Source organism: Phasianus colchicus, chromosome 1 (assembly GCF_987193195.1).
Source record: "Phasianus colchicus chromosome 1, bPhaCol1.hap1.1, whole genome shotgun sequence".
NCBI classification, from domain to species: Eukaryota; Metazoa; Chordata; class Aves; order Galliformes; family Phasianidae; genus Phasianus; species Phasianus colchicus.
This window is the reverse complement of record NC_143436.1, coordinates 126450292-126699718: the sequence shown is the minus strand read 5'-3', so window position 1 is coordinate 126699718 and position 249427 is coordinate 126450292. Positions and strand designations below refer to the sequence as shown.

The following is a 249427-nucleotide window of genomic DNA, read 5'->3' as shown; positions in this document are numbered from 1 at the left end:
AATGGATGAATGCCCACCCATTTCTCTATTTGTTCAGAAGTCTAGATAAGAATGCTTTAAAAGATAAACTATTAATTGGTGCATTCCTCAATAATTTATAATGATGATGAAATGTGTGATAAAATGTGTCAGAGGAAAGGATTTTCTTCTTGTTTTCTTACCTTTAAGCTACCAGGAAGGCTAATGCTCTCGTAACCTTGCTTGAAGAGTCATTGGAGACCTCACAGGTTCACTTTGAACTTTTTCTGCCCTGAAGAAAGAGAGATAAATTTTCTCCTGAGTGTTTTTCAGTATTTGAGTTAAAATCAAAACCAAACAGTGTGAAAGAAACTCACCTTCCTCTCATTACTTGGCATTTATTTGCATAGGTTTCTCTGATGCCGTTATCCTTGCCTGATCTCCTTTGTCTAGAAGCCAGAGACTCAGAGGAATCACCCAGAAAAGGGTGATGCAAGATGAATTTCTATCATGACACAAATGGGAAACCTCCCCCTTTTACTTTATAGAGATATATGCATTATTTGATCTTTATAATTAAAGAGAAGGAAAAAGAACATGAACCTGACCTTCCTCTCGTTCTTGCATAATCCATTATTAATAACAATGCCTTTTTCTACATGGTTTTCATATGTCCTTCAGTATTCTAAAAGAACGGGATAAGTTTAGCTTGATTTATCACTGACATTGTTCCCTGACCTTACAAAATATGCTGTCTTTTAATCCACTCTGTAGAAAAAAAAAATTGCTGAATGAGTTTCTAAAGGTGGGTGAAATAGTTGCCATAGCCTCCAGGCAGCAATGATGTAAATGCTAACAAGTTATTCTGGTTTTACATGTCTATTCACCTTTATATAAATTCTACCACCTCTGCGTCTCATACAACATGTGTTAATGCTCGGGAAGTTCTTTTGGGCCCTATAAACAGTCCCATAATGTAGTTGAATGTAAACTGAAATAGTTTCCTCTAATTCACCATTGCCTGTTTAATAAGCATATTCTTGCTCTGCACAATGTTTACGTAGCACCCGGTTTTGCCACCCATATGCAGTCCCCCATTTTATAACCTTCTTATTTAAATTTAGCACAATGGATTGGATTGTGACAATTGCTTATTCAGGTTCAGGGAAAGTATAAAATGTGATCTCTTTCTGCGAGCCCAGCTCACATCTTGAGCCCATATGTTTGTGCATGTAGGAAAACCGGAGCTGATGACTCCATAGTGAGCAAATTAAGGCAGGAAAGGGTTACAGTAGTGATAGGAAGGGAAAGGAGCGATTGAATATGTAATGGTATTCTTTGAAATGGATGAAAGGATGCAAGGCACAGAGAAAAGAAGCCAACATTCAGCCACCTCACCCAAAAACAAGAGCAGCAGCAGCCCCTCAGCACAGCCTCACCAGCCCAGTACTGATACATGGAGCACCAGGCAGGCTCTAGGCATCCCTATTGACTCTAACAGCTACAGAGTAACCCAAGAAAACCTACGTGATTTCAGCATCGGGAACAATATGATAAGGCACTTTATTTTTAATGGGGACACGCTGCTACAGTTTAGGGAATAAATGTGCAAATGTCAAGGAGCCTTAGGAAGAGCACAGAAGCAGAAAATAGTATATTATCGGTAGCAAAGAGAGACAAGATGAGCTGGAAAATGGCTAGAAAGTGATAAGGAGACAACAGAGCTCACACCATGTCTGATGCATTTTCTTGAATGGTATTATATAAAAAACAGACAAAAGTCCTAGAAGAAAAATATTTTTTTTTCCATACTTGTTCCTTCAGAGGATGAATAAGTTTGAATAATGACAAGGCTATGAAATCACTTTTCCTTTCTTTCTTTCATTTTTTTTTTGTGGGGGGAGAGGAGGTTGGCAGAGCATACATCCTTACTTAGTTTGAAAGGTATATAAAAATCTCCATATGTTCCTGGCTGCATGTTTAGACTATTTTTGTTGTTGTTGTTTTGTTTTGTTTAATTGTAAATCAGCTCTTTAAAAAACCCACAGAACTTAACATGAAAAGGTAAGGACATAAAGGGCTCCACAAAGCAGTAACTGCAGAGCAAATTAGGGTCCGACAGCCATTGCATGTGTCTCTAAAACAGCGGTGGCTCTGAGCTGTAGCAGTTTGCACACCCACAAGCATAGGCTAGAAACCCACAAAACGTTGCCCAAATGATATATTCTGACAGGTGGCTGCAGCCATGCTACACGCAAATATCTCAGCAGGAACCCACCTGTTAATGATCCCACACCGGGTTTTAGCAGAGGAAGGGGCAGACTGCAGTAAGAGCCTCTGGACTCGGTCCTGGTCTCTCCTGCACAGAGCAGAAGAACATTTGTGGGGTGGGCAGCGAGGAGTCGGCACTGTGAGAGGTGGCTGTTCCAAGTCCAACAGTCACAGACATAGGAATGAAAAATAACAACCAAGAGAGCAGGTTTCATGTTAACACAGAGGCTGGAATTCAAGCCTGAAACATTTCAGAGCTGGTTTTGTTTTTTGTTTTTGTTTTTTTTTTTTCAACTTATATAAAATGTATACTACAAATACAAGCATATTTTTTCTTGGTGCCTTGCAGCTCTATTTATAATTTGACTATCATTTTCAGACCTGCCTGATTAATACTAGGCCACTAAATTCAGACTCACATTTCTAAACAAACATTCTCCTTTTTTATTGTTGTTGGTAGTGTTGAACTCCTGCCTTTCCCTACGGCATGTGTAGGATGGTTTTGCCTTTTAGCAGACTCTTAGCGCGAGGTAAAACAAATAGTTTGCCATCATGTAAGAATGTCAGAAATGTGGCCTCTGAGGATATCCTGGTTTGGTCAGAGGTACTGCTCTTGCCCTACCTGAGTTGCTCTGGTGGAGTTTTTTGTGAGTTTAGAGTAACAGGATCACACAGTCAGGTAGAAAGGGGCCACGTGTCTCATCCCCTGCCCAAAAAAAAAGGCCTGAGTGAAAGTGGGTGGCTCAGCCACGCACCTGCAAAGAAGGAGGGCCCTGTCCACTCTGGACACTGTGCCAAGCTGTCATCTCTCTCATAGAAGGACACTTCCTTGCAAAGAGCATGTACAAGGAGCCACCATGAGTGAGCTGTACGTCCTTCTCCAAAAGGGTTTCTTACACTGCCTGCAGCCACAGGAACTGCTCATGATCGAAATGTCCTTACTGGCTGGACATTGTGTACCTGCAGTCAAAATTTTTGAAACCAGTGCTTCATGCCTTTGCCATTTTCTCTGCAAGACGTTGTCCTCATCTCATTTCACCGGAGAGAGGGAGGGTGAATGCATTATTAATATGAAAAGCATTCAGATTTGGGGGGTGAGAAGCATCAGCACTTATGATTCATCCTATGAATACAATATAAATTATTCAGCAACTGTACATCTCTCTTAAAGAGGAAATGAGAGGCTTTGGCCTGACCGAGATGACAGGCTCCTAATGAAACAGGAAAAACAATTAAATCCTAAAACATAACTGTAAACAAAAACATAAATACAAATGAAAATAATTTAAAATACCTCACTGGAAAGTTTGCCCATGGTGCATATTACTTTAATGGTTACTTTGTGTGCAGACATTTTAGGAAGAAAAAGGTGTTCAGTTCTTATGATGTATGCTCATGCCTCCCTGGTTTTCCCTCTATAAGTTTATCTATTAACCTATTTTCTTTGTTAAATTGCTGTGCATTTTTGATAGAATGAAATCTCGTATGTTTCCCAATGTGCTACTTTTTAGTACTAAAAAATAAACTTTGAGGTTAGACGTGTACTGTTACCAAGTCTATGGTCATTTTAAGACAGTTTTTAATAAAGCCAGCACTACATCCCAAAGCTTTCACAATCTGGAGGAAACTCTGTACTGAAAACTTGAGATTCCTATTTTATGCTCCCACTCTTTCACTGTTGTAGAGGCTTTGGGTTTGAAAGAGAATGGCAGGCAGTGTAGAATAAATAAGGCCTCTTCAAACTTGGGATGGAAATTTGTTTTTCTTTTCAAACTTCACACAAAGTGTAGAGAAAAAAAATCCAAACTCCCCAAACATTTTCTTTCTAATTCACTTTGTTGAATGCAGTCTCTCCCACTCACTGATGTACTTCAGCAAGGAAATTGTTCTGCTAGGTACAAATAAAAGGTAGAGAAAGTACTTAACTGATCTGCTGGCGGGTCATGTAAACACACCAATTTTTGCAATAATTAGAAGCACTTCATGTGACTCCACCTTTTTTGGACAGCATTTCTGAAGTATTAGCAATCCATATTAGGAAAAAATACAATAGGTTTGCAGTGGCTGAGAGCAGGCACCTGCAGGGAACCTTGTGCCAACTGGCAGAGAGTTACATGCATGCATGCACAGCTTTTTCCACACTGATGACACAGACCTTCAGGAAACTTGTTCCTTCTGTTTCAGTCCAGCACTTCCATCAAATTGGAAGGCTCATTCCACCACTTAATCCTCCATGAGAGCATCCTGTCGGAAACTTAATTCTCTGAGGCAAATGTGTATGCACACATGGACGTGCACCTCCACGCGTGTGCTCTGGGTTCAGCTGCAAAATGATACAACCGATGTCATCTGCCTGGGCTGCAGCAAGGCCTTTGACATGATCCCAGATTACATACCTATCTCTAAGATGAAAGGATATGTATTTGAAGGGTGGACTATTCAGTAGATAAAGAATTGGTTGGACGGTCACAGCCAGAGGGTTGTGGTCAAATATCCTATGTCCAAGTGGAGTCCGGTGACTAATGGTTTCAGGCAGGACCAGTATTCTTCAGCATCTTCATCAGTGGCATAAACAGTGGGATTGAGTGTACCCTCAGCAAGTTTGCTGGTGACACCAAGCTGAGTGGTGCAGTTGATATGAGAGAGGGAAGGTATGTCATCCAAAGGGACCTTCAGAAGCTTGAGAAGAGGGCACATGTGAACCAAATGATTCCAAATGAAAAGCGGAGCACCTGGGTTGGGGCAATCCCAGACTTGTACAGACTGAAAGAAGAACCCATTGAGAACAGCCCTGCAGAGAAGGACTTTGGGGTTCTGACAGGGTTTGGAACTGGATTATCTTTAAGGTCCCTTCCAACCTAAACCATTCTATGAAGTATGTATGCGTGTATCTGTATGTTTGTTGATGATACATATACACAAATATCCATTTGTGGTTGTGAACCTCCAAATAATATGGAAAAATAAGTAATTTCTTTGTTTTGGTTTATGAATCTGATAGTTGCACTTGCTTTTTTACAGTAATTTATAGACATAGCAAAAGAAGATAACAAGCAAAGTTAACATATATCATACCAGAAAGATTCAGACAATCTGTGTCTTTGTGAGCAATCAGGAAACTTCCCTCGCAGCTCATCCTTATGGGAGGCAAGCTGTTTAGATTCTTGTGGCATTGGGTGAAGGAAAGAGATAAAAAGTAATTAAATTCTATTTAGTGACCATACTCCAGTTGCACATGGTCAGATGGCTCTAGACTGCAGATAAATCTTTCTAGCTGAGCTGCTCATTACTGAAACCACAGAAAACATCAACACTGCAGAGCGCAATTGTAGACTGTTATTGAAACTGCACGATATCTGAAAACCTTGTAGCTCTTCTCACTTCCAGCTAAGTCCAAGTTCAGTTTAAGGATGGGGATTTGTAAAACTGAGACCTAAAAACACCCAATCTTTTCTCTGTCTTGAAAGTTACAGAGTAATACTCCTACTTTCATCTTGAAGCTGATTCTACGAATGCTTTGTGCTGAAATTAAATGCTATGTTATTTTATGAGTTTTTTATCATAGTATTTCTTTCTTACAAGCAGTCTTTGTATTGCATATTTTTTTTAGGTACTTTTACCTAACATAATATCAGCATCTGGCCCCCTTCAAGTTCTAATTGGGAAACAAGTGACTGAACATACAGAAACATCACAAGTATGTAAAAACACCGCCTCTGTTCTTATCACAGAGAGCTTAACCTAAACTTGTTAACATATAGAAATGGAAAACACGGTAGATAGTGGTACAGTAGAAAAAGCAGAAAAATATTTCAATAGATGTTGACTTTCCATCTAACTTTTCTTTCAAAGGCATTCAATTTCTGATGATATATACAATGGCTGTTTTCAATTCAAAGTTTTTCTTTAAAACAAATAAACAAACGTAAAAACAGAGTGAGCTTAATCACTGTGTACCCAAGAGTACTTTCAGTTCCACTTTTGGTATATTTATGAAAATTCTGGGCTCACCTCACATATCTCAGTTGTGTTCTTTCCATTCTTTCATGCCTGACAGAGCTCAAGCCATCATTTATATAAGTTAGAATTGGATGGTTACTGTCCTCTAAAGGAAGCAGAAAAAACTCAGGGCTGAAGAGCTAATTCTATTCTACGGACAAGTAAGAAACAATTTTATCATGAAGAACTCTAAATAATTTCCTCAGAATATTTGGACCTCACAGATTTGTATTACTTGCTAGAAAGCATTGATTTAACTTAAATGAAAAGTTTAAAAATCTTGAAAATAAAGTAACAGGAGAGTTTGCTGTAAAAAGTACAGAACACTATATTCTGTTACATTTCCCCTTTTTATCAATAAAGGAAATTTAAAAGCCAGTAGCCTACACTGAGCCTATTACATAAAGGAATCATAAGCAACTGCAGCTCATGAAAATATTGCCAGTCACAAATTTACCATGACATAATGCAGAGGAAGCTGTAGTTTGAAGTCAAAGCTGTCAAGACTGATTTTGGAAGTCTCAGAATTCATAGTTAAACTTAGCCACGTTAGCAGATGTTCAAGGAAGATGTCTGAGGGGCATACAGGAACTACTTCATTTCTACTGTCTTTCCTAAGTGGTGCTTCTAATTCCAACATTAAAGGAGATGCTGAAATAAGTGAGAAAAAAAAAAAATCAGCACCGTAGAATTTGATAAAACTATAGAATCTGTGTGATGAGGGGAGTGCAGCAAATGTATGCGACCTTAGGCTAATACAGTGAGTTTTTGTATTGGAACAAGAGAGGAGAGGAGAGGAGAGGAGAGGAGAGGAGAGGAGAGGAGAGGAGAGGAGAGGAGAGGAGAGGAGAGGAGAGGAGAGGAGAGGAGAGGAGAGGAGAGGAGAGGAGAGGAGAGGAGAGGAGAGGAGAGGAGAGGAGAGGAGAGGAGAGGAGAGGAGAGGAGAGGAGAGGAGAGGAGAGGAGAGGAGAGGAGAGGAGAGGAGAGGAGGAGGAGGAGGAGGGAAATTCTAGGTTACTAGCACTGACAGATGAAGTAGGAATATGAGATTTAGAAAATAAGAACAGTAAAGAATTAAGGAATCCCTTTTTGTTGCAATAGAGATTTGAACTGATTTATTGAACCTGTTTCTCCCTCGCTGCTCAATCTTTCAAATAACTCAGCCTTTTAGGAACTATGATAGTATAAAACAAAGATTACTTAATAGAGGGGCATTCACTCCTGTCCTATCCACTGTTTTTCCAGTATTAGTAAGACATTGACAGGGAAGGGCCTTATTATGCTCCTGTTGAAGTAGTAGCATAACCACTGTTGATTTCAATGGGAACAAAACAGACTAAAATAGATTTGATGCCTGAACATCTTCATACAAATCTCAGTTGTTAAATGGAGGATGGAATTTGGAAGTACGCTTTGAATTTTTAAGTATCCACTAATACTGCGTTTCAAATACTGAAACACTGTCTTTTAAGCATTTCCTGGTACTGTATCTTAAATTTAATCATAAAAAATGAGCTGAGTTTCTTCTCCCTTTTATGCATTTTTATTCATATCAATATAGAGCACTGGGTCCTGTTGACAGAGATTGTAAACTGCATGAAGTCAGCTACAGTCATATGAAAATTAAGACTGAAAAGCAGGTCTGACTCATCAGCCTTGTACTAGCTAAAGAAGCTTATGATATTACATGTTTCTCTGAATATTCTTTCTTGGATAAAGTCCTTGAGAAAACTTTTGGCATGTGAAAAGAAACCCCAACCCTACCTTCAGATAAATACATTTGCTTTATACAAATCTACTTCTATTTGAAGTGGAAAGATAGTGACTTTGCAAGCACCTGTAGAAATAATGTGTGTGTGCAAATTCAGAAGGCAAAGTAAACTTTCTCTGCTGTCAGAATATTGTGTGTTACTGGAAATGTGTGTTAAATACTCTGACAGTTAATTAGTTAGCCAACCAGACATTTGGCTCTTCAAAAATACCACTTCTCAGAAGCCTGTTTTTGAAGATCTTAAGAGTAGAAATTGGCATTGCCACAGTTTATTCTTAGCATCTAAAATCATAATATGGGCCACAGCACTTCCTAGTGTTCTTTGAAACTCAGTAGCTGTGCTTGAACTAACAATCCAGTTAAAGATCCACATTGTTTTCTTCATTCATAACACCATTTGGTTGGTTTTCTCTAATCTTAAAAAACTTTGTTTGCACTTTGTCTTTAACATCCAGCTGTAGATTCTCCCCACAGCTGCGTGATAGATTGAAAAGTCCTCTGTTAGCTCTTTTCCCACGCGTTGGTTCTTCTAAATGGTTAAGTTACTTCATTGATAAGTTAAACAGATCACTATCTTTGAAAATAAGCCATTTTCCAATCCTTTAGTCATCATCAGTACTCTTCTGTGCAGTCTCTCCAATTTATCATCATCCCTCTCGAAGTGCAGATAATTGAATGAGACTGCTTTAGGAGTAGTCACACCAGTGCCAAACACAGAGACAGTATAACCTCTGTTCTCCCTCCTTACATTTCCCTTTTTGGGTATCCAGAAATCACAGCCGTTCTTTTGACCATGGCATCACACAAGGCATTCCCATTCAGTTAGTTTTGTGCCAGCACTAGCATCACTTATATGAGCTTTTCAGAGTCCTTCCTATTCACGGCTCCTAAAAATGGTAGTTTGCATCTAGAAATGATGTAGCATACCTTGCATGCTTAAGTAGCTACAGGGACTATAAAGAAAAAAAAAACATTTTAGAATTCTTGAACCCAAAATTTTGCAGTTGGCAAGGGAAGCAACCCATATGCACTGCATTTCAGAACAGTGAGTCACGCTTTGAATCCTGAGTGATCCCACTGAATTAAGAGGAACCTTTAAAAGCGTAAAATATTATACCATGTAATGTCAGTAGAAACAGGGAATTATCAGTGACTTCATCTAGAGCAGTTTTAGTTTGAATCGGGTCTGCACTTCTGAGATGAATCTCCTGATTCTCCCTGTTTGCCTTATTTTGGTACACACAACAGAGTGGTTTCTAAGCATGAGAACTGGGTTTCCTCTAGGATGAAGCAAAGCCAGCAGATGTGCCTTGGGAGCATGCCCCAGGCACTCCAGCTGACAGCCAGGCAGTCCGCTCAACCAGCCCCAGGCCTGAGGTGCATCTGGAAGCTGATGTTAGTGCAATGCAGATGTTTGGCCCCTGCAAGCACTGTTTCATCTTCGCACCTGCACCAACCTACATGCTCATTTAAGCATAGCCACTCTGCTTGCTCCTCTGTGTGCACTGGACCTGTCCTGAGGGTTTCCTGATAAGTTCTTCACTGGGTTGCTCCTGTACTCTGTGTTAACAAGAGCTCTTCAGGAAGATATGAAGTTCTCCACTGGCAGACATAAGGCTCCTACACGTCTTGAGCTACTTGGAGAAGCTCTTGGTGTGACTGACAAACCTTGGGGGTGGGATACCATTCAGAGAGACCCAGAGAGGTTCGAGCAGTGGGCCCAGGTGAACTTCATGAGGTCTGACAAATCCAAGTGCCAGGTCTTGCACCCGGGTTGAGGCAACCCCCACTACCAATACAAGCTGGAGGATGAAAGGGTTGAGTGCAGCCCTGCCAAAAAGGACTTGGAGGTACTGGTGGATAGCAAGATGGATATGAGCCAGCAATGTGTCCTCATAGCCCAGAAAGCCAACCATATCCTGGGCAGCATCAAAAGAAGTGTGGCCAGCAAGTTGATGGAGGTGATCCTGTCCCTCTACTTTGCACTGGTGAGGCCTTTCCTGGAGATATGGAGTCCTCAGTACAGGAGAGACATGGACGTGTTTGGAACACGTCCAGAGGAGGGCCACAAAAATGATCCAAAGGATGGAACACCTCTCCTACAAGGACAGGCTGAGAGAGCTGGGGCTGTTCAGCCTGAAGAAGAAAATGCTCTGAGGTAATCTGATAGCAGCCTTGGAAATGGTTTTAAGTTGAAGAAAGGAATATTTAGGTTGGATGTCAGGGGGAAATTCTTTTACCAAGGGAGTGGTGAGGTGCTGGAACAGGCTGCCCAGAGAGGCTGTAGATGCCCTGTCCCTAGGGGTGTTCAAGGCCAGATTGGATGGGGCCCTGGGCAGCCTGGCCTAGTATTAAATGGTGAGGTTGGTGGCCTTGCCTATGGCAGGGGGTTGGAGCTTCATGATCTTTGAGGCCCCTTCCAACCCGGGCCATTCTGTGATTCTGTAGTTCTGTAAAGGGGGCTGTAAGAAGGAAGGACAAAGACTCTTTAGCAAGGGTTTGCTGTGATAGGACAAGGGGAAATAGTTTCAAACTAAAAAAGGGGAGATTTGTACTGGATATAAGGAAGAAGTTTTTTACAGTGAGGGTGGTGAGGCACTGGCACAGATTGCTCAGAGAGGTGGTGGAAGCCCCATCCTTGGAGACACTCAAAGTCAGGCTGAATGGGGCTCTGAGCTCCTGATCAAGTTGTAGGTGTTCCTGTTCATTGCAGGGGTGTTGGACTAGATAGCCTTTAAGGGTCCATTCCAACTCAAACAATTCTATGATTCTATGATAAGTGAGCCAGAGCCACTCCTAATTTCAGAACTAATGTACCTTCAGAGTACCTGAACAGCCCAGGGAGATTATACAAGACTAACATCCCTCAAATTCACAAGACAGCTTCTGTGCAAGTTTGGCATCCCTGCAGGAGATCTGATCCTCATAATTCTTGAGGCTTTTCACTCTCTGCAGCCAGCTCCTGCTTAGAAGTTCTTTCTCTTCTAAAACCTCTCATAGGAAGGAGAAAGGCTTGAAACCACGAGCTGTCCCACACACCGTTCAAGTACAGCTGGGGCCATGCAACACTGTGCAGATGAGGGAGGGCAAGGGAAGAGATGATCACCCCTCTGTTCTCTATATCCTAGACTGGCAGGAGGCCAAAATGTCTCTAAAAGTAAATTAGAGCAACATAAAAAATATCTGTTCCATCTGGATATCCTAAGGGACCCATATAGCTAGCTCAGCCCATCATGTCAGCCCACTAAAATAGATCAGAGAAGCAGAGATTACATACATCAGAGTTTCTGATTTATTTTATCTTAAGTAATAACAATTACGCAGGTCCTACGTAGTAAACAATACATTCCATATAGTAAAGAAGAATGTTTCCCTAACTTATTTAGCAAATTTCACCTTGGAAGAATCACTGAATACATTCTTATCTTATATACAGAAGCAAAAATATCCTTGGCTTAACACTTACCTAATATACAATGTGCCTGAGCAGTGGAAGATGTGCATTGATCATATAACAGCACAGGCGAGAAACTATGAACAGTGTGTCCCAGTCTGAGACTTCAGCAGAATAATAGCATCAGAATTGCTGTCAGAATTGATTAGATTTCTATCAGATTAGATCTAATTCCTGTCCAAAGAATCTAAATCTTCACATCGCAAAAAGGTGGATGAAAAATATCACTGGAGAGTACAGGTGTCACGAGCCACATGAAACGAAGTATAGATAGAAAAGGGACAGGAAAAAAAGATTTTGCTCTCTCCACGAAAATAAGAAACAGGGTGGTTGTTTTGACTTCCAAAAGCTTTGTGACTAGGTCTCCCACTTTGCTTTTTCGTTTATTTTTTGCTTCAGATTGAAGAAACATGATGATTGTAGAATATCTTTTCTCATGTCCATGAGTCTCACAAATAAAGTTGTTCTTCTCAAAGTCTGATTGCACACGTGCTCATCAATTAAGCAAAAACTTTCAGTCTAGCCCAAAGAAAACTATGAAGTAATATGTGAAGAAAAAATATTAATGACAATGTCAATTCCTGACAATATCTGAGTCAATCAGAATTTCCATTTAAAATTGAAACTCTTGGTATTAACAAATGGTTGAACGAGAAACCTTTTGATGCTGTGGAGCACACAAGAGAGACTCTGTGAGAACATTTATCTGAAAAAACTACTGTAAAGATGCTCACAAAATAGGAATCAAGTCTTGTCTATGTGCTAAGTAATAATAACAGTAATAACAACGTGCTAAAAGTCTTTCCTTTCGCACCACAAATTATCTTGTGGGACAAACCATAACAGGAAAATTAAGCGTGCTACAATAGCAGTGTCTGATGCTGCATTTCAGTGCATAGAATACCTCCATATTTCAACATAAAAAATTACATGTTGCTGCTGTATACGCAGGCTGAAGCTCCAGTTCAGTTTTCACTATCACATAAAATGTTTTTACTACTAATTCTCTTTAAAACATCATTAGATCACATATTTTACAGTTCATAACAAGAGCAAATTATCTCTATTTCAGACATTTTTACAAAAAGAATGTTTTACCTACAGCCATATTAGCACAGAACCACTTACTTGTAAATGACTCATTCAGGGGAACTTTCATTTGTACAGTCAGAGGACAGAAAACCACAGTGTGGGGGAAAACATAGTAAGAAACAGTTAAAAAACATAATGCGTCCTGAGGAAGCAGAAGAAAAATAACAATGACTTTAATCTTTTAAAACGCAAAATATTTTGTCTTACAATCCCATTATCCCTGCAGTAGGCCAGCCACTAGCCCTTGACTGTGATTGCTTCGGGGTCAGGTTTCCATGTCGATGATGAGGTAAGGCACCACACCTCCAGCTCCCTGCATTAGGCACTGGGGGAGCGCAGCACTGCTGCCAGCTGCCCTCCCTGCACCGCCAGTTATGAAACAGAAGAAAAAAGACTCTTAAAGTCTGGGGGGGGTTCTTTTATAGCGGGTGGATTCAGGATCTTCTGTCGCACAAAGGCTGACATTTTCTGAACAGCCACAGCAGTGATTCACTCTTCTTTTACTGTAGCATCCCTTTATAGGGTTGTTTTTTTCATTGTAGTTGGAAAAAAAAACAAGTCTTTCTTCTCAGCTCTGCGCTGCTGCCCTTTGCCAAGCTTGAAAAACACAACTTCCTTGACAGATCTCACTTTACGATCTGGCTGTGCATTACATTTAGCCCCTTCCCTCCAGAGGCTGTCCTCAGGCTTCTAGGCCGCATAGGCAGCCAGGCTGCGGGTAGCTGTGCCCAGCCCTGCAATGCCCCACGCTCAGAGGCCACGCAGCCCTCGGCTCCCCAGGGTGACACCCCAGACTCACAGCTCAAGAGGCCGCGCAAGGTCAAGCCTGCAGGACTCTGGCCTGCAGCTGCAGCCACCCAATAGGCCTCAGTGAGAGCCTGGGTTGGCTTCCCCACAGCCGCTCTCCTGCTGCAAGTGGGGGAGCGGCATCAGGCTGCTGGTGCCGCTGCTCGTGGCCGCTGTGGGTGCTTTTGGCCTGAGGGAGTTAGAACAAAGCAAGCAGATGGGTCGCAGGAGCTGAAAGTTGGACACTGCATAGGCCTGGGGTGGTTTGTTTGTTTACTCTGTTGGGTAATAAAACCCTAGAAACCCAATACAGTTTTTGCTATTGAAAATCAAACAGTGGCTCATTGGGAATGAGAAAGAACATGCCTGCGTGAGCTCTGAGAGCGGCACGGAGCCACCCCGGCCCGCAGCAGCACCCAGCCGTGCCCAGGTGCGGCTCAGCACACAGCCCGGTGCCCGCAGCAACATCCCTGCTTCGCTGCCTCTGCCGACGCCAAATTTTTCCACAGAGGCGGCAACACAGCGGCCTCGGGGCCAATACCCCGGGAGCACATGCGGGGCCGGAGCCAGACTGAACCCACCGGCGAGGGAAGGTCAGCCGGGAACGGAACCCGCTCGTGCGGCCCTGGGTGCGGCCCTCGAGCTGCCTGCGGCCCCGCCAAGCCGATGGCGGGGGATGGGATGGGATGGGATGGGATGGGATGGGATGGGATGGGATGGGATGGGATGGGATGGGATGGGATGGGATGGGATGGGATGGGAAGGGATGGGATGGGAAGGGATGGGAAGGGATGGGATGGGATGGGAAGGGATGGGATGGGAAGGGATGGGATGGGATGGGATGGGATGGGATGGGATGGGATGGGATGGGATGGGATGGGATGGGAAGGGATGGGGGAGCGCAGCGCGAATTGAAGTGCGCAGCTACTCGGCGCCGGGCGGTAAAGCGGCGGCGGCGCGGCGATGATGTCAGCGTGTTATTTACTTTGCAGCGCAGGTGACCGAGCAGGACGAAGGGAGGCTCGCTTCGCCGAGCGCTGACCCGCCAGGCGGAAACAACGCCCGGCGGCGGCGGCGGCGGCGGCGGCTGCGGGGGGAGGGGCGGCCGCACGGCGCGGCGCGGCGGCCGCGTTGCATCATTCCGCGGGCACAGCGGGTGTGCGCCCGCAGCCGAGCGGCCCCGCGCCCGTTCCCGTGCACGCACGCACCCCGCACCCCGGCGCGCGTGTACACCTTCCCCTGGCTCGGGGCCGCGGCCCTCCGTCGGTGGCGGCGGCGGCTGGAGCGCCCGGGGCCGGGGCTCGCCCGGTCACGGCGGCGGGGAGCCGAAGGGGTGGGGGGAGGGGAGGCTTCCTCCGCGTGTGCGCGGCGTGGGAGCGGCGCTCCGCGTGGGAGCGCGGCGCGGGGGGTTCCCCCAGGGCGGCCGGCGGGCAGGGCGGCCCCGCACGCTGCCGGGGGCGGGGGCGCGGCCGCTCGCCCCCCCACCGGCCCTCCTCGCCCCGCCGCCCGCCCCCGTCCTTCCCGCCCGGCAGTGGCGGCGGCGGCGGGCTCCGGGCGCGGCCCGCTCCCCTCAGCGCCGCTCCCGCCGCCGCCGCGCGCCCGCGGCCGCCATTCCGCCCCAAAACTTTCCGCTCTCCCCTTCCCACTCTCCGGGACTTCCTTGTGTGCGCCGAGGGGGAGGAGGAGGCGTGCGCGGCGGCGGCGGCGCGGGGGGGTTCGCAGGCTGCTGGCGGGCTGGCCGGGACCCCGGCACCAGGAGTTGCACCATGCGCGGCAAGTGAGGGAAAGTCCGCCCCAGGCTTCTCCCGCCGCCCCCGGAGCGGAGCCGCGCCCGCAGCGCCCGCGCGCAGGTGAGTGTCCGGGCGGGGAGCGCCGCTGCGTTTCTGCCGGCTGCGTGCGGCCACGAGCGCCCTTCCAGCCCCGGGGCTCCGCCGCCAAGTTGTGGAAACCCGGCGCGTTCCTCTCCCTCTCTCTTTTTATTTGGTTAATGCTTTCGTTTTTACATACGCGTATAAATGTGTGCACGTTGGGATGTTTCGCGGCACGACGTACGAACCCCGGGCAGGGCGCGCGTGTGTGTGTGCGTGTGTGTGTGTGTGCCAGCTGCCCGCGCCCACCGCCGCCGTCCGCGGGCTCAGGGAGAGGGCAGAGAGCGGGGAGCCGCGGGGCAGCGCGGTGCGGGGCAGGGGGGAGGGGAGCCCATTCATCCCGCTCTGCGGCGCGGCCGACTTGGCTCCTCAGCGTGGGTAAACAAGCGGCCTCCCCCCGGGCGGGCAGCGCTCGGGGCAGGGCGCGGCGCTCCGGACCTGTTGCGCGCCCCGAGGCCGGCGGCGGGAGCGGGGCGGCACGGCGGGCGCCTCCCTCCTCGCCTCCTTCTTTCCCTGCGCCCGCGGGCGTCGTCCGGCCGCGCCTCGGGGTAACGCGGCGCCGGGCGGCGGGGTGTTGTAAAGGCTGGTGACCCCTGACCCGTTTTAACGCCGTGTCGGTGGATTGCCAGATGGACGCCCGCTATAGAAAGAGAGGGGGGAAAGCAACGAAGCCACACCCTAAAAGTTAGGTTGGTAGGTCGGTTTCTGGGAGCCGGTGCTCGGGAGCGAGCGCTGCCCCAACGCGTGTCCCGCTGCTCCCCGGAGGAGCCGAGCGGTGCTCTGCCCTCGACGTGCGGTGAGCGCCGGGGGGGAGGGGAGGAACCGGCCTCGCTGCGTTGCACTGTAAGGCGAACGGCCGGAGTGGTGCCGCCGGAGCTGAAGCACCCCAGTGAAAGGAGCGGCCCCGAGTGTGGAATCCGAGTTGTGAGAGCGGTGTTCGAGGCTGGTGGTGTGAAAATAAATAGCTTGTGCCGGGTGGAAATCTGACTGTAGGTTGCAGAAACGTGTGGATGAGGCACCTGGGGACACGGTTTAGTGGACGTGGTGTTGATGGGCGGGCGACTGGGCTGTGTGGGCTTTTAGAGGTCTTTTCCCAACCCGAATGTTTCTATATAGCTTGTCAGTGATAAACACGAGGTCTTCACTGGTGACAAATAGAGCCCTGCATCTCCCGTCCTTTGCCTGCTTCAGCGGTCTTCTAAGCGAGGCATGCACGCTGTGCACCATCACACACCTCGCTTGCCATGTGCTCGCATGTGCTGCACGAGGCCTCTTCCTCTCCTGCACTTACTGCACTGCTGGGTACAGAGACACCGGGCAGGTTTTGGAATAACCCCATGATTTCTGTGATTGCTGGAGGACGGGGCAATGTGTTTTATGTGTTTTGGTGGTGTTTGTCCTGATCTGATACTGTCTTTAACAATTAGTAGTCGCAGCATCTCAATGACAATAATGGTTTAAAAAAAAAAAAAAAAGAAAAGCACAGGGTGGGAAGGAAAAAAAGCACTGTGGGGGGATGATGCTGCTATGTGAACAATGCATTGAACCTTTATTGGGCTACGTGCAATAATGGTAAAACCAGTAGAGGTTTGAGCGGAATTGTTGTTTATCTCAGTTTAATACCTCTGGTGATCTAAGGAACAGCCAGGGTTGTTTTTTCTCTCCTTAAGATATGTTTTGGAACCAGAGGGATGTAAGGATTTTGCATGCTTGTGAACACTGGCAGCTACACAACTGTTGGAGTCTCATAGGACAAAAAAAGAAAAACCCTCTGCAAATAGTTTGTCATCTGAATGTATCCTCTGCCTTGTCTCTCTTGGTAACACCAGTGCCTGTTGTCTGTCATGCTGATATACAATAGTTATGTTCGCTGTTACATTCAGTGAATAAAGCTCCTTGTTCATCTTTTCAGTGGGTGGCAAGTATCCTCCACACTCTACAAGAGGAGTACCAGGAGAGTGAAAGTCAGTTAAAGTATTGATAGGGAAGGGATACGTGCCAGCACTTCTACTCTGCCACATTTCCCTATTGCGGTCCTCACCTTTATTCACAGATGGGCTTTTCCCATCCCCACGGCAGCAGGCCCAGAAGTAGACCTGTTGTCCGCTTCATGGAAGAACTTCCTCAGCTGAGGACCCACTGGTGGCAGCAGTTACTGAAGGCTTCCATCCCTAGCCTAGAGGGTATCGATGGGAACATGCTTGAGTGCAAGCGACATATTGTTTCACTGTTGTTTCTTGGTAGAAATATAAGTCAGCCGTAAGATGCACTTAAGATTTGGTGGTGCTCTGAACTGGTTTCAGCTCAGAGATTGGCTGGAGAACCTATCCCAGGGCTTTGTTGGCATGCTTTGGCACGTTCTTGCTATTTTCTGTTGACAGCTTTTAAAGTTCAGTGCTAGAATTCACGCTGTAGTTTGTTTTGAACTGACGTTGTTTATATTTTAGTAGTGCCAAGGGGCCCTCGTACAAATCAGGGCCGTTTGGGGAATATCCTAGATGACAGTTCTCATCCTGAAAAGGTTGTAATCGGAGTGAGGGAGACAGGAAACCAGGAAGGTGGACGGTGGAAAAAAGTGACTCAGGGGAACAGCAGCTGGTGGGAGTGCTGTGTGTACTGGACAGCAGCGTGACCTCGCCTGGTTGGGAGAGCAGAGTTGTTGTTAGCACCCGGAGGTGCCACCACTGGTGGATCAGGTTGCTCCGTGCAGCCAAGGTGCCGGCGTCCCTTGGCCTCTGCTGATGCAGGCCTTTTGATTCACAGTGTTATTGTAAGTTACGTACGCCAGCCTGCCTGTAAAACAAATAAGGTTTTGTAGCTCTTGAGGGCAGATTCTTTTTCATAATCTTCATTAGGAGGCAAGATGGAAGTAATTTTGTAAACTCTTTTTCAGCTGCTAAATTAAACCCCGTTCCCTCTTTCCCTCCTTGCTTTTGCCTATTTTTAGTTAGGAGGAAATAGCTGACCTCTTTACAACAAGAACCCAGACCCCCTGGGTGCCATTTATAGGTTCCTACCTAATGGCCTACTTGGACAAGTTGGTTGAATATTAAACAAAAACATTGGAACTACAGCTCTGTGTAGGAATAGCAGCCTTCCCGTAAATACAAAATCTATCATTTTAATGATGGCGTTACGAATGTCTAAAGGTGAAAAATTGATTTTAGGTTGGTTTTCTTTGGTAGACGTGAGAATATTTTATTCCTTCGTTTATTTGTTTATTTTTTGTGGCAGTCTGGTCATTTAATATCATGGAATTTCATTTGAGAACAACTGACGGTGAGTTGTTTTAAAAACACAAGAAGCCTCTGGAGTGCCTGAGAAGCTAACTGGTGTCAGATAAGAATATTCAGTTTCATAGGGAAAGGTCATCCTTTCTTACCAATTTTCGTCTTGTGTAGACATCCTAGACGGAGAATCATAAATTATAGCTACTAATATTTGGTAATTACATAGAAATATAATAAAATTGCTTCTACAAGCTTGACTGAAAGCAGACTGAACTGTGAGTATACGATTGTTTTTGAATGTTAAGGAGCACAGTCATCTTGCATTACTTTTCTTGGGCATATTTGTGTTTCATTGAAGTGGTATTGATGCCTTAAAATTATTGCACTGTAGCGAGGGGTGATGGATTTCTTTCTTTGTTGCTTTAGCAGAGAAGAGTGTGTGGCTGTACACGTAGTCTCTGCGTGGCCTCCATAATCCCCTGTTCAGGTCCCATCCACCAACCCTCTGATGGTATCTGGTTCTTAGTGTGCCTGCAGTAGAAGAGGCTTGGGGTTAGGCACATCTGGTGGCTCGACTCCTGTTTTTATCACTGTGTTGACTTTGTGCAATAATAGGGGCATCATAGTGTTTAACCCCATTTCTTGACCTTCTCTGTTTGTAGTACAGGCAATCAATACGTGTCTGCTTGTCCTCTATAAATTGGAGAGCATGTAGAAATTCATTAATTTATATGATGCTACAGTGGGATTTTTTGCTGGTAGTATTCATGCAGTATAAAGTCACGTCAGTGTTACCGTAGCATGAAGAAGCGATTATTTCAATAGTTTAGCTAAGCATGGTGCATAAATCCAGTTTGGCTCTTTGTTGCATCTTGCTCATTTGCTCCAAGAAGTCACACAGTGCACAGAGTACCTGAACAAATCCCTGCCTCTTGATGCTGAGGCGATAAGCCTGGTGGGTGCCTTTGAGCAGGAGAGGAGCTTCATAGTGCAGAGTGATTACATATACTTACTTATCATGACATTGCTTGGCCTAATTTGGTGCCAAGTTTTATTGACTGCCTTTGGAAGGTGAAACAGGGCTTTTAAGAAAGCAGCGTTCTCCACTAACGTGTAGTGGTTCCTCTGTGCATCTCTATGCTGCCATTGAAAACAGGGTTGCATTTACTGACCTAAATTTCATCCGGGCCCCTAATTCTCAGTTACATTTTTAACCTTCTACTGTTACGTAGTGAGTTTAGAATGTTTTATCATGTTGAAACCTTATTTTTTGTTAGGTGGAAAGATACGGTAACATCAGTTATTATTTTATTTTTTCCCTACTGAAACACAACCTTTTTATATCTACAGTAAATTATTGATATGGCAGAGAAGCACCTTTTTTTTTCCCCCCTCAGGCATTAAAAAGACTTGGAAAATACTCTTTGACGTTGTCTTTAAGAAAACAAAGAGGATTTTCTTCTGATGGATGGATTCCCTCTGTCATTCTGCAAGATAATACATTTGTTGTGCTCTTGTTTGAAGGCAGCAAACTGGTCATACGTACATCTCTGGCTTCTGGGGCACTGTGCTGTGTAGCTCTGTCTGCTCCTGGTGAGTCCTGTCCCACCAAACAGGGACTGCAGAACAATCTCTACAGATCAAGAGTAAAGCCAACTTCTTACAACTTGTATTTCTGAGCAGGAGGATCTTGTGTTAGAACAGCACTGGTGGGAGGATTCTGTTGCCTTGTTACGATTAAGATATATATGGTTGTTATTAGGCATTTTGTGTTTAAAGTGTCCGTGGATGTGTCTGTGCTGGTTTGCCTACAGCAAGATCAGTGGAAGGAAGTTCTTCCAAAAGAGCTGACCTTCGTAGTGCGTGGTTCATAAGTACACGAGACCTTTCTAAAATTGAGCCTAAATATGGAGCGTTTGCCAATCCATCCATGCTGGTTACTTACAATTAAGAATAACTATAACCATTCAGTTGTTTCGGTATTGTTCAGCAACTGCAAGTTTCTGGTTGTCTCTTCAGTCTAGTCACTGCTGGCAGGGCACGCGTGCGTCCAGAGATCCATTAGATTTAGGACTTTTGTTAGCATGCAGTCTCAGTTGGGAGTTAACCAGTAATCAGTTTCACACACACACATACACACAGTTAGACTTAAGATAGTTTAAAAAAAGAAAAAGAGCAGCTTTGGGGGGGGGGGGGGAGGAAATAGGAATCATTGTAAGGCTGAAGAAAGGTGCGATGTGCTCCCAAATCCTGAGTTAGGACATACTGTGGTTTCAGTGCCTGAGGTGGATGGATCCACTGAGATGAATGTGGGGCTGAGCTAGGCTGGCTGTTAGGCTGGGGGAGATGCAGAGTTGCAGCACCTTTGCCCGCATGCGTGCTGAGATGTCACTGAGTCAGGGATGGTCGCTGTGCCTGTGTGTCCCACTGAGCATGGGGAGGCTGCTTGGCTTAGAAGTAAAATACAAGCATCTCAAAAGAGATTGAGGCAAAATTACCCTTTTTCCTAGCACTTTTCCCAGATGGACTTGAGCTTTGCTGACAGGGTAGGACAGAGGATCCGAGCACAGACAGTGCTGTTGGTGTTGTGGGGATTAGTTTCCAAGGATATCTATCTGGGCTTTTTACGCTTACAAAACAAACTTAACTCTTCTTGTACCCGTTACGTGCATGTAGGAGTTAGACCTCTAGGAAAGCAATTTGGTTATAAAATTGATTGGAAACGCAGCAAATCTGATTTTTCAGGAGGTATTGGTAATGCTGCCAATTACGTGCGTGCAACTCCCTTCCATTTCGGATTGACTTTGTTGTTTTGTTGTTTTTTTACTTTTTGAATCGAGTGTTGTGTCTTTTTTTAAGCTTCTGTGGCTTTATGTAGTAAATACAGGCCTGGTTTCATTTTGCTTTTTAAAACTTAAAATGATGTGATGTGGAAGGCATGGATAAAAGACAGGCACGAAAATTATTCTAAGGAGGAGCATCGTCTTTCCTCTCCCAGTTCTCAGAAATGAAGGAGAAGAACAGGAGCAGGTGAATTTTTAATAACGCTGCGCGGTGTTTGCAGGACACAGACGTTGTCATTCTTTGTGAAGGATGGTGAAGGTTTCTTTAATTCCGTTTTGACTACCTTCTTTTTTTTTTTTTTTTTTTTTGCAGGTATTATAGCTCATCACGAATTTGTGAGACTCTGTTTTTGTATTGCAGAATAACCCCAAACTGTAGGCTCTGCTGCTTCTGCTTCTATCAATAAGTATCTTAAATAACCAGTTAATTTAAATGAGCCAATTAATTTGAAAGCGGTGCATGACAGTGTATCATAAAAATTCATCCAGCTTCATTCTCCCAGGATTTTATGTGCTCGGAAAAAAAAAAAAAGCATAAGGCAAGCTGAAAAGATGGCCCACGTACACTACTGGGGGGGGGGGGAGAGAAGAGTCTATCGTATACAGCTCAAATTTGCAGAAACATCCATGTAGCAGTTAATTTTTCTGAGAGACCACCATCGTGTCTTTACTCTGTGCTCTGGTGGTGCTGCATAGAGGTTAGGTAAAAAATAGAATGTAGTTTAGGCCGTGACAGGCAGTTTACAGGGAGGAGGAGGAAGAGTGGGAGGAGGTTACCATAAAAGCCAGGATTCACTGGTTTTCACTTTGCTGACTGTCAAGCAGCCAACAAAAATCTTTTAGGATTTTTTTTTTAACAGAATTTTTTCTTGCCTGAGATGGTAATGCCTTCAAAACACTTATTCCTGTGTGCTTCATCAGTGTTGTGATGGTAGTAGATACAGTATGTGGGCATCTTCTCATACGTCAGTGTTATTTTGTGATTACAGAGGGACTGTATGTGTGTCAGTGTGTGGTTGGGTAGGTATCTCTTCTAATGTTTTGTGTCTGTATGCATATGTGATCACTGCTGTATTCATTTTTTTTTTTTTTTCATTCAAATTTTGCTTAGTGTAAGCAATATATTCTTCGTGGTATCTGGTACGTTCCCAGCAGTGTGTATTTTGGGTTTAAAAAGAAAAACAACTTAGAAAGTGGGAAGTTTTCTGTTCTCTAATGTCAGCATGTTTAATGCCATTTTACGTTGCCAGCTTGGTGAATGATGGCTTTGTCCATCAGGTGTGTCATGCACAGAGTGTGTGTATGTACGTCTAATCTACAGGGAAATAAATTAATTTCTCATAATAAAAGATGTAGCGTGTCCTGTATTTTGTACATATTTAGAAAGCATGTGGGTAATTGCAGGGATTTAGCTACACACGCAGTTGTTCACTCTCATATCTTCATATTGCCGTGCGGTTATTTTTTTGTTCTTTAAGGTAAATTTGAATATATATCTATTAAAAGAAAAAATACGTTCCTCAGCATCTTTTTGAGACAATTGATAGGGCCCTCCTTTTTCCCAGCTGGATATATCTAGTCTAGAATGGAGTAACTTATTGGTCTGCCTCCCACCCTGCAGAACTGCAAAACTGACGGTTTTACGAATGACTTTTTGGAAGAATTTTAAAGATGAAAGCAACGTGTTAATTTACTTACGGTTAGGTTATTAAAAAGTGTGAATGTAAAGTTCTGTTTTCTGTAGCACAGTCCTACTTTCCATCAAAGTACAAATTAGGATAGCGAAGTACCAAAAAGAAATCATGGGAAAAAAGTTATTTTCTTCTTTTTGGTGTAGGGTTAGAATTAATGTTTGCTTTAGTTTGTTAATCTTCTGTTAATTTGAGAGTTATTTTCTTGGAAAGCGGAGTTGCATTTAGGGTATTAATTGCTTGGTTGGGTTTTTCCAACCTTTCTATACTAGCTTTAAATTTTTTTTTTTAATCTTTCTTTTTTCTACTGAAGAATATTGGAGTCTGTAGTGAAATTTGAGGGATCCCATTTTAGTGGATGTTTTTGATGTTCCATAGCTGTTTTGTTTTTTTTCTTCTTGTGAGTTCCACACCGTGTGGGTAATGCCAGCAGAGGCAAAGTTGGTTATACATTTGTGTTGTGAACAATCAACAGATCCAGTTAAAGATATGGCCTGAAACTGCACAAACTTACTTGGCACGTGCAGAAGACTTCTAGGATCATGCCTCCTATGATGACAGTGCAGATTCTTGGTGGGTTAGGTCAGTATTTTCCAGCCCTTTCTGAAGTCTAATGATGTGCGTGACTTTAGCTTTAGGACTGAAAGTCAGCAGTCCTGTAATTACGTATGTAAGAGAATGTGGTGTCCATTTCCTGTAGCCTATGTTAGCAGTTGTTTTTTTTTTTTTCTTTCTGTGTGTGTGTGGTAGAATTTCCATTATCTATTTTGAATGCCATTCTTATCTGAATTCTCACAGTGTTCTTTGAAGTGGCTGACAAACATGATGTCCAGATTTAGAGTCCAGTTTCTTTAAAATGTGCAGAAGCTGTGTTGGTTTCGTTTATATTTTTTATAGAACTAATATGTTGCAGTATGAAATGTAAGACTTAGTGATTAGAGATTGCAAATACATGTTTTAAAATGGGGCCGACTTAGGTTGGTGATTAGAGCCTGTGACTTTTTTCAGGGGAGTGCCTTTAGTTTTTCTGGCCAGCCCATGTTGGAAGGAGTAAGAAGCCCTGTAGCCACAGCCACCCATACAGCACCTGGCAAGCAATGGCAGGATGCTCTTGTTGTCATTGTCCATCTGTGTGCTGTGTAATCTCAAGACTCTTCTGCCAGCTGTGGCCTGCATCCAAAAAGCTCAACGTGCTGAGTCCAGCACCTGGTGCTTGTCTTTTGCAGAAAGGTTACCAGCATCCTGTCCTCTGAGAAGACCACATGCAGCCTTCCCACCTGGCAAGGGAGAACCTCATGCCCTTTTACATCTGCTCGGAGTCTGAAGCTGTGCTTCCTCCGTTCCCTTTTGAGTCTCAGCAGTCTAGCTCTCCTTCCTTTGCATGGAGTACCATCTCCTAGCCAACAAGTTGATGCAACCGAAGCAAAGCCTTCTTGAGTCTTGCCTCTGGTTTGCTGGGCACCCACCAAGCTCAGTTTGAAGGCAGAGGCCTGAAAGCACACGGCGCAGTGCTTCGTGTTAGATGCTCATCATAGAAATAAACATCAAGGTTTCGCTGCTCCTAAAAGTTAGCAAAGAAAGAACAAGAAAGAAACAAAAATCCATCTAGAATGTGTGTGCCTTTGTGTTGGTGGTGTGGTGTATGTGTTTTTTTTTTAACTTGCTGGTTTTCACTGGGGTAGTTCTGCGCGTGTCAACAATGAGTAAGAAAAATAAGGCAGAAAGAGCGTTAAGTTTGCTCTCATTTTAAAAACAAGTTTTCCGCTTTAACTCTTTTTCATCTGATGGCGTGGGCATTTTATAAATAGTTCCCATTCCGTAAGTAGCTATTTTATATACGTGTACGATTGCACTGTCGGTGTTGTCTTAATCGTTCCTTTTGTCTTTGGAAATACATACAGTTACTTCTCTGGTGTCTCAATCAGATCCAACATCTTGCCAGCCTATTTAACGCTCTAACGTATGAGAAAAAGTGTGCCCTGTGGCCTGAAACATCATTTATGTATTTGCCAATTGCCTCAGCCGTTTGATTTCTGTTTGTGCGTGCTGCATTTGGTTTGGTTGAATTTATTATTGATTTCAGCAGTTTGCAAATATTATACTGACAGACCGTTTGCTTCTGTCTCCTCTGAGCCAGCGTTTTACCCTCATTAGTCTATGGATGTTTTCTTTTGAACGTTGGCCAAATGCATTCATAAAAACAGCACAATTAAAAGGAAGGAAAAGCATGAAGGCTGTTTGACCTATTAATTGTAAACAGCATTGTGAAACTGCATTTTAGTGTTAGACTCTGCGTCGTTCCCTCTCCCAAAGTCTGGCGTGGAGTCTAACGCTGAAGAAAATAAAAACATATATTTTGTAAGTCTTCCCTTTTGATTCTGTCAGGTTTTCTGAGCTTCCCATGGTACACAGCCATTTTCTCAGATGATACAGTTGCCATTTTCTTGTTTTGTACCTTCTTGTTTGGTTTGTTTTTGAAGGCTGAAGCTGCTAGGTGAGTAACAGCAGTCACAGTTATCAGTTCTCTAATTCTGTAGTTTCAAACCACAGCCTGTGAGCTGCTGAGGGACTCACCGCCTCTTTTTTTAGAGACGTGGGAAAAAAAGGAAGTCTTTGTCATTCTGTGCAAATTTACTATCCGAGGTAACTTTATAGGTCCACAAATTAAAGAGATTTAAAAACCACTGATCTAATTATACTGTAAACTTCTTAAGGATGTGATGATATCTTATTTTTATGGCTTACTACTTTGTGGGTGTATATATCATTATGCAAGTAATGATCTCTGTTTTTGCAGAAGTAATTTATACCAACATTAAATTTTGGCATCAGTTTCGTTACATTGTGTAGATTTCTATGAAAATAACCTTTCTGTTTGGTAGGACTGCAGTCTGTATTCTCTGACAGAACACAGGTCTGGCTGATCATTAGTTGCACGAGGGATAACCTGAAGAGGAGCGTTTGGTTTCTCTTAGTTTGTGTTTACTGGGTCTGTCATCCAGCAAGCCTGCTCAGTTGATTGCTCATTTTTTTGTTCTTTTTTAAAATTTCTGGTCCTGTGCAGCCTTGTTTTTGTTTTTAGCCATTCGTGTGGTACCGTCACATTTCAATAAATCCTAATTCTTGCATCTTAAAATGTCAAGAATTTTGTTTTCTTGATGTTGCCACATTTCTGCTCTCCCATGCTTGACAGCAGCACTCCATGTTGATGTTAGGAGGGGTTACGTAGAGGAGGTGAGAGTGGGGATGGGAAGTAAAACAGGCTCTGGCTGTTTACACATTCCAGGCAACCATAGATCTCCTCTCTTTGAGGCCAGAAATATTTTCCTTTTTACTATCAGTTTTGCAGATCTGGGGTATTTGGGCATGCCGCCAATAGAAATAAATAGTAATGTGTTAATCTCCCTGATTGAAATGTACTTGTAATAAACCATATTTTACCTTTTTGAACATGTGCATGAGAATAAAGGTTAACCTCACTCTGTAATTAAAATACGGCGTTTTTAGAAATACTAAAAGTTACGATAATCACTACACTTTCTTCAGAAATTACCTACAAAAGGAGAAACTCCATTTTGAGTCCTTTCTTCTTGCTAGTTTTGTTCCAAAGGGAAAGCCACACAAGCAGAATATTTTTGCTAATTAGGTTTCCTATTTTCTGCATGATATCCTTTGGCTCAAGGAGCTGACAATGAGGCTCTTTTTCTTATTTCTGTGTAATATATATATATATAAAACATTTTTTTTTCATTTATTTTGGAATGTGTCTAGTCTGCTTTGTGGTCTTCATTTGATGGTTCTGGTTTCCAGCACTTCCATTTGAGATTTCTGATGAAATCAGATACTCAGTCATCCACCTTTATGCCTGTAGTTTTTTGACTGTTAGAAAGTATTTCTTGCAGTCTACACTAAAATACAGACTGAGCAGGCAGGCAGATGAATAATGATTTCTTCCAGGTTCTGCATAATGTAATAAACAGACCTTCTGTTTATTATTATTTATTATTAGTGTTTGTATACATGTGATTTCCTTCCCCGAAGCTTGCTTTCTTGGATTCTTAAAGCTGTATGCTGTGTATGCCATTATTGGCTTCCCCAAGTGGTGCAGTAATGCCACTTCATCACTCCAGCAGCTTGCTTTGTCACTGGCAGTTGATGTGGTGCAACTTGTTATTATTTCTGCTTTCCAAACCAAATTTGCTGCCCTCCAGAAATACGAGCATATAATTATGTCACAAACAAACCGAGACAGTCCCACTGAGATAACAGCTGTTTCCTTCATTCTGAAGTCCATCCTAGGAGATGCAGTGCAAAAGGTAATTCAGGCTGCATTTTTTTTTTTTTCCCCCGAAGACAATTAATAACTTACAACTTTCTGCATAGCTGTGGCTGTCATCTTATCTGTGTTTAGAGATACATTTTCTGAGAAGCAATAGACTGCTTCAGCTAGAGCACCAGCAACTCGAGTAAGCACATGGTGGTGTGTCCCTTTCTTGACTAATTTTTAGGAACAGAGCACTATTCTGCCATGTAGCGACTGGGATCTAAAGCCAGAGGTGGTTGGGGGTTGCTGTTGGCCAGGTTGCCTGCATCTTTTTATTTCTGTTCTGTGCCATGCACTCAGGATGGTTTGTATTCTGGTTGTGATAATATTTGTCTCTAGCATGTGTGCTGGTTGGGTGCTTTCAGAGGCCAGGCATTTTAAAACTATAGATACCTTGTTAAATTATCATGGTTTGGAGGCTTTGCATATGTATGACTCCAATTGAAATCGGGGCTGCTTAGCGCCAGAACAAGTCATTACTCTTACTCAGGTGTTCCAATGTAGGGGTGCATCATAAAATTCTGACAACGTGGGATCGTTCCCCTCTTTTTCACCAAAATTAAATCGAGTAGCATTTTATAAGTATTTTGAAAAAACATCCTACTGTGTGATCATTGCCAGTCTGTACATGGGGGTTGGTTTTCTGTTTTCATGCGTTTCTTGAAAGAGCAAAATTTTGTGTTGTGTGTTTGAGGGCCTTTACTGTAAATGGGTACCAATGTACGCTTGCAGTGTATGTTCAGTTTCATTTCATGTAACGTTTGATTTAGCAGGAGGGTGTCCTACTGTTGTAGGAGGGGTTTGCTTTAGTAGTTGTTACAAATATTTGCTTAAAAGCCATGAAAACCTATTTTGTAATTGAAACAGTAGCAGTTGGGAACTTTGTTCTTTATTAAGCAAGCAAAAACGCTAAAGAAACAAGAATGCCAGATATAGTGACTTAATGCAAAACAAACCACCCCAAATGCTTCTCAAAATGAAACAGAGTTACAGATTACTTATGTGTATGAATATCTAAGTATGAGTAAGGTCAAATAATGAGCTCCATCATATAAGAAGTCTAATTTGCATAGAACAGACAAAAACGGGCTTGGAGGTGACCTTCCATCCAAGTAGCTTAGAAATATCAGAATGCTGCTTTAAGGACAGATAACATTAAAGTAAATTTGATGTGAAGAACAAAATGTGATGAACTGCTTCAGACCACAGAGAGCTTTAGAACTTGTGAAATTGTAATTTCCCTCTCATTTTTCTCTTTTTTTGTTAAGAATATGGACACGTATGAGGCGTATTCCTGGCTGCTTAAACATCAACAATTAATTGAAAGCCACAACCACTGTAAAATGAAATTGCACACGTGCATCTAAAGCTTATCACCCTTTTTGCTAGTAAAACCAGTCTTCTTACAGCAGACCACAATGTAACAAGCTTGCATTGCAGACCAAACAAAACAGTCTGGGATGAGTTGTGCGACAGTACAGATATCGCTTACTGTATTTAAAATTGTTTATCAGTAATTTTAATTGTTTCGAAAAGTATTTTCCTAGAGTTCTTAGTTATGAATCTATCTGATGCAGTAAGAAGAACAGTAGGGCCCTGTCAAAGAGCGTGTGATGGAAGGAGGCCATTTTAGTACTTCATTTATTTCTTCAGCCCAAGCCAGTGAATGAAGTGTGTGCATTTATGTAGTTATATCTGAATCCAACTTTGTGTCTTCATGGTTTTGTGCTCATATCTGGGAAAGAACATGGGTGAAGAAGGCTGGTAGTACACCAGCAAGCTTCTGTTTTGAGAGACATTCATAGGTAAAACTAAGCTTAAAAAAAATATGTATTTGGCTCTTACATGAGGAGCACCTCATTCAACTGACAGATTTTTATTACTTTTTTGCAACTGCTGTTTAAAAGAGGTTTCTGTCACGATTGGTTTCACAGTTTTTGAACTCGTTAGTTTCAGAACCTATTCTAGGCTAGTCTGCTTCCTGTGAAGGGTAATGTTTAGTGAGATGTGGGTATCTGCCACACCGCACTCCTAAGAAACTGAATTGTTTTGGTCCTGCAGATCACCCTTCACTTATTAGGTTGTATGTTCCTTTTGGGAGAGTGGGAGGTGGGAGGAAAGCAAGAGAAGCAACTAGCAGCAATGACATGGGGCCGTTGTACTGGGGGAGGAGGCATGCCTGCCACATTTCCCCCAGGTTTCGTCTTTCAGAGTGTTCCTATCAGTAGTAGATCTGATGGAGGCTGGTAGTGTGCCTTCCTTCTGGAAAGTGAATGTTTACAAAGTGCCAGTTGTCAACTCTTAGCTGGGAGGTGGCCTTCCCAAAGGAGGAAATTGGTTCTGAAGTGTTAATAAATTGCTACAAGTTGTCACCGGGATGGATGATTAAAAAATAAATAAACAAATGAAAGGAAACCAAAACAAGCCGAATAAAAGCACCGTCAACATCCCTCACCAAACTGAAATGAAGCAGATGACAGACTTGTTACTGAGCACTGAAGGCTGTCTTAGGGCGTTACAATGGGAATTGATTCTCAGCTGTCCGCTTTATGTGTGAGGGAAGCAGAGTGAACTTGTCATCAAAAACATTCTTATAGGAAGAGTTGCTATTTGTGATGATTCTGGTATGTTTACATGTATATTTTGGAAGAAAGGAAATGACCTATTGGTGTCTTCAGGTCTTTCAGATCAAAGAATAGTGCTTTTTTCTTTTTTTTTTAAGTAACACATCACATCCTATTGTTTGATGCTGGAAAGATACACTTAATTTTTCATTAAATACAGTGGTTTTTTTTTTTATTTTACAAAGCTAATTTTGCCATTATAATTGCAAGCACTTCAGTTAAAATAGGGATGATAAAAATAGCTTTTATGTGAAATAGTTGGCTTTGTCTCCTAGTGTAAGATGATTAGGCCAAAATGTTGGTGTTCTCCACTGAGCTTCTTTACATAAACATGTATGCCTTTGTTCCAGTTGTTTCTGCAGTAGGTTGCAGTCTGTTTCAGGTGCAATACGATTGTCAGTACTGGATGGGTTGAGGTTGATCTGAAAAGGGGCAACGGTGAGTACCAAGAGCTGATCTTTTTGCAAGTTGCAAAAATGGCTCTCTCCTTCTTGAACTTGCCTCATCTTTGAATTAATCTTATGGAAGCCCTTTTCTCCTAATATTTAGTTTTCCTTATCTTAAGCATTAAAAGCAAAGTGCTGTTAGCCCTCTTTGATGTATACATTTAAGTTGAACATTCAAGTGCCTTACTGGAGAGAGAGAGAGAGAGAGAGACTTCTTTTCCAAATACATTTATATACTTGAATATTTTTGTGAGATGTCTGTCTTTATTATAGGCCAGACATTTCCTTCATATAGCATATGGCCATAGGTATTAAATATTTATACCTGTGCTTAATTGCACATTGCACACAGTCATTTCACTGAAGGAAACAGTTGTACTCAAAGGCAGGAAGTTTACAGTATGTGTGTATGTGTTTAGGGCTTTGGCATTAATTACTAGTTTATAAGAATTGATTGTCTGGAGTAGAAATGTTTTAAAATCTGTCTTATTTCGACTTTAGAGAATTAAAAAAAAAAAGTTATTAAAAGCTTTTAATGAGTAATGAAAAGCTAGTTGCTAGGCCTTCTGGTTCATCTTTGTGATTTGTGTTTTTTTTTCTTTTGAACATGTACCTTAAATCCTTTCAGTGAAGCCTGGGCAGAGATTGCTGACTGCTGTCTGTTGTGGTCATGTGTCAAACGAACGAGTCGAGATACTGTGTAAATAAAATGGCATCTTGTAATGAGAAAGTTAGCGACTGTTAATTGCTCAGAAAAAATGGCTGCTTACGCTTTGAAGGGTTGCTTCCAAATCATCTCTGTATCTAGTAGTCTGAATTCTACATCCATTGGCAGTAAAGACTTAATCTACAAGTAAAAGCAAAACATGCATGTTCTAAACGTTGTCTGATTGTGGCTAGTTTATCCCGCTCTAGTCCTTAGTGAAGTTTATGCTCTTTGGAGATGAAGGAGGCCTGTCACCAAGGGAATGAAATAAGTATTGTGATATTTGAGGAGTAAGATGAAAAGACAGGGGTGTGCATAACAGAGGAAGCTTCAGTTGAAGGAAACAATTGTAAATATTCAGTCTAGCTCATCATGTAGGAAAAGAATTCATGTCTTTCTGCAGACGGAATATAGATAGAGCTGATGAGTGACTTACATAGGTCGTTCTGAAAATAGCTACCTTTTTATTTCCATGGAGATTACAACAGATACAAAGAGCACAATAACACTGAGCGGATTCTTAGCTACAAAGCATTGATTTTCAACGTAGTCACCACCATGAGCTCTGCATTTTCACCAGCAATGATCAAGAGCCTGCATGCCACACGTGTTACAATCTACCCCAGCACAGGTGACCCACTGTTGCTGTCTCTCCCCTGCTGAAATGCACTACCCATCCCCTCACTGCGCTCACATCCGCTCTTCGATCTCCATAAGCATTCCGCAAGCATCAGTGAACGTCAGCAGGTACAAAAACAGGAATTCAGTTCCACACGTTTCCTTTATATGCACTTCCATGTCAGCTGCCATTTTGTCTGACTGCCCCTCTGCTGCCGTCTGTCCCACAGCTCCGGTGTCCTGACTTCAAGTGCCTTTGAAAGCAGCATCGCTTGGCTGATGGATGGAACCACTGCACCTCTTCCTGGTTGAAGAGCACGAGGGAAAAATTTTACACGGGGTGTTTTACTGTGGCAAAATGACTGTCAGGAGGTGTTCTGGGAAGCCAGCGAGGTGGCTGATGGCAGCAACAGGAGGCAGCAAGGCCACCCTTGCATGGCGCAGCTGCTGAAATGCTGAAATGCTACTGCTGTGTTGCTTCCTGTCTCTATGGGAAGATGGCTGCTGTACCTTCTGCACAGGAGGGGCTGGGACGTGCTGGGGTGCCCCCCTGTAGGAGCTTACCCACCCACTGTGGCTGGTGTTTGATGCAATTAGTTTTTATTTACTAGGTCAGCCTTAATAGGTTTCACTTATGTACCTGGGTTTTATTGCAGTTTAGCCTTCTAAATACCCAGGAGGCTTCTAAAATAGCAATGATACTATTAATTAGGAGTTAAAAGGAATGTAAACTTTCAAACAATAATTTCTTTTTTCTTTTTTTTTTCTTTCTCATTGTTTAATGCATTACTTAATGCACGTACCTTTTTAAAGCTGCATCTCCACTGTTGAAGCCATACAGCAGCTAAAGTATTTTGACAAGCAGTATTTGAGGTTGCTGAAAAAAAACCCAAAGAACTATATAATTCTGTTTTTTTCTCTTCCCCTTTATTTTTTGTTTTGCATACTTGAGACACTGTTGTCACAGTCAGTTTCATTGCAGTCTCCTCTTAGGCCACTGGATTTCCCATTCTGTCTGTTGATTGTTTTACCCAAAAGTGAGTGATAGTTTTTAAATAGAATAAGTAACATGCAATGCATTTTGAAGCCATAAAACCAAATGTAAGAGCTGGGACTGATTCAGCTTCTAAAACTAATTTACTTCACTCGTTTGAGCAGATTTCACACTGCCACTATCACTTAAAATGGAGGAAGAAGGGAGACAGGAGAAACCAGCAACAGCTAAATAAAAGATGTTAGAGCTAAAAGCCCAGATAGAATGTGTTTCTGTCATCTGTGCTATCAGAAACAAAAGAATAAAGACATTGTAGTCCAGTGCTGGACTACAGACTAGACTCTTCTGTTGTGAGATGAAAATTTATCTGGGTTATTGTACTTCAAAAATATATTTGTCTTTCTGCCAGTGGGTGCATACCAGATCAGTTACAATTCCAGTCCAAATCCAAATTGAAGCTGGCAAAACATAAAGGAAATTTCAAGACAGCAGACTGTGGTAGTCCAGAGCTTCCTTTACTGTATATTTTTGTTAGTTCAAAATTACAACAGGTCTGGAAATGGCCATGTTAGGGTCACCAGCACAATGTGGTGTTCTGTTCTAATAACTCATATTTTTATTAATTCGTCCTACTTAAGCATTAAATAAATCAGTGTTATTGCTTTTAGAGATAAAAACCAATTGTCTGTTTAAACTGGAACTCTGCAGAATGGAATGACAGCACAGACTTGTTTCTTGCCTGTTGGTTTAGATTTAGTATTTCCACACAAGCTGCACGCAGTTAGTGGTGGAAACTGAATAACCTACAAAGAAGTCTAGAGGACAGTGATCACTGCTTACCATCAGTGGGAAATTACATGAAAAGTGTTGTGCATTCTTCTTGTGAGATAGCCTAACTGTGGTGGTGTAAAGTTTTGTTAGGCGTTTTGCTCAGCTGGTAAGTATAGGCATTGATTTGTATTGCCTGACTGTAAGAGTATGAAAAGGCTGAGAGGAAAAAGAAACTGAAACCATTGCTCTGTGTGTGCTGGACGCATAGAAGGCAGTAGCTAGAGTGACTTCTGCCTGATTTCAGCACTTAGTAGTTGAAACTGGGGTTTGCATGGTGAAAGCTAAATGGTAAGTCTGTCCAGATACTTTCATTAGTCAGTGCTTCTGAGCTTGTGGACTGTGAGTTGGTATGCACTGTATATCTGAGTGTTCCTGAGGATTTCCTAAGAAAAGTTTATGTGCTTCTCATTGTCTCTGTTCATCCTTCCATCCATTAAACACTGTCAGCCGTGTCAGACAGAATGTTAATGCTCTCAAAGGTACAGAGCACCTACAGGTTTTGTGAAAATCAATGTTTTAGGAGATGGGGACCAAAGCAATACCACTCCCTCTCAAGACAGGAAGAGCACAGCTCATAGAATAACCTATTGATTTGTTTTGTGGGCTGCAGTCTCAATGAACTTAATGCAAATACTGTGGCAAATGCCTTTGTTACAGAAGGGATATGAACTTATTTTTAAAGTGTGCTTTTAAACTGCAGTCATGAAACATGGAAGAAAAAGTTATAAATCTGTCAGTAAACTATTTTAAGCCCATCTACTCATGTTTTCAGAGATTAAATTTTTACAAATAAGATATTTTCAGATGGATGAAAAGAGCATATACCACATGCTAGAGGTACAATACAATTTCTTAAGTTGTAAGTTTAAAGCTTTTTGTTTACAATACAACGTTTTGAAATCTAATGGTGTACTCTATTTGCTGTGTACTGTATCGTTACAGAAATAGTATCATAGAATCCCTAGAGTTGGAATGGACCTTTAAAGATCATCTAGTCCAACTCCCCTGCAATGAACAGTGACATGCACAGCTAGACCAGGTCACCCAGGGCTTTATCCAGCCTCACCTGGAAAGTCTCCAGGAACAGGGCATCAACCACATCTCTGGGCAGCCTCTGCCAGTGCCTCACCAACCTTGCCGTAAAAGACTTTATATCTAACCTAAATCTTCCCTCTTTAAGCTTGAAACCATTTCCCCTTGTTCTGTTACAGCAGACACTGCTAAAAAGTCTGTCCCCTTCTTTCCTGTAGCTCCCCTTTAGATGTTAAAAGGCCACTATCAGGTCACCTTGCAGCCTTCTCTTCTCCATGCTGAACAGTACTCCCAGGTCTTTTTTGGCAGGGCTGCACTCGACCCTTTCATCCTTCAGCTTGTATTGGTAGTGGGGGTTGCCTTGACCTAAGTGCAAAATCTTGCATTTGGGTTTGTTGAACCTCATGAAGTTCGCCTGAGCTCACTGCTCAAGCCTGTCTAGGACCCTCAGGATGGCATCCCCTCTGTCTGGTGTCTCAACTGTACCTAACAGCTTGGTGTCATCTGCAAACTTGGTAAGGGTGCACTTGACTCCACTGTCAATGTCACTGATGAAGATATTAAAGAGTATCAGTTCAGCACCGACTCCTGGGCGATACCACCTGTCACCAATCTCCATCCAGACATGGAGCCATTGATCACCACTCTCTCGACTCGATCCTGCAGCCAGTTCTTTGTCCATTGAGCAGTCCACCCATCAAGTCCAAATCTTTCCAATTTGGAGAGAAGGATGTTGTGGGGTACCATGTCAAAGGCCTTACAGAAGTGCAGATGGATGACATTGGTGGCTCTTCCCTTGTCCATCGATGTGGTGACAGCATCGTAAAAGGCCACCAGATTGATGAAGCAGGACATGCTATTGGTGAAGCCACGCTGGTTCTCCTGTGTCACCTCCCTTTCTTCCATGGGCCTTAGCATAGCTTCCAGGAGGATGTGCTCCATGATCTTTCCTAGCACAGAGGTCAGACTGATAGGTCAGTAGTTCCTGGAGTCATTTGTTTTACCCTTCTTAGAAATGGGTGTGATGTTGCCTTTTGTCTGGTTACCGGGGACTTCACCTGATTGCCATGACTTTTCAAACGTCGTTAAGATTGGCTTGATAACTACATCAGCTAATTCCCTCAGGACTCAGGGATGCATCTCGTCGGAACCCATACACTTCTGGATGTTCAGAAGTGGTTACAAACCTGATCTCTGCTTACAGTGTGAGGGATGTTGCTTCTCCAATCTCTTCTTACCAAACCAAACATTTGAGGGCTGTGTGGCAAGCAGTTATCATAGAAGACTGAGGCAGAAAGTACTTCAGCCTTCTCCTTGTCTGTTGTTACCAGCCTGCCTTTGTCAGTCACTCGGGGGGGGGGAAAGGTTACATCCTCCTGGGCTTTCCCTTTCTGGTTGAGGTACATGTAGCGGCCTTTCTTGTTCTTGGCATCCCTTGCCAACTGGGCCTTGACCTTCCTGACCTCATCCCTACACAGCCTAGAAGCTTCCTTGTACTCATTCTGCAGTACCTTTCCCTGTTTCTACTGCCTGTGCATTTTATTCTCACTCTTCAGTTTGGCAACAGATCCTGGTTCAGCCATGCTGGTCTCTTGCCTTCCTTTCCTGACTTGCTACACCTGGGAACGAAGAGTTCTTGTGCACTGAGGAAAGCCTCCTTTAAGATCTGCCAGCTTTGCTCTGCAGCCTTGCCCATGAGGACAGTTTCCCAGGGCGTTTCATTGACTAACTCCCTGGAGAGCTGAAAGTTAGCATTTCTAAACAGGTACAGAATACTCCATTGCTGTGCTGATTTGAAGAATCTGCAGATAAATGTATTGTCAGGCAACCATAAAATGTGTAACTATAATTCATGCTTCTTATACAGTTAATTTCTGTAATAGTTGTGTGACTTTGTTACTAAGCTACATACAGAAACATGTCTAAATTCCTTTGAGATACAAGCGTGCAGCACGCAATACACAAAGTCTTATAGGTTTGTAGACTGTGTTTTCATCTTAACTCACAATAGCACTGTGGATTTGCTTTGTTTTTATATCATTCCAGTCCAGCTGGTATTTCCAAGTACGTCTTATACAAAACAAAATGCCTACCTCCATCAGTACATACATTTTTTAAAACTAATTGCTCTATGATTCTCATCCAGATTGGCCCTTTAGGTGCGGACTACTGTTAGTTTTGTTGAAAGCTTAGCATCTCATAGATCAGGCTGAAAGTATGCCCTTTAACCATGAAAATCATAGAAGAAAATGAAAAAAATGCCTAGGCATTCCTGTAGACCAGGGCTTGATAGAAAATCTGATTGTAGTGTGGCGACGTGACAGCTCAGGCATTTTGGAACATCCAGCCTTGGCAATAAAGTCAAGGAATTTGTCAGAGCCTGTTCTTGATACTGTTTTCCAGGCGTAAGAAGCATTATGCATCAGTAATACAAACTGTGTGAAAAAAAACACTCTCTGTGTGTGATATCTTACTATCAGTTGTGTAGATGGTGTATTTTTTGCTAGTTATGCTGGGATATTTGGCTTTTTTTGCTCCTAATTTTATTCGGTTGTAATCTGATAAAGCTTGGCCCATTTACCTGTCCTCTTGCTTCAAGCCAGCCAGTATGAAGTGGTTTGAACAGCATTACATTTGGGTTGTAAAAACTTCTCTACTAATTAAGTGCTTATTACTAGCAGTGAGTACAGAGAATTTAATGGACATAAATATATGAGTCTCTATGTACTCTAGAACAGGGATAAAGGGTTTGTGAAATGACAATGATGTGCCCAGGTAGCTAAGAACGCCATTGGCATCCTGGTTTGTATCAGAAATAGTGCTGCCAGCAGGAGCAGGGAAGTGATCATCCTTCTGTACTTGGCTCTGGTGAGGGCGCACCTCAAGTACTGTGTTCAGTTTGGGGCCCCTCACTACAAGAAAGACATTGAGGCCCTGGAGCGTATCCAGAGAAGGGGGCAATGAAGCTGTGAGGGGTCTGGAGCTCAAGTCTTATGAGGAACAGCTGAGGGAGCTGGGATTGTTTAGTCTGGAGAAGAGGAGGCTCATGGGAGACCTTATTGCTCTCTGCAGTGACCTAAAGGGAGGTTGTTGTGAGGTGGGATTGGCTTCTTTTCTCAGATAAACAGCAATAGGATTAGAGGGAATGGCCTCAGGTTGTGCGAGGGGAGGTTCAAGTTGGATACTAGGAAAAATCCCATCTTCAGGAGTGTTCAGGTGTTGGAATGGGCTACGTAGGGAGGTGGTTGAGTCACTGTCTTTGTATGTGTTCAAGAAATGCTTATATATTGTACTGAGGGACATGGTTTAGTGGGAAATATTGGTGGTAGGTTGATGATCGGACTGGATGATCTTGGAGGTCTTTTCCAACCTTGGTAATTCTGTGGTTCTGTGACAGTAGTTACAATATAAGGGCCAACTGAGCAGTTGTTTTTATTCTGTTGCAAGCATAACAAACTGTGTGTACTGAAAACCTTCAAGTCTTCCTGCAAAGAAAGCAAAATTCCAAACTTTTATTAGCATGAGATTATAATGATTTTGATAACAAGAAGCAAACTCAAGAGGAAAAAATGTTGTCCAGTATTAATCTCATCATCTATGATAATGATCTTTTTTGGGCTGCCACCTCCAGAATGTGACCAGGGCTTGATTTTGTCCTCTCACCGTGCTCAGATTTAATTATCTATATTTACAATTAAATCCCCTAAATTGGAAAAATCATTTACATTACTTTGTACCCTTTTTGAAATGCTACAACCTTAGCGAGTCATTTCCATCTTGCTAGAAACATAAGTGAAGAAGTAGTGCTTTCAGTGACCACACTCAGTGATTGGATGAGATGTGATCTTTGAATGGAATTTTTAAAACTTGAAAGCCTCCCTTCACCTGCTTTTCTCTCTATCCATTCCTCTGAGGAATTATTAACAGGTGCTGAAGGCATGAGTGCTGCATGGCCCTGAATTCTCAATGTACAAAGGAAAGATCAAACATACTTTAAAAAAAAAAAAAAAAAAGGAAACCAGTAGAGTTGAAATTGTTTGTGACTGTGGAATAGTCTGACAGTACTTGTGGGGTTTGAAGTGAGAGTGAAATATTACTGTTAACAATTGCATAACAATCACATAAACTGTTTTTTTTCAATCTGTTTTTCACATTCAACCACAGGGAAGACACTAGGAGAAAGAGGAGGGACAGGAAATCACATTGTGTTAATCATTTAATCAAGCATTAAGCATTTTTGAGAGAGCTATGGCTGGGGGTGCTGCACTCAGAGACACAGACACTCAAATAAGTTACATTATTTTCCCCTCCTCATTTTTTTCATTTTTTACATCAGTGTTCATCCCAGCGTCCACATCATGTTTCTCAGGCGTACGATTCTGAAAAGATAACATTTCCTTTCTCCCCGTATCAAGATCTCAATCCCATCCTTGTTGACGTTTTAGCTTTCTGAGGAAGAATGCATTATGTAAGTTTTCCATTAGCCTGTGAAATATTAAATTAAGTGTTGAAAACATGGGTTGTTTTTGTTGAGTTAAGCCACTGAGATGATTTGTTCTCATCAGATTGAGCTTTTTTTTTTTAGGCTAAGCGGAGAACTGAGCCTCCCGTACACTCACTCTTTCCCCTCTCCTTACCTTTGTTCATGGAGTGAAAGACAGGGAACAAAGGCTAAGTTCTTAGTAACAAGTGAAAGCATAACTGTAATTTGTAGCTGGGAATACTGTGAGTAGCTGATGTGGCTGTACATTCCTTTGGCAAGATGTTATACACGTTCTCCTTGAACTTATAATTATGTATCATTGCTTAATAAGGAGAGAACTTCTTTGTCAAACAGCTCTCTGTAGTATTAAGCTTTTGAACTGTATGCTATAATGGTGTGTTTTGGAAGGTATCAGAAAATTCAACCACTTCATTTATTTTTCTGATTAGAGATAACATTGCTACAGTGTTAATTGTAGTCTAAAATAGGTAAAAGTGTAATATGCAGTAGTGTATTTGTGCATAATAAGCACGAGGGTATAAATGAAATCTGTCTTGACATGCTCTCATGATAACATTTTTTCTACATGTTTAAAGAATGAAAGAGTATCTGTCTCTGGTAGAAAATTCTGTGTTTAAAGCAGTCTCCCACTATCCTTTGAAGTGTTAAATCCGCCTAGGTTTCATTTTTTTTGGCACGAGAGCAGTGGATGTTTAAGAAGCCAACAACTTTAGCTTGCACAGGAGCATTCCTGTCTTATTTTTGTTTCTAGGTCTGTTTCCTGTGATGGGGGAAGGGAAATGAGAGCACAGCTGCTCACAAAGTTCAAGATGAAGCTGCTTCTTCAGTGTGTGTTTTAAGCCTTGGTCACAGTTTCTTACTGGAAGTCTTTAAATAAGCTTTAGTCTGATCCTCAATTGCTCCTTTATAGGCGTGAAGTCTCCCTCCTTCTCCTCTCTCCCCCCATTTCAGTCCGCAGCAACTAAACCTGCTCACCATGAAAACAAAACTCCTGATTATCTGCAAAGCAAATATTCAAGAGAACCCTTAGAGGCAGAACACGTCAACATGCATCTTTCTGAGATCCAGCGGGTAATTGATTCAGCATCAGCTTGACAGAGTGATTGATCAATATTTGGTCTGAGGTTTTTCTGTCCTCTTTTTAAAAGTTTTTATGCTTACCAGCACAAAAGATTGGCTGCTTGGATCCCAAAGCTGATTTGAACCTTTATTTCTCAGATAAGCTGAACATCACAGAAGGGGAGATTAATTTTCTGCCTGGTTATTTATAATGTTTCCCGTAATTCGGAGGGAAAAGTAGCAGCCTATTCCTCTTACACCTCCTTATATTAAGTAGTGCTGTCAGTCTAAATTTTGGCTCACATGTTCCCCAATCAGAAACATAGAGTTTTTCATAGTTTTACAAACAAAGCAGTTTGCCCAGTTAATTTTTATTGGCCCAAGTTGCAATTGCATGTCCGTAAAAGGAATACACCAAGCCTGCAGCAGGAAGGGCATGGGTGTTGGTTGCAGCATCTTTCATGCACTGTAGGACATTTTGTTGAGGTGCCTTTGCTTATGTAAAATAAAATGCTTGGGTGAGAAGGAGAAACACGTACATTGACTGCTTGTGATTTTCCTATCTGGGAGCAGATTGAATGTGGTATAGGAAGGATACGCTTTGTTTAAAATGTAATTAGTGGTAATGAAAGCTGTTGCCAACACTCCAGAGCTGTATAGCCCTGAACAACAGATACAGAGATGAGCACCAAGTGTTTTGTTCAGTTATCTTAGAACCTGCAGGTAGTTTCACCCCCAAAAAAGAGCTGACAGAGGAGTTAAGGTTAGACTCTCATTTTCAGTTTACAAAAATCTTGGAATACAAGGAAAGTAGGAGAAATCTGAGCGAGAATAAATGTTGCAGGATTGGTAACTGAGGTGATTATAAGCCCAGATAGTGATCCATTGGAATATTGAAATTACTGACTGTTATTTGACTCTGTGAGTCAAGTACAGAGGAGAATCACAGGTTGTAATTAATTTTTACAAACATTAGCTTGTTAAAAATAGGTCCTGTTAAACTACTGCTACCATTTCTGTGCTTTGGAGGGGCTTATACAATGGGTTGTAGATGAGGAAGTATTGAGATGATATGTATTTAGACTTCTATAATGCTGTTCTTCATTAGGATGAAGAAACAAGAACGACACAAGGTGAGAATGACGCACGGTGACTGAGTTTGACCTAACCTGAGTTGGACAATGCACAAAGATTATAGATGATTCATGGATTCAGAAAGTAATAATGAATGGAACAAATTGCAGAGTGACTGTGGTAGTCAAACTGGACAAAAGAAAATCATTGCTTTAATACAGCAAATGTAACACTGCACCAGGGAACAAAGGTATAAGACTTATTTGGAGTCACAGACTCCATCCTGTGGAAAACATCTTTGGCCAAAGGACTGACTTGATCTCTAGATACATAAGCTAGAAAGTTTGTTTTGGTAAGGAAGATGATACTCTGTCTGTTGTTGAGAACTAAGGCTGGATTGTTTTATTTAGTTCTTGAATATGTAAGTGACGAAGAAAATAAAGGAAGGTTCAAAGAAGAATCACAGGAATGATTAAAGGGCTGGAAACAAATCTTAAGTAAAAATGTTCTTTGTTTTAGCGTAAGGTATTAAGCTTAACAAAAAGCTGAAAGGTATTCTTGTTAAGCCTTTGTAACATATGAATCTCTGAACTTCTGGTGTTTAATTCTAACTGGGAGAGAAATGGTTCTGGTTCCAGTTGTATCATGTCTTGACAGTTTTAAAAGCATTACTGATTTTATATACAGTAAGCACTTAAGACTATTCTGTTAAGTAGTTGAATATAAATGTCCAGTTTTAAAGATGATACTGAGATAAAGTCACGTGTGTAATGGTCTTATTATAGACATATATATATGTGTCTGTTACTCAGAAAATCAGAGATGGGAGTGGTATGGGTTGCAGAAAATGAGAGAATGACTGTAAGTCAAAAAATGTGATAGTATATACTCACATAATATACTCAAGGATGAACAAGTAACTTGGCTCAACTTTTAAACTGTGTCCTCTTGTAACGAAATCAGTGTATCACCCTATATATAAGTATCTAATACGTGGATTGCTCCAAAAATAATGCCTCCTATATATTTCCATGAAAAATACAACAGGTACAAAGAGTTTGATGAGCAAATTCTCAGCTTTTTCAACAGTCACCACCATTAGCTATGCATTTTTGCCAGCTGTGATCAAGAGCCTGCTTGCTATGCTTGTAAAAATCTGCACCAGCAGAGGTGACCCAGTGTTTCACAGACTCTATAACAGTATCATTGCTTGGAAAATTTTGCCCATACAGTCCATCTTTCATCACCCCAAACAGATAGAAGACAGGAGGTGTCAAATCCAGCCTATACAGTGGGTGTGGCAGACCAGTCCAGCCAAGATTGGCAATGTGGTCCACAGTCTTCAAACTGTTATGGGGTCTGGCATTATCATGTTGCAAGAGAAAGGTTCTCTGGACTTATTCTGGAAGTTTGAGCCTTCAACTTAGTCGGTGTCGTGATCTAGTGGCCAGAGTTGGTGGTTTTTCTGGGTTCCAGGAAATCCAGAAGGATCACTCCTTTCCTATCTAAAAAGACAGTACATTCACTGAAGGCTGCATCTTGAACAACTTCTTTGCTGGAGAATTTAAGTTGCCATTCTGTGGACTGCCGTTTTGACTCCATCTCACTGTGGTAACACCACAGCTCATCACCAGTAATGATACTATCCAGGAAACAGTCACCTTCAGCTCGTATTCGTGCAATATGTCCTGACGAACTTGCATATGGTGTTCTTTCTGTTTGTGTGTGAGCATTCATAGGACCCATCTGGACCAAACTTTGCAACATTCCAATGTTGCCACCATCATTTCCAATGCATTGAAGCTGATACTCAGTCTTGTGCATAGTTCCCTGGTTGTAATTAAATGAGCTGATCAAGACTCTTCCATTTCATAGTGTGACAGCTGTGCATGGCTGTCCGGATGGTATCTTGTCTTTCACGTTGCTGTCACCACTACTGAAACACATCACCCACTGCCTCACTGTGCTCACATCTTTGTGAACCTTTGTTTGGTCTCCATCAGTGGTCAGTCAATGAATGTCAATGGGTGCCATTTTATCCACATGGAGGAATTCATTGACACGTCCTTCCATGTCAGATGCCATTTTGTCAAACTGTCCCTCTGCTGCCATCTGAAACATGGCAACGACAGGTAATGGAATATTGGTGGGAAGGTTCAGCCTCTACTGCCATACCAGCAACATCTGCCTCTGACGCTGTGGGCCAACGTAATAAAACAGCAGGCATTACTTTCAGGGCACCCTCGTATATTATTTCTGTAGAAGTTATATTTTTTTCTGTATTAAGTACCATATGCTGATGCTAATGACAAGTTTTATGCAGTTTCTTACCATTAAAATATATATTAAAGAAGTAGTAACACAACTCCTAAATTATCAACTATATTGTAGACTTGCTTAAGCATTTTTTAAGCACTGTCTTTTCCTATTTAAGTAACAGAAGGCAAATAGTGAACTTCATAATTAATGCAGCACACGATATACTTCTTCCAGCAAACTGCTTATGGTTACATAAAGCATGAAAAAATAAAACTGAAGCTCAAAAATGCAGAGTAGGGTTGAGGTCTGGAACCAAAGGGGTAAGACATGGAAATAAGATCTCAAAGTTTACATGTAAGTAGTTTTCATGCATAAATATATATTTTTACCTAAGCAGAGTTTGCCTAATCATTCCCTTTTTGAATTTTCTCAAGCATGTCTGAGTACTTGCTATCCTATGTCAAACCAATTATTTTTCAGGTATAAACTTGTCAGCAGATGTTTCAAGGATCCAGTCTGCTTCCACCCTCATGATATGACAGGGTGTGGTGCTTCAAAACTTGGCTATTCTGTACATGGGAAGAGTGAATCAACTGTAATTAGGTCAGTCTCTTAATGCCAGAACCTTCAAGCTTTCCACTGTCCCAGCAGATGCACAAGAAATTAAACTGTCAGCCTCTGTCCTGTGTGCATATACATGAACATGAAAATTCAGTGTTGGGAGTTGTAGACCTCAAAGTGTTTATGATACCAACGAACAACACCAGCTCTCACTTTCATTCTCTTCTGAACTCTCAACAAGCAACCAAATATTTTCTAAGCAACTTCTCAGTGGTAATAGTCCTTCAAATTATAAGAATATTGAAGTCGTGTTCAGTAAGTGTTAGGCACGTAACCAAGTTCAGCGTTTACATTTGTGTGTTCAGTCCTGCAGCATGACATAGAAGTTGTGGCTAATTAAACTGAACTAACTTATTTATCAGTTAATCAATTTATCAGTTTATCAATTAATCATTGCTCAGAGCCTTTCAAACTTGTTCCAGGTAAACACAGCTCCCTCTTGTAGCTGGTGTTGTTTTAAAAAGCAAACACAAAATACGAGGTCTGCAAAAGTCTGTTGGCTGATGTGATCAATGGGGAATAGTATTTCTCACTGATGTATAAATAGTAGGTGGTTATATATATGGGAGATCTTTAGGACTTACCTGAATTTTGTTCTAAATGACATGTATCTGTGTACCATCAGTGTTCATTACTGTTGCAGATAACAGAGGTGGAACATGTGAATGCATTTATAGCTGTGGTTGCACAAGTCTGTTCTAAAATGCCATATTCGGTTGCCTAATGCTTCTGAATTAATATGTGATTGTTTTTTTTTTTCACTCAGAAGTATATTTTCCCCCCTGAACAATATGAGCAAAAAACCCTAGGTTTTGACATCAGGTGATACCAGCATGGTTCCATCTAGTTTGTGTGGTTATCTGAAAGGAAGGAGAACCCACAAAAGGGTGTTGATTATACACCCAACCTCCACCCCTTCCCCCCTTCTTGTTCTCTTTTGAAAATCTTTTTAGACTACAGCAGAATATAGTGGATATAAATAATCCATTTGATGTTGTTTGTATTTTTAAAAAAACCTTTCAGCTGCAGATAGATGTCTGTGTTGACTGTTACGCTTCTCTCCTACTTTTGTTCAGCACTGGCCTGTGTGTTTGAATCTGCATCCTTTTTTGAGATGTGTGCCTGAGGGAAGGGAGGGTGACGTGCCTTCTGAGCTCATCTGTATATGAAGAAAATGTCAGAGCCCAATCATGCTGCATCATATGTTGTTTGTGTTGTCTTTCATAGAATCATAGAATGGATTGGGTTGGAAGGGACCTCCAAGGATCATTAAGCTCCAACCCCCCTGCTGTGTGCAGGGCTGCCAACCTCTATGTCTTACATTAGACCAGGCTGCCCAGGGCCCCATCTAACCTGGCCTTGAACACCTCCAGGGACAAGGCATCCATAACCACTCTGGGCAGCCTGTTCTAGCATCTCACTACTCTCCTGGTAAAGAACGTCCCCCTGATATCCAACCTTTCCTCTTGGTATACTTTCTCTTCCATTTTTCTTCATTGTGTTTTCTAGGTCAAAATGTATGTGTTACTCTGATTTTGCCCCTGGCAGCTGGCTGTCCTCATAGATGAAATAAATCTCATTTTGGCCACATTATTTTCTTGAAAACCTCTGTCCTAAGTTTCAGGGTGCTTGGAACTGAAATCGTGATTAATTACAGAGCGTTATCCAGCATATTGCTTCTCATCCTTACTTTTTTGGAAGACCAAAGATGAGGCCAGGGACCGTCATGCTTCCCACCCAGAATTTATTTTAAAATTCACGTTTCTGTTTATTTGTTTTGGAGTTGCTTTTTATTTGCCTGCTTGTTTTGTTTTTTAGTAACTCAAATTCATTCAGTCACTGACCACAGGGGATGCTAATATTTTCTTTTGGTTTCTTTTATTATCATGCATTGGAATGAAAAATGAGTATTTTCAAGTTCACCACTGAAAATGAGACAACCAAAACATTTTATTTTCATGCAAGTTATCAATCGTGATTATTACTTTGCGTGGAGAGTTTCTACAGTTTAAACGTGTTTGATATTCATTTAAAGTAAATTATTATAAATACAGTATGTTACAATATTTATATTTCATCCCACTTTGTATTGTGTCACGTTCTAATTTAATTTCCATTTCTTCCGTCAGATTTCTGCAGAATATGTTCTACCTTGAAGTATTACAGAAATATTTATTTTCCTTTGTATTGATGCGAAATGCATTTCTGTCAAAAATCCTAAGTAGATGTACAGACAGTTCTTTTACCAACAAAATGATTTCTCATCTTAGGGACTTTGACTAATTAATTTGTATATATTCCAAAGATATAAATAGAATATGCCTGGCAAGCAAAGGGTACCACAGTATCCTTTGTTACACCTTTTCTTAAAGCCTGTCCTCTTTTGTTCTGGAGTGAGATACTGTGGAACCTCTTGGTATGTTTTTAAGTGCCATAGATAAGTGTCCACCAGGATGTAAAGTTGTCTGGTGATTTCTCTCTCTCTTGTATGCTACAGAGAAAGATACGTTGTTCTTTACTGTATGCTTGGCTTTCACACAAATGTGGATATTTATGCTGTAGGCAGCACTTGAAAAATATATCTGAATTCTCATTTTGTTTGTCTAGTTTCATATATGCTATTACCTGTACCCATTGGATTGAATAGTGAACTACATTAATTGTGGAAGTTGCTTTAGGCCATTCATCCTTGCTGCTTGTATAGGTACAGTTATCTGGAATCACAAGGCAAATTATTCCTGCTCATTCACACATTCATCTCCTCTTTCTAGCAGGCAAGCCTGCTACAGTACAGAGAGCTAATGCAGCATTAGAACTTCTTAACAAACAACATAATGTGGCAACGATAAAGCATCGTTATCTTCTGCTTGCTACAGTCTTGTCTGTCCCCTTTGTCGAAAGTCAGGTCTCTCAAATGTATCCTTACTGCAGAATGTACCCATGATAAACCCATGATAAACATGTGGTTGCATCCTATAGTGTACCAACTGCTTCCTTAGGTAGGATGAAACATGAAATCAATTGACATATATATAAAGCTTGTTTTTAATACATTCAAGTTTTTGAGTATTACATAGCCACCAAAGCCTAGTTATTGTGGAAACCTAAAGCTTCCCAAACTGCAGATCCATTCATCTCAAAATGGAGAACAGCATTCTACACATACATCCTTGCATGCTATTAATAATAATAATAATAAAGACTCACGTGAATGATTGCACTTCCAATTCTGCAGCATCTTCTGAATGCTGGGAAGTGTCACTGAACAGGTTCAAGTGCTCATGAAGAACTTGGTCTTTTCAGTGTTATGCTTTAAGTGTAAAAAGGCTGCCATGTGTGGTAGAATGAGATTACCTGGGAGATCCTGTTGTGATTTTTTCATGAGTGGATTTTTGAATGAAGATGGACTACCGCTCCAGGAAAGCAATATACTTCTATCAAGCTGTTTTCAATTCCTAAGCTGAGTGAAATGCTAACTATGCTGAAGCATTATGCATGGAAATCAGTCTTGCCATTTTGGCGAATGCAGAGTTTTTCTTCTTTGCAGAAGCCAACAGCATTGCTGTGACAGAAGAAGCTCCAAGCTTCCAGTGAATTTTACCCATCCCTGCAGATGAAAGTGCCTCTTATGGAGCTGTTATGCCTCATTTGTCCACTGGCTGGAAGAACAGCCACTCTACCCTATTCGGGTTACTCTTCTTCTCTTCTGAAAAATAAGTTTCTTCTTCCTCCTTTCCCCGCCAGTTCTTATCTTCTCAGGCCTAATTGCAGTCACAGGAAGGGAAATAGGCTTGGACCTGTGTTGTGCCTTACCACCATCTTCCAAATCCAGAAGGAAGGAGAAGTTGACCTTACATCATCTGTCCTTGACCTGAAAAAAGGGGCTTGGGTAGACATTTCCATACCGATAGGAGCAGAAATAGTTTGAGAGAAAGAAATGTACATGAGTGCTGCTAGTTGCTGATCCAGGGTTCAGGCAGATATAAAGCTGGCAAAATGGATACCTAGTGAAAATTTGGGGAGTAACTGCTAGTGATGCTGCACTGTTACGTGGCCAAGAAGTGCAACTGCAGCAGGATGAAAGATTACCATTCCCTATGAACTGTTTCTGATTTTTGTATAGACTTAGGACTGCAGACTTGTACTTATACTTAATGGGAAGCACAACTTTTCAGTGTTGTAACGAATTTACCCCAAGTCTAATTTTTACATATAGTTTGTTTGTTCATTGCTGTTGAGAAATCTGTTTCACTTTGGTTAAGACAGAACAGTTATTATCTCATCTGCTTCAGCAGCATCATACTGTTAATGAAGTGTTGCTTCTACCTTTAAATAATCCATCAGTTACTTTCCTGATTAAGAAAGGCATGTTTTGTAGTTAGATGAGATTTTCAGCTGAAGACAAATCAAGATAGGTAAGACTTAAAAGGAAAAAAATACTAATAACATTTGTGCCTTGGAAATCCAGTTACATTTTTGGGGGAGAAAAAGGGAAAACAAAATCCATACAGTTTGAAATTTGTAGGCAGTTGGACCACTGTTGGCTATTTTAGCCAAATACATTCTAATTGAAACAAGTTCTTGAAATTTATAAAATCTGTCGGTCCAACAGAACCCCTTTCTTTATCTTATCCACTGAACCAAATTTGATCATTTGAGAGAGCAATTCTCTTGTTTCTAATCCAACTTGATCTTACAAAATTTTGAGCCCCCACTCTCAAGCTTCTTGCAGTTAATACTTGATCGTGAAAGGTCAACAAAATGTCACTTGAGTTGCCAAACTCAAGGAAGGAAGGAAATACCTGGGATCTATATGATGACAGTGAAAATCTGAATCATGAAGGAAAGGAGTATCACAGCAGTGATAATTAAGCTGGTAAAAAAAAATGGCTACATGACTATAAAGTTTTGCAACTGCTTTTGCTCTTCTTAAAAATTGTGCAAATATGTGTGAAAGACTAAATGAAAAAATTACTACAGATTACTTTTTTACCAATAAAATCAGCAAGACAACACTTAATCAGTCGTGCTGGTAAGCAATCTGACTCTTCTGCCTGTGGGACCAGTCCTGTGAATTCAGGATGTGTGCCTTTGTACTGAATTAAATTTGTCATGCGTGGAAATTGTGTTGTCAGAGGCTGCGTTGGTACATTTGGTGAAACTTTGGCAGTCTTTGAGTTGTCTGTTAGGAGATTCCCAGGCATGTGTCTGGAATGGCTGGATCCACAGTTGCGACCTTAGAATTTACAGACTTCATTGGAATATTATGCAACATCGTTTGTAAATCCTCATTAAACATTTGCAGAAGTAATTCTACATGTTGAATTGCACAGTACTTCTGCAATTAAATGCTGAACAGCACGTGTTCATTTTTAAAAGTAAATATAAAAGTCACTTTAAATGAAAATTCTTTACCATTTTGGACTCTGGAAACTCATGCAGGCTTCAGCTTCTTCCTATAGCTAAAATATTCAACAATCTGTTGAATGTGGAGCTATGTTTCACTAGAGGGGCAAGGTGGAGCTTTCTAGATCCAGTAAAATTAGGGGCAAAGCACGTTCCTTCTATCTAGAAAAGATAGACACCGTGTTTTATTGATTAAATATAGCAGGATGGTTCACATAAATTATTTCCCTGCCTGGGTAGACTAGTTATTGATGTTAAGCTCTAGTTATATGCCGGTTCAATCATTTTAACTCAGTCTTCCTTATTCGGATAATTTAGCAGTGAGCTATCTCAGTGAAACTAGGAGCAGAAAACTTTCTCAATGAAATAAAAAATGAAGGCACTTTACGATTACAGTGGTCTCAACTATTGGCAGGAATACAGATGACATTTTGTAATGCTTTGCTTCCATAGGAAGTGCTATGAAACCAGACATTATCTCCCTCACAGGTAATGTGGTTCTGCTTCAGAGCTCTGTTCATTCAGTAAGGTTTTCCCTATGCTTTTAGTAGAACAGATTTGCAGGCATGGAGGAATATGTGGACAGTTTTCCTCACTACTCTAAAATTTAATGTCTCCCACACCCATAGTTAAAAACTTTTCATCCAGAATAAAAAGCCCTATCCACCTTTCAGGAAATAAAATAGAAATAGGGCCAAGTTAAACTCTCTGCTTTGAAGTGAATTAAAGAAAGTTTCTGATTTGTCACTAAAAATAGGCAATTTAGAAGAGTTTCAGAATAGTGTTTTTGTTGAATAACAATAAATGACTGAAGAGGCCTCCCATAGATGAGATCTTCTGACCAAACTCAGCAAGTAATTAATTGGTATACATCTAAGTTAAAGGTGCAATTAATTTTTAATATAATTATGTTGTCAAGGGTTATCAAATCAGCAATCAAAGATCTACAAGTGACTTTTTACAATTAATTCAATAGCTCCTGCCCTTTTCGTCAGAGATAAAGTTCAGAGTATAATTTAGTCACTGCTGCCATTTTATACCAATTAGAAAGTTAATTAGAGCATTTCCTTTTGGCCAGATAGTATGGGCAGGTCCCTTCCCTTCTAGGTGTAGCATCACCTGAAAATTTAGTTGCTCATCCTTCACAGATTGGGTGACCTATCTCATGTAAATGGCGAGGCTGTTTTTGCTGTTGGGTAGAAGCGTTAATCCCCAGTGGGAGATCTATGAAAAGCTCATCTCTGGCAGAAGAAGCTACCCAGAACCAAAAAGCAGAAAGTGCTGAGCTGCAGAAGGTTGGATCTTTGTTCATTGGCTGACGATGCGTTGGCTTCTGCAGCCCTGTCTGTGTGTGCTCAGGTGTGCTCTGTCAATGCAGACAGCATTTGTAGGCTGGAGACCTGCCTGAGATTAAGTAATTGCAGTTTGGATAACCCTTATTGCTTCCTTAGGGATTAGGGTGGTAGCTGTAATCTGTCTGAATCCTTACGTGCCATTTTGGATCTTGTTCTGTGCCTTGACGGAGGGAAGGCAACCTAACTCAGCTAACCTGCGACTGGGGAGATGGATGGAGCAAACGTGACAGCAGTCATTGTGTCATCCTTCTGCAGCCCTGCCCTTTTCTGTGCAGCGCTAGCAGCTTATAGGCTAGGAGGTGCATACACAGTTTAGAAAAACATGACTGATTACCCTAAAATGTTGGCAAGTTGTGTGTGAGTTCCTCCTACCTTTGTCTGGGGCTGTGAGGGTTTCACCATGCTTTCAGATTAGAAGGAGAATCCCCGCATCCTATGTGCATATGCTGATTCTCATTCAGATCTGCAGCCCTCAGCAATTCAGCTGGGCTGTGGCAGAGAGGAGAGGTGGTGTGTGCCCAGTTTGCAATTTCACATTGCACCCAGCACCTTGCCTACAGCTGTCATCTTGGTGATTTTAACACGTGATTGTGGAGACTCTGGTTAGAAGAGTTACAATGGAAAGTGGTGCAGTATGTATGGGAAGGAACAGCTTTGTCCATCTGGCTGATGTGCCTTGCCCTGCCTTTCTTCCCTCTCCACTGCCATGCTGTGTGGCTGCAGGATCACAAGGTGTTGTATCGTGTGCAAGGGCCCAGAAACTGGGGAAGCAACCAGGAGAGCCTCGGCAGTGACAGTCTCTACTAATTCAGGCACAAAGCAAAAATCTGTTTTCCAGTTCTTAAACCCCACAGCTGCACCTTTTCTCTGTCTCCTTTTTGTGTTTGAGGTGGTCACTTAGCTGAAATAGCCTTGAGGTACACTGAAGAGTTTAGGTTATAGAGCATATTTTCAGCTTTCAGATTTTTATAATAATTGGTGCTTGAGCTGCCAGCTGGAAATGGACCGTCCATTCTGTTCCCAGTGTTCTCACCCCAGGGAGTCATTTGAGGTTAGGCAGCTCCCTGTTTTCTCACCTTGGTGTTTATGTCCATCCTGTGCTGTGGACTTTTCCTGGGAACTGCAGGGTGTGGGGCTCAGCCCACAGCCCCCAGGTGGTCCCGTCAGCTGCTGTGCACCCACAGCTGCAGAGAGCCTAGAGAACAAGAGGTGGGGCCCAGCTGCATCCCCTTCTGCTCCTGAGGTGTGGGACAGGGCTGCTCATCCTGGGCCTGTCACAGAAAACAACGCTGCAGATACTTATTTCCATGCTCTTGTAAGTAAAGTCTATGGTACGGGGTACAGGGTGTCAGCTTGAATTTTATCTAACAGGGAAGCTTTTTTTTTTTTTTTTTTTTTTCCCCCAAATGTTCTGTTTGAATATTCTCTTTAGACTTGGCTTGTTCCATCTGCCTTTTTTAGCGTGTTAGGAAAAATAGGAGAGCACAGGCTATGCTTTTGCATGGTGTTTTTGAGCAGCTCTTACTTCTTTTTCTTGTTCTTCAAAGCATGTATTTGAGAGAACAGAAGGTATTTTATTTTTGCTGTGAGCTCTTGTAACTGGTTAGCCAGTGGTGCCCTCTGTACAGATAGACTTAAGTTTAGACACAGGCATGTGCATAAACATGTGAACAAGTATATATTAACACCTGAGACTTAACTCATTAATAAATTGTTTCTGTTCTCTTCCTTTCTGAAAAGTAATTGCCTCAAAGGTTTTAACCCAGCTGCATCCATTTTCTCATCAAATATGTTTTTCTAAGTGCTGAGATATCAGTCAGGCTTAATCTTTCACAAAAGTCTTCCTCATGCTTACAATGATTTTCATACAAAAAAAAATTGCAGCAATTGCCAAGTTGCTGCTGACTTGTGTTTCTTTAACACTGTGTTTACAGCATGGTTCTCTCTTTTAATATAAACTGTCAACATTCATATTGGGCTGGTTATGTTATTTGGAGAAAGTGATGTCATAACTTACAGAAAGGCCAGGCTGTCAGCTGAGAAAGTGGTTTCATGTAATCCCTACTTGCCACAGCTATGCTGGAAGTGATTTGCAGCTTGTTGTACTAAAAACAGTATGTCGAACAGCAATTACAATTATCTCTGATAAAGGGAGGAATTTCACCATGAAAAAAACTTAGCATGTGTTGGTTTGTTTTTTTTTTCCTTCCACAACTGACTTAAGCATTGCAATCATCAGAATGCTGTTTCAATCAAAAAGTTGAAGTAAGTGGGGAGGAGTCTGTTTAAAGTAACACATACGGATTTTCTTATATGCAGTAACATCTTTGGCCTCTTAAATATTTGGTAAACAGCAGTTGCTTATATTCTGCATCAGTTTTTGTTACCTAATTTTATTGTAGATAGCTGTATGCAGTGAGATTCCTGAATGGGTCCATCTGAGGGACAGCTGAAGAAGCTGCCCCATAGGGATGCCTCTCAGTCTGGCTTATCTCCCAGGTTATTTAGCACTGGTACACAGTGTGGCTGAGTGCAGTACCTTGTTGGCTGTGACAAAACTGTGGTATAGTATACAACAATGTAGAAAATGCCAAATGCATAATCATTATTTGTAGTCACGCCAGGCTTATCGCCAGAGGATTCTAGTTTTTCCTTCTTAGCTTTAATTTGTTGATGGTTTTCCCCTTTTACCAACTAATTCTTTCTGGGTCTTTCTCAGTTTCCTTTCCCTAAATTTCTCCTGATCATCTCACGTACTTACCATTGAGAGGAACTGTGTTTCAGGTGCTTAATCTCTTACTTCTGTGTTATAGGGTATTATTGAATGACATAGTGAGTTAGTAAATATGGTAGCCCTTGTGTGCTACTCTTGTGATGGCTAAGTGTACTGAGAAAATCTGAATTTGTGTAATCTGTTGGTGACTTGTTCTCCTTGTCATAGAGGTTTAGTTACACTTGGTGTTTGAAAAGGAGTAAAAAGTGGTTGCTAAATGTGCTGCAGTCAGTGCAGCTGATGTGGGAAAAGGAGTGGCTGAAGGAGGATTCATGTCAGGAGTCCTCAGGCAGTGCACTGGTACCTTCAGCAGCCTTGGTGGTAGCAGCTTCTCCTAAGGCTGTCCGGCCTTGCTGCTCTCGTAGGAGGAGAGAAAGGTGCAATAGGCTCACTGGTAATGCCATTAATCATTAGTTTGTGTCATACTCCTGATTTGCTTTGCATTTCTGATACAGCAAAAACTGCCCTTATTTGATAGGAATGTGATGTTGAGCAATTGGAAAGCTATGTTGTCATTCTGTGCAAGAAGGTTGGGTTTGTGTTCACAAGAAATGCTGTATTTACTTATTGCGTAGGGCCTTCTTTGAAGTTGATATGTGTGATGCTTCACAGGAACATGGCAGTATTGGTATTTTTCAGAATGCACTGTCAGGCAATGCAAGTAAGTATCAGTTCACGAAATCCCGGGTTATAGCAGCACGGTATTTTCTGAAATACGCTATTCAAAAATGATGGTGAAGAGGTGAGACAAACGTATAAAGCTGGGGGATTTTCTAAGCAGGGCCAAGTCTCAAACACCTCTCCTTCAGTCTTCCTGTTATGCACTGCTACTAGCTTCTGCTCAGGCCATAGTTGCAGTGTCAGTTCTACTTCTGAATTTATCTGTCAGATTATCTCTGTCAACTGATGTGTGCCATCTCATGCTTTAGTTTCTGATGTCTGTACTTACTGATTTTTTTCCTATCTGCCTAGTCAATCTTTTCATTTTTGGTAGAATGGGTTTATCTTTTTTTGTTGTTGTTTTTTTTTGGGTTTTTGTTGTGATTAAATGCAAGGAGTTGCTAAGGAATCAGATCTGGATCCTTTATTACATTTTAGCATCGTTCTCGGAAAGCTGATTATATCTTGCAAAGTAGAGTAACATCTCAAAGGTAATAAATCCTACACAGCTTGTTAAATATCTTTTTTTTTTTTTCTTATGAGTTTTTACGGAAGCAGAATTAGATTATTCCAAACTGTGCTGTGGGTGAAGTGTTCTGCCATTGCTTATGCGTTTACTATTATCTAAACATTTGCTATGAAGGAACAGAATTATTTTGTCTCAAAGATTTGATGTTCAGAATATGATTTCATAACTGTCAGTTAAATGACTTTTTACTAATGATATTTAAATATTTATCACATCTCAAAACAAACAATTTTGAAAAAGCAGGGGAAAGTGTTCTGAAGACAAGTTCAAATCCATGTGTATCAATTACATGGCTGATGCTTGTTTTTTATTATTCGGTGGGCTATAAAGCCCACTTTTATGTCTGATGCATTGAAAATTTGTAGCTTATATGCCTGTTTTGGTAATTACTGATAATTGGATTAAGTTTTGTCAATAACAACTTACTTCTAAGAGTTTCTGATGTAGATCCATTTCCATTCATGAAATCATTTTAATTGATGTTTCTAACTGAGAGGTGTTCACAGTATATATGTGTGTTTTCCCCTTCTGCCCTGACTTCTGAATACCTCACAGCTTCCTTCATGCGAACAACCTTTATTAATAAAAGAGCTCTTTTGCCAGTTTCAGCTCTGAGATATTTCCTAACATTCTCTCTGTTTTTCTCTGGAGAAGCTCTTGGTGCTGCTGACAATGAGACTGAAATAGAGAGCGGAGAGCTCATAATATCAGATGCCTCTGGACACAGTGAATTCTTAGTTATCTGTGGATTAAAATTTTGAAAATAAGTGTAGTTTTTTTTTTTTTTTTTTTTTTTTTTTTAATTTAAAAATTCCACTGAGTTTCAGATTTTGATTTCTTACGATAATGATGCAAATGAATAATCAGTTCAGGAAAGTCAGTGTATGATGTACCTGATCCTGGCAACAGGACTTGAATTTGTTGACTGAAAAGAACCAGGGAGATCTAAAAGAAGGGTCTGTCAGCCTGATCTCAGTGCTAGGAAAGGTTATGGAGCAGATCATCTTGAGAGAGAGCACATGGCCTGTATAGGACAACTGGGTGATAATGGCCTAGCCAGCGTGGGTTTGTGAGAGGCAGGTCCTGCTTGACTAACTTGATCTCCTTCTGTGCTCGAGTGACACACCTGGTGGATGAGGGAAAGGCTGTTGATGTAGTCTACCTAGACTTCAGCAAAGCCTTTGACACTGTCTCTCACAGTATTCTCTTGGAAAAGCTGGCAGCCCACGTCTTGGACAGGTACGCTCTTGGCTGGAGGGCTGGGCCAAGAAAGTGGTGGTGAATGGAGTTAAATCCAGCTGGCAACGAGTGGTGTTCCCCAGGGGGGTCAGTACTGGGGCCTGTCCTCTTCAATATCTTTATTGATGACCTGGATGAGGGCACTGAGTTCACCCTCAGTAAGTTTGCAGATGACACCAAGTTGGCTGGAAGTGTCGATCTGCCTGGAGGTAGCGAGGCCCTACAGAGCGGTCTGGACAGGCTTGATAGCTGGGCTGAAGCCAATGGGATGAGGTTCAACAAGGCCAAATGCCAGGTCCTGCACTTTGGCCACGACAACCCCGGGCAATGCTACAGGCTTGAGGCGGAGTGGCTGGAAGACTGTGTAGAGGAAATGGACCTGGGGGTATTGGTTGATGAGAGAGCTAAATGCGCACTGTTTCTTCCTCTTTGGTTTCAACAGCAGAAAAACTGATGAGTGTGCTGGTGCTTTTGGGAACATGGCTGTCCCTCAGTATCAACGCCTATGGACAGTCGCCTGCCTTTTTTTGTTTGCTATGAGGGGTCTGGCAATGCTTGCCCCTACCTGGGGCAGCAGAGAGGCCTCTCAGCCAGGGAGCCTGCGACCCGCTTGGTGCTGCTCATGGCAGGCCTTGGGAAGTCAGTCACTGGGTATGAGAGCAGTCCGCCTGCCTGGCCTCAACAGCATGGCCCCAACATTTATGAAGGGAGAAGCAGAGAAATACAGAGAAGCAATTAAATGAGGTCTTATTTTGGTTCCACTGAGGGATCTAGGATGAGCTGCCCTCAGTATACAAGCAAGCTTCCAGCAGTTACTGAAAACAGATTTGACAGCAGCGTTTTTCACAACTCAATTAGAACTTCTGAGTGTGATGTAGTGGAACTGGAGTTTAAAAATGGGAGGCATGTTGTTTCTTCATGTGTTGAGCATCCTAAAAAGAAATGGAGATTATTTCATTTTTAAAGGCTTATTACCTTCAATTTTAATGTAAATAATCATGTTTTGAATACAGATCTTCAAATTAATAGTAGTTCATAATAAGCATCATTTTTTAAGTTTGTTTTGTTTTTAAATCTAGTCTTCCCCTAATGTAGGTGTGATTCTTGCCTACCATTAGTGTCTGCTTAAATGTACTGCATGGGGTGGCAGGGCTGCAGTCACCTGTTGGACCACTTCTTTAGGAACTGTGCCTCATAGCTGCCTGAGGTTCAGTCTACTTTATCCTGCTAAGATATGCTTCTTAGTGCAATGTAGGGAAGATTCTTGGAGGAGGAAATCTCTGCCCTGGCTTCCACGCACTCCTTCTGTTGCCAGAGAATGGCTAGGATGGGTAGGATGCTGCTGCTCTGCCAGCTTTGTGCAGTGTGCATGGTTCAGGCCATGTTGAGCTCTCTCACAAATCAGAGAGGTTTCAGCTGTTTCTTTGCCATGAAAATCTGTCCATTGCCTATTATCAGAACTAGATGTTGGGATCAGGTCCTATATTTTAGTTCTGTCCTGGAGAGCTAGCGCCTTCAGTATCCCAACTTCAGAATTTACTGTGCATGCACTGAAGGCTCTCACCATTGTGTAGTATACTGATAATGATGCATCAAGAGCTGTTAATTAGGAATCAGTGCAAAAGCTCATGTGTGTTTTAATTTCCAAGATTCCTCTTGGCTTATAATGCATTGCTAAAACAATTGAGAACCTCCACTTAAAATGGGACCATATTATACTATGTTATTGAGTCTTACACTAGAGGGGAAGTAAACAAAGGATTAAATGAGAGGATGACAAGTATTTGATAGTGCAAGAGGTGAGGGCCTCAAGTTGCACCAGGGGAGGTTCAGGTTGGATATTTGAAAAAATTTCCTCTCAGAAAGAGTGATGAGGTGCTGGCACAGGCTGCACAGGAGGTGGTGGGGTCACCATCCCTGGAGGTGCTCAAGAAATGAACAGATGTGGCACTGAGGGACATGGTTGGTGGGTATGGTGGGGATGGGCTGGTGGTTGGACTAAATTATCTTAGAGGTCTTTTCCAGCCTTAGTGATTCCATCTGTGATCTTAGTGATTTCCTCTGTAAGAGGAGAACTTCTCCCCTCCAGTATGGCTTTTTACATTTTTTTTTCATTTTATTTTAAGGTCAAGAAAACAACTCTTTCACAGACTTAACATATATCCACTTCTAGTGCATGCAGTGTCTAAATACAGGAAAGTACATGCAGTATTTATGCTTTTGTGAGACAGCATTATGCTTTTAGCTAGGTTTATCTGAAAAGAAAAGCTTTTGTGCCTAGAGAGCTCTTTTGATCAGAATTACTATTGTTTTTTTAAAGTCTATATTCATTATGCTGTAGACCCTACTATTAACAATATTTACAAGTAAATCACATTACTATTTGGGATTAAACTGGTCCCATATAAGCACCTGCTTTGTCTGATAAACAGTGGCTCTGAAATACATAAAGCAGTGCACATTTAGTATGCAGTGTTTGAAACATCACTCATTTTTCTGGGAGGCAGCCTTTATTGCTAAAGTGTTGATTCTTAATTCATGACTGCTGACTGATGCTGCATTTTCTTTTCAGTTGTACTTCTGTTGTGAAGAGTCAGTGAGTAATGACTGGCAAACAGTGTCCTGCAGGGCTCAGCTCTCTGCTGCCAGTGGGTCACTAGAGAAATGATGGCTGTTTGTCAGAGCATCCTCCATAAATCTGGGCCATTGTAGAAAATGGTGAGACCTGGAATCAGTTCTGCAGCAGCTCAAGAGAATGATTTAGCTGATGTAGACTGCAGTGTAATACTGATAAAAATGTGCAGAGTGGCAGAGATCACGGGGAATTCTCCATTTCCGCTTGCCCACTAATATCTTAACCACAGTACGTGTACAGTTGGAGATGAAGAAGATCCCCTTGTTATTTTCAAGCTGCGGTTCCAACTGTAATATCACGTGATAATACCATCACTTTGATCACAGGGTTTCATTCTTTGGTTTGCTCTTTTAACAGGCATGCTTCGTGTCTGTGCTTGTGTGTTACATGAGAAAAGCCACTCTTTTTTTTCTTAAAACTGGGTAGGGTCAACCGGGTTGTTAGCCTGCGGGATTTTTGGTAGGGGCTGTTTTGGCAACATGCAAAAATACTCCCTGCAAAAGATAGAACTAATGAAGTTAGGGGAAAAAAAAAAAAATCAAATTTCCTTGGGACTAAATGGGATAGAAATCTGAAACCCTTGCTTAAAATTTCTCTCTCGTCTATTTTTAAACATTTTGCTTTCTTCCACTTTTTTCTCCGCTTCCTTGAGAGGAAGAAGCTTAGGAGATGAAAACAAAAAACTGAGAAAGAACTGTGAAAAGCAATATTCAAATGTTTTAAAGGAAATAATTTTAATGGCAGACCCATCATTTCATTGGTAATTGCTTTTACTTTAATAAGTTTCTCTTGAAAAATGTCAGTGTTCTCCACATGTGGAAATGAGTGTGGATATCCTGCAAAGAAGTAATTTGGAGAGCAGCTTTTCTCTTCTTATTTTCATGGTTGCTTTTCCCAATCTCAACAGGATTTAATTGAAAGCAATACATTGATGTGGGTTTTTTTTTTACTATCTCTTGCTACTACATTAGCATTCTAACTTTGACTTGGATGTGAGAGACTTAAAGCAGCATCCAGCCGCTAGTCTGTAGTGCAGGTGATATTTCAGGGGAATTAAGAGGTTTTTTTTTTTTTGACTCTTCAGTATGTGAGCATTTTATATTCACTGATATTTTCTGGGTACTTAGTACCTGCAAAAGGTGCTTTAGTGTCACAGTTTTTATTGTGAATGTTTAGGATAATTGTGATGTACACAGCTTTTAGCATATTTGGTCATTTAGACATAGAGATACCAAGGTAAATAAGTAGTATCTGGCATCTTTTTTTCTGTTTCCTTAACTCAATAACATTTCCATTTCAGGCCTGAACTTTTTTTTAGTAGATGTTTGACCCATTTTTCATGTAATCACAGAAACTTAATCCTGCTCACACCAAAGCAAGCATGAAACTTGCTCAGATGAGCACTTTTACAGACATGGAGATTGCTGAGGTAAATAGTCACTTATTTGCATGGAGTAAGAAGTGCAGAAATGGAATCGTTGGCTCTCAGAAGTGTAAAGGAGTCCTACAGTTATACTTTAAAACCTCTCTTTTTTATATATATAAAGAATTACTGAAGGAGAAAGCACTCCCATGTGACTTAATCTGAAACAAAGCTTTTCAGGAGTCGTTCTTAATATGCAGAATATATCTCTTCATATGTCTGGGCTCATTTTCAGAGATCCTGACTAGGCTGTTTAGTCTGATGTGCACTACAGCAGTGTGTTAAGTAAAATATACAGAGATTAAAATTCCTGTGAAATTATGTTTGTCTTTATTTTGTTTCTTCATCAGTAGGTCCTGGAAGAATAATATGAAATTGTATTTTTAAACGTTCCTTCTTCCACACTGGTACTTTCTGCTTTTCATTAGGTTTCCCCAAGTTTAATATTTGGACTGTCTTGCACTAACAAAAAACTATTGCACCATTTGGCTGGAACTACATCAGCAGGTATTTAGATCCAACAAATTCATATGAGGAGTTATTAAGTTTCTAAGTAATGCAGACGTTTCTACTGATCTTTCAGCAAAGCTGCAACTCTTTTTCTGAGCATCCAAGGTGGTGTGTTAGACACCTGGTGCTTAATTTTGTGGAAATTTCTCTATACTTTCAATATATTTCCCCATTCTCTGCTGTATTGTGTCCCTAAGAGACTGCATCTGCCTGGTGCAGTGACTTGGTGTGTCTTGTATCATCTGTGATATTAATTGAATTGATTATGCGTTGATTAATGGCATTGTCATTGGGGTGTTGTGGAAGTCCTTAGAAAGGCGTGTGAGCACAAAGTGGCCGATAGGTTAGATTGCATCTAGAACTCCAGTGGGGATGTGTGACGTGAGTAGTTTTGGGAAATTGATAATTACCTGTGCTGTTGCTTTGATGCCAAATCAAGACAGTAAACCGAAGGAAGTAATTCTGTTTTGCTTTTGGTATTCTGAACAAATTTAAGTTTATTGTAAATTGATCAAAGTTCAGAAATGCAAACCAAAAGTATTGTTGAAGCTCCCACGCGGGCAAACCTGGTAAAACTCTACATATACAACTTTTTGAGTGGTCCTTCTGTAGTTTCATGTTTCCTTTTGTGGCTGTTTATTATACTGTATTAGTTCTGGTTTGCAGGTTATTATCTCACCTGAAATTTGCATGTGCTAAATTCTCATGCTGGGTAATACCTACACGTTCTCAAACATCATCACACAGCTGCATACGTGCCTCATGAAATAAATTAATTGGAAGACACTCTTGACTCTTGTAGAAATGAGTGTTCTCTAGATTAACATAAATTTAGCATGTATAGACTCCTTGAATTTGAAGGGAGTGAGGAGTTAGGCTTTGTGTTGGGCATGTGCTTCAGGCTTTTTTTCTTACTCTGATAATTTTGATACATACATGGTTCTGAAAATTAAAAGGTAAGGTAGTGAGGTCATTCATAGAGAGTGAGTGGGACTTAGTGACTAGAAATTGAAGTTTTGATGATAATAGCTTCTATTCAAGTCCGTTGTGATCTTAAAAGCCTGTTTCTTTCATGGTAACTTCAAAAGTAAACAGTGATCAGATAAAGGTAACTTGATATTCTTGAGAAATTGATTGAAAGATCAAGAACCGCAAGGCAGCAGTGCAGGCTTCCTTGTGTACCATCCCTGGCCAGTAGGGATAATTTACTCTAAATCACTTCAGTTCTTGACCTGAATAACACTGGAACCACCATATCAGCTTGAAACACTGCCTGCTCACTTTTGCTAGCAAACTGCAATGTTTCTTTTACCATTTACATTATGCATGCATTATATTTGTATACACACAAACTACATGTTTTTATTTGCAAATCTGCCTTGGCTTACATACTTTCCAACCAGGAATGTGGGTGGCTTCTGCTGGCAGGACTTTTCCAAGAGATACATGCAGTAAAAGTAATTTTTCAAATAATCTTGAAGTTATGCTGTTTTTCAACATGCAGATTCTGTATTAGAAATATGAAATACACTTCTTTTACAATAATACGGACTCTGATATAAAAACATTGACTACCTAGGTCCCAACTGCAAACACGAGGGGATAATTGTCCTGGTTTTCAAGTCGCTTGTTTTTGTTGGCATAAGTTAAACGTGCACTCAATCAAAAGCGTGTGTACTTTACATTCCATGTATCGTATACCAAAAGCCTAACCAGAATTGTGCCTGATACTTTTCTGCAATTTCAATGAAGCATAACCTTTACCATCATCCAGAAAAGAAAGGCCAAATTGATACGTTCAGGAGTGCGTGTGACACAGAAAGCTGACTGAAAACTATCTTTACAGCCTGGGGCAAATTGCGCTACTGCAGATTAATAAAATGCTGAGTGTTGCTGCAGCTTAGTAAGAGTTGGTGCTTCAGCAGAGTTCTCATAACTGGCTGTGTGATGGCTTTTTCATCACTTTGGTTGTAAAGTAAAAGACAGGCATTAAGCCACCTCGGAGTTATTTTTTCCCCACTCCTGGGCTGTTGGGTAACTGCTGTGAGGAATACATACGCCTCCTTACTCGTGACCCGCAGTTAAGTGCTTTGTTCTTAATTCAGTTGTTTCTCCTTCCTTCGGTGATGGATGGAGGTGCTCTGAAAACATAAATTTCTGGAAGGTGTTTATATTTCATCTGTAGAAGCAATGTAGTGAGTGTATTAAACTACAGCTGATCTAAGGCAGTGCTCAAGGTTTTGCACAGCTGTACTCCTTCATTTTTGTGCAGCATTGTTGTTAATATCGATTTTTACACCACCCGGTACCAATAGAAGTCATCCCATCTGCTGTATATGTTTGTGAGCATTTTTACTTGCTAGTGGTATGTTCATGTGTGGAGGACAGCTGTAATACACTCTTAACATAGAATGTTTAAGGTGCATGTGTGATTAAAGCCGAATAAAGAGAAACCAAGGTCAGCTATAACTGAGATTGTTATTTTCTTAGAAGAAGTGGTTGTGTGTTGTTTGACCAGAATGCCTGCTTTATTTAAAAAAAACAAAACAAACAAAAAAAAGACTCCCATGTATTACCTGAGGGGATGCTGCTGGCTTGGGAGAAAAAGTACTTTCTGGAATGTGACTACAAAGCATGCATGGCATTTCTGAGGCAATTAAGAGATTCCAAGCTTTAAGGGAAACCAAATTATGTTCTGCCGAGTTCTAGTAATGGTCTCATTCCTGGCAGACTTCTCACAAAGATAGGTTTTGTTAGTGGGAATAAGTTGGCATTGGGAGTAGTTGATGATAATTAAGAAATTAACACTGTGATGTGAGCATCTATAATATGCTAACTTGTGTAGGAACCATCAAGCTCTTTGCTTCATTACCAGTCAGCTCCTTTGCATCTGCACTGCTGCATTTTAGATATATATATATATTTTATAGTTTTATTTTGACCTGAACTTACAGGTCTAATATGATCTAAATTTCAGAATAAGAAGAGCATTAAAACTAAATATTCAGAATACATTTTTCAGGAGAATATATCAGTATAAGCATGAACTTTGGTAGAAGTGGTTATAATCAAACAGTTTTTGCTCCAACAACTGAGTGTGTGTATTTGTAGGAGGGGGACACCTGAAATGTAGAGGTTTTTTTTATGGGACTGCCACAGAAAGCCACTTGCATTACCAGCTGAGGATATGAAGATGAGAGTGAGCAGTGATGAGTGTGTGAGGTTTGACTTTTCTGGCTATGTTCTGTGCAGCTCCTCACAACCCTAATGCAATTACATGGTAGAGCAGAGAAGTGGCCATTTGTTACCGTCCATTTAGAAATGACTTTTGAGCGCAGACATGGGCATTTGGCATGAAATAACAGGAGAAGCCTTGTTACTGTGCTCTGTGTAGTTCATCTGTTTGCTGCAAGTGGTTGGAGGTGTATATTTAGGATTACGGATCAGAAGGTCTCGGTTGCTAATTCAGCTCTGCAGCCCCCAGTGCCTAGTCTCAGCCAGGTCGTTCTGGTCTTTATCTCAATATGCAAATGTTTAAAATGAGAAGAACATCTGTTAACATCGTAGGATGTTGTGTAGATTATTTAATGGTTGTAACAATCTGAGTTGGGTAAAGTGCTGTGATAATGCTACTACGATGGCTCTAAGCCACTAGTATGATGCAGCTGTGTGAAGGGCTAATGTGCTCGTACAATGCATTAGACGTGGTATTTTGTAGAGTGAGGGAGAAATGCTAATAGCATTTTACAAAAGCTTCCTGGGACCTCATTTGGAATACTATTTCTGATGCTGTTCACTTGCAGTAAGGAAAGATGGCCTTACATTAGAACAGATGCAAAGACAGACTAGGCTGCTCAGAGTAATGGAGTACTTAGCTTTCAAAGTGAAAATTAGAATGCTGCTGTTGTTCAGCTTGCTCAGATGTGAAGGCTGGTAGAGAGAGGATAAAGATATTCTTTGTAAATAAAATTGTGGATAAATAGGGCGAAAACACTGTTTCACGTAGCGTGTAACCATTGTGTCTGATATCGATATTATAAATAGCTCCTGAGCAAATTTAGGCAAGCAATTGTGAACATTCTTAACCATTTTGCCTGAACAGGACAGTGGGGTGAAGAACCTGAATTTTAAGAGTTTGAAGAGTGAATTTAGTAACTTGTTCAGGAGATCTTAATCTGCAATGACTATAGGAAGTTAAGTCTGGATTTAAAGTATTTGAAGTATTGAGGTCTCCAAGGGGTCTGAAGGAAAACTGAAACTGTTTATTTTCTTTAAACTTATTTGGCACTAACAGCATACTTCATGGTTTCCAGTGGTTGCATGTGGATAAGAAGTGTATTTTTCCTGCTCTTCTCCCAAACCCTTTAATAACAACTCACTTGTACTCACTTCTGCCCTCATTTTCTCACATTCGCCATTGAACTGATTACAAGATCTGTGATCAGGGATGAATGGCTCCCCATGGAGAAACAGGCACAGAATGACAGATATTTTTATCCTCTTTTGTTGTGTGATATCTGGTCCACTTCCTGTGATAATTTAGGAGCAGTTGTTACTTTGCAATTTAAAAAAAAAAAATCACTGCTATTATAAAGACATAGGATATGGCCAATGCCCTCAATCTCTGTTTCTCCCTCTGTGGTATTCTGTAATTATAGCCTTTTCTATAGCTATTATGTTTTTTGTACGTTATTGAAAAGGGTTTTGTGGTGTTTAGGGCGCAAGGAACAGATATGCTATGGAAACTTTGGGTCTGAGCGTTCATTGCGTAGTTGCCTACAGTTTCACATCCGTCCTGAAGCGACCATCCTGTGTCTCTGAGCTATGTTGAGGCATATGTTGAAGTGTCACACTGGTGATCTGTACAAGATGTTGCAGCCTTTCCACTACTAAAATTTTGCTGTTTTGTCTGAATAAGTTTTTCTGTAACGATGTCTGAAGGATACATGTATTGGCTTCTCTTATTCTCTTCAAGGAACGTTTCCACTAAGTGATGTCTTGCTATTTGGTTATCCCTCTGCTGTTGCATTTGCAGCATCTATGAGAAAGTGAACTTCCAGGGAAATCAGCACACCATCAGAGACCTCAGACTGAAAGGGGAAATAAGGCAGGAAAATGAGATACTGAAATTTCTTTCAGACAGTCTAAGTTTGGTATTGAATTAAGTCATCAGAATGTGGGCAGGAAGTAGAGAATGGTAAACAGCAGCACTTCTATTAAGTCGTCATGTTTTTCACAAAGCCATACAAGCCGGAGAGTCGCGTAGTGTTTATAACACATTCATGGCATAGCTGCTTCCTGCTAAGTGTGCAAGAGGAAGAAGTGTTGTTCCTAAATTAGTAAGTTAAGGTCACAGAGAAAGCAGCTGGTAAAGGCTGGAGTGCAGCTTTCTAGATTTTATTCTGGACAGGATTTAAAGAGAAAGTTTCTCTTCAGTGTTTCACTGAAGGACCAGATTATGAAGTAAAAGCCTTATTGTTGGTTTTTTTTTAGGCTCAGGCCATATCATGCCACCTGATGTTCAGCTGACTGTAGAAAGGACTCCATGCTGTATGTGGTTATTACCATAATAAAATATTATAGCATGCCTGCAAGAATCAATACAAACTTGATTATCTATAGAATATGTTAGGCAGTGGAGAACTCCTAGGGAAGTAGGTTAGGCAAGCAAGAAATTATACCTGCATTTACCAATAGCTTACCTTGTGGCATTGTACAAATTATTTGAGAATTAGGGAAATAATTTTGAATAGCTCATTAGTGTTATAATTTTGTTACAGGGATTAGCTGAACATCACTTTTTATATTTTCCCCTAAAAAGACTGAAGCTCTACTTTAGGCTGAATTCTGTTTCAATAAATGAGTTGAATTCAGAAAAGTATACTTTTGCTTTGCTGGTGAAACTTAATAGCCAGTCCCTTGAAAATTTTAGCCATAATATTTACAGTAGAGTAGACAGTTAATGTGATTTATAATTTACTTTGAGATAAGAAAAACACCCTAGGCAATACGTTTTGGTTGAAGGGCACTATGCTGTGACAAAGTTCTTTCCCTTCTGTTCAGCACTTAGAGATCAACAGTCTGAATGAAAGTGCACCAGGAACTTGCCTTTTGTTGGCAACTGTGACAGCAACTGTGCTGTTTAAATATAAACCATGGGATTGTCTCCACTACTTTCAGATGGTCTGAAGCGAGCTTCTAGCAATGCCCTTCATGATGAGTTCCTATAATTAATGGTTGCTGAAACTACAGGCCTCCAGCACTTCCTCTCTCCCACATTTCTGTGAGCTGTGGAGCCTGAGGATCAAAGAAATGTTAAATCTATTAGCTTTAGGCTGTACAATGTATAAACCCAGATCACTTGTGCTTAAATGTGTGCTGAAAAGTTCTAGCGCTTGCTTGTGCGAGCGAGGTAACCAGCAGAAGCCAGGCTGTAATTGCTATAGCTGTAACTCTGAAATCCTCTTATTTGAGTAAGAAAGCCTTCTCTAGGTTAGCTGCGCTGATTTTGGATGATGGTTGTTAAGCTGAAAAACTATTTATTACCCAAAAAGAAAATATCTCATGGAAGATTTAAACTGGTGCAGTTTACACTTCTGTCATGATGACAGAGGTGCATTTCTGTGCCAGGAATCCATCCATTGTTTGCCTCACGCAGCTGTGCAGCCATGGCACAGCCCAGGCTGCTGTGAGGGGGACTCAGCTTCCTCCTGAGGATGAATGGGAAGAGTGGAGAGAACCTGCCTTTCTACAGGTCTTTCCTGGCCTCCCTGGCATGGCAGGCTGTGGGTAAACCCAGTGTCTTTTTCAGGTCCCACCCAGCAGGAATTGAAATGTGAACACTGTACCACTGTGGATGTTGAGGGCTTGGAAACGTGAGCCGGGAAATGATGAAATAAACGGAGGAGAACGTTTCCATAAAGTGTGCAGAGACAAAATCTGAAACTCGTTTTATGTCTTTTTTGGTCATTTAACCTATTTCATTTATTTATTTATTTTAAATTAAGCATCCATCTACTGCTGATAGTTGCAGATGTTTATTTACCTGTTACCCTAATTAGCAAATATTCACCAGTAACTTTCCATATAAGAGAGACTGCTAACTTTTTGATAAATTGTAGGATCAAGAGCAATAATTGGCTTCTGTATGAGTTATAACCTTTTGATTATTTAGGTTATGAAGCCTGCTTCCAAGGTCATGGCTCACTGCAACAGTCCTGCTTCCTTGTCCGTGGTGGATTTGCAGGATCAGTTAAAACCGGTAGCTGAGCTGCAATAACATTAAATCAGTTGCTGTCACTATTTGAGACCTCTTCAGAAGAAGTGAGACTGAATACCATCTTATGTTATCTTGACATGTACCTTTATGCTGCTTATCAGCAAGATCCACGTGTTCTGAGCATTTTTGTTTCCCTGTTTCATGTGAGGTCAGGTGAGGATAATTGAATATCGCTTTCAGCATTGAAGTGTTCTTAACACAGAGTGGCTCAACAAAAAACAAGTGATTTGTTTATAAATATTGCCTTCATTGACCATACTGTTTTTATACTTAATTTTTATCTATCAGATACCCAGAATGTTTGTTGGAGCTCTGTCTTTTTGCAGTGTGCAAATTTGTTTTTTAAATATGAAGTGTAATTTTAGCCTACTAATTCTATTTCAGATAACTTCTTTTTCACTCTTGAAAGGATGAAGATGTAGGGGAATTCCTCTTTTAGCAGACACCTTCTAGAATCAGATCATTTAGCTGCATTTACTAAGTATGCTGTTACTGACTGATCACTTGGTACTATAACAGCAATATAGCAGGGATACATAGTTTTTTACCAAATTTGCGTAGTTAAGCTTAGGCTGAAATTTTTAGATGAAGAACAGGCTCGGTGGCTCATGTTTTATTACAGGCTGTGAGAGTTTTTTAAATTAATCTTCAGGCTGTGTTTGAAAATTTCACCCCCAAGAGAGCGAGGCTGCCCCTCCTCTTGTATAGAAATGTTCATTCTTACACAAACACACAAACACTGAATCACTTGCTTGACCTGCTCGATGTTTGAAGGCATGTTGGAAGATTTTGGAGCAGACCCCATCATTTCTTTGTGAGTGCAGCAGAGCACAAGGGAAGAGACTGGGGTGGTAGTCCAGCAAGGGGTGGGACTGCACTTGGATGAAGAGGAGCCTGGATCTGGTGCTGTGGCAGAGAAAGGCAGAAGAGAAATGTGACCAATTGTTGTACTATCTAGGGAAAGGAAAGCATGGCGACTTATGGGAAACAATGAAGGAAAGATGTGGTGGTGGTTGGTTTTTTTTTTTTTTTTTTTTTTTTTTTTTTTTTTTAATGAATCCTTGGGGAAAAAAACCCAAGACAACACAGAGCAATTTACTAGATGTGAAGCAAAATTGCATGTGCGATGTTCCATGAAGATGTTGCCCTGTGTGTTAGAATGAGTAGGGGAGAAAGAATAATAATAATAGGGGTAATAAGAAGAAGTGTAGAGATAAGAATAAGCTCTGGGTAGCAATTAGAAACAGAGCTGCTTTTAAATCCAGTGCCACCCTTCCAGATTTGTCTTTTTCCAGAACTTCTGTAATCTGGACAATTGACTTGCAGGTTACATACAGCAAACAGGATCATAAATCTTAGGAAGCTACTCGCAGAGGTAATGTGAAAGATGAATCTAAAGTTTTCGTTCATACTGATTTAGTGTTTTCTTTTCCAGTCACCTCTCTGATGCACTGGTCCTGAACTGTGTTAAAGCTAAGGAAAAGCTGCTGCAGCACTTGCAGTGTGTGTAGCTTGTGCCCGGTGAAGTACTGATTATTCTTTGTGGAAAGGCAACCGCGGTCTTTTGTGACTGAAATTTGGGTTGTATTTCAGTGAGGAAATTAAGAGGAAGAGGAGCAAAGAAACATAGGGAGATGAATGGAAGAGGAGTTGTGTAAGATACGGAATATTTAAGAGAAAAGCTTAAAATAGGTAGGGCACATTAGTAAGAGAACTGACAGATTTAGGGTATTTATGTAAACCATGTTAGAAAGAATCATACTAAGAAGCAGAGATGACCTATACGAATCTGTATTAAGGTCTGTGTTGCCTCTTTGTAAGAGGATCCTGTTACAAATAGTGGTGACGTCACGAAGTAATTCAGAGAGCTACTTTTGTGTATTCAAGGGTGGCAAAAACGTTCTTAATGAAACTGCAACTTACATTTGTGCTCACTTAGTCCTAATTCTTTGATACAAACCCAGTTGTTGCCAACCCAATTACTTAAACTATGCTAAAAATAAGACTCATGCATCAAAACAAATGCCTTTTAATTTTCTTTGTTGTTTTACATTTTGGAGAAAATAGCCTCTCCCTACTGTAGGAAATCATCTTAAGTTCAGACAATTCCTTTAAGCCCCTTCTGCAAGTAAGGGTGAGCTTTTGGGTACAAGATGGGAAGAGATCTTTGATTGTGTGTGTGCACGCTTTCTGGCAAAAATAGATGGATATTCTATCAGTTACTTTCTTGCAGTGGAGTAAGTGCAGTTATTCTTGGTAAATGGTCCTGAGAACATACCCCTCCGCCAGTACTTACTATGTTCAATTAAATCAAGGGGTTTGTGGTTGTTTTTTATTTTTTGTCTTCAAGAGAATTACTTACACGGTACTACTATATCTGGATTAACTGCAGTGTAGAGTGAGTTTAGATTAATATTTAGACTGCCTAACTTAGGGCTCTCTGTAAAAACAGAGGATAAGGTTAAATATATATATTTTTAATCTTATATTGTAGATGGTGTTAATCTCAACTCAAGACTGAAGCCTGCAATCCACAAAACCTTCATATAGCTGCTTTGACATCTAAGTTGATTTCATATACGCGTTTCTGTAGCAAGGGATTTAAGTGCCTAACATTCTGCTGCTGCACAGATAGCGCTACTGCATTGCTTATCTTCTGCCCATGTCCTTCTGGGATCCTCAAATGAAGTGTTCCTGCACATAAGCTCTTGTACAGATCTCTTTTAACACACATCATTGGAAGTGAGTTCAGCACACAGCACAGCAGCCATGTCTATGGCACGCTAATCAAAAAGACTGTGTAGGGAGCCGGGAAAGGAAATACAGGTAAGACAGGGAGTTAGTTGTTGAGAATAAATCTGAAAATTGATAGGGTAAGAGGCAAGTGCAGGAGGCTGAGATGGGGAGAGTAAAGCAGTAGGAAGACCATTGGAAAGTAAAAAGCAGTGTGAAAGAGCCATCAGATCTGTAAGTGAAGGGGACAGAAGCTGAGAGATGATGCTGAGATTAAAAGGAAAGGTAGTGCTTGAGAGCTAGAAACTAACGGGAAATGGGATTCTGGTTGGAGGGGAGTAGTGTAAAGTGGATGAGAACAAAGCAGCTACTCTAAAGGGACGGGGGAACAGGACTGAGATCAGAAATAAAAGAAGGCTGAGCCTGATGGTAAGGAGTGTGATGGGATGGTTACAAATGTTCCAGGTGGTGACACTGGTACAGCTTTGGATGAGAAGGAGAGGTGGCCAAGTTCTGTGGGACACTTGGGGTGTCTGTACTGAACAAGTAGGAACTTCTCCTTTTTGGTTGATTCTTTCTTTAGAAGAGCTGGAAATTAAACCAAGCTCAGAAAGCAGTGGTCTTGAAGAACATTGTTAGAGTTACAAAAAAGCATTCACTGCAGAGCTGGAAAGTGAAGAATTAAGGTTGTCTGGAGCTTGTTAACTGAGAATCCTTGGATGCTATGCTATGGTTTTAAGTTATACGATCTTAGAACTATATTGTCCCTTCTGTAGGAGCACACGTATAACAGCTGTTCAGCAAAGGAGATAGATATTGCAAACTTCAGAGATAGCACATTGTCCCATCCACTGCCTAGAAGAAATGAAAGATGCGTCACCTAGTTAAGGAGATGAGTACAACCTCCCCAGAGAATTAAAAGTATTGTGTAATGTTAAGTGCTCTGATGAATGAGTCTTAGGAATCTTTGATCGCAATCAAAATTTGTAATAGTCTTAATTCAAAAGTTTTGTTCTTTAAGCTCACTGTCTGTGGAGATGATACATATGATGCACCTCATGGAGGACTGCAAAGCAATCTGTTGTTGTAGCAGTACCAAAGAGAAGCTCTCTGGGAGAGAGTGGCCAAGTGCTGCCCAGGGTGGTGGTGGAGTCACCAACCCCGGAGGCATTCAAGAAATGTTCAGATGTTGTACTGAGGATGTGGCTCAGTGGGCAGTATTGGAGATAGGTGGATGGTTGGACTGGATGATCTTGGAGGTCTTTTCCAACCTTCCTGATTCTTTGATTCTGTGGCTATAGTTGGTTTTGAAATATCCATTGACTTCTAGTAAATTCTTCTTTGAAAAAAGAGTATCTTGCTTACTTTTAGGATATGTTTACTTGCATGATAGAGAGAGCTAAAAATGATTTTATTGTGAGTTGATGTAATTTTAATTACATTTTAGGGAAACTAATTCCATCTTTGTTTTCTTTCTAATTTGGTTGTGTTCTGACCACAGTCAAAAGTAAGGTACTGATTACTACTTAAAACGCATAGTTTTAGTTGCGTCATATCAAATGCATTGCTTTTCTGCTCTGTTATTGTTAGGTCGACTGGTCTAAATTAGGTGGTCTAATTCTGGAAAATTTGAATATGTGCAGGTGGACTTTTGTGTCAGTAAGCTACACTTATTTAATTGGAGTTCCATGTGTCTGCAAAAATTGACTCCGTATGGTTGAATAGCATGTTTTGAAATGTTTCTTTAATTCATGCTAGTGCCTGGAGAAAGTAGAATAACATTTTGTTTTGAGCTCCTCCTTAAGTGACAGTGCACCTGTACACAAACCTTTCAATTTTTCAAGTGGTAATTGAGTATGTAGGTTTTTCCTCTTTCACATGTTAACAGTTTCAAGGTAGCTTCAATCTGTGTCTAACAAAGCCTTTACTGTGCTTCTTTCTGTTTGTACTCCTAAAAACAGGTGATGAAGTGTACTTAAATCATGCAATCCCACCGTCTACTAGGTTGGATTTACGTGAGGTTTCTGGCAGAAAACTCTTTCATTTAAGGCTGTACCAAGTCTGGGAAAAAAAAATAGAACTGGTGAAATAAAAAACTGTCTTTTTGCAGAGAAAATAAAAGCCTTGAGTTTCCTCCTGCTAAGCAAATTGATGGGGAAAAAGTCCTGATAGAAAATGTATAAATTGCTGATAATTTTCAGTCATTAGACTTGATATAATCAAGAGATGAATTTAAAGGAAGTTACATAAATTCATTTTGTTTTTCCATTTTTCTCAGGTACCTAAGGATAAAACTGGCCTGAAGGGAAAATCTAGGGGGAAACTGGGGAGCTTGACTGCGCTTGCACCTGAGTAAGTGAATGCTTAACTGAAAACTGACTTTACAAAACGTGAAAACTGTTGACTGTTTTTAAGCATCTTCTCACTGCAAAATGTAAGTTGAGACAATGCTTTGGCTTTTGGATTGAGAAAAATACTAAAAGTAGTAGGGTTAGCTAAGCGGAATGTAGAATAATGCAACCTTCAGTGCTTTTTATTGCTACCCTTAAAGGCTCCATTAAACAAAATGTAGATTACATGCAACACTGGTATTCTGGTGTTTTGCCTTTTCAGTTCTTTATCCTGAGATTAAATGCTGAGTTTGAGTGACTAGACTTGTCAGATGGAATCGCAGTGAGGCACTGAGGTTCAGTGGGATTGAAGTCCTAAAAAGAGGCTTTGTTAGGTGTGATGTTACCAGAGAATGGAGGCTGAGAAGAAGACCTTATAATGGTGGCCTAGTATGGTTGTCTTGCTGAGGGTGCATTTCACATTTGAGACAAAAGCTATTGTCTCACTTGGATTAGCTTCCATTAAAATTTGGCTAGGGGTGTTTTTCTCTGGCAGTTTTGATGGGACATGTGGCAGACCTTCCTAGATTTGGAAGGTATCCAACAATCCCAACTACCCAACCTACACAAGTTCCTTAAAAGGCAAGAGAAGAAGAGTATTTTTCAGTTATAGCAGTTATCCAGCTTGTTTTCTTTCTGGCAATCGAAGCGTTATTTTGGTAACAGTAAATATTCCACAGGTCAATAAGGTACTCTGTTGTATTAATTAATTAATATATATCATAATATATGGAAGACATGTAATTATAATAAGCGGATAAGTACAGCATAGTATGAAACTTCTTTGTACTGGTAACGTATTTTTAATAGTGGGCAAGTTAATTGAATTTTCTGAAACAATTGCCAGAGCTGAAGGCTTTCTTCCTGCAGGCATTTGTCATGTGAAAAGAATTATTTTTAGTTTTGGAAGGCTTCAGTAAGTTGGAAATTCTAACTGGTATCTACATTAAATTTTACAGACTCTTCTTCTCAACTGAGATTCTCTCAACTTAATCTGATCTAAACTTGTTATCAGTGCATTCTATTTCAAATCTGTTCTGTGGTTTAATCTTGTTCTTGTACTGAATGCATGAACTCATCAACTGATATGTCATGTCACTGCATAGAAAAGTATGTTACATTTTGTTGTATTACTCACCGTTTCTCTCTTTGCAATAGAATAGGAGACAAAAAAAAAAGCTTCCATTGTTTTTGATGTTAAAGAGAAGTAAATACGTCCCTTTATAATAGGGTTTGTAGGCCATACACCTAGGACTTTAAATTCATTGTACAATTTGGAAATATATCAAGTCTCATTTAGCATTATCATTCTTTCGATTTCTATGTTAGGTATTGAATCACATAGTGCCTGAGGCAGTATTACAACTGGTTGCTTTCTGGTGCATTTGTTGTTCCTGCTGAAGTTCTGGTTCCTGCAAATAATGTGCCTTGTCAAACTTGCACTTAGTGTGCATAGTTGCAGGAATGAGGACCATGGACAGATGTAAGGTTTATTAAAGGAGAGAAATTCAGTATTCTTGAATGATAATGGCATGTTTTTAAGTTGAAATTGGCTAAACAGCTCTGTTTTAAATCCAGAAGGGACCTTTGAGAGAGCTTTTTTGCCTTGCTTCTTTTAACTTCTGTACTAACACATAGCAAATGTTTTCATTTATTTCCTGTGTTATCAGTCCTACTCTGCATATTTTAGTCTATTGCTTCTGACAGTGATGAAAGGCAGGTATTTCCTGACCTTTTGTATTTTGGGTGCTATATAAGTTCCGCTGTTCACTTCAAGAATATTTTCTTCTTCAGTCTTCTTCCTGTGTTCTCATTCTGAAGGTAGCACTAGAAATCCCAGGTGCAATTGCAATCTTTTTGATATCACAATGTAGATTTTGTAGCTGTGCATGTGAAAAAGTAGCCTTCCCATACAGCAGAAGGGTGGTCATTCTTCTGAGCTCAAGTATTTGTCAGAGTAGCGACTCCTATCCGAAGAAGAGATCAGTGAAGAAGTGTTAGTTTCATGCTACTTTTTAATTGAAAATTGTCCTCAATTGTTGTTTGAGGGAAGGCAGAAGTCGAGAACAACTGAACTAACAAATGGCCGTAATCCAATTACGTTGTGTAGTCTATTCCTTTATGAATATGGGATTGATCTCTGCTCTAATGTAGGTGTCGCCAGTTATTTGTAGGTCACTGCATCACCTACATTTTTCCTTATGGAGAACAGAAATTGGACTGCCCTGGGGCAAGTTCTGCTCAGTTCAGCATGGAAGTGAGCTGGACGTGTTTTCGTAAGCATTCTGCATGTAGCAGCCTTGTGAGCCTCATATTCTAAAAAGACCTACGGCTTTGTGGAACTCTGCGTATCGGTGTGAAACCAGGAAAAATGTGGCAGTGACGCAAATCTCTGTGCACGTATCGTGTTCTTTTTCAGGGGTTGTTTGCAGGCTGCAGTGAAGCCAGCTGATTGAACCCCTCGATGCTGTAGGATGAAGCTCTCCAGCTTTTTTTAGTAGCTGATTTCAGGGAGATTGTTATTAGTTTTGTAAATCAAATTGTATGTTTCTGGCAGTTTTTAAAGATACCGTGTGCTCCGCTATTCCGTTAGTGTGAAGTCAAGAAGACTCTGGAAGTCGAAAGCCCTTTCTCTACAATATTTTTCCCATGAAGATCAATTAATTTTCTGATTAGAGCTGTGTCAACTTAGAATCTGCTGAAATCTAAAAAGCTTGATGTAGGATGAGTCAATTCTAGAAGGTTGTTTAAACTTATATGCAATTTTTAATTTCTTTAATATAAATATTTTTGAGAGTGGTCTTTGGCACGTGGCACTTGAGTAATGGAAAACTTCAACAGCTGAAATCTTAGTAACAAGAAACCAGAGTTATTTAAACGGTTTTATTAATTAAATAATTTGTTCTCAGCCAGCTAACAGAACTGCAGTTGCAAACCTCCCCTGTGCTTTCTGTCTTTGAAAGACAACTTATTTTGACCTGACCTAAAACGTTAATGAAATGATATCTCCTTGTCTCAGTTGCCTGAAGCCTAAGGTCACAGCCTTTCAGTGGTGTTTGGAAAGTTGTATATCACTACATTTGAAAGGTACAAAAGTCCTGTGGTTGGCCTCAGCATTAAAATATATATACTGCTTTATGAGGCTGTAAACCAGATAATTCATCACTAGTGGGGATCTGGAGGGAGTCGTGGGCTTTTAAAGAATAATACATTGGAGTACAGACTCCTTTGGAGGAGGACTGTTATTAGGGATTCCTGGAAAGTGAAAGCCTGTATCACACGCACAGTGTCACCAAGTATTTTAGCTGTTTGGTTGTTTTGTTTTGTCCCTTTTCCTAAAGGTCTAAGAACATACAAACATTCTGTTTAAACTATAGTAACGAGTGCTGTCTTCTCCTCAAATACAGGAGGGAAGGGAAAAATGATTTTTTTTTAAAACACGTGCATCATGTGAACAGCACTGCAGCTGTATTGCTGTTTGCTCAAGTAACAAGAATTGAGGGGGAAAGAGGATGACAAGGGAGATACGTGGAGGACATTAGCATTGTGGTATGAATGAATTTACACTGTGCCTTTATTGAGGAGGACTCATTACAGGATGCTTGATCTGTTTGCTGCTTTTTGGAATTTAAAAAGCATCTTTTTGCAGAGCAGCTCATGCGGTAACTAGGAAAACAGAAGCAATTAGTGGTGTAATCTCAAAGGGAATCTCAGGCTTCACTTTAAGTGCAATGATTAAATCCACTAAAATGATAACCATTGCTGCCAAGAACTCCTGTAATTGGTCACTAATGTATTTTGTTGTAGCAGTCGATAACTACTAGATTTCAGGCATGTAATTAGTAACGCATACACGTTTGGTCAGTAAAATTGAAAATCCTAATAACCGAGGCTAGAGGGGGTAGAAAGGAACAGAGAGCTGGAGAACTGAAATAGTGCTCTGTTGATAGTACCTAACTAGAACTGTATGCTTCAATAAAACAAGTGTCCTACTGTGCTGGAATACAAATGGGCTGTCTGTGGCAGGATATAGCAAAGACGTTTGGCAGAGAGGGATTTGAAAGCTTCTGGCAGAATGTAATTGAATTGGCCGTTTCTTTAAAGATGCAGCAAATTGTTTGCTGCAGCATTCATCATCATAAGGAAGGTCAGACAGGTTGCCAAACATATGATATTCATAATAAAAAGTGAAATGGTGACGCTTATATTTGAACACAAATCATGTTACCATATTTGCAGAAAGCTGCGGAAATGAATGGGAATATTTTTGGTGTTGCTGAGCCATTAGTAATTTAAGTAAGATTGTAATTCAAGAGGGGGAAAGTGTATCGTCAGAGAGAAGACCCCCATGGGACTTCAGATAGTGAGCAACATAAGATCACCCCCCGGCGTGAGAGGATAGAGTGTTTTGGCAGGAGTATTGCTGACTCCAGCTTCTGATCACTTAGGAGAAGATAAGCTTATGCAATCCTGTTGTTTTTCCTTTTAAGAAAACAAAGGGAAAATGTAATAAGGAGGAAGGACCTGAGTGTTTTAAAACAGACAGAATCTAAACTGAAGCATTGTGGGTGTTTGTTAGAATCAGTTATGTTGTGACAGAACGAGATGATGCAACAAGCTGTAGCATATCTGAAATGCTATATGAAATGCTTGGTATTGATACACTGGGAAAACCCTCTCAAGTCACATCCAGAATGCTGAACATAAATTGCATGCTGACGGCAGCTTTGGGCCACACAGTGATGCCTCTGCAAATGAGCTGTTAGCTTTGAGGTTCTAACACATTCAGGAGACTGGCACTTTGATTTCTTGCACCACTGCACCACTGATAGGGTTGGAAATGGGAATCAAAATAATTAGATTGGATATATAGATCTCAGCAAACCAGCCAAGAAAGCAGCGAGGGGTGGGGAAAGCCTCTTTCAGTTCTGAAACGTGTCTGTTCTGTTTTTATGAGAGGGTGAGGATGGAAGATGTAAACTACAGTGCAGATGCTCTCCATTTATATTCAAAGAGCATAATAAAATAATTGAATGTATGCTTCCTCCCATTAAAGCCTGTTAAAATCAGTAATAAAGGGCATTAGTGTTATATTAAAAAGGAGTTCCAATTTTTGGGCAATATATCTCAGTTATAGTAGGTACAGAGCATAGATAGGCTAACTGGGGACTGGTCTTAGGCATCATCTGATGCCTTCCTTCTTGCTGATACAGGATTGTTCCTACCAGTACATTTTCTGTTATTTTCCTCTCCAGAAAAGCTGTCCTACTGAGTTACTCAACGTTTTCCATTTGAAAAAGACATTCATCCCTTTACTACTGAGTTTCCATCTGACAGTGTCTTCCTTTTTTTGGTTGTGCAGATTCTTCCTTCAGATGTTTGTAAATTATTACCATTACCACTCCCACGCCCCCTACTATTTCATTTTCTCCCTGTACAGATTTCTCCCTGCATCATCTAACCTATCTAGTCACTGCTGAGTACCAAACCCAAGTAGCCTGGTGACAAGGAGAGCAGTGGATTGAGATTTTTTTTCCTTTGAAACCAGATGTCCTGTATGATAATAACATTTTAAGGAGTTGCTCAGTTTTGCAGACACCTGTCCTGTCCCAAAAACACTGTCTGGATTTGCAAGTAAACTCAGCAGTTCCTAACTCTGCTTGTAGTCACTGGAAAAAGCTGCACTGAGCATTTCTGAACTTTCTTATTCTGAGATAAATGCCAGCGTTTTTTTCTGTCTGTTCCCATATTCCAGATCCCCAAGCAATTTCAGATACTAATTTTCTTACTGTGCTTTTCAGTTTGTTATTTCACGTTACACCACTCAGTTACAGAGATGACAATGAGGTGTATAGTGTATAGTATAGTGATCTGTGCAAACCCATAATATCTAAAGCTCCTTCAGAAGTTGTCACCTCGGGGTGCACTGCTGTCATTATACAGCTTATGTGTAAGTCTACCATTTGTTGATACTGCTAAAAGCAAATGTTTTTTTTTTTTTTTTTGTATATAATTGCAAGACAACAAATAAATGGTGTATTATTAATATCCATATGGTTTGAATGATATTTAACTAGGATGTAGGTAGGGTGGAGATGCTGCACTTGTAATTGGTAATTGCAGGCTGGACATACTGGGAAAGAGTTTGGGAGCTCTGGAGGAGCTCATCTTCCTGGTAAGAAATGGATATAATCCAATGTGTCACCTAGAGGCTGAAACTGAGAGTTGGTCGTCATCTGGTAATAGCCATGTGGAGATTTATAAAATGAGAAACTCTTGTTTGGAAAGTATGGAAATGAAAAGATGCACTGGAAATAAATGATAGAATTGAAACAGGAAACAGATTTTTGTTTTTATTCTGTCAATATTCGTATCTCTTTACAATTTGTAAGTTCTGGAAATTGAGAAAAACCACCGCAAATTCAGTTAGCTAAAAGTGGTAACAGTGGTGTCTTTTGGTCTTCATGCTTCTTAGAGTCTTTCAATTAATGATAAGGGCTATGTACATATATATATGCTGGCTGTGTAGCTGAGAATGTTGGTCATATTTTGCCAGAGGACAGTCAAAACGCAGTAGTTACTGTACAAAACCCTGAAGAAATAATTCAATAAATTGCCTTGCTCCTAAAGTACCTCTGTAATGCCTTTTGATAAGTGCTTCTGTTATGGCAAGTAGAACATACAGACTGCTTATGGCAGATGTGACATACAGACCACTTAGTCTATAGCTCAGTACGTACTGACTGATGTTTGAGGTTTACTTCACATTTGGCACTAATGTTGCACATAGGGAATTGGGAAAAATGGTTACTGTTTTGAGGAGGTTTTATATATTTTTATAATATAATATATAGTTTATAATAATATATAATATAAATAATATAATTTCTTTTTCCTCGACCTGGAATTGGCTGGCTATATTATTGGCACTCTAAATGCAACATTTTATTTCTGGCAATAATTCTGTGGGAGAATGAATCCCACAGAGTTTGGGAGAGAAGGGGGAATGAAAGAATCATAGCCTTTTCAGACGTATAACTTGCTGAACAGATGCAAATGCAACTAACTTGAACAAAGAGATCAAACTGAATACCTTGCACAGGATCCATAATGCCTAGGAGGGCTGCAACACTCGATCACCTTTGTTTTGAATAATGCCCTTTGGTTTATTTTGTGCTGTCAGTTCTAACAGGGCAGTGTGTTACAAATAGTAGTTTCTGTAACAGAGTGTTAAATGCTATCAAATATTTCCCATTCCCATATATCAGTAACCTTCTCTAACATGCATTCTAAGTAATGGCAGCGCATTACCTACTTCAGCATCACAGTATGGCATTTGTCAGGAGACCTACAGGCAGCTTTAGTTTCCTGTTCTAAGGTGTTAAAATCATATGATATAAACATCAGGCTACACCACATGCATCTTCTTGTCCAGAAGACTTTTCTATGCATATTGTTGTCTTACCCTGGGTTATTGGAACCATGTTTAGGTTATGGTAGAAAGAAGCTTCTACTGTGGCCTCCAGGATTATGTTCAGTGACTGTGTTCATCCCTTCCAATTTTTCACTGCCAGTGCACATTAGATAGGATTTTGTCTTTTGCTGTGCGGCTAATGAACCCAGCTCTTCACTATTCCACACTGACTTTGTTTCTGAAAGGAATCTGAAAATACACAAAAGTGTATGTAAATTATTTTGCTTTTTCTGATCTCTTATGAGAAGAAATTCCATTCATACACAAACTTCGCTGTGAAAACTTGCATATAATTGGTTATTAAAAGAATAGGGTGACTGTGTCAAACTTAATTTTACCAAAAGAAGTGGGAAAGTATTTATTTATTCTTAAGCATAAAGCGTGTTGTGTTAGAGGAATGTGTTTTTGAAACTTCCTTTGGTTCTGCAGCAAGATTTTCAGACTTCTAACAGCATTAGTTCTTAAGTTAATAAAGGTCATCTCCTGCCCAAAGGTTGTTTGAACAACCACAACAAAAAAATAGGCTTGTTTAGGAAGTGCAAAGTGACGGCACTAATATCTTACCTCCCTTACCTTGGGAAGTGCTTCCTTAATTTCCCTTTTCCGTGCCCCTCTCCAGGAACAAAAGCAGTGCAAAAATGCAGATGTTGAAAAGCAAGAAAATGCACTTAAGGTATTTTCCTTCTGTCCTGGAACAATGGTTGCTGACAGCAGAAGGCTTGCTTGCTTGTTAAAATTAGATTTGAATCATCAGTGTAATAACGGTAGGAAATTGTAGGTGGAAGGATGCCAGGAGGCCTATCTTATACCTACCCTTGCAGTAAGGTGGTCCCTGAATGACTTTGGCTCCTCAGTTTAGCAAGTTAGCCTTAAATGATGGATCGTAGGAACTGGGTTAAGTATCCTGAAAGCAAAATATTTTGTACCTGAGCAAAAGCTATTTTGGTGGACTACCAAGAACAGACATAAATGCAAGGCTTTATCAGCAATGTGAGATTGCTGTTACAACTGAGGCTTCATGACCTCACGTTCTTGGTTGCATATGTCATGTTTAAGTGGCCCCAGTCTCATTGCCTCTCACTATTTCCCTGACTAGGATAGGAAAAAAAAAATAATAATAATAATATGTGTTTAAGTGAGTGTTTTAGTGGGTTTTAATGATTTTAGGAGCACTGCAAAATTTTCATGGGCTAGATGTTTGTAAAGTATGGGGCTTTGCACCCTCTGAAGCTGTATCACGATCAGCATCATTCTGGCTTCTTCCATTTCTCCTCAGCTGTTTTAAGTCAGTCTGGAATCCAGTAGCTTCCTTGCTATGGTTATGAAACATTGGCTTTGCAGTAGTCCAACCTATAGAAGACAATGACCTCTCTGTGCACCTTAAAGCCACTGACAGTAATGGCTGTAATTCTGCTGATGCAGAATGCAGCTGCCCACTTAAACTTTCTTCCCCCGCCCCCCCCTTTCTTCCAGAGGAGCTGGTTACATCTCTGCTGTATATTGGCTTCTATTTCATTCCTGGTGTGGTTTTTGTGCTATTTCCATAAGCAGCTTGGTTCCTGATTTCTTCAGGGAGTGCTTTACATGATGTAATGGTAATTGATATCAACTGAAGTGCTAAAGCTACCAGTCTCTAATTTAAATTAGTGCCAGTCTGAGATGGGAGAGCTGAAAGTAGGACTGTGCCTGGGAGAGACCCCTGCTTTTGGAAATTATTTGATTTGTTCTTGTATCAGAGTAAGAATTTTCTGACCATCGGGTCACGTGGTTATTCTTGTCCTGGGTGGTAAAACAGAAACAAAGTGCCTGTGAGGGGATGATCAAGGGGGAATTTTAGACTAAGTGTTTAATGATGTTTAGTGCGTTACTGTTCTCTTCATCAGTGCTATGAATGCAATCAGACACATTTTAAAATAAATCTACATAAATAACTGGCTTATAATAATGTAGCATCAGTTTATATCTTTTTATATCACTTGTTTATATCTGCTCCATTTAACTCTCTCTCTGTATTCTATGTACATATGTATCCATCTGTATATATCTGGAGTTTATATATAACAGCTCTTTATTTTACTGAGATATAAGCAGTTCTACAGCTGGACTGTATTGTTTATAAGTACTATTTAATTGTTGGCAAATATTTGGAAGGCACAGGACCACCAAAGCTTCATGAGACTGGCATAGCAAAGTCTGACTGTATACCCAAGAGAAAACTGAAAGCACTGCCTGAGCATGAGTGACCACCTTGAGTTGACCTGCTTGTATGTTGAGCCTACGGTCATTAAGCTGTACTCTTGTGCTGTACCAACTGGAAGAAAAGTGGGTTATGTGAAAGATTCTGCTGGAAGTTACTGACATATTTGTGCTTGGAAACAGTGTACGTGGACTCATCTAGTTTTTTGTCCTTACAGGCCAGGTAGAACCATGTTCTTTGGATATCACCAGTGATGGTGGTTTGCACAGTTCCACTGGCAGCTTGTTCTGCTAGGTTGCTTTTAGAAATTAAAAAGATACTTGGTGTGTTTGTTTGCTTTTTTTTTTTGGGGGGGGGGGGGGGGGGGAGGGCATTGAGTCAAGTGTTTATTGCTGATTAATTTGATTGGTTGTCTTCTTTGTAGTGTCCTATGTTATACTTGTGGGCAGTTGCTTGCCATCTTTCTCAAGGACAATCATAGAATCACAGGATGGTTTGGGTTGGAAGGAGGGATCATCAGGTTTCAACCCTCCTGCCACAGGCAGGGTTGCCAACTGCTAGATCAAGTCCTTGGTTGGGTTGCCCAGGGCCCTGTACAGCTTGGCCTTAAACACTTCCAAGAATGGGGCATCCACAACCTCTCTAGGCAATCTGTTTCAGCACCTCACTGCCCTCACAGTAAAAAACTTCCCCCTCTTGGTTACTTCATTACCTTGTGCTTACACTTTTTATTGAGTATTTTTCCTATTTGACTAGTAGGTTTTTATAAAAAGTATGTGTAACCTAGAATACAGTAATTCTAACCTATGCTTTAAATGTAAGTCTAATCTAGAATATTAAGATTCTTATAGCCTTCCTACTTAATTGCATATCCTCTTAATCATACTGTTAGCCAATATCATCTTTGAAGATATTCCATGTCCACTGGGTGTCTACATACCATCTGTTACTTTATCCCATTAGATTTCTACCAGATTTCCAAATTTCCCTCCTCTGTACTGTGCTGAAGGAGCCCTCCTTATAGTTTCCCTTATTGATCTCCCAGTTTAGTCTTAATTACACAGCTAATCAGATTACGGTGTTTTTATTTTATTTTTTTTTTTCCCCCTGTTTCTTACCTCCTTGAACTTTCCAGTTTGACTAAAAACATACTAAAGGACTGTTTTTCCATGTATTTGGAGCTGATTCTCTTCATTTCTGCATTCAGGTATTCACAAGTGTAAGGGGTTCTTCTGAGCACTGTTTTCTGTTCTGTTTATTTCACATAGTGGGTATAGAGACTTAACTTGGGTCTAGTTTTTCACAACAGAAGCATCTGTTTATGGAGGAGGGCATAGCAGAGGCAGGCTGCTGACGTTACTTCCCTGGCTTGCCTTCCTTGCAGCCTCTGCTTCCTCTTGTGGGCAAAGGGAAACCAACCCTTTCCACAGTTGACCTCAGCCAATTTAAATGCAGGCTGCTGCAAAAGGGACCATCCTTGTCTCCCCTAGTTCTTGACCCTGTGCTCCCACTCCCTTGGCAATGCCAGCTCTATAATTGTGCAGCTGCACAATGCTGAAAAATTATTTTATTTGCAAGGTGAGCTTTCAGTCTGATCAACTCAGCCTGATCCAACTCGTATCCCAGCCACGTGGCACCGAGAGGGTCTTAAATAAGCTTAGGCTGGCTATTAATACACAGTGCTGAGTCACTGTTGAAATGCTTCAGTTTACTGTGCACCTTTTCAAGGCAAACTGTTGCTAATTCAGGTCTGGGTAGAATGTGCTATAAATTGCAGTCTTGGGCAATCGAATGGTGAGTGGCTCAGCCACTGATGCAGAGAGGCAAGGTAGGCAGATGGAAAAAATACTGTCTGGGTGGGTGTCTGCAGCTAAACTGTCACTGTTTGAGTATCACCGCCCAAACAACAACTGGTAGGAATTCACTTTGGCCAGAGAACTTAGCTTTCCATTTTCTGTAAAACCTGCGAGAAGTTCAAGATTCCTAGCAAATGTATGAGAAGTATTTACATGCATTTGTGTTATTGACCAATGAACAAATGCTCCCTTTTTGTTGTTATTGCAGATATCTTAACAGGCTCATGACAGTTCCAGGCAACTGAAAGAACGTAGTTATTATTAGCTGAAAATTCCATTTTTGTTAGGTACCATTATTTTCATAGGACAGGAAGGTATTTACTCGTTCATTGCTCGTGTCTTGTATTGCTGGATGAAAGTTCACCTGCTGAAATTCCATAGCTTGTGAGCTCAGCCAGTCCTTGGTTTCTGGCCATGTGGTACAGCAGTTAAACAGTATGGAATATTGCTGTGGAATATTTAGGTTAATTTATAAATACAAAGATTTGTGTGTACAACTTAGCTTCAGTCTTAATTGATTTAGAGTACTTGATTAGACTAGACAACACAGCTGAGCCAATGCAACCCTTGCTGCTACTTAGAGCAGTAACTCAACCCTTGCTTTTGTCTTCCTTTGCTTCTGCCCATATGGTGCTTGTCTGCCTCCTTGCTATGCCACTGAACTCCTTCTTGGAAGAGACTAAAACATTTTATGTAGTTTGATGGTGTGAAACAGGTGTAAGGAACTGTACGCTTTCTCTCTGGAAGCTCTCTTACATCACAGGGACTGCAGGTCTAACAAGAAAAATTCTAGCTCCAAAAGGTATGACTTAGATCCATATGGATTCATTTGCACTTACTGTTTTGAACAAAAAAAGAATAGTATAGTAGTTATACGTATATCTTCCATGATGTATTTTTAGACATCACCACTTGAACACAGTGTAATAGTTTTTAACAAAAAGAAGGGAGGAAAGAAAAGTCATTTCTAGCACAGATGGCGTTATGGAGGGAGCTCTGGTTTTACATACTTTGAATTTTGGTGGACTGAGGAGACTTCCTGCTCTTAAACTTACTGCTCCTGCATTCCAAAATAAAATAAATTAAAAATACTGTGATGCACTTACACTTGGCACAGAAACAAGGCTTATTAATTTTTCCAGTGAAAATCAATGGTCAGAGAAAACTAACGTGTTCTTCAGCTAATCGTGTTGAACTTGGCCGTGTTTCGGTAATTTTCTTGACTGATGATGGAAATAGAGATGTTGTACTTGTGTTTATTATGACTGACCGGGCTTCTGCAAAACTGGCAGATCACCTTTGGTACAGCAGCCTCACCGTAAAGCAGGGTGCAAAGTGATGGTAACTTGGGAAACAGTTCTGCAGTTTGCGGCATCAGGAATGACTGGTTGGATACCTTCTGGTCCGAAAATGGCCTCAGAATGGAAAGTGCAAACATGGAGATTGCATGAGCAAACGTGATTCTTATGTCCAAAAGCTGGAGCAAGCACTCAATCAATGACCATCCCCTTTAGAGGAGCCCATGTGCTGCTGCTGTTCTTTTCCTGTCCAAGGAGCTGCTGGCAAGGAGAGGTCAGAGAATACTGTGCCTCTGGCCAAGGAAGCACAGCAGTGGAGCTAAGCCCAGTAGGTTGCCAAGCCCTCTGTGGAAGAACTGTGTTGGTGGCGGGGGCCTTCCTCTGTCCTGGGGCCTTCTGTGTGGCATCACCTCTAGGTGGTGAGGGGCCTGGTGGCCCGGCAGAAGTCCTCCAAGGTGGCCCAGTAGGTAGGCCAGTTGGGTGGCCTGGTCTGACCACACGAGCTCCCCAAGACCATGGCAAGTGGCCATAAGGCCAGGCAGTGTCAGAAGCCCTGCTTTCCATTTTGTGTGGTGAAATGAGCCACAGCTCAGAGAGCAGAAGGAGTGAAAGCAGAGGGATTTTTAGCATCCTGTTTTTTAGCAGCCTGTGCTGATGAAGCCAGTGGGAGGTTTTTTCCCCATCGTCGCTGAGCATGGCTACGTCTGAACACAAGACAGGAAAGGGGGCATTGGGAGCATCTTCCCTCAGCATGGGGCTTCTTGCTGCCAGATTTCACAACAGAGCTGCAAAATAGGGAGGTTTCCAAAAGTGACAAAAAAAACGATTACATTGGAAAACAAGTGAAATTAAGTATAGGCTTCTTATAGGCATGTATAGGCATGGCTTCTTGCTCCATGTGTGGGGCCGGCCCTGTATGTGATTAGCCATTTTGAATATCCAGATTTGTATGCTCCAAAGAGCTTTTACCAGTTTTGATAGAGTACGCACTGCTGGAGGGAGGTTACTTGCCGCAGTGTCACAGAATTACATCAGGTACGTATGTGCATACAGGTGCACGTATGTGTGTGTTTCTGTTGATTGCACATTACAATTATTTTCTTCCTCTGCTCACCATGGTGCTTTGAGGCATTTTTAAAAGCATTTGAGGCAGTGCCTTAGCCCTGGTGGCTCTGTAAAAGCCAAATCTTTTTTAATAACGGTAGTTAATTTTGGGAACGTGCACATGCAACGAAACAACATTATTTCAAGGATCTCCACGGTTTTGCAGGGCCAGGGGGGTGAAGCCAGCAGAGAGGGTAAGGCGGAGAGCTCCAGCATATTGATTTGTTTGTATCCAGGTCTCCCTACCTCCCCCTCCCCCCCAGCCCCATCTGCTGCCACTGCGTGACTCATTTCAGGCTAGTGCAAAAATGGCTGTGGTCGCTACCTGTTTGTGGGTGATTGGTTGTTTTTCCCCTCTGAGTGCTGCAGGCACGGTAGAGTGCAGCAGCTTATCAAGCACTTCAATCTGGTTTGCTGAATGTAACAGCTTAAGAGAAAATGGCTGCCTTGTTTTCCAGAGCTGTCCTAGGGATGACCACGCAAGAGAAAATGAGGATCTGAGCATGAGAAATCTCTGAGTAGTTTCCCGGGCCATTTAGCATTTCTAAATACACGATGAAGGATCCTTTTTCTTTCCAGGTAGCTGCATGACTTCAGTCCTTTAAGATTTGTCATTGAGCACAGTGATTCTAGCTGGGCTGCCTGAAGGATGGCTTGTTCTGTGTGCAGGCAGAGAGGGAGCTGCTCCAAGCTGTCATAAATACTCCTTGGGAGCCTGCTTGATGTATGTGTTTCTGTGTGTGTGTGTGTGTGTACGTACATGCATGTATAAAGGCGGTGTGATTTTAAGCTTGAAATTTGTTATCTTAGGTGTTGGCTCGGTACTCAATCACTTTTTACTGGTTATATTAATGAGATGTTGTTTTCTGAAGTATGAAGTGCTACTTTCATTCTAAAAATGACTCTTCATTTTCTCACCTTGTGAGTAACACGGCATTATAAGCAGACATTACGTGATGTGCAACTGAAATGCATGTAACTGTTACATCGAAGCATCTCTAGGCCAAGAAGTTTTTAATATTAATGCAGAAATGATCTGCACTAAACGATTTTCTCTGAATAACTGCTATAAAATTCTTGGCTGTTTAAGTGCATTGTGACATTATTAGGTAGAATAATAAAACAATTTTTACCAAATTATGCTGTTTTTTTGCAGTAGCGTGTTGTTAATTTCCACTTTTTGAGAGATCCCCGAATGCTTTAATGAATTGGGTTTTTTTTGTATTTTTTTGAGGAAGGTGAAAATTCTGTCTGGGATTCTAAATTCTAGAAGAACATGTTAAGTCATTTGTTTGGACTATCATGGGAGATCTTTTGAGAAGAGTGAGTAGGTTATTTGATGTTCGGACCTCTAACGTAAGTGACTGTCTCAAGCTTTGGTAGATTTAGCTGCAGTGGCTTAAGGTGTGAAAAATAAAGAATCACAGAATGGCCAGGGTATCCATCTGCAGCACTTACTCCGTCGGATCTTCAGGCAGATGTGAGCCGGCCTGTGAACTCAGGTGGGAGATCCGGGTTCTATGTGCTTGTTACCCCTTCTGCCCAGCAGGCTGTGCACTGGGGCTCTCAGCCTGAAGCTACCCCAACTGCCAGCAGCCAGGCTCTTCATCACCCCCATCTCTTTAGAGAAAATGAGAGAGAAAATTGGAAATGGAAAATGAAACACAATCCCAGAGCCGGGTATGTTGCCTTCAAATGTAGGTTCCCCTTCCAGCTTCCAAGTGGTGGTCTCAGAGAATCATAGAATGGCCAGAGTTGGAAGAGACCTCAAGGATCATGAAGCTCCAACCCCCCTGCCACATGCAGGGCTACCAACCTCCTCATTTAATGCTAGACCAGGCTGCCCAGGGCCACATCCAATCTGGCCTTGAACACCTCCAGGGACGGGGCATCCACAGCCTTTCTGGGCAGCCTGTTCCAGTACCTCACCACTCTTTCTGTAAAGAACTTCCTCCTGACATCCAACCTAAATCTTCCCTCTCTCAACTTAAAACCATTTCCCCTTGTCCTTGTCCCATGTCCCTTCATGTTCTCAGAGGTGTTGATTTCAGGTTACTGCTAGCAATATCAATATTGTGGCACTGATGTACATGGCTTTCTGCAGGTTCATTTCTTCCTTTGAATAGGCTTTTTTCTCTACTTTCCTGTAATCTCTGTTACAAAATAGAGCAACAAGCCTTTTTCTGTAGAACCAGCATTGCTTTTGAGCATAATCACAATCTGCACAGTCCACATCAGTTAAAGACAAAAGGCAGTGTCCCCCTTCATCTTGTAATGAAGAGCTGTGGAGAGGAAGAGATGTTTGGGCCCATTTTTTTTTTTAGATTAATGTAGAAATCTGTGCAAGTTCTGTGAATGCTGCACATCAGTTGGAAACACAAGAGTGCAGATGTAGCTGATTGCCAAAGATCGTGCTGTGCTGTTCAGTGTCACTGCTTCAGTGTCATTGCACGCCCAGGGACCTGTTTTGAAAACTCTGTACAGAGAACACTGCAGCTGTAGCAGTGTCAAACAGTGGATGTGTTCTTGTGAATCAAGCACTCACTGTATTTCCTTTGTGTTTTCTAGAAATGTACAGATAACCTTCTATGTATTGGGAAGAAAAAGTTTTTTCAAAGAACTACACATTCAAATTGCGTGCCTCAAAGCAATAGGAGGGGTACTAATTTGGATGAGAAATTGTTTTTTATTTCTTCTGTCACTGCAATTTTTTTAATTTTTATTTTTTTAATTGTTACCTTTGGAAAAAGGAGAGGAACGACTGGAGCAGAGGAGCTGGAAATGGAACTGGAAAGAAAACTGCAGTATTTTTTTTTTTTGGAGAAACCCTTTGGGAAGAATACCCGTTTCCTCCTGCTGTGCCAGCATAGATGCTGGCAGTGCTGCTCCTTCCCTGAGCATGGCTGCGTTGCAGTGCTTTGTGCAGTGGGCTGCTTACGTGACTGCTTGCTTGCTTCACAACCCTTGCTTTGGGTAGGTCCCATAAAGTCTGATGTGGTGATGTCAACTCTTAGAAGTATCCTCTTCAAAACAAAGAAGGAATTGTATCAAAAATTCTGATCGGTGTTTGTTCGTTGGCCATAACACCACTACACAGGATGGGATTTTGTACAGAAGCACAGGTTAGCAAAACAGGGCAGCTTCCTTAGGGCAGTGCTTTACCTGGGCCAATTATACTTTACAGAAAAAAATGAAACAATGTGGAATGTTTTGTATCCTGCAGTACTCAGACTAATACAGCTATCTGCTTTCCAGTGTGGCATAGAAAGCTACCCCTTATTTTCTTACTTCCAGCTACCAGAATGCATCCATCCTGTATTGATTTTAATCTTAGATTATAACTTCAGGGACAAGGATTATTTTTTCTTTCTTTTTTTAGTCTGTGTTGTTCTAGATTTTAATAATTTAATATTTTTAGTATTATGCTGCTACCTGTATCTCAAATATATACAAGATAAAGGCAGGGTATAATGCAAATAAAACTAATTTAGTAGACATCAATTCCTTCTTGTCTTTCGATAAATGTTGCAAACAACTGGCTCGATTGCATACTTTTGAGCTTTTTACTGGTTGTTCTCATTAACAGTTTACCAGTTCATAATTGTAAGGAGAAGAATAAATAATTAAGGTCAGGCCAGGAGTCTTCATTTATTTTAAAAATAAATAAGTAAGTAAATAAAATTGTTTCCAAAAGTGGGAATAGGCCTGAATTCTCAAATTATGTCTAAATGAAATCCAAGTACTTGAAAAAGAAAGAAAGAAAATTTATGAAAGAATGATATACATGTTCTGTCTTACCAAATAAATACTTTTTGAGGTGGGTTAATAATGCAGAGCTGATTGGGAAAGATTTTTCCTGTTACTGCTGTGGATGTTAGGCCCTGAACCTTACTTCCTGTAAAATGTTTACATTTTCATGTTCTCTGTATTCTAAAAATGGAGCAGCATGCACAGTTTCTTGTTCTCATGTAAATTCTCCCTTTTCCTACAATGAAACCCAGAAATCAGCTGTTTGATTTGCTGGGCTGACGTCCATGATTTTTCAGTTTCACCAGTAATTGCCTTTTCCCAGGTTGTGATGGTGCTTCCTTGACATAATGATGTTATTCCTTATTCACATCAGAAAATCTGGTAAAGTCTCTGCAGATTCCAGCAGGATTACGTAAAGAGGTAAAATGATATTAATAGCTGTGGCTTTTCAGCACTTTCTTGTAGGTTTTCTTGGAATGGAATGTTCGTTTACAGTAGTTCTTCAGGATGTTTTGAGTTCCCCTATCTGATACGTACCTCTCTGGCTTCTTAACTGGGCTCTGTAGCAGCAGTATGCTGTGCCCATTGTGGCTTCCACAGAGTGGGGGGAAATGGAAAAACAAAATTCTCCTCATGGCTTTTTAATTTGCTTTAAGAGTACAGGATTACTACATCTTTGCAGTCAGGATTCATTTGCTCGCCTACCTGAATACTTATATTTATATTTAATTTACACTGTTGTGAAGAGCCTGTAAGCACGATGCTCAGGCTCTCATTGGGAAGGAAATGTTTCTGTCCTCTCCCTTCTGTAGCGTTTGGCCCCATTTCCAGGGTCAGCAGTGAGTGTTTAAAGGAGAGAGTCCAAAGTGCATGCAGAGGACCAAAAGTCGTGAGGATGCTGACAGCTCCAACACAGAACAGGACTTCCCTTAACAAATTCTCTTACACAAATAGATTTTCTTGCTAACATTACCAAGTAAATTCCATAGTAACGTTCATGGATTCACAGTGGCACATGAAGCCTAACCAGACAGCAAATGGATTTTCTTTTATTTCAGACAGCAGTTCAAAATTGAGAAGCCCGGAGACAGAGCTTGCTTTCAAGTTTGAACTTTCCCATCTTTAAACTGATGGGGGGAAAAAAAAAAAAGCACGTATGGTTTTGTTTGCTTGTTTGTTTTCTCTCTTTCAGTCGTAGGCTTCTGAGTTGCTCTTCATGTAGTGTGCCCACGTGTTGTATTGTACTGTCTAGGCTTTGAGACTGGCAGCCCAGCCCCTACGCTGTGTTGCTGCTTTGTTTTGATGAGGAGAGGAAAGGAATACAGGGGTGAATGGGCCTTCTCAGGGCCAGGAAAAGTGCTGGCAGAGGCAACTGTGGGGGTTCTGTCATGGTAGCCAATGCCTTTTGGGAAGCCAGTGGCATTGATACGCTTAAGTGCATGGTATCTCTGTTGGGCTGGAAACAGCTTTTTAATATAGAAAGATCCTCAGGTCTGAAGATCAGACTTACTTTAGAAAGTATGGCCGCCAGAACTTAAGCTGAGTAGATGTTATTCCTCCTGTCTGTCTTGCTGGCAAAGAACTGTCTGGCTTCCATCATTTGTTTTGGTGGAAGCTACTCTGCCCTGCTGATAGCAGTCTGAGGCTAAAGGTTATTTATTAAATCTTTTTGGTCTCTAGGGCATATCCACGTGAGTGATGTGCTATTAACTGCAGGTAGAGAAGGCTTTTTGGCTTGTACAGCTGTGGTTTGAGAGGATTAGGCAAAATTGTACTGTTGGTGACGTGCAAAAAAGTTGATTTTGAAAGATGGCACAGGTATCCTTCAAGTAAAAAGTGGCCACTGCTACTGTAACGTGCTACCCAGGGTACACTTTTTGTTTGTTACATCTGTTCGGCCCAAGTTGGCCGGGAAATAAAACTGTATTTTGTGGAGCATAGAGTTTGAGACCAAGGACGTGTGAGGAAGTTACTGTGGGCTAACAAGTTATTTCTTATCTAGGGACGGGCACTCAGTTTGTGCTGCTACTTGTGTGTTTAGCATGTCTATGTAGATACAGCCCTCTGCTCCTACAGCTGTGCTGTTGCAGGATGTCTGTAGAACCACAGTAAGCTCTACTGTGCTGTGCTGTCCTGGGATCAAACTTACGGAGGTGCACAGGAGTTGGTGATAACGACAAGTACTTTAAAGGTGAAGAACGTGCAATCTCTTAGTTGTGTCAGTGAGCAGAGTAAAATATTGTCTTGTGGATGTTCTGAGGAAAGGTATCTACCTGTTTTTCTGATTGTGGGATAAATTGAGAGTGTCAGCAGTTTGAAAGCTGTTCTTGCTGGTAAATTGAACAGATTTGATCTGGATGTAGCAGTACACAAAAAACATGGAACTCAATAATGTTGTCACTAGAATCAGTTTTCATACTAAGATTCACAAACCTGAGTTCAGACCTCAAATTCACCGGTGAAAATCTGGAGTAGCTTAACCTGTAATTTGTTTGATTCTCTCCAGACATACTTTGTAGTAACTGAGTTCAGATTCAGCCAGCACAGCCCAGACTAAATTGTTCACCTGTTCATTCACCTATGCACTTGTTCAGCTACTCACCCACTGACACAGATCTCCTAATAAAGCTGAAAGACAAGCACACGTTTTAGGAAAACATGGAATTCTTGAAATTCACTACTTTGAATAGCCATGACAAATAAGCCATTACCAGTCTCCTTTCTTCATGTCGTTTCCCATTTTTAATTTTTTTTTTTTTTCCTAATCAATCTTCACTTATTTATTATTCATAGTATGATGTTTATCTTGTCTTTTCTTTCCATTATTGTCCTGGATATTTTAATACAGACCTGTCCTTAGTTTGTTTCCTTGCTGAAGATGTTTTAGCGCTTTTCTCAATGTGTGTTTTCCCACTTTATCATCTGGAAATATTATTAAAAATATTATATACCTTTTCTTTATCCAAAGTCATGGTGCATCTGTTAACCTCGGGGCGTATTGCTGAGGCCATCTGGTTTGCAAGGGAAGTGGGGGTCGGGAGGGAACAGAGGAGGATTTAAGGCAGAAGGAGATATTAGGTTACATATTTATTATTTGATTAAGCTTTTATTTTGTCAAAGGATAAGACTGATTGGTACTTTGTTACAGTTTGACTTTCTGTAGTCTCTGTTTTTTTCTCCTTGTTTGTTTTGTTTTGAAGTTGTGCTGGGCCCTGTGTGGGTGTGTGTCTGGGTGTATCAGCATCTACAAAACAGTGTGGCCCCAGACTGCTTTGAAGTATTGACCAGTGCAGCTGTGTCTGCTAGCACCATGATTACGTTACATTGCTTAGAAGCTTGTTTCTAGACTGTGTTCACCTCTCAGCTGAAGAAAATGGTAGTTGCCAGTGAGGAATTAGCAGGTCAAGGTACCAACCTCATTTAAGCCTAGAAATATTAATATCTAGAACATGCACCTTTTCCTCAGTTTTCCAATAAAGAACCTGATAGTCCATGCCCACGTGCGGTTGCCCCCTCTAGATGATCCTTAGCAGCACACGCACAGGAAACAGCATTTCAGTTCTACTCCTGTCTCCAGATTAAAAGAATGAGATGCTTCTGAGGGCTGACAAAAGAGGGTAAAAAAGAGTTATCCATTCTTACTTGTCCCAGGTTTTCAAAATGGCCAACATGGTAGCTGTTCTGTGGTTTTTGATGCGTACTTTAATTAAAACCTTCAGTTGTACAGTTTGTATTCCTTCTTTCTCTAATGTCATTAAGAAACCATTTGTTGACAGTATATGATATAGTTGAAATTTCCTTTAATTTTGTCAATATATGTGTTATATCATGAAATACATGACAACACAAAAATAAATCTTGCTTTCATTTCTTAACAGCTCAGATAACCAAAATCTTAATGACAAACTGAAAATACAGCACAATTTTTTTTTTTTTTTTGGGGGGGGTGGGTGGGGGATGGAAAAGGGAAAGAAAGAAAAGGTCTCTTAAATTTACAGGACAAAGTATGTTGTTCCAATTGAAAACAATGAACAGTTGGTTGTAAGATAACAGTTTAAATTCACATGTTGGAAATGATCTTCTCTAAGCTAACAAAGAGCTAATTTAAGTTCAAGCAGAATTCATGTGTCTTCACACATATCAATTCTGAGTGATCTGTTTGAAACACACAGTGACACTCCTGGGGGTGTGTGGGGGTAATTCTGCTGAAAGCTTTGCTCCAAACTCTTCTCCTCCTTGTGTAATCCCACCCGTAACTGATACCCCATAACACAAAAATTTCCCCCCAGTCCAGCTTTTCCTGCCCATGTACGTATCGTCTGATAACCTGTAGCAGATGAATCATGAGAATATGATCATCTTGTTGTACAGTCACATAACTAATAATGTCCACAACAATTATTTAATACTCAACTCACTGACAGTCCACTCAGAGGATTTAGTTCTCCATATTAGTTGCTGCATTTTAGAAGGAAATATGCCATCTGAGCAGTATATTTTCTGTACGAATAAATTGGTGTGTATATGGAGAGAAAAGAGCAAAAGAAGTGATGCTCTTTTGGTGCTTAATTGGTTCTGCCTGAATCTGGAGTTCACCAACAGGGGAAAAAAGCCCTAACTAGGAAGGAAAAACTAAGGAATTGTGTTAGGAAGCTTTGCTTTACTTGTGATTTCCAGGGATATTCCATGTGTATCAAATTCTGTCAGTTTGTTGTGTCATTTCAGTCTTGCTCCTGGGCCTTTTCTCCATTTTCTGTTAGATAAGCTGTAAATTCAAGAGCGAAGCAGAAGAGTTTTTAGAAGTGTTTCTCTAATGTTTTCCTTGTAACCGAATAAAATCATGGCAAAGGTTTACCTAAATGAAGCTCTCAGACTGTCAGCTTTCTTACTTTTTGTTTTGCTTTGTAGGGGGAGGAGGGGCTGGCTAACCCTGACTTTCCTAGCTATTGTGGAACAGACAAGCAAAAGTTAGCAGACTGTTGTCTTTGCCCCGGGATTTCCGATGTCTGTGATCAAAAGCGTATCTCACAAAGCCAGGCATGGTTTCACAAAAATTCCACTGAGAGGTCATAGCTGCTTGAGTTAGAAAGCTTTCAAGACTACGTAGCTTTTCTTAGGAAAACATGTTAAAACATAAAACATCTGTCAGAAGAGCTCTTTGTTTGGAAGGCCTCTTGAAGTGCACCTTGGAATTTCCTTCCTTGGTGATGGTGGTTCTGTGCGGTAAACACAAAAAAAAACCAGTGGTTATGTCACCTGGGTTCAGCAGCTGAGGCGTATGCAGAGGTGTTAAAGAGACGAGGCTTTCAGAGCATTTCAATGTGCCGTGAAACCTCGTCTCAATATACCTCTGAGGTAATGACAGGTTTTGCTTTTTTTTCCACAGCATACATTAAAACCAGACACAATAAGAACGTGTACAAGCAAGGAAGCACGTTGTGCTCAGGGTAGCATGCAGTAAAAATAAAAAAATAAAAAAAAAACACTTTTAAATTTTGATTTTCACAACTGAAATGCTGTAGATTAAATTGTTTGTTTCCTTTTGTCCCGTAGATCAGATCCTCACGTTCTGTGTATTTAGATGTGCTGAACTCCTTCGTGCTATTATTTTTTTCGTGTAAAAATGCTTTCAGAATTGTAAATTAGGTTCTCTTCTGGCTCAGACATCAACTACATCATTAGCAAAATTCCAAGAGTTGAGCCAAACCTTATCTTGGCTGCATTTGTGATGTTAATGGAATCACAACAGGTGTGGTGGCAAAAGAATTTTGCAATGAAAATCTTGATTTCTTTGGTTAGCCGTAACAGAGAAAGCCTGTTTGACTTTTAAGACCAGAATGGATTTGCAGAATGTGAATCTGGAATAACCCTAGTTACACCAATCAGTCTTAGTGTTTTCCTTGGGTCTCTTAACCTTATCCATTCTTCCATTCATTTTTGAAGATATATGTGAAATAATAAAATAGCTTAAAGTTCTCTTAAATTTAAGAAGTGACTTTGTTTCCCAGTAGAGTAGTACTTTATGGTTTTCTTACCAAATCAACTTTTTTCATAGGAAATAAACAATCTTTTCTAAAGATCTAAAATAGAACGTGAAGGACTTTAGTGAAGTAGCTCAAGGAAACATGTGGGAAGCAGTTTCCAAATATAGTAGCCAGCATAAAAAGAATCATGACAATTACAGTTTGAAAATGTAATAAATAGGCAAGTAAACTAATACACAAGTAAGATAAAGGAGGTTGGAGAAAGACTACAAAAGGGCTTGAAATACCTCATCCCTGGAGACTCCCAGAGTCAAGCAGAACGGTGTTCCTGTTCATTGCAGGGGAGTTGGACTAGGTGACCTTTAAGCATCCCTCCCAACTCAAACCATTCTATCGTTCTACAAAATGGTAAAAACTGCTTGAATTTGAGGTGAGTGTGCTTTTGTGATAAGTTGGTTAGAAGTGTTGCACGCAAACTTTTTATCTGAGTTGCATGCATACAATATATACTAAAAAAAACACCAACAACAACAACAAAAAAGCAACATTGTTTATATAACCCTGAGATGGCCATCTAGAAAAATCTGTAGGCTAAAGAGAACACTGTCAAGTGTAGTGTGACAAATAAGGTGACTGTCATGTTGATAGTGTTGACAAAACTGGTTGTGTAGCAAGAATGGTTGCAGAGCAAAGGGGAAAAGGGTACTCAGTGTTCAGAGTTGTTTTGGAGTTCACAGCCAAAAATCCTGGTCGCATCAGAAAAGGACAGAGAAAAGGCAGATCTGGAGTACTGAGTATCCATGCACGAGTGATAATTAAAATCAATTTTGAAAGAGTTTCCCTCATGAGCGAAAGAGAAAGGAGTTGAGGACAGAGTGCTATGGAATCCCCAGAAGTATTTTAAAATACAATTAACAGTGAAATTGAATGTTTAAAGGAAAGACTCGTTCCGTAAACTTAAGATTTCATTTAAGAAGATATTTTAAAAATGAGCATTTTCTTTTTCAACTTAATACGTATTTATATGCAGCATTCATGTTTAAGTTGGTGGTATTTATTTTCATTTTATCTTTTGGCAGTAGGATCAAATTTCAAAAGTAGGAAAGAATCTAAGAATTTGAATTTCAGGAAACTCTAGAAGTTGGAGGAAGAAAACCCTTCTTCTGACACACATTGTAGTTCAGTAATTTATGTTGATTGCAAGGGAAAAAATGTTGTTTTACCTTCTATTGAGTTAAATAATGCACTGAATTGAATTAAAACTCCATTAAACAGGAAGGGATGTTGAATAAACCAGTATATTTACATGAGAAGTTCCATTAAACTCTAGAGAATAACAGTGAGTAAAATAAACTGTGTAATCTTGTATCCAAATGAATAAAAGGAGCATGAAAGCAAAATCATTTTGATTTTCAGGGTGATACAGTCTTAACTCTTGGCTCTTGTTTTGTTTTGAAGTGCACATAGACGGGAAAGAAAAGTAGAAGGTGATAATACCTAGTTTCTTAGCTGTATCCCTGTTACTTATTAGCATAGGGTCTTTTGAGTGGGATCGTTTCACCTAACTTCTCAGATTCCAGACACGTCAAGTAACAGAGGTGTCTTCCTTCATCATCGGGAATAAAAAACAGGTAGTCCCAGCACATGGTCTCTCCTTCTGGGCAGAATCTAACCCATGAGCTGTGTGGGGCTCCAGAAGTGACAGGCTCCTGATTTGGAGAGGAGCTTTGCTGGAACACAGATGTTCATGTCAAAAAGACATCAGTCCAGCTATTAGCATTGACTGCACCACTGACCTGAATGATGGGATCCTTAGTGTTCCTTAAATACTGGGAGAACTGAGCTTGTGCTCATTTTATCCGTATCTTTAATCAGCAGTGCCCTCTGGGCAAGGATTTTCTTTATCATAATTTGTATTTGGTGCTAAAATCTTTCTGGAATGAAAGTAACCTGTAATAAGGTACTTGCTAAGACAAGAAGACTAACTACAGTAGGTTTCAAGACAGAGAAAACACCAAAGTAAGAACGTGGGTTCACTGTCAAAAGATCCCTCAGCAAATAGCATTGAAGGGTTTTGAGTGAAGTCACAAAAGTCTTGGGAGGAGTTGCATAGCTATAGGCATGCTTATAACTAATTTTTGAAATGCTGCAAGTGTAGCTCACATTATAAATAACCATATGTTTGTTAAGTAACTGAAGAAGGGAAATCTGGGAAAAGTTTGTCCAGACATTTATAACTTTTTTTAAAGGGCAGTTGATTTTTTCCATATGATTTCCAGGCTAAAAAACTATTTTCATCTCTTGAGACTGCACACTGTTATTGAGAGTTGCACTAAAAGAAAGAGCAAAGTTATCATCCAACCCTAAATGAAAAACATGAGAACATTTGGGATTTAGGCAGACGATTGGTTGGTTACGTAGCTTTTATTTTACAGTGGAGTTCTATAACAAATCTTCCTTGAAAACTTAATTGAGGATTTTTTTTCCTCCCCTCAAAGTCCAAGGGGACTGTTGTATTTGTGAACAGAGAAGGAAGAGCCTGCACTGTGTGCCAAGCTGATGATGAGTATATGCAATACATTGCATAATATCCAAAACATATTATACAATTCATCCTCATCGTAAGGAACATAGTTTCTGTTTCGGATTTTGTACTCAGCTGCAATATAGATGTATCCCAGAAATGGTAATAAGTTTTATGTGAGGAGTGTATTTTTTAAGTCAGAGCAAAAGTAGTTTGCAGTGAAAAAACTGAAATAGATACAGATTACTCTGCAGATACCATTGTAAATGTCAAGTAGAGTTTGACAGCTGGTAAGTTAAGAGACATAATTATATATATATATATATCTCCATACATGTACAGACTGCCTTTTAGCACGCAAATTTGGCACGCATCAAAATAAGAAGGTGAGTGACATATGGGGATTAAGGCAGCTGAGATCTAGCAGAAATTGCAGGCAAGCAAGTCAGCCTTTGAGACAAAGACAGCAATAGTGGTGGTACAGCAATGGTGGTACTGCTGGCATATGTTTGTTGTTTCATGGCACAGCAATCTACACTAATTAAAGGAAGGTGTGTCCCATGTAGTACTCTACTGGAGTCAGAGCCTCTGTAATACGGAAGAGAGAAAAGCAGCAAAGGCAGGCTGCCTAGAGGAGAGGCAAATTGCTCCCTTAACGGACTAGTCTGGGTGACTGTCAGTTTTGAGAGAAAGGGGCAATACTACCTGCATACTGAGCTGGATTGTTAGAAACTATGGTGGATTGGGTTAATAAAGGTATCTAGGGGCAATCCCCTTTGAAGCAAAAATCAATTTTTCTGACAAACGTTTTTTAAAAATTACTTTGTATTTAGATACCTCCTCAAGTATTTATAGGAAATAAAGCTTTGAAGATGGAACGCTTGTGCCCTTTATATATTATTTCCATATATATTTATTTTTGGTCTCGCTTTAGGTTATAAATGCTTGGCTGTGACCCTACAGAAGAAGAGATTAGTTAGTAATGTAAATTATTATAGGAACTATGCTTTTCATTTATTTGCTCATCTTTTGCTTTTGCCTCTTGCTTGGATTTCTCTGGATGTTAGTATTCAGTTTTTTCAGATGTATTTGTTAAATCAGTGTTCTTTGAGTCAGCAGTATTGCCCAACATGCTCCAGTCTGTTGCATGAGGAGATTCTGCTGAATCACAAGACACTAGAAAGGAAACAGTTTTTCTTTACGCATGTGGCAGGGGGGTTGGAGATTCATGATCCTTGAGGTCCCTTCTAACCCTGGCCATTCTGTGATTCTGTGAAATGGAAAATCGTGAGTTGTCATTAAGTCCTGAGTTTATTATTTTGATTGATCTGATGAAAATTTTATCCAGACAGTATTTGCTGCTAGAGAAAGTCATCACTCACCTGTGGGAAAACTCTAGCTGTATACCTTCTCAAGGCAGTAAACCCTCAGCTGGGAACTGTAGCCTTTCCAGGAGGCGAAGGGCTTTTCCTCATTTCTGCCTACCTATCTAGTGAATGACTTTATGATGAGAAATTGCTTGGGGGATTGCTAGGTAGGAAAGATCCTTCTTTCTCCCAGTTAGAAGGTTAGTTAGAAAACAAAGAAAGAGAGGCCACAATGTGCTGGTTTTAAAAATCTTGGAGGACATGGGGACCAGAAATATTTAGTTTGTTCCACTAGTTGTACTGATTTCTCTTGAATGTATTGAATTGGTTCATACTGAAGAATTTTAATTGATTGTTATGCATGTTTCATGTAAATACTTAATTAGTGAAATGCTGTTTCTAGATTGTTTCCTTCTTACAAATTAAAGAAAAGTTGTTTTTTATTACATTTGTTTTGAAGTTTAATTTCTGTTCTAAAGTCATAGAATCATAGAATCACCAAGGCTGGAAAAAACCTGCAAGATCACCCAGTCCAATCCACTTAGAATAGCTCTCACTAAACCATGTCCCTTGATGTCTAAACGTTCCTTGAACACTTCCAGGCTTGGTGACTCCACCACCTCTCTGGGCAGTCCATTCCAGCGCCTGACCACTCTTTTGGAAAAGTCATATTTCCTAATGTCCAGCCTGAATCTTCCCTGGTGCAACTTGAAGCCATTCCCTCTAGTCTTATCACTAGTTAAATGGGAGAAGAGGCCGATGCCCAGCTCGCTACGACCTCCCTTTAGGTAGTTATAGGGGATGATAAGGTCTCCCCTGAGCCTCCTCCTGTCTAAACAATCCCAGCTCCCTCAGACACCCCTCATAAGATTTGTGCTCTAGTTCCCTCACTGGTTTCATTGCCCTTCTCTGAACACATTCCAGGGCCTCAATATCTTTCTTGTAGTGAGGGGCCCAAAACTGAACACAGTAATTGTTCAGTTTTGAGCATCTGAGGTGCAGCCTCACCAGTGCTGAGTACAGAAGGACGATTATCCTGCTCCTGTTCTAGCAATGCTATTTCTGATACAAATGACTGTATGTAAGAGAGTTTTTCTTTACTTCAGAGTCAAATAGTGTAGGAAAATGGTGAATGTGGAGTTTAACACACATTTAGATATGTACATAGCATAGTTTTATGGTAAGCAAACTAAAGTATCAAATTGGTTTAAAGATTGCCTTTCATTATACGTAACTGAATGTATACTGAAAAAATCTGGAGAAAAAAAAAAAGTAACTAAAATATGGTGTTTAAAGTGGCTTTACAACACCAGAATCTTTTTGGCTGTGTGGTGTAGATCAAAGTGAAGTGGGAGAGCTGTGGGAGATAATGGGAGTGCACCATTTGCACCTCTTCCAGAATGAGGTTAGGCTGGGTGTCTGCCTACAGGGCAAGGCAAAGAGATAAGGCCACAGCAGTTCTGGCCACGGCAACCTCATCCTCCTTGCTTGCTCTCACGTGCAGAGGTGCACCGTTCCTCATGCTGGTCCTGCAGCACGCCATCTGCTTAGGAGCTAGGAACTGGCCAGCTGTAGTTGAGAGGAACTGAAGAAGCTAGAAAAACCCAGGTTTATCTGAAGTCGTTTTATTGTTCCTCCTGCAATCTGTAAGTATGAATGTAGATTTTATGCTATATGACGTGTTTTCTGGATCCTTTTGAGGGAGGACTTGAAGTAAGTTTTTCGCATAACTTGCAGTAAATCTTGCTGAGACAAAAGTAATGAAGTCTGTTGTAAATTAGATAGTGAACATACGTGTTCTGTTCCCATTATTTAAAGAATGGGGGAGAAAATGTTCCATTGCAAAGCTGAATTTCAGTTAAATGCTTCAAAGTGTAATATCAAGAGTTATCAATTAATAGTTGTTTCCCATTCTGAAATTCTGTTGTGTTCAGTTGTCAGTGTTACAGAGTATGTAGGTTAAAGTTCAAATACTGTGTTTTATAAATTCCGTATCTTTAAATGTGAAATATAAGCAGCTGCCCAGAACAGAAGAGTTTAAAGAGTGCATAGTCTTCACCTCCGTGTTGATGCTTTCCTGGTGTTGTAGTGACATTGCTACTGTTTGACTTGCATGCTCCTTTCTTGGCCTGGTTTTAAGTGTTTCTATATTTGGTACAGAAGAGCTTCATCGGAAAGGAAGAGAAGTTGAAGAGGCTTGGCAACTAAGTCTCCTTTCCTCTTTGTAGATCTGAGTGTAAGCACAGTAGCGGGGCAGCATGAGGAAAATTTATACTCCTTCCTGAGAATCTTGGTTGGGATTCTCAGCCAGGGATTGCTCTTAATAAAATCCTATTGATTCACTGCAGGACAAGAAAATAGCAACAAAAACATAACTTCATGAGAGATTCTGGAATTTTTTTTCAGATTTTTGGGATTGCATATTTTCCTAAATCATCTGCATTGAGCGGTGTTGAGATTATATTTGTTAAATATAGTATTTTATCTTTCCTTGTAATCACAAAAATGGTTTAATGTGATCAAATTTCCCCTGTAAACTGAATACTTAAAATATTTTCTCCACTGTGAATTTTCTGTGATTCTGAAAACTATGAAGACTGGAATTTAGGAAGAATGGAATAAATTGTCTGTTGGTTGCCATTATAGTGTGCAAATATCTGAGGTTAATTTGAATTCCACCACGCATCATTGTGTATTGTGTGTTCTCAGGTGTGTGTGCACATTTGGTAGAACATGTGAAATAGAAAAAAAATCAGACTTCTGTTCTAAAGAGTCTTTTCCCTCTTGTCTTGTCTGTCCTGCTATCTGCAACAGTTGCCTAAGCCTAATTCTCTTTTATGTGATATTAACAGCCATACTGAATCTACTACTGTCAGAAATACTAAATAGTATTTAATTATTCAACTAGAATAAACAAGAAGGTGGTGCAACAGCAGCAGCTGTAACATAAGACATTGGTACTTAATCTCCAAAATATAAGATTGCTCAGTAATAATTCAGTATTTCTGTACCCCTGGTTAGAAGGAAAGTCATAAAATTCTGAACATTAAATGTTTGGAGAGTGTAAGTGAGCAATGAGCTTGTCTTCAGGATCTTCTTATACTTTGTGTATGCTCTTAGGCATGACGGCAATTGATTACTGTTGCATGAGAAGAATAGCAGGTTCCCAGATATACACTATTCCTACAGTGAGGTTTTCAGTCAGGGAGAATTGTGTAATAGTACTTCTGTGGTTTATTTCCAAATAGGTCTGTCATTTCTACAGGTTGTATTCTGCACATGTATGTGAAAATTTAATGCTCGTTGAATACATTATTGTAAAAATCTCCAATTCTCTTGCATATTTTTCATGTGCAGATTAATTGTACAAGTATTCTAATATTTATATGGCTTTGAATTTGGGCTGTATTACAGGTTGAAAAGAAGGAGTTGAATGCTAGAATACTTTTTAAAGCTTCAGACATTACATACAAAAATGAAGGACAGGATTATACTCAACAATACTGTTAAGATAGTTAAAACCAAACTTGGGTGTTTCGTCTCACGAGATTAAAATGTTACCTTCAGTAACTCTGCAGAAGTTCTTTCTGCGGTTGTAAATTGCAAACAGTATGCATTAATGTTCCACTAAAAGATGTCTTGGTGTTTCTAGATTTTTGGAACCATCAGCTGGTCCCAGAGCTGTAGGCTACTGGAGGCTGGGAGAGTACCACTCTGACTGCTTTGTTCTTACATTCTTAATTAGAAGTCTATTTTTGCCATTGTTAAAGAAGATACTGGCTGAAGTGAATCAGAGGTGTTTGACTTGATGTTGTTAGTCTGTTTTTTATGGTCTTCTCATTTTACATTTGAGTTTTTAAAAAAATGAAATCATACTATGGAGAACTGTGCTTTGTGGATAGTATTTACATAAAAGGTTTAAAATTCTGGAAAAGAATAGTGCTGTTGACACTTTGGCAAAAGGAAGGAACACCATCCAGAGGGATCTGGAGAGGCTCAAAAAGTGGGCACACGTCAACCTAATGAGGTTTAACAAGGCCAAGCATGAGGTGTTACACTTAGGTCAAGGCAGTTGCCAATAGGAGTCCCAGGTAAGACTAAGAGAAGAACTCACTGAGAGCAGCCCTGCAGAGATGATCTTGTGTGTTTTGATGGATGAAAAGCTGTCCGTGAGCCAGCAGTGTGCATTTGGAAGGCTGATAGTATCCTGGGCTGTTTCAAAAGAGGAGTGGCAGCAGGGAGAGGGAGGGAATTATCCCCTATAGTGATAGGACAATGGGGAATGTCTTGAAACTAAAAGAGGGGAGATTTAGGTTAGATGTTAAGAAGAAATTTTTCACAATGAGGGTAGTGAGGCACTGGAACAGGCTACCCAGAGAAGCTGTAGTGCCCCATCCCTGGAGGCACTCAAGGCCAGGTTGGATGGGGCTCTGGGCAGCCTGCCATTGCCTATAGCAAAGAGTTGGAACTGAAGGATCCTTAAGGTCTCTAAGTAAGTCTATGATTAATTTACACAAATTGGTACACAAATGCATTTTTTAAATGTGAGACTAAGTTATGTTTTGTGTGGACTGGACTGTAAAAAATATTTTTTTAGAATATGGTTTCTTAAGTCAGGAAATACCAAACAAAAAAATTGCTAATTTTTGGTTTTCTTGTTAGTGTTTTTCCATTCAACATTAGAAGCAGTAGCAAACCAGAGCAGAGCTGTGTGTTTCTGTCCTTAGAATCCAAGTGCTTGGATTTAATGCTGTTCTTTTACTTATGGAACAGAAAACTCCAGTCTGCTGATGTTTAAAGGATTGGTTTAATTAATACAAGTCCATATTCAGACTTCAACTGTAGATATTCTGGTTTGGAGGGAGTGGCGTAGAAAAGACAGGAAAAGAATATTCAGTAGCTAGTTTTGAAATTACTGTTTTTATCTTTACTTTTTTAAAACACCTCAAAAGAGGCAAATCCGCCTGTACAGATCTATTCTACAGGTTTATGCAGCCTGTATAGTATCTGTAAAATCCTAGTGTACGTATGTTTTGAGGGGGGAAAGAAAGAGGGGGGAAAAAAGAAGATGGGTTTCCTGTTCAGCTTTTAAAAGGTTGTGCTACCTATTAAACAAAAACTAGATCATGGCCATTTCTGTTCTTCAATCTCAGCTCTCTCCTGCAGTATTAGGTGGTGCAGCCTTCCCAAATAGCCATACAAGGCCTTCCTGTGCATCAAGGCTCATCAGAGCAGAATAAGGAAAAAATGAACAGCTGTCATGCTCTCTTGCAAAACAGTTCATTGCCTCATCTTTTGACCTAAGAGGAAATCTTCAGATATTTTATTTTTGGTCACATTCATTTTTTTCTGTTGAGTTTTTAGGTGTCTAGATGGAAGGCAGCTGTCTGTATCAGGGTTAAACAAATCGTAACACTCCTCTGGGTGTTTTGACCTACCAGTGATGGCTTGAGAAGTTCTGTGTAAAACTTGTGTTATATGGCTGCTTTTTTTCATCCTGTAAATGTGATCTCATACATCGTAGCTCCAGGCCTGCTGCACACATGCAAGAGGTGATGGGTTGGCTCCCACAGGGCTCCGTTCGTTGCCCTATGGTGTTAAGCCAGGGTGCAGCCAGGCCTATGCTGGGGTGGCAGCGGTTTGGTCTTAATAGGGCAGTTTGCAGGCACATGGAACATTGTGGTCACAATGTGTCAGAAAGAGGCTGCGTTTGTGGGAAGTAGCAAATGTTGGGGTTCTGGGTACAAATGAAAGCCGCCTTGTCGCGCTGTTTAAGAGGCGTGCTTTGCTGTGGCTAGAGAATAGATCATGGGCATAAATAATGGCCTCGTTTTACTCATTAAACCTGAAGCAATTAAGTAAACATAACGTGCCATTAGCACAGCTCAGTGTATGCACATCGTCTACAGAAGGAAATGAGTTAGTGCTGTTAGAAAAAGCAAATTATTTTAAATTAGTTTTGTTGTTTCCACAAGTAGGCCTTAATTAATTGTATGTGATCAGGGTAGTGCAGGCTAGTTCCTGAGTGACTGATGTCTGGGCTTTAATACTTACACATACATGAGCATATATTTTTAAACTCATCCTGAACCTCCTGTCTTTGGGGTAGTTACGTTATTTCATGAAAAATGTGTGGTCATAGCACAATGTTTATAAAACTTCATATTTAGTGTGCAGCATTTTCAGAGTAACGGCTAAAAGAAATTCCTCAACAATACAACTTAAGTATTAATATTCACAAAATGTGCAGAAAGTCTTTTTTCTATATATAAATTCCATGTCATGATAGTTACGAGCCTCTCAAGCTGTGCATTTCAGTTTGATTATTCTTGTATTTACTGAATGGTTGAAGTTGCTCAGCCTTTGGCCTTGAGCCATTGTAGCATGCCTCAAGTGGTAAGTAAATTGCCTGCAAATGCACAGCTTGTCGTGCCTTACTGCTTAAGTTATTCTTTGGAATAAATTTAGTCTCGTAATAGGCAGACACATCACGAGGTAAAAAAAAAAAAAAAAAGAGCATTAGACAGGGACGAAATATTAGCCTCGTAAAAACCAAAGTTGAGTCACTTGTCTTTCACGGAAAGTAATAAATAGTAAAATTAATGGCATACATCTGTGTTAAAGAGTTGTGCAGAATATTAGTATACTGTAGCAGACTGCTGAAGAAGTACCCCTTTGCTAGACCTGTGTTGGGGATGTGCTACCATCCAATGGTCATAATTGCTCCTCTTTTTCTTTGGAATGAAGAGGTGAGGTGCCTTAGAGATGTCTGCACCCCAAAAATCACCAGTGAATTAAGGCTTATTCATCCCCTTCAGTGGTAATGGCAGTCTAGAATGAGAGTGCATTTTATAGTCATAGAGTCAATGCAATACAATTCATGTGATGTCTTATTTTTAATGTGGTATTTCTGAAAAGTCACACCAGTGCCTCATTTGGAACCAGGGTATTTTTTCCATCTAAAACACCCTTCAGTTACATGATTTGAAGTAGCTCAGCAGCTACAATGAGAACATTTAACTTCTGCATAATAAATTTTGTTCTTCCAGAGCATACATAGATATGCACTCAACAAAGAAATCACTCAAGTATCAACCTTGGTTTATGTTGCAATCAGATTACCTAATGATAGATGCCTTTATACATTGTTCTTCTTACTTTGGTTTTTTTATTGTATTACAGAATATTTTGCTATCTTTGATATATGATTTCAGGTTTTAGTATGATCTATCATTTCTGATAACACAAAGTTTTTTATCGGTTGGCTCTTTAATGAGATTGTATACTATTATATCATGCTACATTCAATAAAATTGAAATGTATTTGTTAATCTGTATCTCTGGTTATTGCTATGGATGTCAGATTCAATCTCACTATAATAGTTGCTTTATTCACAGAACCATTGAATGGTTTGGGCTGGGACCTCAAAGCCCACCCAGCCCCAACCCCTGCCATGTGCAGGGCTGCCCCCCACCAGCTCAGGCTGCCCAGGGCCCCATCCAGCCTGGCCTGGAGCACCTCCAGGGATGAGGCACCACAGCTTCTCTGGGCAGCTGTGCCAGTGTTTCACCGCCCTCACAGTGAATAATTTATTCCTTATATCAAATCTAAATCTGTGCTTTTTCAGTTTAGAACCGTTCCCACTTTTCATATGTCTACATGCCCATGTAAAAAATTTCATTATAATTCTTGATACTTTACACCCAGAATGGAAAAGTGTAGTAATTAGTACCTTGTGATTTTGAAGCCTGGATTGTTAGAACGTGCAGTCTGAATAAGTAATGCAGTATGAAGACCCTTAGAACCTAGTAGAAAATCTTTAAAATCCGTAATGTACTGGAACACGTGAACTTTGCATACTTGTTGATAGTCCTCATTTCAGAACATCAGATCGTAGATAAAAACTCATCTTGTAAAATATGAATCAGTAGAGCTTAAGCCAAATGAGCACATGGAATAATTTGCAACCTTAAAAATCAGCAGACGTAATGCATTGCATTTGCTGTGTTTGTTCACAAATCCATCCTAGCTATCTCTTCCAAAACATCATTAGCCTGTTTAATAATAAGAGAAAAGAATTGATCACTTGTAGTCCTTTATGTTTAAGATTCAGAAGTGTTTTAAGGAGATCTATTTATACATGTGGAACAGTGATCTTCACAGGTGGCATTTTCCATAGTGTGGCCATTAGCAAACGCAGATGAATTTCATCATGCCACTCAAAAAATAGGGAGAGCTATGCAGAGTATTAGCCAAGTGAATTATGGACCTTTTAAGCCCTAAAGGGAGGCTCTAAAAAGAAACTGAGTAATCACAGTGTTATAACAACATAACACCTCAAATTAGACTTTTATTTTGATGAACAGTGTAGGATAATGATTTATTACAAATACTAGAAGGCAGTTGTCTCCTCAGATGAGTTCTGGCTCAGTAACAGGATTTTCTGTAAGCATGAAGAATCATTTAGGATTTCCCTTATATTCCTCTTGTGCTAAATTAGGCGCACATGCCCGCGTGTGTGCATTCAGCACGTGAAACCCTCTCTAACCGGAATTTGAAGGAGTTTTTATTTATTTGCTCACCCGTGCCAAGAAGATCAAACCTGCTTTAGCAATTTAGTAAGGAAAGATAACGTTGAGAAATTTCTCCAGACCTTCCCACAGTTTTATTTCTATATAGGGGTTAAAGAAATGTTCCTATAGTTTCAGATGTAAGGCTTGGGTGGAGTTTTAGTGCATTATAGTACCAAGAACATGAAATCCTGGTGCTGGAGCCACTGGGCCCATGACTTGCATATGGTTTAGCTGTACAGCATCTGATATGCAAGTTACTTCATGTTGACAGTTACACTTGATGATTTTAAGAGGTCTTTTCCAACTTTTATGATTCTAGGAACTCTTGAGCCACCTTGCTTTGGAAAAGTGGTTTTTTATTCACTTTTCTCTGTTTTCTTTCTTTTTCTTATTTCCCTGGGGAAAAAAAAATGTGATGTTGGGAAAATGACAGCAGAGCAATTGGTAATTCTTTATGTAAAGTTACATAGAAACAGCAGTGTGTACAAGCAGCATGCTTGCTAGCGCTGCAGAAGGAAAAAATACTGCCTATGAGCATAATACGTATGGCCAAAAAGAGGCTAACGTAATATATGGCTGTAAACATATTTAAAGAAGGAGTAAGTAAATGTAAAAGAAATGTTGTGGTTTCTTAGTTAAAATCATATTTTGCAGAGTGCAGGGAGGGTTATGAGAGCTACAAGATTTGTTCCATTTGCTGTTATGTTCAGCTCTCGTACGCTTAATTTGGTACACTGAAAGAAAAATACGAGTTCTCTAGCATAATGCAGCTTCTCATTTTAATTTGCTGTTTTATCTAAGCAGACAAATCTGGTAATTCCTTAAATGGGAAATGTGCCAGCTGAGAGAAACCTAGAGGGCAACAAATGGGCAGTGATGACAGAATGTTTTGAATGCTGGGAATGTTGTTTTGATTCCAGAACGTTTAAAAATATATTTGTCTAGTGGACGGTAATGCTAAACAGACAGATAACATGGGAGATTTCCTAGGCATTACACACGTGCACACACACACACACACAGACTTGGTGTGTTTTATTTTTCTGTAGGCTTCGCCCTGAGAAATTAAATTGCGTAATCTTTGAATAACATAAAAAAAAAAAATAAGGGTAGGACACAAAACAGTGAAATCAAAGCAACTCTGCCTTAGGGCTACAGAGCTTCCCTTATCTTACCCTGCTGTTCCGAGGTACTGCAAAACGTGTCTCACCTTTAGGAGGAGTTTCCAAAGAGTGGGAGCTGTATTGTGTTTGTGCCACAGTAATGAGGTGTGGGGATGAGGTGAAGTGAGGACACAGAAATGGCTGCCTTTGAGCTTAGTGCTGCTTTAGTGAGGTGGTGTCTGCATGGGAGGCAAGGTGTTTCTCTTGTTTGTCAGCTGCCATAGATGTGTGTCTTTTATAGAAGTTATAATGCTGGTGCTATTGGGCAGAGCCATTTTTTAAGGAAACTTGAAATCCTAAGCTAGGATTAAGAACGCTTCATTTTAGATATTGACCAAAAAAAAGAAAAGAAAAAAAAAAAAAGAAAAGAAAGAAAAGAAAGAAAAAGCATCAGAACAAGGGCAGCCTACTGTTTCCCGTATTTTGTTCTGGCAGCAAACGAATTGGCTGAGAAGGTTCTTGTTCACTGTGCACATGTGCTTACTGTTCTCCTAAGGCTTAATTGATGACATTGTCATTCCTAGACTAATTTATTCACTACAATCTAGGTTAGTTTAAACACTTTTTAACACCCTCTGAACTATTTTAATCAGAATCGTTTCAACATCAGCAGTTATTTCACAGATACTGAGGGGCAGAGGTGTTCAGCAGGAGTGTAAGGGAAGAGTGATTACAACGAGCAAGAAAATAAGTCTACACCAGTGAAGCTCCAGCCAGAACAAGAGACATGAGACATGACTGCAGCCTGAAATTACAAACTGCAGTGGATTGAATGGGGCATTTGGCTACACTTATTGTTACCCTGGTAAAAATTAACTTTTCGATACCCATCCTCCAGAATTTCTTAGCAGACCTACTCAGCCTCTGAGGCTTGGCCTCATCATTTTCCTAAATAATTTCAAAGTTACTGTAACACCTTGCATCTCACTAAAACACTTATGTGCAAGGCAGACAAAATCTGTAAAAAGAAATGCAAAAAAACTATTGATCCTTCTTTGTTACTGCTGTCTTTGGTGAAATTCATCCTTGGCTTCAATGAATCTTTTTTACTATTAGATGGTTCTTCCACTAGAGTAGTGCGAGAAAGATACTCCTTCTAATGAAGACTTGAATATTCACGTAATCCAGCTTTAGGCATCAGCATCCATACACAAATACTTAAAGTTGGAATCAAAGTGAAGTGGCATGAACATCTTTGACATGTTCCACCATGAAATAAAAAGATTCTGTTGTGTTAAATACAGCACAATAAAAGCAGACTTCTTTCTGTGCAAATAGCTGCTTGTACTTCTCATAGTTTTCTCAATTTTCAGAGATAGAGTTTAGTTTCCAAGATGAAAAGGCTGGCATGGCTTCCAAACCTGTAGGTTACTTCCTTTCGCTTTGAAGTCAATGATCCTTGCACTTCTCAGACCCTAAAAATAACTTCTTAGTGCTGATTGTCACCTACTGGCTGCGCAAAATTCAGTGCTTTAAAATTCATATGAAGATCCAGTGTTATGTTAGGAGTTATATAAGACTGTAAGTAGCCTTTGCTGTCATTCAAATTATTACCCTAATCTGTATGATTTTCACAGGTTCTTAATTTATCACTGTAGCATTTGAAGAAGCAGATCTAAAGTTTGTTGAACAGAGAATTTATTGAATGAAGTTGGTGTACAGATAAGCATTAGGCACTGTGAGACACTAAATGGTGCTGGAAGATATTTAATAAGTGTTTTCCCTTTGCCAGTCTAAAACTCTTGGTCCTTGGTTGTTGAAGAAGTGATGTTTAGAGCAACAGAATCAGGGCCTTTGGACTTTCATGCTGGAATAGCAAACCTTCAGGAGAAGCAACTTAACTTTGCAGTTTTCCAGTTTTCAAGTCTTTCTTCCTTCCCAACAAGTTTAACGAATTAGCTGAATTTTCAAGCTTCTGATTGTGTGATTTTTGTCTTTTTCGTTTGTTTGTTGTTGTTCTGTTTGTTTTTTTTTAAAGTTCTGATACTTGATAATGGTATTTTGTGATGTCTTTGGAACATACTTCACAAACCTCACAATGTCTGAACTTAGCGTAGGACAGAGAATATAAAATATGAACTGGCAAAAGAATTTAAATAACCAATTAATAATGCTAAGATCCTGACTGCGTGTGACCTTTCACAAAAGAACAGACTGGAGAGTTGTTACAAATCTGTGGGCTTCATTTGCTAAAATACTCTTAATGAGGTGGGAAAATAAAATGCACCAAAAGCCAAAAGTGGTTGGGTGACACTGTTCATGGTATGTACATGACGTACATGAGGAGACAGTACTTTACTCATATTCATTGCAAAGATGTATCCCAATCTCATTCTACAAACAAACAGTTTTCATATGTGCTAGTCAAAAGAGATGAACTTGATATCACTGTGGAGGTATGGATACCCATTTCTTCCTGTAAATTATATGACTATGGGGCAGCTAGTGTCAGCCACCAGGTTAGCAGGTTAATCCATCAGCTGGACCACAATTTAGAGCACTTATTTCCTGTAACACACAGATGATAATTTGGCATATTTTTTTTCCTGGAACTTCATTTCTACTGCAGCCTCTTACAATATTTTATTGAAAGGTTCCAATGTGGTGAAATATTTGGGCTCTTGGCCAGCTCAAAGGTTTGAGTTACTTAGACCAAGAAACTTCCAGACTGGTTTTCTTTACACCAAGTCCCTGTGACATTTGTGAGTAGAGTTTTTTTTGGTGGGAGTTTTATTGGTGATTTTTTTTGTGTGTGTGTGTGATGGTGATTGCTGTTGTTTTGTTTGTTGGCTGGTTTGTCTTTGTCTGCAATTTCAAATTGGCCAGATTTTCCTCAGCCCTGTTTTCCACAGTTTAATTCATGTTCCTGCTCTTTATTTAATTCAGTATATTTCTCTAGCCAGTATTCTGGGGTGTATTTTTAATACCCAGACAAGTATAACCTATCACCACATGCCATGCCTTTTAATCCAGGGAGAATTGTAATTCACATAGTTAAACTGTGAGTAATTTAATATAAACAGCTCTTACCACTATAGCTCTACAAATGATTTAAGTAAAGGAAAAATGTAAAGTCAAAAGGTAATTTGCAGTACAACAAAGTTGTTCTCTCTACAGTCATGTCTTATCCATAGCAATAGCTGCTTAATCAGCACAAACTTTGTATGAGCAGAAAGAACATCTCCTGTTTGATGTTTTTATGACCTTTGCTCTTAGTGAATTCAATATGTAAGTTTGTGTCCTTAGTTTTCTTATTAAATTCCTTCTTTTCTATGTAAATAGCACAGCAAGCATATGTTACTTTAACGTGAAGAGATTATTATCATAGGATAAAAGGTGATACAGATTTGGAAAGGGTGTTGAGAGATGTCTTGTCTGACATTTGACCCAGAGCAGGGCCAGCTCTGGGGTCAGGCAATGCTGCTCAGGGCTTGGCCTGCTCAGGGCTTGAAATGTCCAAAGATGGAGACAACACAGAAGTGTTCTTGCAAGAAAATCTCGATACTCAATATAAAAATCTAATTTTCAGATAGCTATCAGAAATAACTGCTTTTTGAAGATGGGATCACTTCTGCCGTGCTTTATAGAACAGCTCTTTTTTTGCACTCCAAATACTGTCTGCATTTTTGCAGTATCTACCTGCTTAGCCTGCCATGCACTTCCAAGTGTACATTAACTGAAGGATGACTCCAGCTTTAAGTCTTATTCTTAGATGATTCCTCTCTTCTCCTCACTCTTTTTTTTCCTATTTCTATTTAAAAAAATAAAAAATAAATAAAAAAAAATAATAATAATAATAATAACTTAGTGCAACTATGTAACTACAAAGCCACTGTATAGTTGCCACTGGCTTAAAATAAAGAGAAGAATCTGTTGATGTAGTAATTTTGAAAATGATTTAAAGAGATGTTATTCACCTCAAGAATTAAAGAACTATCTCAAATTAGAAATAGTACCGAGGAAATGCAGCTTCACTGGTAATACAGCTGGCTTCTTCTTAAGGCATCTAAATGAAGATGTTATATTCCCTGCCTTGCTTCACTTCATGACTGTGATCTGTTTTATTAGAAATGACTAAAAGCAGGAGAAACTTTTTCAACATTTTATGCTACAAAATGCTCTGTAGATCAGATCTGGTGTTCGTGCTGTTTAATTCCACTGCCTTTTAAAGGAGTGTTTCTAAATAGGAGTGCGAAATTGTGACTTTACGTGTTTATTGCGAAATGACAAGCAGAGGAGATGGATCTCAGAAGAGATGGGCTGTTGGGAAGCTGGCTCAGGCAGTGCTGGTGTCACTGGAACGAGTTTCCCAGTTTCAGGCCGGAGGGAAGGAGTGGGTGGAGGGTGCGTGGGAACTTGAGATTGCTGCTGCTGGGTTCACATGAAATCTCCAACAGCTTAGCATTTAATAACCTGCTAGGTACTTTACCAGACAGCCTAAACACCTGCAATTGTCTTTTCAAAAGTCTAGTCTGATAACGTCTGAGTAGCTGCCGTCCATTAGCCACATTCTGAGACCAGTGGTCACTCTGTGATCACAAGAAGAGCTGATTCAAGCTAAATCAGCTCATTTCTGATCTTCAAATGACTTTATTTCATCCATATCATTCCTTGTTACGCATTTAACTACAGCTTTTGTAGTTACTCATTGGGATTGAGTTTATATCAGCGTCTGTCTTCGCAGTCAAAAGGATGAAACTATGTGTAGTTGGATAAAAGATGAGAGGATGGCAGAATGTGTAAACTTGAACCTTCTGCCATGTTTCGGTATGTTATCTCAGAGTGAGGTCCTGGTTTTTGTGTGTTCTTGGTAGGCTAGGATTCCCTAAGGAGTGTAGTTGGTAGTTGACCTGCAGTAAGTAAAATTTAAATTTGAGCAAAAATTAGAGGGGTTGTGCTTATCTTATTACTTAGTTCTGATTTTAGAATCTGTCTCATCTCCTGGGAAATTGAACAAAATCCAAACCAAGGGCAGACTGATTTCTGTTCAGAAGACACATGCAGTAACCAGTATTTCAGTCCCTGTAGAGAGGTCTACTTATTGGAATCTGTCCAGAAAGAAGAACCACAGGGATGCAATGATAAAATCGTTTATGCTACAACAGTGGAAAATTCTGCCCAAGAATTATTATTTTTTTCCTATCTTCATGAGATTTCTTTAGCAGCTTGCAAAATGAATAGCTCTACAGCAGCATGCTCTTTAGCATTTCATGTCTATTTGCATATAATTCAAACTGTTTTAATTTTTTTTTTGTCACTTTTCATTCATGAGGATATACAAGAAGTAAATGTTGGCTTGGCTAGCCTACTTGGGCCATCTTCAGGAGGAATACCCTGAAAACTGTCCTCTGATCCAAACTTGCAAAAACTTTTGAATAGCTGGAAATCTGCCAATAGTTCTTCCAGTGTTTGTGTGTTTCCCTATTATTTTTGGCACTGTACAGTTCCATAACGCATATATTTCTTTTCTGTTTTCCTCCTGATAGCTCCAGCGTTGCACTCAGTGGGCTAATCAAACAAATAACATTCTTCAGCCCTGTGAACTTGCTGTATGAATGTTTTTCTCCCCACTCTGAATAATACAGATTTTCCATTGCAAAAACTTCCCAGATAAGGAATGAACCAAAACATTGGCTTGAGAAATATTATTAGTCAAATGGGTCCATAGTACTGATGATTCAGTCATCTGTCAGTCTGATAAATGGATTAGTGTAAGAGGTGTTCCAATGGGGAAATGCAGCCCATAGAGCTTCTAGCTAATTATATTTAAGTTGTTTAGTACTGCTGGGAAGCAGCATCTAGGCAATTACTGAAAGCTTTGATGCAGTGTGCACTATTAGAGTGTGTGTTCAGAAACTCATTACCCTTTCGTGCTTGTGCTGGATGGATTCTAGGAAGCTGATGTGAAACAGAGAGCAGAAATCAATAACTGAAAAGACATTTTAGTTAGCTTCTGATCCATTTCCTGATTCAGCAGCTTGCAGCCTCAAATGTTTCATACGTTTGCTGCAGTATAATGGGAAAATGTGACTTAAATATATTAATTACCATATACGTGCTTCTGCTTACAGTGACATGCAGCTGAAGGTCCTCCCCAGATAAAGCAATAGGAGTCCCTTTGGGGACAGGAGCCTGCACAGATGCCCATAGCATGCCTGTAGCAGCTGCTCTGCCTGCCCCTGGGACGCTGGCTGCAGCCATTTCTCCCTCCACCTGACCTTGCGATGGTTATTTACGCCTCTGCAACAGCAAGATTATATTACTGTGGTGTCCGTCATAGCCTACCTTCATGATTTCTTGGAAACTACAGCTCATTCAAAACAAAGCCAGTGATACTGGTTATGCATATTAAACACCACTTAAGAAAAATGCGCTAGCTCTGTCTTTGCTGCAGGCTGCAATTCCCATTACTGATGCACTTCTAGAAACCTGTACATACACTGCGTCATTCTGATGGGGAAAACAATTCATTTCACATGCTGTTCATCAGTTGGGTACATCCAAGATGTGCTTGCTAATAGTAAGGCACTATTGGCACAACTAGGGGCCAAAATAGTGTGTTTTTATTTTAAACGCTTACTTACTAATCACTTATTAATTAGTGATTGTAGGGACAATGCAGAGGAGACAACATTTCATCTTTCTTGCTTCTTCTTCTACTTCTCAACTTTTGCCTGAGGTAGAGCTAAATAGACAGCACTTCTGAAGGTGATAATTCTTTGGCACCTACCTGCCACATCACAGTTCTAATAATTAAGTGCATTTCTTTACTTCTCCATGCTGTGCTTTGTGTTTTACATTTCATAAAGTTAAGCAGAAATCCTATAACTTACTACTAAGTTTGTTCTCTTGTGTTTGGTTGTGTTGTTTTTTTTTTTTTCTTTTTTAATCTGGACTTGTTAATTAGGAAAAACACATTTGTTCTGCTTGAGGATTGCTAAGATAAATGTACTAATTGGTACGTATTTATCTTTCTGAAAAAAAAAACTTGTCAGAAGATCATGGTGTGTGCTGTTGTAGGTCACAGCACCCATGACTCCATGTACTATAAAGAATATTCTTACAGTACCAAGCATGTGCAGTATCAATACCTGCTGACTGACAGGTGAGCATTCCATAAATCCATTAATAGAGCAGGAAGTACTGGCCTTCCCAATAAAGCATGCATATCTCCTGCCTCTAACAGTATTTTGCATGACTGTGAGGTATCTACCACACTGAAATATGTCGAGGTAGCAGAGACTGGAGCTGGTGGAGCATCTGTGCATAAAGCCTTGACTGTGGTAGCTAATTCTGAGAGTTGGTGCTGTAACTCTGCCTTCCGGTCTGGCTCCAAGGTTGGTTGTACTGAGTTACTGTTTGGGATGTTAACAGTTAATTTATCTGCTGATAATGAGCCTGCATGAAAAGGATGGCAGCGTAGGGCCAAAGCAATGATACCAGACTTCTGCAGTTCATAATTTCATGATGTCCGCTGGCTTTGAGAGAGAGTTAGTTAAGATGATCTCCTCACAGTGAAGACTGCAAGTGGAAGTTAGATGTTCCCTAGAGACAATTGCTTCAAAGTGTCGGCCCAAACCCTGTGAAACTACACACAAATGAGTGAAATATTCTGGGGAGAGGCTCTCAAGGCTGAGTATTTTAAGATTTTCTGGAAATATACAGGTTATTTCTGAGGTTTCTATGTTGCTTTCTCTCAGATTTTACCATGGGAAAACTTTGTGCGCTAGTATTACAATGAATATTTATTTCAAAGTTGACTCTCTGATTGCTGACTGACTCATGACTTTGCTTCCTTTATCTAATCTCCCTTCACCAGTCATCTGTGATAGATTTAAAATACAAAAAAAACCCACCTCTTCTAACTTCCTATAGAGGAGGAGTCTGTAGAGAAAAGATTGATATGTAAGTATCGAGAGAAAATAATTTCTATCACAGCATGCCGTTAAGTAGTATTTATTTACGCTATATAACCTTAGGGCAAATAAATTAATATGCAGGCATTGTGTGGGTGTTTCTGAACAGACATTGAAGTTCCAGTGCATACATATTCTGTGGAAACACATCAAAGAGAGCCAGCATATTGTGTTGAAAGTAGTGGTCTTGGTTTGGGTTCCACATGTCTGCAGGTTTTTCTCCACGACCTTTGTGCAGGTGAATTGCTGGTTGTGTCCCAGAGGTGAGCACTTCTGAACAACCATCCTGGTGTGATTACGTTTAATGTTAGTTCTTAAAGAAACTGAAAACCCAGCACATCAGCAGAAGTATTGCAAACGCTGAAATGTTTTCTTCACCAATTTGTCCACGTTTTAGGAATTGCTTTCTTTTTTAAACATCCTTAGAAAGGACAGCTTGGATTATTTTTTGCTGAAGGTGGCATAATTATTGATGTCCTGCTGGAATCTACCATATATTCCAGTCTTCCTGTGAGCCTTATCCCCCAGGGATTGTTTGAAAATATTAAAGCTGTTTGTCAAGTTGAAAGAAAGCAAAATATTCATGTTGCACGCTAGGTATCCTGTACTTCTTTTGCAGAGATTGATAGTGAAATCTCTCAAAAATGCTTTTGTAGTTCAGTGGGTGTTGAAGGCAGGCTATTTATCATTTAAATTCTCCTATGCCTTTAAAATTCAGAAAGGAGGGGGATAATAAATTACTCACCCAATTAATGTTTTTTTTATTATGGAATATGTTAGAAAAAACTGCTGAGAGAGAAAAGTAATGTTGTCTGGTAAAAACAAATAAAATTATGTATGTGAAGCTGCACAGAATAACACTTAACCAGGAATCAGATTGGAAACATATTCAGGTATCTAAATCTATTTAGAGAGATTTAGTAGGCTTTACAAAAACATCTTCCTAAAGGATGTGACTGCTGTAAGTCAAGAGTGAATGTACTCTCCTAGTTAGGTGATTTTTCCTCTGGGCACCTGCACGGCAGGTAGGTCTGGCCCCCATTTTCAGTTTCCTAAACTCATGCATGTCCCTGCAAAAAGAATCATAGGAAGGAAGCCTACATACCAAGCAGCACATCAGCACAGCATTTCATCTGTTGTCTTCTAAGGACACTTCTAAGCTCAGACTGCTCTGCAGTGGGTACCATTTTGCTGACTGAGCTCTCGGTGTCACCCTGCTGCCTGGCAGGACCGGGCCTGAATCCTGCCATGTCTTCATGCTGCTCGTTCACCAGGAGCACCCCCAAGTTCTCCTGTAACCTGGTGGCTGCTCCCCCAATTACAGCGGCAGAGGTGGGAAGGACAAACATTTGTGATCTTGCCTTAGATTGGTACCCAAGTACAAGCATTTCTGTTGGTTGTATTGATAGGAGTTGATGTTCTCATTTGTCATGGTTTTGCTTCATTCAAGTACGGAGTGTTGGCAAGGAAAGAGTGTCAGTGGACATCTTGGCATTGCTCAGCTTAGTTTTGTGTTTCCAAAAGTAGTGCAACATCCAAGGTCAAACCATATATATGAGATTCAGTCAGACAAAAAGAATGACATTTTTAAGTCTTGTTTTTGGCTGATGTTTAAGCACGGTTAGTTTGTGTGGCAGTTTAAGACATAGCAACAGCAGAAAAGATGTCTAAAATAACACTTGCAGTATCTTCTGGTTCTTGCTTAAGCTCTGTTGTCGTCATAGAGCAGTTCAGTGTGCTCTTGCATCCATTTCTTATTATTTCCTTTCCTCTCCTTGTTCCCTTTCCTCAGAGCAGCTTCCATTTGCACACCAGGCAGAGGGACAAGGTTCAGCATGACTGCAGGACTTCTCTTTAAGCTCAGGCTGGAAGCTGGTGGCCCAACTCACAGCAACACGCATGAGTGAGGCATTTGTGCCAACAGAGTGCTGTTGTTCATTGCCCAGTACCTATAGAGCTGAGATACAGACCAAGCGAGCAGCAGTCACACTGCTCACTGTAGTCGTCTCACCAATGGCCCTGGGGGAGAGAGTAGCCACTACAGCTCAGCTTTGACCGTGTCCTTTCAGCTCAGCGAGGAGCATGCTGCCTTCCTAAATTAACAGCCAAGTATTACTCACAGCAGGATGTAGTCCACCTGTCTCTGAGAAGATGTTTGCAATTCTCTGACTCCACTTATAGCCTGAATGCAGACATGTTCCCTTGCTGTGTGTGCGTTTATGTGTCACAAGGCACATGCTGGAGCCAGCAGCATGGCATGCGTGCCACTTGTCTCCCTTCAGCACTGCTGCTGCAAAATTAATCAGTAGCTGCAGATGATAGGATGCTTAAAGTATAACCAGAGAAGTGTGATTACATCACCTGATTTCCTTCCTCTGAATTACCCAGCAGTTTTTGTGTGAAACCTAGTAGCTTGTGTTTGGCTGCAGAACAGCTTGTGTTTTTGCCTAGGTTCATCTTCTCAAAAAGTCTCACCAGGCAGACTTTTTACCAGCAAATGGAGGAACTCTGCACTCTCTCTCCTTTTGATAGCCACACTAATGCTTAATCACAAGTGATGATAAGTATGTGCTTTATTTCTCATTCGAACTTGGCCTCAGCTTCCATGTAGTGATTTGTTTTATACATACCCTTCTGTGCTAGATTAACAAGCCAGTTGGTTCTTACTGTTTTCTCCATGTGAAAATACTTACATGCTATAATCAGATAATCTATCTTTTTTTTTCTTTTTGATAAACTGCAGGTTGAACTCTCCAAATGTTTCATACTAAAGTATTTTCTTCAGCCCTCTAATCATTTTTGCAGCTGTTTTCCATGATCTTTGTTTTTTTGCAACTTTCTAAATTGTAGAGATCTGAATCCAGAGGGAGTTATCAGATATGATATTAGTATTACCAGTGGAAGTTTAAAAACAACTTTCCTTCCTTCTGTGCTCTTTATTTCAAGGCTTATATTAGCACTTCCTGCACTATGAAATTAGATTTTAAGGAACCCTTTTGTTGCTGAGTAAAGCCTTACGAATAATGACACGTGCTAGCATAACACACTACTGGAACCATCCACACATATGTGCTTGGCCAGTTGTAAAGAAAATCTTTAACTTCTAAGTGTCACTGACACTTGTGGGTAACAAAACTATGAAGAAGGTGAATCTATAATTTGTTCCCTTTTCCCTTTTCTTCTTGAAGATCAGTCATTTACTTGGCTCTATTTGTAGTAGAAAGAATGTTTTGAAATAGTGATCCATTATAAATGCTTTTCCCAAAAAACGTCTCAGGGTAACCAAAAGCAGTCATACCGTAGGATTTGAGTATTTCTCCCAGCGTGTGTAACCCTGTTCTAGTACCTTCTGTTTGCCCTGTAACAGCATGGGAGGATGGGTGGCCTTCATGAAACTCCTTGACTGCCAAAAGCTACCAGAGGTTGGGGCACCTCTCCTGTGAGGACAGGATGATAGAGCCAAGACTGTTCAGGTTGGAGGAGACCCCAGAGGGATCTCACTAATGTCTGTAAACACCTGAATGGAGGGTGCAGAGGACAGGACAAGGCTCTTTTCAGTGTTACCAGTGCCAAGACAACAGGCAATGGGCAGAAATTAGAACACAGGAGACTCCCTGCGAACACCAGAAAGCACTTGTATGCTGTGCAGGTGGTAGAGCAGTGCCCAGGGAGATCTCTTTTCCAGGAACCTTGGCAAGGTTCCGTTTCTTTGGCAGTCTCCAAAAGCTGCCTGGCCATGGGCAGTGAGTGACCCTGTCAGAGCAGATGGATACGGAGGTGTCCTCCAGCCTCAGTCATCCTGTGGTCCTGTGAATCCGTTGGTCAATAAAACAAATAAGAACACATCCCAAACAATTTAGGAGTCTAATCAGGACAGAAATAATTAAATGTGTAGCCAGCACAACACTTCACAGCGCAATATAAGCCTTTATCTTGTATTTTACTGTATCCACTAAACTTCGTGAATCTTGCAGAAGCCGTGAGATGAGCCAGTTCTCTTTGTAGTATTTCTCTCCAGAACAGTCCCTATGTGTTAGCTATTGTTGCATACCATAATGTCAGAATACTGAATAGAACTAATTTAAATACAGTAATGCTCTTAACTGTTTTCCCATTATGTGGAGAAGTTATAACAGCAAGGTTCTCTAATTATTATTGGGATTTTCAGATTGCATATTTACACAAAGTGTTACTTTTTGGAGTGTGTTTAATTTTACATATATATAACATGCTCCACAGAAAAATAAGAAGGGAAACATTTCCAAAATAAGATGGAGAGACAAAAATAGTCATCTCGGTATGTCATCTGAGAATTAAATAGGCAAGTGTATAAGTAGAGGTCAACAAACTCAGAAAAAATACTCTCCTTCAGCCAATAAATTATTTGTGATACTTAAATCATTGTTTGTTGTCCATTGTATAATCATTCAGCTCTGATTAGAATAGGTATACGTCTTTCTCATGTGAACAGTTGTATTTGCTTAGATGGTGTACTTGTCTCATGGTGATGTAAATGAGAACATGTTGTAGTACCACAGGCTGAGAATTAGATTTATAAAAGCTTCTCTTTATGATGTTTTAAAATACGTTATTTGTTAAATTGACCGTATTATAAAGTAACCCTTAAAGTATAGTTTCAAAAGCTGATAAACATTTGTGTGGACGAGTATAATTAATTTAAGAAGTCTCCAATGAATATCTTACTTCACTTTACAGCATTTAATTATTATATTACATAGACAAAAACTGAGCATAAGATATAAAGCTTGAAATACAGGAGTAGGAAGCTAGTCAAGATACGTTGCAGATGAATCACAGAGGAAATATTAAATAAGGATTTATTCTTTGCATTCAGTGGCAGACATGTAGAAATCTGCAGATAGGTTTACTACTGCAGAATGGTAGACTGTCTTTCATGTTTGATTTTCACAAATGCTTTGCCTTCCCCCAAAATGATATATTATTTGGCCTACTTATTTGTTTTTGCACAGAAATCAATTTCCACTGGATATTCTGTCCGAGACCACTTGTGTGCTGTTCTGAGGCAGTGAACTAGCTTTTCAGTACCTTGTTCAGCTTTCCTTCCCTAGCGCATGAGCTCGATGCATGTTTTGCTTATGTTATACTTGATCAAAGATGCTGAAATTATTGAGCCAGTTTCAGTGTGCTTTAGGTTCCTGGAAAAGTGCACTGCTTTGCAAAGCACTTGAATGTTTGGGGTCACTGGGTCTTGCTCTTTCCTCTCTCCTTCTGTCATAGATGTTGGCTTTTTTCCCCATATGGTTCTGCCAAAGCTTCTAATTTGGAAGACAGTACATTGATGAATGCCAAAAGAGAAGGGGGTCAAATACTCTTTTTTGATGGGGTGATGTAAAGTGGCTTGAATGGTGCCTCTCTCCCTCGTTGCAGCCCTCTCCGCTGTCAGATGTGGTGATCTCCATGCTAACTCCAACCCCCAGACTCCCGACAGCAGCCTGTGAGGAGCAGCATTCAGCAGCTCAGGGGTCTCACGGCCAGGTAAGCCAAAGGAATTGTCTCACATGGCCTTACCTTGGTGACGTTATCTCTTGGACAACCTCCTTTCTTTTTTTTTTCCTGGTAAACATGCAGCTCAAGCTGTCATAAGGTTTCATTGGCATTTGTATTGCATTGTTTCTGTGCCATGAAGATTGTATTGTTACTTTCTAAGTCCATGTTTTCTGTGCACCATTCATTCTCTGGGTGCAACCTACCATCTTTTTTTCTTGGTGCATAAGTCCTCTTTGCTGCAGTACACTTAACAAATATGTCTTAGGAAGTAATCCATATTACTCTAAATAACCACTTTGCCAATCTGCCAATTTTTGTGTTGTAATAGCAGTCAGCAGAGTTACATACATACATTTGTATTGGTAATGATACTCATAGGTAACATTGAGCTAGTACTGGATAATTTTATTGGGTAATGTAGAGCGTTCTCCTTCAACTACTATTTTCTGTAAAAACTCCTATTTCATATACGTCTCAATCCATTTAACTCATATTTTGATGCTACTGATAATTTAGAGAGCAGATTTCTTAATCTTGAATGTTACGTGTCTTTAAGCATTGTGCCTTTCAAAAGTCTGTGTGTTTCACCTATGAATTTTAGTCCAAAATAGTTACTTCATAACTTTATCGGATTATTAAATCCCACCTTTGTGTTTTATTGACTAAATTTCTACAAAATGGTGTTGACTGTTTATTCATGTTGTATTCCAGGGAATTTATCAGTTCGTGGCTGTTTTGACTGTGATTAATAGTGGCTTAGAACTCTATAATTAATGAAATCATACTGCTTTCCAGCATCAAGTATTGTCAGAAAATACTACAGTCTCACTGAATTTCTTTGGTGTTCCAGAATGTATTGAAAATTAGCACCATAAAAATGATACTCTCTCAAACACTTTTAAGATTCTAAGGCAGAAATTATCTGGGTGTGCTGATTTAAAGTTGTCTTTAACATTCATTTTGGCTACTAATGGCCCCCTCATCTGTTAAAATGCTTTTTTTCTGCTTACAGGGAAGACTTTTTTTTTTTTTTTTTTTTGTATAGTGCGTTTTTATCCTTCTCAAACATGAATCAGAAGTTGGAGACTATGTTTTCTTTAGCCAATAATTTCCTATTCAAATTAATCATATTTGATTTTTTTTTCTTTTTTAATATGCATTTCATTTATGGCCTTAACACAGAACCAAAGTATATTTTTTTTTCTACAGGTTGCCATTTTTTTTTAACTGTCTTAGTAGTGGCTTTGATCCCTGCCGGTAGTGAGCAAGAAAGAGTCCTTCCACATTTTCATCCCTGTACTTTCTCCAGAAGTCCTTTTGCAGTTACTTTCATGTGTTACAAATACATTTTTATGGAATAAATCACCCAGTTCTCTACTAAGGTTTGGTGATTTCCTTTGTCTCGTCTTACCAACAGTACATCCTCCTGGGATCCGCTAGCATAGTATTTATATATATTCAAGATTTTGGCCCTCAGCTTATCAAGAATTTTGAGAGATAATGGTGCCTTTAGTGTAGCATGTCATGCTCTGTTTTCTTTGTTCTGTTTAATAACAAGTATCCTGAAAATTTTAGAAATTATGATGTTAATATTTTAGTTGTGGAGATCTCCTCAGCAGTTTGAAGTGATAGCAAGTATACAAAGAATCTCTCAAATAAGAGTTTACAGCCTAACTTGCTTGTTTCTCGGTCCTCTTCAGCAGAGATCCTTCCTTCCGCAGAGGTTGCCATGTGTAAGACCGAGCTTTAATGCATCCATTTCTGTAACACCTTCCAGTTTTTTTAGAAGTCTTTTGCCTGCCCCAGCTTATCCTTATCCAATGATAACCCTATGTCAATGAGATTAAGCTTATTTTGTAAATACTGCTCCTTCTCTCCATGGATGTGAATTTCTTTTTCAAAGACCAGAGTCTTGTCAACTTTTCACCAGAAGCATAGCCAATAGCTGATCCTCAGCATTTGAGCTTTTTGTTTTCAGACACTTACAAGATAAGGCAGATTCCCAGGAAAAAATATTTGTAAAAGTTTTGTTACTTATATACATTAACTATATTTTATATGTGCCCCGGGCAAGACAGGTGTCTTGACCTGTAACTTGCCCTGATGATATCTGCTTTAGCATTTCTCATAGTAAAACTTAGACTTGCATAGCATCATAGAATCCTTAGACTACAACTTTCATCTCCTGAAGAGAATGGCTCTCACCAGCCTATAGTGAAGATGGAGCTGATCCAGACTGAAAATGTCATATTTCAGAAAAAGCAGTTATAGAAGAAATTCATGCCAAGCCCTTCAAGTCAAGTGTAGCAGAAACCTTCTATTTCGGAGAGGTACTAGGAGCAGCTAGTGCAACTTTGCTTAGACAGTTCTGTAGTAATTGCTTATTTGAACCAATTAGAAGAAAATCAAAATGCAAGAGATTCTGTCTGAGTAAAGCAAACAAATGAACAAATAAAAATTTAACAGCAACATTACCAAAATTTGCCAGTATTGTGAGAGCCTCTAAGCATAAAGTTAGGTAAATCAGGTTACATCCCTACTTTAATAAAAAAAGGACTGTGCATTTTGTCTTCTTATGTAGTGTTTCACATAAGCCAAGCATCAACAGAATCTGTGTTCGCTTTTCATCTGAATTATCTTTCTTATTCAGGGGTCAAAATTCAGGGTCAAAAGAGAATCGCTTCTGAAGTCTCTTCCTGTTCCTACCTTTAGTCTAGTTCTCTGTCCCTTTCTTGTACAGCTACTTTTCAGCTTCCACTAGGGTCTGTTTCTGCATCTAATTTTGACTTTGGCTCTTTTGTCTGTAAAGAAATTATTGCAGTCTTAGTTATTCCTCTGATTTGTTACAGAGGTGTAATGTTCTTTGGATAACAGAAAAACATTTTGCAAAGCTGATGGTCATTTTTTAGTAGATGTGTACTTGTTCCTGGGACTGGACTACAGAAGTTTCTTCAGTTCTGTGCTTTACTGCTGTCTTTGCACACAGTTTTTATGTTGGGTGTCAGATCACTTGGGTATCTTCTATTATATAGTCACTGTTATTTCCCCAATTTAGAGTTGGCTTGTGAAAATCATATATTTTAACAAAATAGAAGTGTGTAAATTTTGTCCCGTGCATTCTTATCTTATTGATATGATGGATTTGACAGTGGGGATGACTGTGCTGATATCATGTGTAATAAGAGGAATGAGTGCACAGGGAATTAGAATATCTTAACTAGAAAACCAAGATCGAACAGACAGATGAGATAAAATTACTCGCAGATGTGAGAACATAAAAAATAGTTGAAGCTCAGTTAGAAACAGTAGGAAGTATGCACATGTTACTCAGAAGAAACAGATCACTCTTTACTAGATTGATGCTAGTTTACTTTTAAAAAGTGAAAGATATTTCAGATAGGTGTATCAGTTGATAAAAGCTAAGAATGGACGTATTTTGAGAATGATGTGCCTGAAATGTAATAGTGCAAGTTGTGAGTAGTTCTGTATAGAAGCACAGAGTTATGTAAAGAAATATTCCATATTGGCCAGGGTGTAAAAATTCTTTTCAAAAAGTAATTCCAGGGCAGTATTTCTTCAGAAACTTTAGGAAGAATTATTTTTGTTTGAATGGAAAGACTGTTTCATTACAGGCCAGCATTAAGACAGTTGATATTGGTGAAATGTACATCGCCTTTGTACGTGAGAATGTCATATTTCATGCAAGTAAAAGAAACTGTCATCAAGCAGTTGGTTATTGCTTTTCTAGCTTGAAACTATATGCATTTTAAAATTGTTATACCCATACTTACATACTTGTTCCTTAACATCTATACTTTTTTTTTTTTTTTAAAGCTATGTATTTTCAACAGCTTGTTTCAGTTTGTTTAGAACTTTACCAATGGTAATGCACAAGTAGTGGAAGCTTTCTGAATTATAAAAAGAGGTACTTGTGGCACTAGATCCCAGCAGTTTATTTTCTTGGTCACTTAAACTTAGTAACTAGAACAACCATGCTAGTTTAAACAATATCTTTTGTAATATTGGGGTTTTTTTTGGTAAACAAACTTTATATTGGTTTTGATTTCTAAAACTGGTTATTAGATATTACCAGTGAATAATTTACAGCCTCTGGATCTGCAGAAGAACCACTCAGCCTTCATTATTCACTATTCTGAAGTTATCCTTAAAAGTCACTGCTCACTGAATAACAGTGAAATGTTGGCATAGAATTTTTTTAAAATAAGCGTATTTTAAATTAACATGAACATCCTTTAAATTTCTATTATTTGCAGATGTTTCAAGTCTGAAACAAAATTACATGTATATATTACTTGAGACTTCCCTTGCTACTTGGTGAATCATAGTTAACTGAACTCTCTTTTTATTCATGAAATATTACTTATCCATATCTTTGACCTTCCAAGTCAGTGAAAAACTATATCTTGCTAGAACATGAACTTGTCCATTAGGTAACAATTTCTATTACTTTACAATGTGCTGAAGAGATAAGGCAAATACACTTCCTGTCGTGGCCAACTTCTGAGATGGTTGTTTTGAGCCTTGCTTTTATAGTAGTCTTCTAAGCTACTGCTAAAATCATTTCCTTCCTTTTTTTTTTATTCAGTACAGCTCAGGTTCCGAGGAAATTTTTTTATGGCAGTGGAGAGAATTGAGGGTGCCAGCATTCCAAAATGCATTATCCTTGGATTTTTAAACTAAGCTTGTCATTATTTAAGCTTGACTCAGAACATTCAGGACTGAGGTGTGACAATCCTGCACTCTTTGTACTTGATATGCAGAGCATGTTGGGATTCCGTGTTCACTGTGTCAATCATGTGAAAGTGCTAGTAATAGATATGAAGCATGGAGAAAAATGATTTATGTGCTAATTGCTAATAAAATGTGTGTTTTGTTTACCTGGAGTGCCAGATTAAGTCAGAGGTGCATACCTCCATGAGGTATGAATGAAGTATTTGTGCCTTGGAGAGACCACGCAGGTGGTTTTTCTCCACCTGAAGTCTGCCTAACTTGTGTGGGCAGAACTGAAGAAATTTGCCCAAGTGAATTCAGCTTAGGTTGTGGCACTCACAAATCTCATTATGCCCAGCACGTACCAGAGGCATAGCATCTTCTGCAGACTGACTGAGTTTGCAGAGAGGCTGTGTGTGTGCAGTGAATCTGCTGCTTCCTGAACAGAACAGCTTCCCTCTGAAGAATAGGATTTTCTGCTTTTCAAATGTTTGTTTACTTGAAGCTTTTGTTTTAAACTAAACTCTTTTCTTTTACCACATTATTCTGCAGAAATTGCCTTATTATGGGCAGTCTAGTTAAACATACTCCTCAGTACCTGAACATCTCACAGTCAGCCCACAGAGAAGAAGCACATAATATAGATCTTCTTTCAGTGAAGCCTTGGAGATCCTCTGTATTATATATATAATATTATATATTCTATATTACTATGTATATTTGTATGGGCCGTTCCTACCTGAGCTGCTTTGATGTAATGATGCATTCATGTAAATTATTGATAATCATACTGTTATGTAGATCGCACATGCTCACCATTTGCACTCAATATACAGATGAGTGTCAGTTCTTGTTTTATCAACTGTATGGAAGAATTTCATTCTTCAGTCAGCCTATAAGGATTTTCATGTAATATTCTACTGTCTAGTTTTTATTCTGAATGCTGCAAGTGAAAAGCAATCAGATTTTTTTTTTTTTTTCTCTGAAGTTAAATTATCATAATTCAGTGCAGACTGGTGAGATTTAAGGTAGAATTAATCAAAATGGTGTCACAAGTGTGTCATTGCTAATTCTGCATTTTTAGTTATACACAGAGGTCACAGCTTCAGGCTTGACTTTTACTTTGGTTCAGGCTTTTCCTTCCTGAAAGTGATTTTGCACAGACTTAGTAGACTTGTCGTATTCTTACAGCTGACAAGATAATGATCTCCACCAAGGAAGCTGTGGTGGTTTAAGATACGGCAGAGCCTGCAGCTGAACCAAAAGAGCTGAATGTTTTTGGGTGTCCCAAACTCATGAGGCCATACCAGTGGTGGAAGTCTTCCTGTGATGCTGCCACTCTGGAGCATCAAAGCTCCGGCTGTGGGGCCAAAGCAGGAGTTCGCATTTGCTGAGCGGCTGCAGTGGGGCACCTGTTTCTGCAGTGCTTCCATCAGCACAGCCTTAGCGTGGGCTCAGGCAAAGCCCTTTGGATATCAGCATTGCATTCAGAACTTCACAAGTGAGATGGCTTCCCAGGACTGCTTTGGGTTGTACCTTTTCCTAATCAGTGGTTCTGGAGTCTTTTAGGTAGGTTTTTACCTACTCAGAAAATGCATACAGAACAAGAAAGGATCTTTTTCAAACAGTGTACCCATTGTAATAAAGCAGCTTTGTACTTCACCTTGTATGTGAGGTAGTTAACAGTTTTGTGTTGGTTATTTTGTGGGTTACAGTGTAGCTTAGCAGCTATCCCAAATTTGTGTAACATGAATCGTGTTTATGGTCGACCTAAATCAGCTTAAATAAACTCAGTTCAAGTGATGCATGCATAAAGTCGTTTCCTGTTTGTCTGACCTGCTAATAAGCACTCCGAATAAACAGAATAATCAATCACAGGAGACTTCTTCTGTAGCATGACTGTGCATCTCTGGTCAAGGAAATGCAAAGTAATTTCCTAGTCTCTACTCGGTTCTCGCCATAATCAAGTCTCTGTATTTACTGATTCACCTTAATCATTTTTACATTCCATTATGGAAAAAAGCAAGACCTGAGATTAGCTTCATGGAAGGTACTAGAAGAAAATAAGTGAAGCTTTTTTGCAGGTTTGGGAGAGCCTCCTTAATGGATTAGCCACATGACATGTATTGTTCCTGCACAGAACTGGAGCTGGCCTGCAAATGTAATAATGTTTTTACTTTTATGCTGAACTATTTTTATATTAACAAGCTGTGATATTTCAATCATACACTTATACAGATCATCACATTTAATAACTTTTGTTGAGGTATGCTATGATGTGTAATATCTGAAAGATCAACATGCAGTAATACTTTACAGCTTCTTAGTATACTTCTGCACTTGCAAATCAGTTCTTCCTTTTGCAGCCACCTTAACGTAAAGGCAAACACAGTCTACCTGTTCTAGCTAAAAACATTTTCAGAATATGTCCCATTAAGCATAGCTGACAAGACTAGAAAAACAGCCCATATTAACAAGTGTTCCTACCATACTAGCTAATGGCAATTTCTAGACTGCTGGTTCAGAAATACTAGAAATACTGTTCCAGATCACTCGAGTAGTTGCTTGAAAATGATATATTAGTACATCCTGAGCAATCTAATGCTGCTAGTGGTGTTTTAGCTTGGAAGTACTGCTGCTATTTCTGCCTCTTCTGCTAAATGCTGATGGCACAATAAGGGTAGTTTGTGGAAATGTGGGAGTAATTCAAGCGTAGCTGCTGGCTTTTGTACAGGAATTCAATTATACGTCCTATATAAACTCAAACAAGACTTGAAGCATTTTGTCATCTTGCCTTATTAATACTAGTTTCAATGTTCACTATTCACTACTTGCTTAACATTAGAATATCTTATGTCTGTAGAGAGGTGAAATGCAGAAAATATGATTATTTGTCCAGTGAGCTTTCAAGTTAGAAAATTTGGTTCCAAAAAGATTTGGCATGAGTACATTTCGATGTTGAAAAGGGGCTTTTCCTCTGTAATAAAATCAATCATCATCCTGCAAAAACAATAATCGTTTTATTGGCACAAAGGAAGGATGTGGTGCACCTTTTTGAATAAACATTGTAATTCAGCCGTGAATGAAACCACGTCTCCTTGTTACTTGTCTGGTCCTGTTTCGTGAGTACAGCTGTTAAGTACTGTTGGTCACTCAGGGCTTATTTATCTGCTTCAATATGTTTGTTGACCTCAAATGTAAATTAATTCCAAGTTTTAAAAATTATTGCTTGAGGTTTAAGCACAATTACATCCTATTACATTGTCAGGTGTTTTCTTTTTGCAAATTTTTTTTTCAAGCCAAAAGTTCAGATACTATAAACTACACCTAACACTAAACATTGCTGTCTGGTAGGCCAGAAGGTCACTTCCAGCCATGTTTTGCCAAAACATTGCTTTGAACCTTCCCATTTTATACAGTATCTCTCCTCTTCCTCTCCCTCTCCATCATTCTCCCTTTCCCTCTCCCTCTCCTCTCCTTCTCCTCCCCTCTCCTGCCCTCCCATCTTTTTTCTTTTTTTAATGGCTTTAACATAATGTCAAACTCTTAAACATAGTGGAATTATTCTGTTTTAAAGAATGTGATTAATATATATTCAATAGTAAACTGGAGAAACTATCCTTTTCATTTTTATGTACGTTTGATTTCTCTCTTGATATTGATAGATCATTACAAATTATCTACTGAAGAGTAGATTCAGCTATTTCAAATTCATCCTAATTAGACAACTATTCATAGTGTCATCAGAGGACTGTGATCTGAGAGAGGAATAAGATGATCAGTAGAAGCAATTAGAGCAGTGAAGTTCAGTGGAAGGAGAGAAAAAAAGTAGTCTGACCACAGCCCAGCTTGGAGGCTGCAGCCTGGAGATCATGTGAGTATTTCCAGTCCGTAGGTGCTTGATTAGCTACTAGGGCCGAAATCCAAATATGAGAGAAAAGTTGGTGTCTGAGATAGGTTAGGCTTGCTGGTTTTACCCAGGACCAGTTTTGTGGTAGACTTTAATATCAATTTACCAGCTGTTTCTTCCTTTTTTTTTTTTTTTTTTTTTCCCTATAAATTAACCATCTTTCTTTCCTTTTACTCTAACTTTTCCATCAACATCAATGTTTCGCAATTTTCCAGAATTGCCTTCCATAGAATCTCAATTTCTCTTGCATGTACTTGTTTCAGTCATGCCTCAAAGCTGTGCTTTGCCCTGTGCTGTGTCTCTCAGTGCTCTCTATTCTGACTGTGTCACCAATCCTCTAAGCACTGTCTGCTCTCGCCTTGCCTACAGCTCTATGATTGAAGAGGGTGCTAACTTTGCTGGAGGTTTTTAGAAGTCCAGCCTCTTTGCAAATGTTCTCCTCTTGACTCTTCAGTCAGTTTTGCATTAGGATTTCACAGTAGAGAGCATATTGTTAATTCATTGTTATGTAAGGGTCACCACCATTTTATGACAGTTTGTGTTACTAAGATTTTCACACAGATGTGTTAGAGACGCATGAGATTGAATTTGTAGTGATTCAGAGCATTATTTGCACTGACTGAGGGGAAGAACTGAATGTCCCCTTTGAAAGAGGGAGCAAAATAGGGGTAGCATTGTTTTTGCAGAGATGGAGGAAATAAAAATTCTGCTACTGTGGTATGTTCATTGCTACTGAAGTCGACGTGTTGATGAATTATTTTAGGTATATAGCTTTCTCTGTGGCTTTGTCCCAGTTGCTCTACTTGACCACTAAACTCAGCCTCAGGGCTTGTTTTCATAATTCTAATTGCACTTTTCAGTGCATTTAGGGAGAATTTAAACAGCAGATTTTATTCATCTAAATGATTGCTTGCTGTTCTAGAAACTTGCATGGTTCACTTTATTATAGTTACTTGTCCTGCGAGGATAGCAAAAATTGAAGTACATTTCATAAAGAAAAGGGGATTTAGCAATGAAATTGTGAGTGTATCAGATCACAGTCTCTCTCTCATACAAAGATGGTACCTTGGAAGGCAGATGCTAAGCTGTTTACCACAGTCAGGCGTGATCACTCAGCTCTAAATTAAATCTACCCATGATGGTTAGCATGGAGGTAATCAAATCACTTGCACCATTTGAGCTGATTCTGTCGCCTTTCATTATCAAAGCTCATTTAAACTGCTTTAAACCTAGAGCTGAACTGATAAAACAGATAAATTTGTGTATCTGTGATCGCATTTTCCTGCTGTTATGTTTTGTGTTATCTGAACCTAAAGACTGTGTGTTACGTAGAACCCTAAAACTGATGACAGTTAATCATATCCTGTGTCTTGTCATCGTAGTATTTATATTAATTAGCCACTGTAAGTTTAATTTTGTTCAATGCAGAATAGGTTTCAGGTAACGTGGAGGATCTCTAAGTGATACAACACACACAAATTACATTCTGTCCTTAGAAAATGCCCCTTTCCTACTGGATCACAGGAAATAAAAAGTTATTTCCTCATTGCCTTAAAACTGTAGTGACTTTTTCCGCCTAGTGATTCCAATTTAACAGCTGAGAACAACGATTTCCTTGTGCATGGTGTGTAATCTCACATCATTGTAAGGCTTTTCAGTCCTGCTGAGAACAAAAGTAGTCAGTGCCACACTCCCTCCACCCCACTTTGTATTATACCTGCTCCATATAGTAAACATGAAGAAAACAGACTTGTGAGCAAAAATGAAGTCTGCTATTGGTAGAATGCTTATGAAACTCTTGTTTCCTATGCATTTTGTAAAAGCTATAATGACTAGTTCTGTTTTGCTCATCAGCAGCATCAGATTGTTTCTAATCCACAGACTTGAATTCTCCTGCCCATATGTGTTTCATTGGCCAAGGAAATGGCCACTGAACGCATAATAGCCACTGGGACTTGATTCTGGATTGGTTTTGCTAGCATTTTTAATGCCTTTCTATCTAACTAGTAAACCACTTAAATTGTCTTACTAAATTGTACTTAAATTGGGCCTACCAATTTGAAACAGAGGTAAAAGGATGTGGTCAAGACTTAAAAACATGATGTGGTACTTACTATACAAAGTGCAGATGTTCTGCAAAATCCAGTCACCCCGGGGCTTGGGAAAGCAATGACAAGGTGCATCTCTTTTTCCAGGTGAGTTCAGAACACTTGAATTATTTCAGAATCTATAAAGATGTGTGAAGGGGGAAGCAACTGAAAAGTGAGATTTTGTGTGCTTTGCTTAAAGATAGCCCATATTTTGAGATGTTAGGATTGAATGCTGAGCCTGCTGAAATGAGCTGTTACTCCCTGCATCTTTAAAGGATATTTGACTATGTGAAAGGTTAAATTATGCCTTCTAATTTGCATGCAGATTCTGGAAAGTAACTCTTGTAGCTCAGATATCTTTGATTTATGACCATCTTCACCATGTACTCAGAGCGTGTGCTGTTGCTCATAGTAACGAGGGACTGTTGACAATATCTGTGACTATTAGCCAGAGAGTACTGACCACAGACGGGCAGGTAGAATGGATGAATGAGTTTCAGTCAGTGACAGCTCTTCATTTCTATCTGTGGCAACCACACTGCAAAAAGGGAGCCTTACACTTAAAGATCTGAGCAAAATTCACCTTCAGATGTCCTCTTATTACTAGTGACGAGTGAGAAAAAAATCATGCTGGCTGATTTTTAGTTTCAGCTTATCAGATAGACCAATAATAAAGCAAGTACATTTTGCACAGGAATAGTGTCATAGAAAACAGCATGAATTGTGCCTTTTTTCAAATTGCTTTGCAGGCTCTACAGCAAGAACTGCAAAATTCATCAGCTGGGTCCCATTAATTGTGCCTGACTGTATCTGAGCTCCCTATGGTGGAGTTCTCCCACTAAAAAAGTTGCATGCATCCTCCTAAGGTTATTTACCACTGTCAGCTGATCCACCTGGGTCTTTCTGCTTTTGGCTAACAGACATTCACTGGGTTTTCATTAGGGGAAAAAAAGTACATGGCAAATAAATAAAACTGTAGACTACTTTTTACTCCAGCCCTTCTAAAAGTCAGCATAACCCAATGCAGCTGACTTTGAATTGTTGGGTAATTTTTTTTGCTACAAATATTTCTACATTTAATCATTTACTCTTTTAATGGAAGCAGTAGAAAGTGACTGATATAGAAACAAGATGGATAACAGTGATCACCTGCTTTCTTTTCTTTTTTTTTTTTATCCTTTTTTCAATGTTGGTTATCTAACTAATGCTACTTGGCATAAAGGAAGTTGGCTCTTGTTGTCAGCAGATACTGTAAACGTTGCCAAGTTTAGTCATCTGTGGCTTTGAAATAGAAAATTGCAAAGTTTGAGCTGCCGCAGCATTAAGATAACCTCAGTTCTGAATACCCTAAACCCTGAGTGGAAATAGGGAAATTCTTAAAGCATAACAAAGAGATGATAAAAGACAAAAATAATCAGGGGAGGTAATGCAGAAAGATAGAGCTGAGAAAGTGGAGAAATCAACATCTAAAGCTTTTCCTACCCTAGACCTGCAAGAGGTGAGGTCCTGTAAGTACCCTGGAAGCACTGTCATGCCTGTGCTCTACTTGAGAGCCATAATGTGTCAGTCTTTACTTGAATGAATAACCCTTATGGAGTTAGTTTAGAGCTTCACATTCAACTTTGTTGTGAAAAAGGCTTTGCCTTTGCATCTTCTGTCTGAGGGACTTGCTGTTTTGTGCAATGCTTAAAATACAGCTAATACCAGTGATGAAAATGAGGGGGAAAAAAATCAGGGATATGTGTTTCAGCAGTTCTTGAAAAATCGTTACACTTTCAGCACTTGATTATTTTCTACTAAAAACCACTTCTGCTTTCATTCTCTTATTTCTTCTGGAAGATGAACAGAGGGAATAGGAAGACAAGCAATTGTAAAGGGAGTTTTTAGTTGTAAGTACATAACACAAATTAGGTTTCCCCTCCCCTGCTCCTTCTGGATATCTGCCAATTAATAATTTGAATTAACGGGAAGCCGGAAGGTTGAGAGTGTGACGAAATTCAATCAACCTTGAATTCAAAGTCAGGGTCATTTTTTCTATTATTGTGATGATGATATATCTCAAAGTAAAGACATGTGGTGGTTTATATCCTTTGATACGTTTCGCGCTGTCATCTTGTTTTTCATCTCATTTTTTCTATACGTGTTGTCCAATTAATTACCACAAAACACTGGTGAGGTGTATATATCCTAAGTGAAATATTATTAAGTTCTTTACAGTGCGCTGTAAGTAAAAAAGATGAAATAATATTTCCCAAGGCTGCAGAGTTGGAACTGGGAGTTGAATTTAATCCTCAGGAATCAGTCTTCAGCTGAAACAATTAGTTTATTTCATTATTTGGAATTACAAAGCATACTTCACCAGCACTACATGAAGCAAGTTCAAAATATTTTTTTTTTCTTAATTTTATTGTTCAAATGATGATTTCATTTAAAAGCATGTTACGGTTCTGAAGAAATGCAGTAATTTTTGGTACTAAAGGCTTGTTTGTTTCTCGGGCACATAGACGGCATAAGGATTATTCAAGATGAAACATAAGACTTCACAGCAGAGGATTTTGTCCCTGGATAATATGTTTTTCTCCAGGGGTGCAGGTGGTTGTTTCTAAATATTGGAATAGTTTTGAGGTTTTAAGGAGAGGGGGGGCTGTATAAGATATGAAAACAAATCTGTGTCTTTTAATACATGTTTTTAAGCTAACACAAACAGACTTGAACAATTTGTGATTAATCACTGGATTTACCACAGACTCCATTTATCGTCCAGCTCACTTTTAAGGGTGGTCAAATTATGTTACTTAAGCTTACAGCTAGGGAAAGATTATAAAACATTAGTAAAATTCTTCCAAAAAAAAAAAGATTTTTTTCTCCTTAGCAAAGCAGAGAAAGATAATTTGGCATGCATAGCCTCTTTTAACAAACCACACTGTTTTTCACTGATTGTAAGACAGGGGTTACTTCCACACTGTGTTCAGACATGTGCAGAGGCTGTTCTGCTGCAGCTATGCAGCCCTGGGTCATGCATGGGCATTAGCAGTGCATCTCTTTGTGGACGTAGCAGCACCACGTTCCCTCAGACTGGCTGGATGGGGCTGACTGAACACCTCAGTTCAGCTGTAAAATCATTCTCACAAAACAGAATCAAATTCAGTGCCAGGCATCCTGATTTTCAACTACTAGTTTTTAACACTGCTACTCCACACGATAAGGTACCACCAAATGCAGCTCTTGGCAGCTGAGGCATGACCCAGGGCCCCGGGCTGCTTGTCCACCAGGGATAGGGATGTGGGAATGGTCATGGCAGCATTTACTGTGACTGTGGGGTTGGTGGAGCTCTGATGCATCACAATTCAGTTATAAAAGGGTGGCATTTCTTGTTTTACTTTCTTCAGGGGTGTGCTTATTCTGCTTAGTTTTGAGGTTGGAGAGAGTAGTATGCAACTGTACTGTGTACCAGACTTGTTTTGTAGAACTTGAGAGTTCTGAAGGCAAGGAAGTAAGGTGTCAGTTCTCATCGAAAGCGGAGATCAAGGACTTTAATACTGGAGAGAGCAATCTGGTTTTTGCTGTAACTGCAGTGTATTAAAATCGTAAAATTGTTCCATGTGAGCGAGAAAAGGCATGTTGTATCATTTATGTTGTGTGTCATGTAGCTTTATGCAGACTGGGACAAAATGTTGTGCAGCTCCACAAAATGTTCCTCACATTCTATATATAAACCTGCTTAGTACCAACAAGACACTCATCATCATCATCATGAACTTCTCTTTAAGCTGTGATACGTTTATATAGAACCCCAAACTGGAGTGGAGTATGAAAATCAGTCCAGCAAGTGCATAGAATAGTTGTCATAGAGTAACTATTACGTGCTGTATCAGTTGCAAGTCCAAGTCTGGAAGCCTTTTCTGTCATATGTCAATATCATTCATTGATGCGTGGTTTGGTTTCAGTTATGGCCTGGAGCTACACAATAATGAGCCAAAAAGGGCAATGGATGCACCAGGGACACTTCTCAAATTCTTCCCCTGTAGCTAATATTCTTGTGCAGATAAAGTCATGTTTGCTTTTGTAACGTGGGTTCCACCTTCATTGTGGTCTCCTGAGCGACACTCATTCTTTGCTGTGATTATGGTCTCAGTAGTGCAAAAGGAGCCTTCAAAGGCTGTGTCATGACAGCCTCAGAAGTGTTGCTTTAGTGCATGATCTAAAAACATTTGTATCCATTGTACATGATTTACAGGCTGTAAATTACCCATTTATTTAAGCAGCAATGTATAAGAATAACTAATTATTCCCAGAAAGAATAATCCCCAGTAAATTGTGTCATTTTTTTTCTCTTTGCTTTTCTAGACGTAGCTGATTGTTAAGTTTCAATTGCAGTGTTAATAATGTGAGGCCAAAATACTTGAATCTAAAAAATCCAGATATTTTTTCCTGTTAGCTCCAGGACCGTGTGATGACAGCCTCAAGGGAATCTGCAGGAGGAGTTCAGGGCACGCTTCCTTGCTATGTAGCAAGGCTGAATATCAATAGTATCTCCAATATGATTTCAGAAACGGGTAATATTGCTGAGTGTTTGCTGTCAAAATACGGAACTGGGGTCAAAAGTAACAATCAACTCCTGAATGCAAATTGCTTGTCACATTTCCCTTTGGAAGCAGCAGATAACTGGAATGAACAGAAATTGAAGACAGTATATTTTTTATGACACAAATTGAACTCCTGCCAATGACAAATGCCAAGGTATATTGTGAAAATAAAATGATGTAGTGCTAGCTAAAGTGCATGACATAACTATGAATAGATGCACCCGTGTGCACAACACAGCTCCTACCTTTCTTGACTCGGACAGCACAGTTTCACATTTACCAAGGTCACCAAAGTGGAAGCTCATGTCATGCATGAAAGTGCATAAAGACCATCTGGGAAGTATAAAAATAGCTTGTCCTGACTAGATGATTTGTTTGGTGGCCAAAGACTGATATGCTCATTCAGGAAATGGCAAAACAATGTCAAACTTGTTGGGAAATTATCAGGTTCTGTTTCATCCTTGGGAATGGCCTGGTATCTTGTGGAACTAAATCCTCAACGAGACTTTGGACCTCTTGGCTTCTGTGTGTTCTGAAAGGGGTCTGTGTGAACTGAAGTGCTTTGGTACAGACTGTAGAAATCTTAAAATATTTACAAGAATCTTAACATTTCAGGTTTTCTCATTCTGGAATATGAACTGATGGTAGTGATGGTAGAACTTAGCTCAAATGTATACAATCAAGTTTTTAAAAGAGGTTCTATGAATACCACCTTCCGCCACATACCAGTCAGTTTTATTCAACCATTTTGCAAATAGTGTTATAATCTTGTTTGCACGTGGTTTACAAAGTAAGACTGGAATTTTCTGGTTGCCTTAGAGGAGTGCAGGACATACAACTTAAATGCAGATAAGTTGAACCTGATCCCTTATGTTTGTTGTTTTTTTTAAGCCCAGTCTAGAAAGAAGATTCCTAAACTAGCAGTAATACCCATCAGTAATGAAACTGATCTGTAAATTTTCCATGCAGGAGAAAAAAAGATACTAATGACTGCTTTTTTGACAAGTGTTTCCATATTATAGGTGATACACTGGCAGCTTTTGAGCACAACTTTAATGAGGTATCACACCTGAATGACTTCTGTTGAAGTCCTTAACCTGCACACTGTAAGTTGTAACAAATGAGTCTCAGAATGCTGTTAATGGATATGCTAGATAAATACGTTGAGGTTCTCCAGCTACATCAAACAGTCCAGGCACTATTTTAGGAGCTGTCAGTTTGTGAGTCCTCAAGTGGCTCATGCTATTTCAACTTGTGTTACCTGCCAGAACAGTGATGTGTCCAGGTAGCAAAGTCTTACGTGCCACATTAATTCAGTAAAATCTAATTATATGTATGTTATCTTTCAAGCTTATGGTTGAATTTGGACTGAGATCAGAGAGGCTTAGGCAACAGGCTCAGGCCACTGTCTGCAGTGTGAGTAGTAGCAAATCTTGTCTGTATATTGTTACCTGTCACCACCCCCCCCCCATTTGGTCAGCCAGTTAGCTTAGGATTTTCAGCCAAAATCCTAATATATGGGAAACAGGAGCAGTAAGGGAGTTTAGGAGGAGCTTGATTTCCAAATTAACACAAGGCGTGAGATGTAGTCACAACTATTTGGTCTCCTGCATGCTGTTTTTTAATTTATTTATTTTTTTTCATGTATAATCTTGGGGAAGGAGAAAATTAGGTTTTGTTTTCAGTGTGGTGAGTGTGGTGTGGATGTTTCCAGAAGGGGTGAACTTTTGGAACTTAGGCCAGAGAGAGAAGCAGTTGTTCAATTTTTCTGTTTTATAGCCTCACCCATAACCAAAGGTAGTGATGTTTCCTAAATACCGTTAGAGAGTCAAATTAAACAGCAAGAATTAAAGAGGAAACCATTTCTTTGCTGTCAGAGTCACACCTCCCTCAACTGGCTCACCCACCCATTGCTCCTCTCACAAGGCTTTTTCTCTTTGACCTCAGGTTCTGGTTGCTTTGTCAGCTTCCTGCTCCTTCACTGTGCCCCTGTGTCTGCCATTTTATTGATGCTTTTCTTCCACCCCACAAGTGCACACACACTTCTGCCAGTCAGCTCTCTCACTCTGCAATTTGCTACCAGTCCCTTGAGAAACCTCTGAAGCACTGCAGTTCAAACTCTGCTCAGATCTTGCTGTACTCTGAAGTTCATGATGCCTCTCCTCCAGTTCACCTGTCTGCTTCCATAAAGAAGTCAAGAACTGGCATTATGATTGCAGAACTTTTGTGTCAGAAGGATTGCTGGAAATCTCTTAACAGCCATTCATACACAGTGGCATCATTGGCAGGCTGTATTATGGTATAACTTATTCATGTGAGGTAGAACTATATATATATAAGACTGTAGTTAACACTGCTTTTTAAGAATCAGTAGAAATCATTTTGTGCTTATTATTAACAGCTGAAATGATCACAAAGGCTAGAGATTTTGATTTTTGAAACATTAGCTTTGCATTTATGTTCATCACAGACTCATTGTGTTCCTTCACTTGGAAGAAGAATGGATATGGTAACTTGTGACCAAAATTGCTTAACCATTACTGGCATCTAGTAAGAACCTGATAAGTTCTGTGTTACACCAAAACCTATACAGAAATATCTAAGATGTATTAGTTCATGTTTTAAGAGTGCTTTGAAAACACAGAGCAATAAATGTCATTAATGGGTGGTATTGTTAGCTTTCTAGGTAGGACATTTATCTCTTTATACAAGAATTGGAATCTGAATATGCACGGTGCTGTATTTTTTTACACTAATGTTATCACTATCGATTGGATAAAACAACCCCATATTGTATTTAAAAGCAGTTCTCTTCTCTTTGTACTGTAAGTCTTCCAAAATCATGCATATTTTATTATTAATAAGAACTTTCTCTTTGATATTGAGGTGTGCTTAAATTATTACCCAAAAGTTGTTTGGTTCTAGTTATAGGAGAATAAGTTCTGTATGGGTGTGCCCACGCCAGGTCTTAAAATAAGGAAGCTGAGACTCGAAGTTAGAAAAAAGGAAATTATGGAAGACTTGCACATATATCTAGATGTAAACTATTACCAGTCAAAAAGTAAAATTCTTTACAAAATATCTTATTTTCCTTTACTCAAAGAGAACAAAACCCTGTTATATAATGGCACTGGAAAGAACAATAAAATTTCCTTTCCCTCTCTTATAGCTTTATTTCACAAGATATTTGATGGAAATCAGGCTCATCTTCATCAATCTAATGGGGGAAAGGGGAATGTCATTTGTACCTGTGAGATTGTAAGCATTCCTAAACATTGGGTTAAATTTTATGGCATCTGTTGGCAAAGGAGAGAAAGAAAGCATTTTTTATGTCATCCCTGAAAGTCTTATGAATAAATCTTTGTTTCCTTTGTAGGCAGTACAGTTTAGAACATCCATGTTTTTAAGCTCCAGATAGCACTGTGCAAGTTTGTAATGACTTAAAAGTGAAGTGATGGCTCTTCACTGACACATCTTGATCACCTCTGTAGTACCAAAATATTGTTCAGCGACAGCTGAAAAGACTTTAAAAAGTACTTCTTCAAAACCCAGCATTTTAAATGCATTATTGACAAGAAAAAGTTTTGTTGCTTTTCCGTATTTGATTCCAATCCCAGGGATTGACCACACATTAAGCAGTGTGTGTTCATATGCATTTCTGCTGTTCAGAGTAGCTGACTAAATATTAGCCGTTCACTAAATTTCTGCAATGCTGTAATTAAATTTGACTAAGGTAAAATACGTATAAGCAAACAACTGTGCTGCTTAAGTCTGTTCTTAATTGACAGAAAACAATTGAGAGAGGAAGAAAAATCATCTATTTCTGTTGGGGAAAATCAGAAGACTTTGTTTTCTTTTCAAGAATTCCCCAAGCCAAATAAGTCTCTTAATTGAATGCTTCAAGGGAAAAGCCCTAACTCAAAAAAGTAATAAAAGCAAGGTTGTTAATAAATACACCTAAAAGGCATTAAAGGTCACATAATGTAAATGTCCAGGAATAAACTGCTGATAAAAAGCAATATGAAGGACTGCAGAGACGTTTCAAAATCAGTTATACCTTGGCTATATATTATATTGTTCATTGTTGGGAAGAAAGAGTATATTTTCTTCTCTCTGGAGATAGGCACTAGCAGAGCTGTGCACAGGAGTGAAGCCAGTTCAGTAGTGCATCAGCCTGTAACCCTGGTTCCTATCACCTTTCACAGCCTGCTGCCCCTTGCTTCAACATCAGGATGTGTCTGCATCCCCTTACATGAAAAGACGCTAAGCTCCCATCACCTTAGTATGAGGCAAAGTTAATGCTATAATAATATTTGATAATTTGATTACAGGCTTCTGACAAGCCTGTGCAGAGCCATATACAAGTAGTATTTCAGGAGAAATTTTTTTTTAGTCAAATTTATGTGGGTTTTCACTGTGGTAGAAAAGGCATTTTGCCATTAGAGCAACTTCTGCCAAACGTCAAGTCCCTGTTCCAAAGTGTGGAAGCACTAGAGATCCTCATTGAAACAGCTGTATAAATATTGGTAACGCCGTGCTTCCCCCAACTGCAATCTGAAATGATAGAACTGTTTTTCCTTATGACTTCCAGTAAAAAACTTAGCCTGAGGCAGACGCTCACCATGGATCTTTGCAGTCCAAACAGTTAAAACATACTCAAATTATAAGTGAAAATGTAAGCTTATAATGTGTCATACTTAAATATACGTGTTGATGTCTGCTCCTTGCATAATACTGCAAAGAATCATGAGTTTCAGTAGAAAAAAAAGAAACCAAAATTATCTTTCCTTAATAAGGAAATGTAAAACATATGTCGAGAAAAAATAGTTGGTAGGAGTGAAAAGATTAATAAAAATTCAGCTTTGAGTAAACAATACATGAACACTCACACTTATTATGTATATTTTTCCACTGATAGAGAGAAATTAATAATTTCATTGTTCATTATTCAGCTGTGGTATATCTATATTAAATAGGGAATCATTTAAAAGCAGCTGCTTATCCCTGTTTTCCCATCCTTCTGGCTCATGACTCTCACATCTTTGCTCCTCAGAGTTTTCATTTCAACAACTTGTAACCAGGTGTGAAGTGCACTCTCCTGGGAGCTGAAAAATGTAGGTTTGAACCTGCTAATTCTTAATGAACACTTTAATCTTTTATCTCTTAAATCTCTTATACCAGTTCCACTGCCACCTTTTTCCTTTCCTCCCTCTGTCCCTCCCTCCCTCCCTCTCTTTTCTTCCTTTCTTCCTTTCTTCCTTTCTTCCTTTCTTCCTTTCTTCCTTTCTTCCTTTCTTCCTTTCTTTCTTTCTTTTCCTGTTTTCAAATGAAGATAATTAGTCAGTTCTCTACAGTCAAAGATACAAATTGGAGCCTAGATTTGGAGGAGAAATACAAAGCAATGAATCCCAGTCTCAGACAACTGTCTAATCCATGGCTGCAGGAAAATACATAAATCTTTGAAACAGGCACATAACTTTCCCCATTCCTTGTAGAGGGAATTCAATATCTAAATAGCATGTGAGAATTACATTCCAGGAGCTGGATGGCTAAAATACTCACTTGGTTATTACATCCTTAGAAGATCTAGTAAGCATGACAGTACTGAGTATTACCCTGTCTACCTTCCTGCATGTCTTTTCCAGATATATTTTTTTCCATATAAATTAGTAAAGATGGTAGTAAGACTGTTCCAATTTGGAAAAAGACTTTACTTTCAATTATTTGACTGCTGATGTTCATTTTAAAGCCCCATATAGACTTTGTAACTTTATAACACAACTTCAGTACCTCTTTGTGTGAGCAATGAGAAACAATTCTGGTCTCTCTGAGGATGAGCACAGCCAATGAAGGGAAGGGATGATACACGACTCTCATCAGACCACATCTTGTTACATATCCACTTTGGGGCCCCAGCAAAGACAGATGTGAGCAAATCAGAAGTTTTATATATGTCTGATGGGTCCCCCGGGGTTGGGACTACAGCACTTGCCCCATGAGGTGAGTCTGGGCTGGGTCAGAATGGAGAAGGGACAGCTTCAGGATCAGCTCCAGGGACTGCCCCGCAGTACCTGTGAGGCGTCATCAAGGAGATGGAAGTGGTCTCTTCGTAGCGGTGCCGGATGCAAGGTGAATGGAAAAGAGGCAAAAGTTGATGCAGGAGAAGCTCAGGTTGAGTATAAAGAGAAACTGTTTTCCTGTGAAGACAGTGAGGCAGAGGAGCTGGTAATTTAGGGAGCCTGTGCCACTTCTGTCCTTTGAGGGTTTCAGTCTCTGAATGGACGAAGCCCTGAGCAGCCTTCTCTGACCCCAGACCTGGCCCTGCTTTGGCTCAGAGAGTGGACTGTATACCTCCTGAGGACCCTTTGAACCTCTTATCCTCCAGCATTTAGGCACCCAAAATCCTACTGATGTTCATGGGCTTTCAGAATATTTCTGTAGTAGTAAACACATGATTGACATATATGTCAACCTTTATGGTCACCTCTGGCTTCTTGAGTGTCTCTCTTGGAGGAGAGGCCAAAAATATAAGAATGTTTTTTTCTCTGATGAAATAATACTTGTCTAGGCATTAATAACTTAAAAAGCTTCTCAAACCTTGTATATATAATTTTAAGTCTTCAGTTCAATCTGTGTTGATTTTTTTAAGCCTGGGAGTGCTATTTTATTTGATCTGCTCTAACTAGCAATTGTGTCATAATAGATTGAAACCCTTCTTGAGTAGCATTCAACTGATCTTTTTTAGGAAAAAACTTAGGTTATATCATATGTGTCTCTGAGTCCCCAAGGATTTTGAATTTCTCTTAGTTTCTAGGTTGTTTGGCTTTTTTAAAAAAGCAGGTTAAAAGCTTTCCATGGCATCTTTTAATGTGTAGAATTTGCTGTTTATATTATGGCTGCATAGAACTTCACAGTACTGCCACCATAAATCTATCTTGCTACGTTCTATATTCATCATCTGTCTGGAAATAAAAAAAAAAAAAAAGCTGGTCAGGGCATGCAAATCAGTGTTAAAAAGAACCAGAGTATATAAAAAGCAACCTAGTGCTGCTGCTTGTGTCTCCTGCTATCCTTAGACTGGAGGAAACAGCCAAATACGACCCAGATGTACATTTTGTGTACACCTCCATACGGGGCCAGTAATGTCTTTATAAAAATGGGCAGACACCCTCTATCTAAAGAGGATAGTATTCCTCCCATGGTCTTACCAATAAGACAAAAAGCCAAAAAACATAAGGTGACAGAGTCTGTCTGACACCAGTGGGTAATAACAGCGTACGAAGGAAGAAGGATTGGTGAAAAGACAGTGTGTGAGATAGTGCTGTACAATCTGGATTATGCTACTGGATGTGCTGTGCCTGATTTTCTCTTCCCTTTTTGTGGTCTATATGTAGATCGTTCAGAGGAAACGTTGGGGGGGAAAAAAAAGCAGAAAAAAAAAAAACAAACACCAATATCTTAAGCTTGTGCTTGAGATGGTTTTTCCTAAGACTGAGATTACTCAGTCTGAATTTTTTGTATTGACTTTTTCATAGGAAGCTTCTATATTAAATATCTAGAAATATAAATGCAAAAAAATAACTTAGTAAGGTTTCAGTTTGGGGATTGCAGAGAAGTGTCTGCAGCATCCTTTTATAGCAATCTGTGTCTCTCTGCCCTTTTTTCTCCCTCCTCCACCTTTAGAGAAGAAAAGTAACATTGTACCTTCTTGAAAGAGCAGGCATGAGGAAAGCATTTAATGACTTGTCTCCAAAGCTCAAATCGTTGTAAACCAGAGTAAATTGAGTGAAGCTTGTGCTAAAAAAAAAAAAAAAAAAAAAAAAAAAAAAAAAAAATCCAAAAGAGCTAAATGTTGAGGTATAAGTACACTGCAGTGAAATATCCTGAATGTATATATATATATATATATCTGTTGTTCTCTTGCATGGTGCTATCTAATGTTTGTCCTTAAAGCGTTTAGCATTGACATTCTCTTAGGATTATTCAAGCAAAAACATTAACTATTCATAGCTATCATTAATATGTTTATAAATAGTTTATAAGAGAACCTACCATAATCAAAGTTCAAAATAGTGTCCATTAAAATTCTTTGTCTTCACGTATTCTATGATTTACAAAATATTTGTTTTGGGGGCTGAAATTTTCCATGCTGATAGCCTGAAAAATATTTTTTTGCCCTTTAGCTCAGAATATAATCCTTTCAGCTATTCTGGAATTATAGACGAATGGGAAAAATTCTTTTTCCCTTAGTGTAATAATAATAATAATTTTAAAAAATGAAGAAAATCCTCAGCCACACTTTTAACAATACTACAGGGAAAACAGGGTTGAAATATGTAGTAAGATATATGGCTTTTTCTTTCTCTGAGGAAAAAAAAAATAAAAATGAAATTATAAATTTTGGAAAAATAGCATCAAATTGTTCCCAATAGCATCTGTTAAGCCTATTAACCGAAAATAATAAAATCCCACCCCCTTAACGATGTCACTGCCCAGTCCTTCTGCCTGAGGCCATCAGGCCTCGAATGTGCTAGGCTGGGCACCCTCCCTCAGCTCTTCCCTAGACCTCTTCACATCCTTCCCTTAGCTCTTGTTCACTTGACCTCAGCTGATGGATCATAGAATCATAGAATTGCTCAGATTGGAAAATTCCTTAAAGATCATCCAACCGCAACCTAACCATCATGTATACTTGTGGCTGCCCTCTTTGCACTTGTTATGAGCACACCTGGTGACACGTGTCCAGCAGTCTCCTGCTCTGCTGCTCCACAGCCATGTTAGGATAGCCTGCAAAGCTTGAGGCTTTCTAGTCCAGCACAGACTCCTATTCGTTTATGTCATCCTGTACGTAGGGTTTGCTGAGTCCAAGGGTTGATTTTGTCATTCCAGTTGAAGGTGTTGTTGTGAGGCAGCACCAGAATCACTTCCATATTTAAATTGTTTTTAATGCTTAGGACTAATGAAGTCTTAAAAGATACTGAAACAACATGCAGTTCAAATGGACTTGGAATTGAAACACAGATATTGCTTGTGGGAAAGAAGTAAAACCAAAATGTGCAGGTATCTGGGCATCCTGTCATTAGTGTTAGCGCTGCAAGTCTGTCTGTCGTGGCTCTGAGCATGTTTCCTTCACGCTGGAGGCCTGGAACAAAGATATGAAATGAAAAGACTGAGCTTATGGGTTATGAAAAAAATTGCAACCTTCTTTATGTTGCCTTTGCTGTGTGTCACCTCCCTGGTCCTGCAGTGTTGAAGTGCCATGTCTGCCAGGCCTGTCGGCATATGCTGAGTAGCGAAGGTCCCGGTAGCTGTAGTTGGCACTAACACCATTCCAGCTGGTAAGTTGCTAGCAGTGTGGTTTTTAAAGCAAGGATTCATCTTTGGGCTGTTAAAGGAAGCAGTTTGTATAAGAGGTGGTGTAAAAGGCAGATGTGGATGTTTTATCCTTACTTTGCTCTTCAGAAATAAGGAGAACGTGCAAGATGCAACTTGATCCTATAGCCCAGTTAAAATGTTCAGATGTGCTAGGAAAAATCAGGATTTGGGGCCCTGCTCCCAGACTTGCACCATTTTAAATGGTAGAGTTGCTGGATAAAAATCAGATACCTTATTCAAGGCAGAGGAAGCCTTATTCAGCTACTCCATCTTTCGAGAAAGTCAAAGCTGTCCTTCTCAGTCACGTAGGTCTTGTGTTCTTTGCCTCATTTAAAAATAAAATAAACAAAACAGACATTGTGCCTGCTGATCCCAGTTGCCCTTACCGCAGGTGGCTCTGGAACTTTATGGAAGCCTTGTTATCAGTCCCAGCCCCGTGGTGTCACCTCAAAGGCACATGTTTTATCTGCTGCTGCGTGGCTTGCCTCATCACAGTTGGGTGCTTGTTTACATCCATACTTAAAGGCAAGCTTAGGACTCAGATACCTCAAATTGACATTTTAGTGTACTTTTTTAGGTATTAGAGAAAAAGAAACTGTCCTGTTTCTAAATATGAGAGGGGAAGTTCGTTCTAAAAATTCATTTGTGTCATTTTAATCACATCTGAGGATACAGAAAGAAAATGAAACAGGTACAACCAGTTCTAGCAAGGACTCTTCCCATCATATTCCTTTTCACTCAGTGCTCTGTGAATGTAAAGCACTGCTGAAAAATTTAAATCTCAATGTTTGCACTTTTTTTTCCTTTTTTTTTTTTTTTCTGAGATATTAATAAGAATTCAGGTAAATCTGGTGAAAAGTGAAATTTGATACTATTAATATACTGTCCCACTTGCCGAGAATCAAAAAAAGCAAATATCTGTAGAGTAATTGTGTAATTTTTTTCAGCTTTTATTCTTTGTTACCTGTTTTGAACATGTAGCACAATTAGTAAGATTTAAAACTAATTTCTAATTGCATTACATACATGGGACTGCACATACACACACACAAGTGTACAGCTAGTTGATCACATATTTTAGTCTAATTGACTTGACATAAATGGACACATCCTCCAGTTTGTCCAGATTACAGGTTTGTGCTTTTATAAGGAAGAAAATATTAGTTCTTTTTCCTGGCAGGATCCCCAGATGACTGAAGTTGTTCAAGAGTGATGAGATGTCTTGAATCTCAAACCAGTCACCTCTTAAACAAAATAAAACTTTCTTAAACAAAATGAAAAACATTATATTTCATGTCATTTCATTTGCAAGGTGGAGAACTAACAACCTTTTCTCTCCCCTCAATCTTCTTTTTGGCTTCCCCGAGCTTTCCATATAATATACTATTGTAAACATCAATTTTATTGAGAAAGAGGGAAAAAAAATATTGTAATTGCCTCTTCTTAGAACTAAGCTATAAAAGAGGTATAGCACAATTGTGCTAATTAAGAAGAGCAGTTGGTTTTGTTTGCTTCTTTCCCCCTTAACCAAGTGCCAAAAAGGAAAGATCAATACAGGAAAAACCATTTTGCTCTACAGCAAAAGGAGTTGGAAAAGATCCACTCTTAGAAGTGAAATGCTGGAGGCTGATGTAATTAAGTGAACCAGCTGAGAACTGAAAAATAATCTGATCAATCTAGACTATAAGCATGAAAGAGCTGATGCACAATTCTTAGTCTTTTGATAGAGGAATGGAGTTTGCTGGGAATTTGGTGATGAAAGGCTTGTCTTCAGTTGACAATTATTTTGTGCTGAAAATTGTTGGTTAATTGAAAAATGGTTGAACAGTGCTTAGAAATTGCTGGAATATATTTGTTGTTTTTTGGTTGTTTTTTTTTTTAATAAGTAGGTGTAATTTTAATTCCAAATGGCTTTTTAATTTGACATGTAATTTATAATCTGAAGAAAAGTTATTTCAGTGCTGAAAGAAACCGTTCCGCAGTCCACCAAAATGTTTAATTGGCCAACCTATTTTTATTAGTATATTTGTATTAGGTTTCATTTAAATTTTTAAAAAGTTTTTTAGTGAATTCAGGTGAAAATTCCATTTTTGTCAGATTAGCTCACACAGCATTTGATTCAACAAGACTGAGCTTTTCAAGACAGAACTGCATTTCGTTAATCATTGCCACATGCATGTAATCATCATTCCTCCACTTTCTTCTCCACATCTCTTGGCACCAGATTTTGCACTCTGATATGGCTGAATTCAGTGATTAATTGTAGGAGATATCCTAAAATGTCAGGATTCAAGCTAGACCTTGTTTTTATCAGTACTGTTTTTTCTGAAGGTCTGAGATAGATGCAGTTGTTGAGATAGATAGATGCTTCTTCTCGTAAGAATGTGATCTTCAGGCAACAGTGTGAATGAGGATGAACTGGAGCTTCCTGCATTTGTTTTGGTTTACTGTGGCCATTTTAAAATTAACACAATTCAATGTAAATAAATAGACTTTAAAAAAGAAGAGGAAGAGCCAGCCAGAACATTTGGCCGTTCGGGTTTTCTGGCAAGCTTGTTGTCTTTTTTCTCTGAGGTCCGTGCTTTTATTTAGCTGCTGTAAATGTCAAAAGCATTGCTTGGAGTGCAGCAGCACACATTGCACGGAGCACTGAGTGATTTCTGAGGAGGATCCTGTTCTGCTCTGTCTCCAGGCTTTATTCCCCTCGAAATAAAAAAAAAAAAAATTGATGTGGCATTTATGAAGAAGATCCAGCAATATTAAATGTAAGTGATGCAGAGGCGTCTGTGAGCACCTATAAAAGATCCTAAGAGAGTTTTGAATTGGCTCATTTTTGTTGAATAACAAGAGCGACTCATTTGGAATGAGGATAGTTAATTATTCGACTCCTCATTAAGAAAGGGCACGGAGATGGTGGAGCTTACTGTCAGTAGGACTCGATTTGGATTTTTAAGTGCCTGATTTCTAGAAGGAACAACTGTTCTTCCTTTAGGTTGTGTTTTTTAAGGGAAGGTGATGTCAAGTTCAATCCTCAGAGAGGAGGAGCCTGGAAGTCACGCACACACAAGCTGCACTGTGAACAGGGCTGCATATTGTTTTGATGAGTAGCACAGGTGGAGTTTAAAAAGAATTGTCCTGTGTGCTCTGCACCTGGTCATCAGCAGGAATGAAACTGTATTGCTCCCATGTCGGTACGGTGGCAAAGAAAAGATGTTTTTCTCTTTAGCTTCTTGAAATGGCTAGAAAGGCTGCAAGGAGAGAGAGGGCTGTGTGCACTCTGTTCCTCTCCCAAAGTTCTGTTTGGGCATTTTGGGAAGGAAACATACTGGAATTCCTCTGGAGGAGGAGGCGGCTGCAATAAAAGACTGAAGAATGCAGTGGTGCGGGCCAAAGAGAGCTTGTCAGCCTGTGGGGAAGAGCTGCTGCCTGCTGCCTGTGTTCTGGCTGCATGGTGAGGCATAGATACACAAAGTGCAAGGCTGACTGAAAGTTTCTGGAGAATGTGTTTTTCAGCAGGAGACACGGAGATTGACTGAGTAGGTCGCTTTGTGAGAAGTGATTTCTGGCTTTGAGAAATGATGTTTTTCATTAAACTACAGAGCATATGCAAAACAATAACCTCTTGATTTGGCTGTGCTGCCACAGTGCCTTCAGATGCGCCGCTGTGACATGGGCGGCTGCTCTGGCTCTCAAGAGGTGCAGCTTCATGCCCAGAGCCATCTTGGATGAGAAAACGGGAGCACAAGGGCAGGAACTCCAGTTCCCATGCAACAGTTTGGCAACACCCAATATTTGAACTTTCTGGAATGTTTTCATTTCAATGAAACCTCTTTTTTTTTTTGCCTGGTTTTGGTGTGGGTCATTTGTTGTTGTTGTTTTTATCACAAAGAAAATACACAGTTTCTCTTTTTTCCTCTCTTTTTTTATTGTGGTCATTCAAACTTTTGTTGGAAAAAGACATTTTAGCCTAGCCTTTTTGAGGAAGTATATAGTGCAACCTCTTCAGGAGATTAAAAAAACATTTTGGGGTGTGGAGTGAGTTTATTTAACAATAATGAAAAAAAGCCTCTAGGAAGCTAAAGGCTGCTCAGCATTCAGTTAAAGCTGACTGGAGCTCGCAGGTTCTCCGGGGGTAATGTGAGGACCTGGCTGGCAGCCTGATGAATTTCTGTCAGGAGGGCTGGATGCAGAAATAGGAAGCATGAAGTTTCCTATTTAGATTTGAGGTCAGGGTTTGAGTTTAGGTGTTTTCCCTAAATGTCTGCCCTGTTTCCGTCTTCCTGAGGGGAGGGCTGACCGGTAAGTCCCTGTGGATAGTAGTGCAGCCACAGGTGGCAAAGGTGAGCTGCTTTCCTGGGATGGCCTCTGCAACCCTGTGCAGAGGTATGCCTGGGGGCCAGGAAGCAGCTTTCAGGACCTGTGATCTGCAGAGGAGAGAGTGGAGCTGCATCTCCATATGGTATTTTAAAGATTAAAATGTATTTTCGCATGATTCTTCGGCCAAATCTCTCATATTTATGGCAACAGTGCTAAAAATGCGCCAGAGGAAAGAAACATAACTGCTTCATATGGGTAGGGGAACATGATGCAGATAGGCAGCCTGGTGGACCTGGATGATGCAGTGCTGGAGCAGAGCTGCTCCCCAGGCTGCCTTCTTCAATCAAAGCATGGCCCATTTAGTATTAATCCATTAGGATTTCTGGTGCTCCAGGAAGGTCTAATTTAGGAGGAGAGGCAGGCCAGCACTCAGAGCCAAATCAGGCCCAGTGTTGACTCCAGGAAATGAGCCTGCTTGCTCACCCTGAGCACAGGCAGTGTGCTGCAGGCTGACACCAAGCCAAGCAAGTGTAGGAGCTTAGTGGTAGTGTGCCTGAATCCAAAGCGTCTCCGCCAACCTACCCCTGCAGAACTGAGAGCTTAGCATTTATGTAAAGCAGTGGTGAACTTAGTTTTGCTTGTTCTTAACATCCATTGAGGAGTTCTGAGTGTTTGGGGACCATAAAGCATTGGGAATTCCATACACTTAGTAGGCTCTTTTCCTGTATTTGACATACCCAAATACCTGCAGGATCATAGCCCATGTTTCTAAGGCAAGGTTGGAGTAAGTAGAAATCAATGATAACTAAGGGTTTCTGCGATTTTCTGTAGACATTTGCATTTCTGCATTAAAAATCATATTGCTGGGTGACTAGTTGGTTTCTGCTTGGGAATCAGATAGAGTTACACAAAAGAGATGTGTGTTCCTCTCCTCCCCACGTTTTCTGTAGTTGGTTTTATTTGAGGTGTTTATCTGTAGGGATGAAGGGAAATCAGAAAGAGCATTAATGAAATTGAGTATAGTCTTTCAAAACTCAGCCAAATCTCTAATGAATAGAATTCTCTGGGTCAAAGCCAAGATCTTTGTATAATTCTGGACGGGTAAAAGCTTTGCAGTTGTGTATCTGATTGTGCACTGGCGTCTCAGAGAGAAAAGAAACCTTAAATATATGAGCAGGGATCATCTGGTTATTTATGGCATGGTAACAGTCTGTATAAAGATATGATCCAACACATATGTCAAAGTAATTCCTGTTGACTGACTTCAGGGAAAATGCATTATAAATCCAGCTTCTCGGTGTGTTTGGGATTCTGATACAAAGGTAGCTGCTCTGGAGGCTTTTCTGTAACTGTCAAACTGTTTAGTTTGCAGTCAGGCTAATATTCTCTGGTTTTAACTTATTTAAGAAGGGTCTTCTTTGAAAAAGCAAAACCCAACACCCCTCCTTGCCCTTTCTTTTCCCAAAACAATTCTATGTATGTGGGAAATACCATGTGAATGGCTTGAATTATCAGGATGCATCCAGAAACAGCATTTGTAGTTTCTTGAATTTTTTTCTTTTAATGAAGTTCATTTGACCACGAAGTACGTCATTGCAGAGACTGAATTTTTGTAAGAGGTTTCAACATTACCAACTTTCCTACCACCAAATACTGAAACCTCTATTTTTAAAGTACTTTTTAAAATGTTACATCGGGTATTTTTTTTTTAAATCCACAGCTATCAAAATTTCTTGCTTTACTGTTATCACAGTCATAGCAGTGATATGAATGTATTTTAAATACTCGGGGATGAAAATGGTCTCGCGTTTTGCAAGGTGTATCTTTTTTGTTCTTCATGTAATGGTGATGACTGTGCAGAAAGAGGCATGGTGATTTATTAATTATTCATTATCAAGTATGTCAAGTGATATTTAAAAGCTACCACCCACCCATCTTCCTGAAGTACTTTCTCTGCCTGCTTTTCATGCCTGTAAGCATATCTTTTGCTACCTGTGGTTGCCTTTCCACTTGCAGAAAGGGTGGGCCTGTCTGTAGCTAAAGGCAATGCCACCTTGATATACCACCCCCTGCAGCTATGAGTGCTTTCAGTCTCCTGATTGTGGCAGAGAAATGTCATAATACAGATGAGGGATTGAGGAGCAGGGACACCAAACAACTTTCCAGAGGGAAACATGACATCGGTGACAGAGCTGGTTGGGTGCAGCTGGCATTGCCTTCCCTCAGAGCCCTAACAGTAGATGAAATTTCCCTAGTTGAGACTCTGAGATTTTCAATATTTTCTTCTATTCTCCAAGCTATAATAATAAAGACTAGATGGCTTGAGGAAAGTGTCTCCCAGCTAACCAAGGTGTGATGTCTTATGAAAAAAAAAAAAGCAAAAAGAACAGCATCTGAGGAAATCTAGCAGTCCAGGAGAATTAAAGGCTTAAATAGGGTTCAGAAGACCTCCATTTCTGTAAATATGCAGAGGCATCTGTTACAGACAGAAGTGACCTCCTGGTTGAAATGAGCAGCAGGGAAGACTCGTAGCTGATGAGCACTGCACACAGTAGCAGGTGTTAATTCAGGCAATGGGAATCGCTGAAGAGGTTCCCAATGAACAAAGACCTTTCTGCTTGCCAAGAAGAGACATACGGGAAATTGAAACAAAAAGCACCCGCCTGTGGTGTTTCATTTATAATTTGCAGCCAAGTGTGTAGTGTGCATTTCTATGTCCAAGTCTTTACATCACTAATATAAGGCTGATGTGCCTGACAAAGCTGCAAAGGTTATGTTTGAGAAGCACTTACAGCTTTGGAAACCAAACTTCTTAAAGCAGCTTCCCAAGCAGAAATGAATCAAGATTTAATGGAAAATGTTCAAAACAAATATATTTATTATCACAGTGCATGCCCAAAGTAGTAGTGTAAAACTGTCATCCTAAAGGTTAGGATTGCTTAAGTGAATAACTGAAGTTTAATTCTTGCTCACTAGTAATCAGCAGAGACATTATAACATTATAACTTTTTATAATGCCAGGATATTTGTATTCCTTGTTGGCACAAGGTGTATTGCATTCTTCCTCCTTGCTTCTCTCTCACGTGCACACCCCTGTAATAAAATTTGTAATTTCATCTTAAATTTAGGTTGGTTCTGTTTTATGGGAACTTTATTTATGTCCTCTGCATAAGTTAGTTTTTTAAGGAAATAACTTTTCTATTAAGTGGGTGAACTATTGGACAGAAACCTAGATGACAAATATGGGGCTGCAAGGAGTTATGATTTGGTTTATGTGAGTAATTGCTAGCAATTCTGAAAAGGCAATACCCTTACAGTAACAAAGAGTGCCCAGAGAACCAGTAATAAAGGCACTGAGGTGACAGAGTTAACATTTGCAAAGGCTTTCAAGATTTAAAATGCCCCCTTGGATTCTTGTATATATTAAGGACTGCTCTTTAATTGTAATAAAAAGTATCGTACATCTTGAGTACTTGATTCACAGTATTTAATGTGTGCCTCCCATGGGGATATAACAGCACTAATGATGAGATCTTTAAATACCTTAACAAATCTCACATCTGTTTTGATAACAACTTTAATAATGAATCAAAATAAAACAAAACCTGTTATTTTCTTTCCTTTTGAACAGAGCGTGGATCACACTTCTCATAAACCTCATCATATTGAGGTTGGGCTAAGATGAGCATAACCAGTGACGAAGTGAATTTCTTGGTGTATCGCTATCTCCAGGAATCAGGTAAGTTTCCTGTATTTCATCACAACTCCAAGTCATAGATGAAATGGGAAAATTTTCTTTTTATGTGGTATTGCTTTAGGAATGCTTTGTTAAGTGTTTCAGTTGGACTAAATATTTCTTGCACAAACCTGTATTTCTTTGGAACCATGGTCCAAAGCATAATAAAAATGCAGACATACACATGTACAAATTAAATGTTTAAGTTAGGCAAAACAAGGAAATAAATAACATTGTGTTAACAAATGTTTCTGTAGAGTACTATCATCAGAGCCAACATCATTTTTGGCAGTAGCAGCACAAAGCACATTGATTTTGTATCGTTTTTCTTAGCTATTTGAAATTGTTCTGTCAGATGCTTATTAAATAAACAGGGATTGTATAAATCAGTTTTACATTGGTGGAATGTTGATCTCATAAATGGGTGCAAATATCTGATGACTTAGAATTTCATTACAGTAATTATATATGTAAAGTGAGCTTTGCAGGTGACATCTCTTTTCCTTGTGATCACAGCTCTGTCTTAGTGTCGTTTCCTTGCGGTACTGCAAAGTGCCCATGGTACTCTGTCTTCATCGTAGGGAAGGGAAAAAGAAATGACTTTTAAGAAAGACTTTTGGAAGGAAAGGTGCATCTTTCCTCAGACAGGAAAAAATGAAATGAAACTTTAATATTTAACGTCTATTTTGTTTTCATAGTCTTGTGTCTACTCTTTGCAAGGAGTCACAGTTCTATTCGGAAATAGGAATATTCTTTTAAAGTGGAGATGATAGGGGAGGTGAAAAACACTAACAAAGGATTTATAGACAGAAACCCAATTAACCTAGGATTGGCCATGTGCTCTGGATTGGTTATAGACTTGACTGAAATGTTACCTGAATATTGAACTGAAAGGTTGTTGTTTCAAGTGGTAGGAAAAACCAATTACAAAAACTGCATTTCCTCGTATCAGAAGACATAAAGCCAGCTTAGGAATAAGCCCTCAAGACTTTGGACATGTCTTTGATAAATGGCCAAGACCTCAGCAAGTAAAGGATACTTGCTCAGCCTGCTTCTTTTGGTCATTAAAACGAGAATTCATTAGACAAGGTGTTTTGACTTGTTTTTCTCTTTCCAAAGCTATTTCAATCCTGGTAGCCCAACTTCCCACGCAAGGGATTTCCCCTGAGATTGAAAAAATGATTAATAATACTTTTTCAGAATTTGGTCTTTAAAAGATTGCTTTGAGATAACAATGTTGGCCTGTGTTGGCAGATGTTTTCTTACATTGTATTCTTCTCTCAAACAGCACAGCTTATTAAAAAAAAGCTGTAGCATGCAATTAGATGAAGGAAAGATAGGGACTAGCAAAACTGAAATTTCACCCAGAAGTTGTTTATTTTTAAAAATAAGCTAGTGGTACTTCACTGGAAAATGCATTTAAGCATTAAAATGTCACACAGACATAGTCAGAGCCTGAAGAATCCTAAAATTGTTCTACATTGTTATGTTTTTATTATAGGAGATTCTACATAACAGCACATTAATACAGTAACTTTTCCTTTTGATGAGTCAGTAGATTGGTTAGTATTGTGTAATGATTGAGAAAAAGGCTTTAAAAAGTCATTCAAGAATGGTGATGTCAGCCAAATGTCAGGAAAATTTATTTCAGATGACACCTCTCCCACAAGTGAACAGTAACTTTTGCCATTTTAGGGAGAATTTTACATACAAATACTCAGTTTAATTGCAATTTTTACTGCGCTTAACTTCTTATGTATAGGGACAAATGCTTTTTCTTACTTAACTCACTCAAATTAAAGACATGCAGATAAGGGGCAAACCCAGACCCAGTTCCCCATTGCTTGGGGCTGGGGGTTCGTGAGGAGTCGGGAGCAGCTGCTGCCCCCCTTCCCGCCTCTTTATCTAGTGAGGATGTATCAAGCTGTAGCCCAACATTCGTAAATTTAGTCATTCATAAAAATGTCACAGAAACATTGTATTTGCACTGTTTTTATTGTGTTTTATCCATATAAAAGAATAGAAATTAAGGTTAAGTAGATGAAGAAATACTCAAATATGCTTCAAATTGAGCATATTGAAATCTAGATGCTAGATATAGCTTTAATAGATATGCCTTACATTTTGCAGGTAATTCTGTTTAGCGAATAAGAGCTGTAAGCAATGAACAATTCACTGATGTATTGGTAGAGCTTCTTGCACTCATTTTAAATCTTCTTTCATACTCTCGTGGTTTTTCAATGCAGACTTTTATGTTTTTATTTTCAGAAGAGTAACAAAAGGGAAATTATTTTGCAGCATCTTGCCTTTGCACCTGGTAAGATATGTAGGTCACTCTGAAAGTAATGCCTCCTGTGTACCTCCATGGAAACTAGACAGCTAAGAAGCACAATAACACTATTTGAGAGAGCAAATTCTCAGATACAAAACATTATTTTTCAGTATAGCTATTAGCTATACTGCAGTGAACAAGAACCTGCATACCATGCTTGTAAAAACCTACGCAAGTGGAGGTGACCAACTGTTTCACAGCTGCTATGGTATTGTGGTTCCTAGGAAAATGTTGCCCATGCTGTCCATCTTTCATTGGACCAAACAGATGAAAATCATAAGCACAAATCCAGACTATATGGAAGGTATGGTAGGGAAGTCCAGCCAACACTGGTTCTTTGCAATCTTCAAAATGGTATTGCAGGAGAAGGCTGTCTTCTTTCCTGGCCTGACTCTGGAAGTTCAAGCCTTCAGCTTGGTCAGTATCATGATGTAGTAGCTAGACTTGATAGTTTGTCTGGACTCCAGAAAATTCAGAAGAATCAACCCATTCCTATCTCAAAAGACAGTGCACATCACTCTACCTGAGTGATGAGGGCTGTGTCTTGAACTTTTTCTTTAATGGAGAATTCACATTTCACCACTTCACAGACTGCCCTTCTGACTCTGGTTTGTAGTGCTGATACCATGTCTAGTTACCAGTAATGATAGAACCCAGGAAACTGTCACTCTCAGCCTCGTGTTGGTTCAATAAGTCCTGAGAAACTTGTATACGGTGTTCTTTCTGTTCCTTTGTGAGCATTCATGGGTGCTACCTGACACAAACTTTGGAATACTCGAACGTTGCCACCATTGTCTCCAGTATATTGATGCCGATATTCAAGTCCTTACACAGTTCCCTGGTCATAATCCAGAATTTGCATGACTGTCTGTATTGTGGCTTGTCTTTAACATCACCGTTGCCACTGCCCACCACCTCACCGTGCTGACATCCACTGTTCAGTCTCCATAAATGTTCAGCAAGAGTGAATAATTGGCAACAGGTGCCATTCTTTCTGCATGGACACACCTTAGCTTCATGTGCATTTCTGTCAGACACCATTTTGTCAGGCTGCTCCTCTGCTGCCGTCTGTTGTGTGACAACAAAATGTAAGGGCATATTGGCAGGAAGGTTCAATCTCTACTGCCATACCACCAATGTAATAAAATAAAAGGCATTACTTTCGGAGCAGCTGTCATAAATGCTGTGAGCTGAGACGGCGGATGAAGGATATTCTGAATCAATAATTTTCGGAAGTAATAAGAATTTATAGGGCTAGTATTTAAATACAATTTAAGTTCAAATCCCTATAGTTAAAGCAGTTTGCCAAAAACAAGGTTATTAGATTAATTATGTTTACATTAGCTGAACCTCAAGGCTCAAAAAATTATATTAAGCATAGCCATGAAAGTAGCTTGCAGGACCATAAAAATGTTCCATTTTCCTTTTTTTGTTATCTGTTATTTAATCTCATCCTGTAAAATTTCTAGGCTTTCTCACAAGATATGGGCAGATAGTGGGAGGAAGAAGGAAATAACAAAAAAAATGTATATATGTGGCAGAAAAACACTGTAAAAAGCAAACTATACCTATAATATTTCAAGTATTTTGCAGCTAGAAGGCACAGAAGCACTTGAGATTATTTGAAACGTTATCATTTCAAGAATACGGATGGGTGCTTTCATTCTTCATTATGAAAATGCTTTCAGGTCATTCTGATAGAAATTAATCACATCTCAAATTGAAGTTAGAAGTGAAACTCAGTAATTATATTTTCCTTCTTAATTCTCTGTCCGACTACAAAACTTGCACAGGAGAGTATTAATAGAGTTGAACTGTCTGAGCCATTATTGTTGCTCTTTAACAAATCTTGGCGTACTAAGAGGAGTTCCAGTGAACTGGAAAGAACAAATGTTGTGCCAGAATTTTTAAAGGTTAAACAAGATGATCCAGGTAACTGTAGGTCAAGTAAAATCATTGGAAGGCTGAAACTAAATACCTCCAACAAAAAATTTAAGAGATGACAGCATACATAATACCAGCCAGCAAGTCTGTGTGATTAACAGATCTTAACAAAGTAGGTACTAGTTTTTTGCAAGATCACAAAATACAACGACAAAGATAATTGTACTGACAATAATATGCTTAGACTGCTTTATAGCTGTTTTGTATTCTTGTTGACACACTGTGTTTATAAATAAAATAACAATGTGCAAAACAAGTGTAATCCAAGGTTATCAAGTGGATTGAAAACTGACTAACAGAAACATCTTGTAAAGTGATTGGAAAAGGGGAATATTTATCTCAAAGGTTGCTTCTAGTGCAAATTCACAGGAATCTGTTCTTGGCATGACACTACTCAATAGCTTTATTAGTGACCTGGAAGGAAATATAAAATGATCCTTGAGTGCATTTGCAGCTGACACTGTAGGAGTTACAGTTGGCTGATCATGGGGTTTAAAAGAGAAAAACACAGCCAGGGAGACTCTGTATTTTGAGTTCCCTGCTGCTGGAGAAGCAATACAGGAGAAGATGGTTGCTCTACTGACAGTGGAGTCGCATCCCTCCACTATCCACACGATAGGACCTGGACCAGTTAAGGCTGCAATTGCACAGCTGTATTAAAATAAATAAATAAATGCCTTTTCACAGAAGTGTCTCTTTCAGGTCTTGTCCATGCCAAGAAAAAGAAGCAGTACCTCAGGCATATTTTTCATTTAAGGTCTCTCTATTGTTAGCGTAGGAATTCTACCACTGAGGTGGCAGAGTGTTTTCACTTTTTTCACTTGTGTGGCAGCACAAGAATGCACCTCTTCTTGAGCTATAAAGAAGTTGAATGGCTAGTTTCTGATTCAAATTGTTAATTCTTATCCAAAAACCAGATCCTGCAATGTTCAGCTTAGTTCTTTTTTAATGTGCACTTTTTGGAGCACAATTCGAAGCGGCCAAATTCTGCAAAGTGCCAAGTACTTTCAGAAGTCAAACTTCTGAAAATTGAATTCCATTTATTTGAAGGTGTCTTGATTCAGACCACCTCCAGGTGAAAATGTTGGCCTCAGTTACTGAAGTCAGGCTTAGGTGATGTCTGCACTGTGAGCATTCTATCAGCATGAAAGTAAAAGCACACAAAATGTTCCTATGGTGGATATATTTATACCAACATACAACAGATGCGTTGGCAAAAGCAAAACAAGCTATACCAAAGGCACTGTTCTGCCATCCAAATTATATAGGTTCAGTTTTGCACCTCTTCAAGCTCCTGAGAAGGATACTTTTGCCAACAGCCATCCTCACCCCTAATACAGTCCTGTGGATTGTTTTCAGAATGAAGGACTGCAATTCTACAAAACCATACCAAATTTAGTGTACAGAGATTTCCCATTCTGCCTTGTCTGCCCGAAACAGAAACAGATAGTTATCTGTCTTTCAGAATGAAGGGCAGTAACCAATATGCAGTAACAACCTCAGAGAGCATTGAAGAGAAGGAAATGGCTAAACCAAGACACATCGAATCATGATGTACCTTTTAATCCAAACTATACTGCCATCTGTTGTGAGTGACAAATCCTATCATAGATTCAAATGCTACAATTAATTACCTTCCCTACCCAGTCCAATCTGCCAATTCATTATTAAAGCTTTTCAAATTTAGTATTTTGATGGATTGATTGATTGTTTGAACTGTGTTCTTTCTGTACCACTTACATGTATCTTGCACCATCAAATCTTATCAGCTCTCCATCTGTCTGAGGCTTGTACTGCTCTTCTATAGGACATTTATTGTGGTGGATGTCTGGCAATGCCTTGTTAGAGCTAAGATTGCATAAGTTTCCATTTTTACTCATACTTTTGCTGTTGAGTTTGAATTTTTCCATGTTTTATGACATACACTTGATAAACTTTTCCTCGGTGTACAGTCAGTACCATGTGCAAGATAATAAAAATGCTTTCTGGATACTTGTACTAAAAACATGTCAGTAAATTTTTAGCAGCTGACTTGGGACAATTTACCATTATACTTCAGTATTGTCATTTGTTTTCTTCCCAGCCATATGAATTAAGCTAGTAATGTAGTTGTTTTCCCCTGTAGGTTCGGGATGACAGCATTGCATTGATATTGATTGATCGGTTGATGTTTGACAGATTTTTCTAGAAGATAAGATTTTCTCCTAGGTTTTAAGCATAGGCTCAAAGGGCACATAGAGCATGATGTGTTTCTGTGAATCACAGCACAAATTCCTTTTAGAGTTAAAAATGTGCAAGCGAGGGCCCTTCCTGTTAGCCATATCCAATGCATCTTACTCTCATTCTGTCTTCTGGAATTATAAGTGACATGGGTATTCTGAAGCTTCTGGGATTTCAGCATTGTGACCTTGTCCAGTCACGCACTAATAGTTGGAATAGTGCTACCTTATATTTTTTTCTAATGCCATTTACAATTCCTTGAAAAGGAGCCAACAAAATCTGAAAGAAAATATATCTTTATATACTCATTCTATCTTTAAACAAAGAAATTTCATACAAACTGTAAACAAAATATCACAGTTTGCAAAAAGTACATTCTCAGAACAGAAATGGAATATTTTGTTCTTTCAAATTTGTGCTTTATGCAGCAATTTTTACTGTACATGAGTATGATTTTTTTTCTCTGAAGTCCATATTTTTTCAGTGTGAGGTGTATTTTAAATAATTGTTATAGCACAGAGTTCCTGAGTCACAGATGTGAAAAGCGTATGAAAATAATTCAGCTAAAGCATAGCATAAAATATTGGCCTATATAGGTCAGCTAAATTTGCTTCAAAACTGACTGCTTCCTTTGCATAGGAAGGCTGCTGCTAGGTAGAAGAGAAATATATAGTGCGTAAGTTTTGCTTAAATTATTAAAATATACCCTTAGAAGAATAATTCAGGAGAATAATGAGGCACTTGGTCAATAAAGGCACTTGGCTAATGTGTTAATAAAAAAATACGGTGTGAATATAGTGTCTGTGAATAATGATTTTTCCTTATTTCTCTCCTCTCTTCTCCTCTCCACTGGTTAGTTCAGAGGAGAGTTCAGGCTGCACAGTGTCCAGCACTTCACAGTATGAGAATAGTTGAGGTTGGGGAGGACCTTTGGAGGTCATTTAGTCCAACTGCCCTGCTCCTACCATGGTCAGCATTAGTCCAGTTGGATTTTGAGTGACTGCAAAGATGGAATGGACTTTAGGAAATACTACTTTTCTGAAAGAGTGGTCAGGTGCTGAAATGGGCTGCCCAGGAAAGTGGAGGAGTCAGCGACCCTGGAGGTGTTTAAGGAACATTTAGACGTTGTGTTGAGGGATATGGGTTTGTGGAAACTATTGGTGATTGGTGGACGGTTGGACTGGATGATCTTGTAGGTCTTTTCCAACCTTGGTGATTCTGTGGAGAGTCCGAGACCTCCTCAAGCAGCCTGTTCCATTATTTGGTCACATTGACATTTGGAAAAAAAAAGAAAGCAGGGGGAGAGGTAGGGATTAATAGCATTTCATGTGTGCTTCGATTTGTGCCCTTTTCCTCTTGTCCTGTCACTGGGTACCACTGAAATCTCCATCCTCTTTGTACCCCTCAGGCAGTTATGCACATGGATAAGAAGCCCCTGAGCTTACCTGCTGTAGGCTGAGGAGTCCCAGCTGCCTCATCCTTTCCTCATACACGACATGCTCAACTCCACTGGTAATCTTTGTGGCGTTTTGCTGGACTTTTTCCAGTGTTTCTCCAGAAATGGAGCCAGCAGTCCATGTGTGTCACACCAGTGCTGAGGAGAGGACAGGGATCACCTCCGTCAACCTGCTGGCAACATTCTTCATTAGCACTGCTCAGGATGCTGTTGGCTTTCTTTATTGCAAGGGTAATTTCTGGCTCAGGTTCAACTAGCCCAGCCTCCTTCTCAAAGCTGAGAAACTTCAAAGGTCTCTTGAAGTACCTGTACATAAAGGTGCTGTTGAACACTATAGTCACTGGAATGCTTCTGAAGCCACGTACATATCTGTGCTCTAGTGGTGAGGATGGAGACCTTTTGTTTGTGGAGGGAAAAGTATAACATTGAAATGACACCCTGCCACCCAAAGATAAAATACACATTTTAGGGCTGTTCCAGTAACTACCTGTGGCGTATTGCCACTGACTCTGGGACCACATGTATCCTGCCTGTGATGTGTAGTAGCTGTAGTTTGTAGGCAAAACACGGCAGCATTCACGTGTATTTGCTTAGCTCCTATTTGCATGGGTACTTTTTTGCTAGTACAGTTGGATGCTGGTCAGGTATAAATGATTAAAGAAAATAATGCAATTTTTAAGGAAATACATGAAAATTGGTGTTTGAATCTGGCCTTGAAGTTTTTGTGCCTTTATTTTTTTGTTTGAAAATGAAGTTAATTCTATGTAGAGTAAAAAGGTTATAGTCCTAAAATATATTTAAATCCTCTGGAGAAAGAATTGTGGTAATGCAGTATTTAACAGTATTTTGCTATTATTTTAGGTACTACTTATGAATTTATAGGCAGTTATATATTGGTTGAATATATTCATATATCTAAATGCAGTATGAATGAGATTCTGATGGTATTTATTATTCAGGAACAAATGTGAAGGCTGACTGCAGGAATCTTTCACCTTTTCAGCGATACGATGGTAGGCTTTGAAGCAATACAAAATCCATTTTTAATTGTCTTGGTTTAGCACGGATCTGATTTGTGGGCATGCAGCTCTATTTAAGCTTATGATACAAATCCAATCAATTGGAAGTTGGTTATAGAGCCAGTGTTTGTGACCTTTCTTGAATTACTTGAGATACACAAAAGCCACGGTGTTGTTGCGGAAGTGAAATATGTGGTACAGTAGATTTTGGATAGAAGTGCTTGAGAAAACTGACAAAACCAGTTTGGGTTTAAATAAAAGAATTAACATTCCTATCTAATGAGAAACTGTCTGTTTCCGTACATTGCTTGTAATATAACATAATGTATATAACCTTCCCCTGCAAGATATAAATGTAGTAAAGAAAACTGTACTTTCAAAAAGGTACGAAGGTTTTCACTGAATTGACGCTCTTTTTTATTTTAATATCTCTCCTGCCTTCTGTATTTCTTCTAGATTAGGAAGGAAGTTACTGTATGATTTCACAAACAACGAGACTGCTTCTGAATATGAAATAATACTTCATAGTTGGAGGATGAATGACTGCTGAAGAGATGAGTCCATTTTTTGAATAAGAATTTTGTTATGCACAGTTTCTCACTAGTAATCATTTATTCTCTTTGCAAATACTAAGTAGATTTTAAGAAAATCAGGGTCAGCATTAAAAGACAACTAGCTTTATTGAGCTGCACTTCCAAAAACATTTTTTTTATAATTATCAAAGCTATAATCTTGCAAAAGATTAAGCTGCTAGGTTAAAGGTAAATACCTTTAAGCTTAAAGATAAACAAATGAGTTGCTAAGCTTACAACGCTTCTGTATTGTTCAGAACATTCTGTTAATCCACATCCCATTGTGCACTTCTTTTCATAGAACAGTGAATACAGGCTAGCAGTATTTGATGGTCAGCTTCCCAAAATCCAAATTCCACGATGGAGAGGAAAAAATACTTTCACAGCTACAGAAGTTATTTGTTCTGCCACGCTTGGTTCTGGTTATATTTACAGGAGAATGCAGTAAGCTGTATGATGGCCATTTCTATGTGTGTTTATGTGCACAAGCTTAAAGTTTTGTGACCAGATGTCTACATTACGTACACATATATAAATAATAATTTTGAATGTTTTATTTGATCAAGCAATCCCTTTGAAACTTCTTTCTCTGTCTCATTTACCCCTGTTGTGTAATAGTAGCCCTATAAATGTCACATAAGAAAAGCAATACTTTGTGCAGAATTTTCTAAGTTCTTATGAAGGAAAAAAATACACTGAGCATCCTGTTTCTTTGCTTTCTGCAAAACCCTGCTTACTTGGTATTTCCTTCTAGGTCTGTTGAGAGAACAGTTTAAAAACTTGGCTATTTTCATTTTTGTTTGGCCTGAAAGGTGCTGTGCAGTGCTGGATCTCAGACACTGAGCAAACACAGAAATTTGAAGTTATGCAAATAAACCTTTGCAAGTTTATTCCATAGCCCATGTTTTTGTTCTGATCATCTGATGTCCTGATCATTATAGCTTACATAATTACAGTATCACAGCAGTATAGGGATATTAAGAAAATTGGATACTGGGGGGAAGGAAAATATCTGTAGATCAAGATGTCTTTGCTTAGTAAAACCAGCGATGTGTTACATGTTTGTGTAGTGCTTTTCCTGATTGTTGGCCAGACCCAGTGAAAGAAGCTGTACCTACAGTGCTGCAGTTTTGCAGTTATACATCGCACCACTTCACATCTCTAGCCAGCACAGCTTCATTAGAACTCCATGTGTAGTGGCCATCAGCAGAAACTATTCCAGAGCTGAAGTTCCTGAGTGCCCACAATGTCCTTCCTGGTTGATGCTGCTTGCAGGTGAATATTGAAACTGGAGAAAAAAAAAAAAACATGCCTTACAGAAAAAAATGAGAAGCGTGTATGACTGTGAAGATCTCTTACATAAAAGGGATCCTTCCAACGTTGCACAACTCTTTGCATGTTTGATTGAACAGGGTTGTAAATAAGAGAGTGGCGAGGTGCTGGAACAGGCTGCCCAGAGAGGCTTTGGATGTCCCGTCCCTAGAGGTGTTCAAGACCAGGTTGGAGAGGCCCTGGGCAGATTGGTCTAGTATTAGATCTGGTGGTTGGTGGCCATGCTTGTGGCAGGGAGTTGAAACTTGGTGATCCTTGGGATCCCTTCCAACGCAAGCCATTCTATGATAACAGCATCCCACTAATTTAGAAGGATTATTTGTTTTTTTTCTTGCAGTTGCTTCAAATCTTGCCTATAGTTGCATTAAAGTGCTAGGTCTGCGTTGACATTTATTTGCAGTTGTCAGCCTATTTACACAGAGCAAGTGAAAAAGGGGGATTATTTCAGACCTTGTTTTCAAAAGATTTTTTTTCCTCTTTCCATTGCTCATGTTCTGTTTTCTGTCTGTATCGTATTTCTTTTTGTTAATTTGCAGCACTCAGAAAGACTTAAGCAGTGAGTGCCAAGTATTGCTCATGAAAAGATCATTTCCAAGTAGTATTAATCTTTTCCAGCATATTTTCCTGCATGAAAAGAAAAAAGAAAAAAAAAAAAGAAAAAAAAAATACTGCCAAAAACATTCTTTAATAAAATAATTTTGGGTAGCAGACATTTACTTGGAATTCTTGGCAGAAGGTGAGCAGGTCAGATATCCAAGAAAAAAAGGGTGTAACGTTTAATATTAATGAATAATGGCTTCTACAAAACTTAGGGTAACCAGGCACATTGTAATTTTAGCAGCTGACACAAGCTACGGTTAGGGATAATTTCTTTGTGAAGAACGTGTAATACAGGGCACATTTCCTAGGGCTCTGGAAATAATTTTAATCGCTCCGCAATCCTAATCTTGAAACAAATGTACAGGCCCCATTGTTCAGCTGATTTTTCTAAAAATATATTTCAACAGCAGTTCTTATTTTAAATTGCTAATGTGTGTCCTTGTTAAGCCCTTTATGTAATTGCAAAGGTAAGTCTTCAAAAATAAGCAGATACTGCCAAAACTAGAGAGGCACTCTAAGATGCATTACTGAGAAAGCTCAGCTAGGAGAAAAATCTCAGGCTGCTGTGAATAATAAACAAGATGTGGTTCAGGATTTTTACCCACCTGTTTTCTAGCTGCTTGTAGGATGTTATCAGTGGCTCTAGGCACCAAACAAAACATGTTTTGGAGAAACCCATGTCTTTTCTGCAAAAACTGTGCATACTACACAAGGGTTTTACGAGCATATTTTTTATGTCTGTAGTGGCTTCACGCAGATGGGCAGCTAAACTCCACTGCAAGCACTCTCTCCCTCCCCTTAAAGGAAGAGGGGGAGAAGATACGATGAAAGAGGGCTCATGGGTTGAGATAAGGACAGGAAGATCACTCACAAATTACTGTCACAGGCAAGCCAGACTCAGCATAGGAAGGTTAATTGTAACGTATTGCCTGTTACTGACAGACTAGAACAGTGGAAGCTAAGAGCAAACTAAACCACCTTCTTCCCATCCACCTTTCTCTCCCTCCTCCCCCCCAAACAGCACAGGGGAACGGGCAGTGGGGGTTGCGGTCAGTCCATTCCCCTTCATCTCTTCCACTTCTCCATGGCCAGCTCTTAGCCCTCTCTTTACATGAGTCCCTCCTACAGCACTATACTTCCCAAACTGATCCCACGTGGGCTTCCCACAGGCTGCCCCAACATGGCTCTGTACCACAGGGCCCACCCTTCAGGCACTGCCCCACACGGTCCCCATGGGCAGCAGCTCCCACAGCCCTCCTGCCCCAGTGCTGCCCCTCTCCACGGGCTGCACCTCCAGCACAGGCCGCTCCTGCAGGGTACCCACAGGCCATGCCTCCTGCAGGTCACAGCTACCACTGCCCCGTGGGCTCCTCTGTGACCGCACAGGGAGATCTGCTGTAGCACAGCAGTGTTCCCTTCTTTAAATCTGCTCTCGCAGAGCACACCTGGCACCTCTCATGGCACTGTTCTGGCAGCAGTGGGTCCCTTTGGAGCAGCTGCAGCTTCTCTGCTCTGATGTAGGGCACTGCCAGGCTCTGCTCACAGAGGTCACCCTGCAGTCTCCCTGCTTCCCAAACCTTGCCATGTAAGCCCAATAAAATGTCTGTATAATTACATTTAGACAGAAATGTAAGAAGCAAGGATGGGGATTCATGCTGTGTTCGTAATTCACACTCAGTGCATCCCAATTCCCACACTCAGAAAGGGAATTCCTACATTGCAAAATGGCAGCTGCAGTCAAGTGCAGTAAAGAACATCGTTGGGTTCTCTTGAACAATGGTCTAGAAATGGTTTAACTTGCTCCAGGAACTCAGCTAGCATGTGTTATGTCCAGGATCAAGAAAATAAAGTTATTCAAGTTAAATTGTTTGCTTCTGGTTTTCAGCCAGAAGTTGTGTTCTCACATGAATTTTCATGGGCTCAGAGATATGTTTTCTTTGCTTCTCTATACTAATTTAGACCTTCAAAAGCCTTAATTTAGCACTAATTGTTTTGTTCATACATTGCTATTTGGAGGAAATTATTTTGTTAGTAGTTCTATTTCACTGTTCTTTAATGGAATTTCTTTAAACTGCAGTGGTGTGGCTCTGATTTATTTCAGGTCACTGCATTGCACCATTCTTCCTTTCTTGCCTTCCAGCTCACATGGCATTCCCAAGACCCAGATGTCAAATTTTGGAAGATCTTTTTCCACTGTTTGCATCTGGTTTCTTTGGCAAGCTCAGCAAGCATTGGAGTTATTTGGGTTTGGTGTCATGGCAAGGCTGCCAATGGGACTGTGTGTGGACATCCTTTCCTTCTGTGTGCAATAAACTTTTAAGTCATTATGCTGTGGAATGCTTCTGCTTAATGTGTCTGAATCTCCCAGGAGTTTTGCACTTATGCCCATTTATGGCGGTAAAGCTGACTTTCTTTAACCCCATTCACAGCCATCTTTCTTTTCCTGCAGCCTGTACAGCTGCAGACAGCTCTTAGATGTGTTCCATCCTTGCATGTATTTTACATCAGTGGAAGTATCAGCAATAATGCCAGTCACGGGAATACCTTAAGAAAACAAGCACTTGTGCCATCAGAAGAATGAAATTGCCAGTGAATCACATTATAGCAGTTGCAAAACCAGAAGTTACCAAGCCAGAAGTTTTAATCATTGGTACAGCCTTCCTTATTTTTGTACCCTGTACCTGCCAAATACTTTATAAGAGAACAGTGTGTTAAGTCAAGATAAGAATTGGAAGACTAGTATTTGGAAATTCCATAAAGGAAGACAACACAGTATTAGAGAAGTCGATGAAATAAAATGTGTTGATTATTTAACAGTGCACTTGGGGGTAGTTAAATTATTACAGAAAAAAGAGTTGACATCTATCTCTTAAGGTAATAAGAGCACTAATTTTGTGACTTCAGGAGCATGAACCTGGAGTCACTACATTTTGAAAACCTGTCTGGACTGCCTGAATGAAAGAAATAGGAAAAGTCATTAAAGGAAACGGCACAGACCTCCAGATGATATCTCAATTTTCCTGGACCAAAGACCACACTGGGCATGAGTTATTCAAAGATTTGTAAGAATGGGTTATCGCTTCTACTCGGTTCCTCATAGAGATGTCTGAGATGTGCGTCAGAGACAGTTTAATGTTCATAATTATTTACTCTTTGTTTCATTTTGTGATAACAAATGTTTCACGTAGTATGAAGAATCACGTAGTATAAATAATTAAAATGAATAATTTGCAACCAACTTAGAGACAAAATGTGTTTAAAAAAAAAAAAAATTGAACAGTATGTTAAGTAAACTTACTACGTTTAAAAAAAAATTTAGTTCATAAGCAGGAGGCTTGTATGGTACTCAGAAAGCAGCTTAACTGTCGCTAATCATTCCTGAATAACTGGCTAAGACAGAAATATGTCAAAAGACGTTGCTTCCACAGACCTTTCTTTGTCAGTCTGCTCACCTGCACAAATGCAGCAGTAGGTGCCATAGCTATTGCACTTTAAGTTTAAACACGACTGCTCTTTACAGCGATAAAGGAATCCGAAAATGAAGGAAGCACTTAGGGAATGTCAGTCAGATGGATCTATGATTGCTAGATCAAGTAGCACAGGGAATACTCAGCAGCACCCCATTTGTGTGCTTAAAAGAAGGAATGTTTAACTCAGACCAGGTGAGGCACGTCTCCAGAGGACACAGGGCTTTCTTCAGGCTGCGTGGCAGCCCAGCTATCTCTGTTTCCTATGCTTGTGTTTTCTAGGCACTGCTGCTCTGAGCCAAGCATATTGCAAACAACTGAAGTTACATAGCCTGCAGATCAATCAGCATGCAAAGAACAGCATTATGTTCGTTAAACAAAAAATCAGTGGCAAATACTGTCTGTCAGGGAGGCCATTTTTAACTGAAAATGGAGCAGCCAAGGGAAAGAAAAAAACACTATTATTTCTATTTTTGCAGTTGCAGAAAAATCTATCAGTGAAATTTTGCAAAACAGCCCTACATATGCATTTTTTGGCACTGCCTAGGGGAAGAATTCCCAAATGACTGTGTTGTACCACTGATAGTTTATATAGGCACCTCGATGTGGGAAGAGATGCAGCACAGAACCAGGATTTGTTATCACTGTCAGTATAAACGTGAGAGAATCTCTAAATGATGAATTTCACTCACTTTTCAAGTCAAAAACACTTGCATAGCAATTTTTGTTAGGTGAGATTCATTTCATTATGTCATTTTTCTCCTGCATTCATTATGAATTTTCATATGTCATTCAATGCTTTTATGCGCTGCAAAATCTTTCCAGACTACTATCCCAGAGCAGATAGATACCGCCTTTTACGTGATCATACGAAGTCCTGCAGTTAATCCACTGTTCGTTTGGATTTTTTTCCTGTATGATTATGTTTTTACACATTGTATGTAGTTCCGATGGTTCGTGTTTTCCCATCTTTTCTCTGGGCTGAGATGGGAAAGACCTGGCAGCCATCCTCTCAAGGTGAAAGATGCCATTTGGGGCACCGGTCGTGTCACTGCATAAGTGACTGCCCAGCTAACAGATAGAAAACCAGTTCCAGCATGTGGCCTGGTCCCTCCCTTTGGCCTTTTGTGTTCATGCCCACATCCTTAAAACCTCTGAGTCTCACTGTATGTATCCTCAAAGGTTTTACTCCATGAAGACACCACTTACTGGTGTCATTTGGGTATAAATTCATGTTTTATAGAGTGATTATTACAATCGCTGGGCTGACAGAATTTTAAGAAGTGACGCATATGGACACACATTTGCAAAGCACTTCTTTCATTTCACTGCTACAGCAGCATTTTGAGTTTTGGTCTGCCAGAATGGCATACCATCCCGGTCACATCCTTCCCTAAGACTGCCATTTGCAGAGCACGTTCTCCTGCTGTTCTCCCTCCCTGACTGCCTTGACAGCCTGCACAGTCATTGAGGGGGTGGTGTGCTGGCTTCCTGGCTTAGCGCTGCCTCATGTGGTTTCATGAACTTCAGAAGGAGGGCCAAGTTAACGTTTGTAACACAAGCATTTAAATAGCTAGCATTTAAAAGAAACTAGCCTTTGTTTAGTAAAAATCACTTTTTTATATGACTGAACTATAAAGAGCTGCAACATAGCTATATAATTCCATGTACTCACGGTGCCCTGAAGAGAACTGATGACATCTGTTAACTATAGAAGCAAAGCTCTAATGATTTTTCAGTGTTACCAAAAACCTGACGTGGGTACAGCTTCATTCAGAATTTTCTTAACTTTTAAAATCACTGCACTTCCATATGTTATGTAAATTCTATGGTAATATTTAAGAAATCAGGAGATAACTAGCTATGGGTTGCTTGGGTGGTTGTTTCTTTGTTTTTCTTTTAAATACTGTTGTACATTAGGATTTTTTCAAGAGGGCTGAGGAACACAGTGTCCCGCAGCACCCACTTAAGTAGTTTCACTCTTGATTTTCATTGTTTGGATCTTACCAGATAAGATTTGGGAACATCTGACTCAGCTGCTGGAGATAAGTGAGTGAGATTTCTATTTAGTGACAGTGTATCCAGGAGTTTTTTGTTTGGTCATCTCAGGGGTGCTATGGTAATAGTTACTTGTCATGGAGAGAAACAGTCAAATGAAAGGATTCATTTCAGTAACACAGCTGTGTTTTGTGCTGAGAGGTTCCTTTTCCCACCCGCAGTCAGGTGAGAGGTCTTGCACTTCAAGGACTTGGCAGCTTGGTACTGGCCAGAGAGGTTAGCTGTATGCCATGTTAACCTGTCTGCTGGCAACAATGTGACTTGAAATGAGATGTGACAGCAGTCAGCAAAAAGGTCTGCAGGATACTGTATGCAGTAATGAAGTCGTATAAAATCAAGGCTGCTGTAGATCCGCAGTAAGTTTTCTGTTTTTTACCATCTTCTGTGGATGTTTACTGTTCGCCATTTTTATTCTGTCTGCCTTTTGATCAAATCAGAGACCACTTTACAAAATTATCAGCTGCCAGCTCACAAACTAGCTGCTGTCTTTTTTCGTAGGGAACTTCAGTGCTTCTGGACAACAGCTTAATTATCTGCATCTACTGCATTTTTAAGTAGATTGGCTGATTAATCTGTCGTGCTTTTTAAAGTCCACTGCTTTTCAAGAATGTGTTACTACTGTTGTTGTTGTTTAATTTAAATGCATATAAATATACATTTAGTGGGATCTGATTAATCGCATGCCCTACATTTATATATACATAGAGATTTCAGTGTTCAGCGATCAAACCATAGGTCTCTCTGACTCAAGCTGTGTGTGTTGAGTGACTTCCTTCTCATTGTGGTACCCAGCAATGTGCTTGGATGTTCTGCAAAACAAATAACAAGGCAAAAACACTGCCTTGCAGATCTATTTTGGATGCAGCAGGAGGTCCAGCAGCTCATAAACTAGACCAGGATATAAAGAGTGAGACAGGGTAAAGAGGGACCAGGGATTAGATAAATGATACTGCCCTTTTTCAGGTGTTCTTTCCCTATGCTTTGTTTTCATGCTTGTGGTCATACACAATAATTCTTCTGGATCAACTTTTTAGAAAGTGTCCTAAACATTCCTAAAAATGGAGGTGTGCTAAGAAAGGGAAGTATGGTAGGGAAAGGAAAGGATAGAAGCTGGAGGAGAGGAAAAGCAGTGGCAAAATGAAGTGCGTAGGGGGAGAGAATCACAGAGAAATACGTACCTTGGTTTTCACATGTGGGAGGCATTCTGTTTCTTAGCTTGCTTTTGCTATCTGTCTATGATGGTAATTGAGCTGGTTGCAAAAAGAGTCTTGAAAACAGTTTGAGAGAGGGAGAGAAAGTAGTGCTGTGGAGTGAGCCCAAAATCCTGTCCGCCAGCCCACACACAATCGGACATTGCAGTGACAGAGGGGAAATCCCTTAACGGACAGAACTATAAATGAAACTACTGTTGACAAGGGGAAGAGGCAAAGCTATATTTAACGGAAGTATTTTCATTTGAGAACTGCTTTCTTTTTTCTTTTTTCTTTTTTTTTTCCTCTTGTCTGGTCAGCGGAGACTGCTAAGATTCTTCCTGTTTGAGACAGCGCATGGGTGGTTTCCCCAAGGCTTTTAATGTTAGATTAATGCTCTGGAGACAGTGTGGTGATAAATGGGTTCCTACGGTTACATCTACATCCTGTGCTCCCTTCCCCCACCACTGCCTGGGCCGTGGGGCTGCGGCCTCCAGACCAGACAGCAGTGCCCAGTAGCCCTACCAGCCACTGGGCTGCAGAGCCTCAACATTCGTCCAAAATGCACTTCAATTTACAGCGTCACAACCAGTTCTTTCTAGGACAGTGACAAAAATGGAATGGCAAAGGGAAAGAAAATGAAATGGTGAAGAGAAAAGCATCGGGCTGAAGGGAGGGCTGTCGAATTGGCTCTTCATCTGCAATTTGACAGATCCCAATTAATTACTTTTGCTGTTGCTGTTCGCTTTCAGAAGATGGGTTTGCAGGAGCGGCCATTCTGTTGATTCATGCTTAATGGCAGTGCTTCACGTGTCGTATTACACTCAGCAATAAATGTGGATTTTAAACTTCTCCCTTGCATCAGCACACGGCTCCCCTGCGTGAGCTGCGCCCATGCCCTGGTGTTGTGTGGTTCTGGCAGGGGTGTAACTGCTCAACTTCAGGAAGCACTGACACGAAAACGTAGACAGGAAAATGAAGACCTGAGTTATTTTTATTGTTAGCTGAACGTGTCCTCGTGCTGACTCGTATTTTTCATGTTTGTGTTTTCGTTTTCAGCTGGCCGATTCCCATGATTACTCTCCTGTGTGTGCATACATGTTTCGGAGTGATGCTTGCTGCCCATAAGATGTGCAGGGCTGTGCACAGGTAGCTGCAGGGCCACTGACACAGCTGTCCTTAGCCTCTGCGGCAGCCTTCCCCCAGTTGTGCTGCAGTGTCTTTTGCATCTTGAAGCAGAATTATTTTTAGACCATGAAGGTGTATCTGGCTGGTGCGTTTAGATTTCATGTCATGGCTTCCTTTTCCTGCTCTCAGGTTTCTCCCACTCGGCCTTCACGTTCGGCATCGAGAGCCACATCAGTCAGTCCAACATCAACGGAACACTAGTGCCACCTGCTGCACTCATCTCCATCCTCCAAAAAGGGCTCCAGTATGTGGAGGCTGAGATCAGCATCAACGAAGTAAGTACCCCCAGCACCCCTCTCACACCCCTCCTGGGCACTGCCAGCCAGTGTGCTGGAGCTCACCGAGGGACACATCTCAAAAAAACACCCACCATTCATCCTCACATTGCATTGATGCAGTTTCCTTTTGTTGCTCACCCTGTTTTGCCCCACCCAGCAGAGAACCAGGCAGCTCTGCGGTACATTTTGCTTTTTGGCTGTGGCACCAAAGCCACCTCTGTGTTGCTTATTTGGGTTTTACAGTGTTTCCGCTACCCAAGGCAACAGAGCAAGTGCAGATTCCTGCAGCAAACAAGATGGTGTGTCTGTGTTTACAGTGTTTTCAAGGTGACAGCAGAGTTTGACAGGAAAAGTTTGCAGTGTAGATTAAAACTTCAGTTTGTGCTGCCTTTCAGAACCTAGTGCTGCTGTTTGCAAGCTGTGAGGAACCTGAATAACAGTCCATAGAGGTCACTGGAGAGATTCTTCTGATTTCAGTGGCTTTGGCTCAGATCATACAGAGACTGAGCACCATCCTAACATAGCACAGACATGCCAAAACAAGTGTGTATAAATTCTCATCCTGGCTGGATCACTGGTTGTCTGTGTGCATTGTGTGAGAAGCCACAAAGTGTCCCTGTTCTCATTGAGCTGCAAGGGGAAACAAACAGGGCATGTAGGAAAAAGCCAGTGTTTTTGCCCTGCCAACCTTAAAGGCGCAATACTTTGAGAGGGAGTGGAGCATGACAGATAAGCAAGTGCTGCATTACAAAATATTTACCACAGATAGCTGTATTTGTCAGAGATCTGTATTAATATTAATGCATAAAAAGCTATTGCTTTTTCCTCTATAGCTGAATGTCGTATGTGAGCAACATGGGTGAGAACAAAGGAATATAAAATAGAGAAAAGGCTGTGTTTGTACTGTATGGTTTGGAAATCCATTTGTTTTTATCTTTGTCTGTATGGTTTTATTTTTATGACTCAATACCACATTTAAGAGTTCTATATGTGTTTTTTAATTGGGGCAGTGACATTTGACATTCATGCCAAGCTGCACTTTGATGGTGTTGTAATAACAAACCAGTGTGAGGAATCTCTCTCAATTTGCTGCTACTTAACATTTGGCCTTGTGCCTGATATTAGATCTACACAGTTAGAATGTTTCTAACCATGAACAGCACATATAAATTCAGGTTGTATGGAAGGTGTAAGGTCCTATTCCTGTGAATCCAGCTTCAGGATTAACCTCTTTTGAGTGAATAATCTAAAAATAAATGTGTTGTCCCTGTTGTGATTTATTTTTTCTCTCCAAGTGGTTCAATTCTGCTTGATTATATAGTTAGAAACAAAACAAAAGCCACTCTTCCTCAAGACTGTGTGCCAGTAGTGGCTACAGATATACTGTGTGTATTACTTCAAAGTGGTGAGTAACCGTGAGTTTATAAATTAGTGTGCATAAAATTAAAGTATTGTTTGTGATTTGTGTGAAGACAGTCGTGGAAATATTCCAGTGAGCATTTTTATAGTTAAAAATGTAGGATGCCAAAATCCATTGGCAAACGTTTGTTTTTCATGTTGTAGCAAGGACTTGAGCCAGGATTCAAATAAATGTCTATAGAGACATTTACATTAAAAATGTTGAGGAGAAAGAGGTCTTATACGTGTCTTCTCTAATGACTCTTTTCTCTGTTTTCTTCCCCATAAGGAAACAAATATGTAATACTTTAATAATGCAATTGTAAGGTATAATTCAAAGGACAGTCCAAGAGAAGCAGACTTGTAAGCCAAACTGTTGTTTTTCCTTACCAGTTATTGGTATCATTTTCGAAAGATAATAGGTAATAGGAAAGTGAAAGTGAAGCAGAGCTAAGTAGATAAAGCAGTTGTTGACCTGAGTCTGTATTAAGTCTTAAAAAATAGCCTTTGAAGGTTAATTCAATTGCTTGTTAAACCTGAAGCCTAATTTACAGAAATCAAAATGAAATCTGTAACTATTGTTAATGAAACTAGGGGGGGGAAAAAGGAATAATAGTGGTAAAGCAGTCCTGTACAATCAGCTACAACTGGTGCTGCTGGGCTGATGAATGTGGTATAAAGAAACAGTGAATTTGCATATACATCTTATTTTGCCTGAGGTTTGTTATTCATCTACTGCTTCCATTCATATGCTACTGCTAGTGCAGGAACACAAACCATTCAACCCAAGTCCATTTGGCTCTGTCATGATTTTAGCCATTATTCTTTCCTTTTCAAAATACTAAATAAAGTAAACTTTCTGTTTTCTAATTCAGACCATGTGTTTTCACAACATCATATTTTTGAGTCTGTAAAGAGTTCAGCTGCCTGGTTTTTGTGTAAATTTTGTACAAATTATGCTTTCACAGAACAGTATCCTCACGCAACCTGGTTTTGTTTTGTTTCTTTATAACACTGCCTCTTTACCAGCCTCAGTGCTGAAGATCCTGAGCTTGCAATTTCACTTCGGCTCATTTTCTTTGCAGGATGGTACAGTATTTGATGGCAGGCCAATAGAGTCACTGTCTCTGATAGACGCAGTGATGCCTGATGTTGTACAGACCCGGCAGCAAGCATTCAGAGAGAAACTAGCTCAGCAGCAAGCCAGTGCAGCAGCAGCAGCAGCAGCAGCAACGGCAGCAACAGCGGGAACAACGACGACTGCTGTTTCCCAGCAGAACACACCAAAGAACGGAGAAGCCACTGTGAATGGAGAGGAGAATGGGGCACATGCAATAAGTAAGCCAACCTGTGCAGCTGCTTTCCACTGCTGGGGAAGATAAGATTTTGAATAATCCTCATGTACTTAGTTGGTGTCTCTAAGGTGGTAAAACTGAGGGGGATAATTTCAAGAGGATGGGGTAATTCTAGAAAGATTTCTGACTAGACAACACTTTTTCTCTCACAATACCGTCTCTTAGAATGCAAAAACTTCAAATATCTTCAGAATTTCAAGTTGAATTGCAGAGCAGTGTCATGAAATGGAGCTGTATGCAATTTCCTTGAAGGAGGATTTCATTAATAGGTGCTTTAGTACATAAGATGAAAGTTGGGAGAAGCTGCAGCTGCAGCTGATCATTTTGGCCAAGCTAGGGTAAAGAGGGTTGAGAGGCTGGGCCCTGCAAGCAATATTTGTATAATTAAAGCATGACCAGAGCACAGCACTGAGCACTGACTACCCTGTAATGATCCAGTGCCTTACTGCAAAGGTCCTTGGAGCAGTTTGTCCTATCCATTCCTGTACAGAATAGTCAAAAACTGGATAGAAGCTTGTATGAGCCACTCCTAGCAGTTTGGAAACAGTGAATTTCTTTTGAAGGCACAAAGAATTCCTTGCTTTTTTACTTAACACTACATGCTTAATCATACAAGCAAGTATCACTGTGAAGATCCTACCTCCTGTAGAATGTTCCTGTATGGGAACAGTCAGTCCCTAAGAGCTCCACGTTCACCGTTGTTTACTGATGGCAGAGGTCATGTCTTAGATATCTAAAGTTAGGTGTATATACCTGTAGGTGTAACTAAATCTTGATGGCTGTGCTAACATTGTTGAGCAGATGTGATTAATGGTTCTGTTTTGTGTGTGCAAACCACATTAGGGCATTGGCTAACATCTGTAATGAAACCTCAATACATTATATATTTCAAAAGAAATTCTAGAGGAACATGTGTGGCAGGTTTTGTAGGAAATCCCAAGAATTCTTTAGCTCAGACAAGAAACAGGTCAGGACTGTTGTCATGTAACAGATTTTCTTTGTTCTGCAGTATAGATGCCTTTATCAGTCTCTGTCTTCACTTTGACTTGAATAGACTCCTCTCTGGGTCAGTGAGAAAAATGCTTTCAAACCAGATTTTTCTTCAGGGAATTTCAGTCAGACAGAATGGTTTCCTCCAGTAACACTGATATGATTTAAAATATGTTTTTCTTTTGAGAAAGCAATGTTAAAAGTTCTAAAAAATTCCAAGATGTTACTTGTTTTAGATCTGTGAAAAATGTTTATATTTTATTTCCAACTGATCCTTTGTTTTGAAGTTGAACTTATTTCATATATGGTACAAGCAGAAATGAAAGCACTTTCAAATTTATCTACCGCTGACTTGTTGTTGTTAGCTCTTTCATTCTCATCATTGGTAAAGATTTTTGGAGAATTTCTTTCTGTCTCAGTAAACAAATTCTGAAGGTAGAAAACCGAATATCAGATCATCACAAATGCAGAACTTCTCAGACTTACTTTCTCTGATCTGAAGAAACATGTACACTTTGTGTTAAAAAAATGAGAGCCTTTCAGATCAGCTCAGATGTGTAACCACTCTAAACCTCAATCTCTCAGATTTTTCATCATGTTATTAAAAGTAATAGTTCTTATAGTGGTTTTTAATAGAAGTAGTTTCATGAGTATTCAGGTGGAGAAGTCATATATGACCTAATCTCATGCAATATCTGCATAGAGCAGGATGCAAGAAGATCACATCAGTGTTGTCCAGTGAAACTTCATAGGCTATTAGACTGCAAATTTCAAAGCATGAACATGGCTAAGAACCTGCTAGGCAGATAGGCTAACAGCCATGGCAGTGGGAAGACAGAAGGTCTTCAAGGAGTACCTGGCCAGCTGGCACATTTCATTGGCAGCTGCTCTTGTGCCAGTTCACCATCCTGAGCAAAGAGGTGAGGTCTGCAATTTAAGGAGAAGGAGACTTTAGGGAGAAGCTGCTGAGAAATACAGAGACAGATGGCTCTTTGTGTGCCTCCCTTGCTCTGGGAGGAATATAACCTTTCTGTTGGAGTCATTCAGAGGATATCAGCAAGATACCAACAACTGCAGGCTGAGGATTATACTTGGGAGATGCATACAGATCTGCAAAACTGGTGCTCTCACCTTTGATCAGACCTGTTTAAATAAACTGCAAGAGATCTCTCTCAGTAGTTATCAGAAACCACTAGAAATAACAGATCTAACTGGCAGTTTATTGCATAGGTCTGATTAATAGTCTTAGACTTATATTTCTTTCTTTTATGATAAATTTAGGAAAAGGTAATTATGTAAATGAATTAACAAAAAGGTCATGCTCTTCCTTTTTATTGCTTACACAGGACAAACTGTATCCAGCCTTACCTTCACTCTTATCACTGTGTTTAGAGAGTATTCAGTCTAGGATAGACTAAGACAAAAAATATGGCAAGAGCTTAGATTAAGACAAAACATTTAGGATAAGATTAAGATCAGAAGATGTTTAGGATGGCACATAAAATGAGCAAGGTGAAAGCTGGGAGACATACTTTGTAGGAAAGAGTGCTGGTAGAAAAGATGGGAGAGAATTCCTGAACCGTAATTTCCATTGTTGTTGGATTCAACAGAACTAGCACACACGGGGATGGTTTGGGGTAGTGTGCTCTTTCTTAGACATAATTTAAGATAGAGAGACACGGAAAAAATCTAACAACAGTTTGAGATGCAGATTTAAAATAAGTAAAGAAAATTGCTACCTTCTTTTGCTGCTTCCTGAGTAATGTTTTCTCTTTTGAGTTGCTTTAAAAATTAGCTTAAAAGAATTGGCATTGGATTGCTTTCCAACTCAAATGTTTTTACTGTTGTTTTTAGCATTATATTTGCAAGGATTGGGTTGGGTTTAAGAAAAATAAATCTCTGGGGAAAAAAAAACTCTCAACCTAGCTCCTTTATTGAAGGTACTGCTATGAAGAACAACTTCATTGAATGGCCTGTCAAATATTTAACTCAAAAATCATTTCCTGTGAAAAGTCAGGGTTAGCACTGGTAAGAGCTTAAAAGTACATTATTTTTGTTTTAACTCAGAGGGGAAAAAAGAGTTGAAATCACTCACTGGTATATGTTAAAATTACATTTAAAAGAAATCGACATAATTTTAGGGGAAGGGAATGTAACTTTCCAGTGACTTTGTATTTTTAATATCTTTGAGGAAAAATATTAAAATATAATGTAGTCTTAACCATAGAGAAATAGAAAATAGTTTGTATTAACATTTAAGCACAGTTCTCCAGTATGCAGACTAATTTTTTCACTTTTGAAGGTCTGCTGCACTCGGTACAACTTAATCATGTCTATCTGAAAAGAGCCTGAAGCAGTATGTTCATTCATTCAGTTTATTCAGAGGGGCATTTTATGTTTCAGAAAGTAATCCTTTAAATATGAACATTCTTTAACATCACTACTTAATTACGTGATGAAAAACAGGAGGAGAAGACGTACAGAATGAACATTTGGAAACAATTTCTGAAAGATTTCTCATCTTTCTCTCCCTTTTTTCCTGAACCATCAAAGCTGTAGTGTCAAAATTGCTGGTGGAAAACAATAGAAAACAATTGTGCAGATATTTCATTGTTTCCAAAGGCCACTCAATCTTATATGTACTAATGCAAGTATCTCTTGACTGAGGGTTTTTTTTGCATGTCACGGGTTTGTTCTTTTTGCAGAATAATTATTAACATTCAAAGTACATATCTAGATTTCTCCATCTGGCCATGTACAAACAAAAAATACTCTTAAATACAGATGGCCTTGTTCTGATAGTACCTCATGACTCTGAGACCCTGCAGTAAAGCTGCTTTCAAGCCATCATTTGGTTTTATTCAGGAGTGAATAGCAGCTCTTCCTTTAGAGCCAGGCAGGTAACAGTAGGATCATATATGGAAGGAGTAATATCTCGTTTAATTTTTTCAAATTAAAACACTTGAAAGATCTCACTGCATGATTTAACCCCAGCTTGCATCTCACAGTGTGAACAGGACACACACGAATGCCTAATAGGTACCATGTTGCTGTTTTTCTCATCAATATGTGCTTTAAACCTGGTGATTCTTTGCTTTGGTAAGACATACAGGAGCTTAAGGCCATATCTCCTGGTTGGTTTTAACAGTGCTTTACTCTGTATTGCCCTGATTACTAGGAATATCTTATCAAAGTTCCCAGGTGCTAATATCAGGTTGCATCTCAAGTACTTGTGTATCCTGATGGTATTCATTTTACATAGGGAATTGTCAAGAACAGTGCTTGGCATACGTGGATTTTACAAACAGGCATTTGTAATAGTTTAGTTTTATGCAGCCAGTCCATGGTTATTAAGTATGGTCAGAAGTACAGATATTTTGAATGAGGAGTGCAGGGAGAGGGAGAGGATTGTCCACCTGTACTCTGCCTTTATGAGGCCCCTTCCTGGAGTACAGGAAGGATGTGAAGCTGTTGCAGCAGGTCCAGAGGAGGGCCACAAAGATGATTAGAGGGCTGGAGCACCTCTCCTATGAGGACAGCTTAAAGAGAGTTGGGCTTGTTTAGCTTGGAGAAGAAAAGACTCTGAGGAGATCTCATTGCGGTCTTCCAGTACATGAAGGGAGCTTACAGGCAGGAGGGGGACCAAGTTTTGACACAGTTTGGTAGTGACAGGACAAAGGGGAATGGCTTTAATCTAAAAGAGGGGAGATTTCAGTTGGATGTTAGGATTAAATTCTTTACTCAGAGGTTGGTCCCTTCCAACCTAAACCATTCTATGAAATTCTATGGAAAGTGCTACTTGCATGAGTCAGCATAAATTAGCACAAAACAGGGGAGTTGGAAGCATGGGTTAGGGTAGAAATCTGGAGATCTTCCTTCTGATGGCAGTTGTGTAACATCACAGTCTGTTTTGCCAGTCAGTGGGCAGTAGCTCAACGGAGCATGAGTATCAGGACAGATGGCTGATTCTAAATGCCATAAACATGTGGCAATAAAGGAACATAATTATTCCACTTGTGAACCTATGGATCTCCATATGTGATTAAAGAATGACTAACTAAAAGACTTAACCCAGATTGAGAACTTGGATTTTGATCAATCAGAGCAGATCAGCTGGCCAAGGCATTGATGAGATAACACAAGGCTGCCTCTCTGCCAGCCTGCCAGCTCTCTGCTCTTGGATGTGCTTTCTGTGAAATGGGTTGCAGTTCTGTACATGACATCTGCCTGTTGTTCCAGTGTGTTACCTGCCCTTGATTGGTGTCTCATTCACAGGGGATAATAATCTTGCATTGCAGCCAGGAAGTGCAGTTTGAGATTCATACTGATGCAATGAAAATCTGGAGTGCAAATATTGTTCACCATGCAAACTGATATGAAATGCTGCCACTAAGAGAAATTCATTGTTTTAAACTCACTTTTTGTTTTTCTTAAGGAAATAAAAATGGTTTATAAAACCGAAGTAGCTTACATTACAGTCTGAACAACCCCTGAATCACAGTATGTGGGTTAAGTATATCTATGCATCAGTTGCTCCCTTTGCATATATCGTGGTACACATAAGAAGAGAACTGCTCACTGTTTCCCTGCTGTACTTGGGGAATTAGGCCCATTCTACATATATCTTACATCTGTACTTCTAATTGGACACTGTCTAAGAAAATGAATGTGCTGTCTGCTGCTTTTTTAGAAGAACAGCATACATTTTTTCTCATATGTGGCAATCTCCTACTTCAATAAATCTTTAGGTTGATTTAACTTAAGACATCTTCAAGAAAATCTGTACTGAAATGAACACTGATTATTTATATCTAAAGCTACATACTTTATACAGGATATTTTAGAAAGATCTATATCTTGAGGAAATATCATAACTTTGAGTCACCATAGAAAATAGAGTAGCATGACCAGTGACACAACACAGGACATTAAATATACATTGCTTTTAAGGTTTAGGCCACAGGTAACCAGCTGTTTTTAATGCAGACCTAACATCATCTTGCAAACTACTTATTCTGATATTTCTCTTTACAGATAATCATTCAAAGCCAATGGAAATTGACGGGGATGTTGAAATTCCTCCTAACAAAGCAACAGTCCTTCGGGGCCATGAATCAGAGGTGTTCATCTGTGCCTGGAACCCTGTCAGTGACCTGCTAGCATCTGGGTAAGGCCATGACTGGAAACAGCTGCTGCAATTAGTGTCTATTTATAGATGCAAGAACTTGAGAGCATATCATAGAGACTAATCAGTAATCTCCCTACTGATTTTTTCAGCCTGCAACTGTTTTTTTCAGCAGTACTGCACGTATGTAGGAGTTCAGTAATAGTAAGGTGACGCAGAATATGAAGCATTTAAACATTTAAAATGTGCACTCTGTGTCTCTGAATGCAAAGAAAATTTTTAAAGGTTTTTAAAATAACTGGATAATTCTCAGAGTATTAGAAGTTTATGCAATCTGTCCCTGCTCGTCTTAGTGGTGCACATTGGGACCTCAGAAAGCTTTGTCATCCAAGTTTTATTTTTAAAAGTATGGAGACTATAAAAGAGAGTTCTCTTTAGCCATGTCTTCATTAGCATGGTCCAGCATAAACAGTAGTAGTTCCAGAGGGCAAAACTATTGTTTGAGAGTCTTATGCCACCACTGTTTGTATTAGAGAAGGGTACTTCAGAAGGAACCTGGTTATGTCCAGTGTGCTCATCATTAGGAAATGCTTTGAGAACATATTTTGTCTCAATTTCATTGATAAAATAGTCCAATTTGTGTTCTCTGTTGCTGCTGTGCCGTGACAAAGCATGGTAAGCAGGGCAATCAAATTGACTTAGAAAAAACAATTTTGATCCAAACTGAAATGCTGATGTAAACATAGCACTGGAGGTGTGCACAGACACTGTTAGAGTCTGTGTTTGCCCATGCATTAAATTTAACTTAAAATAAGGGCTAAATTTTAGAAGTGCAGCTGGGAACATGGAGGGAAACTGATGCAAGTTACAGGAGATAAATGGGTCTTCATCACTTGAAGTTACCTAACAAAATCTGAGCATGTACGTGGAAGAGGAAGGTCATTTTTCCAACTTTTTGTGAAATCATCAGAATCGTCTTCTTATGAGATCTTTGTTGACTTAATACATGAAAGTAAAAAATGAGAATGCAAATAGGAAAGAATAGATGTGGGGAAGAAAAAAGAAACAAACCCTAATAAATTAACAGAAGTAAATATCAGGTTGGAGAAACAGCACAAGATCTCTACAAGATTGAAGACAGCAGTTTCCAATGAATGATTTCAGATGACAGGCTGGATTTTTAGAAAACAGAATCTTCCTGAACATATTTTATTTCCAGAATGTCCTAATAGTATTTCCTTTATACCAGTCATTCTAGGCAATGTACTTGTAATGATAAACGTATCCATTGTGGTATTAATTTGAATTTTATGGAAAACAGCCTTCAGGTGATCCATTATCACAAGCACATTATCTAAGGGAAAATATATAGGGGAGAAGGAATACCATAAAAGATTATTCTTTAGGGACACCTGGTGGCACCTGAGATGCAGCAGCAAATGCTACTTTATTCTGGAGAGTACCTGCACAGCTGAAGTAAGGCATGTACTCAAGTGCTCTGCCCCTCTGCCAGTTCTCACATATCTCAGTTCATTATACAGGGTGTTAAGACTCCTCAGTATAGGGGCTCAAACTTCACTTACTGGCTTTAGTACCTGTTGAATTTGGTATCTACTTCCTGATGTTCAGCTCACTGTCAGTGCTTTCCATGCTACACGGATGAGCTCTATTTCACAGTTCTTGTGTGCAGAGTTTAAACAGTGACTGAGGGACCAGTGCTCTGCATTTTGCTGCAGAGCACTGAACACTGGATAAAGCAGAGAGCCCAGGGCAATAGAATCCTTAGTGTTGGAAGGGACCACTTAGGGCCATCTAGTCCAACTCTCCTGCAGTGAACAGGGATACCACAGCTAGATCAGGTTGCCCAAGGCCTGTTCCAGTCTCACCTTGAAGGTCTCCAGGGATGGGGCATCCACCACAGCACTAGGTAACCCGTTCCAGTGCCTCACCACCCTCAGTGTAGAAGCTTTTTTCCTTATATCTAACCTAAATTTATGCTCCCTGAGCTTGATGGATGGTATCTTGCACAGTCTCCACTGAAGCTGGAGGACAGTAATCAGAACCATTAGTTACATGTCCAAGATAGAGGAGTACCTTCTCACTATCCCTTCAGGTAGTCTTTGCCCTTCAGAGTAGGAAGTCTTTATTTGTAGGCTTTGCTTTTCATTCTGGAAGCATATAAATACACGCGTAGGCAGAAAGTACAGTCAAGTACTGTGTCTCATGCAGACTAATGCCAATGCACTGAAAATGCAAATATCTCAAATTCATATGCATCTTGATCAGTTTTTAGCCCGTTTGTATGTGAATTCTGTTAGCTCTCAGATAATGCAGAAATGAGTGTCTTATGAAGCTTACATTATTGAAATAGCATAAAGCGCACAGGAAAAAAAAAATGGAATGGCAGGAAAAGAGCTGATTGATGCCATTGTACGAAGAAATATTTGAGATGTCTAGTCTAGTGATGCTGCATGTTATCATCTACAGGTAAATTATATATTATGGTACCAAATTAAAAAAGGGGAGAAATTCCCTGCGGTCTTAAGTATGCTGCAGTTCCACTTGTCCTTTACAAAGTATTGCTTAAAAAAAAAACGTAAGTTAAACTGATGCAAGAACACTGAATTGTTAGATTCTGTAATAGCCATATTGTGCTGCCCAGTCCTTACTTATCTTCTGTCGCCCCATCTGCTTGATTGTCTCATCTGTTTTCTCCTTAAAAAACACATAAAAACCCTAACTATTAAGTAAGTGAAATAGTGCATTCATTCCGTTTATATTGCACGTAGAACAATTGAACTTCAATTCATGGCAAAGTGTTTTCTGCAAACCCTAAGTTATACACGTAATTAATCTAACAATTAGTGCCAGTTTAGAAAGCAACCTGATGTAATTTTCAAAGCACTAGAAGAACTATGCAGATTCACAACCTGATCTCAAGCAAGCTGTGTAAGGGAATTACAGCATTGGTTTCCAGATTTAGTGAGTACCCCACGGATAGAAAGAAAGCTGTGTATTTGATGTCCCAGCTACTGGCACTGGTTAGCACTGGTTAGTATAGGAATGTATACTTTCTGGACTTGGCAAAGGGCTATTTAAAAAATAAATGAGGAATTTCTCTGATCAAACAGTGAGAAGAAGTACCTTCTGCAGCTACCTGTCATTCTCCACCTTTCCCTTAACTGTGGAAATGGAGGATCAGGAGACTGGTGTCACCAGTAAAGGCTACCAAAGACATGACTGTCACCAGATAATTATGAGAAGAACACTTGGAAAGTGTACATACATGCAGTTTTCTAGGAGGATTAATTGCACCTTGTGAAGGAAATGAGCATTCCAAAATAAATAATTGTGTATAGTGTTTTCAGAAAGTAAAAAAAAAGAAATACGTGCATAAGCAAATGTCAAGATTTGGCCATTCCAACTATAATTCCAGTTTTGCTCTTAAAATCCAGCTGTCCTTCTTTTCAAAGACTGATTTCTTCCGTGAAATTTCTTTCAACGTATTTTAATTTTATGGCATACGTAAATCATTACAGATGGTTGTGTTCCATGGGTAGTGCAGAAACAGCTACGTCCACATTAGTAAACCAAACATGCCTGGGAATATTCGTAGGCATTGAGGCCAACTGGCACGGTATGGCTTGTGTCTGTGCTAGCAAACCATCCTGGCTGCCAAATAGGGCGGTTGCCCACAAGCTGCACTTTGGGGATTATCTGTGTGTTCCCTATGCCCAGGAGTTATTCAGAGAGATCGTCAGGGCCCTGTGTGCAACAATACACGTTAATGGCCCCATCAGAGAGTGCCAATTCAAACAGCCCTAATTCTGGCCAGGAGTAATCAATCTATCAGATTGCTAGCATGGGTGATCATGGTCCAGTGACCCAGAATGTTCCTGAACTTATTTGAATTTCCCAGTATTGAAGTAGACTATGAATGTCAAGGTTGCTGGAGCCTTGAACTCCAAAAGCTTTTCTAGTTGAATTTAGGTTGCTTCTGTCTGGACATTCAACTGCTGTTTGCAAGAGCATGCTCTGTTCTGTTACATCCAGCCATGCCCTTTAAGTAATTCTCAGGGCTGGGAAGCAGAAGAGCCTGGCCTCATTCCCAAAACACAGCAGTAGGTTTCTTGGCTTATCTTTGCTGACCTATACCAGCCTCTTTCACACAATGGAACTTTGTGCCTTGCAGAGCTGCGTGTGCATCTTCACTCTCTGTAGTCAGCATAATAATTAGCCATAAAACTGTTGTCCATAAGATCTTTTTATTATAGCTCTGTATGGCTGAAGCAGGAGAGTTTCTGGGCCAGTTTTAACTTTCATCTCTGGGTATACATAATGCTTTGAGTTACTGTGTTCCTCATATCAGCTGTTTAGTACCTACTGTGAATTACCCTCCTGAAAAATCCTTTTGAATGACCAGTTTGAAGGAGTGGATTGCAAACTCTCCTAGATAGTGCCAGGTGCTAATTCTTCTAATTTTAAGTGCTTAATCACTAGCATTTGACTTCATTGGGGCCAATTTCTTTGTTGTATCAAATCTGTTAATGCAACCAGGTCAGCTATTAGGTGAGTTCTATTTGAATTATCTATTGTGGGTAACAATATTGCTGATTCAGTGGGACAGACAGACAGTTTCCCCGTAGTGCTTAGGCACTTGGCTTCTCCCTCTGGATACCTCTGAGGCATTTCCCTTTGCTGACTCCATAGGAAACTTAAGCATTTACTCTAAAAGATCTGTTTTTTTAAGGAAAAGTTACACGTGTAAATTAAGTGGAGGAGGTTCCCTTTATGCTTTTAACAATCTGTTTTAAAATAAAAAAAAAAATCCAAGCTGTTTCAGCCAGAAGTGTTAAAGACATGTAGCAATATTGCATATCAAAATAACCATAATTATAAGACTGTACCTGAGGATTAGAACTGCCAAAATTCAATAATCATGCAAATTCCTTTACATGCTGCTGCTGTTTTAACCTCTTTGCTGGCTGTTATGGAATAGGGATTTTATATATCACAAATAAAATTCTGCAAGCATTCTTCCACTTTGATTCATGGTTACACAAGGGCTGAAGGGCATGAAGTAAAATGCTTTCAGAACGAAGCCTTCCTAAAATTTGGCAGTATTCTTCAGTAGTGCAGAACAGTATACCTATTACTCAAGTGTTCATGACTTGCATGTTGGAGTGAGCTGCTTTATCATGCAGATAGAAATGCTTCTGTGGGCTAAGGAGATTAAATATCTTTCTGAATTGTGCTTGAACTATGGTTCTTTAATAAGGTAGGGTTCACTGAATCATTCAACAGAAATCAGAATACTTTCCAGAACAGAGAATACTTTTTTTTTTTCTTTTTTTTTCTTTTTTTTTTTTTTTTTGTCCCCAGCAACAAAGGGGAAGACACACAAATACCCCTGCCACACACTGGTAGGCTTATAAAGCCTCTCTGCAGGGACACATAATAGCTTATGTAGCCTTAGGAAGAAGAAAATGGAAAAACAAAATTAAAATACTGGAAAATAAGATTGCCCAAGCACAGCCAGAAAACTGACTAAATAAAACTGTTGAAAAACAAAGCCATAACCTTTTTAGAAATAGCAAATAGGATATTGTGTTTGATAGCCAAGTGGCTGCGTATTTTATTCAGAGGGTCCAATAGCAAAGTGGATTATTACAATAAGGGCAGAATTGGCCAGGAATCTTACACAGTGTAGAAGCCAGCACTGGAGGAATTTCCTACTTAGCATGTTAACGAGTAACCCAAGCCTATGAAAGACTTACATTCCCACTGTTGTAAATTATTGCAACTAAAAAATGCCCCTTATCTTCTGAGCCTTGTGTTTAACTTCATGGACTTTCCCACCAATACATACAGAACTATTCAGTTTTCTAAACCTCTGAAGAAGCTGTATTACATTCATAGTTCCGTATGATGACAAAAATTATCTTGATTCAAATTATTTCTTAATCACCGATGTGAAAGATGTGTGCCAACAATCAAAGAATGGCTGCATAGAAGCCAAAGAATGGCAGTAGCTTGTGACAAAGCCCTGGCCAGCAATCACATCTCAGCTTGACACAAAAGGTTGTGAGGAGATGGGAGGCACATTCCCCAGGCATGCAGTGACCCAGCAGACCTCAGAGACACTGATACAGGCAAAGAGGATTTTTCTTGTACGGTTGAAATATTGTTCATGTAAAATCTGGCTATAGTGTTGATAGAAGAATATTATTATTTGCACTTGAAAAGTATGAAGTGTTCAAAATTGGCTTAGTATTTTTAGTATGAACAATTAAAATATTTTATTAGTAGACCATAAGAAAGAACAAAATTCTCTTGTAGATTTCTTTTTCAGTAAAACATGGGTTATCAAAGCAAAAATGGATCTCGGGACTTTTGTTTTCAAATAAATACTTTTTAAATATATCTTTTTCTACTTGCTCATGTACTGGAAAGTAAGTCCTAGTCACTAATTAAAAGAAAGGAAAAGTTAACATCAGATACATCAACAATAATATTTAGTTTTGGTTGTCTGAATTCTTGGAAATACAGGAGAGATCCTAATTCTGCTCCAGGTTTCTTCTTACTGCAGGTAAATGAAGATTACCCTCTGGACACAGCAAGAAATCCATCTTACTTGGTTGCTTTGGTTTTTGTTGTTATCGATTGTTTAAAAAAAAGGAGGTGGGGGGGAGGGAGGGGGAGGGCAAGAGGCAAATCCCAGTAAACCAGAAAACATGATCTCTTCTACCCTGCTGGAAATTGATTTCTGACCTCTGAGACATTTTTTATTGGAAGGAAGGTCTGTGCACAGTGAAAATAACTGTATAATTTTTGAGCAGATTATGATCAACTTTTCACTTTCTCCTCGCAGCATCAGTCTGCAATGAAAATATCTTCCTAGAAAACATTCTGTCTATAAAGTAGATAAAAATCCTCAGGCAGGGCCAGGAAGCAGGCACTGTAGCACCTTTGCCACACCATTAGAGGTCCCCTTCCCTAAGGCAGCTGCCAGGTGACATTGCACCTTTGCAGATGATGATGCTGCATTCTGCCCCTCTGGGGAGCACCAGGGGCTCTGTCTGCCATTAGGAGGTTAATGTGGCTGTGCACCAGTTTTGTAGGAGGCATGTGAGCACAGCCTTTGTGTAAAGGGCTGCCTTTATGTTTGGTAAGTTCCCCAAGACCATCTCTGTAATGGTAATGTGTATGAAGTGCAAAATGTAGGTAGCAAGCAAATGCGCGACTATTTTTTGAATAAAGCAAATAATGTTATGCTGTAGATTTAGATGATAGATATCATATAAATATCTATTAACTTCTCTAAAAATATTTGCCAGTATAGGGAGTGCAGGAAGTGCAAAATTGAAAAGCCAGATTTGAAAGGTTGTGATGTTCTCTCAATTAAAAACGGAAACAGAGGCTTTTACTTTGTTTGCTGGGTTGCCACCAAGAGTTTTCATCTCTTCGCAATTGCTTTTATAGATCTGGAGACTCAACAGCCAGAATATGGAATCTCAATGAGAACAGCAACAGTGGTTCCACTCAACTAGTTTTGAGGCACTGTATAAGAGAAGGAGGACATGATGTCCCCAGCAATAAGGATGTGACTTCACTGGACTGGAATGTAAGCTGGCTTCTAAGACTGTGTGTGGTTTTTAACTGTCTAAATTTAATTCGGACTCAATTACAGCTGCTGTTCTGTATCTTTTATATCTGAGGTGACCAGAACCTCTGTCCTAACCTACTGACCTCTTGTTTCAGATACTCATAATAGACTGAACTTTCCCCTGTATGCTTTAATTTTCCAGTACAGTTGCCATCTTCAAGCTTAATGATGATGTATCTATGTATCTATTTTTAGGAGCATGAGTAAAAATAAACTCAGCTAACTTTAAGAGTGAAGATTAAACAAGCAGTCTGTGTAGTAATGAAAGCTGATTAATATTGTGTTTGCATCCCATAGTTATTCTGTTTTGGCACATGAGGAGATGTGAAGCTGCTTCTGAGATTGAACTATCAAGACACACTCCTATCTGAATTATGTTGTATGAAACAAAATGTGCTCACCTGGTAGTCTATTTGGGTAGGAGCATGTGTAGTCATTCTCTTTCACCCATCACCTTCTAGGTGAAATTGTATTACTTCATCCCTTATTGACCTTCATCCTGCGAAATCCTTTATCTATCTTAGATATTACAGTACTGCATAGGGATGACTGAATTGAGCAAAGAAAGCAGGTATTCTTAGGAATCCCCAGTGGCTGGGCAGTGTCTTTGGCAAGATTAAGACTGCTCCTTTCTGCTGCTGAGCATTGTAAAATGAACTTATAAGACCTTGCAGGAACCTTAATTAATTTTGAGATCATTTTCATTCTTTCCATTTTGTTGATATTAGTATAGACAGAGTGATTACAACAAATTGAAAACTAAGTACCAGGAAGGATTCTCATCAGTTACATACAGTTTCAGTTGCTGGTCAAAGACCAAGATTTGATTAATCTTTACTGCAGTATCACTGTCCTTTGGTGTTAGGTGAGCTAGGTGCTTCACAGAAATGTAAGATAAGGTAGCTGTGCAGGTCAGCTTCCCCTGTGTATTGTTTATTTGACACAATAAAGTTGATGAATATTACAGAAAGTGCAGGTAAGTTAACAAAGCAAACTAAGATAAGGTCAAGAATGTGTATTTTTTGTTTTCTGTGTACATCATGGGAAAGAAAAATTGTCAGGAAAGACCGAATTGAGAAGTAGGAAGTGGGAAGTTGAAAGAAGAAAATAAGCAAAGATTCAGAACAGTTATAAGTTACCAATAGTGCATTCTTCCTCTAATAGTACCTGCAGCAGATCCATACCCTTCCAGTCTAAAGTGATACTTTACTTGCATTGGGCTAGTACCTAATGTAATTAAATGTTCCTCATTTAACCACCATAAGTCCTTCCAATGTGCTTTCAGTCTTCCAGTGAATACGAATTACTGCTAACAAATTTGGATAAACTCTATGTCTAATCCCTGAGCTTTCCTTCTCTTTTCCCTTTTGCTGTTGCCCTTGTCCATATCAGTGGCCCACATAAGCATACAGCACAGTGAAGTTGACTTGAGTTTCCATATTTTTTCCCCTATGTCATTACATACTTGACTTAAATCTGCAACCACTCTGACTGCCTACAGAGGGTTGAGTTGAACGTATGTTTTAAAGAACTGTTTTATACTTTTTCCTAATTTTTTACTCATGATGTTAGAAATGCCATCTGCCTTTATTGTTTATTTAGAACTACAATATTAATCATATTCCATTGTGAAATTTTCACATTGTTTAATATATTAAATCAGTTCTTATCTGTTTTATGCGATCTATGTTATAACAGGAAAGGTTATTTCTAGCAGTCATATTCAGATCATGTCCTTTGATACCAAGGGTAAGGCTAATCTCCCTCATATTTAGCTATCTAAACTGGTCATCTCGGTTCCTGCTAAGAGACACGTGCCTTCGTGGAGGTCAGGACAAAATCTACAGCAAATAAGATCATGAATTGCACTCCAGAAGCAGTTAGTGCTGCTAGTTCTAGAGGGAGACTAGGTTACTCTGTTAGTCTAATTCCTGCCTTCTGAACTTCTGGAGGTAAATGGGGTGAATCTCACTTCTAATCTAAACTAAAACACTTAGGGACTAATTGCCCACTGCTAACAGTACCTACCCACCTCAGCTGGTTCCAGAGTCAGGTTCCTTTTGATTTCTCTCATTCTGGCCCAATAAATCTTTCATTGCCATACAGGAGTTATCCTTCAGTGAAGATCTGCCTCCAGCAGGATGCATGTAATTTGCTGATTAAAGTTACCAGGCTTTTTTTCTCATAATTGGAACCTGTAAGTTCCACTTAGAATTCTGAGACTGCCCATCATGATACTGTGCCTCTGAGCATGTGTGGGAATCTTTGTTTAGGCAACCTGGAAGCAGCTTCATTGTGTTAGACGGTGTTCAAGGTGTTAATGGTAGGTAGCTTCTATGTTTAGGTTCTACTTTTAAGTACGGATGCCTGAAATTCATTTAACTGGGATTTAGTAAGGGTATTCAGAATCTGTTAATGATTCTTAGTCTTTCATGTCTGAGATGTAATATCTGTTTGTTATCTGGAAGAATCCCAAATAATTTTTTTCTATCTTGTTTTCCTTTTCTAATCCTCTTGAATAAATCACTTTTATCTGATGGCATAGCTCAGTTTTTCAGAGCTATGCCAGCAGAGGGTTTTATTTCCTCATTCTATTTGCAGTACTAACCTTTAGATTAGATTATATAATAATGACACCTCCATTTTACTGCGTGGACTCAGATTACCTATAAATTGTAATGCACAAACCTGAGGGGGGGGGAAGAACATTTTGGTTGAAACAGATTTCATCTAGTATTGACCTTTGACATTTATATGCATCCCAACAGAGTGACGGAACACTATTGGCTACAGGCTCATATGATGGTTTTGCAAGAATATGGACAGAAGATGGTAAGTCAGACAACAATCAATGGTCCTACACAGTTAACAGCAATAAAGAATAAGTTGACTAATTCATAAACAAATTATAACGTTAACTTTTTCTTTATTCCAGGTAACCTTGCAAGCACCTTAGGTCAACATAAAGGTCCAATATTTGCCCTGAAGTGGAACAAAAAGGGGAATTATATTTTAAGTGCTGGTGTTGATAAAGTGAGTTCTAAAAATACTTAATTATAACTTCTAAGTGTGCTGACTCAGTGAGCATGTGCTGTTGAATTCTGCTGCTCCAGAAGCTGTGGGGAGTTCTGGGGAGTTTCTTTAATTTGTTCCAATGTGTGTTGGATTTCCTTGGGTTAAGTGATTGAGTACATTTTTGAGACTTCACATAAATATGTGAAGTCTATTTTTGTGTGGAAGTTTGTTTTAACAGGAAGCTCTCCATTTGCTTCCTGTTTAAAATAGCATCTTAAATGTTTCCATAAAAGAAAGAACTGCGTCCACTACTTAAGTATATAGTTTTATCAACTAATTTCCAAGAAGGAAGTTACCTTACACATACTGACTGCATTTTTAGCTCATTTAGCGATTTAGACATTTAGCAATTTTAATTATAGAAATGTTGTATTTGGATAAAATGTGTATGGTTTCCTTGACAAACATGCAAAATATGGTGGTTCTCAACTGAAAATCGAACAAAACATGGTCATTTCAGCTAAGTGCATATTAGAGATTAAAATGAACAGATGACTGCTGATGATGAGCAGAAATCCATTAAAACTGAAACTGGAAAATAAACACAGCATTTATCTTGCCTAACTTTTGATATCTAAAAGATTAGATTTGTGTGTCGTCTTTGGCTTCCTTTATAAAATATGGAGAGAAAAATGGTACTTCCAAGTGATGAGTTGCATGGCCTGTGATACTCTGGGATGCACGGACAGTGCTCCTCTCCAGTAGCTGATAGAGGAAGTCAAGGGAAACGCACTCAGACTCACTCTGATTTGTAGGGTAGATGAATCTATATTTTCACATAGTTGTGAAAATGGAAATTTGTGAGAATTGAGTTTTATTCCTTTTAATACTGGCCCATATGCAGCTCCATTTGTCTCCTAACAACAATTCCCAATAACAGCAGTGATTCTTCATGAGATCTGTTGTCACCAAGGTGAGGCACCCTTCATTTATTTTCTCGAAGTATGCACTCCCAGTAAGCTGACAGTTCACCTAGGTGGTAGTTTTGAGTTGGGAAATTGCTTACGTGTGCTGTGGGAATGATTTAAACCTATAGAAAACAAAGCATACTGTAGTCTGTCCTGCCACAGTAGCAGGAAGTGGTAGGTACTCTGCAGCTAAACATTTTATGTCATAATTTAATTATTAGAAATGTAGTATCACTTAGGTTTGCAGTCAAATTCAACTTGCATCTTAGGAGAAAGGAAGTCTTACTTGATAACTGAAAGAGCTGTAGCAAAATGCTTATTACAAATTTGTTGTACTGTCCTCTAGCATTATTCAGTGAGAATATGCCTCTTTTTAGCAGTTACATTACTTCCCCTATAGGGGTGGTACTTCCATATCCACACTGAGATAATTATTCTGTAATATTTGGAAGGGATTTCTGTTTATTCAGCTGTACAGCACACAAGGCTCTCTGCAGTCAATAATTTTACAATTGCTTCTCTGGCCCTCAGAACCCTTCTCTCTATTTGTTTTCTCTGTGCTGAACACTCACTAACCATTTTTTCCTCCTTCTCCCCCACACAGACAACAATAATTTGGGATGCTCACACAGGAGAAGCTAAACAGCAGTTTCCTTTCCATTCAGGTAATTTTTGCAGAACTCATGTTACTAACATAAAATACACATCATAATTTTGTCAGTCTAACTTATCCTTTTGTAAAAATCTGTCTGCCAGAGAAAAAACAAATTTTGAACCAGTATTTTTGTGCCTTAACTATTCTGAGTAGCATGGTTTCTGGGTTTATCCCCTTTTAAGTGGGATAGGTTTCTATGAGAAGCAGCTTTGAAAGTCAAACTGAGCTCCAGAAGAGGATTTACATGCCAGCCAAGCCTACTCTGCTGAATGATTGTGTCATTATCTGTATACTTGAGTACTATCAAGGTTAAAATGGTGACTTTAGAAAGAAGCAAATGTGGATCTCTCAACAGTTTGCATTCTCTGCGGCAAGCATGAAGGTTTTCAGGGGTTTCTCATCTTTTAATTTTAACTTGAATTTCTTTTGTATTTGCTTTGTCTAATTATCAGAAGTCAACAGCAATCTTACTTGGACTGCCAGTTGTACATCTTGTCCTTCTCAAGAACACAGGAGATAGATTCTGATACAAGATATAGACAAGATACAGATTCTGAGTAATCTTGAGTAACAGCAGTCACTGATGTAATCATAAATTCACATGAGATCAGACGTCTGAGATGATGATTGAATTCATAATCCAGACCTGGTAAATTGTGACAAATATTTGCGATGGGCATCGTCAAACTGAGTCAAACTGAGATTAAAACCGTCAAAAATACTACAGGTTCTGACGCTATGAAGGTTCACTGTAACTAATCACTTCTTCATGCAGCAGCCATACACAAGATACTTAATGCTATTAAAAAACACATTGTTCTAATTTTAAGATGTTAATTTCCACAGTCTTAAATTCGATTTCCAGTTGGTCTCATTCTCAAATACTCACATTTGCAAAAGAAATGGCTGTTCAGTGGAAGACAAAAATTATGTCCATGCACACACTCTACATTTTTGTCACTCCAAGTTTATTAATTCAACTGTCAGTTTGGAGGAGCCAGGGTCTGTTGACGCATTTTCTCATTGCGGCATTTATTTATCAATCAGAACTGTTCCACTGAACCACATTTTGCACTGTATAATGTTGTAGGTAATGAAATTCTTAGGCTTACTAATCCCTAGCTATTGATCTAAATAGTTATGGATTCAGAACCTGGTTGCCTCTTCAGAATCATGCTCACTGAAGTATATCTGTCTTAGCAACATGCACTGGGGACGCATCATGATTCTCCCTTTAGCAAGTTGAAAACTTAACTATTTATTCCAGTGCAGTACAAAAAAAATTGTTACTACATGTGTTGTCTTTTGCCCTTAAGACATGATTGAATTGAATTTATCATTTCAAATATGTCTTGATAGGAATGTAAAAAACAACAAATTACTGATAGGCCAAAAGCATGTAAACAAATTCATGCCCCTTAAAATCAGCAGTAATCTTTGTCCCTAGATCATTCTAAAGCCAAGACCTCATCCTGACCTTCTTGCTTCACCTGTTCACTAGAACAGACTGACAGCAAATTAATCACCATATCTGGAATCTGAAAATCTTATCAATACAGAGATTAAATGTGGCGTTTAAATGTCTGGTCTATAGAGATCATAGTTACTTAATCACATACTTGTGTGGCATTCTTCTTTGCTTATGTCTTTGAAGTCTGGAGGCGGTTGGCCTAGGAACAACAGAATTTTTACTCAGCTCTTACAACATGCTTAGGTAACACACATGCAGACAAAACTGTCATAACTTTCAGACTCCTTTGTCTAGGTCTTGAAGGCCTCCATATCGTTGATGTTACACCCCGGTTTAGACACTTAAGTGCTCTTTAAGATGACTCATTAAGAACAATTAACTCCATGTTTTGAGCTTCTCATTCTAAAACGCACCAAAATTTGATGTGAAGAGGCCTGAATTAACTGATAATTATTGTAATACATTTGTTCTTGGCATTTATTATAGCTGCGTTTCTTAAGGGCTTCTTGTTGCTTTTACTAGGTGACATTCTAAGTGTTTTCAAGCAATTGGCCAGTGTCCTGTGGTTTTGAAGACACTTTGGCAATTCAATTACTTGCATCAAAATCTGCGTTGGATTTTTTTTTTTCTAGACACTTTCATGTAGTTATTTATCCAGTAAATATATGATTAACCACACTAATAAATGAATCTGTATTAATTATCAACGCTCTATAATTCAAATTATACAGTAATGCAAATCCATTGCTTTAGGTGCCAGTGGCTTTCAGAAAATTACTTTTCAACTCATGTCTCATGCTAGATATTAGCCCCGAAGGTATATAGCTGTTAATGAAGACAGATCTTTTGTTTGCTCTGGAACAGTAATACAAAGCTTGCAGCTCAAAAATAAAAAATAAAAAGACAAACAGGCAGTTAGAGAAACAAAATCTTTCATGCTTATTCTCATTCATCGGGAACCTCTAAGTAATCTGCCTTTCTCACACAGATTTCCTTTGCAGTTCTGCAAAGGATTCCTTACCTGTCACAGAGCTTTATGCAGAATGTTCTTTAATATTCTAAATAAATACTTGTATTTGAAACAATTCCAGCCCTCTGTTCTCATTGAAAGAGCTATCAGATGAACAGATGATGTTCAATCTCATTTTGCAGTTCATGAAAATTAGAACAGAAAAAATGTATTTAAATAGAATAGGCTTGGCAAAACAGGTATCTTTTTACCTCTGTATTATAAAAGTATTTCTCTAAGCATCCTTGCATTAAGGCATTTCTTACTTTTACTTTAATAACAAACTTACATTATAGTGTTGCCAGAGGGAGATTCAGCTTTACTTTCTAGACACCAGTCTCATTCTGAGACATTCGCTTTTCACCATTGTGCAGAAAATGACGATTGCTATGTTTTGGCAAGTCCCATATCATCCTCTGGAGGGCGGCTAAACTCTTCCTTGAATTGGAAGAAAAAAAAAAAAAGCTACAAACATAGAAACACATAGTGTAAAGATTTTGAGATTTTTTCCAATTTTGCACACAAGTTATTGTTACATGCTGACGTGCTGTCGATATACATATAGGTGTTTCAGTAGTTCAGTCTCCATTAATGTCAAACCCTCTACAGAAACTCATCCTGTGATTTCAGATAGATTTGATCAATGTACCAATCTTAAATCTATCCACAACCAAATTGAAATGAATACAGATATTGTTGATCCACTTGTGTCTGCACAGAGCAACAGGTTTGCACTCGTTGTGCAGAGTGTAAAGAAAGATGGCCTCATGCTCCTTCTCCCTCCCGTGTGTTGTATCTGACATTCACAGGACCATTTCACATTCTGATCAGACTCTATCCCAGCTGAAATCATCTTCTTTCTTCAGAGTTAGTTTTTTCCAGCAGCTCGGTTGGACTGGCTTACAGAGAAATGAACGGTACGTGAGCAGGATAGTTTTGCTCTCTTTTATCCGAAAGATTCTCACAGATAGGTCCTGCACAAAGCATCTAAGTCACCCACTGCAAAAGAGAAAACTTTGGACAATGTCTGTCAGGCCTGCAACTAGTTGCAGGTGATAGGCCCACAACAAGTTTTTAGTTTCTTTGATCCATATGGGTGACAGAAGGAAAATGACTGGGGTTGAATGTTGCTTTGTCCCTAATGTTCCTTCTGTTGTTTCTGCTTCACAGCTCCTGCTCTGGATGTAGACTGGCAGAACAACACTACTTTTGCCTCCTGCAGCACTGACATGTGCATTCACGTATGCAGACTTGGCTGTGATCGTCCCGTTAAAACCTTTCAAGGACACACAGTAAGTTTAAGAAGTCTAAAATATTAGTGATTAAGTCATAGCTGCGTGTAACAGCGATGACAGCTGATGTGTTTGCAGGGTGCATTCTAGAGCCGTTGGCGTTATATCCCATTGCTTTCCTAAAAACGTATTCTTCAGGAGTGAGTCACTGCCTGTGAGAAGGGATAAACTGTTCTAAATCATTGTAGGAGGCAGAACCTGCAACTTAAACAATGAGACTATTTATATGTAGCAGGAGCTGCAGACTGAAGGCACATAAATAAATAAGATTTTGTTTTCCACTGGTATAATTTCCTTCAGTAAGTGAGAACGATGAATAAGAAGAAAACAGTTTACCTCCAGTTGTTGTTCTGTTTTAAAATCAGTTTCATCTATTACCTGTTTTAAGGTGTATTTTACAATTCATTTTTTAGTACACAGTGCCTGTTAAAGGCTAGTTTTTCTAGCTTTCATTCATGAGAAAACTGCTATCAGTTACAGACCTGTAATTTAGATATTAACTCCCAGAACTGGCTATCTCCACACAGAGGAAAAGTAATGCTTTTGGGGATCTCTAGCTAGTCTGTGGTTAAACTCACATTAGGCTGCTATTTTATGGCAAGTTCTGTGTTCCTACTTGCAGAATGGTGGTTTTTATGATTATATGAATTGCACCATTTTGCACACGGACCAAATTTTGCCTTCAAATATTTGTACAGTTCCTCTTAATGTCAATTGAAACGTGTAAAACGGATAAAGCAAAATTAACATATTTTCCAGGATTATTTTCACTGAGGCTCTGAGCCAGTTTATGCTTCAAAAAAAAAAAAGATTATTTTTCTTGTTTGTGAAATGCTCTTTTACACTGTTACTACATATGTATGACCCTCTGAAAAGCACCAGAAACTTTCTGATTGCCATGGGGATACATTAGGTTTAGTTAATTGCAAAGTGCTATAAAAACTAACCTGGAAAAAATCATGAAATATTCAGTATGCTGAATTTCATCAGAAATACAGTCCTTTTTAGAGAGGCCTGTGTTGTAGAACTGCAGTACTAAAAATAATAAAGTCCACAAAACTCTGTGCCCCACTGGTATTTTCTGTTGCAGATCTACTAAATATTAAGCTAAGAAACACTTCAGTTTAAAAATCAGTTAATGCTGTGTTATTATTCTGTCTGGATTGAGGGTTTATTTAAATCCTTGCAGTTGAGGAGTTTGAGAGTGGTTATACTAGAAAACATATCAGAAGACTGACTGTGTGTGTTTTTCACCAACGCAAAATGGTGACCATTCCTAAATGATGTTTGAACAGTTTGTTAGGGAGGCAGCTCTTCTTTTGTTCGCCCATAGAGTGAAGAGCTGTAATTTGTGGTTCACCTTGTTGGAGACATAAACCATGAGCGCCCTCTGCTGGGTGCTCAGTACAATGCGAGTAACCTGAATATTCCCTTAATAAAATCACTCTTTATTTCAGAATGAGGTTAATGCTATCAAGTGGGACCCATCTGGCATGCTACTAGCATCTTGCTCCGATGATATGACATTAAAGGTAATATAATCTCCACACCTGCTGATCAAAAAGTAAAGACAAAAATTATTTGTTTTTCAATCTTCTCAGAATCTTCTCCAGAATTATATACTATATGACTGAATAGTCTTCATGAACAATAGTTTAATTTCTCACAGATTTCTTAAAGCCAATGGGAAAGATTGAAAATAGAGAAGTAGCCACTGGGAAAAGTGAAACATCCTATCCAAATAAGTATCAATGACTGATATGATCCTTGAGGTCCCTTCCAACCCATGCCATTCTATGATTCTATGATATGTCACTGTCACAGAATATTCTTAGTTTAAATGTACACACATATATATTTATATACAGATACATATATACCTGCTTGCCTGTCAATGGAAGTTCAATCCCTATGCCAAGAAGCAGTCTATTGCAAAAAAAAAGTAAAGGTAAAGAATTTTTCCCTTGGAGTCTTTCTGTCTGCAAGTAATTTCACTGAAGTCATCTGATTTTTTTTTTTTAAAGCTGTGGTCAGATCCAGATTCTGTCTTGGGGATAACACTGGCTACCAGCACAGCCAGGCCACAGCACTGTACCAACAAAGTACTGTTAGTACAGGAAAGCTCTGGGCTTGCCAAAATTCTTCTTGTCATAGAACTTTTCCATCCCAAACTCTTCTCGGTTTTGTTGCCCCTTCCCAGCTGCATTAAATGAAGGCTATGTATATACAGGAAGATCTGTATTGTAACAACTAAGCCCTCCTGCTGGATTGCAGAGTTAGCCCAACACTACTGTTAATATATACTGTTTTCTCTGAGCAAAGCAAACATCCCAGGCAAGATACAGTTTTGCAAATAGAATTGCACTAGTAATACACATTTCTCATAATATAATTGAGTTAAAGCTCATATTGCTTTCCACTGCTGATCAACACAGGTAAGGCAAGAGGCATTTCTAGTATGCACAGTGCCTATGTGTAAGAATGGAAACAGAGAGCAGCAAAACTTGTAAATGTAGATGAGAGTGAGGTGAACACTGCTATTTGGAATATTTTCTCTTAATATGTAGCCATGTAATAGGTTCTGCTCCATTCTGTTCTGTCTTTGCCACATTCCCTCTGGAGTCTCATTCCCTGTGGATTCTAGAAACATTATTCTAGATTATTCAGAATGGAAATTTACAGAAAATAGGGCTAGGAGAGACATAAAGGGAACACCTCATCTGTTATTTTCCTACAGAGCAGTATTGCAGTAACCAGTGTTACTCTGCATACACATTCTGACCCCCTGGTCAGAATGACCCAGTTGCACACTGTGTTTTAAAAACCACCATGGATTGTTGGTTACCAGTTCATATTTCTGACTGAATTTGGCACAAGTGTGAGTCATTTGCTATCACTGGCCTAGCCAAAGGCCTCTATCACTCCTTCAGTGATTGAAACTGCAAATTCTTTTCAAGCAATTTTTATTCTTCCTTTGGAAACAAGTCCTCTTCCTCTCCAGCTTTTCTTTTCCCTTTTTTTTTTTTCTTTTTTTCTGAGTTTTTGATATTTTTCTGCAACTTCTTGGAATACGTTGCCTTTTAGCTATAGAATATAGCTCCCATAAAAGTTTTGTTTAACATTTCCAAAAGTAGACTTGGGTATGCTGCTGAAAAATCATCGTAAGAACCTATCATTTCCCTCACAGTGCAAATTATAACAAGTGAGTTAAATTGTTCCTACTTTTTTGGTATCTTTCCAAAATGGACTATTTCTGGCTTATTTTGCTTGCTGTGAATTAGCATAGTTTTGTTTCCTCAGTTACCTGAAGAAAAAATTTACTAAATTACCTGCTGTCTCTACTGTACGTTGTTTATCTTATATTTAATTGTTTGGCTATGCAACACTGCAAACATAGCTATCTTCTTCCATCGTTCATACTGTTAAAAATAGCAGGAAAACAAATGGAGTTTAGGAAGAAAAGGAAAATCTGACTTGGCTGTTGGGAAAATTGCTACATTCTAAGCAGTTAAAAAGAGTTTACTCGTATGCTGTAAGATGACTGCTGTTGTGTTCTGTGACTCAAACCACAAGTTGAACTTCTCTGAACAGAATAACTTCAGATTCTGTATGAAAATACATGCATAGGCAATGGCCAGTACAGCAACTGTTCAGTTCTTCTGATTGATTGAATAAGTACTGTTAAATGTGTAGCACTTTTCCCTCATGGGACTGTTCTGACATGTGCATGGTAGGTGTCAAACTGCTGTATTAATAAACTCAAATTAGGTTGTATTTGTATATACGTATGTGTGGCTGGATACTAAGTAAACAAACTGCAAGAATAACATTGAGAGAACTGAAATAATTCACCTGAGATTGTTAACGTTGCTGTTTTTACCCCTTTGCAATTACTCTAACATAGATTTGGAGTATGAAGCAAGATACCTGTGTACATGACCTTCAGGCTCACAGCAAAGAGATTTATACTATCAAATGGAGTCCTACAGGACCAGGCACCAGCAACCCAAACTCCAACATCATGTTAGCAAGGTAAAAATACACCTCTTCCTATTGCCTACCAAGGAGAAGAATCATTGTTCTGACATGTAACTCCACTATCACCTTGCTGTACCTTCTGTTTACAATTCTAATAAGCCATCTGCTGAATAAAGTACCTGCACTTCTAAATCGGGGGGATGGATACAAAAGGCAGAGGAATTGTATCTGAGAGATGAAAAAGAGGGGTTGAGTCATAGGATATTTTAACTTTTCAGTTATCTCGATAAAATGATTGTAAATGTGGCATTGTATCTTCATATCCAGCATCTGGTTGTTACGAGTGCATGTCTTAAATGAAACAGATGGCAGCCTGTTAAGGCAGTCTGAATGTGTTCTAACAAGGGCCATGCAGTTCACCTGGACAGATACTGTTTTTGAAGTCTTGTTAATTAATGGATAATGCTCAAAATTCTACTTAAAAATCTGTTTCAAAATTCTTCTGTGAGTTTAGGAAGTATATTTACTTGTAGAATGCCAATTAAGGGTTAGTACCATGAGATTATCAAATCAGTTCATGATGTTTTCAATTTGGGAAAGAATTGCATTGAGTTGTTTTCTTTGTTTTACCCTTCAGTCTGGTAGTGGACATGGAAGAATTTGGCTTTCTTGGAGTTGTTCTTCTAATATCATTTGTAGTACCAGTTATTTCCCTTGTCTTTCTCTAGGCCCACGGTTGGGGATTTAGATGATCTATAACAACAACAACAACAACAAAACAGCACTGAAACAAAACAAAAAGAATCACAATTCTAGAGAATTGCAGAATATTTATTAATAAAAAGCACAAATTCTTAAGGACTAGATTTCTCTACAATTTCTCTAGAACAGTTTATCCTATTAATGGCAACGTGCATTTTACCTTCCTGGATAACAGCAGGTGAAACCTCAGAAAGAGAAGCTTGGCCTTCTTTAGGCTAAGGTCTACATGTGACAGTTCAGTTCTGTAGGTACAGTCCTTGTCATGGAGAATGTACAAGTGTTAATGTTTTGCTTTTCTGCTTGAAACATTATTTTCTGCTTAGCCAGAAAAAAAAACTCTTGGTATTCTTTTCAGACATTGACAGTATCAAACTACAAATGGATTAACGCCCAAACTAAGACATGCTTTGTGTTTGAATGCTTCTTGTAGTGCTTCATTTGATTCCACTGTTCGGCTGTGGGACGTTGACCGAGGTGTCTGCATCCATACATTAACAAAACATCAAGAGCCTGTCTACAGTGTAGCTTTTAGTCCCGATGGAAAATATCTAGCCAGTGGGTCCTTTGACAAATGTGTCCATATATGGAATACTCAGGTACTATTTTGATTCATACGAATGACACATTAATAGCAGAAACTTAAATGGAAAATATATATACCTCTGTAATGATAGGGTTAACTTGAATGTACTGACTGATAGAAATCCCAGCGTAACAGTTGAGTTGCTAGAAATAAGTGATACTTGTATTTAGTAACAAGATGAGTTCAGTTGTGAATCTGATGCACCTGGCTTATCCTTTCTGGTGGTGAGATGAGCGATAGAAAGGGATAGAAAGATCCCTACAGACTAGGGATGGGAGATACTCCAGAGAAAAGTGGAGTGTTTGGAGTTTTTTCTTCCTAGAGCCAAGAAGTTCTTTCCAATCATGTACTAGATCCTGAGTACTGAAAGCGAGCTAAAATTGCTGGGTTCTACTTTCATGTCCACACAGCTTTTTTCCTGAAACTGTTTGGTGATCAGTAAGTGCTTGGAAACTGTGGAAGTTCTCCCTTTACTTAATTCTAATGCAAGGAGATGTATATTACATGAAGAACCTGGGGAAGACCCAGTCTCTCTCATACTGATGGCAAAAGTGCCATACAGTTCCACAGTTCCATGGATTTGGTTTTGAATATTGATGCCAAAGCGCTGAAATAAACAATAAACTTTAGAGGGAGACATCTCAGCTTAACTACATAGACCTTTACTGCTGTAGAGCTGACAAAACAGATGTTTAAGAGTTATAGTGTAAATTCCTTTCTGGATGAGCCTGTTTCTCTTCAGCATCAAAGACCAGTTTAACTTTAGCATCTTACAAAGATGACTAGACTATAGTTAGGTGATATGGATAGTTCCCATGCATCACCACTGTCTTCTCTTTAATTTTGTGACACAGAAAAAGAAGGAACTTCTGTGTTGAATGTTTGCATGCTCTCTTGCTTTGTAGAGTGGAACTCTAGTACATAGCTACCGAGGCACCGGAGGCATCTTCGAAGTCTGCTGGAATGCTAGAGGAGACAAAGTGGGAGCAAGCGCATCAGATGGATCGGTAAGAAGCTTTACATGCTGTAAATGTTGAGAGGCAGTTATTCTTCTGGAGACTGTCAATGAAGAACATGTATGCCATGTTGCCTTTTCTGGACAAGACTCAAGGTATAGACAGCTCCAGACAGAAATAAGTACTTCTGTGGGGTATATTAGAACTGCTTCTGATTTGAAAGGTTTTGTATGCTAGGAAGTGATATTTTTATTGAAAATGAAGAGTGCTTGTGGAATTGGTGAATACTGTCAAAGATGAGGATGAATTTTAAATACGTACTTGATAAGAACAGCGGTAGTGTTTCTATCATTATTTATCTTAAATGTCAGGTTTTAATGATTGATCACACACTCTCAGAGTTGGTCTGGGGCTTTCTAATTTTACCCCATAGAAGAAATGTACCTTTGAATAGTACCTGTGGGAGCAGTTTTTCAGTACAATACCCAGCAAGTTCATCCTGTGGTAAAGGAAAGCTACTGCTGAACATAAACTAGTTATTCATTACAATTTTTTTTGTTATTTGTTAAAAAATTCAGTTATAGCATGATCAGCTTGTGAAGGACACACATATTATACACCAACTAAGATGACTTTTCTACACATCTGGCTGGCATAACTCTACTGTAGAGTAGTATTTTTCCACTGTTTTTAATGAAGGGTACACAGAGAACATGATTCAGTTGTTTGAGTTGTACCATTTGAACTGGTGCCATGCCTGGCTTCCAATAGCTGTTCCAAACTGGCACTTGTCTGCTCTATGTCCTGTGTCGTGCCTGACCAGCCTGTGCATATATTTTGGAAATACTTAAAAAATTGAACAGGCAACTAAATAGAGCATATAATTCTATAAAGGGTGTGCCATCAAAATGCTGGTTTGTAATTCAATGCAATCCCAGCTAAGTCTTCAGCGTGTGTTTTCTACTTCTGTTTTGTTCCCTTGCTTGTGTGCATGTAAACAGGTACTCAAGACAGACTTGATTTGAAGCCTGGGAGTATAGCACACAGCTGGCTGATCAGCCTGTATTCTGGGCCGTATATAAGTAGGAATTCCAAATAACTTTCAAAAATGTTTCTTAATCCTGAGTCTTTTTTCTCTAGGTTTGTGTTCTAGATCTGCGGAAGTAAAAGTGAAGTTTTAGAAGAAATTTCAAATGGACCAGCAGTGAATGTGTGGGGAGAAGCACTCTTCAAAACTATTCTTAACAGCTCCAGAACTGTACGAACTTGAACAAAGTTAGAGTGTACTGTGAAACCAACTCTCCCTGGCCACAGGTGTCTAGTATTTTGTCCGTAATCTTCATCAAGGAGTAAAAACACAGTCACTTCAGAGGGGGAGGGAATGGTTTCCACCTGGAACATTCAGCCTTGGAAGCATGAAGCCACCAGCTAGGCATTGCACTGTTTGGTTTGCGTCTGAGAACTTGCTCTGATGGCTGGGAAAAAAAGCTGTGCCAAAAAAAAATTTAATAAAAAAAAAAAAAGAAAATGCTGTGATAAACCAAAAGGGAAAAAAAAAAGTCCTCCTCCATGCGGTGTTGTATTTTTTTCCTTCCAATTTGGACACTACAGTTGCTCTCCCAAAGGACGTTCAAAGACCAGTTTGTACTGATGAAATGCTCAACTTTGTAATCACAACACTTTCTATTTTCTAGACTACTTTTTTTGTTCAGTGGTTTTTCTATCAGCTGGAATATTATAGCCTGGAGGATCCCAGGCTTAGGATGAACTTTTGTTGTTTTCCTTTTATTTCTCCCTTCCACTCCCAACTTCTCCTTCCTTTCTTTTCTCCTTTTTCTTCTTGCCCGTTTTTTTTTTCATTTTTTTCCCTGTATGCCCATAGTAGATGTAGCCAGGTGGACATGACAATGAAAATTTTTGACAGACTGCTTCTCCTCTCTTCTCTGTTTCTTTTCCTTTCTTTCTCTCCGTTTAAAAGAAAAAGAATCCTCCATGCTTCAGATCTTAGCGTCTCAAGGGCACTTTGAGCAAATTGTGTAATAAGTGCTTTATATAAGAATGCAGTGCTGGGGAAGATTTTTACAGGAGAAAGATGACTTTTAACAGAAAGAACCCAGTGTATTTTTGGAAAAAAAATATTTTTTATGTTGAACACAGTTTTAAAAGCTGAAAATGGCCACCAAATGTAGACCAGTTGTGTAATTCAAGGAAAAATAATGACAGAATCCAAGGAACATGAAAGGTGCAGTATCCTTTTTGTCTTCTCTCTCAAAAAGTGCTGTAAGGCCAAACGCCATCTGATAAAATAAATGCCAGTCATTTATTAAGAGACCTCTTCCAGCAGCCAGAGATTTATACGTCTCTTCTCACTTTTGTGGCTGTTTGATGATTCACACTTATTAAAAGGAATTCGTAGCTTTGAGACCAGAAATATAATATTCAGTTTCATGAGTGCGTATTTTTGTTTATCCTCAGTAACGTGGGGAAAACGATTGTCCATCTTCTTTCCTCGAGAGACAGTTCAGATTTCATACAGACCGTTTGTTTGGCTGCCTGTGGCCTCGTTGGGCAGTGCTGTCCTCCACTATCCTTGGTGTTCATCCCATCAGCTGTTTCTATTCCAGTAAGTCAGTGACTTAATGGGACCAACTGGACCAAGATACATTGACTGTGGCTATCAGCGTTGAAGAATGGACTCTTGCCACACTCCTGACCATCTGTGGTTGGCACATGCCTAAAACCAGGCTCTTCTGTTGCATCTGGCAGTGCATCACCCTCTGCCTTGTGTTTTCCATGTGACAAGAAAGACTCTGGGTCTGCAGATGGAAGGTCACTGTCTGTCCAGACAGGTTTAGCTTTGAGTGGTGCTCAGAAGACAACATAGAAATCTCAATTTGATGAGGAACCTGATAAACAATATATAAACTATTTCTTAATATATATATCATGATAAAGTTATAGTGGGCAAATGGTCAGAACAACAATAAAGACTTCCAAAGTACCACCTATCCAGTTTGGACATGATTTCCTTACTGTGAACTAGACATCTGCAGATGAAGATTTCTTTACTGTAAGAGCAAATGATGGATGCAGAAAAGATACAGGAAAGCCAAAGGCAGAGCTTGCTGGAAGTGGTGTAAATGCAGAGGCAGCCTTGGGGTGGTGGCTGTGTTATTCAGACAGATCCTCAGAACTGCCTGAGTTGAGCTGCTATCCTCCCTAGCCCGCAGGCAAGGTAAGGGTTTGTAGGACAGAGAAAAGGAAACTGAGAACCCCCTGAAAATAGCACAGCACATTGCCACCCAAAGTCACTATTTCTGTAACACAGAATCTGTCCTTTGATTTGACCACAGCTGCTGAAGTAGTGATTTGATCTGAGCAAAAATCAAACAAGAGCCTTGATACTGAACTGGTGGTGCAAGACCCACTGGGCAACACAGCATAGTGGAATTTGTATTTCCTTTTTTCTCTTGTATTTTCTTCTCTTTATACTTAAATCTTTACAGAATCTGAGTCCTTTCCGTGGAACCAGACACTGCAGCTTCAGTTGCTTTTCTTAAAGATACGTATTTGGAAAGGAGAAAATAAGGAGAATAAGTGGCTGCAAAAAGTGCTAATTAGTCTGAGGGGAAAGCAGCTGTATGGCATTTTGGTTATTAATTACAATTAGGCTTGTTTATAATTTGTGTCAGAGAACCGGACACTGGATGGTATTGAGGACTATTTTCAGTGTCAAATGTGTCTCTGTGTAGTTTGCAGATTCCTGTTCCAGGAGTGTGGCTGTAGATGATCACTTTGCACTGTTTTATAGCAACTACTTGCTCCTGCTAATTTAAGTCACTATTTACAAAAGAGTACTTACTAGAAGAGAGACTTGAATTTGAATACGAAGGTTTTATGTGGTTTTCTAAAGCACAGTTGGGTTGATGCTTGGAAAAGAGTCATTGCATGTACATGGTTAGCTTTCCAAGCTGCTTTTGGGTGGCATTTCTGAGAACATCACACAAAAGTTCCCGGTCTGCAGACAGCGGAGGGCAGAGTGGATGGGGCCCTGGGATGGCTCTTGTTACCCATTATGCAGTGCTTGAATTCAGCCAGATCTCAGGATTCAAAGACATGGGCTTGCTCAATCTGAGTTTGGCCATGCCACACGGTTGCCTCCTTGCTCACCCTGAGCTTTGTGCTTGTTCCAGAAATAGATACTGTAGATACCTCAGCAGTGTCAACAGTGTGTGGTTCTTTTTTCTTTTTCCTTTTTGCAAACTGCTAGTGAGAATTACGGCTTTCCTCTACTAGTCTGCATGGAGGTAAGAAGCCAAGAAAATTCTGATGTGTGTAGATTTGCAAAGCCTCCTTGTGAGGGAGGCCACCCTTCTGGGAGTTCTCTGGACAAACCCATCAGATTGGCAAGCACCATGTTGGACAACTTTCTTTCCCTCCCTAAAGACTGGGAAGATCCTCTGAGGTACTGCAGTAGGTCGCTTTCAGATAAAATGTGTGCAGCTGTTGAGGCAAAGGAGAGCTGAAGACGTAGTGGCAAAGGATAATCCTGTCCCAGCAGGCTGTGCCTTTAGGACATGGGCAGTTGGAAGGCTTCTCCAGGCATCAGTTCAAGGCAAAATGTAAACCAAGGCCTTCAGGACTGCTCTCACTTTCCTCTGTTGCTGCAGAAACATCCCTAGGCTAACACTGCCATTTTGTGGCTGCCCCTGCAACAGAATAGCATGAAACAGCAGGCCAGCAGATTTGAGCAATGTTCTCGTACAGTATTTTTGGATTTTGTTTACAGTTCTTTTTAGTGAGAGAGAATTTAAAAAAAAAACAAAAAAACACTTTAGTGACCAAACAGGACTGTAAAACCATCAAGAAGCTTATTGGATTTTTGTCATTGCTGGCTGTCTGGAAGTGGCCTTGAAGTGAAAAAAACAATTTGTGAAAAACCTCTCCGCTCTGTGGGCTAGAAGGATACTGGATCTTTTATGTAGAAAACACTGGGTCCCTTATGGGGCACTAACGGGCCTGACTTACAGGGTTATACACACATTAACCCCATGCTACATCTTAGAAATTTCCTTTTAATTTGTTAAAAAAAATGAGAAAAAATAGCTAATTTTAGAGCCAAGTGAAGTGCACTTTGTCAAATGTAAGGGTCTGCTTTGTTTTTGGGTTTCTTTTTTCTTTTTCCCTTTTTAATTTTTCCTCCTTTTTTCCTCCTTTTGCCTTTTTAAAAGATGTGGTTCTTTGTCAATTGCAGAAACGTTCTTTCAGCCACTCACTGAAATTCTGAATTCTGGCTTCTGCAGTTTTTATTGTCTGTGTCAGACTTGCAGCCAGACTTGGTTCTCATTTCAGCATTTTCCAGGTTCTGTTGAAACAACATCAACCCTTATTTTGTTTCTCCCCCACCCACACTTTCTTCAAATTCACCTTGTGTATTGTAGCTCATTTGTTTTAAGGAGAGAATCAACAGATCATATTCAGTGTCTTGAATAAATTGCTATATTTTGATATTAGAGAATTCTGTGCGTGTTGTTCCTTATTCTTTCCTGGCTGTTTTGCATTCCATGCTTAGGAGCTGGAGTTGGGTGACTGAATTGTTCAGTTTTATTTTCCGCCAGTGATGAGATTTTGGAATTCCATCATTTTAAAAGGTTCAGAAGGCTACAGTACTGAGCATTGGCCTGTGCAGATGGTCAGGAACCATTCTGAGTAAGGCTGGGTTAAGGTTATTAAAAAAAAAAAATTCCTCTAAAGGAAATTTCTCCAGATGAAATACACTGGACTCTAGCTTGATGTACATACATTGTTAATCTTTTCTTCAAGCTGTTAAGGCCTTTAACCCAACTTGAGCAACTGGAGGTTTTTGAAAGACATTGGAATATGCCAGCTCATGGCCTTGGGCTTCCATTCTTCTTTTCAGCCATTACCAGAGGTACCTAGAAAAAAAGGATGTCCTGTCCCTGCTCAGATGCCCAAGGAAAGCAAGATTCCTGCAGTTGTCCCCTCCAATAAGAGCCCCTGTGGCACCCCCTGAGAGCTCTTCTGCTGGCCTGGGCATCACAGCACCAGTGCCTCAAAGACACAGTGGGGTTTCTGAGCTTTAACAGCTTACATGTGTGATTTGTAGCTGGTTTTTCCTCCACAAAATGGGACCCACAGCACATGTGGGATTTTTGCTTTGTGACCATGTACCACCAAGGCCATTTGCCTAAGCTAAGGCTTAAAGATTGTCAAGAGCCTTCAAAAGGAATGAGTGCAAAGACCAAACATGGTTTTACATATCACAATATCCAACGTTCAGGTATTTAAGAACTTGATATGAAACATTTGGGACAAGTCACCTGTTAGAAAATCCTGTAGGATGATAATCACAGAATCACAGAATGGTTTAGGTTGGAAGGGACTCAAAGCCCCAACCCCTGCCATGTGCAGGGCTGCCCCCCACCAGCTCAGCTGCCCAGGGCCCCATCCAACCTGGCCTTGAGTGCCTGCAGGGATGGGGCACCACAGCTTCTCTGGGCAGCTGTGCCAGCGCCTCACCAACCTCTGAGTAGAGAATTTCCTCCTAACATCTAACTTAAATCTACTCTTAATTAAAAAATGTTTCCCCTGTCCTATCACCACCTTCTCTGACAAAGAGTCTCTCTCCAGCTGTCCCATAGGCCCTTTAGGTACTGGAAGGCCGCTGTAAGGTCTCACCAGAGCCTTTTTTCTCTGGACATTCCCTTAGGCAGGATCAGCATATTATCATGCTATCAAGTACTCAAGAAAGAGAATAATGCTGTTTTTATCTCAGTTTATGCCCTGAAGTTTGTCCAGCATTAATATACAATGAATTCCCTATAAACATGCAAGTTGAAAGCAGCAGAACAAATATATTCAGCTCTCACAAGACCACAAACCACCAGAGGTCTTCACTGCAGCTTCTCAAAGGAATGCTGGAAAGCTTGGAAAGGAGAGAGCCACTGCAAGGCTAAAGCTTTAACACAGCACTATGTAAAAGCTGCCGCTTTACTGCTTCTTAATAAATTCTATGCTATAGTCCTACTTTTAGTCACATCATTTGCAGTCGCATTTCAAGAAAACGTACTACTGTCAAACTAAACCTGCAGTTTACTTTTCTTTATTTATCCTACAAATATTTACTTAGCCTGTAGACTATTTGACAAGTAACACCTGAAACACTGAGCAGTCCCAAGCACTTGCTTCTCACTCCTGCCAGAGAGCAACACAATAAAAGGGCATTTGTTCAACCTGTTCTGGGAAGGTGCAATATTGCAGCATTGCACTCAAAACCACTTCCCTGCCATCTTTCTATGCATCATTTCCCATCAAGGGAAGATCAATGTCATCCATTACAAGCCCACACAAATTCATACTGAAGCTCCGTGCTCTGAAAAATAGTATTTAAAGCTTTGAAGTCCCTTAAGTGAAGAAATGACTCACTTGGCAAGGAATTCATCATTCTCACTGACTCTTTTCCCAACAGGAAGGAAGATCTTTGCTTCCTTAGAGATAGTTTTCTACTTCCTTTTGAATACATTCACAAAACCCAAAGAACACAAAACCTAATAACCACAGGAAAGCAGCTATCGCCTCTTTTCCTGCTGCAAAGCCTAACATCTTCTGCCTTCATAGGAGAAGCCTTGACTTCACTGTGTGAATCATCAGTATTTACCTCAATACAGTAGATTGAGGAAAGATTCTGCTCAACTCTTTTCAAGCCCTTCCCATTACAAACTGGGACCAAAGTGGCATCTCTGTCCTTTGTGACAGTGATTCATCACAGTAAAAAAGGTTTAGCAAATGTGAGAAGGGTTTTAGCTGAGAAGCACTGGTGTCCTGCTGTTCAAAACCAGAATTATTTCCCTGTGCTTCTTTATGTCAATTGAACCAACAGAGAATTGTGTCCCTACACACAGTGTTGTTGCTCCTGAAAAACTGTTGAGATAAACAGTACCTCGGAGGGAAAGACAGAAAGGTCAAACCCTTGGAAGGGTTTTTGAGGCTTTCTGCAATCCATACAGCTGCAGTGTTGCGCCAGAGGGACTGCAGGAGATGTCACTGCTGAGAATACCTTCATTGTCTCCGCTGGCTGTGGCTGGGACCACTGGTTCCTGAGAATGCTAGAAATCTGATGAGAAAAGTCCACGGCGTGATGCTATCACTCTGGTAAGTCCTGGAAAATAGTTGTTTGTCAGCTTCTTCTCTGCAGCTGGTTTGGGGGGAATTCTGATAAAGGCCAAAAAAACAACCACATCTGATCGCCCACTCAGTCTCCTTCCTTCACGGAAGAGGACACAGGCAAAGAGGCTATGGAGCAGGCAGCCCACACAGACACCCACTGTTCTCTATAGCCACATTAAAGGGCCAGGTCTCATGATTTAGTCAGGCAATACCAATGAAAGCAATTAAAAGTCAAACCTTTAGAATTCTCCAGAGACAATGGCGTTCCTACTTGGGACTGTTTCAGCATGGAGACATTTCTGAAGACTGGGTTAAGTTCCACAGCATTCTCCTCACATTCAAGAAAGAACAGCCTGTGATATAGAAAATCCTAAATCTCCTGTATAGAACATCTTTTAAAATGGTCTTGGTACAAATAAGTGGACTCTGCCTGCAAAAGATCCATGGGTTTAGGTGTAGTTTTTCCAAATGCAGATTCTGAAAATGAATGTCATGGGAACAGCCAACATTCCACATCACTGAAGGAGTCCCCAAGAGTCCTGCTGAGACTGGCAAAGCTGACAGGAGATTAATTGCATACATCACTGAAGACCCCTTACCAACAAAGAGCTATTCTTCTCAGAAAAAATATCAACTTCCTTCCCACCTGCCTTGCCATAGTGTCTGTGAAGAGATGATAAGAGCTCAGGTGGGGAGAGAGGAGGGATCCTAAGGGCAGCCCCGAGCTAGAGTTTCTTCCACAGCTTTCTTGGGGAACAGCACACCCACATGACTTTCATAGAATCATAGAATCACAGAATGGCCTGGGTTGGAAAGGACCACAATGATCATCTAGTTTCAAGCCCCCTGCTATATGCAGGGTCGCCAACCACCAGACCAGGCTGCCCAGAGCCACATCCAGCCCGGCCTTGAATGCCTCCAGGGATGGGGCATCCACAGCCTCCTTGGACAACCTGTTCCAGTGTGTCACCACATTCTGTTACTTTTTCTAAAGCCAAATCTATTCCAGTAGGAACTGAATTCACAGCAGCACCTCTAGCAGAAAAGAAAAATATCTATACATCACCACTTCACCACTTCCTTCCACTTTCTGAAGCGCAAAGGCCTGATGCTCATCCTCCTGAGCTGTGGCCTTTGTTGGAGATGTGAACAGAGTTCCCAAAGTGAAATTAATCAGAGAGAACACTTTGCTTCCTGCTCTCCTATTTGAGCTAATTCATTAGTGCTGTCTTTCTCCTTGCTATGCCCTGTATGTCTTGGGTTGGGGAAGATGCCTTTTTGCAGAAATAGCTGTTTTAGTCTGGATTGTTTTCTGAGATGAACTTCTCCTTCAGACTTGCTTTTCCTGACCAAATTTCCTGCAGCAGCCCCTTGAAGGCCCATCTGACAGATTATTGCCCAACTTGGCTGAAACAAACAAACAAAAACCCCAGGCACAAAACCAAAACAAACAAAAAAACACCCTGACATTGGAGAACAGCCCTAAAAATATGCTGAGGAGACAAAGTAGTGACAATCTAATGAGAAAATGTTGCTGGATACATTTCTCCTGTTTTTGAATAACAACTGAAAGGACTATTAGAAAGTGTTTTAATGAAAATTTAAGTTTTGGCAAAAAGAAACTTTGCTTATCATTTCAATGGAGTCTCTCCTTGTTTTTTAATAAAAATTACCAACATTTGGGAGAGAAGCACCAAAAGACATCTGCCAAGAAATGTAATTCGTAGCTTAGCCACCACCAGAAATTATAATATTGTAATGTTAAAAATCAAGGAGAACTTATGTGCATATCTTTGAGTGAGAGCAATGCAAGCATATATGCTGTCTGTGTAACTGTGCCTTAGTGTTTCTCATTTTCTCTCACACATCTCTGCAGGACAAGGACAAGAGGCAATCCTGCAGTTGTTTGGAATCTCACCTGGAATAAAACAAATGCAGGAAATGTGTGTTTACTTTGTATTATCTTAATAAAATATACAGAGACAAAGAATAAAGCTCGTCACCCAGTAATGCAGCAAGACACACCAGCCACATTTTTTAGCTAAAAATACTGGAATAACAACAGCGAATTACAATCAGCACACTGAAATGTGACTGTGGCAACACTGCTACTCTAACACAGCACTTCATATACAACCTTTCTGCTTCACCATGAAAAAACACGCTTTCCCCTGTGCCTTGTTATATTTAGGTAGAGTGTTGTATGTGAAGTGTCCCTGTGGTTAGGCTGGATCAAGGCCATACATGTATGAGTGCAGGGGCCATGTACCGACCTGTACAAACAGAGCTTTTCCCAGCCAGCCTGTGTGACACTGAGACCATCCAGAGATCCTTACTTCTGGGCTCCTTGCAGTACGAGGGTTATCTATTTGCTTGTCTCACGAAGACTGAAGTCTGTATTTGCTATAATTGATACTGGAAGACAAAGCTACACACCAGTCCCACAGAATTAGGAGGTCTGAGAAGCTGTGTCTGGGAGGAAAGAGTCTGAACTTTTTTTCCATTCTGTACCAATACAAAAAATATCCCTCAGGGTGCCATGACAGAAATGCAAAACCCAGGTGTACAGTTCCATAGCCTTGTGTTCAGAACCCTGAGCACAGAGTCACCACTGTGCCAGGCAGCCAAATGCTCCCTGGGCTCCCTAAAACAAAGGAGCAAGGGGTCATAGAATCATAGAATCATAAAGGTTGGAAAAGACCACTAAGGTCATCTAGTCCAACTGGCAACCCGTTCCCATCATGCCCACTAATCATGTCCCTTAGTGCCACATCTACACGTTTCTTGAGCACCTCCAGAGATGGTGACTCCACTGCTTTCCTGGACAGCCTGTTCCAGTGCTTCACAACTCACTCTGTGAAGCATTTTTTCCAGATATCCAAACTGAACCTCCCCCAGCAAAATTTGAGGCCATTCCCTCACTGTTACCTGTGAAAAGAGATGGACCCCCACGTCCCCACAACCTCCTTTCAGTGGAGAGCAATAAGGTCCCCCCTGAGCCTCCTCTTCTCCAGACTGAACAATCCCAGTTCCCTCAGCCACTCCCCATAAGACTTGTTCCAGACCGTTCATTTACCATGAACCCACAAGGTCAGCATTGGTTTTCTCCCCTCCTTTTGGTCTAGCTCTTAGACTATAGAATCCCTGAGGAATAAGGAAAAAGCCTCCTCACCCAGCCTCTGCCATACGGCTCTCAGAGTTCATAAAGGACACTGAGTTTCATACATAGCAATTGGCAGCCAGAACAGCTGGCTGGGCTGTGGGAATGCTTCAGCCCCCTGCCACACCATGTCTGGTGCCTCCAGCATGGCCTGGGGAAAGATGCTGTGCTGCCTCACATGGAGGCACATGACATGGAGCAAGGGGAGAGCAAGCTCTTTCATTGTATGCAATGAAATTACATGAATGAATTACAACTGCAATGTAAAATGCAGTACTTGCTTGAGTGCTTGAGTTGGTTTGGGTTTTTTTCTCTTCTTTTTTCCTCAAGAATATTTGTTCCAGGGTCTGCTGTTGCAGTAGAAACACAAGCGGATCGCTGAGGCAGGAGGCCACAGCCCAGTCAATACAGAGGCTCCTTACTTTGCACAAAAACGCCCACCACACCATTTAGAACCGATGTCATTAAAACCTAACTTTTTCAGTAAGCATGATATAAAAAGGTCACTTGGCTTTACCCAATTCCAAGGTTTTTAGAGGGTTGCAGCTGCATGACTGGGTGTGCACCTCTCTGGAGTAGCTGGAAAGGCTCCAAGGCTCCACTCCACGTGGCCATGTGTCCCTCCTGCTACACTGTGTGACAGTGCTCAGTGGTTTGAGGCAGGTAGAGGAAAGCTGGTGAAGAGGCAGGTCTGGGCAAGGCTGTCCATATCTACAGTCATACAGTGGCCAGAGACCATACCTGTTCTCCAGAGGGAGGGCACCCATGTCAAGCCACTGCAGCTCTTTCTGAGCCCTTAAGCCCCAGCATCTGTGCAACAGAAACGACAGCAATGGCAACCTGGCCCTCATCCCAATAGGATGGCAGGGCATGAGGAGAGGCCTCCTGTTTCCTTGGTGTCACTGCTCAGGATGAGGCACCAGGTTGGAAAACACCACTAAGGCCATCTAGTCCAACCATCAACTTAACACCACCATGCCCACTATGTCCCTCAGTGCCACATCTACACGATTCTTGAACACCTCCAGGGACAGTGACTCCACCACCTCCCTGGGCACTTTGTGCCACTGCCTGAACACTCTTTTAGATGAGTTTTTCATAACATTCAATTTGAACCTCCCTTGGTGCAACCCAAGGCCATTCCCTCTCGTCCTATCTCAGTTACCTCATCATAGCCTCCTTTCAGGTTGCTGTAGAGAACAATGAATTCTCCCCTGAACCTCCTCTTCTCCAAACTGAACAATCCCAGTTCCTCCAGATGCTCCTCATAAAACTTGTGCTGCAGATCCTTCACAGCTTCACTGCCCTTCTCTGGACGTGCTCCAGTCACAGTGTCTTTCTTTTAGTGTTATTTTTAAAGAATAACCAATTTCTTCTATGCAGGCTTCATATGCAGGCAAATTTACCTCTTGTCACTTTTCATTCAGGTTAAGATCATACCATACTCACATTCAAAAATATAAATAACAGGATGATTTTCATTGAGAGGCAGAGAGATACACAAACATACACATTTATTATAAATCAGTTTCTAACCAGTGCAGACCCAGGTTTCCAGCAGGAATCCCCCTTGTTTTCCGAGATGACAGCCATTGCATGAGGTACAGCAAATCAACCCGCTCTTGTAAGTGAATCAGTCTTCACAATCTTGAAAGGTTCCAATTGGAAAATGCTACCTGTGCTCCCAGCTTAGAAAAGATATCACAAAATTCTTTAATTTCCATTATACCTAACCAAGACACCTAACAGTGGCTTTACATCACAGACGGGATGGAGCTGGAGGGGACCTTGGCAGATCACCTGGTGAGCCTCTGCTCCATTCCAAGACCATGAGATATGACCTGCTGACCAGGCCTGGGTGCCTCCAGACCTTGCCTCCAGGTCAAGGACTGGGAAAAGTGGACCCAGGCAGCTCCTGCCAAATAGCTGGGGCTGGGTTAAGACTGCAGACTGTTTTCAGAGAAGACAACACAGTTTCATCCAATGACAATGGATTCCCATTCCCCTTCCTCCCTCCCCTTCCTCCCCCAGATAAAATTGGTTTCATACAGAATGATGAAACTCTTCCTTATTCACGACTGTCTTATAAAGCAGAACATGTCCCTGGTCTATCCACAAGGATTTCAACCTGTTTGACCAAACAAAATGGAAACATGGATTCAAAAGAGCCTTGTGCAGTTCCCTGTGTAAAAGTTGCATTCTTTTCTCCAAAGCTTTTCCAAAAATGCATATAATGAGAAACTCCCAGATGGGGGGAGATTGAGGACCTGCTGGGGGACAAAAGCAATCACTTACTCAATCTCTGCTAAGTACCTGCAAAATGCTACACACTGTGGCCAAACTCTTTAGCTGCAGTAGATCACGTCATGCTTGATAGTGATTGAAATAACTTTCAGTGATCCTACTGATTAAAAGAAGCCTTGCAGCTTTTTATGGCTGAGACTTTCTGTCTGCAAAACCCTAATCTTATCTAAACATTACGCAGAATATATCACTTAACATCATAGGATATCTTCACTTCAGCTGGATTGCTCATTTCACCTCAATCAGAAGCTAACTCACTCTGAAGGGAGGAAAGGGAAAGCTGGGACACTTTCACTCTGAAGTGTTTTTTGCTTGTTTCCTCATGATGTACAGGTATCTCCCTGCCTGGGAATTCTCTTTCATTATCCACAGTTCCTATTAACTTCAAAAAACATGTCCTGCGTAAACTCCTACACAAGCTGGCATTCCTATTTCCTACACATTTAAGCTACTCTGACTGCAACATTCACTTCAGTTCCTGGCTTTCACCTAGCCAAACTCCAGCTCCAACTTAGCCCCAACTTCCTAGATAAATGTTTTCTCTAAAACTAAGGGTATGACAGTCATTTAGGCACAGAAGGTCCCAACCATAATACAGATAACTAACAGACACTGATTTCTAGAAGCCCTCTAATGTAATTTTGCATTTTTACCTGTCATTCTTCCTGTACAGGGTGCATTTTTTGAAAGAAAAAATGAGAGAAATGTAGCATTGGCCATGCAGTCCTGGAGAAGCAGATATAGCTAACAACATTTTGGAGTCACCAAGTGGTCACATTAATTACTGTCCCAATAAATAGAATTGGCCTGAATGTGCCTCATCCCATACTAGTTTGAGAGAATAAACATGACACACAAGGCACTGAAGGAGCCCATCAAAGTTATTTTGTTTCATCATCCACTAACCACAAAATAATCATTCCCGCAAAAATGCAGAGAAGCCTCATTTCCAGGGTTCTAAACATGTGCTTTTCTATGTGTGGATGCCACCTTCACACCCTACAGAAGTTTCCTCTGTGTTGCACAAACAGCTCCATGGGTGAGGTCACCCATTTCCTACTGCTTTTCAGCCCTTGCTCTGAGGATGCCATCAGTTGACTCAAAGCATCGTCAGGTCTTTCAATCACACAGCACACAGAAATATGTCCCAGCACCTGCTAGCACTCCCTGTAGACTGTACTATGAAAGTTCACAGCTCAGCAAGCAGGTTCTTGCTGTATGATGTACTGAAACAAACCTAGGAGGAGGCAAGGGAAGAGTACCTGAGAACACAGTCTAAATCATGAGGTTGCCAAAGGTCTGGGGATGGTCACAATATTTTTTCTTTCCAGGTGGAATGGCTGGGTTTCTTTTCTAGAACTCCTTCAATCTTGTGTAGTATGAGAGTGCAGTGGTTGGAAGAGCTGGAAATACCCATTGTCAGCTGTGAGGAAGAAAGTGCTCTATATTGCTTTGGTCTTTTGTTCTGAGTGATGTTTCTGTCACTCAATGAATTTTTTCAGCTTTTGAAAATCTTACCTACAAATACGTACAGAGTTAACTCTCACAGTGTTTGGGAGTTTGTTTAAAAGGGAAGAATGAGTAAACCAACTTTCCACACAACTGACAGCAGTCTTCCGGGAATATAAACCACACAGCAAAACAGATACAAATCATCCCTGGATCTGACTGTGCTCACTATTTTCTTTCTCAGTAAGTCTGCATCTTCTTCAGCTGCCAACTTCAATGTTCACGCAGATACATGCTTAATGGATAAATGACCCAGATATTATTTGATCTTTCTTTACATTAACTATTGTGTGGTTTAGTGCTTTCCACCTGGAAATACCACAGACTTGAGGAATCTGTGAAAATTGAGAGAATTGTAGAAGATGGCATACATTTTTCCATGAATATACATTGATGACAATTTCTGAAGTCAAACCCTGTTATACAGGGAAGAGAAAAAATATGTTTAGCATTTCACTTTCCAGTTTTTCCACATCTATTTGGTCTACAAGGCCAGAGGAAGGGCTTAATGAGAGATGTAGCTAGGTGTTTGGTATTCAGACAGTACGTTTGGCTTCAAAATGCAGAGCTTTGGTATGCAACAAGTCTGCCTATTCAAGAAGTTTATTATTTAGTAGCTTGTATTTGCAATTAGACTGAACATCTGACCGTATAAACAGTAATAGTAGAATACTCACAGGTCACATATAGGCTCATACATCCATTTCCACCTACAGAGAAAAGGAAGGGGTGTTTACAAGAGTGTTACAGGATGTACAAGGATGCCTTTCCTTGAAGTTCTCTTCTGATCTTCAAGAGCTTAAAAATAACTTTTGGGCAATACAGAGAACGCCTCATATATATGGTTGGATTTGAGAAGCTAGTTGGGAGTTGAGGAGAGTGTTAAATAGAGGCAATTCAGCTGCACTGCCTTGTGGGCATAAATATCCTTTTTATGAGATTCTACTAGCACAATTTTATTTCAGTGCACAGATTCAGCTTTAAAGAAAAAATACAGCTTTTCTTCACTGAACAAATGAAGGTGTTTGTTGTGCTCATATATGTCCAAAATAGACATAATAAACTGAAATTGACCATCTCTCCGCTCCCAAAACATAATAGTTCAGCTTCAAACATTTTATGAGACAGTTTCTTATCTCATTCCCTATTTACTTCTCTCTTGAGTCGCACTCTGCTGCATCTCTGTTCCTGCTCATAAATGGATGAGACATGATAACAGAGGAAGCTGATCCCACAGATGAGGTGCAGTTAAGACCACAGATTTAGACTCTGCATGCATCTATTGACTTTAGTATTGACAAGATCATTCCCCTGTAATCCAAGCCATATTTGAAACACAGCTTAGAAAACAAATATCCAGGCCAGAGCCAAGCACTTCCCACAGACAGTGGAAGCAGCCTGCCAGTACACTCCTAATGTAAAGCAGCTTTGAAGCAACCCTTTGTACCACCACATCATCTACAGGAAAAATGTTAACCACAAAGCTCCTATCAGCAGAGATTACACTTAAGAAGGTAGTACTTGGGTTGCTGTTATAGCTAAGTTGTACAGGTCACAGCGTCTGTAGCAGTGTGCCCTCGCTGACTCTTGGAGCAGGCACTTCATTTTGCCCAAAAGTAAACATGGGAGGCTGATCCACAATATAGCATAGTTAGGAGGGAAATCAGGAGGTTTACCTTGAAAGTAGATTTCAGATGGGAAGAAACAGGCAACTCTGTAAAGCTTGGAGAAGGCAATGCTTTTCTTACATTGTTATATGGCGAGGCAAGAACAAGGTTTGTGTGGGATTAAATCACACATGGTTGCAACTGAGCAGAATTGATTATCATTTCATGTTAAGCTGTGGAGGAATGCATACCTCATGTATATCCACAAGAAGTTGGGAGCAGCAGATAGGAAAACTCTCCCAACACCCATTTCTTTTATGTCATGAAAATGCCAGGGCTTTGCTCTGCTGTGCCCCTATATCAAGATCTCAATGTAGCAGACTATGATTAGTTGTCTGTCTTCAGTACTTGAATGAGCCCTAATCTTTCATGACACCCTAGTAGATTGTTGTCTCAAGGACAGCCTTGAAAGGCCAAAAAAAGGCAAGGAACAAAGCACTGCCCAGGGGTGGGTGCCATGTCTCTCCTTGTGCCCCATATACCCTGCAGCAGCAAAATGAAGGACTGAACATACCAGCTGTTCATCCCCATGGCAGGGCCTCTCCCGAGTGCTTGTGTGTCACAGGATTCTTCCCATGAAGCCAGAGGCTGTTTATTTGGTTTTCGGGTTTGGTAGCTTGGCCCACACCCTAGCATCTGAAAAGGCTTACCAACAATTCCAGCTCCGCCTTTTTCCTGCTCTTTTAAACCATACTTTGATGAGTCTTGCACAGAAAATGTGTCTCTGTTTCATAAAGATCAGCATGCTCTGCTTCCCAAGTCCCTGTGCTTTCTCTCCACACTTTTAGCTAGAAAAGAAATTACCGTATAGGCAGAGGAACAGAATTTCTAGGGAAAATACTGAACCTGCTTAAGAATGAAGATTTGGTGATCTGCCAGTATTTCTGACAACTAAAACATGAATGTAAAGCTATAAAACCACAAAGGTTTCCACAGGGCACAATTTAAATGATTTGCTACAAACCAACAACAGTTCTATAATGACCTGCCCAAATAATTACCAGTTCATTGTTTCACACCTTCATTTTAAATGATTAATTCAAGAAGGCAATTTATTTTAAACAGTGAATCAATATTTTACTGTATAATTTCTACCAACTCTGCTTCTCTAACCATCCTGGGATTTTCCTGAGTAACACCGCAGCTTAGACTTCGTGCTACAATTGCTCTAGCCTTTCAGCTGTCTTTCAGGCTGTATTTGTTCTGTTTTTTGTTACAACAGCTGAGACTGAACTGGGTTTGAAAAGAAAGGTGTGGACAGCCTTGAAGTTCAGTCAGAGCAGATGTAACAGGATTTAGAGAGTAAATTTTGCTTTATGACCAGACCTGGCCACATACGGAAGGAAGGGAGAGAGGTTAGCTGAGGATGAGAGGCTTTTAATGAACTGCCGGTCACGTTGTTTGGTAAACAGCTTCCAGTTAGCCATGTCATTTCTAACTTTGATATGAGGTTAAAAGCCTGGGGGAGACATCATCATCTTTTTTTTTTTTCCAACCAAGTTTGGGAATTGTTTGGGTACTTAGTGCACTGTACAAACTGAGATCTGTACCTGAGGAGTAGATGTGATATCTCTCCATTCTGCCATTCTGCAACTTGAAGGCATAAAATAGAGTACATGTCAGAGCAAGAACTACCAATTCCATTCATTCTATTTTGATGAGAAAGAACTATTGATTCTATTCATTCTTTTCTGATGACCACTCAGATCATCTCAATGTTCTTTGCAAATATTCTCTCTTAATGCAACTATCAGTCATAATCCTGTTAGACAGATATATATAAGGATCAAACTGAATTCAAATTGAAAAAATAATCTGAAGAGCTGTTTTTTTCTTGAACCAGCAGAACAGGTGCCCTTATTCTGAAACCTTCTTGGAGCCTCAGCTCCAATTCATGTCTGAATTTCTTTTAAAACACATTCAACTCCCTAGATAAAAGCAAGCTGAAAATTAACATAAACAGCTAAAAGAAGGCTTTGACAGTGAAATTCTGCACAAGCAGGGAAATCTGTCCTTATGGTCGAGTTTGCTGTCACTCATGTTTTACTAGAGTATCAAGGTGGAAGTTGTGTCTCAGAGCTGAATTCTGGAAATTTTATGCTGAGCAAGGCAAGCAAGGGAACACATTTAAAAAACCAACATATTAATAGTTCGTTTATTTAAACAAAAGACTCTTCTACCATACGGAGGTTACAGGAGAGATTGAAAGAAAACAGATGAATCATAAGTAATGTAGATCCCTGCAGAGACACACTCCTGCTAAAAGCAATCAGGCCTTTGTACCTTGCTACACATCTCTTATAAAGCAAGTGAAGACATTAACCATCATTTCTCTGCATCTTACACAGTCTCACACATGAACAAAAGCTACAGGAAATTAAACTGAGCCATCAGGCACAAACCAAATTTCAGAATGAGCAATGATTCACACAGTGCCATGGTTTTGTGAGTCTTGACAATGGGAGAAGTGAGATTCAGCTCTCCACCTACAAGTTACCAGCCCTGGTAGATGGGAGAGCTCCTGGTCAACCTGTCATCACCGCTAGTGTTACCTTCAGACAACATGCTTATAGCCTCATCAGTCTGCTGGCTATCAGTGGACAATATCTTCTTTGAATCATGGACATTGCTTGGGTAGTTCACTGGTGAGGGATAGTCATTGTCACCCACTGTTGATGAGGACATTGATTCCCAGGGTATTTCTCTCTTCTGCCATTTCAGGTCCACTCTCCATCCTGTCCAGCCATAGAAAGCTAATGTGAAAAGGAAGCCTTGCATTGGATTAAGAATCCCCTAGAAAAGAGCAGCGCAACACAAGTTACATCAGCAAGGTTTCATTCTCAATTCCAGCAAAACGTTCTGCATGCATTAACAACTTCCCTTACTCCGAACAACTGCTGCCTTTAGAAGATGATAATTGCATGCAAATAAAAGTGTACATTTTTCTACTGCAGACACAAACAAAGCAGAATGAGAAACTACAACCTATTGTTTTTGAACGCTAAGGTGTTCCTTGTGAACAGCAGGCACCAAATGGTTTTCTAGCATGAATTTTAGCTGGTCAACCCCCAGTGTGTTTTCAACATTCCTTACAAGCTCCACATTTTTTAATTCAGAAAAGCAAACATTGTACTCTTCACTAGAAGCCAAGTCAAATCTTTGAGAATAGACATTAGCACATCCAGGCAATTTTTTAAAAATAGCAGTAATTGAACTGTCTGGAATTGCTGCAGATTTCTAAGCCAGTGAAAATGTCCATCAAAGCAGAATGCAAAACCAGGGAGAGACACTGAAAAAAAAAAATCCCAAGTGATTTCCAAAAAATCTTCTGTTTCCACTGCTTCAGGATGTGTGACAAGTAAATGGTTTTAGTGGTTATCTTTCTTCTCTCGGGAAAATCATAACTTTTTTTACAGCCAGTTTAAATAATAGCTCAGTTGGTAGAGCAGACCGTGTGCTCTCCTAGTGAGCAAGAGTAAGGTCCCTGTCACAAGAACATGTCCAGTCCTTGTCAGGGAGAAGGCTGCAACAAATCAGTTGCATTGCTTAACTTTCCAATGTCAGGAAGCTCAAGAGCTTAAGTGCACAGAGCATGTTCAGACCTCACAGGTATTTAACAGCTTGAGAATAAACCTTCTTGAAAAAGGAACCTGCAGTATCACCTCTGTAAAATCCCTTGTCAAATATTCCAACAGAAAGAGAGAAAAGGGTGGAGTACAGGAATACCCCAGAATCTTATCGCTATATTCTGGTGTGTTGCTTTTAAATTCCATCATGTATTTTCCCCTAATAGCTGTCCAAATTTTACAAGATGTTATTATTTCTTATAAGTCACTAATAAAGAAAACTGTAGCTACAAACAGACTATTATCGAATAATGCCCATTTTTTGGGCAGATCTTCAAGAAACGTGAGCTGAAATTCACAGCTTGTCTTATGATAGAGGTTAGAAAAGGTAGACCATAAATCATTGCAATGGTCTGTTCTGGATCTTAAAATGGGTAGCAATCACTCATTGCATACTCCTGTAAATGGGAGAAAATCTTGGCCTTTGGTACCTTTTAAGAAAAAATTTGTATGTTCCAAATGACCTCTCCTTCCTTTCTCTTACCTTTGACTTTTCTTCCCTGATTTTCTGAGCTTTTCCCCAAAACCCACACACTGGTGCTGCTCCATGAGTCTTACAGAAGTGATTTCAAAGACTAAGAGATACCATGGTTGACCTACCATTATAATCCATGTGATCAGTGCAGCACTTCTAATGTTTTTCAAAGGTGTTTCATTGATATCTGGCTGCATTTCGAGATAGAACAAAAGGCTCTCATTGATGATATTAGATGACCAACTATTGCAGGAATAAAAAAGACAAAGAGAACAAAACACTGATATGTAGATATGTAGGTATATGTAAAATACAAATTACTTACAAATTATAGAAGTTAGGAACCTTAATAAGGAGATTTTTTTTTTAACATTAAGTCTCAGTGTGAAGGGACCCATAGCTCTCCCTGAGCTTATGATCAGAAAACAGACTCTTACTTCCCAGTAGACAAAGAAATCCCAAACAGAATTAAACCTGATCATGTGAGCTTACTGCACTGAGATTATGAACAACTGTGATCTACAATGGGAACATTACGGACAGTGACTTCTTTTGCTTGTGTCCTGAATGTATAATACTCACAGTTAAAGGAATACAAACATATGCATATACACTATACTAATATACAGGAGACTGTATAAACTCCAGCATCTCTATAATTTCAGGGTGATATTTGAGTAGATTTTCAAAATGTTTATTAAAAAAAATCGACAGATCAAAACTAAATTTGACTTTAAAGTCCTTGAAAATGACATTACATTTTAAGAATAAAGGTAATTTCTTTTTCTAAAGTAGGATGAGCATAATTAAACCCCATCCTCCAAGAGAAAATGAGAATATGATACATTAACTAAAAGTTACAGTTAAGGATTCCAATTTCTAATGACTCCTAAGCAGTCAGAACAGCTTTTCTGCATATTTCTACAGGTACTTCAGGAAGGAAATGACCAACATCCATATCATATTTTCTGAAGATGTTTACACAGATCCTATGTTTTTTTCACAGTCTAAAATCTTCTGCTCATCCCTCCCAAATATACAGGTTTCTCTTCTACGCTATGTTGCCCAAAATTTCCTTGGCGAATTCATCTCCTTTTTTGACCTCTGGGATGGAAGAGCATCTCCCCTAAGCTTCTAAGATGGTATTGTGTCAGACTTTCAGTACAGTAACCAGTTGAGTTTTTACTAAAGCTTATGTTTTATCAGCAGATTAAAAAAAAAAAAAAAACCAAAAAACTAGAACCATGTGTTGTGTTTGTTCGGCTGTTTTGTTTTGCTATGAGGAAAACTCATAATGAGACAAAAAGGAAATAAGCAGTCAAGCCACTGTGTCTATGAGGAGTTGCTCCTTTCTTTCATGTTTGCTCCCAGACTAGCAAGCTGACCACAGTCCCTTAGGTTGTAATGCACTTCTGTGGTGCCTCCAGTACAATGTGCTTTTCTTTCTGTAACCCTAGAAGCCTGGATAAAACTCTGCTCCCTGTTATTTACAGCAATTTCCAGCATGCCATGCTTCAGGCTGCTTTGCTACTGTCGGTGTCCCTGCTCCCACTGGCTACCCCACCCACCCTTCCCAGAAGAAACTTGTTTCCTGAGAAATGACCATAGTTTCCCTCCAGAGCACTTAAATATACAGCAGCAAGGACAAAATAAAAAGCAGCCTTTCTCCCTGTTCAGCCTTTTAAAGCAATGAAACATGCATTAATGTACCCATGTATGAAACAATCAAATACTTTCACAAACTGTGAAATTCGGCCATCTTTTCACTACTTCTAGGCTGCTTCCTTCCTCTTTCCCTTGCTTGTGTTATCCACGTAGGTGAACACTTTTCAGCAGTGACTACATCTTGTTAGCTCACCTCGGAGACCCATGTAACATGGATCGCTCCCTCATCTGGTGCCTTTACTATTGTGTGATGATTGCAAGACTGCTCCTAAAGCAGGGCTTCTTTCAGTTCTCTCAGTTTTGCTGAGTGCATCCAGCACCTTCAGTCCCATCCACCACTACAGCATCTTTCATACTGGATGGTGCTGCTAGAACAGAGGTGCAGGGGATTTGGGAATGAGGTATGAGGCACCCTCCCTCCTTCCACATCTTCCTTGTGCCTTTCTTCCTCCTCTCCCTGCCCTACCACAAACTGCTATTTTCGTGGAGGAAGGTGGAATTTCAGAAAAAAGATCAGATGATGAGAAATTTCACACACAACACACAGAGATTTCCTTTCTGGTGTGTCTGTATTTCCAGGCAACACTCTATACTTGTTTCACACACTTGAGATCTGCAGACTATAGAGATGATGCATCATATAATCATAATCAGAGCCCCAAGTATGCCCTAGAATTGTGTTTACTGTAAGTTTTCAATGGCATATTTGATGACAAGAATGTAGAGTGAGCTCTAGGGAATCTTGCTGCAGTTTCATACAGCTTTAGGTTGTATCCAGTTTTTTGTTTGTTTGTTTGTTTGTTTGTTTTTTGCTATTGTTTCTCAGTGTCATTGTTTTCCTGTTGGTTAAACATTTTTATCATTTCCTTGCAGCCTTGTGAGTGATTCAGCTAATATGTGAACTAGTTTAGAATAGTCTTCCTTAGAAACTTTCCCTTCCAACCATAAGAACAAGCAAATGAAGTAACCCATCAGATTCTGTTCTTGTCCCAGTTGTTTTCATCTGGGAAAAGGCAGGTTAAAACAAAATGCACCTCTTACCAAACAATGAATACCAGCATAATTTTGAAAAAGCGCATCTGGATCTCTGTCCCCAGCCGTCTCTCATTCTCTGTGTAAATCCCTTGTCTCCCTTTCAGTAAAGAGGCAACTGGAAAGTATAAAGTTGTGTTCATTAATATACGTACATCTCATTATTTGTAGATACAAGGATACAGAAAACAGATGTCTGTAAAGAGGGAACAAAGGAACCAATGGGTTTGTCTCCAGCAGCAAATCTCATACATAGCCTAATCCTAAAGGAAAAGGACATCCACTAAGGATTCCTGAAGTAGGTGGTATCCCACTAGCAGTTTTTTCTTCTCTCAGTCCCATTGAAAACAGAAAATAGTATGGTCAGCACAATTCGTTAACAAAAAGGTAGTGCTTACGCTTCTCTATGATGTTTGTGATGTAAGGAAGTATTTACTATGTGATGTTCAGACTAAGACAAAATACAGTTAATGCTATTATACACTTCATATGTAATTGTGCCATAAAGACATAATTGGCTACTACATCTCTAGAACCTGAAACTGTGACACCAACAAAAATAGACAGATAAGAAACATACTGTTCAGATATCAAGGAATCAACATATGTACTAACACAAATATACTCATTGTGTATTTTTCCATAAATGGAACAAACTTTGAGAGATTATCCAATTCATTCTCAGCCCCTAAACACTGCAATTATATTTAGGTATGGCTGTTCACAGCCTCAGCAAACTTGCTGAAAAATCAGGAACACACAAAGAATTCCTCAGCCAAGCAATTCTAGTACTCCATCTGTCCTTAACATTTTTTGCTCCCTTACTACTTCAACATCCTTTCTTAAAGCTGAAGCTCAGTGCTTCTTTTACTATTCTCTACAGCCAAGGAGAAATTCTGTTAAGAAACAGCTAAATTCCCACTTCATTACATTCTACAGATCTCGTTATGTAAATGTTTTTTTTCTTGTTGTTGTTCCCGTGTTGCTTTTCTTCACCACTTTCATTAGACAGCGAAGAGAAACTGCAGGATGTTTGAGAAAACCATGCTTGCAAGACTTCAGAACAAGGAGACACAAGACATCATCTTTAGCAACGTGTAGTTCTAAAAGTATGAAACAAAATTTGATCCTTAGTGCCTACATGAGCAGGTAGCAGAGGTGATATAGACACAAATATTAAAGTAGCTGTACAGTAGGTACTTTAGCCACACAGTCTGCCAGAGGCATATGAATATATGTGCACATACCTACAAAATGCACACATACATTATTATTTATGTTCTCATTGAAGACCTTTCCTGCTGTCTGTAGAAAATGTGTTGTCCTGACTTCTACAGGACATGCTAAAGAAGGTAAGTTTACCGTTTACTAAACTACTGATTTCAATACGCTCAAAGAAAGTCTATGCCTTCAACCCACACAAATATAGCAGCTAATGCAGAGTGGAGGAGTCAGCTTACTGACTGTTTTTAGAGACTGCAAAACATCAGTTACAGGTATTTTTGATTATTTAAAATTTAGGCTAAAGCTTATCTTTTCCCTATAGAGCATTTTGGTCCCAGTCTTTGAAGGTAACACTTGTTTTCTGTTTGCTCATGCATAGAGACATTATTCTAAACTAAAATACAAAAAAACAAAACCCATTATCCTGTATAAATTAGAGAGAGGCTTGCTGAGTGCTATCTCAGAAATGCAGGTTACAAGACAGATAATACAATGATGAAATACGGTTTGTCTTTTGTACTAAGTATGTAACACTCTGGGACTCTGAGATAAGTGGAAAAAAAATAGAAGGTACCTCAATAAATGTAATTAGTTGTATTTCAGTATGCAATTGGTACAGTGTTGTCTACACCTATAAAACTTGGCAGTGTAACATCAGCAAAAATAGGCAGATATTCTACATATAAAATATATTTGAAAAATACTCCATGGATTTTGTCAGCTATTCCTTTGATGATGGGCATTACTGAAGAATGCAGTGCAGATGGGATGAAGGCTGAACTCAAAACACAGTCTCTTCTGATGCTGTTCTTAAATATTGAATGTATAGATTATAAGTATGAATTCAGGCACTGAAAACATTTAGCACTGATCATGTTACATTAAAAGAATTCATTGAACTTGTTCCTTTTTTTCCAGTCACATTTCTTCAAAGTGCCGGATACTAAATCAAACAGGACTTTCAGGATCTCAGCTGAATTGTGTACAATTCTCACTAGTTTCATAATCTCAGAATCAGGAGTAACAAAATTCTGATTCCTTTTTAATTCTCAGCTTCAAAGAAGTTAAACCAACTATTGAATATCACCAACGTTATCCTTAAAAAGGAATTAACTGCATTCCAAAATATACGTTGGTACCAATATTATAGTACCATCATATATCCACCATACGCTGCCAAAAATACTTTAAATAAAAAGTAATTTAGTAACAGAAATAACTTTGCCAGTCTGCAATAGTAGAGATCTAAAACAGCATAACTTCAGTATGTGATCAGTGTACCTCTAAGGCAAATTTTCTATTGAGATAGTATCTTCATTTTGGTATTTATACAGTATCATATAGAAGATACTATATACTCTACCCTCAGCTGCATCCATTTTGATTTAATGAGGAGCTATCCTACATCCTTAGATACACAGGCATTACTTTTTACTTCTACTTTACTTTTATTTCTGTTTTGCTAAATAAGATGTATGCATTCATGCTGGCCATTAGGAACATACCTGCAGTCACTGTTCTTCTGAACAGGACTGGGTTGACCACCAGCACCAGCAGGAGTGGGGCATAGGTTGTGATGTAATGTGGGATTGCGTGCTCCAGGCCTCTTTCACAGCTGAGAAAAAATTATTAACACATTATTCATTATTTTCTTTCCACATCTGACAGTCTCAGCTATTTCATCATTGTCACATTTAACTAAAGCCAAAAACAAACAAAAAAAACAAACATGAAAGGAATTAAACAAACAGGTGCTAAACTTTTAATTCACAAATCTTCACAACCAATTCACACGGGACACAAAGTTGATTATTAACTCGCACCATCTGTGACTTTTCCTCAAATTTAAAGGAGTAAATACAAAGCTGAAACCAGGAGCAGAAGAACAGGAATGGACCAGTATTTCATGCCTGCAGCAGCCCTATGCACTATGTCACCTCCCTGGGCCTCATAACCCTGCAGTGGCTCACAGCAGGAGCTGCACCACAGCACTGAAATGCATCGCAGCACATGAAATGTCTGGGAGATATCTTCAGGGCCCTCTGAAACCCAGGATGTATGGAATCAATAGGAGACACTACTCAAAGATTAAAAAAAAAATGAAAAAAACAGTATTTGGATGTTTGTTTCTAACATTGATGAAAAGACATCCAAATGACCACAGAGTACCAGGGTTTTGGAGTCTGCTTCCAGAGGCCTGCTCACCTGGAAATGGACGGGTAGTAAAGCAGCGCAACGCCCTCCACGCAGAGCAAAACTGCCAGCCCCCAGGCCATCATATGGTACAGCACAATTGTACTGGAGGAGAAAGCAGGACAGAGGTTATTAAAGACACTAACTCTCACATGGCAGTGTTAACATAGGACAGGCGTGAGGTGAATAATGCTAGCAGCACACTGAGGAGGGCAGGAGGGATAGGGGCCTTTCAGAAAAAAAGAGAAATCCTGGTGGCTGGGCAGGCTTGCACACAGAAGTGTCATACCCTCCAACCAGAGGCCAGAAGTCTCTCCCCTGTTCCCACATCTGCAGAAGGAAACCCTGCGTCCTTCACTGCTCCTGCAGACAGCACATTTCAGGAATTGAAAACAGAAGAAGGGAGCCAAACCGCCAACCAAGCACCTTTCTGAAGGCTGCAGAGAACTGTTTGACTTGGAGAGTCAGCCACTGCTCCCATCTGAGAGAGGATCATACCTCTGTGCTTAAAAAATCTTTCATTGCTGTTTTATATTAATGATAACACTTCTGCCACAAAAATCAATATCAAGTACAGAGCAGAGATAAAAATAGCATCTTGTTGCAATAGTGTTATAAAGCCCAATCTGCACCCTACTTTTCTGAAAGTTAAATAAATTCAGTTACATTTAAATGCTAGTTGAGCACAAGCAAATCAATATCCAAGCATTGCCCTGGCAATTGAAGCACTTAGAACACCACTCACACAGATCATTATCTGGTAACTATGCGAACATCACATGTTCGCACAGACTTCGTTTATACCCTCAGATAGCTACATGCAAACATGGATATACAGCATGAGAAGTAAAATAGGACATTCAGAGCTTTAATTCTAGTACCTCAGTCCCGCTGATCTTCTAACCACCAAGTAAGAATCGACAGCATAGCAAAATAACCACCAGAAGCCAGCACTATAGAACAGCTGGATCCACATCTGCAAGGAAAAAAAAGGCAAATGTCACAGCTGCTTCTTAAACACTGCTGGAAGTGAGGGGAGACTCAAACCTTTTGCCTGGGGATTTGTTCTTTAAATGTGTGCATTTTCCAACTGAGATTTGTGAGGTATGAATTCTTACTGCAGTATTGCTGTAGCCAAAGGATCTGCTCCTAGGTGATCTGAGCAGTTTGCCTTCACAGCTTGTTGAGTTGTTTAGAAAACCTGGTGTTTGTTTACATCTCCAGTCTTAGCCCTGAATGGCACGAATTAAGTCTAAAGTAAATTATTCAACCACGTTTTAACTTTAAAGATTAGTAATGAACATTTTATTTTAAAAAATTGGTATAATATTTTAGTAAAAATTCATTTTTCAGTAGCTGAGGCATGAAAATATAACTGAGGTCTGCCTTCACCACAGTGTGCCTCTGTATCATGTGTTCTGTGTGTGATGGGTATTTTATCCACATTCAAGAACTTGAGTTAGTGTTACTACTGATAAAGATGATATGCAGAAAAATACCCAACTCTGTCCATACTGAACTCCACAGCTAATTTTTTTACAAAAATCCAAAGGAAACAAGTTCGAGTCAAGTTAAATTCCACTGCATTTTTGAGTTGACCCTATACATTTTTCCCATGAGCCTATAGAAGATAACTGACCTTTCTTAGACCCTGTTTATAAATTCCAAATCCTTTCCAGACAGGAGCTGGCTATTTGTAATGGTCTGGGACTATTTTAATATTCAGATTACCTTCCCTTTGAGCCCTGCTTTCTGCTCTTATCTGAATATCCTTTGTCACAGCTCCATAGTAGCATCCTTTTACTCCTGGAAACCAACATACTTGTTACTGAGTCAGATATCAGTGACTTGAGTTCTACCATTCCTTCCTCCAAAGGTAAATCAAGCTGGGAAATACTTCCTTACAACAAGGGTACAGTTCCTACATCTAGTCATTTGTGACATGAATTATTCAGTATTTAATCAAAATGCTAAGACATTTTAATAATACATAAGACAGAAAATAAAATTCCAGTTTTCCTGCTACTGCACTTTATTCACAGCGCTCAGTATGTAACTTAATCTGCACTATTACATATTTGCTGCAGTTAAGAAATGCAGAATTTACTATATATAAACACATACATACAAAAATAAACCATGAGGTCTTTCCACACATAAATTCCAACATAGTCTAGACAGTTGCCAAGAATAATAAAAAGCAGATGCACCTAAAAACCAAAATTTTCATATGCTATCTAGCTTCTTGCAAAATGCCATGTCTTGCTATACAGTATCCATCTACAGATCAGAGGGTCTCATTTGAAGGGGATGCTTCAGGGCCTCACTACTTGGAATTTCATTGACTTGTGTGTAAATGAAATAAAACAATAGCACCAGAAGAAACCTAAAATAGAACCAGAAACATTTTATTAACTCACACGAGAATATGTTAGGGGAAGTAGGGTCATTTTTCATTCCAATATAATTAAATTTAAACTTAGCAAGTGACTCAAACTGCGCACTTTCCTGGCCCAAGAAAGGAAAATAAAAATTGTGGTAGACCGCTCCGCTGCTTGCCATTTAACCTGAGATCAAAATGAAAAACAAACAGTCTGCATACAGCATCCCTGTCACTGCTTTAAAATATTACTTTTTGTGGTAAGGGCCAGAAACGGAAACTTAAGCCATATGGAAACGTGGTTTTCAAACAGGGCATTCCTGATGCAGATATTGATGTTGGAGGTTTCACCTTCTTTTAAGAAAAAAAAATAAGCTCTTGTATCTCATAAGCAAAAATTAAACATGTATGATGGAAAATTGAGAACTGGTAGGTGTGTACAGCTGATACTCGCTTCTGCCATTATGTCTGAAATTGTCATTATTTAGGCATATGAAATAAAGCAAGTTGCATTTTGGCACATCTTATTTAAAAACTACAAGAGCTGAATAGTTTTATTTATATCCAGCATATTTCTTTTCTATATTGTAAGCCTTGATTTATTAAGCTACTACCATTATTGCTGATGTGTGAATTCTTTGGCTACCCTACATTCCTACTGAGCTGAGGAAATTGGCATAATTATCTGTGTTTTAGTTAAAAAAAAAAAAAAAAGTGACATTTTTCTTGTACAGTAAGCTCAGATTTTATACCTCCAATAGTGTGATTGTATTACTTAAAATTTACACTTCTGTAATGCATTTACATTTTCTTATTCTATGCTCCTTAATCCAGAATCCACATCAGGGATTTAAGGAAATTCTAACCCATTTTGGAATGCAGTATGTTACTTTTTGGATCCTGTGTGAGCAAAGCAAGCAGGACTGTCCCCCTGTACCTACCGCGCTGCCAACGCAGAAGACAGAGGGCCACACGTCAGTCCCATTGGCCACTGAGATGTTGGCAACAAAGCTCGGGAAGCCCAACCAGACGCTCGATCTGAAGATCACACCTGAAGAGAAACGCATGAGTGCTCTGTGCCTGTCAGTGTGATGGCAGTCACATGCTTGCGCTGGTCGCATGTTCTGCATTGCGGCCTAGATTCTCTATGCTCACAGGGCTGTGGCTATCGGGGTGTGCAGTGCAGGCCAGATGCCAGGGTGCAGGCTCACAGAAAGCAGCTGTGAGCCTGGAGGACTCGCCATGTCATGTCACAAAGATCTAAACCTCATTTATCTACAGATACTGTCATACACTTCCCTAAAGGGAATCAAGAGGCATTTAACATATCAGTATTGCCAGTAACTAATGACTTACAATTTAACTTGGAGATATTCATGTTGCTAATAGTCATTTCTCTACAACTCCTCACTTTAGAAGAATGTTATTTAACATTTTTCTTTGTCTTCATTTTTACAAGCAGCTCTTTTCCTCTCTGTCAAGGAGCTGAAAAAAGCATGGTTTCACTATTAGGTAAGAACAATACTGATTTTTTGCATGGACTCAGTTTGCTGCTGAGATTTAGTGGGTTTGCTCGAAATAGGCCCTAAGGCACCAACACACAGCACCAGCACATCGTGCTTCCCACCCTCCAAGGTGAATCTAATTCAAGAACAATTGCAAATAAATACTTTTTGTTTGCCTGTGAAAGAGAAAAGGAGAAAAATAACTTTATCTGCTGCTGGCTTTATCTGACTGAGATTAGGAAAAAATTATTCTCTGAAACAGTGGTCAGGCACTGGAACGGGCTGCACAGGGAGGTGGTGAAGTCACTGACCCTGGAGGTGTTCAAGGAACATTTAGGCGTTGTACTGAGGGACGTGGTTTAGTGAGGAAATATTGGTGGTATGTGGACAGCTGGACTAGATGATCTTGGAGGTCTTTTTCAACCTTCGTGATTCTGTGGGTCTATGATTCTATGACTGAAAGGCCCTTTTTCAGGTGCTCCTGTGCTCTTTCCATGTCTTTCTCTATCTTCCCATCCATTGTCTGTTTTAATATTGGTTCTTCTTACATACCATGAGAAGACCTAGCTAGGTGTGAAAGTGGAAAATGTGTAAAACCCTACTCCTTTCACAGGCAGCCAGAGAGACTTGCACAACAGTACTACTTCAGTTATCTAACAAGAGAGAAAAGATGCTAATGTGGAAAAAACTCAGCTTTTATTTCCCCTGTATGTGTCATGGTAATTTCTGTCTAACTTGGCAGTAAATTCCAGGGCAGATTTAGACAGCCCATTGCTGGAGGCAGGACTCCCTGCTAAGGGTGCTTCTCTGCTTCCCCATGTCGGCACAGTGCTCGAGCTGTGCACAGCTGCAGTTCTACAAACCATGCTGCCAGCCTGCTGTGTCCAGTTTCGAGTTGGTATGTGAACAGTGGCACTCACTCTGTTTGAGAGGATTTACAGACACGTGCAAGTATTTTCCAAATGCAGTTCTAAGGATCAGCTAAGTTGTGGAAGTCAGCTTTAGTTATTCATGTGCTCCCTCGCCTCTGCTTCTACACCTTCCTCTAAGCGCCAGCCAGTGCAGGATTTTAATTTGAAGTAGAGACTTTGGTGAAGATTTGCCAAAAAATTTTACTTTTAAAACTTAGCTATTAAGCAAGACCTTTCTCCCCTCAAGGCCTGCCCTTTTCTCATCTTGTTCAGCACAAACCTTCCCCTGAAAACATGCAGCACATTCCCAACCATCTGCCGGCAGGGCCTGCTGCAGCACAGGCAAGGAACGCCAAGATGGCGCTTACCTGAGCCACCGAGGATGTCACACACGGAGATAAGGAGAAGAATGGTGGAGGAGGAGGAGGCTTTGGGCATCTTCCGCAGGCTCTGCCCCTTCTTCGGCAGGAGCTGCAGGATGGTCAGCAGCAGGCTGGCTGAGGCGCTGCCAATGCAGACCCCACAGAAGACCTGGGGCTGGAAGTTCATCACAAGCTGCGTGACTGCATCCCTGTTGGGGCAGCAGTAGGTTTCTAACCTGGGAGAAGCCATGAAGCATCCAGCTGGCGGAGGGGCCTATGAGCAGAAGCCGCCGCTGTTGCTTCCAAAAGGCAGCGTGAGCTTTTTCTTCACCCTCCCCATTAGACCTCGGCGGTGAGAATCACGCGATTGAAGGATCATGTGCTGCTGCTGCTGGAAGTAAATCCCCTAGAGCGGCCTTTCTCAGCCTCTCCTAGCAAGGAGATCAAATCGGAACAACACACACAGTGTAATCTGAAACATGCCCCATGCTTGCTCAGAGCCATTGGCAAGAGTTCACTCAAACATTTCTGCTTGCACAGTGTGTGATACAGGAAGCCTTAAACCCATCAGAGCATTGGAGATGGCTTAAAATGAATAAGAATGGGGATACCATACAAGGAACATTACATTTTAATTGTATTTCATTTTAGCCCCCTCCCACACATTGCACTCTAATTACTGAAAATTAATTCAAAAGATGGGCCTAGACACAATCAGTCTCAGCTTTTGCTGGGAGAGCAGGTCTATAAATCCACACCCAAACCCAAAACTAAATTTTAGGGATCCAACCCACTCACCTCTCTAATTAAAAAGAGAAGCACTACATCCTATCACTGTGGAAAGAGATTACCTTCAGGAAGCCATATTAACCTCATCCCATTTAAACCACAAGCATAGAATCTTCTTTTCAGTCTGTGTTAAACCAGAAGTGGAAAATTCCAGGACTTTTGCTTCCACAAGAATATTTTTCTGTCTTTCTTTTTTTCCTTTCTTTTTTTTTCTTTTTAGTAAGGGTTTAATATGAAAACAGCAATTTGACCTGACATATTTGTTTTTTCTTTATAAGCTAATAATACCCTTTAGTCCTGTTAGATGTAATGGAAAATACAATCACAAATACAAAAATTAACTCTACCCTCTAGAGGGAGGCCCTGTGTCAGACCTCATACCTCTGTAAACTGTGTTTATAGGAACACATTGAGGAAATACAGAAGAAAGCATAGGAGAAGTGGACTGGATGCTAAATAACCGTTGTGGACATTATAATTAGTCCTTATAAGAATAAATGGCCTAATGTTATTTTTCTTATTTTCTAATGCCTTTGTTTATATGTTAGCAGCAATTATGACACCTGAATGAGTAGCAGAGGGATGCTGTGTGTATAGTCATTATGAAACACAGGCTTCAGCCGGTAAGCTTGCCTACAGGAGAGAAGTCAGTCTGGATGCACCAACCCTGCCCACACTGCAGCTTCCGAAGAACAGGATGTTAGCTTACAGATCCAGGTGTCCACACATCAGCAAGTGCCTCTGCTCCCAGTGCAGTCTATAAAGATCTCTGTCCAGAGCCTAGGCTTAGCCTACAGCTGTTCAGTTCTTTCCACCACCAATGTGCATGGTAAGCTGCAAGGCTGAATAGGCTCTGCTGGCTGTAACAGGGACTGAGGCATACTTACTGCCTTTTACAGTAGCTGAGCTAGAAGCTGAATGATCCTCTGGATGCTTTTGCTGCTTTCCAGCACTCAGAGATTTCACTGCTCATCTGTGGATGAGGATAGGTGAGTGGTCTAGATGTGCTCCTATGTGCTGCTACTACCATGCACACAAAGAACATACTGGAGACAGCAAGGTTGTGAACCAGATTGTCCTGCTCCAAAACACATCTTCTTGTTGAGGTGAAAAATATCTATTCTCTGTTAGTCAGAGGCTCCTTGGATATTGTTCTTTCCCAGATGAAGCAGCAGTGCATGGAGCTGCTACCTCTCTGTCAAGATCCCGCACTGCAATCACCCAGCTAGCTCTGGTATCAGTAAGTGTAACAGAATGCTCTCCTTTTTCTCCTACAAATCACTGCCTAGAAGACAATGACTGCAGTTTTATTTTCATGCAGATTCTGGTAAATTCACAATAAACACTAAAAACCAGTTTGGAAGGAACTACTAAAATTGATTAGAAAGGAACCAGTTCCTGTGCTACTAAAGAACAAAAATTAAAAACATCCCACAGAGACATTATTACTTAAAATAAAGCCGTTGTATACCACATATACGATGCAAATACATATATATTAAAATGAATGATGCTTGCTCTCATTGAAAGATTGCTTTAGTTTGCCTGACCTATATGTGGAGCAGTATTACTTTTAGATTATTAGGCAGAAAGTGAAACTGTTCCATAGAAGCTTTTCATTGCTACTCCGATTTTCTTGTTTCCCTCACTATTCCTGTTGTCCTTCTCCTTCTTTAAAATGTTTGAAAGTGAGTCAAGTCGTTATCCTGGCCATTTGTCCTGGCTTCCAGATAGGAACGTTTAGTGTATTTTGCTTGTTTCTGCTTATCATTTGTTTCCATTGTTCCTGACTATGGTTTTCTAGGTTGCCTGTATGAATTTACCGCTTAATTATTTTTATTTCTCTATCACTTTTGTTCAGCTACTTCAAAATCACTTGCATTTCTCAACTGCAGACTTACAGCATGGAGGTTAATATTTTATATCTGGCTCCCCTTTTCTCTCCACAGTTTTGCCAGCTGTGCACCCTGATCTTATTCTTTACTTCTCTGAGTGGAGGACTGCTTTATAACTGCTTCTTCTAGGTCGCTTCTTTCCTACTCTCTCAGCATTTGATCACACATTTTCTTACAGAGTGGTTATGTGATTTTTTCACTTCACATTTGTATTGGAAACAAGGAGTGTGACCTGTGGCAGAATGGATATGAAAAGAAAATAAAGCAATTAATGAGTGAATGGATACCTGCCATGATGCAAGCAGACGTGTCTTTATACAGGAACATCTGAGGCTAAATAGGAGGCAGATCAGCCAAATTAATGAGCCGCCCAGCATCTCAGCTGGTAAGAATGAGCTAATCTGGCCCTCACTGTTGCACTCAAATCGTAAGAGTCACAACAGTCACAGAAATCCAAAGCTGGTTTGGCAGCCTTATACCTTAGATTACTTTGGCTTCACATGATTATGAAAATGAGAGGATAAAAGCCAGGCCAACAGCAAAAGAAACAAAAAAGAACGAGCAGAAAGAGAAGAATTACATTGCCTTGCTGAGGAACATTATTTGGTATTCAATACTGCTTCAATAGTAGTTCCTAGATCCCTTTCCTTGGAAATTATGGACATAGTTCCCATTGATGTCAGTGGTACCAAACTGACCTCATTTCTGCAGCAAGGCAGTGTCTCAAATAACTGAATGCAGTAGCTTGAAGACAAACATTAGCAGATGGACATGAAACATTAAATTAAAGTGGTCATTTTAAAAAACAATCAAACAGATGTATGGGGCAAATACACCGCCCGAAACTGAAAGTTCCAGTCCTGTTTTTACATATCTGTAGCAATGTATCCAAGAACGAGAAAGAAATACTGTGCTCCTTACAAGGAAAACAAGCACATACTCCATACGCACAGCTTTCAGAAACACCCACTCACACTCCCCTTGGACCCAGGAAATAGCACTTCTGAGGTACAGTCTGTGCGCATCGTTAAGATGAAACACAGCCTTGTCTGGCTCGAAAGGAAAACAAAAGGTTTACAAAAATATGACCGGCATGTGTTTCTGCTCTTTAGAAGTATGGTATATCTTATGCTTGCATATGCAGATACAGATGTTTTAATCACTGTTTTAATTAAGTCTGGGACTTAATTAAGGTAGAGAAAGTAGAAGAAAATGTACTGACATAGGGACATTATTTATTTATGTGTACAACTCAGTGAATCTCTGCCTCCATTAAAGCTCCCAATAAAGATCTTTGTTACTCTGCAAATACAAAACCTCTATTTTATCAATGATTCATGATCTTGAGTCTTTACTGGTCTTACACACATTACCTGGCATAACATTTTCTAAACTGATGAAAGGTAGGCCTGTCTGCAAGCTGAATAGATGCAATAAAACCAGTCATGATCTTCCCAACAGAATCTGCATTATGCTCTCTGAACATATAAATATTCTGTACACTTAGCATAGTTCATTTTATCTGCACAGGCCTCCAGCAACTAGATTTACCTTACAAGAAACTTGACTACTTTCTACAGGACTTTTTACAGTCCTTCCCATTGGTACCACCACAAATTTTTAGACCTAGTTTTTAAACTGGCATTTTCCTCAATGCATAAATGAAATGAATTGGGAAATCCATACTTGATTATTTCTGCTTTCTGTAAATTTAGGCAGGAATATCAAAACAGTGATATTGAGTGTAACATCTGTCTGATTGTAGCAGCTATAGATTACACCAAAAGAATTAGAAGAAAAACAGCAGTCTTAACTCCTTTCCCTTTGTGACTTGAATATAAGTATATAGATGTAAATCACTAATTTACATTTAAGGATGGTAAACATTATTATAAAAGGATAAAAATGAATGTATCTTCACTGCATAATGTTTTTCTTTTTGTTTCCTTTAAGAATAAAAACATAAATACACAAAGTTAGTGTACATTTGAACTGCTGAATAAGTGTGCGTATTTGACAAAAGAAATCATATTATATATATTTTATTCACTTCTTATACACCTCCTGCAGGAGAATGTTATCCTACTTTACTTCTGTGAACAAGCATATGCAAATTTGTTATGGAAACTGTGCCTCTTTTGCATTAAATACATAAGATTTATATGGCTGAAAGACGAAGTAACTGAATAGAAAAAAATGCATTCATAAACTGAAGGAAAAAAAAAATAGAGATTGGGAGAACAAAATCTCCAATTCTCTATGCCAATGGTGAGAATAGTAGTCTTTTAACTTGCATTAAGACAGATTTTGTGGCCACATGTCTGGAGAAATTCTGTAATTAATCACTGTCATCTTTATATTAGAGATGTTGCAAAAGTCATGCCTCCTATTTTATTATGTTTGCCCACAGCATGCGAGATGATTGTTGGTGGAATGGCAGTAGAGGTTGAACCTCCCAGCAATATTTCGTTCAATTTTGTTGCTCTGTAATAGATGAGACCTTATCCCACACCTAGAAAGACAATATAAGACACAGTTTGTATTGGAACTGCCTGCTGAAAAAGACTGTGGAAAGAAAGAATATTATCCTTTTCACACAGAGTGATATTGAAAATCAGACCTTAATGTTTCTAAGCATGCAGGCAGTATCCCAATCCACAAGGATGTTGAATGTCTACCCTGTCCTCAGTACCTTCAGAAGATTCCCTGGGCACCACTGCTTCCACACTCTTTTTCAGAAATGTTGTTGGTTCCCTCAAGAGAAATTAGGTGAGACATTCTTATATGTTTATCACAGTTGTTAGATTGTAGGATCCCATTAGATTGCATCTCCTGCTACCTGAAGTAAAATTTTCAAAGCCCATTAGAGCAAGAAAATGATCTCATAAAACCTCTATTCCCAGGTCAGTCTATGTATCCAGATCAAAATATATTATAGAATTAATTTCACAGTACTTAGAATGCAAAAGAAAAAAAAGTCTCTAAGAATCTGCAAATTTTATCGCTAAAAATGTCAGTGTACTATGGCCAGTAAGATGGCCTTGGTGAACACTGTAGCCAAATGTAGAAGGGAAAATACTGAAAGTCCAAGGGTACAGCTCAGGTACAGAGCTCAGTGTCTAGCTGTTGCTCTTCTCTGAAATTCTACAAGCATCACTGGATTTCTATCCCTTCCAATGGCTGCACAACTGGCAGTCAACCTCACAGCAACTTTGAAGGAAAGCTGCAACCTCCTGCTCCACAAATTGTTGTCTGGTAGTTTCCCAAAGGAGCTCAAAAGCACGCCTTAGCTGGCTCAGGGAATCAAGAGGAAGCTCAACAGTAAGAATAGAAAGGTGATAGTGCAGGAATCACTCTTGACTTTTCCATTCTGAAGATCATAACTCCCATGTTAGAGATGACCTTCCCAGCCTAGAGTGGAGAAAGAAATGAGACCAACCCCTCAGCATCAAAGTACCTTACTGGGTATGGCCTTCTGGGGAGCAGCAGGGCTATTCAGTACATTACGTAATAGACTGGCTCCCTCAGGTACTCCCTGGGACCACAACCACGAGAAGTTGGTTGGTCCTGAAACTGCTTCAGAAAATGCAGTATTCTGAAAGAAACCATCTGTGTATCTCTACTACTCCGTAATTCAGACTTTCAAAAAAAGTTAACCTTTGGAGTTGTAACAGGAGCTGAGTTCTCACAGAAGATGGGCAATAAAAAAAAGACTCATCCTGTTTCCTCAGGATGTTACTAACAATGCCTCACTGCCATGAGTAAACTCTATCCTGGAGACAAAATTCAGGTTAATGAAGCAATACCTCCTGCAGCAGCCTTAACCTTTCAACTTAGAAAGGCTTATACCAGGAAAGATAACCTGAGTGCTGACAATTTTTCTCATTTGTATGACTTAGTAGGATTTCCTCAAACCTCCCATCAACTGATAGAACTTCACTGCCTTAGACTCCAAAAAGAAATGAGCATTTCTATTCCTTTAGTGTAAAAGGTCATGGCAGCCTATGGGGAGATGACATGCACATAAGAGTTCCTGCCCCTGTGTATTCCCCAGCACACTCAAATTGGCCTTATATTTCTGTGATATTTCTGAATTCCTAAATTTAGAACCTAGATTCTCGTGCACACTTGATGTTTCAGGGCACCCCGCTATAGTGCTGCTATTAACAACCTCATGCTGCACCCATGTTTAGATGTACGCTCACCAGATGCTATGACCTCCACCTGGACAAGGTTCAGGTTCTGTGTAACCATGCTGAGAGCAAAAAGGCCATTTGTAATGAAGGAGTTGTGGCGATTTATAGAATGCACCCAGAGATTTATTTACATATGGCTGACAGGCAGAAAAAAGGAAGGTCTGTTTGGTGTTTGCTAGCAAATGAAGACAAAGTCCAAGTGAAAAAGTGTAGTTCGCAAGGCCTTTGCCTGCTCTCTCTGACCTCTTGCTTTTATTTACCCTTTAGAAAGCCTATTTCACAGCATTCGGTGCAGGCAGAACGCTTGAAATCTTCCTGCTGGCATTTTCCCTGATCACCTCTGCTCCAGCTCTCATCTTAGAATCACAGAAGCATAGAATGGTTTGGGTTGGAAGGGACCTTAGAGATCATCTTGTTCCAACCCCCCTGCCATGGGTAAGGACACCTCCCACTAGACCAGGCTGTTCAAAGCCCCATCCAGCCTGGCCTTGAAAACTCTGTAAAGCTGGCCTGTTTCTAATTTGACAAATGTGATCCCATTAACATCAGAATTTTCACAAAGTTAACAAAAGGTTGAATAATTTTTTTTTTACTTTTATAATTTTTTTTTAGTCACACTTAAGTTCCATAGCTTAAATTCTTCATAACATAAGGTAGGTCTAAATAAAAAGATTATGTTACCACAGTGAACATGAATACAGCAAAAAGGAGGTGCTTTTTAATAGCAGTAACAAAAATCAAATTCTACCTATTAATTGGGGATTCTACAATGAATTCTTATTAGTTGCTTCAAACAAATAGGATATTAGTATTTGTATTACAAAAATGACTAGAATTTAGATATACAATGCTCTAATATCAGAGTTTAAATGCATTAAAGACTGCTTGTCAGCCTCAGAGGCTACACTGCTCAAGTAATTAAAATGGAGCAGTGCCATTTTTTTGCTGTGTAAGAACATGTGGCACAGTGCCATTTGTATAATGTTAGTACACAATGTGTTGTCAAGGAGGATGGACAATGAAAAACATTTCCTAAACACAAAGATAGTAATGCGGCAGTAAGAATAAAAGGTACAGATGGTGCTTCACTGAAATGATGACAAAACTTCTTAATACACACATACATATATAGACAAAATATACGTAGCTATATCATGCGTGTATATACGCATATACTGATGAATCTCTTCCAAAACTGAAAAAGGGTGGCTTCATCCACAGTGTAACAGTCACTGCTCCATGTTATCCCCAAAACTATGTCAAGGCATTGCCTAGTTAGAAATGACAGCAAGAACAGCACAGACTACCCATGTTTGAACCTCCATGCTCTTCCCCTGCTGTTCAGTTTATTTATAAAATTATTGCCTGATATCCTGTAATATGATTTGACAAAGGGTCCTGATGCAGGAACTGGAAGATATATGTAGATAGCAGATGCACCATGGCTCTGCACATTACTTAACCTGTACCTGAATTTGACTGCCAGCAGAAAACCCCAGGGAAATCTGGTTACCTGTTCACCTGTTCTTCTTAGCTTTATATTGTCTTCTAATTCTGTTACCATGTGAGGAGTAGCTCTTTTCCTTTTATTCTTTTGTTTGATTTCTAATCTTGTAATCTTACAAGATCATGTAAATGTTAAGTCTTGAAGCATGTTATGGATTATAAGAATCTGTGTTGGTCTCCTTCATCTATAGGTCTAATCATTCTCAGGAGCTAAGCTGAGGATATTATTGTTAGCAAATTATGTGGTTTTTTTCTTGGTCATTCACAGTTTGTTCCACAGTGAGCTCTCTTACCTTCAGAAAATTGTTTGAGGTACTAGGCATTTGTGATAATGTGCCACTAGCGTGTTCCCACACAGTACTGCACAACTGTAAAAGGCAGCACTGATTGGCTTCCTGATAATGTTCCAGTGCTTGAAAACTAAGACATTATGAACATGAAGAGCGTGTCTACACCAGTGGTTTTGTGTACCAAGTATGCCCTTGTTTTTTCGTTGTTGTTTTTTTTTTTTTTTTTTTAATTTGCATCCCTTCTGGTGTTTTGTACATGCTGCTTGTGTGCATCATTGGTGTCCAGTAAAGGTTTCCTTGCTATGGTAAAACCAGACTGAGGATCTTTGACAGCAGGACTGTTACAGGACTGTATTTATGCAATCTGAGGATACAGTGATAAACAAAAGGAGTTCAGGAGTAAGCTCAACCTGTGCTTTTGACTGCCTGTGTTCTTGGCAGCTCACATGCTGTCTGTGCCTGCTCTAAGTCAGCTCTTTCCAAGACAAGTCTGTTGCAGTTGAATTTAGGCACAGGAACAGAGCAAATCCAGGCAAATCTGAGTTAATTCCTGTCACTTTGGCTCTCATTGATTCAGCACTGCAGGAAGGAACATGGAGACTTTTCTGTCCTAAGTTTATCTCTGAAGCTACGATCTAGATGTTGCTAAACCCATGGTTTACTTTAATATGGAAGCACTCCGTGTCTCAAGATCCAGTACTCAGAGTAAGAACAGAAAAAAATTTGAATCAAAACTTTCAGAGGATAGACATACCAGAATTTCATATGAAATACTATTCTATCACGAATTCTACCTTTATAAAAAGTTCTAGAAAAAAAAACATAGAACTATATTTTTCTTCGTAAAGAACTAAAGAAGTCAACATGTATCTGAATATTTCTCTGAAAGATTAAGAACTTCTAAAGGTTTATCCAGCATTAATTATGAGCTGATGAAACCTTATTTGCAATACAAGAGAAACAAGACACACTTGGGAAAGCTTTTTAAAGTGTCTAAATCACAAAGGAGACATCCAGCAGGGATTTTTCAATGTGGTATTTTTCATTCTGGGAAAATAGATCATTTGTTGAAATTAAAAGTGTTCAGCAGAACAGCATGATTAGGTTGAATTCATCAGAAGGAAGATGGCAGGTTTCCAAAGTAAACCCTCCTGGTTTCCAGCTATACCAGGATGTCTGTCTGTCTCTTGGGCTGCTACATAAC

General features: G+C 39.8%; 2 protein-coding genes across 6 annotated transcripts; one reads left to right on the top strand and one right to left on the bottom strand.

Annotated features, from left to right (window-relative positions):
- The first annotated feature begins 14886 nt into the window (after window positions 1–14886).
- TBL1X (transducin beta like 1 X-linked) lies at window positions 14887–212865 on the top strand. Of its 5 annotated transcripts, none has more exons than XM_031596118.2 (17): window positions 14887–15181; window positions 72876–72949; window positions 123604–123711; window positions 156364–156471; window positions 175976–176121; window positions 178608–178860; window positions 184902–185034; window positions 192475–192616; window positions 195427–195490; window positions 195594–195691; window positions 197246–197306; window positions 200947–201068; window positions 202526–202600; window positions 204973–205100; window positions 206239–206404; window positions 207297–207398; window positions 208488–212865. In XM_031596118.2, exons 4-17 carry the CDS (start codon window positions 156414–156416, stop codon window positions 208512–208514), a joined length of 1575 nt encoding a protein of 524 aa, XP_031451978.1. In that variant the 5' UTR covers window positions 14887–15181; window positions 72876–72949; window positions 123604–123711; window positions 156364–156413; the 3' UTR covers window positions 208515–212865. The 5 variants fall into 5 exon arrangements, with proteins under 5 accessions (XP_031451978.1, XP_089982048.1, XP_031451979.1 ...); XM_090125917.1 differs by lacking the exon at window positions 14887–15181 and adding an exon at window positions 15702–15888; XM_090125922.1 differs by lacking the exon at window positions 72876–72949.
- Window positions 212866–226351: 13486 nt separating this feature from the next.
- Window positions 226352–240294, bottom strand: GPR143 (G protein-coupled receptor 143). Its single transcript, XM_031596037.2, has 8 exons — window positions 239554–240294; window positions 237711–237820; window positions 235271–235365; window positions 234402–234494; window positions 233702–233811; window positions 230982–231090; window positions 228401–228518; window positions 226352–226967 (listed from the first exon to the last, which is right to left on the bottom strand). The coding sequence occupies exons 1-8, from the start codon at window positions 239795–239797 to the stop codon at window positions 226668–226670; spliced, it is 1179 nt and encodes a 392-aa protein (XP_031451897.2). The 5' UTR covers window positions 239798–240294; the 3' UTR covers window positions 226352–226667.
- Between the last annotated feature and the right edge of the window lie 9133 nt (window positions 240295–249427).

Bases quoted from the DNA above. Each gene is read 5' to 3' on its own strand.
- TBL1X (XM_090125922.1), top strand. From the start codon at position 156,414: ATGAGCATAACCAGTGACGAAGTGAATTTCTTGGTGTATCGCTATCTC. The intron at 176,122-178,607 runs GTAAGTACCCCC...TTTTCTTTGCAG, and splicing joins CTGAGATCAGCATCAACGAA to GATGGTACAGTATTTGATGG. The intron at 195,692-197,245 runs GTGAGTTCTAAA...TCCCCCACACAG, and splicing joins TAAGTGCTGGTGTTGATAAA to ACAACAATAATTTGGGATGC.
- GPR143 (XM_031596037.2), bottom strand. From the start codon at position 239,797: ATGGCTTCTCCCAGGTTAGAAACCTACTGCTGCCCCAACAGGGATGCA. The intron at 234,495-235,270 runs GTACTAGAATTA...TTTCTCCTCCAG, and splicing joins AGAAGATCAGCGGGACTGAG to TACAATTGTGCTGTACCATA. The intron at 231,091-233,701 runs GTATGTTCCTAA...TATACTTTCCAG, and splicing joins CAGAAGAACAGTGACTGCAG to TTGCCTCTTTACTGAAAGGG.